Source organism: Anas acuta, chromosome 19, assembly GCF_963932015.1.
Source record: "Anas acuta chromosome 19, bAnaAcu1.1, whole genome shotgun sequence".
Lineage (NCBI taxonomy): Eukaryota > Metazoa > Chordata > Aves > Anseriformes > Anatidae > Anas > Anas acuta.
Window position 1 is genome coordinate 3839118 of NC_088997.1, and position 231604 is coordinate 4070721.

At 43.8% G+C, this 231604-nt stretch overlaps 12 protein-coding genes and 2 long non-coding RNA genes across 25 annotated transcripts; 4 read left to right on the forward strand and 10 right to left on the reverse strand.

Annotated features, from left to right (window-relative positions):
- The first annotated feature begins 4854 nt into the window (after window positions 1–4854).
- Window positions 4855–14541, forward strand: LOC137842064 (multidrug and toxin extrusion protein 2-like). Its single transcript, XM_068655683.1, has 17 exons — window positions 4855–4990; window positions 6424–6525; window positions 7010–7078; window positions 7483–7631; window positions 8042–8084; window positions 8815–8859; window positions 9261–9358; window positions 9593–9690; window positions 10009–10122; window positions 10344–10411; window positions 10871–10979; window positions 11371–11446; window positions 11778–11847; window positions 12491–12623; window positions 12988–13082; window positions 13321–13402; window positions 13730–14541. The coding sequence occupies exons 1-17, from the start codon at window positions 4892–4894 to the stop codon at window positions 13966–13968; spliced, it is 1689 nt and encodes a 562-aa protein (XP_068511784.1). The 5' UTR covers window positions 4855–4891; the 3' UTR covers window positions 13969–14541.
- Window positions 6521–12497, reverse strand: LOC137842072 (uncharacterized). The gene is made up of 4 exons (XR_011088899.1): window positions 11790–12497; window positions 10846–10993; window positions 7460–10249; window positions 6521–7368 (listed from the first exon to the last, which is right to left on the reverse strand). It is a non-coding gene; the product is annotated as an uncharacterized lncRNA (long non-coding RNA).
- A 688-nt stretch (window positions 14542–15229) lies between the features above and the next one.
- On the forward strand, window positions 15230–20939 carry LOC137842062 (multidrug and toxin extrusion protein 1-like). The gene is made up of 18 exons (XM_068655681.1): window positions 15230–15387; window positions 15700–15879; window positions 16091–16192; window positions 16404–16472; window positions 16626–16774; window positions 16868–16910; window positions 17005–17049; window positions 17395–17492; window positions 17668–17765; window positions 18261–18374; window positions 18487–18554; window positions 18779–18887; window positions 18989–19064; window positions 19143–19212; window positions 19471–19603; window positions 19896–19990; window positions 20134–20281; window positions 20401–20939. The coding sequence occupies exons 1-18, from the start codon at window positions 15307–15309 to the stop codon at window positions 20604–20606; spliced, it is 1884 nt and encodes a 627-aa protein (XP_068511782.1). The 5' UTR covers window positions 15230–15306; the 3' UTR covers window positions 20607–20939.
- An 80-nt stretch (window positions 20940–21019) lies between these two features.
- On the reverse strand, window positions 21020–27360 carry LOC137842067 (aldehyde dehydrogenase family 3 member A2-like). Of its 4 annotated transcripts, XR_011088898.1 has the most exons (12): window positions 26984–27360; window positions 26090–26304; window positions 25668–25899; window positions 25477–25562; window positions 24474–24682; window positions 24217–24334; window positions 23945–24086; window positions 23684–23850; window positions 22817–22916; window positions 21834–22069; window positions 21520–21668; window positions 21020–21292 (listed from the first exon to the last, which is right to left on the reverse strand). XR_011088898.1 is itself a non-coding variant. In XM_068655690.1 (11 exons), the coding sequence occupies exons 2-11, from the start codon at window positions 26249–26251 to the stop codon at window positions 21654–21656; spliced, it is 1467 nt and encodes a 488-aa protein (XP_068511791.1). In that variant the 5' UTR covers window positions 26252–26262; window positions 26984–27360; the 3' UTR covers window positions 21020–21653. The 4 variants fall into 4 exon arrangements, 3 of the variants coding, with proteins under 3 accessions (XP_068511791.1, XP_068511789.1, XP_068511790.1); XM_068655690.1 differs by having other exon boundaries at window positions 21020–21668; window positions 26090–26262; XM_068655688.1 differs by having other exon boundaries at window positions 21020–21668.
- Window positions 27361–27790: 430 nt separating this feature from the next.
- Window positions 27791–34283, reverse strand: LOC137842066 (aldehyde dehydrogenase family 3 member A2-like). 2 transcript variants are annotated; one of them, XM_068655686.1, is made up of 11 exons: window positions 34049–34283; window positions 33531–33762; window positions 33352–33437; window positions 32815–33023; window positions 32532–32649; window positions 32260–32401; window positions 31999–32165; window positions 31430–31529; window positions 30368–30603; window positions 29281–29404; window positions 27791–28955 (listed from the first exon to the last, which is right to left on the reverse strand). In XM_068655686.1, exons 1-10 carry the CDS (start codon window positions 34208–34210, stop codon window positions 29324–29326), a joined length of 1533 nt encoding a protein of 510 aa, XP_068511787.1. In that variant the 5' UTR covers window positions 34211–34283; the 3' UTR covers window positions 27791–28955; window positions 29281–29323. The 2 variants fall into 2 exon arrangements, with proteins under 2 accessions (XP_068511787.1, XP_068511788.1); XM_068655687.1 differs by lacking the exon at window positions 29281–29404.
- A 1968-nt stretch (window positions 34284–36251) lies between these two features.
- On the reverse strand, window positions 36252–40266 carry LOC137842063 (aldehyde dehydrogenase family 3 member A2-like). Its single transcript, XM_068655682.1, has 9 exons — window positions 39971–40266; window positions 39453–39684; window positions 39274–39359; window positions 38584–38792; window positions 38327–38444; window positions 38055–38196; window positions 37794–37960; window positions 37246–37345; window positions 36252–36690 (listed from the first exon to the last, which is right to left on the reverse strand). Exons 1-9 carry the CDS (start codon window positions 40130–40132, stop codon window positions 36488–36490), a joined length of 1419 nt encoding a protein of 472 aa, XP_068511783.1. The 5' UTR covers window positions 40133–40266; the 3' UTR covers window positions 36252–36487.
- Window positions 40267–43362: 3096 nt separating this feature from the next.
- On the reverse strand, window positions 43363–83108 carry ULK2 (unc-51 like autophagy activating kinase 2). Its single transcript, XM_068655676.1, has 28 exons — window positions 82372–83108; window positions 81080–81172; window positions 79810–79851; window positions 70942–70974; window positions 70545–70581; window positions 69284–69457; window positions 68104–68177; window positions 66880–66981; window positions 66481–66539; window positions 66083–66165; window positions 62842–62892; window positions 62370–62458; window positions 61549–61720; window positions 60568–60628; window positions 60234–60326; window positions 56854–56991; window positions 55654–55799; window positions 55020–55100; window positions 52051–52337; window positions 51747–51940; window positions 51124–51233; window positions 50309–50461; window positions 49373–49581; window positions 47900–48078; window positions 46880–46998; window positions 46357–46514; window positions 45324–45459; window positions 43363–45224 (listed from the first exon to the last, which is right to left on the reverse strand). The coding sequence occupies exons 1-28, from the start codon at window positions 82462–82464 to the stop codon at window positions 45157–45159; spliced, it is 3234 nt and encodes a 1077-aa protein (XP_068511777.1). The 5' UTR covers window positions 82465–83108; the 3' UTR covers window positions 43363–45156.
- A 6214-nt stretch (window positions 83109–89322) lies between these two features.
- NLE1 (notchless homolog 1) lies at window positions 89323–96594 on the reverse strand. 2 transcript variants are annotated; one of them, XM_068655684.1, is made up of 13 exons: window positions 96504–96594; window positions 96166–96309; window positions 95874–96091; window positions 95713–95792; window positions 95373–95449; window positions 93911–94008; window positions 92555–92747; window positions 92272–92407; window positions 91867–91913; window positions 91514–91716; window positions 90417–90576; window positions 90257–90327; window positions 89323–89772 (listed from the first exon to the last, which is right to left on the reverse strand). In XM_068655684.1, exons 1-13 carry the CDS (start codon window positions 96507–96509, stop codon window positions 89760–89762), a joined length of 1446 nt encoding a protein of 481 aa, XP_068511785.1. In that variant the 5' UTR covers window positions 96510–96594; the 3' UTR covers window positions 89323–89759. The 2 variants fall into 2 exon arrangements, with proteins under 2 accessions (XP_068511785.1, XP_068511786.1); XM_068655685.1 differs by lacking the exons at window positions 93911–94008; window positions 95373–95449; window positions 95713–95792; ... (1 more) ...; window positions 96166–96309; window positions 96504–96594 and adding an exon at window positions 93651–93675.
- Window positions 96595–97441: 847 nt separating this feature from the next.
- AKAP10 (A-kinase anchoring protein 10) lies at window positions 97442–116601 on the reverse strand. Of its 3 annotated transcripts, none has more exons than XM_068655677.1 (15): window positions 116386–116601; window positions 113149–113196; window positions 110625–110807; window positions 109732–110283; window positions 108230–108328; window positions 107627–107711; window positions 107139–107262; window positions 106413–106549; window positions 105198–105342; window positions 104293–104466; window positions 101947–102056; window positions 101000–101082; window positions 100355–100407; window positions 99667–99762; window positions 97442–98890 (listed from the first exon to the last, which is right to left on the reverse strand). In XM_068655677.1, exons 1-15 carry the CDS (start codon window positions 116405–116407, stop codon window positions 98885–98887), a joined length of 1917 nt encoding a protein of 638 aa, XP_068511778.1. In that variant the 5' UTR covers window positions 116408–116601; the 3' UTR covers window positions 97442–98884. The 3 variants fall into 3 exon arrangements, with proteins under 3 accessions (XP_068511778.1, XP_068511779.1, XP_068511780.1); XM_068655678.1 differs by lacking the exon at window positions 116386–116601 and adding an exon at window positions 115664–116245; XM_068655679.1 differs by lacking the exon at window positions 113149–113196.
- Window positions 116602–121347: 4746 nt separating this feature from the next.
- On the forward strand, window positions 121348–186163 carry LHFPL7 (LHFPL tetraspan subfamily member 7). Its single transcript, XM_068655698.1, has 3 exons — window positions 121348–121747; window positions 132535–132673; window positions 182892–186163. Exons 1-3 carry the CDS (start codon window positions 121460–121462, stop codon window positions 183116–183118), a joined length of 654 nt encoding a protein of 217 aa, XP_068511799.1. The 5' UTR covers window positions 121348–121459; the 3' UTR covers window positions 183119–186163.
- Window positions 126123–170727, reverse strand: LOC137842073 (uncharacterized). Its single transcript, XR_011088900.1, has 4 exons — window positions 170324–170727; window positions 157558–157647; window positions 129478–129599; window positions 126123–127873 (listed from the first exon to the last, which is right to left on the reverse strand). It is a non-coding gene; the product is annotated as an uncharacterized lncRNA (long non-coding RNA).
- Window positions 186164–187593: 1430 nt separating the features above from the next.
- SPATA22 (spermatogenesis associated 22) lies at window positions 187594–193342 on the reverse strand. Its single transcript, XM_068655691.1, is given in 10 exon segments — window positions 187594–188068; window positions 188454–188551; window positions 189405–189534; window positions 189857–190066; window positions 190068–190212; window positions 190996–191091; window positions 191229–191283; window positions 192010–192090; window positions 192454–192546; window positions 193220–193342. Coding segments are annotated over 9 exon segments (1050 nt in total). The 5' UTR covers window positions 192497–192546; window positions 193220–193342; the 3' UTR covers window positions 187594–187876.
- ASPA (aspartoacylase) lies at window positions 188215–204172 on the forward strand. Of its 5 annotated transcripts, none has more exons than XM_068655696.1 (7): window positions 188215–188327; window positions 196446–196708; window positions 199127–199322; window positions 200336–200429; window positions 201229–201336; window positions 202288–202397; window positions 202960–204172. In XM_068655696.1, exons 2-7 carry the CDS (start codon window positions 196470–196472, stop codon window positions 203170–203172), a joined length of 960 nt encoding a protein of 319 aa, XP_068511797.1. In that variant the 5' UTR covers window positions 188215–188327; window positions 196446–196469; the 3' UTR covers window positions 203173–204172. The 5 variants fall into 5 exon arrangements, with proteins under 5 accessions (XP_068511797.1, XP_068511795.1, XP_068511793.1 ...); XM_068655694.1 differs by lacking the exon at window positions 188215–188327 and adding an exon at window positions 194651–194766; XM_068655692.1 differs by lacking the exon at window positions 188215–188327 and adding an exon at window positions 195077–195235.
- Window positions 204173–204314: 142 nt separating this feature from the next.
- TRPV3 (transient receptor potential cation channel subfamily V member 3) lies at window positions 204315–226499 on the reverse strand. The gene is made up of 17 exons (XM_068656047.1): window positions 222839–226499; window positions 219442–219546; window positions 217708–217791; window positions 216472–216629; window positions 215625–215801; window positions 215279–215419; window positions 214557–214837; window positions 213655–213831; window positions 212404–212562; window positions 211846–211947; window positions 211227–211300; window positions 210149–210314; window positions 209567–209633; window positions 208912–209183; window positions 207995–208107; window positions 207236–207306; window positions 204315–206310 (listed from the first exon to the last, which is right to left on the reverse strand). Exons 1-17 carry the CDS (start codon window positions 222955–222957, stop codon window positions 206216–206218), a joined length of 2361 nt encoding a protein of 786 aa, XP_068512148.1. The 5' UTR covers window positions 222958–226499; the 3' UTR covers window positions 204315–206215.
- Between the last annotated feature and the right edge of the window lie 5105 nt (window positions 226500–231604).

Consider the following 231604-nt stretch of genomic DNA (forward strand, 5'->3'; position numbering starts at 1 on the left):
TCACAACCAGGGCCTGCAACCTGCAAGCACGCAGGACATGCAAGGTCCCCAGCCACCCATGTCACTGCCCCAAGCCCAAGCCACCCACTTTCCAGCGACCTCCCCACAAGACCACAGCCAGCACTGGGTGCCTGAATCCAAGACTTCAGCTTCAGAACCCCCCCCCACACATCTCTAAAGGCACAGAGCTCCTCTGGTGCCACACAAGCACACTTTGGTGAGGGAAGCGTGCCCGCACTCCCTGCTCCCTGAGCGCCTTCCTAGGAGAGCCCCAAAGCAGCAGCCCCACATCTTGCTGGCTACTGTAAGAGACGCTTATCTTTACAACATTTCCTTACTTGGCTTTTCACTTGGCTTCTTGTTATTGCTGCTTTCAATTGTATTTAAAATTGTTGTATAGCATCCAGAGCCATTAGGGGATGCTTTATAAATACAATTAATTATCGTTATTATTATTAGAGCATTACAATCTCTCTTTTCCTTTGCCAAGACCTGCTCCCTAGAGGTGGTTCAAAGCAAGAGGAGTTTTGTCTTGTTTTTATTTGTCCTGCCTTATCTGCTTTAATTAAGCATTTGGGCTCGTTAGGGCAGGGAATCTGTTTTTTAAGTCGGTGGCCCTGAGCTCAACAAACCTATGTGGCAATATAAATATTCTGCTGCAAAAAATGATATTTATAGCTGCAGTCAACTGAAAATGACCTCTTTTTTAATGAACCAAGCAGAAATAAGATGCTCTGAAACAGAGAACGAGTAAAAAGTGAGGACCAGCTGGACCTGTCCAAGCAGCATCCCCAAGGCGAGGCTGCCCAAAATGGGGTGAACCCATACAAATTCTGGCAAGTCCCGCTGTGAGTGGCCATCAGCTCACGTGCAAACCCCGCAGCATCACCCCGAGGGGCCAGAATTAAAGAGGCACAAGGACAGCGAGGGGCTTTCACCCAACAGTTTCTTGTCTGCAAAGGGATGTTGCCAATCTGCTTTTTTCTACTATTCATTTTTAGAGCTGCCGCTTTTGAAACTGCACCATCCGTGTACTGTATTTTTCTCTGAAGTATTTGGCAAATATTTTGCCAAAGTATCTGGCAAACAGCATTTGGCAAATACTTCCACTGGCCTTGCAGTTGTTTTCCCCACAATCGGTGTTTATCGGGGTCGTTTCCACAAGAAAGGAAATCCCGAACAAGTGGTCTGAAGGGGGGCGAAACTGACGGGTCCCGCGGTGTCAAACACACGAGAGAAACACTGAAAAAAAAGAGTTTCATCCCTGGATCCCTCCTGCTCTGAGAGGAAGCGAGGAAAGCTCGGCGTGCTGGAGGTTCCCGAGCCTCAAGTGCCACCTACCGGCAGCGGGGCTCGGGCTCCTGCTGCCGGTGCCCGGTGCCCGGTGTCCCGGTGGGGCAGGAGGGATGCAGGGTGGGCTGCGGGAGGTGCAAACCGAGCTCAGCTCACGCTTCCTGTCTCAATCGGAGAAGCTCTTCACGCTTCGTGGCTTCTGCCCCAAGTCGGTGATGTGAGGGTGTGGTGGTAGGTGCTCATCAGCCCGAGAAAATTAAGCCCGTGGCATTAAAAAAAAATAAAAAAAAAAGGTAGGCTCAGGGTGGTTTCTTAAGCAGTAGAAGCCTGATTAACATAAAGCCATAGGTTAAAGAAGCCACCAAAGACAACTGCTGGCCACCAGCAGCCTGGTTATCGTAGGAAGGGCTCCAGTAGGGTTCCCGGCTCACGGGTGGCAGCAGCAGGCAGCGGTGCCAAGGCAGGAGGACTTGCGGGTGCCAGCGGGACTCTGGATTTCTCATTGCTTTTGTGAAACTGGCAACTGCCTTTTGGAGACATTCCATCCATTGTGAACAGCAACTTCCAGCCTTTCTGTAACCCTTCTTACAGAGGCGTGCCTGCGCTGGCCCTATGGGACAACAGGGTGAGCAGTTCTGGGGTCACATAAATGTGACCCCAGAAATACAACCTGCCCGATACCCTCTTGAACATGATGAGAAGGCTGACTGCAACAGGGATTGGGTGAATATCCTGAGCTGCAACAGGCTGTTCCTGCCATCTCCCATCTCTTTTACTCCTTCAATCCTCTTTCTTACTACTATTTCTCCCCTCTGAGATCAGAGGACACAGCTCCAGGGCACAGCTCTGATCATGTGGTCCCAAGGTATGGCACTTAAAAACTAAAGGCTCTTTAGTTTTTAATTTAGTTGTATTCTGAACTCCAAATGACACGGGGAGGAGTAGATTTTCCATGGTATCTGGACATTAGCCAGTAGCCAAGTCTCTTAAAAGAAAAGGGGCTCTTCAAACAGTTGAGCATTTGACACAAATCCATTGTGTTCTGACATTTTTCTTAGTTGGTAGCTCTTAATCTTAATGGCTCCAGACACGGTACATTTGTGAGGTTTATTTTAGTAATGTGATGTTGGCTGTATTTCAAAATATGGACATATCCATCTAGAGAAACCCCTGGGTAGCCATCCTGCTGGAAATCTGCAGAGAAAGGGCCTGATTCTGCTCTCCTGATGCTGCGTGCAATTGCAAACCTTCTCCCTTCAGCTGCTTTCTTCTGGATTTACACCAGCATTGCTGGGAACGGCACGGGGGCCCAGCTGTTGAAACCAGCTCCAACAGGGCAGGCCATCTGTGTGCTCCAGATGGTTCGTAGCCAGTCACACATTAACTCCTTTAAACAGGTCTGTGCTGAGGTACTGGGCTTCCTCAGCACAGCTTCACGTTGACTGGAGGTCTACACTGGCCGAGTTCAATGATGTTACGCTCCGAAGGAATTTGACCCTTCAAATTCTTCCAGCCGATGTTGCAACAGCGTTAACATCCGGATTGCTGGGGGTGGCTGGGTTCAAGGCCAGCCCTACCTTTGACCCTCCCCATCCCTGGGGCTCTGGCAGAAGAGCCCTGCTGAACCTTGTGGGGCAGCTGGCAATGTCCTTGTGCCCACGATGGAAAGGGAAGGAGCAAATGTGGCAGCACGAGGCTCAGCTTGCACAGCACCTCGTCCCCTCCCCGGCAGTGTGCTGCCTGTCCTGCCGGCAGCGGGACAGTGTGGTCCCAGCCTGGAGATGTCCCAGACTCTGCTCGTCACACCCAGTCTGCTTCCCAGCAAGATCAGGGTCCACGTGTGACCATGAAAAAAGAACAACTCTTCTGAAAATAAATATTTTATTTCAAACAGCAGCAGCAAAACAAAAGAAGAGTGCGTGTGTGTGTATGTCTGCCTGTCCGTCCATCACAGCCCTTCCATGTGTGTTTGGCTCTTTAGGGACTAGCCCAGGACCTGGCTCCTGGGGCTGGAAGGTATTGTTTCTCCCATAAGCCTGAAGAGAAAGAGTTTTATTCCTTTCATAGTCCTTTTCCCCAGGTTTCTGCCTGGTTCTCTCCCTCCTCCTTGCCAGCCCTGGGTCTTGATCTCAGCAGGGTCACCAGCAAACTTCAAAGCAACTCACACTTGCGCTGTTTGTTGAGGACTGAATGGCACCATCTGAGCCTTATCTGTCCCCTCCTGCCTACCGGCACCGCAGGAACCCTCTAGCCATCAGGCAGCCAACTTACAACTGCCAGGCAGGATGCACCTCGTTCCCTGCCAACAAATTCTGTTTCTTCATAGCTGCCAAAAAAAGTGCTGCCTCGCAGGCAGCACAGACTCCCGCACAAGCACCGAGTGATGTGAACACTGCCTAAGGAAGAGGAAACTGTCCCAGAGTTAAAATAAACTCGGGAACTTCACACTGAGCTTTACATTGTTCTCTCCTCATTTGTGAAAAGGTTTTGTTGATCGGTGAATGAAAACCTCTGCACTGAAACATGCGTTTCTTAAAGAAATGAATTCAGGTGAGTTTTGCAAGGTGACGTTTCCCCAAAAGTCAGGAGGAACAGGAGGACCAGACCACAACACCCTGTTGTCCTGCAGTGCCTGGATCTCAACATGGCACATCAAATCCCTGAGGCTGTGACTCACCACCGCTACTGCCCAGCTTTCCATGATGTCACGTTACAGCCGAAGCAGCAAGGGGGGTAAGTGACACATTAACGAGGTTTTACATTTCTGCTCGGTGGCATCACACCTGTAGGGCACCGAGACAGTGTTTAAGCAGCCCTAAAAGCAAGCCTCACTTTCCACTGTAAAATTCCACACATCGGAAACAGATTTTGTTACAGCTACTTGGTTATGGGCACCTGCCTGGAGCTAAAATCTCACCTAACAGCCCCGATCCCACCCAGAGCAGGGCCCTTTTTCTCACCAGGTGCCGGGCAAACACACCCACGGTCCCAAAGGCCCCACCTTTGAACATTTCCACCCCTGCAGCACTGCTGAGGTGTTTCAGCCTGCCTGGCGGACGGGGAATCCCTTTTTTTGGGGGGCGATTCCCCAGGTGCCCAGGCTGGCTGGTGAGGTGTCCCTGGGATGGGACAGAGGCAGAGGGGCCATCCCTGGAGGACGCGCTGAGCAATCCCTGCCTTGGCTGAGCAAACCTTGTTGGGGGGCTCTCTGCAGACCCATATCCCTCACAGTGTGTGTGACCTCGGGACCTTTTTATAAGGCTCCAGCCCTACCCCTGAGCAGGGGGGGCGCAGCCCATGCGTGTCCCCACCCCACAGACGCTGCCTCACAAACCCTCACCCCCCAACCTGAGGGGGGGGCTCCTCAGCCTCCCCCAAACCCCGTTGCCGGGCTGCGCCCAACGGCCTCCGCCTGTGGAATCCCCTCAGGGCCCCAGCCCCAGCCTCAGCCCCGGCCCCTTCCAGGCCGAGCCGAGCCGGCCCGCACCGCCCCCAGCCGGCACCCCAGGGCCCCGGGGGCGGGGAGGCGGCCCGGGCCGTGCCCATAAGGCGGCACCGGAGGCTGGAGGGGGGGGGCTGGAGCTCGGCGGCTGGGCCCATGGCGACGGCAGCGGGGTGGCTGCGGGGAGCCAGGCGCCTCCTCCCCGTGGGTGTCCGGCGGGAGAGCCGGGAGCTGGCCCGGCTGGCGGGGCCGGTGGTGAGAGACGGGGCCTGAGGGGACCGGGGAGGAGGGGGGGGGAGATGGAGAGGAACCGGGCGGGTAACGGCGGCGCTGAGGGGAGCGGAGCGAGGCAGGCTCCGGAGGCGGCGTTTTCACCTCGCCTCCCTCATCCAGGCTCGGCTCCGAGCTCTGCAGAAGCGGCTGTGTGCTGCTCTGCACCGGGCAGGCTGGGATTAAAGCGTTAAATCGCCACTGTTTAGCCCTTTGCTGGCACCCGGCTGCTTGCTCGTCCCACAGAGCCAGCGCTGGCTCTGGCAGCCCCTTCCCAGCATCTCCCTGCCGGGTGCTGGTGGCTCAGCCCTCACTCAGCGGGGTCCTCATCCGAGGGCAGGAGCAGCCCCCGGCCTGAAGCCCTGGGACACAAAGCCTTGAGGCTCAAATCTTCTGCTCCGCGTGGTGGCTAAGGACCAGCTGCAGGACAGCGCTGAGATGCCCTCGGTGACATCTCCCAGGGACCTGGTGTGACGGGGCCGCAGAGGAAGTAACGACTGGTTTCTGTTCCTGGAGCAGAACGCGTCAGCCCCAAGTCCCGTGCCCCCAAGTGCTTCTACCTTTGGCACAGTGCTGCTCTGTGGGTGTCGGTAACCTCAAAACCAAACCTACAGCTGCCTTCCAGGTGTAGGACGTGGTAGTTCACACTTGTTTTGTGTCAAACCCCGTGCTGGAGCAATCGTGGTTGTGCAGACCTCTCCTGTGGGGATTACTCACTGCTGAGACGTGTCGGGGCCTGAGAGCATCCGTAGGCAGCAGCGGGAGGTCAGGGTGGGAGAAGGTTTTGTTGGGTTCTTCCTCAGACCCTGCAGGAGCTGATTCTCCAGCGGCCTGGGCTTGGGAAAGAAGCGAGAGCAGCCCCATGGTCCCCAGCCATGTCCACATGTCAGTGGGGCTCTAGCTCTTCGCATCCAGTCCAGGCTGTGCTGCAGCTCTGTGCCTCACATGCTGGAGCAGGGCTGCCCTCATGCCAAGGGAAAATGAGGTGGTGAGCACAGTCTCTGCGACAGCATCGCCAAGCCTTGCTGTAGCCCCTGGCAAGGAAGGAGCAGGCTGGACTTAGCATCTCTGCAGGCGGAGAGGACAGTGTGGTTTGTGGAGCTGAGCTTTTCCCAGATGCATAGAAGCATTGGGATTTTTTATTTTCTATCTCTACTCGGTTTTCATGATGGAAAAGAGGCTTTCTAGGGGAGCCATTAAGCCCAAGCTAAACAAAGACATCTGGCAGATTGACTCTGCAACACCAAAATACCATCAGAGGCAGCAGCCGGTGTTGAAAGACAAAGCCACTGAGAGCCTGTGGGAGGCTTACAGCTGCTGGTCCAAACCTGACCAGTCATGGTCCAGCTGCAGGGGAGGGATGGTGCTCATCAGGTTTGGTTGGGTGCTCACCTCACCATTCCTCTTCCCCCCCCTAGTTTGTAGCCCAGCTGCTGGGGTTCCTGATCAACGTGGTCAGCTCCATATTCTGCGGCCATCTGGGAAAAGCCAAGCTGGACGCCGTGACACTGGCTGTATCTGTATGTATTACTCTGCTTCTCCTCTGATTTAAAGCATGTAAATAGAGACATCAAAAAAGAAACCTTGTAGGAATGTTTATCTGATGACCCTGTGTATCAGCACAGCCTGATGCAATGCAAATATTGCATCCACCAAATTGTTCCTTCCTTTGCCCTGAACAGAGGCAGGGGATGAGAGCTGAGAAGTAATGACTGTGCTGGTGCAAGGCCAGGGAGCTGGAGCTGCACACTTAGGCGTGTGTGTGCTGAGGAGCAGCACTGTTTTTAGTCCTTTAGATACTCATTCCTCGGTAGAGATTCCTTTTCACATCAGAACAGGGAAGAGACTATTTAGGTAACATGAATGTGTTATTTTGAGAAACAGAGAAAGACTGGAAACTTCCCAAAAACCCATAGCTGAACTGTCTCTCCACCCAGCTGGGAGGGACACAGTGCTTAGGGCCAGGTCTTCCCTTGCAACCCAAGTCACTTGTGTCTCCTCCAGGTCATCAATGTGACAGGCATCTCCATTGGTTCTGGTTTGGCCTCAGCATGTGACACACTGATGTCCCAGGTAAGGTGCAGCTCCCCCCCTTTGTACCTGGTGGGGTTGGGTTGGCAATGTCTCACCTCCTACACAGCGTGGTTTGGGCACAAAGGGTGGGAGGGTGGCAGCTTCCAGCCAGCCGGGGGCTACATGCAGTGTTTGGAGCCTGTTCCTTCTGCACGGGGCAGCAGGGTACAGGCAAGGGATGGAGCTGAGATGGGCTCCATGAGGAGCACTGGGTCATGCTTGGGTAGCAAAGGGGGGGTGCAATCCATCCGAGAAACAGCTAAACCCAACCAGCTTGGTGCTAACCACTCCTGGGAGCAGGGGGGAAAGGTATTTAATCAGTCCATTGTTGCCCCAGTCTTGAGCACTTGCCCAGATCCTTTGGTTCCCCATATCTCTCACCTTGCTGCTTTGTCCTCACGCAGACATATGGTGGCAAGAACCTGAAACAGGTGGGCACCATCCTGCAGCGAGGGATCCTCATCCTGCTGCTGTTCTGCTTCCCTTGCTGGGCACTCTTCATCAACACCGAGCGGCTCCTCCTGCTCATCCAGCAGGACCCCGAGGTCTCCAGGTCAGGGGTGAGATTGAATCTGATCCCCCTCTGGTCAGCAGTGTGTCAGGTCTCAGCCCTCCAAGCCCTGAAGCCCCTGGGTCAGAACAGGGTGTCATCTGGGACCTTGCTTGCTAGCAGAGCCAACAGAAACCCCCATTAACAGGTTAAAGAGTCCCTGAAGCTTCCCTGGGATTTGAGGCCTCTGTGTCCTCTGCAGCTGGAGGACTGCAGTGGGTGCCCATCACCTCTCAGCTTGCTACCAGTGGCAGTGGCTGGTGTATCTCCTCTCCTCCAGACCTCCTGGGCTGGGTATTTGGCTGTGGCAGGGTAGTCTTGAAGTCAAGACTCCATGGAGCTCAAATGCAATGCTGCTTGGTTTGGCTCTTGCTTTCCTGTATCCTTAACTGAGTAAACATCTCTCTTTCCAGGTTAACTCAGGTCTACGTGATGATCTTTATTCCAGCTCTTCCTGTAAGTTGCTGCTAAAGCTGTTAGAAGCTCTGTCTCCCTTGGTAATATGGGGAAAGGAGGAAGGGTCCTTGCACTGTGGGTCACAGGGCAGCATGATTTCAGGTTTTACAATGTGCACCTTGATCTTAGGCATTAATGGACGTGCACTGACCAGTGGCTGCTGGACCAACAAACATGCAGCCGTTCATCTTAGTGTGCAGAGGCTTTTACTACAGGCCACGTCTCTGCCCAACAAGTAACAAGCTCTGGACATTGGAACCAGGGGCTGCAGGGCTCGCTCAGCTCTGTGATAAAGGCTGCAGCTCGCTGTTAGCACATGCAGCCACTGGGCTCTTTGCTGCTTACTCCCTCTGGAGAGGCTCCTCTAAGTTGGAGCAGTACTCCTGGAGAATAAGTGCCTGTAGGTTAATGCTTTCTGCCGAGGTTTCCAGGCTCTGCTGTCCCATGCTGATAAGGAAGCAAGGGAGATCTCCCACTGGGAGACTGATCTCTGCCTAGCAGGAACGGGAGGTGCCTGTTGTTACTCTTGGCTTGGGCTGCATCCAGTCCCAGCAGACAACAAACTTAACACAGAGCAGAGGCACAGGGTGTCCGGCATCGTGCTGGGCTGTGGCACCCTGCCAGGGCTGTGCAAGAGTCCTGGGAAGGACCTAGCTGCAGGTGTTAAACTGTAGCTGGCTACTGAACCATGGTACTGCACTGCTGATGAAATGAATCCTGACTTTTACAGGCGGCGTTTCTGTACCAGCTGCAGACAAGATATTTACTAAGTCAGGTATTGTGTAACTAACTGGGCTCTGGGCCACGGGTTAAAGGTATTCCTAGCAATATGGATAAGATTAGGGATCTAAATTCTTCCCATCGTGGTGAGAGCTGGGCTGAGGAATGTGTGATCCACAGCCTCCAGCTGGCCCTGCAGGACAGGGAGAGCTCATGGGGAACCACCCTTGGGTTGCTCCATTCCCCCACTGCTAACTCCCAGCTCTGCTCCAGCTCTTGAGCTGCCTTCTGTGTGTCTGACACAGTCCAGCCTTACCTGAAATGAAAGCTACCTTCTTGGCTTTCTCCTTGGGCCCTGCTGAAGGTCTCCCTAGTGTTCACTGGGTGGTGGCTGCAGGTTTGGGGGCTTGGACTGTGCTGGGGAAGCAAACTCCAAAATCTCTCCTTGGCTTCCAGGCGATCATTTTACCTCAGGTGGTGACAGGAATTGCAGCCAACATCCTCAATGTGGCCATGAACGCCTTCTTCCTATATGCACTGAAGCTGGGCATAGTGTAAGTGTGAGCAGAGGTGTTGACAGCCCCTCCCGGGGTGCAGGGGTGTCTTCAGGGCTGTAGGGGTTTGTTTTGAGTGCCCAGTTCTGTAGCACTCTGCCCCCAGCTAACCAGCTTGAAAAGATAAGGCTGAGGGTGATTTGCTTGGGACTTACGTGGGTGATACCATGTCCCCTGCTGGAGCTGAGGAGTGGCTGAGGGTGGTGTTTGTAATCTGCTTGTTTCTCTCCCCAGGGGCTCGGCCTGGGCCAACACTGTTTCTCAGTACACCCAGGCCATTCTCCTCTTCCTTTATGTGCGGTGGAAGAAGATCCATGTGGAGACCTGGGGAGGTACTGTTTGTGGGTTGGCCCTTCAAAATACCAGTGTCTGGCCCTGGGGATTTGGCACAGTCACCAGCACCTGAGGTGTAGGTCCAACAAAGGAATTACCATCCCCTCACCGTGAGGCAAGGCTGTAGACATGATCCCACGGCCTTTCTGGGGACCCGGGTTAATTCTTGATCACCCTACCTCAGGGATGCACGGCAGTACAGCAAGACTGAGCTGATGTGCTGGGAGCCGTGGCTGGGATGCTGTCCTGCAGCGTCCAGAAAAGTGTGTGGTTCCCTTTGGGGAATGCACTCACACTGCTTCACTCCTACCTTGCAGGTTGGACCAGGGACTGCCTGCTGGACTGGGGCTCCTTCATCCAGCTGGCGGTGCCCAGCATGCTCATGATGTGCATTGAGTGGTGGACCTTTGAGATCGGGAGCTTCTTGGCAGGTGAGTCCCAATCCTTGTCGTTTGGTGCAGCCATGCCTGCTCTGGTGGCCACCTCCTGAGTGTGTCCCTCAGCATCTCCTGCCAGCAGCGTCCTCGTCTCCAGGGCTGATTCTGTAGGATGCTGCATCTGTGAGATGGGAACCATGTAGTCACTGCCTCCTTGTCAGCAAAGGAGGAGTTGTAACTCTGACCTAATGAAGGACGTGCCGAATCTTTTCCAGGACTGCTCAGTGTGGTGGAGCTGGGCGCGCAGTCGGTTATCTACGAGCTCTCCTCTGCAGCTTACATGGTAAGGGCTGGGTGCGTTAAACTGGGATCAGCCTGGGAGGATCCCCCAGACAATGGTGCTGCAGACCAAGGCTGGGGAGGGAAGCATGGCAGGAAGCAGGAGTCAGTACCAGGCAGGTGATAACTCTCAAGCTTACCGTGTAGCTGCCAACCAGGGCTGTGCTGGAGATGAAAAATCCCTTTACTGCATTTGCCAGTCTCTGCTCAGAGAATATCCAAAGTCTGCTCATACTGGTGTCACTGTGATTGTGTGTGTGTGACTGCTTCACCAAAGTGGCTGGGTAGGGGGTCTGTTGCAATTCCAGTCTGCTCTGATGCTTCCCAAAAAACTCTACACATTGGGCAGGGAGCAGTGTGGGGGTGGGTGTTAGCACTTTGTCCCAGATTCCCTACTGGGAAGAAGAAAACTTGGTGCAGGCTTTAATTGCCACTCACCTCCTCTTTGTCTCCTGATACTCAGGTGCCTCTGGGCTTCAGCGTGGCTGCGAGTGTCAGAGTGGGCAATGCCTTGGGATCAGGGGATGTAATGCAAGCCAAGACCTCCTGCATCACTGCCCTGCTGTGCACAGGTCAGCCTAAGCCCCTGCGGAGGGGAATAAAAGACCGGTATCAGCACTGGGTTCAGTTCACCTCTCACAGGGCTGGGGACACCCCACCAGCAACCCCAACCCACTTGTTTGGGCAGGGTGAGACCCTGGCTCTTCTGCTCTATTAGGAACCGGGCGCAAAGGCTCCAATAGTGGAAAAAATGCAATTTAGCATTCTGTTTTCCGCCTCCAGAAGGTGGATGGAGCATCTGGGCAGAAAATGGGGAAAACAGACTTGTCCTCTACTGCAGTGACAGCTGGAGGTCAGCCAAGCCCAGTTCCCATCACATGAAGCCCCCGAGGTCTGGGCCTGACCAGGAGCAGGACATGCTGCCTTTGAGGCAAGCTGTTTGATTATTTCTTTTCCTTGCAGAAGTTCTTGCTGTGGTGGTTGCAACATTACTGGGAACCCTAAAGGACGTGGTGGGCTACATCTTTACCAATGACAAGTGAGTTAACAGCTTTCTTTTGAGTATTGATAACTTCCCAGAGAATGCGATGTGCCCCAGAAGCAGCTCGGATGGACCTGAGGGATAGAGTTCATAAATGTCCATCTGGCAAACGTGTTCCCCAAAGGTTTCTCCCCACCACCAGGTGTCAGTGGGCAGCATGGATGCTGCTGAGGGTGGGACAATACCGTACCCAAGCTGTGTGCACTCCCCACAAGTCTTGTGGGTTGGGAGCAGGCATCACAGCTGGCCAGGAGATGCGTCAGAACCAGAATGTCTTGAGACCAGACCATGCTGCTTCCCCTGATCAGCACATACATCTTCTCCACAGGGAGATCGTTACCTTGGTGTCCAAAGTGATGATCATCTTTGCTCCGTTCCACTTGTTTGATGCAGCAGCAGTGAGTATTCCAGCACATAGAGTGATTTCTCTTTGTAGATTGGAGTGCAGTGGAGACTGCAAAGCTGATTTCAGCTCTCTCTTGATCTGTTAAAGTGGTACAGAGAAGCAAACTGAAAAACTGTCACAGCAGCTACTTGCATTAGCTGTAGCATCTCAGTGTCCCTTGTGTTTGCAGATGCCCACTGGCATTGCTGCAGAACTGCCCAGTTCTTCCTCTTTTCCTCCCATCAAGGCTTCAGCTTTTTACTAGTTTTTCAGAGCAAAACAAGCAAACTTCTGACATCTCTGAAGATCCTGCTCTCACAGCACAGTGGCAGTCCTCATACAACTCATTAGACAGCAATGCCAGTCTGCTTTCTTTTGTCATGTCCCTGGGAGGGAGATGTAGGCAGTGTGGACAGCACGATGAAGTCTGCTGCTCGCCCCTCGGTGCCTGCAGATGGCTCCGTGCTCTGTGCCTGGCTCAGCAGCCGGGAGGAGAGGAAACTTGCACCATGCTGTCTGTGACCTAGTTTTGGTCCCTCTGGGCTCTGTGGGACGGTTCATGGGGCTCCCGTTTTTGCAGGACTGTGCTAAAACCCCAGCTGCCCTGTGGTGGTACCAGCTATGACACGTGTTCACCCTCTGCCTGCTTTCCTTAGGCGACCTGCGGCGGTGTGCTGAGAGGCACAGGGAAGCAGAAGCTGGGTGCCATCGCCAATGCTGTCGGCTATTATGCCATCGGCATGCCCATCGGCATCTCGCTGATGTTTGCGGCTAAGATGGGGGTGTTAGGTAGGTGCATCCTGCATCTGGCAGCGGGAGCCTGGCTGGGTAGGAGCTGCTGGGCCAAACCCTGCACCCTGGGCAAAGGTTCAGCCCTGGGACTTAAGAGCCTCCCTCAGGTCGGTGGGTCAGTACACACTGACGTGTTTTGCTGAGGCAGGCTCTGTGCTGTCTCTAGCAAATGGGGGGAAATCAGAGCTTGCTCCCAGCACGGGACCTACCCAGGCAGTGCTCCTTCTCACCACCTCTCAGGGCAGCTCTGTTCTCCTGGGATGATGATCTCACCCCACTGAAATCCTAGAGCGTTTTAGCAGTGATTGGCAAAAGCTGGGTTTCCTCAAGCCCTTGCTAAAATACCTTTCCCTTCTTGCAGGGCTATGGGTGGGGATGATCGTTTGCATCTCCTTGCAGTCCCTCTCCTTCTCAGCGTTCGTCATGCGCATGGATTGGAAGAAAGCTGCAGAAGAGGTGAGACTGGTGCTTTCCTGCAGCAACTCTTCAAAGGTGTTAGGCTGGCTCCTGCCCCGGTATGGTACAGCTGTCTGGGGGGGAGCAAAGTGACACAGGATCTGTCACTGCTGTAGCACAGGAGTAGTTCACTGCTGAGCATGGTTTCTTTGGGAGGGTGGAGGAAGGAGGCTCAGGTTTGCTTGGCTGGGCAGCACATCTCTGCTCTGAGAACAACAACTCTCCAACATGTTTTTAGGCTCAGATCCGAGCTGGACTGAAGAAACAGCTAGAAGATGTGAACTCCAATGGCACAGCTGCTAACAAAACATCTGCTGTGGGTATGTAACCAGGCCTGACAACAGGGAGGGAGCCCCAGTTCTCCACCCATCCCTTCCTCTCCTTCAGGGTCATGCCAGTGGTGTCTCTCCTGTCAGCCCCTATGGCTGGAGAGAGCACAGTATCTGGCACTGGTCCCCATTACCTTTGTCACCACCCTGTCTGCTCCAGGGAAGAGCCAGAGCACACCTGTCCCTGTGCTGCTGCACATCCCAGTGTCTGTGAGCCTTGAGGGAGGACTCTCAGGACTGTCACGGGTGCTTGCAGCTTCACACTGGGAGCTGATTTTGCAGCTTGGCTTCCCTGCCACACTTACCTCTCTTGCACAGATTACATCTCCGTGGACACAGACACTGTAGACACCGTGGTACTGCCTGACACCATGGTGGGAGGTGAGAGGCACCCCGACCATGAGCTCATCACACAAGAGGAACCTGCTGCGGTCATCCCTACTCCTCCTCCTGTGGCGTGGAGGGCCCTGATCATCCGTCGGGTGCTGGCTGCTGCTGCTGCCCTCGCTGTGCTGCTGGCAGGCGTGCTGGTGCGGCTCCTGACCACTAACAGCTAGAGGCAGCACCAGTGTGCCACGGAGAAACTGGCAGCTTGTGCAGGAGGGCAGGTGGGAATGTCCCAGGGGGACGGTGTGGGAAGGAATTCCCCCTCAGCACCTGGTTAGAGACACTTTGCTCCATGGCTGGCTAACTGAAACTGTCTTATGCTACATCCGTAGCTCTTAAAGGAGGGGAGTGTGCAGTGCCTGGGCTGGAGGTGCTTCAGAGCTTCTCCAGCACTGCCTAGGGGATGTCACTTGGAGGAGGCTGGCCAGGGATAGAGACAGGGACCTTGTGATGCTTCCTCCTTGCTGGGAGTATTTGTCCTTGGCATTTACTAATGGCAGAGGCTTGTGCTGCCTGCACAGCACCATCCCTCACCCACCAACCTGTGCCTGGATCTCGGTGCATCAGAGCCCAGTCTGTTGCTGCAGCAGTGCTGTGCAAGGCCAATTGTGGTGGAAAAGGGCTGACCTCTCTGCCAGGTCTCTGAGTTTGCTCTACCGGGTATGTGACAGGCACAGGGCCTAAATCAGCTCCTTGCACTTTTGTAATATGGGCTTTTAATATAATAAAGTTTTCTGAATAAACATCTTGCTGTTAACGTGGTATGAACATGACCTGGGTGGGTCACCAGCACATCCAAGCTATCAGCACAGAGACACAGGTCGAGGTGGTACTGAATGACCAGTTTTCATGAGAACAGCCTTAAAAACACCCTCAGACTCCTGGTTCTGGGTGGTGAAGCTGACTCTGGCCACAGGGTCCTCATGCACTGCCAGCCCCCTGCCATTTACACCAAGCCCTGTCCCACGTTCCTGCTCTTACCTGGAGCTGCACGGAGCAGTGATGCTGTGAGTTCTGCAGCACAGCCGGTGCTCAGAGATGAGTACCGCATCCCGTGGAGGATGGTATCACCCGCCGGGCTGCGCTGGGTGCCTGTGGATGGAGAGAAGGGGTCAGGCAGGAGGTAACCACGGTCCTGCTGTGCCCAGGTTTTGCAGGTTGCAGCAGGCTGGGCCCTGCTCATAGTTCTGGCAGCACAGCCCAGGAGAGCGGGACAGTCCCTTGCTCTGCAACATGGGCATGGAGCCCCCAGCCTCTCTGTCCCAAAGAGGGTCTGCACACACAGTGACAGCTTCTGAGCCCCCCCAGCTCCCTGCGCCAGGCCAAGGCAGGATGCTATATTTGGCCTGGCGGAGTGGTGACGGTGAAATCTGACGCTGCTGTGCTGTGCGAGGCCGACAGCTGGAGCCAATGGGGCCGGCTTGTCTTGGCCACCTCCGCTGGGATGAGAGGGGCCCAGCAACTGCTGGTGAAGCACTCGGAGCCAGGACCTGACAGCGGACGGACCCATGAACCCTCCATCTCCGCTGGAAGAGGAGGACAACCGTCTTGCTCACCAGCCAGCGGAGCCACAGCAGAGCAGGAGCAGGGTATGAGTGCTCACGGGGGCGATTTGGGAAATCTGAGTCCCCACACCAGCTTGGGGCAGGCAGCGAGCACCTTGCACTGCACGCCTGGGCTCCTCCGCACTGCTCGCAGTGGGACGCAGGCTCCGTGCTGCTCACAGCCCCGTGCCTTGCCCCTGCCCCTGCTCCCCATCGCTGCTGGCCGCAGGGCACACGCAGCCAGCTCTCCTGGCTGAAGTTCACGCCCCGGGTTACACATTGCTCACCCTGGAGGAGCCGCGGCACCCGGCGGTGTTAACAGAGCGCGGAGGAAGGGGTCGTTTCACTCCCCGGCAGAGCGGCAGCATGAAGCGGGCGAGCCTCCCGGAGGAGAACGGCTTCAGCGAGCCCATAGCCACCGGGCAGCATGAGCTCCCGGCCGGGGGCTGCAGGAAGAAACGCCGCTGGCTTCAGCGCCTGATACCGGACAACTTCTGGGAGGACGCAAAGAAGCTGCTGGTACTGGCGGGGCCGCTGGTAAGGACCCCGGGAGGCGAGCACCGGGGCTGCACTGACCACAGCCCGACACAACAAGGAGCAGGGAACTCAGCCAGCGGAGCCTTCCAACAGCTCCTGGATGAGATGGACCCCGAGGGCTGCTAAATACGCTGCCCTCCTGTCCCCTCACCCCGAGGTGTCCCCCGCAGAGCCACCCCTGCTCACCTCCACCTCTTCTTTCCGCGCTCAGATCCTGATCCAGCTGATGATTTTCCTGATACACCTCGTCAGCTCCATATTCTGCGGCCACCTGGGCAAGGTCGAGCTGGCCTCCGTCACGCTGGCCATCGCGGTAAGAACACTGCGGGGCTGCCCGGGAGCTGGGTACCAGCCCTGACCCCGCTGATGCTGGGGTGGGATATGGGGACAGAGCTGGGGCTGCCTGTGACCTGTAGGGACAGAGGAGACTTCAGACTTCTCTCTTTCCTTTTAACTGCTCTCCCTCTTTCCCTACTAGAAAGCCTTAAATACTCCCCATTCTCATTTTTTATTCCCTTTTCCAGGTTATAAATGTTACTGCCATCTCTGTAGGATATGGTTTGTCTTCAGCATGTGACACCTTGATATCACAGGTGGGTAACGCTGCCGCTTGCCCTAAAGACACGGGGTTTCTGGCATCACCAGCCACTGCAGAGCCCCAGCAGCCACCCCATAAGAGGGAGTGCTGAGCTCCCAAGGAAATTCCCAGTCCTTCCCAGTGCTCACTGCCGTCCTCTCTCCTGCAGACCTACGGCAGCAAGAACCTGCTGCGTGTGGGGGTGATCCTGCAGCGTGCCACCCTCATCCTCCTGCTCTGCTGCTTCCCCTGCTGCGCCATCCTCATCAACATCGAGCAGCTTCTGCTCCTCCTCCACCAGGACCCCGAGGTCTCCAGGTCGGGTGGCCTCCAGGGCTTTGTCCCTCCCCAGCATGACGGGGGGATGGTGGCCGTGGTTCCTCGCTGACTGTGGCTCTCGTGCCCCCCCAGGTTAACCCAGCTCTACGTGATGGCGTTTGTCCCCGCTCTCCCGGTAAGTCCTGGGTGCTGGCCGCACGTTTTCCACCACTGTACCCCATCCCACGCTCAGAACCAGCCCTGGCTCATGCCCCCCCTTTGCTTTCCAGGCGGTTTTTCTGTACAACCTGGAGACAAGGTACCTGCAGAACCAGGTGGGTCCCACAGCCACGAGCCCATGGAGGATCCTCCTGGCTCAGGGATCCCCTCAACCACACGTGGATTTTCATCCACGCCACTCCCCATGGCAAGGCAGCATTTGTCCAAGGCACCGCGGAGCAGCTCTGCCCTGGAGATCACCCCATCACACAGAAAACTGCATTCCTCTGCCTGATGAGCATCCCTTCCCATGTCCCCACGTTGGGATTTTACCTTCAAAGCTCTCATTTACGGAGCTGGAGAGACATCAGACGTTTCCCTTCTGGCTGTGAAAGCTGAGGGACTGGGGCTGGCGAGGGTGTCCCCGCAGCTGCTGCAGCCCTGTCCCCTCCTGCTTGCAGATGATCATGTGGCCCCTGGTGCTGAGCGGGATCGTCGGCAACATCGTCAACGTGATTGCCAACTGCATCTTCCTCTACGTGTTCCACCTGGGAATCTCGTGAGTAGTGCCCCTAGGGGTAAAAAGGACACACAAAAAAAGTGATTTTGTGGGGGAATCAGCACCACCAGCTGCAGCTGCTGCTCATGGGGCATGGTGGGACGCGAGGTTCCAGCACCCTGCTCCCGGGGAGGTGTGAGTGTGATGCCAACGACCGCTCTCGTTTCCTTTCCAGGGGCTCTGCCTGGGCCAACACTGTTGCTCAGTATTCTCAAACCATTTTCTTGTTCCTGTATATTGTAGGCAAGAAGCTCCACGTGAAGACGTGGGGAGGTAAGGCATCACTGACCAGATCCTGCTTTATATGAACACGATTCCTAAATCTTCCAGCACTTCTTTTGAGTGACTGCTGGTAGTCCTGGAGGGGAAACATTAACCCCAGCCCAGGAACGCAGCGCCGCTTCGGTGGCAGCTCATCATGTGAGCGCTGGCAGGGCACCGTGCAGTAATCATTAATTCTGGAGGAAGGAAACCTCCTGCCGAGGTGTTGAGGGTTCAGCCCCAAAGCCGGATGAGCACAGACCTAGGCACGAAGTTGTCCTCAGATGCTCTGCTCCAGGAGGGCTGAGCTGAGCCTTGCACTGCTCCGCTCCATCAGCAGAGCTCCTGAGTGCCTGCTCTGTGGCTGGAGGTGCCATGAAGCCCATGGGTGTTGTGCTGGGGATCTGCAAATGGGTCCTGGTGCGAGTGGTGTGTCCGGCTGCCTCGGGCACCCTTGGAGGTGACTCTTCTCCTCTCTGGTCTCCATCGGGTGTCTCTGCTCTGCAGGCTGGTCCAGCGAGTGCCTGCTGGAGTGGGACAGCTTCACCTCCTTGGCCATCCCCAGCATGCTCATGATGTGCATCGAGTGGTGGACCTACGAAATCGGGAGTTTCTTGATAGGTCAGCGGGGAAGGGGGCTGCCAGGGTGCGATGGGGCACCACAGGCAGCGCGGGGGCTGAGGCAGCACTTTTGGGGGTGCCTGAACCCGGTGCTGAGCCCTCCTGCCCCCAGGGCTGCTGAGTGTGGTGGAGCTTTCGGCACAGTCCATTATCTACGAGGTGTCCGTCGTCGCCTTCATGGTAAGGGCTGGGGGTTTTAGTCCAGACCAGGCTCCCTAAGGGCAGTCCCAGTATGGACACAGCTAAAACCAGCTCCAGCCGACTCTGGTCTCCACATCCCCCCCCTCCATGCTCTCTCCTTGCTCCTGCCTCCCCCTCCTAAATTAAACCCTGCTCTCCATCCCCCCTTGCTGCTGCTGTTGCTGCGTTGGCCCCATTACCTGGCCAAAACCCTGTGGTTGCAGATCCCCCTGGGGCTCGGCACAGCTGCCAGCGTGCAGGTGGGGAACGCGCTGGGCGCCGGCGACGTCGAGACGTCCAAGAGGGCCTCGTCCACCAGCCTGCTCTGCACAGGTCAGGGCTGGTGGTGGTGTCATCCCCTGATCTTTCCCTCCACCTGCTCCGTGCTCCCCGTCGCTGTCAGGATGCTCCCAGCTCTTGGTTCTGTTTTCCAGGGTTCTTTTGCGTAGCCATGGGGGCTATTTTAGCTGCCACAAAGGACGTGCTGGGATATATCTTTACCAGCGACAAGTGAGTGTCCCCAGCTCCTGGCCCTGACGCACGGATGTTTGTTCCTAAACGTGACCACTGGCTCTTCTCTGTCCCCAGGGAGATCGTTGACTTGGTGGCCTGGGTCCTGCCTGTCTACGTCATCTTCCATTTATTTGAAGCCATGTGTGTAAGTCCCCGGGGACACTGCTACTGTCACTAGGGGACCTCGGAGTTGAGAATCAACTACCTGGGAGTACCCATCAGAAAACCCCAAGCTCATGTAAAGATGCCAGCCCTCAGGACAGGGCAGGGATACAAAAATAACCATCAGAGGCAGGGGAAGCCTTGTCCCCAGGGTCTGTCCAGCACGCTGGGGCAGCAGCACAGCCCTGAATTCAGCCCCAGGTGCACCACATGGCCCCAGCCCCACTCCCTCTTTTCACAGGGTGCCTGCAGCGGGGTTCTCAGAGGCATAGGCAAGCAGAAATTTGGCGCCATCCTCAACGCCGTGAGCTACTACGGCGTGGGCCTGCCCCTGGCAGTCGTGCTGCTCTTCGTGGCCAGGATTGGTGTCATAGGTACAAACCCCTGGGGTGGGAAGCTCTGCACCCCCAAAATCCTCTCCTCTCCGATGGATGTGGCTCCCCCTGCACCACCAACGGCTTGCTATGATATGACCCCTGCCTGGCTCTGCAGGGCACACTGGGGTGGACTGGGATGGTCCCTGTAACTGCTGGGAGCCCTAAATCACACTGGGGAAAAGCATTTCTGCTGGGCAGCCCCATCCCAATGCCCCTGCTGACCTCAGTGATGTTCCTGTCGGGTTTGCCCGGCGGTGGTGCCTGGCTGACACCGGTGTGCCCTTGGCAGGGCTGTGGCTCAGCATGCTGGTCTGCGTCTCCATGCTCTGCACCTGCTTCATCGTCTACATCTCCCGCATGGACTGGAGGAAGGCTGCCGAGGAGGTAACCGCACACCACAGCAGCCTGCCCACCCCGCCAGATGGTCCCCAGCAGCCTCGCTGTGATCGCAGCGGGCTGGGATAGCAAAACCCAGGGTTCTGCATCTGGGACCACGGCCACTTCCCTGTGCTCGGCTGTCCCCCCAGGCTCAGCACCGTGCAGGAGTGACCCCGCTGCCACCAGAGGAGCCACACTCAGGCCCCGAACCCCCCAGCAAGGCGCTGCCCTCCGGTACCGGACCAACCCCACCGCCCCACGCTCACCTCCCAGCCGCTGCAGTGCGGGGCTGCGTAGGTACGGCTGAGGGCTGGGGCTGTCCGTGTGCCTGCAGTGCTCATATAACACTGTCAGACCTCAGGCAGAACTCTCAAAGCCCAGAAGCCCTCGCTGACCCCATCCCCTTCTCGTTGCAGCGGGGGTGGAAGCGCAGAACGGCGTGGTGCTCACGGCCATCACCAGGCTGGAGGGAGCCACCTTCCAGCCGGAGCCCCAGGGAGAGCCACCGGGCAGCACCATGTCCACCAAGGAGCTGATTGTCCGGCGCGGGCTGGCAGTGGCTGCAGCCATCATCGTGCTTGCGCTCGGCATCGTAATAAAACTCATGACCAGCAAACACTGACTTGCACCTGGGACTCCAGGGACTTTGGGGACGGAGGCCCCTCCTGACTGACGGATGCACAGAGCACAGACCAGCCAGCAAAAGGATCCAGCACCCGCGTGTCCCATCAGAGCAGATGCATTCAGCCTTTGGCAGCATCTCATCAGATCCTGCTTGGGGCCAGGCCCTACAGCTGCTCCAACACCCAAAATGTTGCTCTGGGCTGCCCGACACGCACCGAGCATGCGGGTAGCCCCTTCCCTGCCCACGCTGCCAACTGCTGCCTGCTGACCAGAGCTGCACAGCCCAGCTCACGCTGCTGCTCTGAAAAATGCCAAATAAAGAATAAACCCAGCTGGGCTCAGGCTGGCTCCTTTGGGTCCTGTGCCTGGCACCTGCTGCCCTGCCCCTCGTAGTCCCAGGCCCCACGTGGCTTTCATGGTAAAGCAAGGGTTTTATTCAGCAAGGGTCAGGCTTCCAGTTACAGTCTCAGAGGTAAAAGACTACCAGTACACCAAAAAAACGAAATGAAATTATGCACAAGGTCACCAGCTGCTCAGGCTCTTCCTCAGAGCTGGGTCACTGCAGCTCCCCCTTGCTGGTGCCCAGCTCCAGATGCTGCACACCAACAGTGCCGGGTCCCTGGCGCTCCTGCGGTCCCCATCCGTCACACTCATTTTGTCAGGCTTCTTGCTGCTGTGAGACAGCTTTATAAAGGGATCACAGGAGACACGTTACATAGGTAACGGGCCCAGTAACATGTGGCTTTCCTTTGATGTGCTTGTGGCATGATCCCCCCGCGCCCAAGAGCTTTTCCATGGGCTCCTGTTTGGAGAGCAGGACGGAGACACTGCCTCCTTCCACCTGCACTGCTGAGGCAGGACCCATGGCTTCAGACTGCATCAGTCCAGCGGACCGATTACCTCTGCATTACCTGGGGTTCATTTGCTTCTGCCTCATTAGTGGGTCAGATGCCTTGGAAGAGAAGAAGTTGCAGCAAGAATAGGAATGCAGGATGAGAATGATGAGTTACAACCCAATCTGCAGCTGAGTATAGAGCACCCTTCGTCACGGGAACATCACCTAAAGGGGCACAGAAACATGGCTGAGTCCCACAGAGAGGGAACAGAGCCCTGTGGGGCCATCAGGGAGGTCTGAGGCAATGGTGGATGGAGGATGGGACGTGGTAAGGCTCAGGGAATGCAGCTGGGAACACACTCAGGTAGAGAGCAAAGAGCCAAAGCTCACCTTTATCATCACCGCTGCCACAACCCCCAGCAGGGCCAAGAAGATCAGTCCATAGCGGACCTTGTCAAACCGCTTCAAAATGAAGAACTTGGCCCAATCCAGCTTCTTCTGGCTGCCAGGTGGGTACCGGAGTTTGTTCATGCCCTCCATCTTCAGGTCCTTGATCAAGCAGGCGCGGTGGTGGGAGAAGGTCTCAAAGCTGTGCTTGCCATGGTAGGCGCCCATCCCGCTGTTCCCTGGGACACACAACCCGGCCAGGTCACACCACAGGCTTGGCAGGCCAAGCCTCTCACTCATTATGACAGCCGCATTTCTTAACTGCTGTGTTGCAGCCCCAAGGACACAGGGAAAGCTTGCTCACTGTGCTTCTCACACTTGAGAACAGCAGCTACACTCCCCCAGGGCTTAGAAGCAACAAGGAGCTCTAACAACCCACCAGAAATAAGCGAGGACGACTTGCTGCCTTGAACTGCTGCTGCAGCTCAGGCTGGCTCTGTCCACCCACCCTTGAAATTACAAGGGCACCAGCTCTCTCCTCCCAAGGGCAAGTCCTGCTTTTCCCACTGAACCAATGCTGGGGTGCGGGAGGGCAGGCACAGGGGCTGTTTTTTCACACAGAGGAATGTAAAGAGGACACACAGCAACCGGCTGTCAGAAACAGCCAAGAGCTCAGCCCACTACCCATAGCCAGGCTGTCTCTGCCACAAAGCCATGGAGGTTCAACCAGCTGCTCATCCCTGGGCAACTGCATCCTACATGGGGGAACTGGAGCTGCACAGATGTGCCAGAGTTTTCCTCTCAGGGCCAGCACCAATGCTACTCCAACCGCTAATAAGCCATTTCACAAAAGGTACCCACTCTGAAAATATATTTAATGGAGAAATGCAGATGAAAGATACTAAATTGACAAGTGGGGATGACAGAACCAGGATCAGACGCTGCTGCTGGGGCACAAAAATCACGTATGGGTAACGGGGGCTCACCCACACCACCAAAAGGCAGATCCAGGACCGTGGAGTGCATGAGGACGTCGTTGGCAGTCATACCGCCGCTAGAGGTCTCCGATATCACCCTTTTGATCAGCTAAACCAAAATGAGAGATGGCACAAAACAGAGGAAAATCAAGGCAGGCCAGCATCCCCGTGGCTACAGGAAACGCTCTGTGGGTGACATGGCTCAGGGCAGGCCTTGGTGGGACATCTCTGTCAGATGACGCTTAAAGACATGGCCACGTGTGGTGGCCTTCTGCAGCTGCGGGAGCAGCCCAAAACATCGCCTGGGTCAAGGCTGGTGGAAAGGGAAGGAGCTCACTGAAGCAGAGGCAAACACGGACACTGAACACACACCCAGACCCAAAAGGTTTTGTTAAGGGTACCCTTAACAAAAGGATACACCCAGGGTACAAGATGTACAATCAGGGAACCCTACGTGTCGTTGACTCAGTTTTACATTACCTAAGCATCAGATCAGCAACAGTTTTACTAACAAAACAGAGAGGGAAGGCTCTGGTGCAGACACCTGAGCCTGGGCACAGCTCAGCCCTCCCACATGCTGTGTGGTGGTGTTGTGCCAGTGCCGATCCCTGACCTGAATTCCTGAACCATCACCTGATCCTAAATGGGGCCAGGGGACTTATGAGGAAGCAGCACCCAGCCGAGACATGGGGAAAGGAACAAGACCACGGCCCTTCGAGCATGTGCCTGGGGGGCTCTGGCAACTTTGGGGATGAGTCTGACCCACAGGACACAAAAGCTGCAATCCACCCACAAACAGCAGCCAACAGGGCCCAGCACCGAGCTGGGCCTGGGACGGCTGCACCCAGCATGGAGCCACACAGAGCCCTGACCCACCTTCTTGTCGTTGGAGAAGACATAGAGGGCAAGGGGCTTCTCCCGACTGTTGATGAACTCAATGGCTTCGTCCACGCCCTTCACTGACACAATCGGAAGCACCGGCCCAAAGATCTCCTCCTCCATCACCTTGGACTCCGCAGAAACGTCCGTCAGGATGGTGGGTGCTGAGGCGAGCGGGAGAACACAGAGGACATGAAATCAGCAGCACAACAGATGGGGTCCGCCACAGGGCCTCTGCACACCACGCGCCACAGCTACCTATGAAGCAGGAGGCCTCATCCGTCTCTCCCCCGTGCGCGATCTTCTGGCCTTCCAGCAGGCTCACGATCCTCCTGAAGTGGCGCTTGTTGACGATCCTCTCGTAATCCGGAGACTTCTTCACATCTTCCCCGTAGAACTCCTGGCAAAGGGCAGAGCAGAACCAAAGCCCTTCACTCACCCGCAGCACGGCCACGGCTCCAGAGCCTCCGTGTCACAAACTGACACCTCCGAGGTGACAGCGGCCACAGCACGAGAGCCTCCGCGCTCACCTGCAGAGTCGCCTTAATGTTCTCCACCACCTGGCTCTGGATGGACGGCTCGCACAGGATGTAGTCCGGGGCAATGCAGGTTTGCCCACAGTTCATGTACTTCCCCCATGTTATCCGCCTGCAGCAACAGGGACACTCAGCCCCCTCCAGTCCCCACTGCCACCCCACCGTCACCTATGAGCCCGTAGCGGCCCAGACACATTCACCTGCCCCAGCCCCAATGTTTAGCCCCTGCCCTGGGCCTGTGACAGCCCGACCTGCAGGCGACGGCCAGGTCGCAGTCCTTGTCGATGTAGCAGGGGCTCTTCCCACCCAGCTCCAGGGTGACGGGCGTCAGGTGCTTGGCAGCCGCTGCCATCACGATTTTGCCCACGGCGGTGTTCCCGGTGTACAGGATGTGGTCGAATCTCTGCTTCAGCAGCTCCGTTGTCTCAGGCACTCCTCCTGTGACCACCGGGTACAGCTCCTGCAGGGACAAGAGACACTCACACCGACCCTGTCTCAAAGCAAGTACATCCAGTGGGCAGCTCTCCATGAGGCAGACCTGCTTGTGAGCTACACTGCCCATGACATGAAACTCCACTGATCGCACTGCCCCATGCAAATTAGGAAGAAACAGAGTTGGAGGCCAGGGCTGAGTCAGGCTGTGGAGCTGATTCCACGCTTTGAAGCCTACACAGGTGACCACCAGGCTCTCCTCTTCCTCAGCTCTCCTTCCCCACCTAGAGAATGCGTTAGCTCCTGAGATTAAACTGCACAGCAAACCTGTGCTGTAGGTGGAACAGCCTCACTGGAACAGCGCAACTGATGTCAGACAAGTGGAGAAGAAACAAAGCCCCATGCTGTAAGCACGGCAGGATGTGAAAAGTGAAGTTTGACAGCCACCAAGCAAGCCAGCCCCAAACTGGCTCAGGAAGAGCCAGGCACAGCCAGCATCTGGCACAAAATTGTGCTTACCTACAGACCAGCACCCCATACAGCAGGTATTGCAGTGAGAAATACCTGCACAAGCCTTTATGCTGTGATGAACATCAAAAAGACAGGGACACTATGTAGGCCCAATAGGCTACATGAAAGCAGGAAGAACATATCAGTGCGTCTCTGTACTCTAGGACTAATTCAACCCTTACCATATCTCTCACTTAATGCCCTTTAGGAGATAGCAGGCAAATGATTCACCTTTAACACGCTGGGCCCTTTGAAAGCAAGGCAGGTGTTTCCTCAGGACAGTCCCAACATCAGGCACAGAGCCACACTCACCTGGTCCAGGTACTGCGGGAGGATATCAGCAATCAGCCGGGACGTGTGCTCACTGACCTCTGACGGCTTCACCACCACCGCATTGCCTAGGACACAAACCCAGTGCGGCCACTCAACCCTCGTGCTCCTCTCACCTCCCACAGCCCCCACACAGACCCCTCAGGGGACCTGGGCTGCATGCAGGTCCCCACCTGCTGCGATGGCCCCAATCAGCGGCTGCACAATCAGGGCGAAGGGGTAATTCCAGGCCCCAATCACCAGCACCACCCCCAGTGGCTCGGGGTAGATGTACGCCTCGTCCTGCATCGTCAGCAGGTTCTTCTTCACCGGCTGAGGGGCTGCCCAGGATGGCAGCTTCTCCATGACCAGGGCCAGCTCCACCAGCACGCCCAGGATCTCGTGGCTGTACGCGTTGTGCCCACACTGCAATGACAGGCAGCTCACTGAGGGTGCTGACAATGGGGACCCATCTCCTGGACCCACAATAGCAGTCAGGAGAGACCACCAAGCTCATCCAGGACCATGTGGGACATCAGGAGAAACCCGGCAGGGCAAAGGCAGCCCCATGGGTTGCTGCTTTTCCCCCAGCTGCCAACCGCCCCTGCGCACAGACCTTGTGCAGATCCGACTGCAGGGCCGCCAGGATCTCCTTCTCCTTCTCCCGCACCATCCGCTCCAGGTTCTTCAGCTGCTGCAGCCTGAACTCCAGCGAGCGGCACCGTCCCGAGCTGAAGGCCGCCCTGGCCCTCCCCACGACCTGCTGCATCCTCTCCATGTCCCTGGGCGCTGTGAGGAGGATCTGCTGTATCCTCTCCATGTCCCTGGGCGCTGTGAGGAGAGCAATAAGCTCATCACACCACAGGGCCCTGGGCAGACTGCACAAGCTGCCAGGAGGCAGAGGCGGCTTCTCCAGTGCTGGGAACGCTCAACACCGGGCCACCACTGAGAAATGTTGCACCCAGAGCCAGGCTGGGATGTGCTCACCTTGTTGGGTGTCCCCCTGCTCCCGAGGCAGCCACACAGAGCAGCCCACCCTCCTCCTCAGTCTGAGGGCTCCTCTCACAGCAGCCTCCAAGGACAGGCGATGAATCTCCCTGCAGCTGCTTCTTCCTGACCTAAATTACCTGCTGCCCCCCCCTCTGCTCACAGGTGTGCTCCAAGGAGCCGTAACGTGGAGATCACTGTGTCCTGCATGGCAGCAGCTGCAGACTGAGCTGCGTGCCAGCAACCAGCCTGCTGTGGCACAACTGTGAAGCCCTCACATGACACCACCATTAGGAAACACCGTGGAGGCTTCATCCTGCCTCCCAGGGCAGCGTTTCGGCTTTATTTGGGACAAGAACTCTGCTTACAATCCCTGCCTCATGAAATGAAGTTCTAAGGTTCTCTTGCACCCACTACAATCTGCCCTTCCCCATTCTCTGCCACCGTTGCACAACACCAACCTGAGGCCAACCAAGAAAGAAGATGACTCATTAAAAAAAAGGAAGGGAAAAATGAAAGTTACCTTCAGAGCAGCTTCTCTCCCAGCTGGTCTCCCAGTGCAAGCAGGAACAGGGACAAGCCCTTCCCCTGACACAGCTGGAGCACTCTCCTCCCACGACAGGATATCTGGCTCTGGCCCAGGGCTTAGATAACAAGGCACCCTTTACCCAGATATATCCTCGTGCTGCGAATACACAAGCCTTGAATCGCAGCTTGTTGCTCTGCACGGGAGGCAGCACTGCTCCTTTTTGTCACTTGGGTTCACTGAAGCACTGGGACAGGCAGCAGGGACCCTCGATGGCCTCTCCAGCACAGGGCGCAGCCGCGCTGCTGCGTGTTGTTTGCCATCAAGAGGCACGCAAGCAGCCGTGCTCGTCCCAGGAGGACTGGCGGTGCTGCGATGGCAGCGTTTCAGCTGGGGCAGTGACTCAGAGGCCTGTGCCTGATTGCAAGACCACGTGGCTTTGCTCTGATTCAGAGCATGAAGCCAGGGGATGTTTTTGTGTGCCGCTGCAGCTGTCGGGAGTCAACAACACAGAGCCTGCGCTATCGTCCAGGTGAAAGCAAATCCCAAACTGGCACCTGCGGGTGGGAGACACGGGATGGATGGATTTCCACGGGGCAGGAGCAGAAATGGTCCAGCCAGTCAGACTGATCGTTCCCCAAGAGCAGGGAGACCACCGCACTGAGGATCTGTGTTTCTGTCCTGGGGCATGTCTGTTAATCAGCTTGACACCTTGCAACACGTCTGTGATGTCTGGCCAGCGCCAGGAGTGGCAGAGGACAGGCAGGATTCCACAGGAGACTGCAGCGACTTTACCACACTTGCTTCATTATTTAAGTTCTTAGCGTTTATTTTGTACTTGCAAAATATATAATTAAAAATAGTTATTGTATGGATTTTCACCAGACATGAAGAAATCCCACCTCCTGCACAGCGAATACAATTTTCTAAGAATTACTTCCTCTTCCTTTCATCACTTTAAATTTTATTTAAACAACATTTACTAAGTCCTTTCATCTTAAATTTCTCCAGTATTGTCTCCCCAAGCTAGAACAGGTCCCCTGTTATAACCCAGTGCAAGATTATAGCAGACCCAGAAGCTCAAACACAAAGGAGTACACGCACTTCCTGTAATTGTTTCCTCTTCAAAGACTCCAACCAGGAACAGGTTTTTCATGATTACCACTTCTCTCTACAGGCCATGAAGTTGTTTTTTTTTTTTTTTTTTTTTTTTTTTTTTTTTTTGTACAAGCATAAGATATTCTTATTAGTAAAATATGAGCAGCGCATAATCTTCTTTGTTAGCTTCTAATTGTCAAATAATTGTTAAGAGGCACGTGGTGAAAACCAGAGCCCCAAAAAGGGTGGCAACCTGCATCACCTGACCGACTATGGATGATTCTTGCTCATAGGGACCTGGGAATATTTCACCTCAATTAGAAGGCAAGCTTGGTTTATTCATAACCTTCACTATGGGCACAAATCATCAGCCAGCACAGCAGGAGCACAGCCTCAGACTTGTCACCAAGAGGGTGGCTGTTTGGAGCACGACAGAAGAGCAACCATCCCAAAAACCGCAGGGAAAACAACGTCAGCCCAGTGACAGCTGAAACTTGAGCTCCTGTTTGTCACTGAAAGAAGTGAAGCAGTTTGGTGTAAGACACAGGGTGCGTGTTCCTGGAAGCTGTGCTCTGCATGGCACGGGCTGGTGGTAGGTACTGGTGTCTCTTGCTCTTCTGTTCTCCTTTTGAGAGCTTGTACCCAAAGGTCCCTTTCTTTCATTACGGCCTTTTAGTAAACACGAGTCCAAGGCTTCTCCCTGTTTAGTGCCTTCCCAGGGCTACTCTTTGTGCTCAACAGCTCACTGAAATAATCCAGCTCAAAAAGGAAAGAAAAAAAAAAAGACTTAAAGAAATAGACTCAAAGTGAGCACTCAGAATATCTTGCACATGGGTTACGGTGTCTTCTCCTCTCTTCACTAGTAAGCCATCTGTGAAAGCAAAAAACACCACCGTCCTGTGATGAAGTTGTTGAAACAAAACCATTTGTCTTTTTAGAACAGCATGAAGCAAAGCCCCTTCCTTCCCTTCTGCTTCCCCAGGGTGTCACTGGCACCAACTCACCCGCCTCCTGTCCCCACGGCATGCACACACTGCTGGTTATCTTGGACACTGAACGAGCTCTGAGTGCTGCCAGGGAAAGCATTGCTCTCTGGTGTCAGGGGGAACCTCTCCAAGCCCCACATTCACTACTCTAACAAAGCTTCACCCAATTTCAAACCAGGTCTGCACACAGGAAAAGAAAAAGATGCCTACCTCACTGTAACAGCAACAGCAGAGCTCTGAAACCTGCTGCTCCTTAACACCCACTGAGCCAGCCCAGCCTCTGAACAGCCAGCACAATCAAGAGAGCTTTTCTCTTCAGCACAGACTGGTGACTCTGAGAAAACCCAAATGATTTCAAGATGCTGTGAGTTCCCCCTCTTCACTGAGAAGTCATTCACCTAGGCAGGGCTTGCTTCCCTGGCTGTTACTGCAAGGCCTGAGCCAGTTGTTGGCTCTTGCACTTCCTCCTACACTCAAACGTGGAGACAGGTGATTCCCTCCTGCTGGTTGGGCTCCTGCACCTCCCCTCACAGCAGTAACAACGCAGAACAACAAACTGCCAGCTCCTTTTTGAGCAATGGCTGCTCCCTTAAGGCTACTAAATCCCCAGGGCAGGGCCAGGCAGGATGCTCAGCTAAGCTTTGTGAGAAGCAGCCACACAGGCACGCATAGCGCCTGGTCTGCAGCCACAGAGAACCAACGTGAGGCAAGCTTGGAGATTCAGATCTTATTGCTCCATCTCAGGAGGCATCTTGAGTCCTCCAGCTGCTGCTAGCAGGATTCTGCTTCCTGCACAGACGTGAGGACATCCAATCCTTCCTCATTACCCAACTGGAAACAGGGGAGGAAAGATAAATAACTGAGCTGAGGTCAGAAAGGGGCTGCAACCAGGCAATGAACAAGAGCTTGTCACAGACCTCAACTTTATATCACAGCCCCACCTATGCACTGCCCTGCTGAAGCAAGCCCTGAAAATGAAATCACACCTAAGAGACCTGTCCAAAATACACCAAACTCTGTGTACCTCTGCAGGGAGTTTCTCAGAGGTGTCACCACCCAAGGCAGAGCAAGAAATAGTACAGAAACCTAGGAAATTTCTCTAAGGACATTCCTATTCTAGATATCATATGCAAGAGTGAAAACAGATTTTAGCTATTTCAGATAGGCCAGATATCGTGTCAGGACAAAAAAAAAACAAACAGGCCAGGCTCTAAGAAAGGACTGCAATTGCAAAACTGGCAGCAGATAAGATGAATTGCACACGCACTCGGGTAGAGAGCAAAGAGCCAAAGCTCACCTTTATCACCACTGCTGCCACAACCCCCAGGAGGGCCAAGAAGATCAGTCCCAAGCGGCCCTTGTTAAACCGCTTCAAAACGAAGAACTTGGCCCAATCCAGCTTCTTCTGGCTGCCAGGTGGATACCGGAGTTTATTTGTGCCCTCCATCTTCAGGTCCTTGATCAAGCAGGCGCGGTGGTGGGAGAAGGTCTCAAAGCTGTGCTTGCCGTGGTAGGCGCCCATCCCGCTGTTCCCTGGGACACACAACCAAGCCAGGTCACACCACAGGCTTGGCAGGCCAAGCCTTTGGCTACTTGTGGCCACCAGTATGGCAAGCAGGAACACAGGAAAGTTTCCAGTGCTGGCCAGCTGCAGTGCAAGTTACCTACCCGCAGTTTGGCTTGCTGCAGTTCTAAAGCATAACTTTTTCCCTATATTCCTGCTGGGAGGCTGTGTCCTTCCTCTCCACAGAACCTCTCAGTCTCTAAGATGTCCACCTGCACTCCATTTCTCATCTTCCCCACACCCCTTTGACCACACAGACTCCAGGATTTCAGTGTGTCCCTGTAGGTGCTGTTCCCTATGCGTCTGAGCCATGTCCAGCACTCCCCTGGATCTTGATCCCTCCCTCAAAACTCCACATGTGCCTCCAAGACCTGACCCATGATGAGTGAAAAGGGTTTCTTCTGAGCTCCCTGGCAGGGTACACCTCTGCTTCTCAGTCCCCACACAGCATTTGATGGTCAGAGCAGAAGAACGCCACTGCCTCACCACCAGTTTGTGAGCACCGTGACATCCAAACCCTTTTCTGGAAAGCTCAACTAGCTTCCTGGAAAACTAATAAAAAGAAATTAAATGAATCTGCACTAAACGCTTCAATCCTCCCAACAACACATACCAAACATATTTCCCTCTCTTGTCTCCTCTCCTAAGGGACTTGTAGGATTTGTTGTTGTTATTTAGACCTGCTAAACAGAGGCCCTTCACATGTGACAGGCGCAGAGTACCGGGCACACGAACCATTGCAGTGCTGTGGCACAAGCACCAAATCACAACATTTCAGGAGCCCCAGAAACTCACCGACACCACCAAAGGGTAAGGTTGAGAGGAAGAAATGCATGATGACATCATTTCCAGTAACGCCCCCACTGGAGGTTTCTGAGATGACTCTCTTGATTACCTGACAGAAGAAAAAACAACAACAAAATTACAAAGGCCCAGCAGAGACCAGACGACATCAATCAGCACTGGGAAGGGAGCCATGCGACAACAGGCCCTCACGTTCACTTTCTCTGGCTTACACCTCAGATAAGCCCTCTCCACACAACACTAATTGAAATGGAAAAGCTGGAAACACAAGAACCCTCCTCCACAGCAAAACATTCAAAGTCCCTAGGATCACTGCATGGCAACCTGGATTCCAAGCAGGAAATTCAGCCTTTTATCCACCCCTGTTTCACAACACCAGGTAGATCCTGACTGCTTCAGCATGTGCCCTGGGGGCTCTGGCAACTCTGCCTGCGGACACGCCTGTCCCACAGGACACAAAAGCTGCAATCCACCCACAAACAGCAGCCAACAGGGCCCAGCACCGAGCTGGGCCTGGGACGGCTGCACCCAGCATGGAGCCACACAGAGCCCTGACCCACCTTCTTGTCGTTGGAGAAGACATAGAGGGCAAGGGGCTTCTCCCGACTGTTGATGAACTCAATGGCTTCGTCCACGCCCTTCACTGACACAATCGGAAGCACCGGCCCAAAGATCTCCTCCTCCATCACCTTGGACTCCGCAGAAACGTCCGTCAGGATGGTGGGTGCTGAGGCAAGCGGGAGAACACAGAGGACATGAAATCAGCAGCACAACAGATGGGGCCCGCCACAGGGCCTCTGCCCACCACGCGCCACAGCTACCTATGAAGCAGGAGGCCTCATCCGTCTCTCCCCCGTGCGCGATCTTCTGGCCTTCCAGCAGGCTCACGATCCTCCTGAAGTGGCGCTTGTTGACGATCCTCTCGTAATCCGGAGACTTCTTCACATCTTCCCCGTAGAACTCCTGGCAAAGGGCAGAGCAGAACCAAAGCCCTTCACTCACCCGCAGCACGGCCACGGCTACAGAGCCTCCGTGTCACAAACTGACACCTCCGAGGTGACAGCGGCCACAGCACGAGAGCCTCCGCGCTCACCTGCAGAGTCGCCTTAATGTTCTCCACCACCTGGCTCTGGATGGACGGCTCGCACAGGATGTAGTCCGGGGCAATGCAGGTTTGCCCACAGTTCATGTACTTCCCCCATGTTATCCGCCTGCAGCAACAGGGAGACAGTTGCCCCACGCTCAGCCCCCTCCAGCCCCAAACACCCTCTCTCAGCACCATTACACCACCACACATGGGCCAGTAGTGGCCCAGACACATCCTCCTGCCCCAGCCCCAGTGTTTAGCCCCTGCCCTGGGCCTGTGACAGCCCGACCTGCAGGCGACGGCCAGGTCGCAGTCCTTGTCGATGTAGCAGGGGCTCTTCCCACCCAGCTCCAGGGTGACGGGCGTCAGGTGCTTGGCAGCCGCTGCCATCACGATTTTGCCCACGGCGGTGTTCCCGGTGTACAGGATGTGGTCGAATCTCTGCTTCAGCAGCTCCGTTGTCTCAGGCACTCCTCCTGTGACCACTGGGTACAGCTCCTGCAGGGATGAGTGACAACCTCACACCAACCCTGACTCAAATGAATTACATCCAGTGGGCAGCTCTCCATGAGGCAAACTTGCTTGTGGGCTAGACTGCAACCTGGGCTCCTTCTAACAACATGAAACTCCACTGATTGCACAGCCCCATACAAACTAGGAAGAAACTGAGTTGGAGGCCAGGGCTGAGTCCGGCTGTGGACCTGCTTCCATGCTTTGAGGCCTACAGCACTGGTGACCTGCAGGATCTCCCCTAGCCTGGGGCAGCTGCACTGGGGCAGCCACAAGATACTGACGAACAACACACCTTATGCAAAGCTGCACTCACCCGGTCCAGGTACTGAGGGAGGATATCAGCAATCAGCTGGGACGTGTGCTCACTGACCTCTGACGGCTTCACCACCACCGCATTGCCTAGGACACAAACCCAGTGCTGCTGCTCAACCTTTGTGCTCCTCTCACCTCCCACAGCCCCCACACAGACCCAGGTCCCATGCAGGTCCCCACCTGCTGCAATGGCCCCGATCAGTGGCTGCATGACCAGGACGAAGGGGTAATTCCAGGCCCCAATCACCAGCACCACCCCCAGCGGCTCGGGGTAGATGTACGCCTCGTCCCGCATCGTCAGCAGGTTCTTCTTCACCGGCTGAGGGGCTGCCCAGGATGGCAGCTTCTCCATGACCAGGGCCAGCTCCCCCAGCACTCCCATGATCTCATGGCTGTACGCGTTGTGCCCACACTGCAACGACAGGCAGCTTGCAAAGAGTGCTGACAGCAGGCACTCACCTCCTGCACCCATGGGTGGCCCCCGCGCTCATTGAGCTGCACAAGCGCCGTTCAAGGCCAGGGTCACTGGGTCCTGGCCATGCTGATCCCCTGGGTGCCACCCTGCCCATGGCAGGGGGTCGGAGCTGGATGGTCTTTAAGCCCCCTCCCAGCCCAAGCCCTTTCACCACTCAACGAGCAGGATACAGCCCAGGGGCTGCCGCTTTTCCCCCAGCTGCCAACCGCCCCTGCGCACAGACCTTGTGCAGATCCGACTGCAGGGCCGCCAGGATCTCCTTCTCCTTCTCCCGCACCATCCGCTCCAGGTTCTTCAGCTGCTGCAGCCTGAACTCCAGCGAGCGGCACCGTCCCGAGCTGAAGGCCGCCCTGGCCCTCCCCACGACCTGCTGCATCCTCTCCATGCCCGCTGGGCGCTGCGAGGCCGTGCGGGCAGTGCCGGTGTCCCCCTGCCCCCTGCCCCCGTCCCTCCCTCCCCGGCCGCTCCGCCCCGGAATGGAAGCGGCGCTGGGGGCGGGGCTCAGAGCGCTGGGGGCGGGGCTTTGGCCGCAGGGGGCGGGGCCAGCGCGGGTTTTTCCCGCGGGTCGCGGTCGGGGCCGGCAGCGCCAGGGCCCGGGCAAAGTCCCCCCGTGCCGGCTGCCTTATCTAGCAGGGGAGCTGGCACGGGGCGGCCTCTCCCCTGACTGCTGTGGCATCACGACCTTGAGCCGTGGGGCTCTTCCAGCTCCCCCTGCTCCGGGGGGACGCAGAGGCTGCGGTCGCTGGCAGCCGAGGAAGAGCCGGGGCCTGAAGTCACACGTGGGGGGGACGGGGGCAAAAGAAGCAAGAGCAGGGGGCTGAGCGGCGAGCAGCGTAACCTTGAGGCAGCTCTCACGTGCTGAACACGAGTCACACGTCCAGGGAATGACACTGACCCAAGGCCGGGCTCATTCCCGTGAAATCAGTCCCGCACCAACTTCCAGGAACTGCAGCGGGTTACTGGGAACTTACTGCAGAGGTGTTACTCGCTGTCATTTCTGACAGCGCCGTTCCTCAGGCAGCATACCCGACACTCTTACAGAGGCCGTATGTATTATTGTGAAGCTCCTCAGCCAAAACCATGCCCAGCTAATTCTGCACCTGCTCGCTCACCTCGCTGCCGTGCAGGACCAGGAGCCAGCTGCTCATGCCCCCAAGATGGGGCTGCAGCAGAGCAGTTGCTGCCCAGCAGCTCCCAGGCACCCCACATCTACACCCAGACCCCCTGGATCCCTGCTCCCCTCACATCAGCTCCATCTCCACGCTGTATTCCCAGATCAGCGTCTCTCCAAGGGCAGGACACAAGCTTAATCCCAAGGCGCTGTGCCTGAGCTGCCGCTCCCCCCGACACAAAGCCTGCCTTTCCTGCAGCTGGGTGGCTTTGCAAACAACTTGCGGGTTGCGGCTCAGCCAGCACACAAACATTTCACAAGCGATTGCACAAACCTCAGCAGTAGCCAGCCTGCGGTGGAAAAGAGTGACAAGCAACTGCCCGTATTTGCACGCAGCAGGCACAATGTAAAGAAAACCAGGCTGGGCTTGGTGGCTCCTTTGCACTGTGATAGATGAAAAGGAGCTGGGCTCACACTCAACACGACACAAGGAGAAAAAGTGGGAACTTTTCTCATAGGAGCAACACCTTGTGAATACACTCTCCTTGATCCTATTTAGCACGCTTGCACACAGGTTATGTTGAAGCTCTGTCCATGTGCCATGCTGCCTGAGAGTCCAAAAAAAAATTAGACAAGGGGTTCGTGCTACTGCAGCCAGAGGAAGAGTCTGTGAACTCTGGGAGTGGAGCATTGCGTTGTGCAGTGAGCACACCCACAAGAGGGTGTCTGCAGGAACACCGAGACCGCTACTTACCTGTGCTTTCCACAGTGGCCATTTTCCAGTCTGCTCTCCTGCTTGAAAATCCTCCCCCTTCAGCCAGAGGATTTCCATGCCACTGCAGTGCTGCTCGTGCTTGGCAGCACACAGAGCAGGCAAACATCCCTGCCTGCATCTCATCCTGGGGCCCAAGACTGCTACCAGGCCATGCCCTCACAGAAACCTGAGGCTCCTCTGTACTGACAGGAGTGACAGAGCAGCACTGTGATGCCATCCTGGGAGATGGCCCCTTGGCCTTGGCAGGGGCATCTTTTAGCCAGCTGTGGACCAGAAACAAGCTGAGGTTGCTTTATGTGTTGCAAAATACCAGCTGAGTCTCCTGGAACGGCGCCGAGTGAGAACTTATCTTGTGACAAGCATTTCTAAACAAATAATGCTGACTTGCAGCCCTGCAGTACTACCATAAGCCAAAAAAACCCACCCAACACCAAAGGTTTATTGCCCATTGAGACACTTGTTCTCTTTCTATGTTATATAGAAAATTTTATGAAATTCATTAGTTGGTGAAATGACAAATCTACCCAGACTGTTTAGGTATTACATGAATAGTTAAACATCCAGATTCACATTTTCCAGTACAATACAAGAAAGATGTCAGGCACTACTGATGAATATCAATCCCATTTTGAACTAGCAGAAACTTTGCCTACAAAGATGTGGCAGAAAGGTGCCTTATTAATAGCCCTGCTGTTTGAAAAGCTGCAATAAATGTTCATCTCCTACACGTGGTATCTTTCATATCTAATGAGCCATAAACATGAAATTCACAGTAATCACTTCAACGACAGTCCAACTCGGCCCTTGTTAAACCGCTTCAAAATGAAGAACTTGGCCCAATCCAGCTTCTTCTGGCTGCCAGGTGGGTACCGGAGTTTGTTCATGCCCTCCATCTTCAGGTCCTTGATCAAGCAGGCGCGGCGGTGGGAGAAGGTCTCAAAGCTGTGCTTGCCGTGGTAGGCGCCCATCCCGCTGTTCCCTGGGACACACAACCCAGCCAGGTCACACCACAGGCTTGGCAGGCCAAGCCTTTGGCTACTTGTGGCCACCAGCACGGCAAGCAGGAACACAGGAAAGTTTCCATTGCTGGCCAGCTGCAGTGCAAGTTACCTATCCACATTTTGGCTTGCTGTAGTTTCAAAGCTTAACTTCTCCCCTATATTCCTGCAGGGAGGATGTGTCCTTCCTCTCTGCAGAACTTCCCAGTCTCTAAGGCGTCCATCTGCACCCTCCCTCCAGCAGTTACTGCTGATCACCCTGGTCACAACTAATGTTTTGAAAACACCTTTCACATTACTCTATGCTACATACTTCAATCCTCCCAACAACACATACCAAACATACTTCCCTCTCTTATTCTCTCATGTTTCCTCTCTCTTAAGAGACTTGTAGAATTTGTAGTTGTTACTGAGACCTGCTATACAAAGACCCTTCACAGGTGACAGGCACAGGAGTAGCTGGGCACAAGCCAACCACTGCAGTGCTGTGGCACAAGCACCAAGTCACAATGCTAAAAGGAGCCCCAGAAACTTACCGACACCACCAAAGGGTAAACTTGAGAGCAAGTAATGCATAATAACATCATTTCCAGTAACGCCCCCACTGGAGGTTTCTGAGATGACTCTCTTGATTACCTGACAGAAGAAAAAACAACAAGATAACAAGGGCCTAGCAGAGACCAACAGGTCTCTGCCATGGAACAAAAAGCTTTCACTTTCACTTTCTCTGCCTGACACCTCAGATAAGCCCTCTCCACACAACACTAATTGAAATGGAAAAGCTAGAAACACAAGAACCCTCCTCCACAGCAAAACATTCAAAGTCCCTAGGATCACTGCATGGCAACCTGGATTCCAAGCAGGAAATTCAGCCTTTTATCCACCCCTGTTTCACAACACCAGGTAGATCCTGACTGCTTCAGCATGTGCCCTGGGGGCTCTGGCAACTCTGCCTGCGGACACACCTGTCCCACAGGACACAAAAGCTGCAATCCACCCACAAACAGCAGCCAACAGGGCCCAGCACCGAGCTGGGCCTGGGACGGCTGCACCCAGCATGGAGCCACACAGAGCCCTGACCCACCTTCTTGTCGTTGGAGAAGACATAGAGGGCAAGGGGCTTCTCCCGACTGTTGATGAACTCAATGGCTTCGTCCACGCCCTTCACTGACACAATCGGAAGCACCGGCCCAAAGATCTCCTCCTCCATCACCTTAGACTCCGCAGAAATGTCCGTCAGGATGGTGGGTGCTGAGGCAAGCGGGAGGGCACACAGGGCATGAGGTCAGCAGCACAGCAGATGGGGTCCGCCACAGGGCCTCTGCCCACCACGCGCCACAGCTACCTATGAAGCAGGAGGCCTCATCCGTCTCTCCCCCGTGCGCGATCTTCTGGCCTTCCAGCAGGCTCACGATCCTCCTGAAGTGGCGCTTGTTGACGATCCTCTCGTAATCCGGAGACTTCTTCACATCTTCCCCATAGAACTCCTGGCAAAGGGCAGAGCAGAACCAAAGCCCTTCACTCACCCGCAGCACGGCCACGGCTACAGAGCCTCCGTGTCACAAACTGACACCTCCGAGGTGACAGCGGCCACAGCACGAGAGCCTCCGCGCTCACCTGCAGAGTCGCCTTAATGTTCTCCACCACCTGGCTCTGGATGGACGGCTCGCACAGGATGTAGTCCGGGGCAATGCAGGTTTGCCCACAGTTCATGTACTTCCCCCACGTTATCCGCCTGCAGCAACAGGGACACTCAGCCCCCTCCAGTCCCCACTGCCACCCCACCGTCACCTATGAGCCCGTAGCGGCCCAGACACATCCTCCTGCCCCAGCCCCAATGTTTAGCCCCTGCCCTGGGCCCATGACAGCCCGACCTGCAGGCGACGGCCAGGTCGCAGTCCTTGTCGATGTAGCAGGGGCTCTTCCCACCCAGCTCCAGGGTGACGGGCGTCAGGTGCTTGGCAGCCGCTGCCATCACGATTTTGCCCACGGCGGTGTTCCCGGTGTACAGGATGTGGTCGAATCTCTGCGTCAGCAGCTCCGTTGTCTCAGGCACTCCTCCTGTGACCACTGGGTACAGCTCCTGCAGAGACAAGAGTCAGACTCACACTGACCCTGACTAAATGAATTACATCCAGTGGGCAGCTCTCCATGAGGCAAACTCGCTTGTGGGCTAGACTGCAACCTGGGCTCCTTCTAACATGAAACTCCACTGATTGCACTGTCCCACAGAAATGAGAAAGAAACAGAGTTAGAGGCCAGGGCTGAGTCATGCTGTCAAGCTTCTTCTACACTTTGAAGCCAACAGCACGAGTGACCACCAGGCTCTCCCCTTCCTCAGCTCTCTCTCCCCACCTAGAGAATGTTTTTAGTTCCTGAGAGCAAAGTGTACGGCAGAGCCATGCTGTAAGTGGAACAGCCTCTCTGAAACAGGACAACAGATGTCAGACAATGCTTCAGCTCCTGGGGGTATATGAGCCTGTTGTGGTTCCTCTGGTCTGTAGCAGCTCACTGGAGCAGCCACGAGATGGCGTGGAACGAGTGCAGTGCAGAGCAACACTCACCTCATCCAGGTACTGGGGGAGGAGATCTGCCAACAGCTGGGACGTGTGCTCACTGACCTCTGACGGCTTCACCACCACCGCATTGCCTAGGAGACAAAACCAGTGCGGTTGCTCAACCCTTGCAATCTTCTCACCTCCCATGGCCCCCACACAGACCCAGACCCCAGGCAGGTCCCCACCTGCTGCAATAGCTCCGATCAGCGGCTGCACAACCAGCATGAAGGGGTAATTCCAGGCACCGATCACCAGCACCACCCCCAGCGGCTCAGGGTAGATGTACGCCTCATCCCGCATCGTCAGCAGATTCTTCTTCACCGGCTGAGGAGCCGCCCATGATGGCAAATTCTCCATGGCCTGGGCCAGCTCTCCCAGTACTCCCATAACCTCGTGGCTGTACGCGTTGTGCCCACACTGCAATGACAGGCAGATCACTGAGGGTGCTGACAGCAGGCACTCACCTCCTGCACCCATGGGTGGCCCCCGCGCTCATTGAGCTGCACAAGCGCCGTTCAAGGCCAGGGTCACTGGGTCCTGGCCATGCTGATCCCCTGGGTGCCACCCTGCCCATGGCAGGGGGTCGGAGCTGGATGGTCTTTAAGCCCCCTCCCAGCCCAAGCCCTTTCACCACTCAACAATCAGGATGCAACCCAGGGGCTGCCGCTTTTCCCCCAGCTGCCAACCGCCCCTGCGCACAGACCTTGTGCAGATCCGACTGCAGGGCCGCCAGGATCTCCTTCTCCTTCTCCCGCACCATCCGCTCCAGGTTCTTCAGCTGCTGCAGCCTGAACTCCAGCGAGCGGCACCGTCCCGAGCTGAAGGCCGCCCTGGCCCTCCCCACGACCTGCTGCATCCTCTCCATGCCCGCTGGGCGCTGCGGGGACCCGGAGCCTGCCCGTGGGCGCCTGCGAGCCCCCGGCACCCCCCGATGCGGGACGGACCCGGCCCCGGAGCCGCTCCCCGGTCCCCGGCGAATGGAAGCAGCGGGCGGGGCTCGGGGGGCGGGGCCTGTGGGGTAGGGGGCGGGGCTTGGGGCACGGGGGGCGGGGCCTGGGGACAAAACTCGCGGGAAAAGGCCCCGGAGGAGGGGGCGCCCCCAGCCCCCGGAGGGTCCCGGTCGGGGCCGAGCCCCCGGCGCTGCCCGTGCCGGGTCCCCGGGGGCTGTGCCCGGCCGGAGGGGGGCAGCGGCCCCGCCTGGAGGCCGGCAGCCGCAGGGCGAGGCTGGCAGCCCAGGGGCAAGGCCAAAGTCCCCTCCCGCCCCCCGATTCCTGAGAAGTGCGGGGTGTGAAGGAGCTGCCAGCGTTTCTATTTGCATTCGGTCACTAAGGGACAATGAAGATGAGAGCTATTTCTGGGAAAGGCATTACCGGCAGGAGAAGCGGGAGGTAAGCAGTGCCGGAGGTTCTCTGATCGCCAGGAGTAGGCACAGAGCAGCAGGAGATGTCTGATGGAGAATCTGCGCTGCTGCCCCTCTTCCCTCCTTGCCTAGCAGCCTCTTGTTCCAGCTCCCCTCCTGCAGTCAGCTCTGGCAAGGCACCGCGGTTGATTCCCTTCCCCAACAGCAGCCAGTGGAGCCTGCTGAAGGAGAACCTTGCCTTACAGGATAAGATACGCAGCGTTTGCTTTCAGGAGTCCACCGAATAACGCAGCTCTTCTATACATATTTTACTAGCTCACACACCACCCTGACATAACCAAGTTTTTAGCCAGGCTGGCAATCCTAAATTCCCACTTAAATGTGTATCCAAGTGTTTACTCCTAAATTACATCATCTGGGCAGTGGCACAACAAGCCAGACAGATACAAAAGCCCAAATAACACTCCATCAAAAAAAAAAGCAAGTGCAGAAAACTAACAACAGGGAGGAGCTTTAAGGAACCTACAAGAATAAATGCGTCTCAGTTCATTTATGGCATCACTTGTTTTGAAAGCTACGGCTGATCTCACATTTGCAAGAACAAGATACTCTGCAGTACAAAGCCGTGGTCTGTGGGCTGCATTGTAGACATAGCTGGAGCACGGAAAATGTGAAAGAGCCACAAAGAAACAATGAAAATGATTGGCACGAAGACTGCAACGAGACTCAACAGCACCACTGGCATTTCGTTTGCTTTCAGCTGAAGAGGAGGGGGGAGCCTGCCACATACAAAGGGCTATTGAAAAAGGTGTTTGTCCAAAGCAGCAGTGCCAAGAGTCAAGGAGACTGGGCTCCAAATGACTTCAAGAGAAGAGTTACTGAGATATACTTCCTTGACCTACAGAAAGGAGGAGCAAAACATGCAGTTCTACTGAAAAGCCACAGCTCGGGTTATGGCTCAGGTTAGACAGTCAAAAAAAAGTGAATGACAGAGTTCAGAGCAAATGACAAAGACAAAGGATCAAAATTAAAAAACAACCAAACCATACAAAACAAAAACAGAAACAGCAACATGAGTCAAATGAGGCAGGTCACAAGCCAGATCACAAGTCAGCCTGTCTGAATTTCAAAGCCTCAACAAGCTCTGAAAGCAACAGTGTCCAGCTTTACTTGATCTACAGCAAGGAGAAAGCTTCCGTTTTCAGTGCCCCTGGACTGTACGCTGCACTGTGCCGTGGTACCAATGGATCACAACAATTACTGCCTCTGAACCCATAAAGTGACAACAGGAATATCTTGATGTTGCTGGATAAAGTATCAAGAGCAATGCAGAACCTAGCGAGTCCCAGGACCAACAACTCACATCTCAACTGAAAAATGTTTCTTAAGTAATTTGTAATAAATCGGCTGTGAGTTAGATCCACTAGATTTCATCCTCTGTATCAGAGGAAAGGTCAAGAATTAATCTTGCACATAAAAAGCAGCAAATGTCAGAATTAAACTATATTTTAGATTTCTCAGTCAATTCTACACAATAAGGAGAAAGTGAAAATACAGAAGTACAGAAGAACATGGCATTCTTGAGTAGATGCTAGAGTTGAACTAGAAAAGCAGTACATCAAGTATCCTTTCAAGTTCTATCTTTCAAAAGGCTGAAACAAACAACCAAACAAAAAAACGAGCACCTGCTGTTCAGTGCGGAGAGCTGAAGACAGAGGACAGCTTCAGGAGCTCTGTGGAATGAGCTTATACAGAAAGACAGGCTATGAGCATCGGCCTCCTCCTCCTGAAGACAGGGAGCAAGAATAGCCCTTTTCTTCTCTTGTTTGTGCAGCTGTAGCCTCACTGGCAGGAGCGAGGAGAATGAACTTGAATCCTGAGGGAAAAAAAGAAAACCAATAAAAAATCATGAGGCTGCTTTTCCCAAGAACTATCTCCTAGACTCGTGCTTTAAGGCTTTCACTGTGTTCCTAGATTCATGTTCAGATATTTCATTAGCATTCCCTGCTCACTCACTCCTCATCTTCTTTTATTGCTATATGCCAGTCATGAGCGCAGGTTTTATTTTTTAATAAAATGGAAAAAAAAACGATACTACAGCTAAGAAATACAACAGCTGTGTACCAGCTATAACAGCACACCTCAGCTGGGGAGAGGGTATTAGCTACAAGCTGGAGGAAACCTGCTTTTTGTAAGGCCTGGACAGAAATTGTAACTTACTGCCAGTTTTTTTTCCTATCATTATTTATTTATTTTTAGTTCTGTATATGCTGTCTTGGCAGCCCAGTCAGCTCCTCTGTGCTGGAGGCAACAAACAAGCACCTTGCTGAAAGAATGTACAACTGTTACCTAAGAACCTACTTAACATATTTGTTTTCAAAGCTGTTTTTTTTAAAAAAAAAAAAAAAAAACAACACAACAAAAACCACCACCAAACCGCATGAACAACAATAAACAAACAACCTCACAACAAACAACAAAGCAGGGTACACTGTTTTCCCAAAGCAACAGAAAACAAACTTGGGGACACTTTGTGCCAGAGTTATCCGGAGATAATGAGCTCATTGCCCCATCTCCCTGAGGTGAGTGTCTCTTGACCCAAGTAGATTCAGCTTCCAGGCAACATTCAGCAATTGATTTAATGAGCTGAGTACAGACAGTTTTTTTTTTTTTTTTTCCCCCCTCTCTGAAGTTAACAGCATTGATCTTTGGTTACAGACATACACAAACTCAGCTTTACCATAGAAACACTTCTAGTGTCAGTATTTATTTTACCTTAATATACATTTATACAGGCCATAATAAAAAGGCTATTACACAACAGTTCAGTGAGTTATTACCTAGTTTCAAGAATAATGCATGCAATTACAAAGGAGAGGTAGAAACACCGTATTAAAGACCTAAAAATACAAACATTATATAAACAAACACTTTCAAATTAACTGTTGGAATTTCATACAGATAAATAAGGTAAAAAGTACATTACTCTGTCAAAGTAAAGGAAACACATGGTTATCCAAACACTGAAAGAGTATTTTGATGTGTAAGCCCTGTACAACTTTGTCAAATAGTTCAGACCACTGTATTTAAGAGGATTAAAATGATTTTGTCCTGGAGAATGGTTTATTCAAGTATTCAAGCAGTTGAGTAACAAAAAAAGTCCCAAAAATAAAGTAAAAGGAACCATTTCCAGAGAAGCTGATCTGCTTAAATACTTTGCAAATCGCTGTCCTGATAATCTCATGGGATGCTTGAAATGATAATGCCTATAAGGCTAAATGAAGCTTCCCACCTCTCCCCCAAAATGCACACAAAATAATCCTGATTTTTCACACACACTATGTAGATATTCTACATCAATTTATCAGCATCTCAAATCCCAACATTATTTTCTGGTTTTGTGTGGTTCCTTGCAGAACCTCTCAGTTTACAGTATTTCTTGTAATACTGCCCAAGAAGCAAGACTACTGAGAACTGTCATTACACCCCTACAGACTGCAGGCATTAATGCACAATTCGCATGCACAACAAAAGATGCAACCAAATCTATATAAAAAGCAAACAACCAGCAACTCAACATTGCTATCACTGAGAAAGTCCAGAGCAGTAGTTACTCAAGTATTAGACAAATAGGTATAAAATGGAAAGGTTCACATGAATACAAGTTTTTACAGTTTGTTTGAAAGTCTTCTAGAAGCTACATTTGAAATTCTGAAAAGAATTTTATGTACACTGAAATGAAATTCAGCCAAGTTCATTGTGCCTTCTCTCTCTTTTTTTTTTTTTTATATAGTTCTTCAAAAATGAATATACAGTTGCTTTAGTAAATTAGTGCAAAACAAAGTGTTTTGGAAGAAGATCTTCAAATTGTATCCACATCAGCTGAAAATCCACTGAGGATTTTGCACAGATGGAGCGCAATTTCTTCCATTACCATTCCCCCCTCCCCCCCCCCCAATAAAAGAACACTTTCTCACCATCCCTTCACAAGACAAGCTGAGCCACGTTTACAACATGTGAGCTCAGATACAAGCCAGCTTAGCCCCAAAAGCTTTCAACAGCACTTGCACATGGTTAGGGTTTCCCAAATGTAGTCAGACACATTTTACTGACAATTTAAAACCTTTTTTTTCCACGAACTTTTGAGGGACTCTTCTGAGGGAAATGTCTTTTTGTACCTGATGCAGAAGGATCCAGTCTCTATAGACCTCATGAGGAAAAAAACCCTGATCATTCAAGTCAAAACACACGTACAAGGATCAGTTTGAAATGTGAAGACAGATTCTTTTAAATTCTGTTGCTAGGAAGAAAAAGGAGCTGCTGGATCTGTAAGGCAAGTTTTCTACAAATGTACTTTTGGAATTTCTCCTCTTTGAGTATGCTGCTGCTTCTTTGGTAGTCACCACAGAAATGTAAGAATCATCTTCCACGTGGGGCAGAACAAGGACAACAATTAAGCTGTAGTGAAAAAAGTGCAGTATCACTGATGTGGTCCCTTATGTTCACGCCATCTGGTCCTTGGGATATTCCTACTGCTCATATACAGCCACTGTGCTATAGCAAAGTGCAGAAAGCCTTCGCTCGATGCTAGACTTATCTGAAAAACAGAAAGGTAAAAAAAGGAAAAAAGTGATGAATTCAGTGTTATAATCCATTTCTGTGTAATTTTCATTATTTTCATCGAGCATAAACTTACACTTGTGTACATTTTCTATATCTGCAGGGTCTTGCAGTATTTTAGTCAGTCCTTCCAGCAGCAAGGCTGCTTTGTGGTATCGATATGTAATATCTTCAGTTTGCTGAAACATCTCATCTAGAGCTGCTGACTGAACCTGGAATCATTCAGTAGATTCAGTTACATAAATTGCTTTAGGCAAATACTGAAATGAAAAATTCAAAATGGATTAAAAACTATTTTTGAGCCTTAATTAAGCTGATCTGTTTTTATGACAGTAAGACAACAAAATGCAGTCAGAAAACAGAGCCCCTGTGCTGTATTAGCAAAGGGCATTCTGCACGTAAGCTGTAAAAGCACTTTTTGATCTCATGTGCTTATGTGTTACAACATATTCTGAAATTATGACAATATACAAATAAGTATGCTTGTTCTCATACCTGTATTCTCTTGTAAAGAAGTCAAATTAATTGTGCACTATTATCAGGGTTAAACACAATATTTGCTGGTACCTTTTTTGTGACACCTATAGTGAAAAAGACTTCCCTCTCATCAAAAAAAGCATTTAAGTTTCTAGTATGCTTACTGTACCTGCTCTCTGGCAGATATAAAGTTTCTCAATTACATAAAAAAGCTTCCACATGTGCCGCATTTGCTTTGTATGAACAAGGCTGGTGTTCCTCAAATTGACCTGGTGGACTGAGGAAGCTACTTCTGTTGTTTCTGTGCTTTAGTAAACCATACTGGATGGTATTTCAGCACATAGGGCACTTTTAGAGGCTGTGTGACTTAGGAGTTCATTTCCTAGTGTTTATGTATCAAATGTGGTGATGTAGGGGAAATATCCCTGAGGAACAGTATATGACAAGGACTTTAGCCACAGTTAAGGGAGGGCAGGATGGAAAGTGAAAGAGTTACAAAAATGGCTATGTATGTTTCCAAATCTGGAAACATACATTTTATTTTCTGGTTATGAATAAGAGGTATGTGAGAAAAGGAATCTACGTGTTATCAATCTCAATGTCCTATCATTTAGGTAAAAGGAGCGACTTACCATTTCTACAGCACAGCTGTAAATGAGTTTCTCTGCAGTTACACTGTTGATTTCATCAATGAACCTCTGCTTATCCGAAAAGAAACGATTCAACTTTTCTGTCAGTTTCTTGCACATGCTGATACAGAATTTGTATCTCTCATTGAGGCTTTTCACAACTGGGGAAAAAATAAGAAATTAAAAAAACACCACCACCACCACCACCACGAACAGCCTAAGTACAGCTTCCTCCAGTGGTAGGTAAAGTTAATCTGTTTAATCTTGTGTTTCTAATGTTTACTTACTCTGCTACTAGTATGAATGAAGTATCAAATATATCAAATCATAAAGTTTCAAATTAATAACCGCCCATTTCTTAACAGTTGATTGTTGTATCTTTGTTTACTATCAGAATTTTGCAACTGTACTTATCTACAATGACCTTGTACAGAAGACAACAAAAATGTTGCAACTTCAGCTTTTTGAGTGACATATAACTAAAGGAAATTCGCAAGCAGAGAAATTGAGATTATATTGCACCTACCTTGCTTAACAGCAGTGGATGGGTTCAGTTTCCCTGATTTGACCTGTGCTTTGGCAAGATGCAGAGAAGATGCCAGTAACTGGGCTGCTTTCATGTACAGCACAAGCTGCTCTACTTGTCTGGGGGAAAATAAGTAATTATGTATCAAAAAACTTCTCTCGAACATATCTAAGCCTTAGGCAGATACCACTTTTTATCACAATCCTACACAAGACCCAGCAGCAGCAGAAAAAACAGATGTTTTAAATGCAACTCCACCCCTCCTTTCCCTCCACAAACACCCTGTCACGGGTTGAGAGTACATCTGCTCATCCAGTAATTGCAGCAGCAAATACAAACTGCTTTAACGCAGACATTTTTAAAAGGAACCCTTCTTCATGGGGACTGAACGCCTGAGGTCAAGGTCTTACCACAAGCAACTGGGTGTCCTTTTCTTGCAGCGTCATTTCCCATGCCCCTGGTATTCTCAGTGTTGTGAAATGCAAACACTTTGCAGGGATTTTTTTTTCTTTTCCTTTTTTTTTTTTTTCCCCAGAAAGAAGGCAGGAAGTAGAACTGCCCTTTTCCACCGTTCCAAATTTCTCCTTGCTTCTGATTTTGTATTAGGTCTGATTGGCTACACTGATTAAAGGTCAAAGTTGGATACTCCTTCCCTCCACCTCAGAGCTGCTGCTTCAGCCTGATCAACAGGATCACACAGGACTTGGATTTGAAACAAGATGGTACATAGATTTCCAGGTTCAGAAACAAACTTCAACACGAGTCTGCAATCCTCGCCACTTTCCCCAGCTTATGTGGCAGGCCAGAAAACATGGTCCTCACCTATCTATTAGCACATCTCTCTATATCCTTTGCTGTATTTTTCTCATGTGTCTTCAGTTGTTAAAAATGTATTCTTAAATAACATTCTATGTAGTAAATAATCACTCCAAACAAAAAGAGGGCATAGGTTGTCCAAAAACATTTTTGATGCATCTGGTTTTTACTAGTTCTCTTGATACTATTTGACCACATACTTACCCCCATTCTTTGCTTAGTTGGCTAATCTGATCAACAACTATGCTCTCTTGGATTTGGTACAGTGATACTGCAGAAGTACACAGGTCTGGGTTCCCTCCCCGTACTGCTGTCAGATCCAGAACACATTCTGTAAATGTCAGCATCATGTTCAGATGACGCAGTGTATCTGTATGTTCTCTCTGTCAGAGGAAAAGGAGATGACAATTTAACAACTATAAGCCATAAGGCAAACAAGTACAATTAAAACTCTTTTTAAGCACTTGAGGATCTTTTGATATGTTAATTTTATGCAGAAATCACATAGTAGAGTCAGCACTAGAGACTACAGAACCAAATGGATCCAAAAGGATCAACAGATATTAATTGGTTCTTGTTAATGATTTCAAGATACTGTAAGCTTATACTTCAGTCTTTCAACAAAGCCAAAGAAACTGGGACACGGAGTTTCTATGTTTGTTGAAACCTGAGCAAGTAAGAGAATCACAAGTGAGAGGTATTACTTGTTATTATATTATCAGCAACCCAGAAGTATGCTTGGTACTCATATGAGAAGCCAGGAGGAATGTTTGGCTTTTATTATATAACAGACTTAATACCTACAAAAGAAATGATCTGAAGCTTCATGCTTATCTGCGTCACTCAAATTTACACTTGGATCTAGAATTAAGTTGTATTAAAATGTGGCTGTTGCCAAAGTTCGCCTTTTAAGACAAACAACTTAAATTGGAGTTAACAACTCACTGGTTGTTGGTGACTAAAACAGACACTACATGCATGGTCCCTGCTCAGAAAGAGTATCAGCCTTCAAAATTAAACAAACACATCTTAGTAATATTTATTATCTTTTCATTAGTAAGGCAGGTCTAAATAAATTTTAAACTCTATCTGTGGGAAGAAAACAGTGCACTGTCAAACATTCATGTTATAACGTATAGATTCAATAAGTAACCAAACACCTTCCAGCGATATGTGAATGAGAAAACAGAACAGCAATCTGCCTTGAGAAATTTATAGTCCAACGATAGCATTCTGGTGAAGGACCACACCAATATGTGCTTTTAAAGCGCCACTCCTCCACACATTTAAAAAAAATATAGGACACTTCACACAAGTAGGATTTAATGTCATCTACTGACTGCGAAGAAGCAGTTAAATACAATGCCTAGAACGACATTGCTTCTGTCAGCACCCACGTCCAAAGTCTTGGCATTAAAACAGAGGCCTATTTGGAAGGCACTGGTGAACAAAAGCAGTCATGTTCCTTTGGTTACCTATTCAAATACAAGAAATGCCAGGAATAATTATCAAAGAGAAATGGTCACATTTGCTACAGGAATATTTTCAAGGTCTTAAAAAGGAATATCTGAGACAGTGAAGAGGAAACTACCAAGTGCACTATGCAGTCCTGTTTTTACCATGTCTCTGTTTTAGCAGCATTAAACATTATAAAACATTAAATTATTTTTTCTATACCTCCATTAAAGTTTCCTCAGGCAATTCGGGAGCTTCAAAAGTGATAAAGCCCTCTAAGCTGGGAGGCGAAGTACCATAAGGCATGTACTTCAGACTTGGAGCTGCCTCGGCTCCCGGAGGAGAAGAACCCATATAAATACCAGGAGGGGAGCCCATATATACACGGCCACTAGTAGAGCAGAGAGACCCTCCAGAACTGTTTGATCCAACTACAAGAAAAATAACACACACATTCAGTCTAATAGGTTGTTCCATTTTGTAGCTCTGGGGCTGCAGATGATAGCAAGTGACAAATCAGTAATCACCACAGATTCATTCTTGGGAGGATCTCTTCTTTGCTCCTCGCATCACTCTGTAGAGAATGCAAGGGCTGCACCTTAATACAGTGATGATTTAGAAAATGGATTCTGGAAATTGGCTGACAGGGATTCCAAGGCAGGCAGCCCAATAGGACAGACAGGTTGTGCTATAGTTCACAAAAGCACACTGCTGCAAATACAGACTCCTGCTCATCCCGAGCAGATTCAGGCATTTACCTTGGGATCTTTGGTATTTGACAATGTAGCTGACATGCTAAAATGCAGTCGGCTCATTTTTTATGTTGCTTCTGGTACAACGCATAACAGTGGGCAAAAATGCAGAATAAGAGATGTAATCATTCCTCTCCACCTTTGTCATAGGTGCTGTTAAAACTCCCTGTGGTGGAGCAAAACAGTGTACACAAGGTGCTATACACTGCTGGATGGTAAATCGATGCCTCTGGCCTTCTCTTTAGTACAGAAAAGGCAGAAGTCCAGGATTTATCTCAACTAGACACAGCACTTCATCTGGGCTAGAGGACCTATTGTGCATGGCAGTAGGCAGATTACCATCTCAAGAGGTGGGCAAGCCTGAATATTGTTTGATGGCAGTCCACAGCTGCCAGGGAAGTCTTACCTGAGGTGGTTCTTGTTCTGAGGACCATATGGGTGCAGGTAGGAGGGGTGGCACTGCTTGGAGGAGACCCAACAGTAAACATGACAGCTCGAGAACTTGCCCCACTTCCCATGGAAGGAGGTCCCACTGTAATTCCATAGGCCCCTGCTGGAGCTGGAAAATAAAATTTTCATGTTAGTCCCTATTGCATACAGTCATACCATTTTGTAATTACATGCAGCAAACTGGAGTACTGCAACACACCATGCTTTGATGTAGACCCAAGAATAGTTATAAGTTCTGACAACAAATAAAACAAGCTGAGTGGACAATCTTGGCAATACAAAAAAAAAGAACCAAGATGTGACCTGCATACATCTTTTTATTTTTTATCTCTCTACCCCTACCTAGAAAAAAAAAACAACCAACAGGGGCTTTCTCTGAGAGCCTGAGAACAACATCAGCCTTTCAGCAAAAGACATAACAGAAAACTTCTAAATGCAGACCATGGTAGGTCTGAAGGCTAAAGACTAGCAGTGTCTGCAGAACTTCTTCCATCTGCACAAAAAAAAAAAAAAAAAAAAAAAACTCTAGCTACTATAGGCAGTGATGTTCCTGTATTTAGCATAGAGATACTTTCCTGTCTCACTTATTTTTAAAGCTATGTTAAGGAACTGGAATATATTCCCTTAAAGATAATTAAAAAAAGGCTTCTGTACTGACACTAAAAATTATTGCAACAAACTACTGAGTTTGGAAGCAGAACAAGATCTATATGGCACTCCATTAAAAAAAAGCACATAAAGTCCATTTGAATGTATCAGTCTGTTCCTTACCTGTATCCATTGGTCGCTCTGTATTGAGGCTGTCTGTACTGCCTTGATATAACTGGCCGCCAAGGGTAGTCTTCACTTGCTGATCTGATAGCTTCCCAGTACTAACAGATCTAGACAAAAAAGCACATGAATGCACAACAAGATTTTTCAGTAAGTTCCTCCTATCTAACGCACAGCAGAAGCTGGCTTTCAGATTTTTGGTGTTATATTGGTTATAGAGAATTCTTCAACAGAAGTACAAAAAGCCTTGAAATCTGACTGTTCATCATTGCCCTACTGAAACAGAGCTAACCATAAAGGAACCTTTTTCCCTTAATAATTTATATTGCAAGCCTTGCCATTTGGATTTTGAAGCAAAACTGAACAGGCTTCACATAGGCAATGAGACTTCCTTATTCAGATAATCAAAACAAAAAGGAACTAGACAGCAAGACAAAGTGCTTCAGGAAGTCCATGCTATATTTATACACAGTACTGAGAGCTTGTTATGTACAATAAACATCAGCATATCCTCACCACTCATTTTCTGCATGCTCTGCCCCTCCAAATTGCTATGTGAAACATACATGCTTCTGCCAAGTCACCTACCCAGTTTTCCATGTCATAAATGCTACAATGCCTACCTGCCAAACGTAGCTTTACTGTGCTGCTCTCCTGCTTGCTTTTCACTTCCTTGCGTCAAGTGGAAATGTGTGAAATCCCTTGGTTCGGTGATGTCTTTAGGCTGCAGTGGGGCATCTACCGATCCTTGGCGATTAGCCAGAGCCAGCAAGTTTGAGGATGCTTGTGTTTTAGGTATTTTGAAAGGAGCCGTAGCCTTAAAGAAACAAAAACAAAAAATATATATATAAAAAATAAGGTTAGCACACAAAAATATTCTTGAGAATGATTTCAGACAATTTACAGATGTTAGTAAACTTAACAGACCTTAGTAGGAGAGCCAATTATTGTTGGTAATGGAGTTTTGAACAGCCAGTCTGAACTCCTAGGTGACGATCCCATATGTTTGGTTGGTGATGTTCCCAGGCTACCTGGCCGACTTGGTTGTGGAGAATGACTGTATCCATACCCAGCATAAGATGGGCATACTGGGTCTGAATGCTGCTTTCTGAGCTTCTGTTTGTTTTGGTAAATATCTGTGAGAGTTGGAGCACTTTGCAACCTAGCTCCCATCAAAAGTGACTGTGGAGACTGAGATGGTGGTATCGGAGAACCTGTAAGGATGAAAAACAGTCACGTAAAATGCTACTTGCAGTGCTTGGAAATGTAGCAATGAAACCCAAAATGCTAAAGATCACTGTTAATCTGTAAAGAGATAGGGCTGCAGTACTGTGAAATATGTTTGATCATCAACTCACTAGATGGCAGAGAATGGATTTAGCATGTCGGCTATTTGGACTAAGGCTACATACACTGATGAGATGATGCTTGTGTTCAAGCTGCCAAAAAGGCAAGATTTCAGGGTGACAGCTGTACTGGCAGCTGCAGTACTTCTGGCAACCTGCATCAAGACAAATAAAGTATTTGGATTCAGCAGGAATGGCATAAACAATAATGAAATTTCAAATGCAGCCACCAAGACTCTAGGTTGAATAGAGTTTCTCAAGTACTGGAATTATATTACTGCAAACAGCAATGCGAATGCAACATTGCATGTTAATGACTTGTTTTGTTTGTAACAATTTAATCTGCAGACTAAAAAGGCAGCTCCCTCTCATGGCTTCTGCAAGAAAAGTATGTATTAAAAAATAGAAAAATATTTATATGTATTCATATGAAACAGTTTGGGATCAGTACTTAGGGCAGACATTTATTTTTAGTCTGTCAGAACATGTTTTTCAAAAGTTCATTATGTACAAAGGAAGTCCACACTTGAATATGAACTCAAAATTTCTCCTAAAGCACAAGATTTGGAAGAGCTATAAACAATCATTTAAGCAGATGGCTTTAGGGAAACATCTCCTATGAACATCTCACCTACTCTGAGATGCCATTCCTCTTTCAAAATAAGGAAACTGAAACTTGATTAAGTGGTCTCTTCCCTGTGATAGTTTTATGTTTCATGAGGAACTGTACAAAGTTATAAACAGTATGCAAGACTTCAGTTTTGTGGCCACAGCTTCCTAGATAAAATATGTATCTTTGTAACCTCAAAGAACTGACACTGAAGTGACAACAATTTCACTCACCTTTAAAAAAATTGCACAACTTAAAATAAACTATTGTAACTAGTTTTTCCCTAGGCTGTGCTGTAACTTAGTATATAAGATTCTTAAGAGCTGGCCAAGGCAATCTTTTGATATTGGCTCTGTTTCATAAATGCATGCTTGAAAAAACATATTAAACTTCTTGCAGTTTGCTCAGTAAAGTGCCCAGCTGTTACGACACATCTTCCAGCCTTCTTAAGCCTGTGCTTTTCTAGTTAGACTTTGAATAAGAGCCACTTCATCTTGATTCCATTCCTCTCCATTTAAACAATGTGCTATAGAGCAGCCTTTCTGCCTGCAGCTCCAACAGAGTACTCGTCTATTCCTCACTAAATTCCCAGCTGAGAATTTGCCTGTTTGAAATCAGTCTGCTTGTCTGTCTCATAGCATTGAAACCTGTCATTTCAGAAAGCAGTCTTAAATTTCTTTGGTGGCTGCTCTGTTGTCAGCACCATCACTGGGAAGGGTTCTCAATCCAAAGTTTCTTCCCTGCTGCCACTGGCAGCAAGAGTTACTCAATTCATTCAGAAGCTGCATTACGACAAATATCTTCAGGCCCTCGAAAATCTCAGTACAGATTATCTTGCTTCACCCAGAAGCAAAGAACTTCCCATACCCATTTAAATGCTGAAAACAGACATGCTGCATTTTGTGATATTTTACAAATAGAAATACCACTGCAGTCATTTGAAATTAAGAAACAATAAAGTAGGAATAGAATGCAGGAAACAGATGAAATGAAACATTAAATACTCTTATAGCCATAAAATCAGTCCTGTTGTATACTACAAATAGGTTTAACATTGGAAAAAGGCACTAAACCAACTATCCTACAAAGTTCTATCCAAAAAAAAGATGCAACAAAATAGCACATATTCTGCTTTGCATTCCAACCATTTTCCCCTAAGCCTTTTTATTTTTCTATTTCATAAAAGAAAAGAGAGTATTTCAAATCTGAGGCTTCACTTAGTCCTTGTCTTTTCCTGATTGCCAATGGCACAGCAGTTAAAAAGGAAATGTTTAAGATATCTCATAGAATTTATTTCATATAGATGAAATCATCCCCAGTTATATGAAATATCTACTAAAAGAAATGAAGACACTAACAATTCCAGGGAATTTTGGGAAGTGTTTAAACAGGGAAAATAACCCACACCATAGTTTCAACACTACCTCTTAAAAAATCAAAATAAAGAGGATAGCTAGTATTTTAGATAAAGAAGAGCTTGCACCTAAGATGCATGTACAACAACAGAATGTGTTGCCGAGTTGCAGATTCCTTTGTCCAATTCTTCTGATGTTACAGTGCAATTCAATCTTATAGAGTCTCAATTTTTTTTTCCCCTGCTAGCATACCAATTTATGACGTGCAAAGCTTACTGAATGCTTAGCAACACCATCAGATCCTAGGCAATTTCCTAAGGGAATGATGAAAACATGTTGCACACTGTACAAAAAAAGAAAAACTTCAGAACTTCAGCCACTCTCTTATTGTGTAGAGAATTAATTATGGGAAAAGGTGTCCTGATACAACCATACTCAGGCTAAGTTTCTATAGAAACTCAGTGTACAGGTTACCAAGCATCTCCTATTAATCCATACTTATGTAGTGTTGGCTCTCCTTGTTCTTCACAGAATTCTGTAGAAGTTGTACCAAAATCATACAGGTTGCTTCGCTCAGTCTCTCACCTGAGAAGTTTCTGCTCCTTGATTCATGTCCTTGAAGCTGTCCACAACAACAGTGTCCAAGCTGCTCAGGTATTGTTCCAACTAAGCAAATAAAATCAAAATGTGAATTTATGCTTAATACTTCATCCACAAATGAAGGTGAAAGAAAATAAAACCTGTTTATCTTACTTATACCAGACATTTTAACAGAAATGGATTGCTGTAAACGTGACTGCTTGAGTATAAGAAAAGCATTGCAGAGGGATCTGGATAAGTTAGATCAATGAGCTGAGTCCAATCGTGTGACATTCAACAAGGGTGTCAGGTCTTGCATTTGGGTCATAACAACCCAATGCAGTGGTATTGGCTTGAGGAGAAGTGGCTGGAAAGCTGCCCAGCAGAAAAGGACCTGTGGGTGCTGATCAACAGCCAGCTGAACATGAGCCAGCAGCGTGTCCAGGTGGCCAAGAAGGCCAATGACAGGACTAGGGAAGTGCAGCCAGCAGGGCTAGAGAAGAGTGATCGTCCTCTTGTACACAGTACCGGTGAAACCATGATCTAGTTGAGCAGATTTCAGTTTAAGGCAACTTCAGGCAAGAATTAGTCTTCTGAATAACTGTTCCAGATAAACCTTCCCAAGAATTTATGGGCTTACCTAGCGGTGAGGGAGAATATGGTCTTGAAGATCCTGTGGATAACCGGCGCCCAACACCCTGCGCAGTGTCAGCTGGTACTGGAGAACAGGAACCCATCTTCATGAAGCCCATTGGACTAGTATTTGAGCGTCTCACAACCCCAGCTCTAACAAGATGAAAAGAATGGTTATACATGCTATAGCAACTGTGGATCCTTAAGATGAGGTTCACAATCCACTAAGGAGTATAATGATCAATTTAAAAAAAAAAAAAAAAGATATTTAGAGAGAAAGCCACAAAGCTGAAGCTTACTAATGTAATAACTTAAGCTAAGCCTTCCAGTGAGAAAACAAGACAAATAGAATTCCCTTTGTTCCCACTATGATTATAACTTTCAAAGCCATAGCAGTCTGTTAACTGGAGAAATTTAAAACAGATATATCCCTTAGTACATGGATTACTGATATTCAGACAACTAGCCATTTAATTTTGAATTTTACAACTGAGTGAAATGCATTATCACAAATGTTCATTTTTATGGTTGGAAAAAGAAGGAACCTACAAAAAAGATTAGGACAAAGTTTTAAGTATTGGACCTGGTATGAAGTTCAACTACTGAGAACACATTATTTTAGGGAAAGGCATGCCCTCAAGTGTAGGAACAACTGTAAAATCAAAGATCTTGAACAAAAAGCAAGGAACCATGTTGTTTTTTTTTCGTACAGACCTCCAGAGATCTCAAGAGTTTGGGTCTTTTGTCCTTCACCATCCCTATCTTGTAGATCACAAGGCATAGAATAAGTCTAGCACACTAGAGCCTTGTATTAAGACAAGCTGGTTAACTAGTATGCCAAAAAAAACTGTTTCCTTGATATTCTATAGAACGCATTCATCACTGTATGTATGAAAACAAAATTTATTACTTTCTAGTTTATGATGTAATGCTGCATAATACACAAAGGAGAGAAAAAAGCAAGACTTCATCTTCTTACTTTCTTTGGATGCAATTGCCTAAACGAACAAGCTCATTTTGTTTTAGTGAAAAATTTCAACTGTCCATTCAACAACCTTGAGATTGTGAAGGACTATTACTTGTTATCATTAAAATGCCTCTTTAGTATGGTCTTGTGCAGAAAAAAATGACATCAATAAGAAAGCATGGACATCTGTGAAGGTGCAAATACAAACTAGAACCAAGAAAAAGGAATTAGAATACTCACCTTGGTGATCCGTGGGGGTTTGATACAGGACTGGCAGTAGAGGAGAGGTTCTGTTCTATACGCTGGTAATTCCGGAGCTGAGTGGGAACTGGGATAGGTGCTGTTTCACTGCGGGGGGATACTGAAGGCTGACAATGCCTGAAGTAGGAAGATATGGAGAGAGGAGATAAATAGAGGTAGACAGGTCTCTCTCTAAATTGTACCATTCTCAGAAGTTAAATAAAATCTGTGAAACTGACAAATAAACTGATTCTAAACTCCCCATGTGCAGTGTGATCTTAGCTTGTCCTAATCTAGCTCTGACACTTCACAGAGAAAGACAAAGAACTGTTCGTTACTACCTACCTTTCTTATACTGGCTAGTACTAGATCGAGCTGAGAGTGCAGTACTAGCTGAAGCATTTCGTCATGCATCACAGCGATCTACAGATCCCTCCGACTTCCTGCCAATCAGCCCGCTCTGTTTACCACACTTCAAAATAGCGTTCTAGGAAAACCCACTGTGCTAAGAACAGGAAGTTCAGCAGCAGGGCTGGAATGTGTACAAAAGCCACTAAAGCACAGAGATATCCCATGAGACACAGTGAACTTGCAAAAGGAAAACATGTTATGTAACCAACCCTTGACAAAATGACCAAAACCACACACCTGAACATTAATCCACAGACGCAAACTGCAGATTAGCATTGCTCAAGTTCAACCAAGTGTCAGTGACCCGGTTTATCTCAGTGTACTGCCTGATAAGGGAATCAAACCACCGCAGCATAAGCAGTTACCAACACTTTTAAAAGAATTAGACCGAAAGAATTTCAAACTAAATTACTTTTGGGAATATAATCAGCTTAGTATCAAGCCCCTTATTGATTAATTCTTCAGAAAACAGGCAAAAATTAGAGATTCTCAGAGGAGATGTGAAAGAAGTCCTACCACTCCTACTTAAAAGCTCTAGAAAACAAGCAGTTACACCACTTACTGCATGGATACAGCTGAACAGCAATCTTGGTTTCTGACTCTATCATATTCCCTTTGCAACCTCTGAGAATGAAATACTACTTCCTAATATGCATGGTCCTTCCTTAGCAAAAGAAAACAGGTTTGTCCTTTTATTGCCACCCAGGTTCTAGAGACTACTGAGTAATTTTGAAAAGCAGCTGGAACAAGCCTCAACAGATCTGTACCAACACTTTTTCCACAGCCTCATCAGTTTCCCTGAATTTAAACCCATACTCACTAAGTTTCTCAGCTGTGCCTGACAGAAGTCCTAAGTCTGCTGTGCCACAGTGGCCAGCCTGGCAGAAGATGGGAAAAATCTGCAGCTGTGACCACACAGGCAGTGGAAAGCCTGAAAGCTTCCACACAAGGAGAAGGTCTCACAAGTAGAAACCACACAAAGGCAGTAGGCAGCCTGCTCTGACTACCACAACAAGCTGAGGCAGCACAGGGAGGCTCCCTGGTCTGACCTGGAGAGGGGAAATCCAAACCATAGCAGTGCTGCTGAGGAGGCCATGAAGGCACTTCAATTTTTAAAGTACCCAGCATGGAACATGCCTTCCCCTGTTGTCACACAGCCTTACAGGTAGGTCCTTGTGAGGTAAGTGCTGTGTTAGCATGGTGGTATAGCATTTGGCCTTCTTCAGGGCTCCCCAGCTCAGGCCCAAAGCCACGCTCTGGTTAGGCATCCCCTAGTCTGATGTGGTTTGCTACTGGTTAGAGAAAGAGGCAATACAGACGTGTGCAGAGTTGCATGCAAATCTTGTATCTGTGGGATCTAGAGAACAAAATTAGGAATTAACCACAGAAGAGTGAACTGCCTCCACCTATTGTGCCTGTTCTGGCTGGAGCATGAGAAGCATCACAGCTTCTTCTGCTTGCCACAAAGCAGCGTAACTATGGGTACCATTCATGCAGTTCTATCATCTAATCAGAAAAAAAACAACACTGTATTACAGGGCATAACAACATTTTGTAAAAATAAATAAATAAATAAATAAATCACACGCTATGAAAGAACACTTCTCAGCAACAAATAACCAAAAAAACAAAGCAGCATCTGGTAGATTATCTGCTACCTTGAGACAATAACCTAAAGCAGTCAGCCAGTCACTGAATTTACTCAACCAATACCTAAATCAAACTTTTGCAGTACAAACTGACTGTGTGAACAGTAGGCACCTGTTTCTAATCACACAACCATTTAGCTCTTAACTTACTAGCATACAGATAACATAACTGGCATATTTTCATAAAACCTGTAACTCTAAAAACTGTGACACATGACGATATAAGATAGGAATTACCATATTTTATAATATTCTGTATACAGCCAATCCATAGCAAATGGATCTTTACAACCAAACCATTCAAATTGGCTGCCCTTAAACACAAAAGTTAAGACTACAACCTTATTGATAGCCCATGTCAGCAGATTTTGCAAACTGCAACAAGATCAGCACAAAATAGCCAACTTTTCTTGTGACAAGCATTTCTAAACAAATAATGCTGACTTGCAGTCCTGTAGTACTAGCATAAGCCAAAAATACACCCAACATAATAGCATTATTCCCCTTTTAGCCACTTGTCCTCTTTCTATTTTGTATTGAAAACTTTATGAAATTCATTATTTGGTCAAATGACAAATCTACCCCTTCTGTTTAGCTGTTACATGAATAGTTAAGCATCCTGATAAGATTTACATTTTCCAGTATAATACAGGAAAGATGTCAGGCACTTCTGACAAATATCAATTCAATTTCAAATTGGCAGAAACTGTCTACAATGATGTAGCAGAAAGGGGACTTATTAATAGCCCTGCTGATTGAAAAGCTGCAATAAATGTTCAACACTTTTATGGGGCTTCTTTGGGTATCTTGTGAACCACAAACACAAAATTCACAATAATTGCTTGCACAGAGGCCACATCCAGTTATTGGATGCAAGATAATCCAGTCCTGAGACAAATCCATAGCAAACTGTGCTTTCTAAATCCCTCTTTTCAAGACGTAGTTGTGTGAGAAGTAAACTGCTTTTAACATCTTGACTCAGTAAACAAAGAACACGCTGTACTTCATAACACAAGAAGGTCAAGTTAGTTATGTGTCTGAAGTTTCTGCCTTTAGACAGTTCAAAATTTAAGCAGACAAAAGAATGCTGTCTTTCCTTAAGGAAATCTTTTTGGGATGCATCCAAACCAGAAGTTAGCTACGCAACCATCAGCTATTACAATGCATTAAGTGCAGAGAGCCTAGAAAAAACAGGTCTAGCTTCTATTTCAGTTCAGTTTCCAGCAGTAATCTAAAAATAAAACAAAACAGAACAAAAAAACCATACAGTAACAGAGAACTTTTTTTAAAGAGAGGAAATACTAAGCCTTCATCATGCACCTGTTAGTTGTACCAGAAGCAGTACTTCGAGAAGAGGCTGAGGATGGCTTCTGTACAGTTCCTGAGCTTCCAGAAATAGTTAATGGTGACTGCCTGTAGGAACAAGAAACATTATCAGAAGACAGTTCACATCAGAAACTACCTGCTTTGCAGCAAAACTTTCTGAATACAAGCTGTTTATATATTCATATTAAATTCAACTTGGCGTATTAACCTTTAAGGAAGTTCACTTACAGCTGTGTAAACCCATCACTGCCAGAAAAACCAACCACCTCTTCTATAGCATCAATTTTAGAACATGAGACTTCTTTTGGATAAAGCTCAGCACACCTACCCTCCACACATCAAGAACTCGCTTGAAGCCCGCCTGCCAGCTGCTCCCAATGGCATATCATCTACAGTAAGCAGAAGAATACATTGAAAACCAACATAATGAACTAGAATCTTAAAATAATAAAAATAAAAAATCTTCTATATTACTGTTGTAGAAATATTTGCTTCTGACAAGCTTCTGTGAATATATACAAGATTTATACAAGTTTTTTTTACAAACTGTTTTGTGTATGAAATTACCTCAAATGTGACCTACAACAAAAATGGGGAAAGTATTTCTTTAACATTATTCTTTTTGCTATACTCGTTATAATTATGAGATTAAATCCACTTTTAAGAGTACAATGTATCAACATTGGGAAATTTGTAATAGTGAAAGACAGAAATGCTTCAGAGATCTAGGTACTAATTTAGTCAAATATATAACATGAGTTGGTGGCACTGTACAGAAGTCAGATGACTAGCTTTCTAGTGGCAATTCAGGTTTAGAAAATATAATATGGCAATGTGCAACATCCAAGTCTTTCAGCTGTATAAGCCCAGTCTGATGCCTAATGTTTCATGTTAAACATGTTGTATGTTTTTACCTCCACTTGTTTATCTAAAGCTCTATAACATAGACTAAACATTCAGTTAGTCTGGATGTGACTTTCTCATTGAGAGAATCCTTGGGCTTCTTATCAGCAGCTGTTTACAATCGACTCTCTTTTCTTCTACTGCCAAAATCCAGTATTTTCCATGACTTTAAGTGACCTTGGTGTCTTTGGCATATCTGGCCACTCAACTGCAGGTGAAAATGTCCCAGATGGACATGTACATATACCAAAGAGTCTCCCTTCAAAAACTAACTCAAACTGATGCAATTAGTTCCAAGGTGAACTGAGATACATTTAGGGAAAAGAGAGCCAAATAATAAGAAGGCATGAAGGTATGCTATGAGTGGAAAGTGTTTTAAAATATGAAAATAATGGAAGGTTCTTACATGAGTGGTCTGAAGAGATGTTGTGTGGGACAAGAACAAAATCATCTGTGTCACAAGAAGAGTTCTTGCTACTGGTACTGGCAGAGTCTTTAGACACTTGTAGATAGTTTGGAGGACCCAATGGAGGGGAAGACAAATTTTCTTCTTGAATATGTTGCATGTCTGGAAGAGACTAAAGAAGAGGGGGAGGGGGAGTGAAAAAAACAACACTATAAATTCAGTGATTCAGAAGATAAAGTTGCTCTTTTAACTCTAAAGCCTCTAATATAGGAATTATCACTAATGTATCAAATAAATAAATAGATGAATTTATATTTCAGACTGTTCAAGTCTTCAGAAATATAAAATATATTTGATTTTGGAAATTTGAAATGCCAGATAACACTGTCATGTAAACTTAGGCAGTTCTATAGCACCATAGCAAATAGGCTGTGAATTTAATTGACTGAATTTGTTCACTCATTCACGATGATACAGATACAACTCTTCAAAATACCATGTAAAATTAAAATCACCAGTTCATACCAACATAAGTAGTGTCAGCCAAAAAGACTGATTCAAAAGTTAATCCGTAACATTCATTACTTTGCAAGCCATGTTAACAGACCTAAAGATTTACTACCTAGTGTTTGATACGTATATGCATTGGGGTTTTTTTGTTTGTTTCATTTTTTGACAGTGATATTCCTGTTCTACATTTTTAAACAGGACAGTTTAGGGTTATTCTGTCTAAGAATTGAAAGATCTAAAATTCAAGAAATCTTGGGTAAGCACTGGAGAAAATATTTTCTAGAGATTGTTTTGTAAAACAGAGAACTTACTGGAGGAGAAGCAAAGCGGCAGGAAGGGGAGCTTCCACAGGAACTGCCAGAGACTGAGCCAGCATATGTGGGCACTGGTACAGGACAAGCTAAAAGAGGAAAACCCAGACACAAAAAAAAAAAATTAAAAAAAAAAAAATGCAACTAACCGTGTGAAAGGCTGAATTGCAAACAAACCGATTTCCTCACTGCTTTTCATTCATAAACCCCTATCCTTATAAGCACAGCACATCCTTAAGCACACAATAGTATTTAAGTTTACATGAAATATGAAAGGAATTATCAAATAAGTGTCATATCTCAGAGAGAGTTCAAAATAGGATTCAGCTCCGAGGTTCACAATAGAATAGAACAGCCAGACACAGGAAATTGCCTCATGAACATTTAGCATGATACTTGGCAGATTTTTCTTCCCCACTAGTCCCCAACATTCATCATTTAAACAAATAATTGGAAAATCAAAACTACTTACACTTTTTGACTGTTGAAACCTGATCCAGGAAAGGGTGGTTGAAAAATGCTTCTGTAAAACAAGAAACAACCACCACTGTGAATTAACGTACAAATGACACAGAATTTGTAGACTATATTGCAGACAGTGGTAAATGGTTGCCTGCCCAGAATCAATATTCACAGCCAGAGGATGAAAAGCTTACAACATGGAAGGCTTTAATCTCTTATATGTTGCTACAACATTTGGAAAGGAAACAAAATCAATTTAATAAATTCCAAGAACAGCCAGCAAGGCAAATTAGACAAACTTATTAAAGGACATTTTATAACTTGATGCTAACAAAACTTAAGAATCATATACATAAGAAGCTTTCCTATATACATCATGGAATTATATTTGCGATGAACAACACAGTACTTGTTCAGTTTTAATTTCCTCTACAAAATGATTAGCATCTTTTACAACAAACATTGAAAGTATTTTCACTTCTGCCTTTCCCACGAACAGACACTTGTTTTTTGAACCCCTCAATGCTACTCCTTCCGTGGTTAAAGATCACAACAAAGCAGCAGCCATTCTCCTTCCCGCTTCCCAACAGAACGCAACCTGCGCAGCTGGTTCAGTTTAAATCAGAAGTAAACATCACTTTAACAATTTCCTCAGCTAACTTGTTACTGTTTCAACAACAGAAACATTTGCTTTTGTTATAAATGGATGTTCTCAGATGGATTTAATTGACCTAGCATAAGCAGTTGGCTAACAGTGTACATGTAAAAGTTCTTTTATACAAGAGGCCTTCGTATCATTAGGGAAAACTGATGGTTAGTGGAAGCTAACTGCTGAACTTTGTGAACTTCAATGTTCTAACAGTTGAGAAAAAACAATACTGTTCATCAGACCTAAGCAAATAGCAAGGGGAAAAAAAAACTACCACCACCAAGAAAAAAACACCTGAGGCCTGCACCATCTCTTCTTCCTTCAACAACACTTTCTTCCACAACGTGATAAGGAAGGGAGGCTAGCAATAACACAAGAACAATATAATGATTAACTTTAACACAAGGATCAGGTGTTCTTGAGCTTTTGTACAACACCTGCTGTTCTACTTCATTTTGCTAAAAGATCAGCAAGATTTCCAATGCTATTTTTATTTTAACAACAGGCAACTGGGCTCAGTTATACACTCTCCCTTTCACTCCCCTTGCTAAGCACATTCCAGAGCAGCCCCTTTGAGGCCCTTTGAGCAGCTCAGCCAAGGGAAACATGACTTTCACCACTACCATTCTGCTTTGTTTTTTTCTTTCTTAGCACAAATGCGTTCTCATACTATCACAATGTTACAGTGAATTTCCCACGTTTGAAGAAACTGTGGAGATCAGCATACCCAGAGTGCAGGTGGAATCAATTACTCAAAGTCCACATTTGTGACATATTGATTCTTCTATAAAACAGATTTGAAAATCAACATCTGAATACTGTCAGCATCACCTGGACGTTTTACCCAAGTATCCTGATTTTTTTTTTCTATATCTGATTTCTGCTCAAGTTCCTACATACAGCAGTTAAATTACATTATTTCAGTCACATACACACACACAAAAAAAATTCATTCCTGGTTACCAGGACAGTAATTATTCCAGCATCAATGCTTTAAGTGTTAAATTATTTTTAAAAAGTTTGATGTTTGCTGGAGAAATATCAGAAACTGAAAAGGAAAAAAAATGTAGTCATAAAAGTCCTGCACTTTAAGTAAACAACCCAGATACCTTTTGAATTCTTGTCTCTCCACAGCCCATTGAATATAGTCTTCTTATCACAAACGCACAAGAACCACATGTGATGAATGAGTCAATTTGTGTATTTCAGTACTGCGTCAAAACCAAGCTTGCATGCATAACTAAACAGGAACGTGAAGTTTCATAAGCAGAAAGGAAACTGAGCATGTCTCAAGCTTGTAACTCACCCTAAGATCTCAGCATCACAAGACCTAATAGTTAATGGTGAGGAAAGAACACTCATCTGCAAGGAGCACGAAGAGATTTTAAGCTTTAGGCTCTTTCTCACTATTCCACAGATTAAACTTGATGGATTCACCTATCTTGTTGCTAAAAACAAATCTCGGTATAAAACAAATTATTTTCATTGTGTCAAAATTAACACAAAGTTAATTTTACTTAGCTAAGGTAGCTTTAATTAGATAAAAGATTAACATTTCCCGGGATTTATAATAAAACTACAATAACAAATTGTTAGCTAACCAAAAAACTACCCAATAAAAGTCTTTTTAGTACTCATGTAAACAACAGACATCTAGCTAGTACAGAGTGCACACAAACTTGAACCACACTCCTGACTAATTTTGAAGAGAGAACAGTTGCAGCCATTCTGAGTGATTCAATAGCACCGATTGGAGGCTTTGAAATCTTAAGAAGTTAGCACAATGTTCTGCAACCAAAGATCTCCAGTTAAAAAGGAAAAGTCAAACGCAGCAGCCACTGGAGCCACAAGTTCATTTTTGTTAAAGCAGTATCAACCTGGTTTGTGCTAGGCTTAACTTCCCAAATAATTCAATGGGCAGTCATACGCAGACTTTGCAGTAATCTAACAGTATGCAAACTTCAGTCACTACACAGTTTAAATATTCTAAAATTTTAGGATTTATGAAATATAAAGATACAACTTGATTCTATTGATTTCTGACTTTAAAAAGCAGTGAAAATATTTCACTAAAATGAAGAAGTCTCTATAGCTATCAGCACCTACGCACAATACTAGCAATTCATCTTTGTAAATATGAGGGATTTTGATTTAACATTACCTCTCTCATTGCCCTCCAGTAAACATACATACAGCTTTCAATGTTAAATCAAATATACACAATTTGCACCACCATTAACAGTTATGATCTTTGCAGCCTGCAGGAGAAAGTAATGGAGAAGAAACAACTTAAAGCAACTTCGCTTCCAAAGTTGGTTATTCCATTACTTTGTTACATTTCTGTAAACTAAACCACACAGAGATCAGAGATGTCTGCTCTTAGAAAAAAGACAAAACAGCAGTTAAATGAAAATACTGCAACATGAAATTTAAGGCATATCAATAAACAACAGGGGAAAACCACTGTGACTCCTTTATGATAACAGAAGAAAAAAACCCTTCACTTTTCATGTAATTACCTATAGATAGAAGGTCAGGAGAGTTATTTTTGTCATATGTATACAACTAACAGGTCAAGAGAGCAAAAGGAAAAGTTACGTACCAAAGTCCATTCTGTCTTTTTGGTTTCTCTGAAGCAAACCCAACAGCAGGTCAGCCAGATAAGTTGACGTTTCCCTAGGGATACTGCATATAAAAGGAAGCAAAGCATGCATTAAATATCACACGTGTATTAAAAAAATGCATACTGCGTTAAATCTCAAGAAGTCAGCATTCTGCCACATCCCTACGTCTTGACTACACATGCTCCGTAGCTTTAGTATAGGACACTCAAATCAGCAAGATACAATGAAGGCAAGATGCAATGTGAGTCACTGGTATCATACTATTTTCTTGTCAACATAGCAACATCAAATATTTTTATGAATCCCAGGCATTCCCAAAGATGAAAAAGTGTTCAATCAACAAATGTAAGTGACAGGAAAGGCCACGGTGACGTACCTAGGAATCAAATTCCTGTTCTTTTCATAAAACATTCTCAAATCTTGAGGACTATTGGCCTGTCAAATAAAAATGTACATTAATTAAAGCTCAGTTTAATGGAGAAAGTACCTTTTGTACCTATGCGCACATACAAAAAAAGGCTTTTGCATATGGGCATTAAAGGAGAAAACACCGAGCACAGCCCTGACTTCAGTACTGAGTATTCTTATACGTTTGCCCTGGATTGAACACACTGATGTCAAAGACTGAGTACAAACAACTTCTCCTTTGGTATCCTCAAGCATCAACACTCAGACATCACTACTTACTTCTGTTTTCATGCCTAGAAGGAAAAGTCTAGGAACTTCCATTAGACTAAAGAGTAATAGAAAGAGGAAATGGGAAATAAAGTGTTACCTGAAAAGGTGGTTTTCCAACAAGACACTGATAAATCACTGTTCCTATGCTCCACAGGTCTGCTTTAGCATCGTAGTGTTGAGACATAATCACTTCAGGGGCCTGGAAAGTACAGGAAAATATCAGAAGAAAAAGCAAAGCCACAGCAAAAGAAATAACACACAGTGGTATTAATAGACAGCAACTTTTTGTAAGGAGTAAAATATTTTAATACAAAATATTTAATAGACAATGTGAGAATTTTAGTCTGTGTCATTCCATGACTTGAAAGGTAATAGTATTAGACTATCTGAAATGAAAATAAATATTAGAAACATAGAAAACTAGAAATATTGATGTTCTAAAGAAAGAAGTTCATGATCTATGCCTATGGGAATAAGAAGTAAGCATTATTTACTTGGTTGGTGCAGTCCTTCTGTGGGTAATTAGCCAAGGATTTCACAATTAATATAATTATCACCATATTAAAATATTTTACCTATTAAATATTTTCATTTAAAATTAGTATTTAATATTAGTTTAATATTTTGATTGTAATAATTAATTTAATGTTTAGTTTTACAAATTAAATATTTTACATATTGAAAAACAAGACATGGAAAAGCTAAATGATTTGCGCATGACCACACTGCACAGTAGTGGCACTGCTAAGGACACACAGCTCAGTGCTGAAATTACTACCATACTACTTAAAAATAATGGCAATTAACTTCAAATTATTTAAAAAAGGAAACAAAAAGAAGGAAAATAAAATTAATAAATCAAACCACACATTTGAGAGAATATATATAAAAGAAATTAAACAAAAAAATAAGTAGTTTTTTTTCTTTTCTACTGATGTAATGATCTTATAGAAAATTACTAAATACAGGCTATTTCCTTAGAAACTTGGAAGGGGATAAAAAAAAAAGTATGTATGTGGGAATGAAACTACTTTATGAGGCAAAAAAAATTAATGCTAAAGTGTATTGCTTTTTTTGATGTTTCCTCCCTGCAGCACTAAGAAACGTTTAATGTCTCTCATTCCTTTTCATTTCAACAATCACAATCTTCAAATCACAAGAAAAAAAGAAGCCAGTAAAACTACAGAAATGTGAACTGCATGCTGCTCCTAATACTTCCAATGCAACGTTAGGCATTTGCCAATCTGCCAACCATAAATTATTTTGATCTCGTAGGAGAATATTTGAGATAAACCACAATCTGAAAAGTGCTGTCACTCACCATATACATAGGTGAACCACACAGAGTTGCAGCCATCATGTTGCTATGCAGATAACGAGCAAAACCAAAGTCAGCTGTGTAAAGAAACATTTGTCAATGAAAAGAAAGAATTTTCAAACTTTCATAATATAGAAATAATCTTTTCTGATTGAAATCTGCTACAATCATCAGCTAGAAAACAAAAACTAGGCATAATATATAGCCATCTTCATGGAATAGCAATATTTATGTTATATGCTGAAGGAATTATCTTCTAAACAGCAAGCCAAGAAACAGCAGTGGCATCATTTGTACAAACTGCTGCTCAGCCATCTCCACAGGTGCAGAGCATGCTGTCTGGCATCAGTAAGAAAGGATTAAAATCAGTGGCTAAATATAAACGGTTCATTAAGAGTGATGAATGTGCTATCTGCTTCAGTGAAATTACTTCAGGTAGAAATTTTGGATATCCAGCTTCAGATGCCTGAGTTTTCCATGTAGGCAATAGCATCTGAAATTATCAAGTGAGGGCAGTAAGACAGGAAGTTATCTGTGATGTTCAGAAGATGGACTGAGTTGGAACAGACCTTAGAAATTGGTTAAGCAAAAGCACAGAAAAGAAACCTGCCACAACCAAAGTCTTCATATGGACACTTTACAGGGAAAGCAATGAGAGACTAAAACCCCTGAAGTCTCCCACAAGAGGAGTTTGGTAGTACCCTGAACAGCTGCCACCTCTCCTCAGTTACAATGCCAAACCTCTTTCTGTCAAAAATAGATCATAACCTACATTTTTAAATTTTTCAAAAACCCTTAGGAGGGTCTGCAACAAAAACAGCCCTGTTAGAACTGTGCCTGGAGTCTTGCATACAGTTTTGAAATGGGCTAAAGGCTACTCAACATTTCAAAGGTTACAGATTTGTGTCTAATTAAAGTAGTTTAATATTAGAAACATCAGCTTTATAGTGGCAGCTTCTTCCTACAGATTTAATCAAAAGGGTCTTTCTGACTCATTTTTTTTAATACTGAAAAACCACATTACAGCATAAAGCTCATTCTGGACTTACTGACTTCATTTTCCTCAATTTAAAATACAATATAGCCAGTACACCCTCTGCGTTTTAACTACAAAGACACTTTTGAGTAGGGAAATGACTCAGTAATGATTATTTACCTTCAGATCAGAGAAAAGCACATTTACCTATTTTGATGCGTATGCCACTGACACTTGACTTCCTACGACTGGCATAAGACAGTAAAATATTCTGTGGTTTAAGATCCCTATGAATGATTCCTTTACTGTGCAGAATACGCATAGCTGCTGCAATCTGCTGGAGGAACACTCGGATGGTATCTTCACTGAGGGTTCCTTTAGCTGAAAATAACACACACAATAGCAGATGAGAAAATATGTATAATGTAATGTAATATGTTATTTTGGGGCAAAAAGCAACAAAATTCACAGAAATAAATGTGAAAACAATAAAGGCAATCAAATCATAGCGAATTATATTCAACATAATCAAATTTCTGTCTTTTTTACAAATGTATACTCTTTTAACAATACATCCAAGTTTTACACTAGTTACTGTACTCTGAAATATCTGCTTTTACAATAGTTTATTCAACTCAGTAGCGTAATAATTTTAGAACATCTTAACCACTATCAAATCCTAAACTCTCTAAAAAGAACCACAGGAGCCAGTGAAATTAAAGAACTCCCACAGTTTATAACACTAAATGTATCTGTGATCGTGCTACAGCCTGAAGCTGAAAACCTATTCTTTCTTTAAAGAAATTGTTCTGGGGACACAGATAACCACACTGCTCACAGATTTTATCCATGATAAAATTTATTTTTTGGGGAAAAAGGTATACTTTGGAAAGTCTCTTCAGAAGTTATTAGCTCATTCTGCAGCCTGAAAATGTACTGAATGCAGGAGCTGGATTATACTGTATGAGTCTTTCCAAGGATTTTAATGGGAAGTAAATTAGGCTTTTAATATACAGTTACCATAACAATAGCAGCTCACAAAAAGATTCCTTAAACACGCCGCTGATACAGAGGCAAGCAGAAGAATATTTTCATCAGAAAAATGCTGAGATTATTATATCTGCTGAAAATTTTATTTCTAATAAGGCTGAGTTTGAAGGGTGGCAAAGAAAGCAGGTGGAATCAAAAACCAGATGACCTTACTACCACTGAATGCAACATTCCCAGCACTGGTTCAGAACCATTCCCATAAAGCAGCTGATGTAGAACTGATTAGTGAATTCAATTAATCATATAAAGAGGATACTTTAAAAGAGCAGAAGAGTAAACAAGCACAGACATTTCATAAACAGGAAAATTTTTAAACCACAAGCAAAAATTTCAGAGAAACTTCAATGGATTATACAAACACAGAATATAAACATGAAATGCAATAGCTTCCTAATAGGGAAATACAGTAATCAATTACCTTGTAAGTAATCTGCCAAATCCCCACCATTGCAGTACTGTTAAAAAGAAAGGATTTTTATTCAAAATACAAGGTCTGAAACACTTGCTGTGACTATTTTTGCTTTCTAATCTTTTCAATAAAATTAGAAGGCCCTTTCCAGCTGTTTAACTTTGTTTTGTCAATTATTTGTCAAATTACTAATTTGAGGTGTAACACCTCCATTGATGCTTACAGTATGATAAAGTAAAAATGAATTTATGGTACAAACACTGCTGATAAACTTAGGACTGCAGAGAAAATTAATAATCTAGTTTTCAGAATTACCTGTTATTTTGCAGCTGTGCAGGGGCTTTTTTTTTCTCTAAAAATCATTTTTAAAAATCAACCAGAAAGAAACACATACGCTAACACATACCTCCATCACCAAAAAGACAGAATTGGGCATTTCCTAAAAGAGAAGAAAATTCAGTTTAAGCATGTGACAAGACAGAGCCTTCAACACCTGCATTAACTGGTATATAGTAAGAGATTTTTTCAAGTCAGATGAGAGATCTTATGTTAAAGTCGTTGTGGGTAGCAAATAAATATGTTTACTAACAATCAATTGCAGAGGTTTTCCTTAAGTTTTTCAAGTTATCAAGAATATATATTGAAATCAACACTAAACAAAGCCAGTTTTGTTAGGCAAAACTAGACAAAAACATAAACTGAGTATGAATAAATGAGAGCCAAACAGCTTTACAGCAAAATTCTCTTTCCTGAGAGGCAATGTTATACTCAAAACCTGCTGAAGTGTCAAGTGATGTTATTTTATAAGAAGGAAAACCTAAAGTTTACAAGCGCTTTGAACATTAACTCCTAAGCTACTGTCAAACGTTGCTGCTGTTCACATGATCATGATTAAAACGACACCTAACGCACACACAACTGCATGAATAAATAGTTTAAGATGAGCCAGACGCGTTAAGGTTAATTCAAGACTATATTAGGCTGTTTCATTTTCTGGAAGCATTTAGTTTAGCCGTTCTCATCTGTGTTACAGAAAGGCACTTGAGGGTTTTTCCAGCTCAGAACATCGAGCACTTTACAGATTTGTTTACATTTTGAAATTAGTTTCAAAGAAAGCATGTTTCTAGGAATGCTAGGCAAATCTGTTGGGAACGAAGGGTGTGCTCCAACCAACATTAAAGCAGCAGTAGATCACATTTCAGGAAGTCCCAATTGTTCAATGTTTCTGTAACAGCTGTGGCCAACATGAACCATAATTTGAAATCCTATAAATGCCTCAAAACCTAAGTGCATTTTATCAGGAAGGGAATACATTGAAGCAAAATACACCACCACCACCACAAATACCTGCCTTGTAAATTACTGAAAATACATAATTATAAATCTTGTTTCTTTCAGCACTGTTCCTTTGCAACAATTTCTTTCAAGATAGAAACTTATCTTCTTTCAGGAACCCACGGATGTCAAACAGTAACCCATATCTGGAATTAGCTTCCAAGTTGTCCATCAGCACTAATTAAACTAATTCCAAACAACTTTCATCACTTTGCCCAGCAAAGGCCAGTCTTGTGTTGAAGAAAAAAGAAAGAAGCCAAGACACCTGCTCCCACTCCCATCTCTGACATGCTGGCACCATAAGTGCCAGTAAAGCCTCTCTGACACCTTCCTCTGAACTCGACAGAAAGACATCAGAAAGAATCATGAAAATAAATCCACCATTTGTAGAACGAAAATAAAATCTGAAATCTTTGGAACAGGAACAATAAGAAAATGAGCAAACAGAAAGCTATTGCCACCTGTCATTAACCTCCCTTGTACTTCAGCCGGTAGCCGACCACGTGCTACCCCAAGCTCCCCAGTGATCAAACCCCAAATTCTGCCAGCTGAGGAGCACTTCTCTTACAGGACAACTGCAATGTGTAATAACAACACTTCTAAGAAGCATGGAAAGAGTCTGTTCTCCAGTGACAAGAAGAAAGCTCAGCTATTGGATTTCCACCCAAACATAGCAATCCCATGAATCAGAAATAGATGTTCCACAGCGTCAGCGCCTCAGCTACACAACACACTGTACAAAAACAGCAGCTCACTGCAGCATGTAGCGCTCAGCTCATGACAGACTTGTATTCATCACAGAACTAAGAGAATGTGTTGTCTGGATTGTCTTGGACACAAAGTCCTTTCAGATGAAGCTGCTCCCTTCCAAAACACAGAGCTGATCTGCCCTGTTATACCAACCCTCACCTCTCCAGGCAAGGAAACCAGAACCCGCAGGTGAACATATCACTTAAGTCAGAGCAAATATGTCACGGCACTGTTATTTTGGCCACCCTCAGGCACCTGGAGGAGCACACGGGGCCAGAGAGTCTGTGTGAAAGGAAGACCACAAACGTATGCTCAGATTTGGCAGAAACAGGGCTGTGTCACACCGAACCTGCATAGGCTTTCTTCTGCCAGCCACCCTGAAAGCAGGCTCTTCTGACTCGTGTGTACAGGTGATGACACCAATTTGGTATTTGGGTTTGGGAAATCAAGGCAAACCGGCAACAGATTACAAACCCTGTATCAACTACCCACCCGTCACAAATCCTCTAAACAGTTTTAAATCTCCGTTGGGATTTCTAAATCTGCCCAAATGAACCCCTTAATATTTAATTCCCATGAAACGTTGGTGTTCAAAAATCTGTATACATCACATTAAAGTTTTAATTAAAGCCTTATCCTGGCTACAGTATTATCAGTGTTATTTTGAGGGTATTAACTAAAATCAAATACTTGATTAGGGTGATTAACTCATAACCACATGCACTTTTCAATATCCCACCAATGCAAGCAAAACAGCTTCAAAACAGCTGAAGTTGTTCATCCCTTCACAGTTGTTCACATTTTGCATTCCCGTTCTTGCTCGGCCTGACTGGGAATATGATCTCCGTTTTGGGAATACAATCAGAAAACACAAATCAATTTTGTAGACGCATTTTTCCCTAATAAATTATTTTGCTGAAAAATAAAGCGATCCCTATCATCGTTCTCCAGAAGAGCAATTCTTGTTGACTAGCTAGGCAGAGAAAAGTGCTCAAAAAGGGAAAGATAAGTAAACCACCACATTTCAGATTTAAAGTTCAGGAATAAAGCTGACCTAGCAAGCTATTTTAAACTGCTTCTTGAAACAGATAGCAACGCTTTCAAAAATTTACATTCCCATACAGATCATAAAATTATAGCAGCTGGAGCTGCTCTGGCCTACACTCCTACCTAGAAAAATAATCAAGCAAAACAAATGTATGCTGTGTTTAAACAATTATGGAGCAGTTTCCCAGCATACCTTGCCTTATTTGCTCAAACTTTTCTTGACAAAAACCTACTTTTACTTCTTATTCTGAATCAAAGTTTTACTTGGAAGATAAAGTAGAAGATAACAAAGGTTAATAGGAAACCATTTTACAATTCTGAAAGCTAACAGGTAAACCTACCAGATAAAGATTAGGAGGCAACATATTTGCCAAAATTTGCTGTGTTTTAATACCAGACTTCCCACAGTTGTCTCAAGGGATGTGAAGTTCCAACCCAAATCACAGGCTCAGTGCAGTAGTTCCATTTAAAAGACATTAATTGAAAAAGAAGTCAAAACATTCGTGGTTACTTCTGACAGCTGTTTTTAGAACTCTAGCACACTGGCAGAAATATACCCGAGATTTCTTTTTGGATAGGAAGCCCTCCTTTAGAAAAAGATAAAAGTCTGCAGTGAGTATGTAGTGAGCTGCCAAAGGAGAAACCATGGCAAGTAAATAGTTACTCTGCTTTTGCTCAGTTTGTAGATTCTGTTTAGCTGCAGTTCATGATCTGAGTCCCAAGAGCGTGCAAGTTAGCCTGACAGCTTATGCATTGCTGTTATCTGATTTTCCGACATGTTAATTTGTGCCTTTTTTTTCCCCCCCAGGAGTACACTCCATTTTTTGGAGCATTAGATACATTTGGCAAAAGTTCTAATGATTTAGTGAAAAGGGACCGGTCCAGATCTTTTTAAGGCTATTTCTGCCTGCATTACAGACACTCTCATTTTGCTTTACAAGTGCACCGCACCGGCAGCTTCTAACATGTTCAGCTCCTATCATGTCCAAAGGCCTGAACATTTTGTTAGTTCTGACTAAATGTTAAATCTCAGACTAAATGTCAGTTGACACGTGCCTGTAGGATTCGAATAGTGTGCACGCTGCCAATTATTCACATAAAAGAGCAATCAGCCATGGGATATGTCCCACAACAGCAGTACCACTCATTTGCTGGTATGTGAATTGCTGTACTTCAGTAATATGCACGGGGGACAGTGAAAGAGGTTGGCGACTGCACAACACAAAGGAAAGGCAAAATTGTTCATGGCACACGAAGCACTTAACACGCTCAAATACTTAAAGATCTTCTGAAACAGTTTTGAAATACAGATTACAGCATCCAGGCACAGCAAAGGAGTTAAGGACTATGTAGCAACTCCAAACCTTTGGTTCTCGTGGTCAAAACAAACTAACTGGCTATCCCTAACCTTCAACACCTAGTGTCATTCCTTGCAGTCTGATATTGCTACCAGCCTTCCAGTTAGCACCAACTACAAGGTGGTATTTCAGAACCTTTACGCTTTCTAAAGGGCGGGATTTTCCTTTTTGTTTAAAAACATCTGTCATGTGGCGGGGAAATACAAACCCAGAAAAACAGTCTGGAAAGCATGCTTTCCTATGACCATATCCATGTACAGTAAGGATGGATGCTGTCAAATCAAGATGCCTCAATCAAAGAGCTGAAGAAAAAAACAAAAAAGATATTGAGACATCCTAATTTAAAAGATGATGGTTCAGAAAACAGCTGTGATGAGAGCACAGAGGCAATCAAAGCTATGACACACCAAGATCAAGAGCACACACCAGAACGCCTGAAGCTACCACCTCAGGAAACATGCAAGACGACCAGACCAGCTGGAGTCCTTGGGTAACCCAGACAGGAGCACTTAATCCCTTTGGTAAAACAGCAGCCATAGAGAAACACCATTCCGTTCACCAGCATCCCTAGTAGGAACTGACGGGCACTTGTATGGGAAAGGCTGAGGGATAGGTACCAAGGGATCGCTGGCTTTGCTCCCACTAGCTTTTGCTGCTTTCAAGGACAGGAGAAGCAGCTGCAGTTATTTTGCCTGCTCTGCGTCAATGAGCTAAGAAACAATTTATATACAGATACTCTTTCTCCAGTAACAAACTCGAAATTCGTTCTCTCTAAACTACTGCTCAAATAGCAAACTTCAGACTCCATACAGTGAAGACTAATTCATTCTTCTAAAGCGCTATCTCCGAGATACATTACAGGCTTTCATCCTGATGGCTGACATTCTAAAGAGGTTTTGAATTAAATTATTTGCTAAAACAGGCACTGTCTGGCACTGTGTGAGATTAGTTCTACTCAGCACACACTTGGGATCGTGAACTGCAGAAAACTGTAAATTCATGGCCTAAGTATAGCACATTCCAAATAACTTACTGATACCTTCATAGTGCAGTGTAATATTTTATCCCAGGACCACAATGCACTTCATGCTGCTGAGTTAGAGGTTATTTTAGACTCCTTTTGCTTTTGAGAAGCAAGGCTCCATTTCCCCAATTAATGTGATCCAAGACTCTCAGATCTTCTTTTGCAGGATGAATGATATCTCCCAGCACCACCATGGGAGAAGAGCTGCATTCCTATACCATTGCAGTGACTCAGGTGGTTTTTATTTTTCAAAAATACCAACCTCCTGCCCAAGAAGATAAGTAAAAAATGTCTCAACAGGTTATGTTTTGGAATCCATCTATTGCACTCTGCTTTTTGCTTCATGAAAAAAGTAATTTCACCTTGAGAGGTGAGCTGCATTTTTTTCTCCAAAGCCCTGCTACAGCAAAACATTCGCCTCTCACAGACTGAAAGCTCATATTTAAGCATCTCCACAAACGCCTTCAGTCTTAAAACCGTTCTTCTCCAAACTCAGTTTTGTGCAGCTCCCTGGACTTCTGAGCTAGCACAAAAAACATACTCTGCTTACATCGAATGCATAACTGCAGACCAAACCTGCCAGCACTGCACGTGACCACCTTACGGAAATTGAGGACAATTATCGTGCTGGCAACAGAACAAAAGGTTTTAATGCTGACCAATACATATTCAACACTAATGGCGCACCAGTCCTTTTGGGGATGTCTGCAGATGAATGGTCATTTCCAGTAATTTAACTTAGTGGACCCTATAGGTATTAAGGAATATATAAAAATGGTGTTCATAAGAAACTGAAGCAACAGCACTGTAGGTTTTCAAGTGCTCATATCCTATCATTAGGATGGCTCACAAGTTCTCCTTAGATCCAATCAAAGCCTTAACAGTGTATGTGTTTTTACTGCACTCACTTGTGCGACTGGTCGCAGATGCAACAGGAACGCAACCATAAATGAGCAGAGATGAAAGAGAAGGAATGTGTGTAATTACCTCATGTGAAAACAATTCTAAATGAAGCCTTTTGCAATATGTAAAATATTAACTACCCTTTCTTTCTCAAGCTTAAAATATATATTCCAAATTGCTATACAGGCATACAGCTTTAATCTCCAAGTACCACCATCAAGTACAAATAATTTCACTTAATATTGTGAGATATAAAAAATATTTATTATTCATTGCAATTAATACACCTGTTTTTCACTTATTTTTGCAACTTGCAATGCACACCAGCTTTTTTTTTTTATCTGACCAGTTGGTACAACAAACAGTTCTTCAATTATTTAGATAAATGGTCTGCCTAGGAGTGCACTTGAAATGTGAGCATTTAAGAAAAACTTTAGACCAACAGATCTATAAAAATAAAACAGATTTCCAGTCACACTGAGAACTCCCTACTATGACACAGACCCCACTGGCTCCACCATGGAATAAAGAAAAAAAAGTTTCTGTAACTTAAATATTGTTTAAATTCCTAAATTCTTATCTATTATGCTGTATGTCCATGTACACAACACTATGACAAACAAAAAGAGCAGTACATGCTAGAACATGAAATGCTAGAGAAAATTAGTAGGTGTAGCAGCCTACTAGACATGTGAATGCCTTGCATAGTGTTCATTCTTGCTGGGTTATAAATTAATATAATCATACAAGTTAATGACGTATAATATTTCACAAACAGAGCCCTGTGCAGAAAGGGGAAAGCTTATTTGTGCAAGTGTCACATCCTCTGGACCGTATTTTGCACAGCAATTTCTTCTATAGAAGTAGCATTATACTGCCAAGCCTTATGTTTGCCATGAATGCATTTGAAATATATCCAAGGTATGAGACAGTTTTTCCCTTCTCTCTGCTGTAGCTGTTCTTTTTATTGAGGCTCAATGGCCAGTGACAAACAGCAACATCTCAAAAGGAGAATATGGGGCTGACCAATCACGAAGTACTGTCACTCATAGAGGCACCCTTTTCTGTGGTAGAACATAAAAGCATGAAAAATGTGTTTCTAAATTACTTTTAGGTGAAGGAATAAACGAGTATATAGCTCTGTCCTTTCTTCCCTTGTGGCTGTTCTGTATAGAAATAATAAGAAATGAGAGCTTCTCCAAAGCTTCGAATTAGAAGATGATGTTAAATCATCAAAATACATTATATCTGGTCAACAACCTTCAAGTGGAGCTGCAAAGCTTAATAAGTAATCTTCACATCAAACAACTGTAAATGATAAATCCAAAATTTAGCTGCTTACTCACACACCAACATCTTCCGTCAACAACTCCAGTTTCTCTTAAGGTGTGTGCATACACTAAATTCAGGATGCTGACAGATTATTTCCATTTAGCATCACTGAGGAAAGCCTGGTCTCTTTGAAAGACTGCACCTTCCCTTTCAGAGCAGCTAATATCGTTCAAAATGCAGAGTTCTGAAGTCAGGACCCAAAAGGGAAAGGAAAGACCTCAGGAAAGAGTGTACTCATCCAAATGGAAGTTTTGAAGCATAATCTGTTATTACTTGAATTCACCACTTTGTATCATAGGTCAACAGAAGCTGATACATGTCCTGCAGTGCGAAACACAATAAAACCTGACTTTACCTGGCATGTATCTTCTGAACACAAATTTCTGTAGCTACACGAAATACACATCTACACATAAGCTGAAAATTTTTAGAATGCAAACATGTAAAGACAAAAAACGTTGAATAATGTAAAAAATGTCTATTTTGTACTGCTTTATCTATGCAATGCCCCGAGGGTGGCTCTTAATAATTTTATTCATAAACGTAATTCTGTATTTAAGATTAGAATTGAGGCCATGAGACAAATGTATAGTTCTTATTCAAGTAGAACAAATGGCTGCACACCTTACATCATCTCACATTTAGCATTACTCAACACTTGCAGCCCTTACAATACAAAAAATGTACTTCCTGCTAGGTAGAAGGCACTACGCTGGATAGGCTAGAAAAGAAACGCCTTCACCTTGTCAGGCAGAATCCTGGGAATAAAAAGGGGAAGACAACTTGAAACCATCTAATCCTTATTTCTCCTAAACAGAAAGATGCAAATGTCTGTTTGGTTTTTATACTTTATCCCCCCCAAACTGGAATACAGGTATGTAACAGCAACATACATATGTGATGATGATCTGCTTCCCTCAGTTCTCCCTCACCATAACACAGGGAAATACAATATATTTCTTTGCCACAGATGCCTCAAAACCCCTGCTCCTTTTCTACAACAGTATTTTCAGTTATGTTGACTTCTCAATGTCACTTTGCTTCATCCTTTCAGATCAACTCCTACTAGCGCATTTTCCTTTGGGTGTATTCAGTCATTAACCACAAACATCCACTTTCCAATTAAATTAGAGGGCCAAAGAAACAATGCTAATTCAGGAGAATAGTTACTGCCACTGATACAGCTCCCAGCCCAGCCAGCTGATGCTTCTCTCTGGAGACAGGACCAGACTACACAAACAGTCTCTGCAGAGATTATCAGGCTTCCATGTGCTCCTGTGCCTGGAAGTAAACCAGATTCCATGCCCCTTTCTACCCCAAAAAGAGACAATATAAAATAAGTGTGTAGTGTGTTGAATATGAGAGAACCCCCCTGCCACTGCTAGGGAAATAGATTTCTTTTTCTAAATACCACATTGATTATGGAAAGAAAATATACGGCTACTTAAAAATCTACTTGATATTTAAACCCATTAAATTTTAATAAATAAAATTTAAAGAGAAAGGCATCAAGGTATATTTTTACCTGGACATCATACAGAGCTACAATGTTCTCATGCTGAAGTTCCTGTAAAACAAAATATTTATATTATGGAAATAGCCTGTTATTATTTTAAATTTAATATACCAGGTGATAAGCAAAGATAACCAAGTTTTACAAAGAAGGGTAGTATATTTTTTAGACCATTCAATGGAATTTGGAGGAAACCCCAGCTATTTAGACTAAATTTAAACTGATAGAAAATTAGACAGTATCTTCAGAGGTCAAAAAAGATCTGGTTCAAGATTTATTTTCTATATCTTGTTATAGAAAATGTTACAACACATGATCCTTTAATGAATACTGAAAACTGACTAAATTTAATTATAGTCTCAAACAATTTATTGTTTAGGGGAGTAACCAACTATGCTATTTTCAAGCCAACCTTCTTATTTTACAATAAAGTGGAAAACAAGCCAAATAACATCAACTACAACTTGCATGACAACTCATGCAATTATTTGTAACTGTACAAAACAAAAGCAACACTTTGCTAAGCACTTGCAACACACTAATAGACACAAGGCTGCAATTTCTAGTGTGCAATATACAAACTAGAATAGAATATATATACCTGCATATAAAATATCTCAAGAAAGTTGGAAACAGCACTGAACTTGACAGCAGCACTGATTATTATTGCAAAGCTACATCAAATGAGACTCAGTGAAGTTCAGAGAGTGGAGAATGGTAAGACACTATTCAAGCAGACATTTCCATAAAATGCACTGAAGAACTAAATGATGCTCAATTTCCTTCATTAAAGCCACGCTACATTTTTGAAGTGAATTATCTCAGAAGTGGGAAGTCTGCCCCAGGAATCACATTCAGCATGCCAATTTAAGTTTTCAAGGCATTTTTGAGGAGAGAGAAAAAAGAAAAAAAGAAGAAGGATCAAGGACCTGTGTTTTACCCTCTGCTGTGACTGTACAGCTTGGGAAAGGTGGTGCAACACTAGGCATCCTGAAGGACAAAGCTTTCCGTATGTGCAGTAAAAGCACATACTGGTTCTACGACAGTTTTTCACTTGTAACAACAAAAACATGCCCTTAACCTGTTCCAAGAGCATTTCCAGAACTAAAAAAGCATTTTTTTTTTTATCTTTTTAGTTCTGTATTTCTTCCGGAACTAATAAAGATGCAAAAGGCATAGTAACAATCACTGTGATACCGCACATGACCCAGAATGAACTGCGTCAAAAGTCTCTTTTCCTTTTCAAGTAAAGCAGCTTTAAAAATCACTGCAATTAACATACCTTTAAGATTTTTATTTCTTTTCCAAGTAGGATTTGTGACTTTGACAAGTTCTTTTTGTTAATACTCTTTATGGCTACTTCCCAATCCGTCTTCTGCAAACAACCAAAAAAGTATCATCAGTTTAAAACATATATATATACATATTTAACTTTATGCACTAACAAGTATCTAGTGAAGCACAAGAGCAGCGAGATCACCCCTACTCTACCCACCGGTGATTACTACATCACATGACACCATTAAGAACTATTTCATTCCACAACAGTGCAGGCAGCTATTAAAAACCGGCTGCAGCTAGACTGCATTTTCATGGATTTAAAAGCATTAAAAAAAAATATTACAACAAAAATAATCATATCTGATTTGCTCTTCAGTCTTGTCCCAATGATGAAGTCACTTTTATTCTCTCTTAGACTTCTCAGTTTTGGCCTCCTTACACTCCACAGCTGAAAACTGCACGAGCATCTGGTTTTTACATAAATATATAGTTTATTTATTGTATGTTTATACACTGCCTAAAAATAAATTGTCTTTGGCATCCTCCATTGGCCTTCAAAGCTTCTAATGCCTTTTTTTTTTTTTTTAACTCAAAAATCTCTGTGCTGTGCCCTTCCAAGTTCCTCCCCCCAGGGTCGGCGTGCAGTCTTGTTTTCTGGAAAGCACAGCACTCCAGGCACCAGCCCCAGAATAAACTCTCGCAGCATCAAGAAACCCAACTATGAAGATCCGGGGTGATCGGCGAGCCACGGCAGGAAACCAGACACCTCTGAATTTCGGAAATCTTCCTGCCAGGCCCCCAGGAGACAATTTTACACCGGGTCCCCCTCTCCCCGGCCGGGTAAATGTGCCCCTGCTGACAAACAAAGGGCTCGGCTCCCCTGCAGCTGCAACTGCCGGCTCGCCGTTATGTTAGGAAGCTACCAAACAGCAGGGAGGAGAGGTGAGAACACGGCTTAGCCGGGCGTTTTGTTGACGTTTTTATTAAACCATCATAAAAAAAAAAGAAATCGCTTGGCGAGGCCGGGTGACGGCGGCTCGCCTCAGGCCGCCGCAGGGCCCACCTCCGGGCCCCACCGCCCCCGGCCCGCTACCTCAGAGCCCACCCCGCACCTTTTTGCCTTTTATTTTCCCTCCCCCAACCCCAGAAGTCCCCGAAGGCCCCCCGCAGCTGTCCCCCCACCCCCGGCAGGGGCTCCTCAGAGCCGCGGCCCCTCCGAGCGACCCCGGCCCGGCCCGGCGGGGGTTGTGTAACCGGCTGCGGGCCGAGCCCGCCGCTGTGGTATTTATTTACCTTGCGGTGGCGACCTTTGAAGACCACAGCAAAGGCTCCGTGTCCTATCAGGTCCTTCTTGCTGTACTCAAAGTCCCCCACCACCTCCATCATCCCTCAGGGGGGCATGAAGCCCCGGGAAGGGGTGGTAGGAAAACAAAAGGGGCTCTTCCTCCAGCCGAGGCAGCTACAGCCGCCTCACGGCAGCCGGCGGCGGGCTGGGAGCCTGCCCCTCTCCTGCCTGCCCCCGGCGGCCGGGGCAGCTCCTCTCATCCCGCGGGGGCAGCCGCAGACCCCCCGGCCGGCGGGGCTGCTGCAGGGCGTCTCCGAGGCGAGGGGCTCCGTCAGGCATGGGGAGGGGAAGGGAGGCTCTCAGGGGCCGGCCGTGAGGGGACAGCTCGGCATCGGCGCCGGGACGAGGGGGCTTAGCTCAGCGGGGAAGGGGGCTCGGCGCCCTGCCGCTGCCCGCCCCCATGGCCCCGCCACAGCGGGGGCTGCCGGCGCCGCGGCCCCTCTCAGGGAGCGAGCCCCGGAGCATCCAGCGGGGAGAGGGGGGAGGCAAGGCCCGCGGCTCCGAGGAGGGCTGGCGTTGTCTCCTCGTCCCCCGAGGGAGAGGAGCGAGCAGGGAGGGTGCAGATAGGAGGCTCTCTGGCTGCCACCGCCTTCCGGGGCTCCCGCTGCTCGGCCAAGCGCTTCTTTTGCGATCCGCACACCTCCAGCCCCGGCTCCGACTGCCCAAAGCTCCGCGCCACCCCGCGCCTTTTATAGGCCGCATCGCGCAGGCCCCAGCGCTCGGCTTCTTCCGCCGGCGGCCAAAGAGTGCCTCACCCCGTTTAACCCGGCGGGAGCGCGAGGCGCGGTCCCTCCGCCGCCATCTCCTCAGGAGCCCGGCGGCGCCTCAGGGCCCCGCCGCCATCACCTCAGGGCTCCGGTGGCGCCTCAGGGACCCCCGCGCCCCCACACCCGGCGCTGGGGGAGCCAAAGCTGCTGTGCTCAGACCCCCCCCCTCGTCCCCTCAGGGGACACGTCCTCGTCCCAGCACCTGGGGGAGCTCAGGCTGAGGCAAAATTCGAGTTTCAGCCCCTGCCTCGCCTGGAAATCGCTTCTAACGCGGCACTTGGGCCGCTTCCTCAGCCACCTCCGGCCCTCCTGAAATGAGGGACAAAACTGAGGGGCCACCAGGAGAGGGGAACCCTGCTCACACCACAAACTGAGGCAGGGTGAGGAGCCGTGCTGTGAGGCAGCAGCAGAGGTAGGAAGGCAGAGGTTAGCTCATCCTGCCCGGCATTGCTGCCAGGGCGGTGACACTGCTTACCCAGCGCCTCATGGCTCACCCTCAGCCCCGACCCTGCTCCTTTTGTAAGCCAGATTCTACATCAGAAGAAACTTAAAGGAATGGAGAAGCAACTGAGGAGCACGCAGGCAAAATGCTAATACAGGTAAGCGCTGCAAGCCAAAGACACTTCTCATGTTGCTTGATCTCCTCATGCAGAGAATGGCCATTCTAATTTGCACCCTCTTCCCCCCAGCACTTCTAGATCAGCCTTGGGCAGTTTTCAGCAACAAATACAAACAAAAAAACCACCCCCCAACAAAACCAAACAAAAAATCACACCATACGTCACACCATACACCAGTCACATGGAGACTTTGACCTTCACCTCCAGATCTACATAATTATGCTCCTTTCCTTTCCTCACTGCTCTTTCATTTCCTCTCTCTCTCTCTGCGTTTTCTATCATGCCACCTCAGCATCCAGGTTTCACGTGTACGAGACATTTCAGGCCACCCAAATATCCCCATCTGCCCCGGATACCGTTGGCACTCTGATCACTACACATGGCAGCAGCAATCATTAACCCATCTGGCTGCGTGCCATCAAAGGGGCAGGCGGCTGCCAGACACAGCACTACTTGGGATTTGGGCAGTTACAGGCACCACAAGATGCACTTTGGGGTCTTGTCAGGCCAGATCTCAGACCCCACACACCTGCACTGCTCCTTCTCTCTTGGGGTCTGCTTTCAGTGCTGCTAGATGAAAATAGTGACCTAGCAGTTACACAGTTGTCTCTCTGATTATTCTTTACTTATCTCCCTTCACTTACTGTAATTCAAACCCAAGAACTACTAGAGTGGTGTGCCATGTCAAAAACTCCACGGTTAAAGACTGCTCCAGAGATAACACACCTGCATAAGAAATATTTAGCAAGAGATAAATAAGAGAATACTGACAGCTTTATGAAGGATGTTTTAAGCTCTAAGCGTTACATAGAGGCACCAGAAGAATCCTGACACATCTATTTTGTGCCGCAGAGAATTAAGAACTTTAAAAAATCCCTCAAGATCAAATTCACCCTTTATTTTCTGAAGTTCTGAGTACCGATGCAAAATTCCTTTGTGGCACTAACCTAACAAATGAACAAATAGACAAAAAAAGAAAAACACAAAGTGAAGCTGAACAAATAATTTCAGCAGCTCAGAACACCACTGTAGAAGGAATAAATGAGATGTAAAAATATTCTAAGTTAATCATAAATTAAGGTGTTGGTAGTAACACAAGCACTTTCTAGGATGTACTCACAATGCCCCTTTAAAACCAGGAAAAAGCCCACAAGTCTCAATGTGTTAAATATTCTGACTCACAAAATAATTTCCCTCAGAACTGGCTGTTTATTGCCATCCACTGATTCTCACATTCAGTATTAATCCTCTCAGCATCAGTGTGTATCACCCCAAAGTCTAAGTCACAAACTGCGTTTTAGGGAATATAATAAATAAATAAATAAATAAATATCCCTTTTGAACTGAGAAAGCCACTTTAGGAATTTCTAAACCACCTGCTCTGCATTACACTTCAAAAATGAGACACGTTTCCCTTTGGTAGCAGCCTGTCTGATGTCCTTTTGTCCTCATTATAGGGCTGGAGCCCTCAAGCAGGTTTATTTCAGCACAGCAAGGACAAAACAGCAAGGAGTGGCAAGGAGATTTGACCAGAATAACTAAATACACTGGCGTAGCACTGGGATTTGAACAGGATCTGAGGGGCTGAGATCTGAAAAACCACTCAATGAAGGGCTGTGAGATTTGCATGCAGGTCATTCATTTGAACTGGCTCCTTGTTAAGTCTTTGGGAGAGTTTCTAGATGTCAATATTTCCAGCGTTATGACTACAACAAACCTATTTACAAACAGCACCTTCCCTTGCTTTTGCTACTGAAAGAGGTTGGAGATGAAGCGGACTGTATTCACCTGCCTCTCCTAGAGAGCCTCCTTCCTGGAGATGCTGGGAGAGCAACACACGATAACCTGCAGGGCTTGTGCTGCTCCTCCCTCCCCCAGAACACACACACAGATTCACCACTTAGCACTAACAGGCAGCAGCAGCCCTGCAGCACTCGGAGGGATGCAGCTTTGTGCTCTGACAAAGTCATGCAGCACAACAATAAATTACCCAGCGCACTCAAAAGGCACAGCTGGGCAGTGGGCACTAGCACCGTGGTCTAAGAGGCCACGATGATTCTTCAAAAGCAGAGTACTGTGTGCTGAGTTTATTTCCTTACTATCATTGCCTGGGCAATGGCAAGACTTACAAAAACTATCAGCCAGCTGCAGTTCAGCAAGGACAACCAACCTTCAGGGTGAGGAAAACAAAAAATAACATTACTGGAAAGGTATTTGTAGCTCTCTCCTACCTGCACTACATTGATTTGGCCAAATTAGCCCCTCAGATGTGAGCTGGAACTCTTGATCACGAGAGACACAGATCTGGGAAGGAATTAGCACCTTCCACATTGCTTGCCTGAGCGCACAGAAGTGTGCTTTCATCTGGCAGGAGTTCCCCACTACACAGACATCACTGTTCTGAGTTTCCATAGTACCTTCATCAAAAGCACTGATGGCCTTTATGGTAAACCCTTACCACCATACCACCAAAATGCAGCCATTTCTGAGGGAAACACGACCTGAATGGTGCCTAGGTTCACCCAAAGAAAAGCAGAGAGAAGATTGCTTCTTCTAATACTGATGCAGAATAAAGATGATACAGATTTTCTTCCTGTTCATTAAAATATCTTTTTTGCATCTCTCTCCAGACAATAAGTATGCACATGGAAGTTAAATTACTGATCTGGGAAAATAATCAAGAGATCAGCTGAGTCAAGCAGAACATGAACGCGTGACTGCAAGGAACCAGGATCTTGGGAGCACAACTTGCAACACCACTTCACCAGCCTTCCTGCCTGGGTAAGCAGAACACACAGCCCTGAGAACGATTTTCAGAGGGATGCTAAAGCCCCACTTATCTAAATCTACCCCCAGGGGACAGGAACCTGTCACCTTTCCCACTCCTCTCAGCTCTATCCTGGTCTGCCTACTTCATCCTAGGTTCTCTCACTGTTCTCTTCTCTCCTTCCCTCCCTGCATCATACTTGGGAATTTAATCAAGACAGGTAAGCCTTTCTCAGCAGACTGGCATGTTTCCCAGTCCTTATCACCACTGTCCTCCCTACTGGGGATTTGTAATAAAATTAATGGTGGCACAAGATGAGTTATCACAGCTTTTAAAGGAGAAAGTGTCCGATGGCTCTGTGGGAGAAGCACTGTATCAGCGGAATACACTTAAAATTACTCTTACAGTATCAGTGAAAAATAAGGTCCTTTTGGTAGGCATACCTGTGTGGTATGCTTAATAAGTAACCTGGGTGAAACTGGATTGAAATGCAGCCGTACATCCTGAGTTTCCTATTGCACTGGATTTAAAAACTTCAGTCCTTAAAGCACGCTTTTTGCTAAGTGTAGCTAGGTAGATCCTTGAGTAGGTACAAAGCAATCAAAGCTCGTGCTTGGCCTTTGACAAAAAGTTACATCTTATCCACTAACCAGATCTGCAACCGCAACTCTAAAAATTAGCTAATTAAAGCTCCCATTGCCAGGAGAGAGAGGGTGATCAAGTGCTACTTTGTCTCCTGCCAGAAAAGAGCCACCCCCGAAGCAAAGGGCAGCGGCTGTTTCCCAGCACACAAGTCAGTAAACTGTAGAGCGTGGCCCGAGAAATGCCACTTTCAAATAAAACGGGGAGGAGTGTTATGGGATTGCTTGGGAATACAGCTGGAAAGGGGCCAGCACTTAGTATGCATGAAGGCTGGTCCTGTATGAATGATAGAAATGGGAGCAGCTGCTTAGGATAGGAAAATACAATTTGGTCTCTGTGAGAACTCATCACATGGCATGGTTCAAAATCGACTCACAAACAGGTCAAAGAACAATTAAGGTAGGTGGTGTTCTCTGTTTTTTTTTTTTTCTTTGGCGTGAACTTACAGGCCCTCCCTTTCTTCAAGAGTTCTCATTTTGCTTTGGGAAAGGTTTGTGCCCCAGCACAAAGTGGGTTTTAATCAGGCTCTGCTCTGCGCCTAATATTACAGAAGTAAGAGTCTGAAGGTATGGCAGGAGCTAACCTAGGTCAGGAGCATGGCCAGAAGGCACAGCAGTGGCTTTGTGTTGGAAATCAGTGGACAAGGAATTGGTATTTAGGTACACAAACACAGCCAAGCCAGTACCTGCAGGATCACTTCTCCCATTTTGGAAAAATCACCACTTCCAACACAAAATGCGTCACAGATCAGTGGGGCACAGCGACCCTGTGCAGCCCACAGAAAGAGTCACACGCTACCAGGAGCTGCAGAGGCTCCTGCTTGCAGCAAGTCAAACCACAGGACAAAGACAGAGCTGAACTCCAGAAGATGGGTTGTTTCCCCTAAAAAACTGCACAACAAAGATTTTTCAGCTGTGACCGGAGCTCTGCCAGCTGCATGCACACTCCTCTCCTTCCCAAGGGCATGGCAGTCTGGAGAGGACAGAATTATCAGCTACAGTTTTAAATCATCCTCTGCCCTAACGTTTACCTTAGCAAATTACGAAAGGCTTTGTTTATGCAGATGGACACAACATGGCCTTCAGTGCCAGCAAGAACCAGCTAGAGGAAGCATATGAATGAGAAAGCAGGTACAGGATATTGAGTCCTTCTCAAAAGATCCCATGAAGATAGAGCCCGCTGATTTGCCTGGCTGAGAAAGACACTAACAACAAAAGGAACCAGTTTGTGTTCTCAGTTGTACTACAGATGTAACACTTTGTTCCAGTGCTTTGCTCATCTGAACACTTGCAGACAAGCAAACAGTCATGACTGCACCATCCCCTCTTAATTCTCCAAAGCAATCCTGCCAGCAGGAATAAAAGCCTAAAATGCATCTTCTGCAACTGGGAACTCTGTTCTGAGTGGCGGTAATCACTGAGGAACAACCACAGTATGAGGGCTATGCAGAATGTCTTGGTCTTCATGCTAATTTGCTGCAATTAAAATCTGACAATATATTCTCTACTCCTTATTAATCACCCCCTGATTTTCACTGTTTTATAACCATCCTGGAAATAAAAACTTAAATCCAGATCTATTTGCCTCACAATTGCTGGAAGCCCAAAGTGACTTATAAAAAGGCTCGTAAGCAAGCTTACAAATATATAAAACTGACAGTGAATCCCTCTCACCCACTGGGCACGTAAACACACTTGAGAAATTCCAGAAGGAGCCAACTCTGTGCAATAGAAGTTTTGCCATTTACTGTGACAGCCCCAGCCCTGCTGTCAGCACGTATCCAGGGCAAGGGCCATTCAACAACCAGAATGCCTCTGGCTCCATCCTTCCCCCTCTCCATCCCTTCCTTATTTCCTCCCTAGAAGTGGATGGGAAATGAGCACCTTGTTCAGAGGCACAGATGCCTCATTTTCTCATTTCAAAGAGCCACTGAGACCTGAAAACTCAGCACAGCTCTAGCAGTAGTTTGCAGTCCATGCCTGTTGCACCCAGGCCTGAATGGATGAACAAATAGTTTGCTGTTGTCGACGAGAAGGATCACTGACAGATAATGGTTGGCACAGTTCATGGGCATGTAGGCTGAATGGAAAGCCAAAACCTTACTGGAATAACGAGGAACCCCCAAGATTTTATTCTCAGCAGATCTTTGTCCCAGGCACGCAGCCGAGCACAATTCTGCAACATAATGATGTGCTGTATTTCCCCCTTCCTCTCCCTCTTTGCTTTTACCTTCCAAAGGGGCAGAACACTGTAAGGCTGAAATTTCAATAAAAAGAACGCTGAGATGGAGACAGATGAGATATCCCTCCTGTAATGTTCAGAGGAAATCATCCCGCAAAGCACAGCTCTTAATAAGAACTGGAATTAAAATTTCCTTAAATAAATATAAGGAAAGAGTCCATGAGAGACAGCAGGTAACAGGAACAAGGAGACGTGCTCAGGTCAGCCTCTGCTGTCCATCACCTTGCCGATCTCCCAGACGGATCGAGCCAACGGGCAGGGCAGCTTAGGACCAGACTGGTGGCTTCATGTCGCTGCTCCTATCTACGCCATCTGTGGACAGAAAGAGCTGCTGAGTCTCTGCGGTCTGGCACCAGTGCTGCTGCATGGCCTAGTGCGAGAGCGGCACCGCAAGGACCTTGAGACCCGGTTCATTCGTCAGCTGTGCTCAAATGGCAATCAGCTCACAGGAATTTGTCTGTCTGCATAATTGGGAGACAGAGCAAGGTGAGAAAGGAAGGCTCTGACCGATTGGTACAACTGCTCCTTTCCCCCCCTCCAGCCCCCTACGGGAGCCAAAACATCTGAGTCAAGTTTCACCACTGACGGCTCAGTTGGAGGGACTCTGCTTTCTAGTCATCTCCCAGGGGACAGCAGCAGTCCCTGCTCTGAGGCAGGTCAGGTCTGAGCTGGGACATGGCCTGTGCTGTACTCTCAGCAAGGAGAGAGCACGCCCTAACCGTGCAGGTCTCTGCAACGGAACTGCAGATGTGGAGTGGCTGTGACTTCCTCAACGGACGGACCACAGGTTACTTACATCCGCAAACACTTATCCTTCCCTCCGCTTGCTACCCTTTGTCCATCTGGGCTCCAGTCTGTTGCAAACACCTAGCACAAGGAAAGTCCCAGTTAATTCTGCTGTCCCTGGCAGAGTCAGCATTCCTACCCCTCTCAAGCACCTCGGCTTGACCACTCACCTCGTCCGCATGGCCGGGAAGATCAATGGCCAGTTTCTTTGTCTCAGCATCCCAAACCTTCAGTGTGCTGTCACTGCTCCCGCTCACCAGCAAGCGGCTGTCAGCTGACCAGGCGATCTGATACACGGCCGAGACGTGTCCCCTCAGTGCTGTCAGGTACCTGGGGCAGAGGAGACATGACCAAAAATTGAAACAGATTTGTTTCAAACCTGCCCTTGCCTTGTCTTCATGCTTCTACGCTGATTGCAAGCAAGTGCTTTGGAGCCCAGAACACTCAATCCATCTCACACTCGGCACATGTAGGGCAGTCAATTGTATAAAGTCAATTCAATCTGTCTAGAACTCCTCCCAGACAGGCTCAGAGCCTTCTTGAGGACAGGCCCTTCATCTCAACTCCTCCAAGAAACCCTTACCCAGCAGGCAACTCTGCAGCATCACTGTAAAGGTAACTCCTTCCTCTCTAGCTGAGCAGAAACATGCCTGGATGTAGAAAGACCATTAAAACTACTGACATGAAGTCAGAGCTCATCAGTACGAAGGAGAATAAGGGAAGGACTGCTGCCCCACGGAGCTCACCAACACTCTAGAAGGTTAAAAGCTAGATTACAGGGACATCCAAACACCAACAGCACCACTTGTAACTACAAGAATTTGCATCATCCAGAACAAGCTGTTCCCTGGCATGGGCACTGTTTAAACTGGGTCAGTCTGCAGCGTGCAATGCACACATCTTCAGGAGAGCAGCCGAGTGGAACATCCCACCCCACCGCAGCCGTGCCTGCCCCAGAGAACCTGTCCTGCAGCAGACAGCGTGTGCCACACAGGTGCCAGGCAGCACTGTGGCTGGGTAACAGCAGAATCCCACGCACTCAACTAAGCACAGACCTTACAGCACATGAGGAGCCCAACAAGGGACTTCCCAAGGGCAAAGAAACAGGAGCAGAATTTCTGTGAGTGAGCTAAGGCTACAGAGATGCTGAACACAGCAGGGAGCTGCTGACGGTGGCACTGGGGCACTGCCCATCTCTGCGTAACCTGCACATCACACGCAGACCCAACACAAACACCACCTCCGTGAGAGGACAGAAGAAACTCACTTTCCTGTCCTGCCATCCCAGAGCTTTATCGACTTGTCAAAGGAAGCACTAGCTATTATCCGCGTGTCTGGCGAGAACAGGACTTGGTTAATCAGTGCCTGGTGGCCTGTCATTCTCTCCAGTGGCTTCTTGTCTTCTGCTGGCTTCCAAAGAAACAGCGTGAAATCATCTGATCCTGAGACGAGCCTTTCTGGTCCTGAGCCCTGAGAAAGGGATGACAGAACCCAATTCTCATCAGAGCTAGGTGTGAACAGCCTGGAAACACACCCAACACCCAACTGTGTGCGTTTACTGCTTCCACCAGTACTAGTGTTACAAACCATGGCAAGGGCAAACTTTGCAATGGGACTTACCCTGACTTTTTCATACCTCTGCCGTGCCTTTTCCTTCAGTTCTGCCACTAGAAGAGAAAGGGAGAGGGCTAAGAAGAAAGACTTGGAACTGTGGGGAGAAAAGCAACATTATAATCCTATGATGCCAATTCCAGTCCTGACTCTTGTGGGCCAAGCAAACACATTTGTGACTGTTCAACCTCTTCCTCTTTGCCAGGAACCACACTGGGAGCTGAAGCCTCTGAACTCAAGGTAGTCTCATGCCCCAGACTGCTCAACTCTGCGCATGCACAAGGAGTATCACAGCTGTCAGCATGACCGACACCAGCACAGAGTCTGCTCCCAGCTCTGAAGACTGCTTCAGCTCCTGGCAGCATTAAGAGGTCTTGCTGCCTCCTCCACCCTACAACGCAGCGCTGCACTTACAGGAGCCGTTCACATCCTGTGGGTTGATGGTGGCTTCAGCAGGTTCGAAGGCGCCAGTGCGGAGAACGTAGTCGGTGCTAAGGGCCATGGTGTTCACCCAGTGAGCGTGGCCCTGCAAGGTGCGGCAGAGGACACCCTGGAAACAAAACCACACGCTTAAGAGAGGGATGGGCAGCACAGAACCAGACAGCACTTCAACCCACGCCAGGAGGAGCGGACAAAGCTCCAATGCCACGTGCAGCCCCCTTGGTCAGCAGGCCACAGGGCTGCCTGCCCCACTTACATCCTGGCTCCTCCAGACTTTGATGGTTCTGTCCTGGGAGGAGGAGTAGAGCAAGCCATCGCCACCCCACTTCACGCACGTCACCGACTGCGTGTGGCCCGTCAGGATTTTGTCACACCTGCCCATCAACGTGTCCCAGATGCGGACGCTGCCATCCTTGGAGGCACTTGCCAGGTAGCGGCACTCCGGGTTTCTGGGAAAGAAGACCGTCAAATCCACATGCACTGCAGGCACAGCTAAGATCTTACTCCGTCAGCCTCAGAGGATTTAAGAGCCCAGAAGTTTCTAAAATACAACGTTCTCTTTTGGCTTAACAACCGAGAGAGGCCAGGCAGAGGCAACTACAAAGAACCAGATCCCACAGGCAGGGGACCAGCAGACAGATGCATCCCTCCAAACCAACTCTTGGGCTGAAAAGGATGCTCGCTGCCTCCTGCTGCATTGCTGCTCTCAGGAGTTTCCCTTTTGTCTCCCTTTAGCTGTCTGTTGACAGCAAACCATCTTCAAAGAAAAAGCAAAACCAAGCAGCACAACGCTAAGCCAAGCAGTCAGGAGATTTAGTAACAACTGACAGCACCACTGGCCACATCGACGGCATGAGGGCAGTGCTGGGGTGAGGAAGAACACAGCCCTTCCTCTTGTGCAGCTGGCTGGAGACGGGGAAGTCGAGCTCTGGCAGGGTTGTCTCCCAGCTCTCCATTTCCTGATCCTCCTTTATAATCAGTTTTTGCAAATCCAATTAATTGTTTGCTGGAGTTTCCTACCAGCAAATTCAATTTGCAGGGCTCTGCTCTGAAGGGACCCTTTTTTTCCTTCTTTATTTCTATAATGGCTTGGATTATTGGCTATAACTGTCCCCCCTCACCCACCCCTCCCAGACAGAGCTTTAGCCGATCCAAGGGATAAGGAGATTGCAGAGTTAATCAGCCCTCAAGATAAACAAACAGAGGCAATCAGGATGCAGGAGGGCAGAACAGGAGTGCTCTGCACAGGCTGAACTCAGACTACACGCTCGTAGGTTTTCCTGCTCCCATCTCAGCACACTGAGCAGCTTGTCCAGCACTGAAAACATCAAGCCCTTTCCATTGGCAGGTACCTCGTTTATACGGGGTGAGGGGAGCAGAGACACAGCCCAGCAGCAGCTTCCCCTGCACCCTCACAGGGACTGCGAGCAGCGGCTGTGACTCCTGAGCTGGATGCCTTTTTCCTGCCCCACCTCACAGGACGTTCTGCTGCACACGCTCCCTCTGTGCACCATAACAGGAGAAAGGCAAACAGGAGGAATGCCCTTCAGGTCAAGCTGGTCTTTTCCTTAAAAGTAACGGGGCAGAAGGGCTGGGCTGGCCCCTCACTTACATGTGGAGCGGCTCCCAGCACAGGCACGTGATCCATTTGGAGTGGCCAGCGAGAACCCGGCCGATCTGATTGCCGGTGGCTGGGTCCCAGAGAAATATCTGCCCGAGAGAAAGCAAGAGGGTCGTGTCAGGCCACACATCATGTGAATCCCAGGAATGTCGAGGCTCCATTTAGAAAGGATAGGTGTCCCCAGTCTTGTGGGGCTGCGATTTACGTTGGCACACATAGCAGAACGGGAAGAGAGCAGGACTGGATGCCTTTGCAGATCCCAGCAGCAATCAGCTGATGTCTCAGTGCATGAGACCCGATCGCCCTTCTCTCTGCTTTAGATGCTGCTGTTACAAAAATATCTGCCTCAACCCAAAAGCAATCCAGGTCTCCAGAAAGCCAGCCTGAGCCTTTGACATTCTGCGCCAGAGAGTTGGTGAATGTTTACAGAGCATGATGAAAGCCAGAGAGTGCTAAATGCTACTTATTATCGGATTCTGTGGGCGGGACACATGCTAGTTTTCTGTTGTTTTTTCCCTCTCTATATAAATGCTCATCCAAAGAGCCAAGGCATTAGTCATCTGCTACTTAAGAACCTGGGAAAAACAGAGAACGAGCAGCTCCCTGGGTTAAACTGAAGCCAGAACCTGCCTGTTTCCTTGGGCTCGTGTCACAGTGGCCTTCCAGAGCAGCTGCACAGACAGTGAGCCCAGGACAGCGCCGCTTGGCAGCTCTGCAGCCGCTCTCTGTGCTCCCAGACTGTCCGAAGGTCAGAGCAAGCGAAGGTCCCGCTGCACCCCAAGTAACTGACTCGCTTGTAATTGCACCCAAGAGCCCCTGCTTCCCCAGGCATTTCTGGAAGCTGCTTAGGCACATGTTTTTTGCCCCACAGCTGGGGAAGGGCCCCCTTTGCATTCCTGTAAGAGGGAATTTGTCTGTCTCTCAGCGGGAGCAGCGAAACAGGCTGCCACTGCATGTCTGGGTCATGCAAACAGCAACCCTGGTTTGGCCGCGCAACACCCTGCTTGCTCCAGACACCTCCCTCGTGATGGAGCCGTCTGCCAAGGGCCATGTCCAAATCCTGGACTCTTTCCTGTACAGAGGCAAAAGCATCTGCCACGAGACAGCAGGGCTCGGCGGCGAGACTGCTGCAACAGAAACAAAGCCCTGCCTGGCACAGCTGAGGCACAGGCCAGCTCGGAGCCACTACTCGCAGCCACTATGAAGCATCCGCACGCAGAGCTCTTTCAGGGCACAGGAAATCCTGCTCCGAATGACTGGACACTTGCCTTGCCCGAGCTGCCAAAGAAAACAAGTCTTCGCCCCTAAAGCCCCTGGCACCCACTTTGCAGGTTGCGTTTTGCTTCAGACCAGAGCTGCGCAGGGTCTCCTGGGCAAGGCCACTCTGCACTCCCCCAGATTCCCCCCCAGCCCAGCTGCTGGGGCACCACGGGACCACGGAGCCAGCACCCACCTGGCTGTTCTTGCAGCCCGAGGCCAACTTCTTGCCGTCAGGAGACCAGGCGATGCTGAGCACCCAGTGCCGGTGACCTGGCAGAGAAAGCGTGAGCAAGAGTGAGCGGAGAGCTGCACCGACCTGGCCCCAGCATGCAGCACCCCCAGGACAAGAGAAAGAGCATCCTGCATGTTCCTCATCCCTTCTTCACTTCAGTAATGGAACAGAGCAACTCTCCTCCAAGGGAAGGTGCCACGTGGCTGGCACAGCACCCAAGGGCTGCTCTGTGTCCCCCTGGGCAGGGGGAAGGATCCCTGCGGGCCTTCAGGAGCCGCCCCCTGGCACACCCCACACCCACCTTTGGCTGTGAACTGCGGCGTCTCCGTGCTGAGGTCCCAGAAGCGGACCGTGGTGTCTCCAGAGCCACTCGCCAGGTACCTGCGACAGGAGAAAGAGCCAGGCTCAGCACGGTGACCCTGCCTTGCCCCGAGCCCCCCGCCGGCACCCAGCCCCTCGTACTTTCCCGTGGGGCTGAAGGCGACAGAGATGACAGCCTCGGTGTGCCCCTCCAGGGAGCTGGTGCAGCGGGTCACTGCCCGCACCCTGAACACCGCCTGCGGCTGGTAGACGATGTCCAGCACCTTCTCTGTCTCCACCGCCTGCCCCGCCAAGGTCTTCTCCAGCGACACCACGATCTCGGCATCGCGGAAGAAGAAGGCCAAGGGCACCGGTTCGTCCTGCAAGAGAAGGGGCAGGAGCGATAGCGCGGGGCAGCCCGGGTGCCGGGACGCCTCGTGCCCCCCGGCCTCACCTCCTGCAGCAGCGCGTTGCACACCAGCTGCAGCTCTCCCGGCGTGATGCGGAGCGGGACATCGAAGGGGGACCCCAGGGGCTCCCCGGATTCATCGCGGAACTGGATCAGGAGCCGCTCCACGTCCTCGGGAGGCGCCGCGCCCTGCGGGACAGCGGGCTCAGCGCCGGGACCCCGGCAGCACAGCCTGGGGGCACGGCGGGGCCCAGACCCCCCGCGCCGGGCCGGCAGCGGCCCCCCTTAGCGAGCACCCCACCGAGGGACGGGGCCCTACGGGGGACCCCCAGGGCAGCCAGGGGGTCCCGGAGCGCCCCGTCCCCCCCCGGTGCCCCCCTCACCGCCATGTGCGCGCTGCTGCCCGCGTGCGCCGGAAGCGGCCGCGCCGCCGGGGCGGGACCGGGGGGAGCCGGGCGCGGCGCTGCTGCCCCCCGGCGGCCGGCGGGGGCTCGGGGAAACGCGGGTTCGAGACCCCCCTGAGCACGGACTCGGTCCCCGCCGGTCATGGCTTTCCCGGTAGTGGCCACCGAGATGTTTTTTTAATACCTTTCTCACACGTAACGCTGTAAAAGCATAAGGAGGCTCCTAGATTGTTACATTGTCGTGTACAAAAATAAGGTAATTCCGCAGCCTGTGCCTTGCCCGTGTTAGTAGGAGGGCTGGGCTGCAGACTGGAGTGTTTTATCCGCCATAAAAAAACACTGGCTCCATGGGCTCCGCACCAAGGACAGAGACTCAACCCTGCTATGCAAAACACAGCAAGAAATACAGCATCTCCTGTCCCACCCAGCACAAACCAGTGACAAGCATGGCAAGCATCAGGTGTCCGTAGCCTCCAGCACTCTATCAAAATTCAATACTGCCTACACACAGAAGAGGGAAACCAAACCAACCACAGAATACTGTCTTACCAGTTCGCCACCATTCAAACAAAACAGCTTAGAGAAATTACCCAAAGCAAGAGCTCAGCCAGTCAGTGACAGCTCCCAAGGCCATGTCTGTGCACCCTGGAGGAGCAGGCTGGTCCCATGAGTGAGATGGGACCTTGCCAGCCATTTCTCCCTGCTTTTTGTTCCAAAAGTATTTCTGATCAAGCCCTAGAATTTATTGAAATGATTCTTAGTACACGACATCATCCATTACAAGATTAATTAGCGTTTGCAAATGTACCAAGGACAAACATTTCAGGTGTTTTTTTTTTTTTTTTTTTTTATGAACCCATAAGACCCACCTTTAAAAAACATGTAAACTCAAATCCCATCAAAACAGAAAATTGACACAAGTTTTAATATTTATATATTTTAAATCAAAACACAATTAAATATAGTATGCTTTAAGTACACGAATACTTGGGCATGAGAGAAATAAGAGGTGGTACATAGTACCAAAAACCTATACACAGCCTTTTTTGCTTTTTTTTTTCTTATAGATAATACAGTGTCTCTATACAATCAAATATTGCAACAGTATAACACTTGCTAGTCAATCAAGATACTCTGAACATTGGAGATGATTTCTTTGCAAAGTGATTTTTTGCACAAGTTCAAGGAAAAAAAGCAATCATAAGAGTTAAATAAAAACCAAAATGGAAGTGTTGTATACTAAAAATGCAGCGATAACATAACAGTGACACAGAGTGTTTTTGATACTCTGCAAAATCAAGTTGCTGGGAAAAATAGAGGTGCCGTGTCACATCGTGGCTTTTTTTTTTTTTTTACTTAAACTAAAGGTTTTGCAAATTGCAAGTGTTGACAACATCAGGGAAAAGGTGGCTGAAGGTCATTAAAAATTATTTTTCTTTGTAAACCAAACCTCTGGAATTAGATACTACGCTGGTTTGAGGACAACAAGTTATGGAGAATGGCAGCAGCACATGGCAGTAATTACTTTTTTCCTTGCTTGTGGGATGGAAAGAAAAAAGATGGAGCAGGCTACTGGCTACGATCTCCTCAAAGCACAGGCTGCATTCAGAGCCAACGCTCGGGAGCAGAGGGCTGCACAAGCACAAGACTGGCTTTCAAGTCTGCTCGAGTGGGCTGTGTGTCTGAAGCAGGGGATGAGTGTGTGCAGGTGTAAGAGCTCGACAAGGAAGAGTTACGCTGTCCAGGCTTCGCTCCTGATCATTCTACACTGCCTTCAAAGTTAATGGAGTTATGAAGTAAAATACATTTATCTTACAGGTGAATGCTCATCTATTTCAAGTAAGGAAAAATAAAACTTAAAACTTTTTAGGTCATTCACTGCCAATAAATTCACCATTTCAGGTTCGCTTCTCCAATGGCCAATGTCAGGGACGCATCCCGTGGCATTTGCAGTTATATAATTAAAAATTACAGGTAGAACTAGAAACTACAGCAAAACCTTCCCCTCTTTGTGGCTTGTGTCCCATTCCAGATATTTTGCTTAAAAGTCTTTTTGAGACGGGGTCAAGTATTTGTGAAGTTGATCACAGTTACTCAATGACACGTTCATAAGTGGTGTCTTCCTCTCTAAAAGCCATCCTTGTGAACGCCACATACAACAGGAAAAAGTGTTTCTTCACGCTCTACAGTGGAGGTACAGGATTGCTTCTTTTTAATTCTTCCTTATCAATGAGGGAGATATCAGCGGTTGGAGTAACAGTGCTTTGTTTTTATTGGCTGTGTTAAAGAATCCACCCAAAGGGAAAGTTCACTCATTCTCAAAGCAGAAAGCCAGATTTCCTGTTCTGGCATTTCTAAAATCATAGCTGAAAAAGGAAGAACAGGGTTAGAGTTCATCTTACCCTAAAACATACACATCAATCACTCAACAGAAAGACATTTTGTGTTTACAAGTGTTGAAGCCAGGTATGCTTATGAGTTTGGGAGAGAAGAAATGCTACTCTCAATCTTCCAGTTACAGTAACTATGCTTGCTTAATTGAATCCAAAGCATCTGCAGCCACTTGACATTTCTAAATATTGTGCTGAGTGACTTTGTCATCCAGTCAGACTGGAATTATAGAATTAAGTACAATTGTTATAAGTCGTTTAAATATAACTATTCAAAAAAACCACAAGAACTATGGACCATCCATTCAAACCTAATCACTAGGATTTGGCACAGTTACTTTCAATAATTAAGAATAAGTAACTTGAAAAAGTCAGATGCCCAAATGCTCAAAAGCCAGGAGTATCAGATTCTATACTTGATAAACTACTGTCTTCATTATTTCACAAAAAGTTTGGTACATCAGAACTTTTCTTTTTTTTAGAAGACAACACATAAGTTTTAGTGGTAATTTAGGCAAATACACTATTTCATGGTAAAGAATGCTAATAAGCGTGAACTTAAACAAGGAACTGCAATGCTGATCCTGCAGCACATATCACCTTCTTACCTAATAAGGCAGATTGTAAATACTCGAACAGAGACAATTTCAAGATTTGCACAGGAGAAGCACCACAGGTGGTACAGCAAGAGCTCTGCTCCTCCCATGCTGGCTCAAGCCAGATAAGGGCACACTGCTTTTCCACCCTCTTACCTTTGTAATCTTCTCTGAACGCTGTTCACATTGTGCCTGCTGCATAACATCATTGACTATCATCTTTGCTATCCTCCAAGCCATCTCTTCTTGAGCCTGCCATAGCAAAAACATCCCAAATACAAATGGTTTGAAGTTCGTAAAATAATGCGGTGCCCTCAACATAGTTCATGTACTCAACCTTGGATACGCAGTTAGCTTTCACAGCTCAGTGACTTGGAGTAAGCATATCCTCCCTTGATGTAAATGCACCTTGGTTTCCAAGTACAGCATTAACTTCAATTAACATGAACATTTACTGCTTGATGCAATTTCCAAAACATTTGGTAAGGTTTTTAGACTTATCCGTTGGGAACATGTCCAAGACACTCCAGAGGGGAGAAATGCAGCCTGCAACCCACATACAGTGGTCACTTCATGGTAAAACCAAAGAACAGCACCTCCACACTTACTTGAGGATTTATCTTAAAACACTGTAATAAGAAACCCCTTGACTGCAAGCACACAATTAACTATTTTATTAAACTATTCAGCACTGTCAAAAAAAAAACAACAAACAAATTGTTTCACTGGTGCATGCAATTTGATGATACTTATCACAGTGTCACAGTTCTGGTTGGCGTATCAGACCTATTCAGAATCTGAATGGTAAAGTATGTCACAAGGACAAGAAAAAAAGAGTACACACCTCATCTGTGTTTCCTTGAACCCATTTCTTCATTGCTTGTGAAAACATGGACCCTAGTTGAGATTAAAAAAACAGCAAACAAGGTATATTAGCGAGCTCTGTGGCACATCTCTACAAAAGCTACTTCCTTCTATCCTTCTGAAGGGTTTGCACTGCTGGTGTTAGAGAACAGAGAAAAGGAATAAAAGACAAGGGATTACAGGGAGCCATGGTTCACTAGACTCTGAGTCCAAATCATTCCTTTTTACCAGAAAGCAGAGTTGAAAAGCTGCATTAACAGCGGATCCCAAACTGAGTGGGAAGCATGTGGAGAGCTGAAGTTCTTTTTCATCTTGAGACCAAATCTTTCAAGGTTTGATCATCAGCTCAGCTGCTAGCAGCTTTCATCCCTGCCAGGTTCCACTGACAGCTCCAACCCCCACAGGCTGCTCATGATCCCAGGAGTCCAGCTGGACCAGAAAAGCACAATTTGGCTAGGGAACCAGGCCAGAGATGGGTTTTGCCTCAGTACAGGACAATTCCCTAAACATCTCTATTTGGCTTTAAACAGAGCTTGAAAGAGACAAGAATCTTGCTTATCTTGACTGAAGAGAAGAAGAGAATAGTTTTGCATATGTGTATTGAAATTAAAAGAGGAAAGCAAACCTTTTGATTTTTTGACATCAGGCTCCGGTTCAGATTCTCTGATAAACTGTCCCAGGTCACTGACTCGTCCAAATGTCATCTTCCTGCAGAGAAAAGGAAGAAAGGGACCGCACAGGTTACCACGAGAACTCCAGTAATAGGGAAAGTTCTCAATCGGAGAAACAAAAAGAAGTCTACAATACAATAAAGGCTCTAGTAAAATGCCATTTTTTCTTACACCAATTACCACCTTTTCCACCTAGAAATGATGTACTGGGAAAAATTTCCCATCCTCCTTGTGTATCTGAATTCAGAGCCTATCTTAAAAATTCTAGGAACTACAAGTAAGCAAATGCTTCAGCTCAACCATAACATCAACAGGCAGAGCTATCAAGTGCTCTACGCTATTATAAAACACGTCATCAGGAGAAAACAGTTTACAGTACTTAAAGGGACAGAAGAGTGGCATGCAATAGCAAAGCAACTATAGAAACAAAGAATTTCTCTATGAGATCCACAGAGCAGAAGAGTTTTATAACAAAGAGCAACTTAAGAAACAGGAAAACAGCAGCGGAGTCTGCTGATGAAGTACAAGCCCTTCTCTACCATGGAAGTAGCGAGAAACTGAAGATGTTCATTACAGTATCAAATGCACCTGAGCTTTTTCTTTTTCTATTGCAATCCCAAATAGGAACTACTTTGCTGTATATTTTGGAGTCAGAAGAGTAATAGCTAGGAGAAAAAAAGTCTGTTGGAAATATTTTTCTGGCTGCCTTTCTGGTCAGAGAATCATTCACTATGATGCTGGTATTAAATCACACTAATGAAATAAGATTACTTTCAAATACTAGGATGTACTAATAATGCAACATTTAGTATTTACGCATACTCTCAGCGAAGAAGGACACAGCGAAAATGAAACGTGAGAAGTATGCTACAAAGAATGAGATGCACCGAATGAGCCTTACCCTGCATATGTTCGTTGATACAAAGATTCTGGATCCAGACTTGCAGCATCTACAATTATTGCTTCATCAAAATTTTTCAGGATTTTAACGTTAGCCTTTTTGACATTGGACTAAAAATAAAAATTCTAAGTATTAGTGCCCAATGCAAACAACTTGTATCTTCCTAACAAAATTACCATTTTAGTGCTTTAACACATAGATAAAAAAAACTCCGTAACATCCATGCAAGCATAGAAGAATTAGAGAGCATCTACACAACAATGAATTGCTAACACCGTATGACATTGTTTTGAAACAGAGGATGACAAAGTTACATGACCAGAGCCAAAGACAATGTGCAGGTCAGCATACATACATGTAAAGACTGCTGTCTAAACATTATCAGCTGAATAGATCTGTGTGTGCATGCATATTATTTGTTTGAGTATTAACACTGAACTACCTCAAAAGCTGCAGCAGCTTCACTCATCCCTCTCATGCACCTGGTAAGCAATTCCTATTAAGTACTCTATGCATTCCCCACAAACGGAGAACAAATGTCTATCTTTTGGCCTGAAGCATTTACATAGGAACGTGAAAAAAGACAAGGAAACGTTTGAGCAACAGCAGGGAGAGCACAAATGTATAGCAATCTATTAGCACCTTAACTCAGAACAGAAATATTTATGGCAGCTGCCTTGCAAACACCTTTCCTTCTGGTCTGCGCAAGTGCTGTTCTTTATGCAAAAATATGCAGAGATCTGCCTAGGAGCATCTCCAGCTAAGTAGGAATGCATACCACAAAATGCAGCACTTCCTTCCCAAGCATTCCAAGCAGGCCAATTACCAGAAGTTTCTCCTCCTACTACTATCAGGAGGCAGGGTAGTTTAAGATGGCAGAACAGATTTCATTCCCCACTTTTTTTTTTTTTTAAACTTAGTTGGGAGGTATAAAAACATTACAAGCAAGTAGTACAGCTTCCAGGTTGCTTGAACTGCAGTATGTCAGTACTGTTGGTCTACATTCCAGATTTAAACCCCCTGGTAACACTGCAGCATTCAATAAAAGCAACTCAGCAGAAGCAGTTCTCACTTAGCTTTTCTGCTCTCAGCTGGGCTTGCAGTTTGCAAGCTGACCTGGTTACAGATAAGCTAGAATCTGCTTATCCTCTCCCTCAACCACATTTGAGTCAAGCAAAGCTAGAAGTTTTGGAACAGACAACTCTTTGTTAAAAAACATTTCTTTGATGTTGCTTGCATGGTTACCAGATGTCATGTGCTCCACTGCCCACGTCTGAGGCTAGGCCCACATGGGAACCCAGCACCACATAAGGCAATAAAAAAGAAAGATGCTGGTCTGTGACCAGGGCACAGAGCAAATAGCCAGTAAGCACCAGTGAAACTGGAAAGGTAAGAGCCAGAGAAACCCAGCCACATTCTTGCTTCTACACAGTACTGCAAAGGAACAGCCACATAGCCCTAATCATGCTTAATGAACGAAAAGAATGCCCTACCCAACAACAGACTATTTTTTTATTGCCAGCTTTACATCAAATGATAGACACACAAACAACACCCCCCAAATCACTGCATCTCGGTGGAAGTAGTGTCTGCAGTGTATATCTATGGAAATACAGTGTCAAAAGTATGTATTTCCAGCGTGCCAGAGCTCTCGCTAAGGTCAGGAGTCTGCCCATCTTCTACCAGACCAACATGACCAGCTACCCTAAGAACTACAGCATGGAAATACCTGCTGAGGCAAACTAATGAAAACCAGCTGGGAGAGATAAACTGTTATTACTCTATATGTGAATTGAGAGATGATGAACACTAGAACTGAGGGGAATTCTCTGTACAGAGGTATGTCACTTTAGTGACACTGAACACCCAATTTGAATGTCCATATTTAAATTCCATAGTATATTCTAGTGTCAAATTTGCCTAAAGTTGTAACTGGGGTGTTGTTCCCCCCAAATGCCATTTTAAAATGTTCTTTAAAACATTTATAAACAAAGTGTTTATAAAAAATGTTCTTAAGTGTTACAGCACTATGAAACAGTCTTCGGTGATTAATTAACAACTTAATGAAAAAACATAACCTTGATTCAAAGAACTAAAAGCAGTGCAAGACTCCAAGGACAATGAATATGATAGATACAGTCCTGCGCCAACATCATGTTTCATCTTAGCAGGAGGCACAGTAAACATACCCTAACATAACACAAGATTTAGTAACGTTTAGTGATGCTAAAGAGGATCAGGAAGCTTACAATTACAAGAAACCCTTACAGGGTATGAACTCTGATATCAAGACAGGAAAGCAACTGCAGCATTTGCTAGAACAGAATTAAACCAAGACAGACATACCTGGGAGGCAGAGCCATCTGGGCCCCCTATGGAATCGCTATCAGGAGAACTGCCGGGCCCTTGAATGTTCAGTGCAATATTCCCTCCTGGAAATTCATCTCCTCGTACAGAATGGATGAGATCATTCAAGTATTTGTAATAAAGGTTGCTGGACAAGAAACCAGGCAAAAAAACCTGAGAGACAGAAGAAGTCCCCTTAATCACAGCAGGCCTGCACGACTGCTGTAGATCATTTGTAAAACAGAAGAGACACACGAATATCTCAGTCCTTGTGTAGATGGTACACAAGTGTTCAGGTATGGAACTATTCTGGATTAGCTACTGAATTGCTTTCAGGCCTACTGCAAAATGAAACAACAAAAACAGTTATGTTTTAACTAAATTCCCCACAGACTGGAACTAAAATTGAGATTTTCCTTCTTCTAGAAAGGCCTGACAACCCCACAGCCTTACAGCTATCTTACCAGACTGTTCAGAAAACAGCAGCAGCTCAAGAATCAAGCCATCAATCTAGTACCCTGTATCCTAAGGTTACGCTGTTATCCACAGCACTGGTATCATACCTGCAAACTACTACTAGCAGTTGCAAACAACTATTACAAGCATGAAGAAAAATTTTGTTAAAAAAAATGTAAAATAAGCTGTTGATAACAATTCATACATGGGGGAATTCCGTTACTCCCAATAATATGCAACAATTTGCAGATTAACCACTTTGTGGTATCTTTCCACAGTAGGCTGGGGAAAATACCAAATTTTACTAATTCTATTATTCATGTAAACAGTAAATTATTAAAATAAGAGGACAAGTTGGAGATGGCAAATGGAATTTGCAAGTCTGATGCTACAAGATCTTCCCATTATCTTCACTAACTGCCAAAACCATTCTGAAGAGGGTGTCTCACCGTCTCCATGGTAGTCCACGCCTGCCGTAAGGGAGTAGTGAAACAGTTAGGGAGAGGGCCACCTTCCCTGCAGATGTTGGATTCAATCTCTAACCTCACAGAGTCATCAAACCCAAGAGGATGCGTGGCTTGAAGGGAGAAGTACCTGCAGCACCAGACAGGGGAAGAAGACAACAAAAACGCTTTGCAAAATTTGGCAGTGTTAGTACCTACCCTTTTCCACTGGAGGCCATTAACCATGCTGCAGCCACTAGATGGTGCTGGCTTCAAAATGTACGTACAACTGACAGTAACTAAGTGCAGGGAGAAAAAAGTCCCCAATTCACAGAAACATTTTTTGATAAAGCCTTGCCCTGAAGATACAGATAAAAGAAACAGAGCATCATGTGATTACTGATTAGCAGAATCCTACACAGCTTTGTAACAAAGAAGCAGGAATGAAGCAGAGGACACCCAGAACTCTGAAGCAGCATTTGCTCATCATTAAAAACAGTTTCACAACGGAGGGTAACAAAGGTGTGTGACTAACGCAAGTGGGTTCTTTGCTTCCTCTCCAAATTTTATTTCCTATCAGAACAGTAACTCAACAAGCTTATGGCAACAAGCCTTACACTTCAGCTTCTGGAAGTACTTTTTATGTCCATCCTCCAGCTGCACTGTTGCTAAGCTGAAGCACAAAAAGGAAAGAAGTTACACTACTGAGAGTGAAAATGACAATAGAAGGGGACTGGTTGCTTCCTAACCAAAATAAGGACCATCTTTTGAAATATTAATAACAAGCTCTACATGGCTTTTACTATGTGTGGTAAAAGCACTTGCAGCCTACGTTAAATGACTAAGAGTACCTGAAATTGAAGACTTTTCTACACTTAACACTGCTATAACGGTTTAGAACTTACACGTTTTCATATAGCAACCAAGTAGCTTCAATATTTTATGGCCAAACATTAACTGAAGCAATCGAGTCCTGAAAATTCTGATTTTTGTTTAAGAACAAAGTCTTTATCAGGATTTTATCCTTATGTGTAAGGAAACATTCTAAGAGCTGTTGTACATACACACATACACTGGAGGTCGCCTAAATAAAATGCATTTCAGCAAAACAATGCAAGACTGCACAGCATTTGAAAATTAAAAGTTCCTCTTGCACACGGCAACACAGAAGGGCAAAGACAAAATTAGAGCTTCAGAAACATAATTGTTGAACTCCCTCACTTGTCATATAAAATCATGGCGTCATTCTGTGCTTCTTGCCCATCATACTGGCCTTTTTTGGCAGCAAGTTGAGACTGGAAGTTATCTGCTGCCAACCAGAACTGCAATACATTAACTGCTTCTTCTTTCTCCATGTACTAGAAGGGAAATTAAAAATAAAGTTTCAGCGAGAAAACATAACAAGCACAAACAAACTTCCTCCATCCCACTTAAAGTAAAAAACAGCCCATAAATTTGTGACACAAAATTATCAAAGGCATATAAATACTTTGTATTGTCTGATAGCGCTGCAGACAGAATTAGCTTGTTGCATTCTGTTTAAAAAAAAAGAGCTTGCGACATTTCTTTTCTGCACAGATTTTTGCATTTAGTTTCCAAACAATTACTTGTTTACATCACACTGAAAGACATAGGAAAAGCTATTTTCATGCTACACTTAGTTTACAGAATGTCTCAGCTTCCCAGCTTGCCATTCCAAACTATATTGTCTTATCAGACTATCAGGACAATTATCTTACTCCTAACAGATGATTCCATAGAGGTACAGGACCCCACAGCTGTAAAACCTCACAGTTATCCTATTGCATTTAATCCCAGAAAAAAGAGATACACCTCATCTCTTTGGTTATATTTAAGGTGCTTGGTTATACATATTTTCTCATATTTAATATATTTTCCACATGATAGAATGGAATCAAGAAAACAAATCACAACCCCAATACTCACCTCAGAGAAATAGAACAGGGCTGATTCACAGAAAAGTATGTCAGCTAGATAAACAGTCCCACTAGTCAGCACCTCGATCTGATATTTACAGAAATGATGACTTCGCAAAAATTCACTAAAGTGCCTGCACACGAAATAACGATTAGTCATTAAGGGCCAACAGCATTCAATACACTTTGTGAACCAATTAGTTCTTGCCCCAGAAGTCTTACTATTTCAGTCAGACAAAAGAAAAACGGGCAAGAAAAAAACATGCAGGGTATACAAATGACATGAGAACAGTATAAGGAACGCATTAATAGCATGCAAGTACAACTTCAGCAAGCAATCACAAGAACAGATTTGGAGGAAAAGATCTGAGCACCATTTCAAGTATAGGAGGCTACACAGAACAGCAATTTTATGGTCGTCTTCATAAGCATTTTAAATGAACCACCTTTTGCAAAAGGACAACAAACACAAGAAGCCAAACCATTCCTTCAACTTACTCTTGTTCCATTGCATTAAACACTATTGACTGTGCTGTAACAAAGCAGTTAGGATCCACTTGTCCATCTTCACCACAAATCTTTGCTGCAAAGAAAGACTGGGTTAATTTTAACGCACGTTTGGTTTAAAAAAGCTGAAAGACATGAGCGATGACTAGTTAATGAAGAACTGCAGTTCAAATCTGCTAGAATCAGCTGGTCCTGACTGCACAAAAAAAGCTGCTAAGAGGCACTAGCACTGCCTTCTTAGCACTGCAGATAGCTGAATGATACTACTATGGCTAAAATATTTGATGAAGACTCAGTTTGGATTCTTCCTATAACCACCAGGAATTTTCACTATTTTAAGCAAAGTCTCTGCAAGTTCTTAGGTGGATGTTGCACAAAATTACTGGAAGGTAAGATCTGCTGATACCCATGTGATTGCATGCTATCAAAATAATCAAGGCGGGGGAGGGGGGAGCATTCTGCAATCATCAGGTGTGTGTTTAGCTATCTTTTTAAAACTAACTTTGCAATTCAGAAAAATAAGCACGTGTGGTACTAATGATACTTATGGTGAAAGAGGAAGCTCTAAACTGAGCAGGCAGTATGCATTCTTACCAACTATGTCGTTTCTCATCGCTTCTGTAATAGGTATTGGTTTAGCAGCATCTGGAGAAATATATTTGGTAAAAGTACTAACTGCATCCCGTTCTATACCTACAAGGAAGAAATTCAGAGTCAAACTTTGTATCCATTGGTACAGGTTTAAAAAGAAGAGTGAATAACTTTCTTTCCTGAAGAGCAGATGTATCTAATAACAATTACAGTCTCCTTCCCATGAAACTTTCACAGTTCCTTGCTCAAAACTTTGCTATCAGCAATCTAGCACAACTGTGTTAGCTCCAGCCAGGTCACAAAAAGCCCAGCATGGACCAGCTAGTGAGATGAACACAGTAACGTAGCTCCAAATCCCCCCCCGACCTAACAAGACAGCACCCTGTGCCTCAGCTGCACATCTTAGCCCCCATAGTAACACCCGTGTGGCATGAACTGCATGGAAGTTCCCAGTTTCTAGCTCATCACACAGAACAGAAAGCACTTGCATTATAAAGGAACTAAAGGGAAAAAAATAATCAGAAAATGGGATTCCTCCGAACAAGTTGTACACTTTGCATGTCATTTTTCAAACAAGTTAGGACACTTCTTCATAGAGAGGGAAAAAATTGTACTCCAGACTTCCCAGATTTCTCAAAAAGGACCTGGTCCTTTCAAATTATTTTAATGTTAGAAATCAGAGGTGTTTTTCATGACTATATCATTGTTTGCTTATGATATTTTGGGGCTGAAGTTACATATTCTGGAGGCATACGATAAATAGCTATACAAGGAAGGCAAATAGCAAGAGAAAAGGATGTAACATACGGAAACAATTGAGCAAACAAAAGGAATCGATACAAAGAAAGGAGTGCTTCCTTTTTGTCTGCATACTTGCAGAAATGAGGGCGAACTGAGTCGATGCAGATTACAGAAACAGGTGCATGTAGCTCACTATCAAAAGTCAATATTTTCAGAGGCAACTGGAAGTAAGGATGAAATTAAGAGGTGGACTCCGAATGAGAATGATAAGTTACAAGGGGAGGAACTCTATCAAATAAATCCAAGAACAGAAACAGCACATTCCATACAAAATCTCTACAAGTCTTTTGGAACCAATACTTACGCCATTTTACGTGATTCAGGATATTTACCTTCCACAGGCAGTTTATTATCAATTCTCAGCCCCATCATCCAAATTTTCTGCAATTCTTTTAAGTTGGGGGGTGGAATGTGTGAGGGAAGAGCGGGACATTGCAATGTTCATCTTCGTTTCTTAAGATTACACAAGTAGGAATAGCATATTTATTTTTAAACAACCAGTCAAAACAAATACATAGCTCTTAAACTGCCTATCCACTTACACAGTAAGTTACCGAAATACAAAATGATTTTCCTCCTCACAGCACCATACCAAGCTTACTACGAACACAAGAACCAAGGCAGCTCACCATAAAAAGCAAGCTGTAGCTAGTACGTTCCCCATCTGCCCACCTTGTTCAAGAAAGGGGATACGTGACACTTACTTTTCATTAGTTTTCCTGACAAGTCCTTTAGTGCAGATGAGGGGCTGATCCTATTTGATACTGTAAGCTTGGAAGATTCTTGCTGATCAGCTGCAACAGAATGCATCCCTGTCTCAGATTTCCTTAGACAAACAACACTGGTATTATCCCTCTCTTGACCCGAGAGCACGTGGTTCTGGCTGTTGCTAGTTCTGTTGTTCTTATCTGGAGCCACTGGTTTGGTCCTGAGCAGTCGCACGGTGCTAGAATCCTCCAGTCTCTCCTCAAGCAATCCAGGCGGAGAAGATGCCATTTCCTCCTGCTTCGAGGGCGACACCGGCTCTGCCAGCGAACTCTGCTTAACTGTGTTCAGGCTGTGCGCTCTTATGCGGGACCATGTTGTGGAGTGAAAGCTTTCAGCCTCTAACCAAAACTTAACCAAATGTTCCATTCTGCGCAGTTCCATAAACTGGATAAAATAAGGAAGGGCTACATTGTCCTGCAGAACTTGTTCAAGGGTCTTTGAAAGGCTTGATTTGGTCTCTTGAGCCTGATAATTCAGACACGATCTGCCTAAAGGGAAATATTATGAGAATAACTCTGTATTGTGTTACAAACATTTCAATTGAATGCAAAAACGTCTTGGAATGCAGCTAGTGAAGAGATGATTCCAACCTAATGGTGGTACACAAGACAAAGGAATCTCTTTTAACCAAAAAGGCAACGAATTTACTGCCCATTCAAAGCCCATCCAGGCTATAACAGATGCAATTGAAATGGCAGTATCGATTTTTTTTAGTTACCCAATTTACTTGACTGAAAACTAACAAATGGTGAGCATACCAATAACATCCACAGGGGGAAAAAAAAAGAAAGGAATTGCTGATACTATTACAGAGCAGATAAAGACTTACCTAAGTCTCCAAAATGAGCAGCTTCCATGTGACTTGGCTGCTTCTTAAGAGCAGCTGTCCGACTGCTAGAGAAAGAGTCCATGTTGGCAGAGATGGCATTAATTGCCACATGGCTTGGTCCTGCAGCCTCCAGCAAGGCATGATTTCTAGTGCTTCTTTGAGGGGAATGTACAGGTATTGGAGCTGGAATCAAGACAGCAGTGATTAAAAGAAAAGGATCCTCACACCATTTCTATGCATTACTGGGTGCTAAGTGCTTCCCGAACAAGCCAGAGGTTGCACAAGTCAATCTTATTAAAAACCTCACGGAACCACTGCACATCATCTTGGATCAAGGGTCTGATATCATTTAAGATTACAGAAACAAACAAGTTTTATGGTAAGAATAATCTCACTTCCAATAGATCTGAGTGGTACCCGCCCCCTATATCCTCCTTATTCAGTAGGTAATCAAAAGCCAACAAATCCAAGCGTGCATGTGAAATATTACTCCTGAGTCTTCCTGCTTCCTTTATAACCTCTGTAACAACAATCTCATACTTTGTCAGCAATGTAGTTTAGTTGCATTATTCCTGGCAAATCCATTTCCTTACCTTTTTAAAGGTTTAAATGCATTAAAAAAACTGAACTACAGAACTGAGAGTTTTAACAAGAACATCTTTCAAAAATATTTTGTCTGTACCTGAGTTCTAAGAGGGGAAAAAAAAAAGCAATAAGGAAGGAAACATCTGTGATGAAACACAGATTATAAACCTTCATCTCCCTTGGCCGTTTCAGAACATGGCTGGCTACTTGAGCCTAGAGAGAACAAAGAAGAACTTCCTCATGCAAAACCATCTGTGAAAAAGCATCAAGTGGTTGTTAATTGATGACAAAGCTGGAACAAAACAAAACACAGCAATACCAGTTTCCAAAGCTCTCAGGAAATTACATTTGATTAGGATGTCACACAAGGACATCTTACACCTCTGACTGTTAAAAATAAAGTGAGTCAGATGACACTATCTCAGCACACTGCTTCACAATGACGTGTTTCATCAAGGTGTTAAGAAAGTTGTTTTTTTTAATGACTTTCATGCTGTGTAACTTTATTTTTTTGCACAATTTAATGTGATGACAGAAGTTGACGATATCACACTTGAATATCATGGTAGCAGATACCTGGAAGCAACAGTACAGGAGAGCTGAAACGTTGATGCTATCCTGAAGTGTTTCTGCAGTTAAAGTATTTGGTACCAAGGTACTGCTCACCGTCTTTTACATAGCTTTTTTTTATTTAATACTATAATAATTCAATAATATTTAATAATTATAATAAAAAATAGATAAACAAAAATATGTAATAATGGAAAACCTGCAGTTTTCCCCATGCCAATGGATGGCAGCCAGTCACTTGGCTGATGAGGGAAACTTGCTGCAGGCTGCTTGTGTAGAACCAGAGCCACACTGCTCGTAATGGTTTAAGCTTTTGTGAAATAGATTCAAATTGAATTTCGTATGACAAACATTTGAAGCAAAATCGTTCTACTTAATCTAAGCATCAAGCACTTGTTCCAAAACCTCTGGATGGCACTAATCTAACCTAACATCACATGGATTGTGGAGCAGCTGCTTGCCAAACTGGAAAGATGCTCCCTGTTTGCAGCAGCTTGCATGTAATATAGGAAGTTTTCAACTTCAATGGTGACCAAACTGCAGCCTCTCCCTGACAGCCTCTGTCAGCTAGTCCCTGGGAACTGCACTGGCACTAAAATAATGGGGTACACTATTAAACAGATGCAACTGTTTCCTATATTTGACTTGAGACACCAAGGTAAGAGAAGCCTTTCATTTTCTCTCGTTATCCAGATAGCACATTCACAAGTACAGGAACGGGATTTTGTCTGAGGACATAAAAGTAACAGGCCAAATTTACATAGACTACCTCAGCTCCTTTTAACATTGCACTAAAAATTGATAGCATAAATAACTTTGTTTTCCCACACTTTATAAACTTCTTTCCCATCAAGACTTTGTCTCCCAACAGTCAGCAGCAAGACTTCTGCATCACATGGGGGAGCATTAGAACAGCTATTCATTCTGAACAAAATTCTCATCTGCGGTCTCACAAGACACATCAGTCAGAGCTAGATCAGACACTGGCACCCTCTTTGGCCAATTAGACAGTTAAGCTGCATCTTCAAAACCACAAAGGACACTACAAATAAGCAAGAAACTTCACAAGCAACTCATTGTAGATAAGGATTAACTACTGTCTGCAAGGTGACTGAGTTTTACCATCCCTTTGAATTAAAGCTCACATCTGACATAATTTAATAACCTTCTGTACTTATAGATACAGCGAGATGGCTAGGAAAGATTAGTTGCTATAAATACTCGGGAACAGAATTAACTTTTGGTTCTGTTTTGCTTTTAAGGCTTAGATCAGGTTTGCACCCGATTGTAAGGAAATTATTCCATGGTTACAATAAAAATGTCAGATGATATTAGGTAACTGAATTCATAAACAAAGCATCGCTCTTACTTTTAATTGCTTTCACATCTGTGGTCTTTTCTTGTTCTTTACCTTTCACTGTAAAATATAAAGGAAAATGTTAACGTTATTTTGGGTGACCAATGACATCTACCAAAGAAGGAATATAAAATTCCCAACTTCAGCAAGTATCAAAGGAAGATGCAAGCCATCATTTTGCTAAAAGTGATCTCATTTAAATCCGCGTAACTAGTAACTGCCAGACTTCCAACGTTTCCGTGTTGCTTTCCTTTCAAAAGCAAAACCTTCTCATTCACAAGTTAAGTTCAATGAAATACACTACCTTAGAATTAACAGCCAGAAAGATTCTTGCTGTCCATACGATTAAAGCAAGGCTACACTCAAGGTTACTTTAATAAACAGCATTAACTGGAAAGAAAGGGATAGATGTGTTCTAGGAACAGGACACGGCAGATGTTCTCCGAGCTACAAATCGCATTCCCCAAAACAAGCGTCAGACCGGTGTAACGTGGACGGCTGGGGAGGTGCACGTGGAACCAGGGACAGCCTGTGACTCCTCCACCATGCAGGGGTACCACAAATGTTCTGGAAGGATGCTGAAAAGGGTTAATTATCTTATAAATAATACTGCTCAACCACCTTCAAAGGCTATGGCAAACAATTGATGGGAAGATCACAGTTTAAAAAAAACTCGTGATGAAAAAGTGCCTTTAAAAAAAATTGTTCTTAAAAGAAGCTCCTAAAGGAAAAGAACAAGGATATCTATTTAAAACAAAAATAAAGAGACCAAAGGAGTTCAGAAGCAGGATGGCACAAGAAATTAACTGGTGACATTGCAGAACACGATCTGCTAGAGGAGCCTCGTACAGCCGCTACAGGCTGGGATTATTACTACAAATAGGTCATCTTTGAACACCGACTCTGGAGTCCTTCCAAACATAACCACAATTCGTAGCTGACTAGAATCAAACATTTGTGTTACAGAACACCAGCAGATTAGAAAACGCTTCCTATTCAGACCTAAGCATTTTAAATATTTTAAAGGGAAACTTCAAGCTCCCGTTACATAATTGCCCGCTCGATCGCGGCCGCAGCGCTGCCACGCTGCCAGCCTTCCCTGCGAGCAGCACGGATGCTGCAGATCTCAACTGGCACCTCAGCGAGTACGAGTTAAGCTAGCGGCTTCCACACACTGCCTGAGACAAAAAGGTTTAAGCCTCAGCTAAAAGAACCGGGTTCTTTTTAAACTGAGCTTACAGCCAGATGTAACTGCACACGAATGGTGAGAACAGCCCAGCTTTTACATAACTGACTGCGTGCTGATGTGCAGGAGAGGAACCACTGAGAAAGCCTGCATGCCTGAAATAACCCTGAGCTACAGCAGACACGAAGCAATTCCCTTCACCACAAAGCACGCAGCCTCAGGAACTCTGCACCTCTCTAGAATGGTTCCAGTAATTTGTTCAACTGATACTTAACCACTGGCAATAGTTCCCGAGCTTCAGCAGAAGGGCCCTCCACACACCTATTTGCTGTTCCAATGTACTTGTTCCTTCTCACCAACTTCTCAGTTCCTCGCCGCCTTACTACCACTACTACAAACTCCCAGGCCACACCGCAACCTCTTTGTACACCGGCGTCTTTTGTCACTGCCAGCTTCAAGCAGAACAAGATTAAGGAGCACCAGCAGAGAATAAAGGAACACTGCTGTACGTGAGGAGACCACGTTACAGAGGGTGAAGCTCCACTTAAGGAATTTACTTCCACTTTCCTCAGAAAAACAGATGTCATTTGGTCTGCGTGCAGCCAGACAGATAACTGCGGTACACAACTACCAAGGCCCAGAGGTCTGTGACAACTTCCAGTAGCGTTACCCTGTCGTGAACAGGGTTTGCGTCAAACCAACACCAGCTGACCACAAGAGATTTGAAAACGTTGATTCATTCACGTCTTGAATGGCAGAAAGATGAATGAAGACAGAAGGATGAACGAGCCTAAGCTGCTCATGCGTGTACGTGTAGGAAAAGCAACGCACAACTTCAGAGGTCAGCGTGCATCATTTCCAAAACATCCCCCATGAATGAGCACGGAGCCCGACTGTTCTCACTGATAATGGTTTCATGATAATTTCACTGATAATGGTGCCCTCAAGCCCCCTGGCTCCCAGCCCAACTGTTATTATTTAATTTCTCTACTGATTATCCAACCACAGTTTTATAGACCATTCTAAAAATCTGCTTCACTGTATTTTTGAGATTTTTCTACATGTCACTAGTTCTAGCATCCTTGCTACGATTTCATTTGAAAACAACTGTTACCATTTTTATCCAGTATTGTATCTGCTTAAATAAGAACAATTCAACCCCAAAACACTGACACTTTTGTCCAGTGTTGGACTGCACGTGTCTAATCTACAGAGGTTTATCCTAAGCCTTTAATTGTCAGTTTTCACCAGCTGCAGTTCAAGATCTTCTCTAAAAGTCAGTGTCTATAACTGAGATACACAAAGCAGTATTATTCATGTACAACCCAGCTGAGAGCTTACTCTTCTCCTCCCTTTAGCAATGCCTCTGCTGGGCATTTAGCTCTAACTGTGCTTCTCTGACCGAAGATGCTTTAATCAAAGCTCCAGACACTTCACTACCTTCACGAGAAAGTTTCCACCAAAGCTCACACTGCTCCTAGGGTTAAGCATCAGGAGGGAACATCAGCTCCACGATTCTTTTAATCTACAAAGCAGCAGAAGCTATTTTTGAGCAGTTTGTTTATAAGCAGTATGAAAGTTTCATTCCGCAGCTCCGTATCAGTACATAAACAGCTCAAGAATCATTAAACACTTGCAAAACCCTCAGTGGATTTCAGGAGCCTTCATCGCTGCTACCATGAACAGCAGCTGACGTTCTGCACCAAAAACGAACCGTTCGGCACCGCTGCTTTGGCTCGGAAAGCTCACAGCAGCTCTTGTCAGCCGGGTGCAGCGAGGCCGGCTCCAATACCGCGCTGTGCCCCCAGCCCGCAGCCTCACCCCCAGGACGGGGAATTTGAGTTGGAGAAACCCCGAGACCGCTCCGGGAGGGCGCAGCGGGCACTGCTGCAGGGCCGCCTCCCGGCAGGGCACGGCCCTTCCCCCGGGGCCCCGCTCCGGACACCCGCAGCCCGCGGGAGCCCCGAGCGCCCCGGGCCCCTTCCCCAGCCTCCGCCCCCGGTGACCGCCCCCGGCCCCTCCGTGCGGCCCCGAGGCGCTGCCCCCGCCGGGCCGGGCCCTACCTTTCCGCCTGAAGAAGGACATGGCGCCGGGCAGGGGGCGAGGCGGCCGCCGGGGGTGTGGCCGCGGGAGCGGGCAGGAGCCGGGCCCCTAGGAGCGGGGCTGCGCCCCCCGCCCGCCGCCGCCGCTCCCTCCGCCTCTTCCTCCCGCGGAGCCGCCAGCGGCCGCCATGTTGTCAACAACCGCCCCGCTCCCTCTTCCGGCCGGCCGGCGGCGCGCGCGGCACGCCGGGACGCACCCGCGGCCCCCGCCTCGTTCGACGCGGCCGCGCCGGCGTCAGCGCGCTCGGCCAATCCGCGGGGGGCGGGGAGGCGGCCATGTTGGTTGAGGGCAAGAAGCTGCTGAGCGGCCGGGAGCCATCTTTGGTTAGGGCGAGGGGCGCCTGGCGGGCCGAGGCGCCATCTTTGTTGAGGGCAGGAGGACCCGGGGCGCCCTGCGGCCACCTCGGGCCGGGGGACAGCAGGCGGGGGGCGGCTGCTGCACGGCCGCTGCTGGGGGAGCTCGGGGCTGTGCTTGGCAAACTGAGGCCCGGCAGCACAACGCGGCCCTCCCCAGCCACCCGCCCGCCCTTGGCGCTGGGGGAGCGGCTGCGTGGAACGATTCCTGTCCCGTTCCCCGCTGCCCGCCTCGCACGGGCCCTGTGAGGGAGGCGCCGCCGCGAGGGGCCCGAGGCGAGCCCCAGGGGTTGCGCAGGGGCCGCGGCCGCGTCTCGGCCGCTCCCATCGCAGGGTCGGGGTGGGTCGGGGCAGCGCCGTCCCCCTGTGCTGTAACTGTCCCGCTGCCGTGTTCGGGCCATACAGAAATACGTAATTAATAATCGCTGCGTGGATTCCTGCAGCATCTTTCATCCGAGTGCTCCAAAGCTCTTCACAAACACTCATTAATTAAGACTCAAACTGCATTAAAGGTGTACGGGGATCTCCTTGGGACTGAGACGAAGCCATCTCAGGGGCACCACGTTGCAGCTGATTTACACCCTACAGCAAATCCATTCCCTCTTTTAATATTATTTTTGCTAACTGATGTTCTTTGATATCTTTTTGTACACGTGCCCAGAGGCTGGTTTGAAGAAGTCTTTTTTTTTTTTTGCATAATGAGCTGAATTACTTAATTGGCACATACCCTAAAGAGGTTGATAAACTAAAATATTCAAAAGGTGTGTAAATTCGAAAGAACGGGCTAAATCACATAGGGAACATTAAACTAACATCTTCTGTCAAAAAAATCTTTGCACCCAGACCTCTACAAACCTGTATAACAACCTGCAGTACAACGGCAGCCCTGATACAGCCCGTCTGATCCCCCAGCACGCTGCACACAGCCTCCTGTCTGTGGTGCTGTGAGGTTAAGGGGTCGAGCTTTGCAGAGCAGGCTGTAGGTTTCAGTGTGTGTGTGCTGGGGTTGGAGCAGAACACGGTACTGCAGAACCCTGGTCTCACGTGCTGGCTGAGCTGCCATCGGTGGTAAATTTCCCATGGAAGTCTGAGCCTTTTTTGACCTTATGTACACGTCTTCTACCGCCAAGCCCAAACATCACAACCAGCATAGCTCCTCTGGCTGAACAGTGGGAGAAGGAGGCAAGCTTTCTACAAAGCAGGTTTGTTTGGCTGTGTGTGTCTGCATCAATTAGCCCAGACCCTTTCATGCTGGGACACGCAGTCTCAGGAGGATGCACTGCCAGCTGTGAAGTGGCGATTGCTACCATCGATAAGGCAAGGCTGTCAGAAACCTGGCCAGCTGGCAATGTGATTTTTGGTGGGTAAATGGAAGGTATCCCTCATCACACTCAAAGAGAAAGACCTTCTATTTTGCAATTAATTTTCAAGCAGCAGCTCCTTTTCCAAAAAAACTAATCCAAAATCTGTCAAAGGCTTTGGGATAATTCAATTATCTTTGTATGAGATAATTGATGAAACCTCCAGCTACAAGTATTTTTGGCACAAGTTATGTTTGCTGGACTGAAATTATCTCCCCCTTTTGGGAAAATGCAGAAGGGCTGAAGCTCCAATCCACAGCTCATCACAGCCTCAGACCGTAGAGATCTGAACTGGAAGCATGAAAAGATCAGGTTCTGGAGTTTTTAACAGATTTTAACAGAACGTGACAGTTTAATTAACTGAGTAATCAGTTGAAATACGACTTCAGGAGACATAGGTTGGCTGACATCAGAGAAACTGGAGGACACCTTCCTAAATTCAGGTACTCAAAGAAAAAATGCTTCATTGCTTGGTGATTTTCCCCTCTCCATAGATAGAAAAATAAGCAGACTTGGAAAATATTTAAATGGGATGCACTTGTTGGGACAGAATTAATAAATCAGAACAAGACTTTTCTGATAGCTTGGCGTCTTTGACTCACAGATAATTAATCACAGGGAACTGCTCTGCTCCATTGCAGCATTCAAAAAACCACAAATGTACAAATCATGTTAGAGACTTTCTGGTGCTCACATCTTTGGGACAGAACAATCTGTTCATTTATTTACACATGTTTACGTGGCATTGGATTCTATCTCATACGTAGACTTCTCACTACTTTGGGAATACAGTAACAAAAATGTATATCAATATGGGGTTTAACAGCCTAGATCTTATTCTGCGGTCAATAATAATGCCCAAATTTTTAAGGAGTCAAAGATGCCTTTACAGCAACATAGTACAAGCTTTAAAATCACATAGTCTAAATATTGCCATTAGTATTGTTAAAATTGTTAATTCAAATTAATTAGATATCTTAGATGAATTTGCAAAATACGCAATACAAATATTAATCACTAAGAATCCAGGAATTAATGGTGAGGGAGAGTGGGAAAGATGCCACACTCACATATAACGGTGCACAACAGGACTCTAAAAGCTGCAAAATCGAGAAGACACAACTGATACAATTACCTTAGGGGTGCTCCAAAACTGCAATCACAGCAGCTTCAATTACAGTCTTGTCTTTTTTTTTTTTTTTTTTTTAATGGGAAAACAAGTGGCTGCATGCGCACATAAAATTCATTGCAAATTTCAGTGTGGCTGACCTCAGTCCATTAGCCTTAATGGGAATGGGAGGGTTGATGCTGCCTTCTCAGATGTGCCGACTATTTCAGAGGAGGGAATTATCCTGTATCCCAGCCAGGCAAAAATTAACAGATTTTACTAAAACATTGCAATCCCTCCTTGTCTCCTTCCACTGAGCACATGCCCAAGGAGGAAGCCTTGCTCCTCCACACCTGGAGGTTGGGTTACCCAGAGGGGCTCTTGCACAAATAAGGGGCAAGGGGCTCCTGCCTGACTCGCAGTGGGTTTGTGGGTGTTCAGAGCCTGAGCCATGAAGTGTGATACAGCAGAGTGAAAAAAAATAAGCATCACTTACAGCAGGATGAGCTGCGTCGGTGACTTGCTGATGATCTTCTGGGCATCTGAGCTCTGGGCAAGGAGCACTGCACGGATGCAAAGAAAAGGGAAGCAGAGAAGCCCTCACATCAGTTTCGCAGCTTCTCCCAGCCCCAACACTGCTGCATCAGTTTGTTCCTTGAAGGTTTTGCAGGGCCTCTGTCCCACTCTGGAATTGTTCTGCTTTACTGAAGACTAACTGGATCGTTCCTACCTCCAGTCTGTCTGGGCAGCATTACCGTCACCTCAGATGACCTTTCTCTAATTTCAGTTTTATTTCCAAATTCGTGGCCACTTACGGTGTCATTAATACTTGGATAAAAGCAAGTGAAAAGTAAAATCTAGTTTTAAACCGCTCTCTCTGTTTTTCCATTTATGCTTTTTCCCCTTTGGTTTTCCTAAATGCCTCAAAGAGAACGAGAAGTGCTGAAGTACATAACAGTAGTCGGGAACATCTGCAAACCTGGGATACGAGGACAAGAAGACTTGGTGTGATTTTTGCTCTTTCTAAACTTTCCTTAAAGTTAAAGGACGCACGTTTTTAAACTCAAGGACAAGACGCTCGCGGGCTGGAGGCCGGTCCCCTGCTCGCCCGCAGTCCCGGTGCACAGCGGCAGAGGGAGCCAAGCCCCCGCCTGCTGCTCACTGCTCGCTGCCCCCAGTGCAGTCCCGGAGCAACGAACCCAGAGCGGCAGGGAAAGCTGCTTTTTTTTTTCTTTCTTTTTTTTTTTTTTTTTTTTCCTTCCATAAAAAAAATGCCCCAGCATCCTTACCTCTGTTTCAACCGTATGGGCAATAGCTGCCCGAAGCCCACCGGAGGCAGGATAAATAATTTGGTGCCTGGTGCCGTATTTATACGGGCTCTGCCTCCCCGTGCTGCCGTTTGGGACCGTGGGCACGGCTGGGAGAGAGCCGAGCTGCTGGGACCGGTAAAAGGCAGCGACATCAGCGGGACGCGGGCACCGGGGCAGAGCAGGAATAAGACCTGGCTGACCCACCAAGTTTCCGAGCGACCGCTAAAAAAGCTCAGCAGCGCCGGGCGGCGCAGCTTTTTCGTTTAAAGTAAGCCCAAATTCCCGGGCAAACATTCTGCGTCGCTTTTCAGGCGGCGTTTCCGACTCGAACGGGGAAACCTAAACCTAGACGATTAAAGGGTAAAATTAACATCGGTCGAGCGATCGGACCCTTAATTAAGAGGTGTCCAGAGGCGGACAACCGACGGCACCTGGGGCGCTTCTCCCCCAGCCTCTGCGCTCCGGGTGCCCGCCCGGTGCGGGCGGTGCTGCCCCCCCCGAACCGTGCAGGGCAGCAGAGCGGGGAACCCCTGCCCGGGGAACCCCTGCCCGGCTCCAAACCGCAGCGCTTTGGGGCGCCGCTCTCCGCCTCCCCCCCCGTGTGCGTGTTTGGTGTGAGACCCCCCCGCTGCCGCCCGCCGCCGAGCAGCTCCCTGCGGCCACAGCCGGGCGGGGAGCCCCCAAAAACGTGCGCGCAGGTGGGGGGGGGCCCCGCTGCCCCCTGCCCCCCCGGGGCTCCCCCGCCCCACCCCGCCCGGTCTCAGCCGCGCCCCGCGGAGGAAGGGGGGGGGGGGGGGCGGCGCGCAGGCAGCGCGCAGGCAGCGCGCAAGGAGCGCGCAAGGGGCGCGGGCAGCGCTGCCGGCCCCGCGCCCGGCCGCGGCGGCTGCGCTGCGGCGCCGCCGATGCTGTCGGTGCCGGTGGCGGTGCCGGTGGCGGGGGCGGCGCGGGGCGCGGGCTCCCTGCCCCGCCGGCGCACCATGTGCAGCGGCGTCGGCTGCTTCTGGGCGCTGCTCTCCGCCGGCCTCTTGGCCGCCTGCGCCTCCGCCTTCCTCTCCCCGGCCTGGCTGCTGCCGCCCGGCCGAGCCGCCGCCGGTTTCGGCTTGCTGTGGCGCTGCGCCGGGCCGCCCCGCGGCTGCCACGGCTCCGCCGGTCCCGGCGGCTTCGGAGACATCCCCTCCGGCTCCTGGCAGGTGAGCGCCTCCGGCCCGCCGCGCCCCCCGCGACCTCCCCCGGGCTCCCCGGTGTCCCCCCGTCACCTCTCCGGCATTCCCCCGTCCCTCCCCGGACTCTCCGGCATCCTCCCAGCACCTCCCCGACATCCCTCCACCCAGTCCCGAGCTCTCCGGCATCCCCTCCACCATCCCTCCTGCATCCCGGCGGACCTGCCCCAGGCTCTCCGGTATTTCTCTACCCTCCTCCTCGCCTCCCTGAGCCTCCCCTGTCATCTCCCGTTCCGATCCAGGCTGCCCAGCATCCCCTCATCCTGTCCGCCAGACCCGCCCCAGCATCTCTGTCCTGCCCCGAGCATCCCCGGCATCCCCCCAACGCTGCTTTCAAGCATCCCATCCATCCCCTGCATCCCCCCAGTCCTGCCCCTGAGCACTCCCCCAGCACCTCCCAGGTGTCCTGCGGACCCCGCGGTGCTGCTTCCCTCTGGGGCTTCCTGGTCACGCTTGGCGTGCCGCATGGGAACCTCCTGGGTACCTTCTTCGTGCAGGTGTGGCAGGCAATGCAGCCCGAGTGCTGCTGCGCTGCCCATCCTGGCCATGGCCCCAGTGGTGCCACGGGTCTGACCCTGTTGCCTGCCCCATCAGGGCTCCCGGCAGTGCCTAGCTGCCTGGACCCCAAACCTTCCTGACCTGCCCGGGCGAGCTGCTGCATAATGTGTGGGATGGAGTTGGGGCTCAGACAGGTCAGGTTTGGTGCTCCCCAGTGGGGCTTTGAGCATCGCGTGCCAGCTGAGTTTGCTAAGTGTAAAGGGAACAGGGAGGTGGCCAAAACTGCTGCCTCTGGGACACGCGGCTCCAGAGACTGAGCCTGGATGTGGGGACTGCTGCCGTTCCCCACCTGGCCAGCCCCAGGTGATGCCCTTGCCAGGTTTTGGGAGGAGGAGGCCAAGGCCGCCCTGCTTGCCCTCATCAGCCACAGGGCCCAGGGGTTGCTGCGGTGTCCTGGCGTGACAAAGGCTGCCTGTCCGGGGTGGGTGTGCACTGGGACCACGCAGCACACAAAGCCTGGCCCTGGTGCCTGCTGGCCGCTTGCCCTTGCCCCTTCTTCCTCCTCTCCTTTTTTTTTTTTCTTTTACTTTTAGCTTCTTACCCTGAGGTTTTATGATTTTGCTGCTGCTGCTGCCCAAAATGCACGAGCTTTGATTTGCTCCAGGTTGCTATGCTGCAGAAATCCCAACATGGGGGCTAAATCCCAGCGAGGTCGTGGCTGCGCCCAGCACAATGGGTGTCAGTAGTTGGATTTCTCAGCCTGTCGTGGAGCTGCGCTGCTCGCTCTCCAAGGATGCCAGGTCCGCGTGCAATTGCTTAAATCCTGTCACGGTCCTTAAAACTGTCATTAAAGACAAATATTGTGAATTGCAAAGAAAAGAACCGGCTGCTTAAAATCCTTCCTATTTATATAAAAACATGCAAAAATGCTGTCGTTTCCATAAGTTGGCCTTTGTTCAGATGTTTTTGCAAATGTAATTCAGATAAACACTTCCAAGCAATAACAAACTTTCAAGATAAGAATGAAGCTCGGCAGTGACTCATTTGAACAAGCTTCAGCTACAAACAGCCTCAGCCATCTAATAGCCTCTGAAAAGCCTCTAGATCCGGAATATCATGTAATGCAAAGCCTCTGAGCTCCCAAGGTTGGGCTGTGGTTAGGATGAACAATGTCACGGTATTGTGTGGGGTTTACAGGGGATTTTGGTGACACATCTTTGTTACCTTAATTAATACCAACCAAATAATTGATGAACGACAAACAGTGCAGTCTGTTTCAGGGAAAAGTGCTCCCCTACCAGCTTTCTGCCATGGCAAGGATGCGAATACCTGTTGTGATGATTATTCGATGGTGTACGATGTAATAAAACACCCGTGGCAGCTTCCCTAAGGCAGGCTACAGCTTTGGCTCCCTCGCCTGAGCAGCCTCCTACACCTGCATGAGTTGGTGCTCAGCACGGGGGGAGCTGAGCACTGTGAGCCCTGCCCAAGTTCAAGCAGGAGATTCTCCTTTTTGGAGAGATGGGGGAGGTCACGAACTGAGGAAACTGTGGTTCTTTTTTCTTTGCTTTCAGAACATGTGACATTCATTTCCAATCTTTCAAGCAATCTTGTGGGTGGCTCCTTTAAATGAAAGCCAAGATCCTAACGTGGAGGAGAATCTAGGAGCTTTTGATAGCAGCCACCAGCCTTTTGATGAAGGGTTTGAAGCTGTGGCTGTGGGGAGTGAAGCAAGCAAAAGCTGACACAGGGCTCAGGAGCTCTTCTAGTGTGGAGCTGGTGGCACACCTGGGGAGGATGCTGAGAGCACACCTGGGGGGGACGCCCACCTGCAGAGCACAGGGGTGGGAGCAGCCGCAGCCAGGATGTCCAGTCCCCGGGGATGAGATTCTTTTTGTTTCCTGAAACGTGCGCGGTTACCATGTGTCAAATCATCCCCTGCTCAAATGTGCTGATTCGATGAAGGGGTGGGGAGCATTCAGCCCAGCGAATGATCGTTAATGCCAGTTTTGTGTTTGCACTTGGGGGATTATGTTAATCATGCTACAAATGATTCTTTGAATCATGTCTAGAGGTTAATTAACATGCCTTTTTTCTCTTAAGAGGGCCTTCATGTCTGCTTAGAGTTGCTGGCTTTTTTCTGCTTCCTTTCGTAATTACTTTGCAGCTTTCTAATATCATGGGTACCTTTAATTTAACCCTCTTGGTGCTCAGGCTTTGCACTGTGCTCAGCATCACCGGTACCCAGTGATGTGGCTGACACTCAGGCAGCTCACACAGGATGAGACCTTGCAGGGGCAGATGGAAACTGGGCATGGGCTGGTGGGTGCCAGGTGAGGAGAGAGGATGGTGACACTGCCCAGGGGCCAACGCTGATTTATGAGCGAGGCCCTTACACGGACAGTTGATGGCAAGGTGGATCTATCATGGGAGGATCTGGAGCTGCCAGAGCATCCTGAGGGGTGCAGGCACCGTAAGGAAACAAGATTGCTCTTGGGAGCCCAACTGCTAGAGATGGGAGAAACAGGCAAGCTTTGGAGCTCTGCGCTGCTTCATTGCATCTCACTGTTTCTTTTTTTGGTGCCAGATCCCTGTCTGCCTATGTGAGCGTGCAAAATAGTGCTTTATGCTGAGCTAATTTATTTTCTCTTTCAGTGGGAACATTTGGCTCATGGGTTCGTATGTCAGTGCTGCACTTCAGAAGCTAGTGCTGCTTCATTTCAAAATTCTATTTTTATTTTTCAGATAGTCTCCAATTATTTTCAGGCTTTGCCAAGCACATAATCTAAAATAACAGAAGCTGATCAGCCCATGATGTTCAGGTTGAAAACACATTGACCATTTGCTTATGAAGCCAGCAAGTAACCTGCTGGAGCACAACACAAAATAACCCACCTAGGATGAGGGTGAAGGCTTTGCCCAGCCCCATGAGGCACCTGGGTTGGTCTGTCCTGGGTTGTTGTCCATAGCAGGGATTGAAAAGATCCATCGAAGCCTAGAGAAAAGGCGTAGCACACATGCTTACCCTTGTATTAAAAGATGCTGAAAGGTTTCATACACCTCCACTGCCAGTTTCTTGTTCAGGTCAGCCACTGGGTTCCCAATGTGACCTTAGGTTTGTTTGTGGGGGTCAGATTTGCAGAGCTGGGCAGCAGCCCCATTCCCAGTGAAAAAGCATGTGGTGTGCCCCTATGCATGGAAAAGAAAGGATTTTAGAAAATCCATTGCTCCTCTGTTAGCACAGGCTCTGGCACAAGGAGGAGCTGAGCATCTTGGGTGTGCCTGGGTTGCCATTCCTGGGCCCAGCCTGCTGTTCCTCCAAGGGCCATGTATGAGGCCGGCGTGTTAATTTGGGGTTATCAGGAAATCAACTTTTAGCTCCGCATCAAAGACGTTCCCGAGAGAACAGATTCTTCCTGGCCTACCCCTATCAGATAGTTTGATTTTTAATTGCATTTACACAGCCTTGGCATAAAGCATAAGTGCTCAGCAAGTCTTGAAATCACCATCTTCCATTTTCCTCTTCATGTGTGTTACTTTGCAGTAGACTTTATTTCCTTTTGTTAGCCACCCAGAGCTTTTTGACCTATGTTAATATAACATAAAATTCCCAGATGATAGCCAGGACTTACCAGCCAGGGAGCTGCTCACCAGTAAGCAGGGCTGAAATGCCTCCCCAGCTGCTGAGACCAGACCAGCTCATGGGTGGGCCACGGAAGGTCAAGTTGACTGAAAATACACGCAGCCTGCTCTAGGGATTATTTCTAACAGCTCCAGTCTCGACAGGAGGCAGAAGCTGCTTTGCTTACACAAAGGCACTGAAAGGTGGGTATTAGCTGCAACATCGCTGCTTGTGGCTGAGCAGCAGCCAGGGCTTAGCTGAGAAGCGGCTGCTTGTGATGGTGATAACCAGCTCGTGCTGAGTCACTTGCCCCCAAATGCTCTGGACAAACAGAAACAGGGAGCCCTGAACCCCGCCCTGAAGGGCAGGACCTTCACCTATGGGGACGTTTTGGGCTGAATGTTGCTCTTCTCCTTCGTGGGACCCAGAGCAGAGTCGGGTGTAAGTTGGTGGGGACACGTCAGGGACATTTGATGGCACGATGTTCCCTCCATCCCCCTTGAGGCTGCAAGTTCTGCTGGCGGCTTTGTAGGGAGAAGCAGATGGGAGAGCTGGGAGACCTGGGGGGAGCTCCCCAGCCCCGGACGATGAGCCTGGCTTTGCTGTCAGTGCCAGAAAAGGGCTTATCCCGAGGAAGGATAATGACAGAGTGCGGGTGAGAAGGTCTGATCTGGTACCCGGCGACAGTGCACTGCTTGCTGCCTAATTAAAATTTCATTAAGTTGGTTCGCATCCCTTGATGGAGGTCACAGGCACACCATTGATGTGCTAATGTCTTACTTTTCCCCCTTTTTTTTTTCTTTCACCACTATCCATCATCCTCTTAGATAAAGCAGTGCCATTAAGAGGTGCTTTCCAGCGTCCCCAGATGCAATGGCACTGGAAGAAAGACAGCCATAATTCATCAGGCGTATTATCTGTCTCTTATTTTCTCCCTAATTAAAATGATTTTTTTTTTTCTTTTTTCCCTTCAATCAGTTTGGGCACTAACCTTTCTGGCATTCATGTTGAAAACACCAATTAGCTTGAAAGTGGGAAAGTTACCTGAAAGGCCAGGACTGGCTGAGCTGTGGCTACAGGATTTTTGCTGAATTTTGTGTATGAGCAGCTAAATCTGAGCTGGTGAGGAGCACCCCCTGTGCATGCTGTGGTGCTGACAGGTCCTCATTGACCAAAATCTTCATTCAAATGGGACGAAAAGAGGACTGAAGACTCGTTGCCTCCTCTGTGTCCCTGTGCCCCAGCACACACTTCGCAGCCAAAACCACCCCAGCTCATGGCACTCTTAGACATCAGCCACCCCCATCAGCGTCCTGCCTGGGGCTCCACATTACTGCAGGGCTGGTTTGGGAGGTTGCACCTACTCCCATGTCCCCATCAGATGACACCAGGCACTTCCCAATGCTGCTGAGCAGGGAACAACATCTGCATGGGAGCAGGATGGGGATGGAATATCAAATAGGAAGGCGAAAGCTCTCAGATGGTGCCGAAAGGAAGGTAATTGCTGGGGAGGAGAAGATGAGGACGTGTGGGATCCTCTTCCCGGCCGCTGCTATAATGCCGACCAGATGGCGGATGTTTGTTTCTGTGACTTGTGTGGGGGAAATACGAACAAGCTGCGAGCCTTGATCCACCCACCCCTCTGCACGCAGTGTCTCCTGCAGATACAGATGCCTCTCTCATGCACCCAGGTGGATATTCATGGTTTTCTACCAAGATTCCCTCCTGTGCCCTTGCCCAAAGAAAAGGCACTACTATTTCAGGAACAGGGCGGCCTCACCTAGTGGGGTCTGGATGAAAAGCAGTGATTATATGGTTCAATGCAAAACTCACGGAAAATTTTGGGAAGATTGACACACCTTGTGGCCACATGGTGCTGGCAGCTGCAAGTCTTGCATGGTGCAGGTATATGCACAGACCCCTTGGGCACTGGGTTGGAGAGAAGGCAGCTTTGCTGCTCCAGTGTTGCTGCTGCCCTGCAGATAGACACCAGTTTGAGTATTTGCAGCTGATCCACCCCAACGCTCTTACTTCCCCCTCCAACAGCCGGTGGTGATGGTTCCTCCTCCACCCGGAGCCCAGCCAGGGGCATCTCAGGCCCCGCAGCAGGGATGAGCCCAGCTGCCAACATCTGGAGCCACTTCCCAGTATCAGCTCCCACTGCAGCCTCCTGTGTCCTTGCCAGTACTGCTGCAAGCTCCAGACCCTGCACTCCCAGCCAGCACCTCTGTCCAGCACTGATTCATTTTAACAAGGTTAAAACTCCAGTGTCCATTTGGTTTCTGCCTCCCTAGGCACAGCGCTACCCAGTTTGACCCCAAAATATCTTCTGCACATGAATATTTAATCACACAGAGCTCTGATGGAAAGGGACTGCATGGAAAAAAAGAGAAAGGTTTGATTAAGTTTTGTCCCCTTTTACTTGCTATTGCTTTTCAAGCCAGTGTTCCCCCAGCTCATTCAGGGTTTCTCAAACCTTTTTGCCTCAACAGATAACCCCAGAAAGCCAAACAGGCTGTGACCTTCACTCTTTTTCTTTTGTCAGTTAGCCCCTGGCTTTATTTCCTAATTATTTAGTGTATTTACTTTCTGCCCCCATTTGCAAAGATGTGCAATCTGTAACCTTGTCTTCAGCCTGCTGCTCTGTGTACCATGGGTCCCATCTGGGATGGCAGCTCTCAGGGTGGTCAAGCTGCAATTAATAAATTGCATTCATAAACTAATGTGTGGCATGGTGCGACCCAGCATGCAGGACGTGATCGTGGGAGCTCTGCTCAGCTTCCATCTCAGCAGGAAAGATCCCAATGCAAGGGACAAAGTGGTTTATCTCCATTCAACCAATTACCAAGTACCACTTCCCAGCACCAGCTCACTGGATTTTTTTTTCTCCCTTTGCTCTTTTCATTTTAAGCAACAAAGATCATGGATGCCGGATTCAAAGGATGGCTTAACCGTTTTTTAAACTTTCCATTAGGGACATTAAGTGATTCTCCCCAGGGTGGTCGTTGTGTGATGTTTTAATTTTGATTTTTTGGTGAATGGAATGGTATCTTCAGCAGATTTATTGCTTAGTGAATGGCATAGCTATGGCGCGTGTCAGACCTGTAAAATATTAAAATAATGGGTAGGGGATTGTTGTTAATCGGAATTTACTACGCTACATAAAGACAAATTTACAGTCCCACCAGGGGACTATTAATTTGTTTAGGGATAAACAATTAATCTCCCCAGGAGTGGGAGCAGAAAATCTGACATGGTTTTACATCTCCGAGCACGGCAGAGGCAGGATTGTTCACAGCCTGGGCAGCAGCAGCCACAGGGCACGAGGTCCTGCTTCTCCATGGCCAGTTTTGCAGTGGGAGCTGTGCCTTCTCATGTGATGAACGGGCTTTTTCCTGCCCCCGCCTGAGCTGATGTATCGTGATTGTTCCCCCCCATCTATTTTTGGTTTTCAGCCTTTGCATCCTGTTTCCTGCATCCTCTCCTTTCCGCTCAAGATGCAGCAGGCACAAACAGAGAGGAGAGAGGGAGGTGCTGTGCAGCTGGAGGGAGAGGCTTTTTAGCTGCCACAATTTCTTACCTTTGTTCCATGAACTTTTTCAAACTTAGGGCTTGTTATTTTCCTTAGGAAGAGGCTGCTGATCTGCAGGTGCAATTCCAGTACAGGGCAGGAGCGCTTGTGTTTAATCTCCAGACAAGCTCCTGTAAAGGAAACAAACAAACAAAAAATCTGTTTTACAGGAGTGTATCCAGGGCTTTGGGAGGTAATGCCAACATGGTAGGGAAAGAAGTTTGCACCTTGTACTTAAGCAGCTGTGTGTATTGCATAGCAGGATAATGTGGGAGCCAGGCTAGGACCAGCAGCTTGCAGTGGGGTCTCTTGCCATCTGCACTGAGACACCCTGTGCCTGCACCTTTTACCACCCATTTTGGGGCCAGCAGCACCACTGCTGTCACTTGTGCCCCATGGCAAAACCGCTCAGCTGTTACCCACCCTGCCCCAAGGTCACTTGGCAGCTCCGGATCCTTTGCCTCCATCCAAAGCTCACTGTTTACCTACTCCTCCTGCCCACTTAAGTTCTATTCAGAGCATGACCTTAGATCCCCTGGCAAAGGGATTGGCTGGATTTTTTGGCCACCACTGTGTGTACCAGGGTGCTGCCAGCACCAGGACTCACACTCTTGCCTGTGCAAACCCCAATGGCAGGATCTGAACCAGTCTGGCTCTTCTTTCAGTACAAGACTCACCTGCACTGATCCTATTTGTGCCTTTTCTCCCGGTGCTGTGGCCTGAAAAATACTTTGTCCCTTTGCACGTTTCCACGGGGATTAGTAGCCTGAGCAGCTACAAGGTTGCTTCTAGCAGGAGCTGCAAGTTTTTAGGGGAGTTGTGCCAACATAATTATGATGAGCCTCGATCATTAAAAATAATATGCTTCACACGGGAGAGGAGCAGACCTGCTTCACAAGACCCCTTTCTGCTGAAAAATTCATTGCTGTAAATAATTAATGGTTCCTGCAAAGAAGGATGGTTTTGCATGTTGCTGGGTGGAAGGTGAAATTCAGACGCCAGCTAGAGTAATTTTTTTTTTAATGGGTACACATTTCTGTGCCATGCTGCTGCTCTCTGGGTCCTTCAGGGGCTATGATGGGGCCAGGGGCTGGTCACCAGCGCAATGTCCCCTGTCCTGAGGAAGCACTTGTCTCTGGTGTCTCAGTGTCTCCAGAGGCAGAAGAGAGGAGCAGATTCCACAGTCCCTGACTAAGCGCCCTCTCCATTCCTTTTGGTGGCTGCTTGCACTGCCGTGCCTTTTCCATTGCATGTCAGGAATTAATGTATTGCCAGGACAGCATTTGCATTGCTTCTGTAGTGTAAAAATAGCCCATAAATTAAATGCTGATTTTTAATCACTGCATAGCACTGGGGAAAGCGCTCGCACCGGGGTGCCAGGGTGGCACCCAGCAGCTTCCTCACCAGCGCCAGCCTGTCCCTGCGTGGAGCAACAGCAGCTCCTGGTTTGGCTTGGCAGGCAGCAGATCTGCTGCCCCAGCACCTCAAAGACATCTCAGGTGCTAAAAATACAGCTCAGTGGGAGGTAACACAGGTAGAAGCAGGACAGTATCAGACCTGGGTAGCAGCACCACTAGTCACAGGGGGACAGGGAGATTTTCTTTGCTGTTTGGACCCACCATGGCCATCAGAGGGGAAACCCAATTCCTCCTCACCCCCTCCAGTCTGCCTGTGGTTCCCGCAGCACAACACGCATTTAATAGATTGTATTCCTGATTTATAACCTCTTTGGTGAGGGGCACCAAACGGAAATGTTTATTGGGTTTGTTTCTATAGTAACCATGGTTGCCCAAAAGCTTGAACACTGGGGGAAGAGGAAAAAAGGAAAACTGCATTTCTAACCAGAACACCTCAGCAGGGTGAGGACTGGATACGAATGGGTGGAGGTGGGACCTGAGCTCCTAGTGGCTCCCACATGGGTTATGAAAATGAGTCTTGTTAGGAAAATTGGGACAAGACCTGTCCTACAGGAGCACTGTGTTATGGAGCCAAGGCACGGATGTTACTGCTGGGTGACTCACCAAAGCCAGAAGCATTTCACGGAATTTGCTATAAAATACTATGAAATAATAGGACTTGATGTGCCTGCAGCAATGCCAGGACTGAGGTGCCCTTGCACCGTTCGAACAGTGCCAGGAGCTGGGTGCTGGAGGAGGAGGCACCCATTGTGGGTCCTCCCCAGCCAGCCACACCATGCTGCTGGCCGGGCTGGCACGCATCCCCGCTGCTGCCAGCGCCATCCCCTTGGCAGAGATGGAAATGCCACCTGTAACAGGGACAGAAACTGCTACAGTGCAGCTATCAGGCACCCATACACACGGCTGAGCTGGTTTTGCTGTAAATTAATGCTTTTCTCAGGTTTAGATTCTGATGCAATTTGCATGTTATGGCCAGAATATTAATTAGAAAAACTGCTTCCACACCAGCTGGGCAGTGGCTGAGCCAGGCTGTAGGCTGTGCTGGCCTCCCCTTCGCCTATCCAGAAAATGCTGCCACTGGGTGCTCCTGGAGCCACCAGCACCCAAAGCATCATCACTCAGCACAAGCTGGAGTTGAATTCCAGCCTTAAATGACTGAGTTTTGTTGCTGAAGAAGCTAAATCAAAGACCAGGGAGCAGCCCGGTGTTGTGGTGGGAGCCAGCTGCAATTAAACCTTTGCAGCAGTGGGCTCCCCACCGTGGAGCACTGGCAAAATACCTTCTAATTGCTGGGCTTGCAGGGGCAGGTGCCGTCATGAGATGCGTTTCAACTCTCAGCGGAGGCACTGACACGCATTGCAGGCATCTAATGGCACTTGTATTAATGACGTAGCCCTTCATGCATGTAATACATTTGCTATTATCACCATTGCCTGAATACTAATAACCCCTGGGACCAGGTGACGGGTGAACCGTGGGCTCAAGATTCAATGGTGAATTTAAGCAGCAGAAGGAGGAAGAAGTGGGAGAAGTCACCCGTGCGGGGCCCTGCTCCTCACTCCAATGTAGGAGAGGGGGAATTTGTGGGGATGTTTCATGGGGGTGGTGGGGGACACTGCCTCGCTGACCGCTCTGTGTGTCCTTCCAGACAAGCGCCGTGCTGTGTGCGGGTGGCTGTGTCCTGCTGGCCCTCAGCTCGCTGCTGGCCATCGTCGCCGTCCTGCTGCCCAGTGGAGCGTGCGAGAGGCGAGTGTGCACCCTGGCTGGCTACATGCAGACAGCAGCAGGCAAGTGACGGGGACTTGGCTCTTTGGGGTGGAAGGACAGGGAGGGTTTCCCTGGAGTACTGCCCAGCCACCCATGTCTGTGCAGCCCACAGCATCCTGGCTCCCAGCAGCAAGAGGCACTTGCAAACCCTAACCAATGCTGGGACAAAAGAGAACAGATCTTCACTTTAGCAACTGCCTTCTGTATTAGTGCTTATAAAATGGGCCACCTTTGAGGTTAAGCCTCTGGAGGCATTTTCTTCCATACGCTTTATAACCGGGACTGGGTGTCACCTCCCCTAGCCCACGTTTCCCGATGGCCTCTCCAGGCAGCCCGCCTGATGCCCTGTTAGATTTTATTTCTGTTGCATTCTTTTTATTTGTCTGCCTTGGAGAAGCACTAGCGTGAAGGGGAAGGGCTGGCCCTGTACTGTGCTCCCTGCAGGGCACAAAACCCACCCCAGCCCTACCCACCCTGCAGGGAGCTGCATCTCAGGTTCTGAAGCGCTGTGCTGAGCAGCCCCAATGCTGCGCCAGCCATGAGCTGCAGCAGGGATTTAAAGCACCCCCTCGTGTCTGTGCCCGAGAATAAACTTCTTTCCTTGGAGAAATCCTCGGGGCCAGCCAGGCTTTGTTATCAGCCTGCCAGCATTCAAGCAGCTTTTGGGGGAAATCCTGTTAGGCGCTTTCCTCGCTGTGACTCATCCCACAGGAGCCGATTTGGGGACAGATGGAGGGGCCTGGCCTGACAGCGACGGCTGCTGGAGCACAGCCACGCCACAGGCAGGCAGAGCCAGCTGCTCATGCCCCTGTCCCATTGCTGGTGACCAAACGTCCCTTGAAGGCTATAGTTTGGAGGTTCCCATCACCTCCCTGTGTCAGCTGGCAGTGTGGCCAGGGTGGGTCCTTTGGGTACAGGACTGAGAGGTCTCAGCCCCAACCAGGGCACGGTGTGGGTCACCTGGAACCTGGGCTCAGGGGGTCTCCATTTGGGAACAAAGTGGGATGGAAAGGGGTCACCCTGCATCACCTTTGCCCATGGGGGTGCCACATCTGGCTCTGCAATGAGAGGTACAAGCGAGTGTAAATTGAGGGATGAGGAAGCATCCCTGGAAAGGAAACCAACTGTGTTAGATAAATACAAATGAGGCACTCTGAGGGGGCTCGGTAATATTGAACAGGCTGTAAATAAACTGTAGGCTTTAAGCATTATTGACAAATGAAAATTTACTGGGTACATTTGAGCAAGCTAATGGGCTGCTTTAAACCCTGGTGGTGCCTTGCTAAGCATTTTGTATTGCGCTTTTTAATTTTGGTTCACTGTAGATTAATTCCTATTCAGAGCAAGGCAGCCCTGAGTCAACAGAATTAAGTGGTTTAATGTATTTGGATTCAGAAATGCTGCCCCCCTCTCTCCCTTGTAATTCCTCTCCCTGTTCCCACCCTCTCCAGGAGGAAGCTCTTCATTAGGGATCAGCTGCAGCCCAGCCAGCAGCTGGGTGACAGCAAGAGAAGCTCCTCCTCAAAATTACATTATCTCTGTGGGAGACAAAGCAGGTTTGGGGAAGGACAGATGAATTTATATGGAAGAGAAGGAAAGCAGAGCAAGCCCATGAGTTTTGGGAGAGAGCTTGCTGGTGGGGTCAGCTCTGTCCCTGTTGCAGTGCCAGCTCTGATGGGGTAGAGTCCTGTCAGACTACCACGAGATGCCAGCAGAGCAGTAGGATGGAGGACAGGGTCATGTTTCTCCCAACCCCAGGTTCCCCTACAGCACAGCGGGTCCCACAGGTGTCATCCCTCTGTCTGCCCTGACTTCTTCCCCCAAAATCAGAACTTTGCTATTTTCCCATGCTACAAAAACAATTCAGGGAATTTGGCAGAGTACCACAGGCAGGAGCTCTATATTATCAAACACTGAGCCAGGCCGTCAGCTTTCCCAGTAAAGGGCCAGGTGCACTCAGCCAGGAGCATGAAATCTGCCATAAAGTACATGAGGAGCAGCAGCACGGGCAGATCCAGGAACAGCCCCTGCACCGTATCAGACCAGCGCCCTGAGCCACACTCACATAAACCCAGGTGCAGAGACCAAACCAAATGAGGCTCAATCCTGGGAGCAGCCCACAGCAAGTGGCAGAGGGGCTTAGGCTGTGTCTTTAATATTTTCTGCTATTTTTAGAGAACCAAGTCATGCCTTTTCCAGCCCCAGATGGAAGGAAGACAGAAAATTCATGCAGATAGAGCAGAGCACTAATTGCAGACACAGACATGCCATCAGGGTTCAGAGCTGGGCTAATTGCCACCATACGTTGAACACATGATTCCCGATGCCTGGCATCCACTCCATAGAAAAAAAAAAAAAAACAACACACAACATATCCGCACAAATGACAAGAGGATGATCCCTAATGAGAGTAAACAAACAGCAGAGAAATAGGGGGATGAATATTTGTTCAGCTCTCACACCCTACAAGAAAGGCAAAGCTGCCTCTCAGAGATTAGAGATGTGGCTCACCCCCCAAGCACGGTGCCATCCCTCTAAAATTACCTTTACTGCTGTAGTGCCTCCTCAGCAGCCTGCATCACAGCATCCCTAAAAAGGGAGGAGCAGCCTGACTGGCCCCATTTATATATGGGGCAGCAGGGCCCAGCTGCAGCCTGTTGCTGCAGGTGGAGAGGGACAGGGCATGCAAATGTTGCACAGCTGAAATCCTGCTATGGTCCTTTTTCAGAAAAAGCCTCTTTGCTAGTATTTGTAAATTGGGAGTTTATTCCGGGGGGAATGTCTCCTAAGGGAAGGGCCAGGGATGTTCTCCAGGCTGGCTGTGGCTGCACAACCTCTCCAGTGGCTTCCAGGTGCTGTGCCAGGGGGCTCACAGCTGGACATTTCAGATCACCTCTGCAAAGCTCTCAGACAGGTTTTCATGTGACTGCCAGTGGCAAAGCTGCTGGAAGGAGCGTGGGGTGATCGCAGTGTCTCGGTCACCAGTTTCACCCATGGTACCCATCGGTGATGCCCCAGGGAGCCCCTGGGCCCCACTCGGAGCCCAGCCCACACAGTCCCCAGCTACATTGCCACATTGGGGGAGAAGATTAGAGCCGTACGCCGCTGCAGATTGGCAGTGTTTTTCCATTTCTATCCCCACCATAAGCAGGTTTTGCTCTGCTGAACGCAGCCCCTTGGCGGTACTGAAACCTGAGGTCCCTGAGCTGCAGAGTGGTGCAAACCATGGGGTGGTGTCCCTACAGCACTGCTAGGGGAAAATCCCCCAGGGAACTTGCTCCCGTGGATGATGTTCATCTGCCAGTGGAAACAGGGACAGCAACCAAGGCTGGGTAAACCCCATCAAACAGCAAATATGGGCAGCTTTCTGCTCTGGGGGCTTGGGAGAATAAGGGAAGGATTACAGGTCTGTTGCTGGATTAAGCTGCTGGCAGATGTGCTCTGGCACCAAAGCAGATTGCATCTGCTGCTTAGGAAAAGCAACAGGTCTTCAAAGGTGGGCTGCAGGGACCAGCAGCCTCTACCCAGAGCTCCTTCTGCTACCCTAGAAGCCTTGATAAAAGCCAGGACTGTTGCTTTTTGGAAGCTTTCCATCATACACTTTTCAGGCAAAGCACTCCTGATCCATTGGCAGTTGATAACTGGCTGCCCCCCCAGCTGCCCCGCAGCCTCTCCCAGGCGTGTGGCAGGAGGAGGCTGCAGAGCTTTGCGCCTCGGTGAGGGCACAGGCATGGTCAAGCACGAGGCAAGCCTCTGGGGGGAGTTTTGCTTTCACCCCACACTGCTCTCTGTCTAATCCTACCACCATCAACTAACTGCTCGAAAGAGCCAAGTGCTGAGGGCAAATGATCCTGACCTACCCGTGCCTTTCTAAGGTTCTTTTAGTTTCAGAGAGCCATTTCCCAGCATCGCTATGACAGAATCAGAACAGTCCTAAGACTCCAGTAAGACAGGCAAAAGCCCCCAGTTACGCAATTCCCTTACTTAACCTCATTTTAATCCTAAGTTTCATGGTAGTCCTGAGAGCTTCCTCCTACAAAATTTGATTGCATTTCGCAGCTGAAGTCCCTCTTGCTGGCACAAGTAACACAGCGGCATTAGAGACGTAGCCACAGCTTGCTTTTGATTAGTCAAGAGCAAAGCAAAATGCAGGAGACCTTGTGCTTTTGGAAGTACCCTCTGATTACTTAAGACACTGATCATCAGGTAAGAACATAGAGAGAGGAAGAATCATTAATTTTCCGATCAGAGTGAATCTTTTAAATGCATTGCCTCCCAAGGGCTGAAAAGCAACCAGGACCAAACAGGCTGCCCAGGTGTGCTGCAGGATGGGCAGGAGATTTGCCATCAGGGTGCAGGCGTGTGCCAGGACACAGCACAGAGATGGCAGGTCCCTGGCCAGGAGGCTGGCCTGGCGGCAGTGTCACAAAGTTATTTAGGAAGGCAGCGTGAGCTTGCTGCCCCCATCACGCAGCCTGGCCCTCCCCATGTCTCAGCCCACCTTTGGGATCGATGGTGCCCTGTTTTTCGTTGTGCAGGCTCTGAATGGCAAACAGCACTGTCCTCCACGTCCGTATTGATTTCTCGGACTAGTATTGATCAGCCTGGTGACATATAGGTAATGTGTAATTAGTAAGTTAGATAAAAATAGTACCAAGAGAGTGTATGGCCAAGCTGCCAGGGTACTTCAACCTTCCTAGCATCTCCAGGGTGGCAGCAAATAGAGGGGTCATGACTGCCTGCTAATTGCTGACCTGCTCTTAAAAGCACTGTGAAAGTCCCCCCTTCCCTGCTGCCATCACTACCACCCAAGGTGGTTTTGGAGCACTGCCTGATGGTGTCTGTGATGGAGGGGATGTGCCCACCAGTCCCAGAGTGCAAGCAATGTCCCCTGCATGTGTCCCTGGCATGGCCCCTGCAGCACCTCTTTGAGGAGACAAATGGAGCAAACAGCTGTCCAAGGCAGTGGACAGGTTGGATCTGGGCAACCAAAGCTGTGTCCAATGTTAAAATGCTCAGGGCTAAAAATGTCCAAAAAGAGAAAGGTCCAAGACCATACAGCCTTTCACATCCTCCTTCCATGCAGCCCAAGCCAGAGCCAATGCGGATAGTTTCCTGATTATTTTATTTTTTGGCAGTAGTGGCAGAGGGGAGCAGCACCCTGCTATCCAGGCATTGATTTGATTTAAAGTCACCCAAAGTGTCTTTATCAGTCCTCTATCCCTGACATAAAAATAGCATCTTGGCTTTTATCACAGAGCCCCAGCAGCCCTTCTCCTTGCAGCAGTAGTGTCTTGTCAAGACCTAATGAGATGACCTTGCTGGCTGGCTGGGTCTGACCACCAGGGCACCATTTAAAAACTGGTGTCATAAAGCTGTTTCCAGCCATCCACAAAGGGTTCCCCAGAACTGCAAGGCTTGGCTAAGCAAGAGGAGAAGCACCAAAAATAAAGCAAAGTCCAGCCTTGTTGCAAAGTGCTTAGGCATGCAAGTAAAAAGCAGCAGCTTCACACGTAAACCCAGCTTCTGCGTTCCAAGGGCACCTGTTCTGCTTTTCCCTTGTCTTTCGCTGGAAGGAGCAGTGCTCCCATCACAGCTGGAAGTAATTGCACGGTCCTTGTCACAGCACAGGTCCCCATTGCCAGCTTTACTCTCTCCCTTTCACATTTCACATTTTGTCCTTGCGATAGTGACAGTAACCAACAACATCAAAAGCTCCGGTTCCTTCCCCATGCAAGGCTTTTTCCCCCTGCTTGCTTTAATTACATTAGCAACGTCAAAAAACTGCCTGTGGCACATTATTATTCAGCCAGTGAACTCTCACTAATTCCTGACACAACCAATAAATATCTGTGGGCAGGCACCCATGCCACCGCACTGAGCACTGCCACTGGGGCGCTGGAGAGGAACCTCTGTGGCAGCGCAGCCTGCGCTTTGCTCCGCTCCGCTGCTGGCATTGCTCACGCCTGACTTACACCTGCTCATGTTTTGCTGATGCAGCCCTCTGCTTTGCTGCATTTTTTTGCCAAGTTGCTCCAGAATTCAGCTCAGTAAAAGCAGGCTATAAAGCCCATGAACTTGCCTTGTTTGCCCAGGGTGAGGTCCCACATCTGTGCTGCTATCTCACTCACGTCCCCACCTTCCTGGGCCAGAGGCTGGCATGTCCTGCGGCAGGGATAACACTGAGCCCTCTGGAGGTACTGGGCACCAGCACCAAAGTCCAAATGATGATGTTCCACCAAACTCTGCATTTTTAAGAATGCAATTAACTTCCTTGTTAAAAACAACAGTTTATTTTTATTTTTTTTAACTGGCTAACTTCCAGCTGGTGCCACCCAGGAAGATGTTGTGGGACAGCAAAATGATCTTACCAGGTCCTTAGACTGATGAGCAATGGAAGTGGGACCACAAACATTGAATTATGTTCAGTCTTTTGCTGGAGAACATTTTTACTTGTGCTGCAAGAGAAATTCCTCCATGCTCACTTTGGTGTACACATTTGAGTGGCAGATAGTGTCGGTTTGAGAGCCGTTCTGTGATTTTGCTTTCAAAACCGAAAATCTTCAGCACAGAGCCAGGCCATTAAACTTAGCAGTAAAAGGGAGAGTGTCTGGCAGCTTTCCTAATGGCCGGGCTCCTGGCCACAGGTTAAGTGTGGGCTCGCCTTCCCCCCCAAGGTTTAAACTCATTTCACACGAGGTGCAGAGCTGCTGAAGGAGAAGGGGCCAGATCCTGGCTGTGCTATAGAGCAGCTGAGCCCTACTCCAGCCTCGGTGAGGGAAGCTAGGGATTCACTTCTATCTGACATTTCGACAGTTTCTTTCCTCTGCTTAGATCTCAAACTCTGGTTTGGTTTTCTCCACAAACAGTTTTGCCATTTGGCACCAAGATGCTCACATGGTGCCTTCAGGCTGGGGACACAGCAGTAGCAGCATGCCTGGGCTAGCGCTGGGAGCAGCATATTTCTCAGTAGCCTCATTTAGAGAATAAACCAGCCATATCCTTTCATTGGTTTCTTGGAGAGGGGCAATACATTTCCAGTGGCATCAGTGACAGAAGCAATATCCTTTCATTGCTATCATTGGAAAAGAGCAGTTTTATACTGTAAGAAAGAGCAAGTTCACTTGTATGAGACATATTTTCTATTCCCTTAAACCTGGGGAAATCCTAGGGTTATTAATACATGGTAGAATTGCTTCTCTTTCAGCAGTTCTCCTAGGGATTTGAGTTTAGACTAGTTATTGCACATGAATGCAGTAACAGTACATAAAGTGTATGTTTTGTAAATAATAACAGTGCTTTGTAATAAATGGGAACAACAAATAATCAGCTCCCCTGGGCTTCCCAAGCTGCTTCCCTTGAGGAAATACAAGCCAACCCCAAGGAGCCCAGCACCGTGCATTATTTCAGATAGGAAAATTCACGCTCATTTTCCAAGGGAGTTTGCTTCCCCTTGTCTGTGCCTCTCCATGCAGACACTTGCTCTCAGAATTCTGATATTTTCAAGGTACCAGTGATGCTCAGGGAGCTCTCCAAGCCATACCTTCCCAAGCAGACTCATCACACAAGTTTCTGGGAAGAGATGGCTTTGATTGTGGTTTACATTTCGTGGACATTAGCTGTGCTTGTTGGCTGTTCCTGGAAGGGTCCTTCCTCTGCAAGTGGAAGGTTGCTCATAGCACAACTGGGATGTGATAAACCAGATCCTGCAAAGCTTTGGAGCATCTATGATCTAACAGCTGTTGCTACTGGCTGCCCAGTGTTGAGAAGGAGCACGTCTCCTTATCTCCCTGCTATGCAATTAGGTGTTTTGGCTGATGTTTCTTTTCATAAAGGGTTTGATTTTTCCCTTTTTTCCTCTGTCTTGGCTCACATTTGTATCTGTTGTTGCTGGGAAGATGGACACTGACTCTTGCAAACCACCTCAAGGCCACCTGAATATCCTCCCTCGCTGTGTGAGTGGAGCTCCTAGCTGAATTTCATGCATCCTGAAGCAATTGTGTAGAAGTCGCATCATCATTATTGACTCATCCATCTCGACTGAATGTATAGTGTAAAATAGAGGAAAAAAAAAAGTCCCCATTCTCTCTGATGATAATAGGGAGCTGGGGACTGTCATGGGCAGTTTACAGTTTGGTTTGCTCAGTAGAAGGATGCTTGCACTTTAGGGAGCCATCATCAACCTAAACATCCAGCCCTCCCTTTCTGTCAATGTTAGAAGTTTTGGGCCTTTTAGTATGATGTGCTAAACTGGTAGTAGCAGCACAGAAGACAGTCTCTAGCCTGGGTGTCAGACATAAATGTCTGGTGAGATCCTGGCTGTAATTTAACAGTCATCTGAACGTGGGGACAGGGAGCTGTCAGTGCAGAGAGGAGCAGCATATAGCTACGAGAGCGGCATGTCCGCTCATTTACCAGCAGCAACATGCTGCCCCAAAACATGAAAGCTGATATCAGATTATGTTGAAGCCCCCAAATGCCTTGAAATCTCTTTTCTTAGATTAGATGAAGCTCACACTATCTGTAGATCTGCCTGGGAAGTCATTACTAGACCTTGCACTCTTGGCACACAGCAGAGAAGTGTTGGCTGGATTTGGTGAGCAAGGTGATAAATCTGGGCTGCAGCTGCTCACTGTCCTTTGTGTTGCAAATTGCTGAGGCGGTTAGAATTGGCTTTGTTAATACATCAGCCAGTCCTGCTTTAAGAGAAGGCAAATACAGAGATGGGATTTCCCTGAGAAAGGTGCCGGGAAGGTCTGACAAACTGTGCCTTTCTGGTAGCTACAGCCCTGTCTGACCTGAAGCACAGCCCCAGCTGCGTGGCTCAGACCCTTCGGTGGGACACAAGGTGCTTCAGTCCTGCTTCGCTTGCTCTGGATGAGTGCTTGGCTTCAGCATCCTGAGTAAGTGCTCTATGATCTGGGTGAGCTGGGAGGCCAGCCCTGAGAGCGGATGAGTGAGCAGTGGCTATGGGCCAGTTGCAGCTTCCTTTTTGCACAGTCTGATAATGCAGTTTGGTCTGGCAGAGGTCTCCATCCATGTGTGGGCACGTAGCACAGCTCCCAAGTGAGTGCTGTTCAGAAATGTTTTGCTCTGCTTTCCAATCTGAGTCTATGCTGAGTTGTATTTCCTTACTGGTAAGGAACAGATCTGCTAGGAGGAGAAATTTACCCTGCAAGGAGTGTAAACACAGATGGAAACATGGTGAAGCCCTTTTCAAAGTCAAGGGAATAAATCTGCTTAAAATACTGAACATCTGGGGCAGTGAAAGAGCAGGTGGAGAACTGACCCAAGAGAGGACACCGGTGCTAAAGGAAGGTTATCTGTGGAGAGGGCACAAACTGTAGGATGGTGGAAGTGTCTGTAATAGGGAAATTACCACAAAGAGCAGCAGAAAGCTCTAGTGAGGTTACTGCTTTTGATCTTTTAAAGACTCCTCGATTTTTTCTGAGGCCTGCATCCCAGGCACTTTAGATAGAGCAAGTTGGCAGGCTTTTCCACTGAACTAATCTCATCTGACCTTTCTATGGCAGCACACAAGGGATGCAACCCTGCATTTCCTCCAGATGCCGGGATAAGCAGGATTTTGCTCTTAGTTAGGCAGCAATCACGGTGCTGCAGAAGCCACCCTGTGCATTGCTCTGGAAGGGCAGGACTGGCATGTTTATGCCACTGAGGATCAGCCTCATGCTGATGGTTTGGCCTTGTTCTGTCTTTGATTTTCACCTGCCACTCTGAAAGTTCTAACTGGAGAGCCAGGCTCTGAGTAGCCGTCAGGGAGGGGAGGACTGACCGTGCTGGTCAGCTCTCCTGGTCCCAGCCAGAGCATTTGCTATGCTCTGCAAGAAGAGTACTCTTGAGCAGGGGTTTGGGAACCACAGTTGGCCCAGGGGCTGCACAGGAGACACTAGCAGGAGCTGGCCCTTATTGGTAGCTGAGAAAATGTTAAATTGTGTTCTTTTCCCAGCCGTGACCTTGGCAGAGACACGGCCCTGGCTGCTGAAGCCCATAAAATGAACAGCCCCTGTTGCCTCCTGATAGGGGTATAAAAATATAATTACTTGAAGAGTGACTTACGATTCAGTGAAACAAGGACCTTCTCCTTTTTGATTGAATTACGCAGCGGTATTCCTAGAAGACTGGAAGCAGATGGCAAGCACTGGCCAGGCATTTAACAGCCTGAGTTACTGCTGTGTAGAGGGGATGGAGCCGAGTATGGCTGCAACGTGCTGCTCCTACATTACCACTTTCTTTGGGCCACCATCATGGTGCATTCCCTAGAGGGAATCCTTCTGAGAGGCTGGAGGATGGGTCGGGACATGTTTGCAGCAGTAGATGGAGATGTGCAGTGTGTCCAGTAGCAAAATACTACGCAGCAGTGACATACAGCTCAAGTAGCAACAAAGAGAGGCAAAATTTATCTTCCTGTAAACCCAAGCTGAGTGCTGCTGTGGTTCCAGGTAGGCATATCTTGAATGTGTCAATAAAATCAATCCAGCTATTAGCAGCTTGTTGTGTTATCAGCTGTGGAAGAGTCTGGTGTGTGTTAGGCAGCTGTGCAGCCTGCATTTTACGAGGCGACCAGCTCATACCACTGCTGGGGTTGCAGCGATTATCACATCCTCTCACAGCTGGGGCATAGTACAGCTTTTATGAGCTCCCCTAAATCAAAGGCCCTGTCTTTTTACAGACAAATTAACAATTCTTTTTTTTTAAGGCTTAACAGCCAGCTGACTACTAGGTGAGATGCAAATCTTGTTGCTGAGTTGCGCCTACCACATTGTCTTTTTGATTATTTTTATTGAAGAAGCAGATGTTCTTTTGGAGCTCTGAAGCCCTTACGAGGGAGACTCATTTTCTGCTGCTGTGATCTCTTTGTTGCAGGTGGGTGATGTATGAAAAGGAATTGCAAATAGCTGTTTACAGCAAGCAAAGTCACGGAACAGCCCACTTTAATTTCTGCTATCTGTCGGAAACCGTTGTTGGTGATGGTCAAAATTAATTAAGCAGGAAGGAAGAGAGCTGGGAGGCACTGTGCATCCAGTTCTGACATTGAAATATTAATGGTGAGCTAATCAAGAAAGAGTATCTATGAATAGCTAATCAGCTTACAGTTTGCATTTTTAGTGATGCGGTGAACTTCTGGGCAACAGCCCTTTGCAGGAGAGTCAGTGCGGAGGCGGGCTGCCTGCTGCCTGATCGCTCAATTTGGAAATAAACAAAGAGCTCGTGCCTGTGTTGGGGCTGAGGCATGTTTGCCTTTTGCATCTCGCAGCGCTGCTGCTGCTGGATGCTGCCAATTGGCGGTGGCCTGCATCCCTCCCACTGTTGCCTGTGGCAGCCAGGTCAGAGGGTCCAGCCAGAGCATCCCTGGTGCTGCGTTCCTTCCTCCCAAATGCCAGAGGGCTCAGCTCCTCCAGGACAGAGCTGCAGCATCTGTCCACCAACAGGTCCTGTGTAAATGCTCAAAACATGCCTTGAATGTAGGAGCTTGTCCTCTCGTTCCGTGCCCAGCGCCGAGTACCCCATGGGAGGTAGCAGCCGGTGTTCCCGTGTCTCCTGCCGACGTGTGACTGGCATTTCCAAGGCGAGTTTCCAGGCTTTTTTGGGGGATACAGAAGGTGATGACTGTGAGGAAAATTATGAGGAAATGATCCCATGACAAAGCTGGGCTGATTTCAATCAAAGTCACAAAAGTAAATGTCACCTTTGGGTGCCAGAAGGAGTCAAGCAGCATTTCTCCCTTTGACGTCAGCATAATGAGGGCTGTGGCTTTAGAGATTTGTATTGCTGTGTTTCTGCAAACAGTTTCCTCCTCTAACCTCTCGGAAATTGGATTTTGTGGGGCTGAGCAGTTTGTGTGCAGAAGATAGCAGTGGGACTGATAAGCAGAAACCTGTTTACACACTCATAGCTAATGCTGCAATTGGGCAGGGAACTGCCTGGATTTCTTTTTTTTTTATACTCAATCAAATATAATCCTTGTGGCTGAACGTCTCATCGCTGCTTAACGGAGAGAAATATGAACAGGGTAGTTTTAATGGATAACAAATATGGAATTGGCTTCACATGAAGCAAAAGGACAATGGCAATAACTAAAAGTTAAATGATAATAAGGGAGAATCAAGTGGTGATTGGTAAAGAATAGCTTATCTATGTTCTCCCATGCGGGGCCATATTTCCCATATTGCCAAGTTAGCAGGAATGACCCAAAATGCAGAAACGAGAGAGTCCAGACACATCACTCTCACAGCAGAGGGGACATTCTGGGAAAGGAAAATGGAAAGCTGATGGCATCAGTTAAGAACAGCATGAAGGTCCCGGGGATGTCCAAAGGCACAGTGGAGCCCAGTGGTTGTATCTGGCTCCCGTGTCCCATGGGAGGTGAGGAACCCCCTTGCTGCAGGCAGGCAGGTGCCACAATGCCCAGCCACAGCTCCTGGGGGCTGGCAGTGGAGTGAGCAGCAGGGTTTTCTCCAGGAGGAGCACTCTGACACATGCTTCTCTGTTGCTCCAGTGTAACCCAAATCTGTCAGCCTTTAGCGCTTGCTGTGAAGGTCATCTGCGAGCAAGACTAATTATTTCAAGCAAAGCAGCAGGTTAATGCTACTAACCTGCTCCCAGGAACCAAGCTCTGCCCTGTGCCTTGACTGAATAGCTGCACACAAGCTAAAGGGAATTACAGATGCATGAAGGTGTACATAAGCCCACAGATCTAAACAGATCCTACTGGTATGTACCTTAAGCACAGAGGGAAACGCATTTTTCATAGCTGATTCATTCAGTTGTCATGAAAATGCTGTTTCCAACTGAAAAGTAGTAGTATCTTTTATTTCTGCTGTTTAATTTTCTTTAATCTGCTCTTGACATTTATTGAAAGGAGTGTTTTGCGCACATCAAAGCCAAAGATTTCAAAACACCACAAGAAAAAAAAATAAGGTCAGCTCAAGGGAGGATACGCTAGCAAACATGAGATGAAAGGCTCTGGTTTTCTACAAGGAGGGTCTGTGCAAAACAAGAGGTCATGCTGATCCGTGGTCTGAAGGTGCTTTGCTGGCACCTCTGACACTAGCTGCAAGTGCTGGGTTTTGTATGTTGTGACACTCAGTAACATAAGCAAGGCCATCCTTACTAGGAACAGATTTAAAAGTAAAGGATGCCCTGATAACTTCACTCTTCGGAAGCCTCTTCACACGGGCAGAGTTTCCCGTGGCTCTGCCCGGCATTGTCCCAACTTGCTTTGCCCAGAGGCAGAGCCGCTGGCCCCGGCAGCAGCGCAAAGCTCCCAGGGCTGCGGGTGAAGCTGAGCCATCCATTGCATGCACTTTCCATAAGCGAGTGTCACAAGATTAAATGAGCCAAAGCACTTGACAAGCTGAACAAGCTGCTGAAAACAAACCCAGTGGTGGGGCTGACCCTGCAGGACACCTCCCAATGTGTTGAATGGTCCTGAATGCTAAAACTGAAGGAAGAGCGTAAAAGAAACCCAGAAAACTTCTGGGTTTGTTTCATTTTACAGAAGCAGAGGTAACGAGATGACACAGGTTAATGTATAGCTCAGTTGTATGCTCATTGCAAAGCACACATTTCCATCCACAAGTCATTAGTAAATCACTTTCCCACCACTTCTCTTGGCATGTAAAAGAAATTTCTCTCTCCCTGACATTTAAAAAAAATCCTAATAAGTTATACACTCCATGACTTTATTGCATTTTTAATATTTAAAAGAAGGCTAGAATCTATAACCTCAACCTTTAACAAATGTACAGTAATGTGATAACAAATTTGCCTCGAACAGCTGCTATCTTGGTACCAACTGGCATGAAGGAGGGAAGTAATTGGCTTGTTTTCAGATAATTACCATAATTGTAGTGACACCATTTGGATCACATCTAACTGTGTTCCTGCTGCAAGTTGGATAATTTAATAATTGGCAGAATTTAGACTGACAGTAAAGGTAAAGTCAGCGTATGGTGGGGAAATCGGCACACGCATCCCTGCGTTGCTAGTGCAGGCTCTGCTGCTCTTAATATGAAATTTTTATTTTTTTATTTTTAGATCTTTCTGCTTTTCTTAAAACCTGTGACCAGCTCATGCCTTTGTTCCTTTTCTGATGCTTGACCCGATACGACCACATTTTACACCTTTTGATTTGAGATAAATCACTTGGGTTCAGTCCTACCCAAATTATTATTTTCTCCATGCACTGAGTATTTTTAGCTGTCCTAGTTCTGCTGGGGGCCTGTCAGAGCTCTGCTCTGAAAGTGGATTAAACTGTAGTCACGTGCTTACAGGCAGCAGCCAAATGCTTTTCCTGGAGGTTGAACCCAGAACCTCGGGAGCAGGGCTTATTTCCCTGGCCTGGGCAGCAGCTGTGGTGGGCAGCAGAGCGTGCCGGGCTCAGCACGATGCACTGGAGGGAACTTTTTCCCTTTGTACCTTCTTGAGCTTGCTGCTTGTGGCCAGTGTGAAAGGGACTTTGCATCTCCTGTGTCTCCAGTCCTGACAGCTGCCCCGTCAGTCCCAGGAGCAGGGGTACTGCAAGGTAAGGCTGAGAGATGGCTGAGGCTATTGGGGAAAAGACAGAAAGGTTTTATCAGGGATCAACCGTGTGCTTTTGCCAAGGAGTTGCAAAATGTAGCAGAGCACTGAGCTGGTGCCCTGCAGGGTGTGTGTGGCTACTGAGAGCTCTCCTGCAGCACCTGCCTTGTTTTGCATATGTCCATGGCCTTGCTCATCACCGATTCCACTTTGCAGAGCAGAGGTTAAGACACCCAATGGCAATACTAATAGTGCCTGGGAGGCGTCTCTGGAGTTTTTCCAGTCCCCAAGCGAGAGATACTCTTTAGGCACATCTGCTTATTTTGCTTCATGCCCCCGCTGTTCTTTGTGGCTATTCTGCTTTCCCCAGTCTGAACCCAGACACGTTTGTCAGGAAACAGAGAGGTCAAGGAGGTTGCACCAGATTTGCAGGGTGAGCAGAATTAATGCTCATTGCTAGGGGCAAAACAGAGTTCACGTCTTTCCACCTGCACCAGCTGCTGGCAGGGCCGTGCTCTGCCACAGCTTGGGCTGAACCAGGACCCCCAACCCATCCCAGCCAGCAGGTGAGGTGCCTGCTGATGCAGGAGCTGTAGGTCTGCGATGCAGCCCATGCCTGGGGGATGCCCAGCTCATCACACGCTGGGGAGGACTTTGGCACAGAGCAGGCAAAGCGCTCATCTCTAATAAACCCATCTGCCGAGATGAGGCTGCCAGCTCTGTCCCAGCCTGCGGTGTCTGGGCACACGTGCAACACTCACACAGAGTGAAGGGGAGGGGGGTGACTGAAGCAGCAAATCCCTTCTCTGTTTCCCTGGCTCAGGGAGGTGGTCTCTGGTGTGGCTGTTGGAAGGAGCAAGAGTGTGTGTTGGACCGGGTTTGTGATGTGAGGGATACGTGCCTGGGAGCGGCTGGCTGATCCCACACATCCCATCTCCCTACCCCTCGCACAGAAACTGCAGGGTAACCGTTTCCTCGCTGCATTCCCTCCCCCTCTGTGATTTATTGCTGCCAGGAGGCTGTGCATGTGGAGGTGGCATAAATCTCACCTAAAAGAGAGAGAGAGAAGGAGGAAATTTGCATTCACTCCCTTGCTGGCATATTGAATGCAGCTTTCCAGTTCACTGCTGAAACCCTGAGCGGGTCCTGGGCAGGAGGCCCAGGCACTCCCCTCAGGATTAAACACAGTCAGTGCCGGGGCTCCCTGCCCCACCAGGGAAGGTTCCCACAGCCAGCAAGGAGCAACTACCCCCACTCAGCCCAATTATACCTACATTAATTTCAATCTGTTCATATTTATATTCCACAGCATCACCCTCCCTAATTTGGTGATGTTTGCAGGCTTTGAGCATTCGCTGCGCTCCCCTCTACCAACCACTGCAAGCCCTTTTAATAGATCTTTCCTGACTCGTGGCTGCCCATCCTCCTAGTCACTTCCACTGTCTCTCTCCCATCAGTCTCCCAGTTCCTCACACCCTTCTCCCTTTGTGCAATGTCTCCAAAGCACTCCCTGGGCTGACAGTCAGTGCATTGGTGAGCAGACTACAGGAAATAATTGGGGAGATTATAGCCAGACCACGGTCATGCTGCTGCAGTGGGTCTGGATGTCCTGTCATGAGCAACCTGTCTGGACCAAGAGGCTTTCAAATAACAGAACATGAGCAAAGAGGGAACAGTGGCAATTATTGTTGCTGGGAGTATGTTTTCACTGGAAGTCCATCAGTGTTTTCACATATCAAGAGCAAACTGGCTACAAAGCAAACCAAGAAATGTAAGAGAGGAAGGAGAAAGAAAGGTAGATACAACGCATTAATCAGCAGCAAAAGTTGGAGGGAGTCTGCTCACCTCCACTTCTGCATGGGCTGACAGCTGTAAATAGCATACTGAAGCAATGGAGGAAGTAAAAAATTAATTACAGTTCTGAGACCCAATCCCACTTCCAGCCACAGACAGCATTTATTAAGATCTCACTGAGGCAGGAAAGATTGAACAAGGGACTCAGGGGACTATGAAGGGGAAAAGAATTAATCAGTTTGTCTCAGGAGACTGGAGAAGTCAGATTAAATAAAAACTAGAGTGAAATGAAGGGGGGAAAAGGTAGTTGGAAACCTGGACCTATTTGAAGAAGCTCTGGAGGCAGTCTGGGAGGAGTCCTAGGGGCTCTGTTCCTTCACTATGGAAGCTGGGAAGCTTTGGGGAGAAAGGCTAAAAATATACCTATTCAAGGGTTCAAGGCAAAGAAATCACGTATTTAGGGCTCTTGCATCTTTTGCTTGTCAGGAGACCACACAAGGCAGCCCCAGCTCTCCTACCTCTCTGATCCTTGCTCCAGTGCATCACTAAGGTGCCTGGCTCCCCCACACCCTAATGCCACTGGGACCTGAGGGCCATTCCCCAACCTGCCTGAAATTCCCTAGAAGTGGGGTTGAGGGGAGAAGGCAGGAAGGGGAGCTGAACCCCGGCAGATGTCCAAACCCCACATATCCCACAACCAATGCTCTAAAAGGAAAATCTTTGTCCGTGCCTGTTGTCAGCTTGGTGTTTTCCATCACAATAACATTCAATTATTTCTCTTCTAAAGTGTACAACATTTTCTTCCCTCTTTTGTGTAGCTGCTTTTCTGCCTGTCCCCCTGGGAAAGGTCACCAGGCTTCCACATTCCTGCTGGGTAATGAGCTGTGACAAATACTGCCGATGGTGACCAGTGCTGAGGTTGGAGTTTTAGTGGGTGTTGAACACCAATGTCACAGGGAGGAGCCTGTCTCTGACCTGCAAATGGACATCCCATTGCTGAGCTCCTTCCCCTTTGCTCAGCTCAGTGGCAGAAACTTCATGGGAGCCAGATGAGATACTTCAGTATTCTTCCCCCTTGAAAATCCTAAGCCTGATAGAGAGCCATAAATAAAAACCTCTTGCGTAATCAAGCAGTGAATGAGGGAACACGTTTTTTCCTCCCAAAGTTTTTGTCTACAGGAAAGCATTCCTATTTTTCGGGTATATCCAGCAATACGTTCTGCTGAGAGAGTCTTTATGGAAATGCAAAGTGCATATCCCAGAGGACTATTTCTTCAAACCAAAGGGCACTGATTCAGAAGAGAAGCACCAAAGACTTCCTTGGTTATTGGCTGTTATTTTTAACACCTCCCTGATAAAACTGCTATCTAGAAAGTTTCTGACTTTATCATGTCCATTTCTTAAGCAGAAGGCTGCTTGAAGCATGGCTCTGTGCCTTTTAATATTTTTTAGTAAGTTTCCAAGTTACTGGTTGTAATAAAGCACAAAACTTAGCCTCTTTTCCTTGCAACCTGCTATCTTAACAGCTGCATTGGGTAATACCCTTAGGATATTAGAAAGCTTCACAGCAGGATGTTTTATTTTTGTATTATGCCAAAGAGCAGTCAAAAAAAAAAGGTATATTCTGCTGCTTCTGTAGTGGCATTTCCTAGCAAAACCACTAAATACTGTTTGGTATGTTAGCTGGAGCTTAATATGTGAGAACAGTGGTGGGGAGGGATGTGCACTGCAAATTTTTATCCTGGACCTTCAAAACCAGGACTACCTATAAAGATACATCTCATCTATCTGCCAATGAAATAAGATGTTTTTTAAGCATTTTTTCAGTGCATTTATTTGTCCAGCCCAGTTTTAAATATATCAGTATACCAAAGGACAAAACATTTTTCACAAGGTGAGGCCAAGATGGAATAAACACCACCTTAAAACCTGTACAAAATGTGGGGACACTAGAGACTTGGTCAGGAAAAGTCTAATGAACTTCTGCATTATGATTTTCATTACAAGAATCACTGAAAATAATAAATCATATTGTACCCTTCATATTTTGGGTATTTCAAGCAAGAAAGATAGGGAACAGCAGCTATCAATTAAGAGAACGAGACTGCTTTCTCTGTACAGGCAGGAACAAGTTTAACAAATTGTTTAAGGTCACTAACTCATCTCATGGATGCAAAATAATGAAAGCATCCAAAAGACGTTTTGACAAGATGTGAATCACCATATTATAGCTAATAGTTTTTGAAACCTGGCACTTGAACGTAGCATATGCATCTTAATGCACATAATGCATCTCTGCCATCCCAATTCCCTGATGCCCAACAGTGGCACAGCCTAACTGACCCTCCTCAGCCTGACTGGGCGCTAGCACCTGGCAAAGTGGTGTCAGCCTCTTCCCCTCAAGGCAGACTTGACCTCAGTTTTAAGGTGAACGAACCACCAAGCCACAGCTGCAGGCAAGACTTCAAGGGAGGGAAAAAAAAAAAAAAAGAAAAAAGAAAAATCTGTTTCCTAACACAGGCATTATTTTTTCCAAACAGGAACCAGAACTGAAACACGAAACCAGAGCAGAAACATGCTTTTCTCCTTCAGAACACTAATGAAAAGGATGCTAGCTTGGGGTTACAGACAGGACATTGTTTATATTTTCTTTACCCCTAGATTGGAGGTAGAACCTGAAAGACATAACTGAAACAGCCTCCCTGAGCCACCTCTGCCTCCTATGGGCTAGAGAGACCCCAGTTTCAAGGACATGGAGCCAATTGTACCCATCTGGCTTTTCTGCAGTTGGTGCTGTCTAGTGATGCTTCCTACATAAACCAAGATGTCCATGGCCATTAGCCAACCGAGTAAAGTCAAAAATCTTCTCTTTGCTTTCCAGGCATGTTTTTCATCCATGATGGTGAAAGATCCAATGCATGTCGCTTAATGCCCCTAGAGTTTATCAATGGATCCCAGAATTAGAACAGCATACCCAGGCAGGCTCAGAAGTCTAGCTAGGCTCATTACTTTAATGAAACGCTAATTGCTGCTTCTGCAGTCTAAAAACGTGCCTTTGGTCCACAGCAGCTTCAGTTAGGCACTGCTAATTGCCAAAGCTATCTATCTTGCTGTTGCTCCTAGATACTGGTTCAGGTTAGGTCTACAAACACCAAGAGCAGCAGCCAGACTGCCACAGCCTAGCTGGTGTGAGCTGCATGAGGCTACAGCTCTGCACGGGGCCAACTGAAGGCATCACCCTGCTCTCAGGGCTCTTTGTGCACAGTGTGCTCAGGCTGGAAGCTTGACAGGGGCAGGGGCTGTGTCCCAAGCCAAAGCCACCCACTCGCCAGGACAGGACTAGGGAGGTGACAGATTTCTAGATGAGAGACCCCACTGCAAGTCTTCTTGCAAAAGTTGTTAGGATTTCCCTTTTGAGGAAAAAATGCTGAAAAAAAACATTGAATTTCCTCATTTCTGTAGGTGTAGGTTTTATTAATCTCTTTAAAGAGCTGTCCTTAAAGAGCCTGAAACAACTTCTGTGTTGTAGTTAGTGCAAAACAAGAAGTAAACAGAAAATTTAGCATTTACTTCTTGAGAAAGAAGCTTCAAACACCTTTTTGGTTGAACCTCATATGTCTGTTTTCATCTATAAAATTCCCACCTGAAAAGGGGCATTACATCAGTTCAACTACCAGAAATTTCTAGTACCTTTCTGAAAAACAAGGCTACTGTTAGGATGAAGCATTTGCTGCTTAGAGCAGCCCCAGCAGCCTGGTGTAATTGCTCCAAAGGGGTTACACTTGGCCAGGCTCCTTGGAAACCACTGCTTTGAGACTGGAGGCAGAAACAGCCCTGCATTGGCAGCTGTGCCACTGCTGCAAAAAACAGCCCCAAAAATTTCACCAAAACACTGGTAGCTCAGAGCTGATACCTGGACAGGAACGACCTGGAAAAGCCACGAGGAAAGAAATTCGTCATGGGCTTGGCTGTGCTGCCTTACTGCTCTCTTCCATGGGGCAGGAGAGGAGCAAAACAAAGAGGGCAATGCTATAGGGTATTGTTCTGGAGAGGACCTTCCAGCACCATGCTTAGGGAGCATGCGGGAAAATAGATTTTTATCTCAGATCCAATTAACAGCTGAGTTACGGGACTTGAGTGAAATAAAGGGCAGTGAGTCTCCAAGTCTCTATTTACATGATTTATTAGAATGTGGCTGTCTGCAGGAACAGGAGGCAGCCGTTATGCTTAATTTATGAGGACACAAGGGGGAAAAGGCTCAGCTACCAAGCTGTTGAGGGGTTCCTACCCCATCAGCACAAAAAACTCTCCTCCTGCAACAAAGGCACGAAACCTTCCTTGCACGACCAGCGCTGGCTGCTCACTGGACTAAGCAGCAACATCAGCTGTGGTTTGCCAACCAGGCTTGGCAGACCAGCAGGTGGAGAAGCACCATTCATTTCCTCTGACTAGTTTCAAGGTTTGTGCAGAGGGAAGAGCCAAAGCTTGGAGATCGAAAGGGAATAGATAGCTGAATTCCCAAGTCTTTCAGCTGAACTGCCAGCAAGGGGCAATGCACATAGTGGGAGTTTTCACAGCAAGCGTGAAGATGGTGAAACATGAGTCCTCTCATCTCTCTCTCTCTCCCTGAAACTTCTCATTTTAAGCATCTTCCAGGCCAGAAAAGGATATCTGAGCCGACAGCCTTGGAAGAGCTCCACCATTTGATGTTTGTGTTTGTAGAAGAAGCACAGAAGGATTTTCAGTGACAGATGAAATCTGCAGTCCTTCTAACACACCAGTTAAAGTGATTTTGCCTCTTGAAAGCCAAACTATAAGGTTTCTATCAAAGAGATGTTTGATACCAGGAAACTAAGTATTGTGAGAAAAATAAGGCACCCATAGTTTTCTCACATTGCAATCAGTATTCGTATAAAATAGCTGCCTTCCCTGCCTTGCATAGCAATGCACAGCCATCAGACCAGCTGCTGTTCGAATTCTTTTTTTTTAAAGAAGCTGCTGATGTACAATAGTAGGGAAACACAACCACGGATAATGTAACTCTCTACAATTGGCTGTTCTCAAGAACAACATGAAGTTATTTTGCTTTTTTGTTGTTGTTACACTTCAGTGCAATTCTGAATGTCTATTAAGAAGAGAGGCTCTAATGCCCTGTTGTATCACTATTGCAAAATTGGATGCTCCAGAGAGAAGGAGCCTAATTAGGTTTATTATTTACTGCTAAAACAGCCTTGGATTTGGCAAATCCCCTCCCAGCAAGACTGTGTTCAGTTCTAGCATATGTTGTTTAGATCCATAATATGAACTTAAAAGCTAAAAGTACTTTTTTCTAATGGGTAGATGTGAGCCTTCTTCCAAATCTCTACAGGAGGTGGAAGACTCTCCCGGGGGGGGTTGCCTTTTTCTGTTAAGTGTTTCTCTAATGGTTTCAGTGAGAAGCAATACTGACACAGAGCAGAAGGATCCAAAATCAGCCTTACAGTCGCAGTTTAAAGCCTCTGCTCCCAACCACCTTCTCAGTCTCTCTGTACACCTTATTCACCGTCTGATCTCATTAGAAAAGCAGGGGCCTCCCTTGCTTCTTTCCAAAAGCTGAATTAGATAACATTGGTTAATGTTCATAACTACAGTTTAAATGTAATTTATAGAGTAAGAGGCATCCAATAGAAATGAAGAAATTAGGTTGCTACTTTTAGTTTTCTTCTGCCAGTTAGGGAGCCGAGGATACTGACAGGCTGCTTGTAAACTGAACTTCAAATGAGACCAAGTTTAACCAAGTCATTTGTGCACCTTGCTTCCTAAAATGCAACCATACAAGCATCTCCAAGCTTTGGTGTTCCTGAGTGACCATTAATGCAGCTCAGAGGCATGCGAAACACAACACAACAAGAAAACTGAGCCGTATGGGGAGTTCTAGGCAATTGCTCTTGCTGCCAAAGATGTGATTTCTCATGTCCCAATTTAGCGAGCACAAGAGAAATGGCAGAAAGCGTGGCTTTAAATGAAAGGCAAGAAAAACGTTACATAAATGCATCAGTAGCTAAGTCTTTGCCACAGAAAGCTGCTGCAATATTTTTCTAACAATATTTCATCCAGTTCCTAGGTCTAAGACAATAAACGCTACTGTTCATAATAAGCATGCTCATTTTAATAAAGGATCTGCTTCTCATGGAGCTTTGCTATAAACCCCACTTACAATTCCACTATGCTGAAGTAGCGCACACTCATTTTTTTGCTTTTAAGAAGATGTCAGCACACAGTGCTAACCCCCAAAAAGAGCAGAGATTGGCATGGTTGCCTCTTTAGGAATGGTAATGCTGCAGTTTCACTAGAAATCAGAAGAGAGAATTAAGCCTCTCAGGAGCACAGGGCTGTACTCGGAATTAAACCCAGGTCTCCTGAGCCACAGACAATGCTATGCCAACCACTTCATATTAGAAAGGGTCATTTTCTCATTTCCTTCATCCAGACTCACAACAGCAAGGGAGATGATGCCTGCAAATTTAGCTAAAAGCTTTCAATGACATTCCCATGAGCACCAGTTCAATGGCTGTTGCACACAGGTGCCAAAAAAGTGTGATTGGAAATACAGAAGGTTTTCAGAGGACAGAAAGCAATTTGTTTTAATACCTCCACAGCTCTCTCCCCTTCACTGGCCCTTTCAGTGGAGATCCCGTAGGCTTTGGTGGACCCGGATGGGAAGCTACTCTCCAAACATCCTACACTGCTCCCTGGAGAGGAGAACTGCTGCTGTTCTAAATGAGGGCTGGGCAAGGAGCTCCCCTTCTGTCCTACCTGAGCAATTCTGCAAGCAAGGAAGCATTAGGAGCAAAATAGTTCCTCTGGTGCCTTTTCAAGGTCTTTATTTGGTCACAGAAATCACTTTATCATATCACTTTAGGACAAAGTCAGCATTCAATCCAGAGTGAGCTCTAGAAGTCAGTGCAACATGTCAGGGTTTCAGTCTTACCAGGTTATTTGAAGTTCGGTAGCTGAAGAGTGACTGAACAAACAGCAATTAGCACTGTTTTTTATTTACTATCCCTGAGTGTCCAGGACTGCACAGCCCACAGAAGAAGGGAGAAATACACAGGCACAGCTTAGATTTTGCCAATAGCAAGGACATAGAGCTTTTCCTACAACCTCTCTCCCATCAAAGTCACTGTGAGCTCTGACAGGTGCTGCTAAGAATGTAAGCTCTTAGTCTGAAGACAGAAATTAAATCCATAGCAAGAGCTAGCCCAAGGCACTGGAGTGCCACCTACGAGGCAGCAAAGAACCTGGCTCAGCTCTCCCAAGCAGCTTAAGCTACCACACAGTTTGTGCCAGGGCAGCCCTGGCTGACTTGTCCAAAGGGTAGTTACCATGACTCAGATGACGAGCAGTACCATGAGCTGGGATTGCTTGATGACATCTCTCCATACCTACATGGCCACGCACAGCTTTGAGAACCCACAACAGCTCCTCTCCCTGACTTAGCACCTCTTCCCCCCCGCCCCAATCCTCACAGCTTCCTCCTGGGGTGCTCTAAGGGGTGCTTGTAAGGCCCCTAGCTCCCATTCTCCATCAAGCTCCCCCTACCCCTGCCAATAAACTCATTTTTAAAAATTGTGTCAGCTGTAAGGATGCAGATGGTCGCATTTGCATCAAACAACTTTTAAATTATCATTCAAATTAAATTAAATTGAAATGCAATGAGCTGTTCCTGTAGATCTAGGCACACAAAGACGAGTTAATGAAGGTCACGTTTGTAACCAGTGAAGAACATTTAAACTGTATCATGCCTTGCATGGAATGCCATTAGAATAACACGCCTTTCTAAATAAGGATAAATTGCTCTTGAAGGCCTTGTGCAGGATTGCTCTCCACCCCCAGGAAAGGCTGGTCTTTGGGAACTTTGTGGTTAAAACAGGGAGGAGTTGTGCTGGGTCCGGCAGAGCACCAGCAAAACTTGTTGGCCTTGTGGTGCAAGGCCTCTAGCATCAATTTGGGCTGAGCAGATCCCACCTACTCTCCATGCCTGAATGCAAAACCAGGCAAGCCTGGAAAGCCCTGCATAATGTGGCTGAGAGGCACGTCTTCAAACAAGAGAGCTGTAGTTTTGCAAATATGCGCCCTGCATGCCTCTGGTTGTAATTGCCTCATTTACACTCACAAAACTGTGTCTTTTGCCTTGTGCTGTGTTTGTAGTCATCTTTGACAAACTGCCCTGTAATGGCTTTTGTGACATCCGTCATCTTCACAGCTCTGTGTTGTCACAACGATGTCATACAAATTAACCATACCATTTCCATGTGCTGAGATGAAAAATGAAACCCATTCAGCCTGCAAGTGGCAGAGCCCACGCTGCCTCCATGCTGAGGCTTCCCATGGGCCAGCTGCTGCTCTGGCACCAGGTCTGACCCCAACAAGACAGTGTGCAAGTGCAGGAGCTTTTAGGCACTGCTCTTTCCCTCTCCTTTGCATGATACTGCACCTCACCTACAGCTGCTGTGAACCACATTACACATTTCTTCCTAAGAAATGAACTATCATTTAGTCTATGAAAATAAATGGCAAAATTACATACCAAATGCTCCTTAGCAACAAAGCTCTTGTTTTCACACATTGTCTGTTCCATACTCAGGTGTGAAGTCAGAAGCTCAGAGATCAGAGGAACCTGTGAAACAGAGAGTAATAATTGGCAAGGTTTTTGGCATCTGGTGACAGTTTTTGCAAGCAAAGGCTTAAGAGCTGCAGGTTTGCTTCAGTGATAGCCTGCTCTCTCACAGGAAAAAAGTTAACACCTGCCATGAAAAGAGGACTAATACTTTCTTTAATTAGTCACTGAGTTCTAGTATATCCAACAACACAGTTGCTTGCAAACGACTGGGTGCATCCAAAATCTTGGAAAGCAAATGTTACAAAATCCACCCAGCACAAATGGGGCCATGTTTCTGGCATATTATTTCTAAAGCAGTCAAATCACAGCTGAATGCATTTGCTAATCCCTTGCAACAAGAAGCACCAGGTTCAGCTACTGAGCAGAGGACACTGGATAAGTGAGTTAACCCCATCTTCAAAGCATGCTGCTGGGAGGTGGTGACGTACACTCTGAGAAGAGTGTTGCTCAAATTTTTTCTTAAACATTTAAAATGGTTCTAGATCTGAGGAAAGCCCTTTTGATCTCAGTGAATGATGGATGAATTTGTATCAGCACAATTGAGAACAAACTCTGTACCTGAATGTTCTACTTGGAGAAAGCTTTTGTGTGAGGGCATCTGAGAAACTGCAACAACTGGAATTAAAGTATTTTACATATCCATTCATAAGATACAGCCCATATATAATAGTAGAAAAACAAAATGTCAGACAAACTGATTAAAAAAACGAGTTTGAAAACTGCCTTACAAATGAAAGGCACAGTAGTAGCTTAGTGGAGAATGGTGATTTACTTTCTGATTTGTAAACCATTTTATTTATCAATAGTTGAAGTTAAAAGATTATGCAAAAATAACAAAGGCAAAGATATGTGACTAGAAGAATATATTATTGCTGCTTCCAGTCTGGATTCAACAAAGGAATTTTAGCCTTTGTCTTGTTTTTGATCACTACAGAACAACCCCCCATCTAAAAACACAGTTGCCCTCTAGGCACAGGAGCAGACTTTTAGCCTCAATTTCTGCACCCCCTCTTCACCAGCTTTAGGGATTGAGTTAAATGGCCCTGATCAAGGAGGTCATCAGCTTCATGGGGTTTACCGGTGCAGCAGTACGTGACAAGCTTATGGCACGGACATGGCTCAGTTACTAACCCCTGAAAATTCAATGACATCTCAGAGAAGCCAGACTTTGAGTCCTGTCATTGAGTTCTCTAGCACAGCATCAAAGTGTTGCAAATAGGAGCCTTTGCACTGTCAGTTCGCTTTCTCCTAGGAATCTCTATGGGAAAGAAATTTTTCCTCTTTAACTGTTCCATTAGAAACTACTGATGCAGAATCCATCAAACCCATTAAAGGTCCATTAAGTCTGCAAGGCTGCTTTTTGTTTTCCTGTACTGTCTAAAGAATTCGGAAGGCCACAAGCCATATGTTGCCTGTGGCAGATTAACCTGTGCTGGCTGGATATGGCTTATGGCTGCAATATCCTATATGCAATATGGATATGTGGTTTTGAAAGCTGAGAGGATACAAGGCGCTATTACTATACCAGGATTGCTAGGCCAGTGCCTTTGAATTATGTTACAGAAAAATGACAGCAGTGTATGACAGACAACAAATGAAGGGCAAGATATATGGCCCAAAATACACCATGCCACTGTGCATCAGAACAATTTTGAATCTGAGGCATTTGCTCTTTAGTCAGTTGTGAACTGTTCACTCTTCCCTGTCTTCAGCAAAGGACACTTAAATTATAACCATGTATATAATAAAATAAGTTGAAGATCAATGGTACTGAGTATGACAACTACCATGTATCTTAGCCTGAATGAAAAACCACATGGGATGAATGTCCCAGAGCATTTTATGAACTTGTATTAATGCATCAATTTCAAGATATTTGCAAAGGATAATTTCAGGTAACACTAGGAAGCAGGTATTTCTAAAATAAACCAAAGCACAGTGATCATGTGCAACCTAGAATGACAGAGCAGACTTTGGCTAGGACACAGGAATAATCTTTGTAAACTAGTGTCACACCACATGAAAGGTCTAAGCCACGGTTACCCCAGCAAGTAATATGCAGTGATGATACTTTGATGAAACCTCATAGCACCCTGTTGTGACCTGGTGATGTTGAATAAATACGCAGCAACTCAGACACTTGCAGTAGCAGGCAGACACACCTGGTAGAGTGCAGAGGTCAGGCACCAAGTGTGTGAGATGCTTGTCTAGCTTGTTATGGCCTCCTGGGAAATTTGTTTGGGTTTCGTTAACTTGACTTTTAAATGCAGGCATCCTACGGAAGGAAACTTCTGTGAATGACAAGTCTGATGTAGTTAAACAAAACCTGCATTTTGAAAGGCAGAAGTCCAAATGTGATTAAAATGCAGGTTTTCCAATGTATATTTCATTAAGGCTAACCATAAGCAATCCTTTTAAAATATTTCCTTTGATGGCTGCCTGTTTATTTGGATACAATGACTGCAGGTTTGGTGAAAGAGGGTGTCAAACAGGTCAAGAGGCGAGACAGACACTGTGCCCTGGAAATTCAAGCCTTTATTATCTGGTCTCCATGGGATTTCCTTTCCTACATGGAAAAATGTGTGGTAATGCCATAGCAACAACAAAGGAACAAACATAGCAGGACATGTCTTTGCTGTTTAAGGCTTAGTAGTCTGGATTTTTTAAATGACTGCATTTCCACAACAGTTATTTTGCTTAAAGTAGTATAAACAATGAAAATCTGAACTAAAAGCACAAGAAATAAGGATGAACAGCTTCCCATCTTCTCTGACAATCTGTCTGTGAGGCAAAGGAAACCCTATAAATGCTAAGGACAAGTTGAAAAATCCTCGTTTTAATTTTAAACTGATTCCTCTCCCTCATCTCCTACCAAACTAATGAAAGAAGCATCCTTAAACCCAATGATAACCCCCTCACCCTGTGTGCATAAGCACAGCTGCCTGCAGCTACGCGTATTCTCTCCTAGCCAGTTCCCACAGACAAAATCTACAGCCCGCTGCTGTGCAAAGGGACTTTGATTAAGGATTCAGGGGCTAAATGGCTGAGGACATTTGGGATGTCTATGGAGATTCACAAAATGGAAGAGGCTCCACACACTATACAAATGGAGAAAAGCCTTCAAGTGCCAACCGTGAAGGCTGGGCAGCTCCCTAGGGGCAAAGTCCCTCCCTCAGATGGCAAAGGCCACTTTCTGTGCAGTATATATGCCAGCAGGATATGTAGGAAGGCATAAGCTCTTTTTTTCATATGGAATTCATCCAGTATTTCACAGGAATCCATGACTCACAAACAGCATTTTGAAGCCTTTGCAAATGGTAGATCAACATGATTTATCAAAATCAGGTAATAATCATGACACAGATCTGTCAGCAGCTCCAGAGGGAAGTTTTGCAGCCCTCCTATAACCTTTAAGATCCTTGACATGAAATGCAAGGCTTCCTGAGCTGTTTCATAACCTTATTCGTAACCTTCCTTTCACAAGCCATTATTCTTCACACAGCAAGCCCAGATAGCAGGGCCCATCAGCACCTGTCACAGAAGAGGTCTCAGCTTAAAACTCACAGTTTAGCTGTCTTATTTCAAACCAGCTCTTTATCAGAAGAGACGAAAGTCATGCCAAGATAAGACATAAGATGGATGTGCGTAAGAAAGAAAAAAAATCAATTCAATTTTCAGGAAAAACTACTAACCACATTTTGTAGAGTTACTAAGTTTTTGCTGGAGTATATCCAAGGCTAGATTCCAGTGCCTTCATTTGCAAACCTATTCTACATACTCGTCATGGTCTCTGCAATACAGTTCCTCTGACGTCAGCTTCTGCCCACTCATTCTGGTCTGCCCAGGAACCTCAATCAGTCATTGGATATAGCGTTGTAATAACTGCTTTGTAGCTTAACTGTTTCACTCAGATCACCTCTCAAGGGAGGGCACTGAGCATCCAAAATTCCCTGCTGATATGCAGAGGGGACAAGTGCTCAATATCTTGCCAGGACCAAGCCCTTCAATCATCTTCTTTGAAGCCTAAATCTTGCTTCATTCAGGCTCTCATCATAGAACGCCAGTGTTTAATCTGTAATTTACCTAGTACGTATTATAGTGCCTCTGACTGCACTATATGCTCCTCTGAAAAGAATAGCCAAAGTTGGGCAGTATCCAGAGCCCATCAGAAAAGCCAATGGCAAGAGGTCCTAACACGCCTCGATGTGAGCAACGGACTGACAAACTCACAGATGGGTTTTGTTCAAAAGGCTCCTTCATAAAGGATAATAAAATAATAACTGCACTAATAGCACGGATTCTCTAATAGCTCAAAACATGTTAAAATTGTTTCAGTAGGCATAAAAAGAAATATTGTGAGATTAACACTTAACAGATTGAAAACATCTGGGTTTAGAAAATGGATGGGTGAGACAGCCAGCTTTCGCAGGGCTTTGCAGGGTTATTTCCCCCTTCGGATTAATCTACTTGACTACAGAATAAGTATTTTTCTGACCTGCCAGCAGAGACAATATTAATAGTTTCTAATTCTTTAGTCAGCAGAACAATAAGGTGAATGCATGCCTGGGATTGGGTAGAGGGGAGTCTTTATGATCCTCCAGCATCCCTTTAAATTCTCCTTCTGTCACTTGCAACAAAACAGGCACTTTTTGGTATGGAAAACACATGGTACACAAAGAAAAAGGAAAAATAAGCCTGCCAGCTTTAAATGCAGAACTGCACTCAGATTTATGGGGTTATGTCTCAGAAACAGAATAACAGCTGATATCTTTTTATGGGTGATTGGGAAAAAGTAAATGTATTTCATGCTATAATACAATGGTTAGTGATCTCAGATAGATAATAGATGGACTTTTTTTTCATTAAAATGCCATTTGCAAATTGAATAGGTGGGTGGAGCCATTGACTTGATAGTGGTAAATGACCTGATCACAGGTGAATAATAATAATTGTGCATTGGCAATGATCGGTGCCAACTTGACAGATAGCTCGGATCTGACCTGTAATATTTGGCATCAAACCTCATTTCTATGCATCCAGCTTCATGCCTTCTATCTTTATTACCCAGTGCATTTTCTTTTCTGAGAGCAGCCTGATTGCTACTAATCTTCTAGCCTGTAACCTAATGCTCTCTCCCTAAATGAAGTCCCCATATTGTTGATAAAGAGTCATTGTGTTCGCTTATCTCCCTCCTCTCCAGAAGTGATAGCAGGAAATCTGACTTCTCAATTAACCTGTGCTGAATTAGAATCTTTATGATCGAATTGGTTGACGTGATTTTTTTTAAATCTGGATTGCTTGAAACTCACTGAGAATTAGGGCTTGTGAAACTCACCAGAGCCTCTTTCTGTGTGTCAGATTGCTGTAGTGTACACAAATGAGAAGCCATTTTTCTGTCACTCTTACAAATTGCTTTTCTTTCTGAGATTTTATAAGAAGGAATGAACATGGCACTGTGTTGCAGGGAAACCAACAGAAATGAGATCACTTACACAATGGAAAAATAATGGATGTTTTACAGATATAGCAAACAAAGGTGAATATAGCATAAATCTTTCTATGAGACAGACCCTCCACAAATTAATTAAAATGATAATTTAGAAAGTATTTTTCTGGGATGCAATAATATATGTTGGCATGTAAGAATAAAGACATCCAAAACCCATTGTGCTTATGTCACCTGCATGTTTGCTGAAATATTCTTTTCTGATTAAAATAATGTCTATGTCTCACAAAAGCCACATCACGTTTGGGAATCTCATCAAAGGTTACGGAAAAAGTAAATGAGTAAAAAGTCCAGAGAGGCAGGAGTTTCCAACAGCCAGGCCAGGAGGCACATAGGCTGCTGGGAGCAGGTCGAGCCCATCAGCCCTGACACAGCAGAAATGCGTGGGCTTTCCTTTGCTCTGCCCCACTGCAGCTGCATGGGCTCTCTGGTATACAGGCATCCTCCTGCTCTCACAACTGCTTTATCAGATGAGACCTGGTGTTAGACGCTGTCTTCCCTGTGTGTCTTTGAGTTCAAGTAGGGCTTAACCTGGAGGCATAAGGCTTGCTCTAATTCCTTGGCATTTTACATAGATAAACCAACAAGTTTAATTACAGAATGTTTAATTAGAGACTGTATTTAAGATCATCAAAATGTCTCCTACATTAAAAAGCATATTAATTCCATTAAAATATGGATACCTAAGGAAAAAAAAAAAAAGATTTAGAGGCTAAATGGAACCTCTCTCATTACAACTTCACTTTACTGATGCTGTTTGAGTTTTGATGGGAAGGGCTCTGGCAGCAGGTCCAAGTCTGATAAATACATTTCCATTTAAGATTCCACCTGTAATTATCCACTGTAGGAACACGAGGACTTAAATCAGCGTGTCCTGGATATCTCCTCTTTTCACTAAGTACATACTTCAAATATTTTTCTTGTTCAAACAGGGATGCATGGAGGGCTCATCTCCACTATTGCTAATTGACTAATAACTACTATTTATTATTTAGTATTAACTATTGTTAATCTGGTGAGAGAAAGCCTGCACTAATACACACAGAGGTTGGTACGAATCAAATTTTCCATATCTCCATGACAGATTGAAGTGCAAACTGAAACTAATGCCATAACAGAAAACAACAGCAAAAATAGCGACACAACACTAAAGTTTAGTCTGTATTTTACACAAAAAAAAAAAAAAAAAGTGAGGATATCACAGAAATGTGATGGAAAGGATGGAAAGAGACTGATGTGCCAACAGAAGTCAGAGATCATAGAATCATAGAGATAATCCTGAGTAAGTCACAGTATAACAGCAGATGTAAAACTGGAGGAAAGAAAACATGAAAGCCAGCAAGAAAGAAAACATCAGAGTGGGATTGCATAGGTATAAAATAAAATTAAACACAGGATTATGTAGAGCTTTGAAGAGGACTGGATATCAGTAAAGGTTTTTGACATTTGCTTCAAAAATTGACACCACCTTGAAAAATTAGCTCTTGCTTTCTGAAGATTATGTCTGAATAATGACATTGCTTTGCAATGGTTTTTAGGTACTTGTGATTGTAGGTGAAAATTCTTACTAATCTTTACACATCATACATAGATCTCTCCATCAGGAATTGTTGCCTGAAAACACACTCAACCTGACTCCCACGCGGAATATACCCTGTAAAACTCCATCTTAGAAGTGAATATTTTAATAAAAATACTACTTTGCTGAAGATTTCAGCAGATTTCAATGAATGCTTTCTCTTCCAACCAGGATTTATGATTTCTTTTTTAGATTCTGTTTAAATTCACATTATTTCAGGACCATTTTATAACATTTGCATAGCATTTCAAAACACCTCCCAGTAAAAAGGCATCGAGGTAATCTATGGCACTATAAATAAGAAGCTTTTTTAAGAAAGTCCTTGAGTCATTTTGCTGTAATGACAGCAGGCCTCATTAAACAGCTGCATATACGGCACAGATTGGGGACATTTGAAATGCTGGCGTGCCTGCATTTTATGACAGCCCCAAATGTGACCCCTGGGAACACAGCAGCAACAGAGATGCAGGACTCAAATTTGATTGCAAAAGGAGCCAAAGTGTCAAAGTTGGCCTCTCCCTGTGGTGTGGGATGGTCTGGGCAATGGCTGGGTGCTGCCTCCCTTCACCTCTGCTTAATGCTTCATTACTCACCTCCCCCTAACCCACTATACTCAGCAGGGTGACATTGTCTTATGTGTGACAGCCACACAAGGCTCTTTTCCTAAAGGAAATCCTATAGCTGTTTTGTCCAGGGTCTCCCAAGTGGTGTGTGTCAGTGCGTTTCACGCAGGCACTTAGCTCTGGACGAGCACGTGTTTCAGATGTGCAGTTTCTGTGTAGTGACTGCTGCAAAAAGTGGGCTGCAGGCTTTGTGTGTAAAGGTGCACCTTGCATCTGGCCTTACTGCCTCTGTGCAATGAAATGCCGGTTCACCTGCTTAGCAGGAGTAGTAGGACCATGCTTGCTCTGAAGGGCCAACTCCTGCTATGCTTTGGGTGTTCATGGCATGGCCCACCTTCCTGGCATCCTCCTCATGGGTCAAGGTGTGCAGATTTCATAGATTTAGATGCAAAACTGAGAGAAAGGATCTAATCTTTTCTTAAATGTTGAAATTTTTTCATTTCTCTTTGACAGTCTCTTTCAGTCTTTAGAAATCCAGGCCTGTGCTAGGCGCACCGTGGCAGCCTTATGCATGTGTAACAGTGCTCAGTGCACTATTTATTTATTATCAGTATTTTATAAACTATTTCAATAAACACAAATGCATGGAAAGTCAAATCGCCACTGGAGGTCTTTTCCAACCTTAACGATTCTGTCATTCTATGATTGCTATAGAAACTACTTGATAAAAACAGCTGTCTGCCTTGCACACAAAAGCTGACCTACTCCCAGCACACAGGTTGTCCTGGCACTGACCCCAAAGCCAGCAATATACTGCCTCACTCAGATGAATTCCCTGGAAAAATGGTTTGTGTCAATGCTGATAAGGGAAGTGGTGTGAGGGGCAGGCAACAGATGTCACAATTTAAGCACCTAAATCCTACTGATATTAGTCTGGAGAGAGGAAGCTAGTTTTTCTGACTCAGTGGTGAGTTGAGGCGTTAAGGAGAATACCAAATACACCTGGAGCTGTGGCAGGGTATGCAAGATCATGGCATGGATACAGCTGTGTCCTCTACACTGCCTGTATCTTTTGCCCATAGAAGGAGCCTCAGTCATCCTGCTCTGAAGTTGTCCAAAAAGCAGCAAGAACAATGCAGGTGCTGGATTCACTGATAATTGTTTGTGTATTCTAGCTACACCATCCCTCAGCAAATTAACTGTTAGGAAAAAAAAGTCACAGAATCATCTAGGTTAGAAGAGACCTCCAAGATCACCTAGTCCAACCTCTGACCTAACACTAACAAGTCCTCCAATAAACCCTGTCACTAAGCTCTACATCTAAATGTCTTTTAAAGACCTCCAGGGATGGTGACTCAACCACTTCCCTGGGCAGCCCATTCCAATGCCTAACAACCCTTTCAGTAAAGAAGTTCTTCCTAATATCCAACCTAAGTTGTAGAAATGTAAGAAAGGGAGATCACAATTTTAAAATGCAGTTTGTTGTATACATGATTGAGAAATCAAGCTTGAGAGGATCTTATGAGAAGAGGCCAAGAGAATCCAGTCAAGCACTTGTTTACTTAAGCTGCCGAAAGTTCCACTCTTCATTCTATGGAGGCAAAACATTTGAGTCGGGACATACAGGGGGTTAACTTTGTAATTTGGCACTGGGCAATCTGGACTACAAATTTATCTGCAAGTCATCGTACAAGGGCTGAGGTGTTTGATCCTCCATGGGTCACTGAACACAGGTAAGTCATTTTATAAAATAACGTTCCTTCAGCCCTTCACTGTGTACAGAATACCAGACTTCCACACTGCTGAATTAAAGCTGTAAATTTGAACTGTCAAAGCCAAAAGATGTTGAAGCAGGCAGCAGGTACTTTTATGACATTTTCTTATTACAAACACTGAAATGCAATTGCTCATAGAGAGCATTAAATCAAATCATGAACGGAAACTGCGACAGAAACACCCCAGCTTCCTGCCTTACCACAGGCATTGCCAAAAGATTTGCAATTAACCACCGGGGCTGAGGAGCTGGAAAGTGGAGATGCTTTTCTTTTGGACAGATTTTGCCGTTCTAAGTTTAACAGCGCACTTGTGTCTAACCAGTTAGAAGTGTCTTGATGAACTTAAGCCTATGAAGTAACTATTCAGTCACACTTTTAGAACAGCATCTCTTGCACTGCCCAGTCACGTACGTGGTGAGAGACACTATGCTCCCAAAATAGCATCAGCCACAGAGGAGCAACCATGGCTCCTAGCCCTGTCCAAAAACAAAGCAGAAAGAATGATTTGACAGAATTAACGATGCAGATACTGTTAGAAAACTACTGTGCTGAACTGACTACATATTGGCTATACAGCTATTGGTTTGTATCTTCTGCAATCCAAGTAGTCCTCAACAGCTGCATATAGCAGAGCACTGTTGTTGAGAGAAGTTTAACTGTTTGCATGGAGTTAAAGTTTTTTCTGCAGTTACATCTCTTGGGACAGCAGAGAGAGATACTGTGCTATCAGCATCATTCAGCCAGGCCTTGGGTTCCCAATCAAAAGAGTTCACTTGCGTTTTGTTGTTAATTGCTCCACTTGTTCCTTCTTTTTAGTCAATCAAATTTACTTCTGTCTGTAGATCCAGTAATTACATGTTCTTGTTTTTATGCAGGGCTAATAGACCACCTAAAGCTTTGTGTAAATTAGTTAATGTTTTCTCCTCCAAAGCTGGCATTTCTCCTGTATTATGGTGACAGATGCAAAATGTTCCTTGTAAAAGCATATGGCAAATTGATGAAGTACAGCAACTGCTTATGGATTTTTGAAGGACAGGGTTAAAGAAGCATGTTCTTCATGATATCAATGAGCACAGTACTGATTTTGTAGTTCTTCAGTAGCCTGAAATGCCTTAAAGTTGCTTCTGCAAAAGCAGATATCTCAGAGGAAAAAATGTTATAACAAACATAGAGGGAAAATAATTTTAAGGGGTGCTTACGCCAAGTGGGAGTGGCCACACTGGGCTAAAATGGAGCATGGATCAGCGTCTGTCTTGCATTAAAAAGCAAAACCGTGGAGCAGAGTTTTTAGGCCAACCAAATAAAAATAAAGGATTGCATAGGGGAAGATAAACTTTAAGTACTTTGTCACTGCAGCTTTGAAAATGCCTGTTGTTGAATATTAATCTGCTAGTCGTATTGCAAGAGAACTGTGGTTCTCTGTAGATATCTGGGGGCAAAACCTGGCCTAATGAGGTCAGTGGCAACACTCCTGTCAACTCAGTACAGGCAGGCTTTTATTCCAATTCTTTAACTGTTTTTATTTCCTGTAAATAATCCCTGCTAGAATTGGAAAACATTTAAAGTGAGGTTTCATTCCTGAGTGCATAACTATAATGCATTAATAAATCAGGAGCCAAACTAAATATCTGCTGTTTTCCAATTATGTTTCAGCCTTCCCATTTATTTCTGTTTTTCCTCTTTCTCGTGCTATTTTGTAAACAAAAAATCCACATTTTCTGACAATTTTGGGATGCCCATAAGGGGGAACACATACTCCTTTCTCCGCCAAAAAAATTCCCCACTGTGTGCTCAGGCAGCATTGGATTCAAAAGTGCAGCTTTTTTTTTTTTTGGTTCAGCTTTGGTTCCCTTCACTTTCTGCTGATCCCATGAAATTGAAAAAACAAGTGGAAAAAAGCTGAAAGATCCCATCACATTTTCTCCAATTTAAAGTACTAACTATCATGTTATGTAAAAGCCTGAGGTAAGCCTCAAAGTTGGATCTCTTACACAGCAATTTCCTTGAAGAGTTATTGGATCTCATTTTCATATGGGTTTCTTCTGCATACAAGTATTTTATTGCATCTGTTTATCCCAGTGACCTGGAATTCATTTATTTGACAAAGACATTTCCACAACTGAGCTTCCAAATGTACAGAGAGAAGTATGACACATCTGCTTTTAGTTTGTTCTCTCCGTGGTTCATTTGCAAATGAACACTATAGAGAAATACGTGTGCAGCACAGAAGTTGCACATCGTTACTAGCAAACACCAGGTAGCAAACTTCAAAGTGACAACAACCGTGCCAAACCACAAAATTAATATGACTGTGATGTAGTGTGGGAAGGACTGCAGTCAGTGGGCATGCAGTGTTTCTAGGGTACTAAAAACTTGATGAAAAATCCTTTAAATCTTCTAACTTGTTCCCAAGACCCTTCCACTGTAATCAGATACTGTAGTGGGGACCTTATGTCCTCCCCCTCTCTAAGCAAGCAGCAGTGATTTCTTAGTTTGGAAGTTGACTTGCATACATTTACAGCTGCTGAAATGAACGTGGGGCCTCTTTATGCCTTCATGAGACAGAACCCTAAAGGAATTAGGATGGAGAACAAGTGCCATTATATCCCAATGCTGTGCAGGAACTTATTCCTTTCTTGAAGGGAAAAATAGTTAAATGAATGGAAACTTTTGAACCCTGATGGCTGCTGTATGCATTTAAGATTCATCATTTGCTGTGCCTTGGTGCACATCACTTCTGGCAGAACAAATGAGTATTTCCCTGATTAATCAGCAGTCCTCAGGGAACTGCTCTTTCTGCACATACATTATGATCATTAAGAAGTCATACTGTCCTGTGCTTTTTGCAGCATATGGAAAATGCAAAGTAAATTGTGCAAAATACACTACGTTTATTAGATACATTTCTCTGTATCTCTTTCAGTTACAGTGTAATTTGGTATCCTGAGATGATGAATGATGTAATTAACTTAATTTTTTCTGTGCTGCCCCATAAATGTTATTAACTCAAACATGCAAGAAGATGGAGATGCAATGGAGTTATTTTTGTCATCCCTGAAGGAAGCCCCTATCATGCACTAACCAGCCCAGACACAGTGCCTGCCTGGGGCATTTCTCCTTGCTGTGTTGTAGGGCTGGCAGTGCCGGTGCTGGTGCCTGCAGCAAAATGGGGATCCCAGCTCTCAGCAGGGTGGCAGGGAGCTGGGCAGGCACAGCTGAGCAGGGATGCCTGAAGCCAGGCTGCACTCACCTCTAGAGTCAGGAAAACCCAGCTGCATCATGGAGTGTTCCTCCCAGCAGCATCCTTAGACCCCCACAGACACACAGCAACCTGCCAAACTCCAGCACAGACTCTCCAGAGGCTTTGCCAGGCTCCCACTGCTCTCCTGGCTCAGCCAACCCTACCCACACCTGAAATCTCATAGGAGACCGCTGTGATTGGCAGACTAGCATAGCTTGGGCCCAGCTGTGACACAGGGGCAGGGCAGAGGGTAGAAACCTTTACTATATTGGAAACAACAGCTTTCACTTTGCAGGCAAATTACTGGTTAAATCACATTTGACAGACTCCAGAGTAATTGCTGTGTGAGCAGCCCGTGGATTTAGGAGGCAGGCGCGACGGCGTGTTCAACTGACAATTAGGTGGCTCATCCCATCAAAGGAAGCGTCTCTTGCCATTGTATGGTGTTGGACACCTAATTAAACAGCAAATGAAAGTGAACAGGTCCCCCTTGCACTAACAAAACTAACAACTCTGGTACTGCACAAGGCTTGTGCTACTGAAACATAGACATTTGCTTTTGGGCCATGGGGTGCATCTCCTGCCTGCCAAGCACATGATCACTTCAGAAGAGGAGCCATCATGCTCTAGAGAGCATGGAGCAGTTTTCTTTCTTTCCTTTCCTCCATCTTCAGGGTCTGCTTTCCATGGAAAGGAGACTCAGGCCTGCAGGGCGGAGAGACACATTTCAGTAGGCACTGATGAGAACAGCCAATGCAAGGCTGTTTTCTGTGTCCTGAGCTGTGACAGATGGAGAGAAAAATGTCCCAGGGCAGGCTGGCAGCAGGACCTTTTACTTTGCTCTGTCTAACACACGTGAGCATCAGCAGATCCTGCTGCCAACAGTTATCGCTTGCTGAGACTGAGCTGAGAGGTGGCTGCACAGGAAAGCAACCATTAAATGCTGCCTGCGTCTCCTCTGCAATCACAGTGCTTGAGTGGCCCTGCCACTCTGAGCTCTGCAGGGCACTTGGAACCAAAATGAAAGGAAATGGGAAACTGTGGCTCCATTATTTCAACACAGATTGCACAAAAGTTAGTGGGCTGCTAGAGGAAGAGCTTGGTCCTTCTCAGCTGACCTGAGACCTGTGCTCATCTGCAATCATCTTTTGTTTTAGGAAAATGTACAGAACCAAACCTGCTGACAGGGAGAAACTTTCACAAATCTTGTCTCATAGAAGAATTTCCACTAATGCTTTTCTCACATGAAAGAGAATTTGTCTGTGTAATATTGTTCCCTGATGGGCTTATATTGATTTCTTTTTTAAATATGAAAATATATGATGCAATATTCTTGAAAAATTAGAAAAACAAATCAGTCTGTGGCTCAACATAATATGTCACTTAAAAAATGCAAACTAAAGACCAAGTGCAAGGGAAGAGAAATAAGATTTTTTTTTTATTACAAGCTAAAGACTTAGCTTAGAAATTAGCTTCACTTCCCTGACCTGCGGGACTGGAGGGCACTGCATTTCTGGCGCTTACATGTTAACAAGATCATCTGCACTCCCAGGAGAAACTCAGAATTCATAACTGAAGTTTCAGCAGACAAAAAAAAAAAAAAAAAAAAAAAAAAGAGGAGAGTGATTTGCAGTTTCTTTACAAACAAATGTACTCAGATTTCCAGTGCACATGTCCCTCTCTATGATCTGGGTCTTCAGTAGTTTGTTTATTATGAAAGATCAATGCTTGTTTTATTTAAGCATTTCAGCTCCCCTTAAAAAAGAAAGTATAGAAAATAAATACATTTCAATGTCAGAAGATCCATAGCAGTGCTATTCTCTGTATTAATAAAACAAAGGGAATAATACAGATGTCCTTGAGAGTAACTGTTTCTTACAGAGATAAGATGGTGATTAATGGGAAATTTGTTCTTGCCAGAGGTGGCTATCAAGTAAAGTAAATAAATGGTATGGTTCCATTCTTGCAGTCTACCTACCATAAATATTATTACTCTGGAAATAGGAAACTGTAATACTACTGGCCAATCAAAGGTTCAAGATTCTGAAAACATCCTTGCCCCTTAGGTTATTCTATTGGTGCCATCATTTACTATGATGCCACAAAGAAAAAAAATGGCATAGCAACCAATTCAATTTAATTTTAAAATATTTTCTAGAATACAATGTTATTTTCTGATGGTGTCACTGCACCTTGTCAAAATTAGCTAAATATGTTAACCTTAAGAAATGGAACAGCCTTTATTAAGCTGGATTTTAAACCTGATAAAGCGTTAAAAAAATAAATACAGGCTATGTCCCTTCTAATGCGTTTTTAAGAGGTCTGCTTATAGAGTCCTGCGGCAACTCACCTTCTTCCTAAGCATTCAGCAGGATGCAAAATACTGCTAGGAGGCACCAGTCTCCTGCAGTTCTTAGCATTTGCCTGAAGTTACTGGCACAAGAGACAGAGAATTTTCAGTGCTACCTTAACTGGAGATATAAAAACTCCCCCACAAAGAGGGGGATTCAATCGTCCTCATAGTTTATTTATAGATTTTGTATTTCATGGTCCAGATATATTAACTAAGTTATTCTGTCAAGAAGTATAAATGATGATCATTTGTTAGCTGAACCACTTGAATAATTGTATCAAAATGTAATAAAGTTATTGAAGGGATTTATTAACCTGATGAAGTAACTCATTAAATCCTTTAAATGCATTAATGAAGGAGGAAGTACGGGTCCTTTTGGTATAATTGAAGATGGGAAATTGAGCAGCAGAGCCAACCTGATAAAAATAGTCAGATATCCCAAATCACTTGTATGTAGCTAGTCATTTTGGGTATTTCTATCACTACTGTGGATTTCTATATTATTTTTCAAACTAAGTGTCTCTGCCTCAGAACTCAAATACTTCTTTTGTTTTACCATGACCTAAAGTTACGTGTGTGTGTTTATGAGTTGGGAGCTATAGCACATGTCAGTCAACAATGGGCTTCTAGCTCCATGAAGCAGAGAAGGGACATGAGCCAGAAGCGGCTTCTGTAAGTACAACAGAATCGCAAAATGTCATAGTTGGCAGTGCCCATTGCAACCAATGACTTGCTGAGGTAACTATTGACTTGCTCAGGTACCTATAAATTGTGTCTGCAGTGGGAGGTAAAGAGTCTGGAGCCAAAATGTTAGCATTAATTCATTTGCACAGCTGGCAATCAGTACAGGCAACCTCTGCTCAGAAAAGTAGATCATGCATTGACTTAAGAAGGACAGGTCAGAGTGCAGGATGCTGGCAGACTTGTCTGAGGATTGGACCTGGGATGACCTGCAGAGTTACCAGGCTGCTTTCAGTGAATTAGCAGGTGCATTCCCATTTCCTATCTGCAGAGTATCTAGGGTTAAGCCACAGGTGATTTTTTTATAACAGTTTTAAAGATTAGGAAAACCACTGCATTAAAGATTAGGAAAAACACTACAAGCTGCACTTTTCAAGTTTGCAGCGTTCAAAAAAAAACAACAAACAAACAAAAAAACAACCTTCCAAGTATGCAGGTAGTATTTACTGTTGGAGGTGCAGCTATAACCGACTTCAGTAGGACGTAGCCAACCATATGGCTACAGCTGTGGCACCTGGGCTGTAAAAAGAGGGGAGCCCTGGAGAAGACAATTACTTCCAGCATTACTTGTGGTGCTGCTAATTTATGGTGTGCTGGAATCAGTAGCGTGAAATGAGGGTTGTTACAGAACTGTTTTTTATGATCAGGTGGCAGTACATGTACTTCTGCTGAGTGATGACATTCACAGGACTAGGATGTCTGAGAAACAGAAAACTCTAGTTTCGACCCCTGTCAAAGAGTTTTTATTACGAGATACGAAAACATGCAATTTGTGTCTTCCTGGCAGTTCCTGTGTCCTGGGAAAATGGAAGCTGATCTTTGCAGCTTAAATCAATTAGAAGAAGGATCTAAGATGCCTTTTTTGTTTTAAGCATGTATTTTTCATGGTTGCATTCCATATAAAATGCTGTTCTGTCAGGGATTCTAATCACCATTCAGCCATTTATGTAAAATACCTGCCTCTGAAAGAGGTAATGAATGCGATATCCCTGAGGCTTGAAGACTGTTGGGATGTAAAGTGCAACCGTAACGAAGTGAGACGTGGGCATTACTCTCAGGCATCAGGCCTCCTGCTACCACTGACTCAGCTGCCACATCGTGCATCTCCGTGATGTGGGTGACAAGATATAGAATGTGCAAAGTCAAAATAAATTCACTGTATGATGCCTTTACAATAAGGTCACCTCTGATGTAAGGCTAGCATGTAATGGCTACCAGCTTCATTATAAATCTGTTTTCATGAGCATCTGCTCTGCTTAAATTGTGAGTCTTGGGAGAGGTGGAAAAATTGATTTAAAACAGACCTATGAGGTCTGAGCAGGTTGGGAAAAGAAGGGAGCAAATGTGTCATGTCAAATCATGACATTTCAGGTGATCTACACATCACTGCCCATCTTTTGGACCTCATCCGCTGCTCTAAATAGCTATTTAGGAACTTGGAATTGACAGCCAGAGCAGGAGCCAAGACCTGCTGCATGTAGGCTGCGCAGAATCTCCGCTTCCCAGGCAAGCTGGCACCTTGGGAGAGACAATATGCTACAAGGAGATGTGTCTGCTCCCTCACTGCTTCCAGCTGCACATGGACCCAGGCTGATACTATTCTTGCTAGGGAATGAATTGGATGGTGAATTGAAGCTGCATTTGTTCTTAGCCAAAAGATCACAAGAAGAAGTATTGATTAATTTTTCAGTTATCAATTTCATTCCCTGCCTGTGCTGGACAGCATGCTAGTTCTGGCATGGATAGCTTAACTAACAGAAGCAAAGCATTTATCACCTTTATTTCTATCAGTAGAAATGGAGCTGAGCAGCTAACCAATGTGCATTGCTTAGAAAATATGTACCATATTATGTTTACCTAAAATAGAGCAACTGAAATATGCATTTTTATTAGCACTTCTTAATTGTTGAATAAAATTTAATATAGATAAGGGAATGCAGGCACATTGCAGGCACAATACATCCTGAGCATGCTGCTCTCATCTAAAGAATCCAACACTTAAATGTGTCAATATTATATTATTACTCTGCTTCTGTTTGGTGTTCTGAAATAGATGAAGTGAGCATGACTTCCATTATTTCCATAAATTAAATAGAAAATATAAATAATTATTGGAGAAATTTAAAAAATAGGATAATTCTAATGGCTTTCAAATTAGAGTGCATCTGACAGTCCCAATTTCTTAACTCTCTGAGCCTTGTAACATTCTGTGTAACAATCTGCTATTCTGAGAACCACTAGTTCTTGTCTCTCCCTTTTACAGTCTGCTAAATAGGCTGTATATCTTCTAACCTTGCTGATGACAAAATGCACTCCTTCACCACAGTCCACACAGTGCTAGATCACTTCAGCCTTTTTGAGTAAATGGCACACAACTCTATAACTGCATGATTAGGCCCATAGATTACCAGATTACAACAGTAAATCTTCACCATAGCTACCACTCACTTGGCAGAAATACTGAAGTTTCATCATTTGTTCTCATGTAGAAAACATGCTGTGAAACGCAACCTCAAAGGTCACTGGGATGGCATTTTCTTTTGTGGCCCTTAATAAACTTGTAGCTAATGCAGCAATTACCAAGGCCAATTACCTCTATGTTGTCTTCAGAGAATTTCTTTTCCAAAGTCTGGATTGTTAGATTCCACTTCCTTCAGTTAAAATGTAGGGTAGATTTAGCTACACATTTCTGTAACAGGCTGTTTGTGCACTAAGGGCCTGTCTGCATGAGGAAGCTATGCCAACAGAACTTGAGTGGGGTATTTAAGTGGTACTAAAAAGATTTCTGCAAAAAAGGTGTGTGGGCACTCTTATTTCAGTGTTAGTTTTATTTAAAATAACCTCTTCCTGTTCCACCTCAGCTAAATACAGATAAACTGAAACGCTATAGTAATATTATCCAGCTTTTTACATACATATATTTCTCAGTAGTTTTGCATATATATACATATATAAAAATATAAGTTACTATATCTGATGCAGTACCTCAGCCTGCGAGCTGTAGTAACATACTTAGCATTTATTTATACACAGACTGAAACATTGTACAAACCAGTACATATCCTTTGTTAGCTAAGAAAGGATTTAGACATGCTACGTAGCTTTCTTTATAACCACATTTATTTTATAGCTGTGAAGTTCTAACTTGTGAGTTGCACCATTTAGAAAAGCTAGAAAAAGAACTGGTATAATCTACTTATTTGGCAGCAGTCCAGGAGTGATACATGTTCTTCAAATCACAACATGTTTGACTGAAATGAAGCCAATGGAATAATTCTTTAAAAGGAGAAGAGCTAAACTGTAATATGTTAAAAGTGACTGTATCATTATAACTAGTTCCAGGTCTTTGTTCAGAGGGAGGCAGCTTCATTTTGATACCAAGTATATGGACATTATTATCACTTTTCCCTTCTCTCCATTTTGCTTTCTATGGAGAAAACAATTGCTAGGGCTGTTTTCAAAAGTTTGAATTATGGGTACCTGACTTGCACCTGCTAGTTCTGTAGAGGAGAATGGCATTTAACGGTGGTCCCTGTTTGCCTCACCCCTCAAATATTTTGTTTCCATCACAGCAAGATTTTGTCTGCTTTAGTTTTATCTTTAATAAATCACTTTTCCAACCATTTTATTTATACTTAATTGACGTTTAAAATGAGGCCTGCTGATCTTAGATGTATTTCAGCTTTCACCAAATTTAGTCTAGGTAATTCCTCCTCTTCTGAAATAGCCAAAGGAAATTGCTCATCTGTGGATAGCCCCAAAATGCCTCTTGGTTCTGCTTGTACAGTCATGTGCAGCTATTACCATGGAGAACAATTGTGACCTTGGATTTTATTTAGCATTGTCTTAAGGCTTCCAGTTGGTAGAAAAGACTTAAATATATCTCATTTTTGTACAGGGGAACTTGCACCATGTACGTACAAAATATCCTAAATGTAGTGACCCTTCAGGCATGCTATAAAAATACTTGCTAGGGAAGAGTGCTGGAAATTACTAAAAGTAGCCTAGCCAGTGCAGTAGGAAAAGATGATGCCTTTGAAGATTTCTGGCTGATTTACTGGTTAAAGGTTTTTCTCAGTGCAGCTCAGATATTAGCTGTATTTCTGGCTTTGTGTTAGGGTGTCTGTGTTTTTGGATCAGCATCTACCTTCTTCTTTAAAATTATATTAGTAAAATCAAATAAACATAAAGAAAAAGCTTAAGAGGAGCTAATAAAATTATTAGAGAACACCTGAGGAAATGTTACTCAAAGTCAACTGAGTGTGCCTAAGATGAATTGCCAGCTTTAAGAAGAGAGACAATGGATTATATGTAAGAGGAAACTTCTTGATGAGATTAGTGAGAAAGTACAGCTGCTTTGGTAGATTAAGTTTTGTCAATAAAAATTTTCCAAGAATAGATAAGATGGTAAAGTAATCTTTAACACATTTGGAAGAATACTCTTACTCGCATAGGATTCAGCCCTAACTCTCATGATTGATGAGAAGTCCTACACTCTTGCAACTAAACCATAATAGTTACAAGTATCAGGAATATAATTTACTCCTAAAGTAAGCAAATTAAACTTCTAAGACAAAATAATCTTCTTACAGCATGTAATTCCAGGAAGATAATTCAGGCACACAGCATATTTTACTACTTGTAATCATTGTTACACATCATTTAAACACATTAACAAATACAATAAAATAAAACAATACCCCCTCCATTGTTCTTTTTGATCTTTATATCTGTGGACAATTTCCATCTCCAGTTCTTTTCAGAGTTTAAACATTAGTATGGAAGGATACACATAATCTTAACCAAGTATTCACACTCCTGCCTCACGATACAGAAAGCTGTTAAATTATTTGTTTCATATCTTGAAAACTCCAGCAGTCTTTGGGAAAGAAGTGGAAATGGAAATAGCCATTTTTTTGTGCATGGTATTTAAGACAGTTGTACATTAGTGCCCTCTGCACATACTGTAGAGAACTGCATTACTTTGGTTTGTCTGGTTTAAAATTAAATCAATCACAATGTGTTTTCCTGTTAAATGCTTAAATAGTACTTCAGAAGATTAATGAAATAAATGAACCTGTGCAATGACAAAGAATTAAAATTTATTGTATTTTAAAATAGCAGAAAATGCTGCTTTTCCCTGAGTAGTAATGATATTATTTCAGTATTATTTCCAATTATAATTTAAAACTTTTTGTATAGAACACTCTGTGTTCTCCATAAAAAGGACTCTAATTTTTTTTTAGAAATTGACAAATTCACGTAGATTGTTTGTGGGTTTTTTTTTGGTTGTTTGGTCGTTTTTTTGTTTGTTTTTTTTTGTTTGCTTGTTTGTTTGTTTTTTAAGAGGAAAACATTTTTAAAGTCTTGTTTGTGTAGCAGGTAACAAGAGCACAGCCTTGTCTAGCAAACCCTTCAGAGGAGAAACTGTCAGTTGCCATCTGGCTGCAGGACACCAGTGAAGTACAGAGAACATGAGAGGAAGAATGAGACTGTAACTTTTTGTCAGGGCAGAAGGTTAGAAAGCAGAAATTAAAAGTGACTTACAGTTGAATCGATGCACATGGACTTGACTATAATGACTTGCATTCAGCAGTGGCTGTGACATTTGGCGGTGGCCTGTGAGAACTCAGGTGATGACGTCCTAGCAATAACAAATACCATGTGTTAGATACTAAAATAAAAAAAAATAAAATGCATGTTTCTAACAAAACACAGTAGTTTATGGCAGATAAGTGTCAAAAAACAGTCTGAGGAACCAAATGATCAGTCAAACCATGTTAAAAAAAAACCAACTATCCATTTTACCAGCAAGTCTGCTCTACATTCCGTATGCTTCATATTGTAGAAGAAGCCCAAATATGTTGTCTTGCCTTCTCATGATCTTCTATGGCAGTGGGATTACACTGTATATAATGGTAATACACACTCACTGCTGTAGTCTGACACGTTTCAAAGAGATGTTTGTTGTTGGAAAACCATGCAGAGGCATAAGTGCTATATGAGGTGCCTAAATGGAGTCCCACTGTTTCTTTGTGTGTTCTCCCAGCTAACTGCACTGCTGATAGACAGCACCATTAAGCAGTCATTAGCACCATGTCTGAAAGCTTGGCTTCTGCTGATAATAACAGGCTATTCAATATTTTGAGCCTTTGTAAGAAAGAGGGCACCTAAATGAGAATAATGAGGCCATTCTGTGACATGCCTGAGGATATGAAACCATGAGTAACTTTTTAGCCCATTTGATATGTGAACACATTACATTCAACTGTCACAGATTATTTCTATCCTTACAAAAAATATATATAATAAAAAAGCTTCTTCTATTAAATCAAAGTATAAAAACAAAAACATCAGCACCAAGTAATCAAAACATTAGTGTCACTGTAAAGCACAACCTTCAAAATAACTCTGTAGCTGGGTTACCCAACAAAAAAAGAAAACATATACACGGACAGATTTATGAAGTAGAGCAGGAGAACTGAGATTCTGTCAGAAAAACAGCAAATTCTAACAGCAAAGTTTAAAGGGATTTTATGATAAAAAGATTACTTCCAATTGTGCATAATGACTTCTTCAGCTGAATGAGATGTGTGGATTATTTTGGCTTTGAAAAGGTGAATGAACTGAAATTTTGCTTTTAGACCTGATTCTTGCTTAGAGAAGTTTCTGTTTCTCTTAAAACTCATTTGCTTTCCTTTGCAAACGGCCCTAGCATTTTACAGAAGTTTTTCCACCATATGGTTATTTCAAGATTTTTAATGCAGTCATGCAGTGTGGGTTCTGAGTGGGTCTGTGCTGCAAATCCACTTTACATCACAGCCTTTTCAATAGTATGTTGTTCCACTTCCCATCTGAGCCCACAAGCAAATGCTACAGCCTAAATAGTTTTATGGGTTGATACCAGTTTAGTATACAGCTCAGCTTAGATGTTTAACATTCAAACTTTACAATAACATTAGGAAAAGTCCTCTGTTTGTTCACCGAGATTGCTTTCTATGTTCCATTCCACAGAGATGGTACACTATAAATTTTCTTGGCCATGCAAGTGTGCCACAACTTTTTAATGAACAAAGAAAGCGTGCTGGCCCTTAGCTCTTTTTCTTCTTTTGGGAAAGCTCAGTGACCTTTGATAGATAAGAAGGTTGTGTATGTGTCTAGTTTAGCTTCACTTTGTATTTATTTTTTGTATTATTTTAAGTGGTCTAATATGTGCAGTTAAGGTAGCTCTGCATAATACAACTAATTTCTTTGTATTTAGCTTCAGTTTCTGTATGTTTGTTTAACAGTAGAGTCTGAGCACACAAGCACAGCTGCTAAGAATTGTACAGTGCTCAGCATCTTGGACTCCCTCTGGTTAAATGTCATGGAATGAAAGGCATGCGCTGAAGGTGTTGGCTGGGCTGCGAAGGACCTTGTATGTAGCATCGACACCTTCGTACACCTTAAACCTGGAAAGAGGGGAAAGCCACTGTGTTCTTTCCTTGTGAATCAGTGTAACCTTACCATTCACAAAGGTGATGAAAGGGAATTAGAGTGGGTGTGGGAGCAAGGGAAAAGCACCTGCTCTCAGAGAATTCCACTTACTGGCAGGCAGTTTCTCTTTGTACCCTTACAAGAGTTACCCTAGAGGGAAACAGACTTGCAAGTTTGCCTCTGTTCCAGTTTCTCTCCTTTTAAGTTCTATTTTCGTGGTCTTACTGTTTTTTACAAGGATTAACTCAGTGGTTCCACTTAGACTAGAAGAAAAGGTTTTATTCAAATTATTAAGGGACATTACAAGCCGAGCACGTTAAAACTTTTGAGGTCAAGTAACCTACAAACTTACTAAAGTTTTTTTTAATTAAACAAGATTAACGACTGATTGTTGTTTTTAGTGGATAGTTCTAAGACTTAGCCTCTCCAATATTATAATTGGAGTAATATGCACATGCCTTACCTTAAAGGCAATTACAAATTCAGAGAATAGTAAGTAGTATTTGTTTTATCATCTTAATGTTTCATTAAATATTTGCTGGTTATGAATTATCTATTAGCTCAAATGTAACAGTTAATTCTGGTTACCACTATTCCTGAATTACTAATACACCTTGAATTTGAACAAAATGCTATTCTGGAAGAACAGAAGTTCAGAATAGGGTCTGCCTCATAATTATCCTCCTAAAAAGCATAAAATAAAGCCTTTTAAAATACACTACAGATTTTAAATACAGCAGTAATTCATTAGCACAAAATAAAGAAAATTAAAACAATAATTTCTCAGTGTTGTTTTAAACAAGAAGTGTATACAATGGCTGGGATGGCATAAGCCTTCATATCGGCCTTGGTCAGCCCCTCTTGACTTCCAAGGTGGACAAAACCAGGCCCTGAGCATTGTATTGGAGTATTATAATGCATCTCTATCAGAGCCATGATTTACACCTTGACAGGCTTATTTTCAAAGCTGGAAAAGTAGTTCTACTGTTCATTAATTGCATAAACCATGATATTTAAATATATAATGTATTCACTAAAGACTAAAATCTGCGAAGTTCTATTAAAAGCTAACAGGTAATACACACTGTAATTGCAGGTGGCAAGTCTGGCTTTCAAACATCAAGAGGTAGCTTAAGCTTTGCTTGCATTTTAGATACATTTCCTCATTATACACTGGATTAATCTGCTAGCGTATTTGGCTTTAGGGAGTAAAAAACTTGCTGCTTTCCTCTTACTTTAAATTTGTGCATTTACACTGAATCTCCAGATTCTACAGCACGTCTTGTTATCTTCACTCTATGGTTTTAAACCTAAGCTGTCAAAACTAGGTAACATGGAAACTTTAGGTCTTAATTTTTAGGTCTTTAATATTCAAATTTACAGAGAAAATACATTCTGAAAGATTCCAATGCTCAAATCCAAATAAAAATGAGACAAATTATATTTTCTTCACCTCACAATCTTTGGGTCAAATGCAGGATTATTTTTTTTTTTTTAAACAAACTGAGTTTTTAATACTGAGAATAATAAGAAAGTGCTTACATTATCAGAACTTAATCAGCAGCATCTGAAAAAAATCTATTTTATCTCTTTCATTGAAAGTTTTTATTTGGCAGAACAAAGTTATTGTTTGTCTCAAGTCTGAAAATGCTATTGAAAAGATAATCAGGCTGGTTTGGAATCTGCAGTCTTAGGAATTCTTCTCTTCTGGATTCCCTTATATCTGAATCATCTTACTTTTTTTAAATGGTCTGTATTACAGAAGTTACATAATGGGCAACAGTTCTCATGAAAAAATATCCCAATGCCAACTTGCTGCCATGTTATGACACTGCTGTCCATTAGAGGTAATTATGAAAAGGAAAACACTATGACAATTGGAAGGTTCTTTTTTAAGCTATAACTTTTCCCATTGATTTGAACATAACATTTGCCTTTCTAAAACAAGGATTTTTTTCAAAGGAATTAAATGTTCAATAATAACTGTGTTTTTCTCCTCTTCTCTAGTGTTCATAATGGCTTCTGGGCTTTTGGTTTACCCTTTTGGTTTCAACTCTGCTACTGTGAAGAGATTCTGTGAGAATTCAGACATCTACTATGCAGGAGACTGCCAGATTGGATGGGGGTATATGCTGGCAATTGTTGGGGTCATGCTGTCTGTCTTTTTACCATTCTTTGCAAAATATGCACCAAAAGAGCACATATCTCCAACTCCAATACCTACTATTTTATAGTATTTTATTACTGTTTAAGAACAGAACATTCCTGTCTACAGGCAATGGGCAGAAATTATTATAGCACTTCCACTTAGCTGTATTGCTAAAAAGAAGGGGAAAAAAAAGGAGATGGGAGAGAAGGTCAGATTCACAAAGACCAAAAGTGCATTGATAGTCTTCCGTAAGTATAAGTAGCGAACACTCTGGAATTGAACTAAGATTAATCAGCAGCCTTTTTACTGCTCTAAACATACAGTGGCATAATGCCTTAGACAAAAAAAAAAATATATCTGTTTATCCTCAGAACATCTGTCTACCTCCCAAAGTTTCATTTGTGTCTCAAAACCGTAAGTCTTTTAAAAGCTTCAATTCACTTTTTATATATTATTAAATGTCAAAACTTTTATGAACCCAATAGTTTTAAAACCAATAATGATATTTTGTTATAATTATTTTGATTAGTGAAAAAAGACTACTAGTAGCCATGGCCTAAAATTAAGCTTGGTAACTAAAAAGAATTGTATACAAGAAAAAGTTTCTTTTTAGTCTATATGTATTAATAATACTTCCATATTGTAAATTGTCAGCACACTTTTTAATACCAATCTAATCTTCAAGATTTACAGTCATCTTCATTAAGATAAATTTTAGATGACTTTTTTCAGAGAGACAGAGAAAGTGATTTAACTACTTCTAAGGGCTCCATGATGATATAACAGGTTACCAACTGAAAAAAAAAAAAAAATCCACATTTCTTAGGATTGTAACTTTATGTGGTATTTTACAAAATGACTTGAACTATGACAACTGTAAGCTTTTTTTTGTTTGTTTTTAAGGCTGTAAAGAAAACACTGTGTTTACAAAATGTATGTGCCCTATGGCCCTTGTACGTAGTGACAATATTTGCCAGAATTAACTAGTTTCTAATATTTCCATTCATATTAAGATCCCACTATTGTAAAAAACAACAACAAAAAAATGCTACTGAACACAACAAATATGATGAATCTGATTCTGTGTCAGAACTAGCACATGGACATATTTCATGGACTTGTATTTGAAATCTGTCTAGTTTCCTCGGTAGCATTGGATTCATTACTATCAAGGATTGAAATAAGTGCACTTGATCGTCTTAAACAAAACATTGGGTTCTACTCTCACCCCACTATTATGTTTTTCGTTTAAAATCTGAATTTTAATTCTATTTTCTATATTTTATTTTGTATTATTTATTAACAAAAAGATAGATTATATTTAATTCAGAGCTGTACTTCTCAGTTTTGTATTTTGGCAAAAAACAAATGATCAAATTTATTATTTTTCACTTAAGTGAGCCCAACTAACTCCTGAATTTAGTTTGCCTTTTTTTTTTTTTTCCCTAAATGGAAAGTGTATATGAAGGGACAGAGAGACATGTTGAGGATGTATAAGAAAATGCAAACAGATTGAACAATCACTGTGTTATTTTAATACGTCAAAGACTTCTATAGTCTAGTTTACATTCCTCAAACTTATAAACTTAAATGGAACATTGCATTATTTTTCAAGATAATGGTCTGTTGTTGTCATGCACTCTAAAGGCAAATTCTGCACATAAACTTAGTAAGTTCCATTACTAATCTTTGAATACAGATTTTGAAGTAGAATTAAGTACATTGAGAATGAGAGCACTATGGTTTTGCTCTCACTAAGGAATTGTATCTTCCAACTATTTAATAATGTTGAAGGAATGTCTCTAAAATAAGCAAAAGAGATTTCCATCATTTCTGTATAGTAATGTGCTTTTCAGTAATGTCTTTAACTTTTGTTTTAAAAGAATAGCTGAAATTGATAATTTTCATATAAAAGTCAGAAAAGTGAGGAATAACAAACAACAGGTAAGGTCATCACCACGAAGTAGAGAGAGACAGAGAGGCAGGCTTTTCTTTCCTAACCAACCTGTGCCTTTACACTAGTACCATTATACAAGACAGGATCAATATGGATAAAAAAAAATCAACAACTGAAAAATGTTAAGTAATGTGTATAAACTGTATTATGTAGGGTTTTTTCTGTTTTGTGTAATGTTTACGACTGTTACTTAATGTTTCACTAGAAAAGTGATTTGTTAGTGTAAAGTAGAAATATTTTTTCTTGCAAAACTCTAAATACTGGAAGTAAAATTAATTTAGATTTTTATTAACATCCATAACATACTTAGTAGACACAAATGATCTATTCCTATCATTGTTTCTTAACATAACTTTTACATATGCAGAAGTGGAACCATCAATCAATCAACTGAAATCATTAGAACTACATTTGTGTGATATTGATTACACACATACTTGCAGGTCTGGTCCCATAGTTCAAGCTTCCTTTGTAACTTTGACTTACTTTTATAATGGAGTCCTACAATTTACAACGCCGCTGTACCAAATCCATTACTTTGTAAAACTCAAACTCTTCTGTTGTGAGCATTGTCAAACTCTACTTTCTGCAATATTCTTCACCTTTTATGAGTTAAACTAATGCTTCCATTTGGAACTTTCTTTAATATTTTATAATATATAAAGGAAATCAAGTATATGTATATCACCCTTACAACTGGACAGCCAAAACTTTCCTTTAAAAATCCATGCTCAGAACCAGCTTAGCACAGAACAAAGAGATGATAATGGAAATGATTCTTACTACAGTTAGTAAACTAAGTTAGTGACTTTAGCTCCTCAACTGACAGATTTAGAGGGTGTTGCTAACAATACATGTGCTAACACTGACAGATCACTTTTTTAAATAAAGACTGTCTGCGAGTTAAACTGTGTAAAGCGTTTTCTTGTTAAAAGTCAAAAAATTTCTGGGATCAGGTTCAAGTTTTATTCTAAATATATATAATTTTTTAAGTGTAACTAAAAGCTGTATTTTCCATTAATGTGTTTCTGCGTTGATTAGCTGGCTCCTTTTTAGAATATTAACTGTTTTCTGTATTTGACTTGTTGGATACAATATTTCAATTATTTTAAATGTGAAATTTCCAATTGCCAACACTGTATAATAATAATAAAAAAATCACACTGATCAGTATTTTGATATCTTATTTTTAAAATAAACAAACAACAAACACACAAACAAACCACACACACAAAAATAATTCCCAACAGATTTGGTACAAAGCTATTGAAGTAAGGAGAAAAAGAAACAGAAACAGCAGGAATAATCTATGAAAGTCAATGTTTGAAGGCTAAGACACATAAACATATACACAGTCAATCCCTCAGATGATGTTCCTATGGCAAAGGAAAGGAAGTTCTGTGTTTAAGTAGTTATTTCTCTCCAACTTCCTATGTGTCCTTGAACAATGTCCCTACAGCTTCAAGGTATGTTGCTATTTTATACAGGTGTTATAATGATTCACAGTTTTTAAAGAAAAATATAATCTGATAACATAAGAATGGAAACCATATGAATACCTAAAATATGTAGCTATATCCTGTGAAATTTTTCTTCCATGTCTATTATGTTCATTTCTAAAAAATATTCTACACATATTTTTGTTATTCAGAAAGGAAAGGGAACCCATTAGTTGGAATTGAAGTGGAATATACTATCTTCTTACTTTCTGCAAAAGAGTAATTTTAATGAAATTACACAGAGCCAAAGAGAACTTTCTTGATGTTTGTTAGCTATTAAACTTTGACCAAACAAATACTTAAAGGACGTATACAGTCAACATTTTGAAAATAGGTATTGAAGGAAATTCTAAAAATTGAAGATAAAAGGCAATAGCAATCTGGATTAGTTTTGATATCATTTTTTAAGACACTTGAACTACTTGAGAGAGTCAGGTTTGTGGTTTTGTTTCAATTACCTGCATTTGCAAATGGACAGGTATTATAAAATTTAGAAATAACATTTCACTCATCAAATTGTTGGCAAAGGTCTAGATTGATTGCTTCTATGCAACAAACAAATTAAAAAAAAAAATAAAAAAATGACCAACAGTGGAAAACAGTTGTCTGTAGATGATTTACTTGGGAAGACAGAGTTGTGTCAGAGAAGTAGGGGCCTGATGCCTAAATTTTCAAAATATATTTGAGAATTCCTGCACACTTAGGCCATCTCTGAAAATGAGATATTAAGGGAATAAGATGAGATATAAGGGAATTTTCCATTCCCTTTAGCCACCTGTGATTCTGCCTCATTTCGCCTTCTCATGCGTCAAAGGTAGTTCTACTATTAAGTGTTTTCTTCACTGACTGGTCACTAATCAACCTATTCTGCTTTTAATGATCTGAATCCACTAGGAATAACAGACAAAAGAACTATGAATGGGGTATTCCTTGTGATTTTTGCAGTGAAAAAGATCCATGGATAGTGAGGTTGTTTGTGTTTTTTGTTTTTTTTTTGTGTGTGTTTTTTTTTTTTTTTATGAAATTGATTGAACTGTCCATTTCTTTCCAGAAAAATAGAACTTGACTGATCCTAGTTAAGCAGGAACAGCTCATACAAATAAATTATGTACATATAAGCAACTTCAACATTTTAATTCAGAATTTTTCCAGTAAAATCTAATCAGCTACATAACAAAACCTGCACAGATAATTAGAAAATATGAACTATTAAAAGTAATAGTGGAAACAAAATATTGTCATTAACATTTGTTGGATAACATAGCATAGTAATATTTGCAATTGTTTAATGACATTTTCAGTATTAGTTTGGATAAATGCTTTAGGATGTCCAGCCTTTTTGGTAGTAAGGAATGAAAATGGGTTTCAGACAACCATTTTGACTGTTTTAAATTTCATTCATTGTTTTTACATATGCTGTCATCTCAACATCTGCAATTTTAACAAATTCTTGGAAAGTGTTTTGTTCTGGAATAGTTGCTGGTCTTACAGAGACGCACTTGAAAATATTCCTTTTTGTGTCATAGTTTCCCATACATCTGTGCACTCGACCTCTAATTAGTCTTGGGAGCTCGCGGTCCTTCATCAAAAGCATAATAAACAAAAAATTATATCACCTTTCTAACATGAAAACTTTCAAAATGTTTGATTGTTAGTGGATTTCTGATTACTATATCAAACACAGAAGGAATTTACAACAGCTTTTTTGCTATTATCAAATATTTAGGATTTGAACTGAAAGTCCCAGCTGCATCATCAGTATTTTTGGTGAAACAGAAGTCTGAGGATGCCTAAATAGTGGTTGCGATATTGCTCTACAACAGTTTGGAAACAATAAGGTATAAACATCTAGCCTTCCTTTTACACAGTAATTTTCTGTTTCATTGGAACGGTATATTATTAACTTCTTAAAAGGGATTGTAGGTAGTGGTGTCTGTGTTGTGTGTAGGAGTGGGAATACTTACAATTTCATAAAAAACACAAGGCAGACTCTCCTTTCCATCTCTCAAAAGAAAATTCTTTGCTCCGTATGCTCCAGATGTGACTGCAGAATCAAGTGTGCCTACAACATATAGCAATGACAAACTATGATGTAAACATCACAGCAGTACTAAATAAGGTGCAAAATTATCACGACAACATTTCTTACACAAAAGCACAAAGATACATAAATCAGCATCAGCATCCTATCACAATTCACGCTGACAGCACTGGAAGTTCCTATACAAGTTACAGGCTTTACAGTAAAATTGTGTATGAAGTCTGTCTAAACTGAGTGATAAAATGCCATTTTCACAACTGTCAAAGTAAATGGGTTATTCTCCTGTTAATCATAGCAAAACTAAATTCTCTGTTTTATTGATCCTCATTTACAAATCAACTTTAAGCATTACATATATTTGTAGCCTTGTCAAAATTATAGTTTCTGAGATGCCATTACATTGTGTATTTTTATTCATCTTGATTTAAACAGTTTAGCCAGTTTTGATCTCTTGTCATGTTCATTTCTCAGATAAAGTCACTTAAAACGCAAAGTGAAACACACTAAAAGTCATCTTCATTTAGAAGCACTCCAGGCTTGAATTTATTCCCTAATTAAAGATTATTGTAAATCTGTACCCCTCTACAGAAGGTTCTTTTTAAATAAGAAAATTTATAGAATGTATCGTAACAAGGAAAGTAAACGAACTGGGTAGAAAGAGCTTAAATGTTGATGGGTGACTATTTTAATATTTTTGCTCCTATTTCAATCACCTTTGATAGCTGAGTAGATCTCCCAGCAGGAAAATTAAATAGCACTAGTATTTTGCATTTTTAATTATTTCAGCTATTGTTCCTTAACAGTTAATAACACAGTTTCTCTTGGCTGTTGTCCTATCATTATTATTGGTTGTAGCACAACCTATAACACCTACCTAAAACTTCAAATAATAGTGCAGTTTTGTAAGCATATTGACTCCAGTGCTTCATACTTTCAATGACTGCAGATATGATTCGCAAAGAATTCCTTTTTTCTTTAGGTTTTAATTCAGATGATGAAACTTCCTTTCAGAGGAAGAAGAAAACTCAAGTTAGATACACACTTACAGAATTTAAAAGGCAGATAGATGTTTATGTAATATTGTTATATATCCAGTATTTACATTACAGTATTTGTTCAGACTATACAAATAACCCTTTCCAATCTGTATGATCATGCTGAGGACTGAAGGCTATTACAATATTAAAATCTCGGTTTCAAATTTTTAGAAACGTAAGGGTTTATTAAGGCTGCTGGGACTGATGAAAGTCCCATCTTTCCTCAACTTTATTTTTCTTTACAGTTTTCTTCATTGTTTCTTTCTGTTAACTCTCTCCAGAAATTTACCTGAACTTTGTCTTCTGGAACACAATCAAATTGTTTTTCATTCATGTTACTTTGCTGACTGTTGCAGTTAAATTTATATGCCAGACCATGATCCTGCAGACTTCTTGGTACAGTGTTAGCTTTCACTGGCCATTGTCCTGTACGTGCATATGTTTGGTTAGTTGCTCTTGTTTTGATATGCTGAGGTGAATTACAATTATCTTTTTTTTTTTTGCTGCTGAACAGTTTTCAAAGTATTTGAAGGGTTCTCAAACTTTCGAATAATTCCACTATCAGATATTAAATCTGTCCTGTTACTTAGAGGAGTATACTCATTTCTGTTCCAAACTTTAGTACTGGGAGTCTTCTCTTCTGCCCTGAAGCATAACATAAGACACAATTTAGTATCAGAATATCTATTCTGAATACTCATATTCGTAATTACGGTATATAAAAACAATCTGTGTATTGTTTCAGTTTTAAATCTGTTAAATATTTAGACTCAATAAATATTTGAACATACATTTAAATTTATCCATATACAGAATAGTGATTACATACTTGCTTAAATCCCACTGAATTCAATGTGACTGAAATACGATTTTAATATGACTGAAAAATTGCAGTCCCAAGCTGGGAAATAAATTGTCCTACAGAGGGATCTTTCCTGACCTAAGATTTACAATTTTCCATAAGTCTCATAACTCATAAGTTCTGATTGAATGTTTCTATATATAATTGCCTTAATGTACACTGATAGAAACTATCGATAGTCTCTTGATAAATGATTCCTAGAATTCTCCTTCTGAAGTTCTCTCCTGGTGCTAAGTTGATCCCCTTTCCTCATACAATTATTCGTGTGAAACCCAATTAAACCAAGAGATTTAGATACATCCTTGAGCACTTTGTCAATGTGAAACCATTATGATAAAAAAATAAAAAGGCTATATATTAGGCCTCATTAGGTGCACTGGAAAGATACTCCATATCAGTTGTTTTTGGCTCATAAGCAGAATGTAATTGTTTAGGCCTATGGTGATGACCTTAGAATTAAAAGGGTCGCTCTAAATGCTATTAGAATATGGAATAATGCAAGGTGTATCACACCAGAATAAAAATTATTTTGGATAATCGTAGTAAAAATTAAAGACTTAACTAACCTGTAGGCATTCAAGTTTTTGCCAGCATTTGCTAAATTAGAATTTGATGCATTTGGTGGTTTCATAAGGGAAAAAGCCATCTCATGTTCTCCTCGGCTTTAAAAGATAAGTTAAAATATCAGTAACAGAGTAGCAGCTTTATTTTAAGACACGCACATGGCTCATAGGTTGTGAAACTAATAGATAGTACCCAAATAAAATCAGTAAATAACAAATAATCTAGTTTTACATACCCATCGTTCACTGCTTTCTGTAGTTCAGCTCCTTCTGGGTTCGCAGTTCCCCAGCCTAATTATCAAAAGACAAAGGATTGAATATATGTACAAACTGAAAAGATCTAAATGTCTGCTTAGGCCTCCTACTCTTTATCTGCTTTACTTTCCACACAGTCTTGCTCAGGAGGAAAAAAAAGGGGGGTGCGGTGTGATCCTTTGATACCTATAATTATAAGGCAACTTCTGACAAGTTGCTTTTCTAGATAATGCTTAACTTATAAACATTAGACATTTCTTATAAGCACAGAGATTTTTATTTCAAGTAAAGCATAATGAAAATAATAACAGATTGAATTCTGCATAGTCCTTTCTAAGGACAATTTGAAAAAAAGTTCTCAGTTACAAGAAAGACATCTTATGTTTCTTCTTGTAACACAAGGCTTGAATTTTGATTGAAATAAACTGAAAACAAAAGGTCAGAGTTTCAAGAGACTCTATTTAAATGCCAGTGCTACTTCATTCTCTAACACACAAAGAGTTGACCTCCCTCTAGGCACAAAGTAAAAAAGCTCAATTGTACAGAGGAGAAAGGAACTTCCTGGAGGACATTTTTTACATAATGAACTTTTCAGAAATAAATATAAAGGATGCATGTAGATCTTTATAAATACAATATCTAGTTTAATAATAATAATAACAAAGTTAACATTTAATTGGATTTAGAGCCGTTAAAATTATACGTATCTTATTTACAATGATGTAGGAGATAAGTCATAAGTACAAGTCACAGAACTGGTACCTGTCTCATTTTTAAGTGGATTTGAAGTGAGGGGCTGTCTATTTCTTTTTTTCTGATTGAACAGTGGTACAGGCAGACAACCTAAAATTAAAATTCACATAATAACATTATACCAACAGCAAAAGGATACACAATCCATACTTAAATTATGTAAATAGTAATTATCTGTATATTCTTTTATTTTACATCATCCATAGGAATTATACTTCATAAACACATAACATAGATGAGACGTTGCTTCACAGAATTTGTATCTCTAGAACTCAATCCTGCAAATCAGTCTGTGAGTTAAACATTTCACTTAGTGACTAATCCCATTACTCCAAAATTTTGCACTGTGCTGTAATAACATAGAAATTCAAACAAGTCTACTCGGGAAACGAGTAGACTTGTTTTTATGCATAAAAATGCATAAACTGTAAAGCACAAAAGAATGAATAGTACCTGCTGTGGTGCGAGTTGAAGTGTCAGATAAACTCCTTTTCATTTCTGTACTGTATTTTAATAGGCAACACTGTATCAATTACTTCAAATTTGCTGCATGAAAGGTAAATGGAAAAAGTAAACTAATTCATATTGTAAACATGTTCAAATTTTACATTACTTTGTAGCGGTTCATTTTAATTCTTGGTATAACTCTGTTATACACATTACTTTAGAGAAGTCTATATTGTGTGAGAATTTGAACCAGATTTAGAAGATTCACAGGTACACAAATAGCATGCAATTGGTCTTTGCAGATTAATGACCCAAATTATTACATTCTTGCACAAAAAATTATATTCTCTGTTACTTGCATGCCATAAAAAATACTGAATTCACTTTTGATTTTAAAAGTAAATATACATTCAAAAATAAAGAATATTTTGTAATTCAGGTAGATACAATACTAATAAAAATAAATACTTAAGCATTGTTTGCAAAACACGAAGACAAGGTATATTGCTTTGAAAAAAGACACCTCATGATTTAACTACGTGTGAGATACTATGTAGGTTTTTGTCATGCTTTAAAAAAATAACCTTTTCTGTACTGTATTGTACAGATTTAAAGTCTTTCCCCAAAATCCTCAGAGAAAATATTCCACACATCAAAAACCGTTACTATCAAAGATTCTTTAAAAGATTATGACCAAAAGATAGAAATCAGCATATTAAATTAGCATATTAAATACAGATAGTTTACTATATTTGCTTGCTGATTAAAGTACTTTTATAGGAAATATCCATAAATTATAGCATGCATTGAGGATACTACAAAGACTGTTGTGTATCATTTGTTGCTATTCTCTCAGTTAGCTACTGATTTGTATCACTTTTAGTGGCATATGAATAATACCACATACTTATGCATAAATAACATAAACCACTGCCTTTACATTTATTTTGTTGTTTTGGCAGTTAACTGTATGCAGCTGTTACATACCTTGATAAGAATTAAGCCCAAGTATCTACCACAGCTGAATCAATTTACTCTTTAATTCTGTAATACACTCTAACTACACGTGACATTACAGCAGCTTCCACTTTATTGCTGTTACCTAATTTATATTTAAAATGCATTGGTAGCTCTATAAAGCTTAATGACAATCAGTAAATAATACACTTGTCAAATAAAATCCCATAAACCTGGAATTTCAGCTTTTGAAGACAGTTTTTGTGTTGTGCAAGATCTTAGATTATCTTGCTTTGCTTTTTGTCTTCTCCTGAAGATGAGCAAGCCAAGGCCCCGAGTTAAAGAAAAAAAAAGTAAAACTAAAGATAGGTAAGGGGAGATACCGAGATAAGCCGCCTCAGAACTTCACACAAGAGCAGCACCCCTCACAGACCAACAGAAACGACCGGCCAGCGGCTGAGGGCTGGGCCTGAGGTAAAGCCCGCCAAAAGTAACGGACCAAACCGTCACGCCCTCGTGAGGCGCGAGGTGGCAAAAGGGCGGGAAGGAGCCGATTCCTTGCGCCGGTGGTCATGAGAGGCCGCTACTGAGCGCCCTGGGGCACCGGCGGGACTGGGGACTCATCCCCGTTCAATACCAATATAGGAACAATAAATCGGTGTTTCTAGGATTTAATTAGGTATCTTTGCCCTCGGGTACCAACCCACGTGTTTGGGGCTCGCAGAACCCTGGGCACAAGCTGAATATCCACAAATGGTGAACACAAGCACGGCTGCAAATAAAGCTATCTCCATTCTTCATGCTGGGTTTTTAACACAGCTGTTTGCAACCATGTAATTTCTGTCAGGCTCCTGTGTTAAATCTTAGCTTTCAGATCAAAGCGGATTCTGTCTCAAATTGCTAGCTTCAGAGTACTCTTGAGTTTTAGATCAGGTCACATCAGTGGAAAAGGAGGGATTACTAGCGAATGTAGTGCTGTCATTAATAACTTAGTATATGACTAAGGAGTGGAGAAAATAAGTCAAAACTCTTGTTGAAAAAAAGCAGTACATAAAAACAATATTGAATTTTTAATAAACCAAGTATGTTCCTACATAATTGTCAACATGCAAGTATTGGCAAAGCATAGGAAAAAAGGAAATAAGAAAATTGAAAACATTTCAATTGTCTACATTTATGCCACATATTCATGGGTGTTTGTAATGTCCCGGGAGACCAGGAGTTAAAAACTCTTTGGAAGTTAACTTGCTCTAAGGGTATAAAAGAAGCTTCCATGGCTTTAGTTCCTAACCTCATTTGGAAATGCACTGTATCTGTCCTAAAAGAGCTCTTAGGAAACAAACTTCTTGCATGTTAAGTGAGGTAAGTGCACAAACGATCTCTGTATTTCATTCAACATTTTGCAAGGAATTATAACCATTTCAGCACCATCAGCAATGAGAGCTAAAATATGTGTACTAGCACTGCATATCTGAATTTTGCTCTTTACTCTTCAAACTGCTGTGGTGTTTAAATTCAACAAACCAAGATTCAGAGCACAAGTCGTTTTTTTTCATGCAGCATGTAAATACCCATTTTGGCACCTTCGCTAAAGAGACCAAGGTCAAAGGACAGTACAGACTGTCCAGTGCTGTAAAATAGAGCTTTACTGCTTTGCTTAATAAATTACTTACTATGATTAAATAGCTGACAGCTTACAACAGTCATACAGCGACAAAGTAAGCAGTCTATCTATATTAACTTGCTATAAGGTTCAGCAAATCTGTAGACATAAGCTGCAATGTAGAGAATAACATTCTTAGGAAGTATATGACTGACAGAACTTGTCTAGGTAAGTCCTATGTTTAGCTTTATTTTCATAGACATATAATTTATCAACCTGGGTTATAAAACCTCTCACAGATACTAGTCAAATACTCTGTCAGTTACTGGAGTATATTCTTAATAAAATAGAATAGTTTGATAAATATTTTCTATTCCCTTACAGTTTAACATTTTTGTATCTATATTGTGTGCTGGACACTAGTTGTGAATAATTGTCATTTACAGCATTAAGACCTTGTTTATTGTTATCAAGATCCGTTCTCTAAACGTTTAGCTGAAGTTTCCTTTCAGAAATCCTACCTGAATGCTTTTGGAAGTGGAAGAAGTTGTTGACTAAGTTTTTTTGGGGGGAGAAAACTATTGTCCCTCTGTGGTCTGTATCAATTTCCTTTTTTAATAAGAGGTTGCAGATGTTAGAAGGGGTCTTCACCAAGTTGTTTCAATGTCATAGAGGTCTGTGTTAGCAGATCCCAAGACACAACTAGAGCCGGGAATACTAGGTGACTTATGGGTATATTGCACTTTAATTTCAGATAGTGCTCATTCTGATCATTGTTCTTCAGATATTATAAAACAAAAAAGGTCATACAAGCAACAACATGCTTTGAGGAACTCAGCTGTTCTTGTTTTTTTAGATGAAAGTACTTGATGTTTCAGCATTATGTGTTGATCTAGAGCCAAGATATGATTCATATTTTACTATTTTTTTCTCCTTTTAAATCATTCTGCTCTTTAAATCATTCTGCTCTGTATACTGTAATGTTTATGTAATGTAAAACACACATGAATATACTTGTTACTTGTTTTGCTTGCAATGCAAAAATATTAGATGTTTAAGTACATTCTCAAAGTATGCATTAAAAAAGTTTCTTCATACTTTCATAGCACATTATTTACCTATATATCACATATTAATAGAGCTAGCCGGGAAAAAGTTAACTTTTGAACTGTCTAACTGTACCATTACCAGCCTTGGAGGTATTACTAAATATGGTAAATGAAGGGGAGGGATCCTTGAGAGGGAGGAGAGTCCGATGAGCAACTCCCCGCCTCACAACAGGAATCTGAAACTGGTAGAGAAATGTTAATTCTCTTCGTTCACGTCTGACCTAAACAGGCGTAAATAATTTCCTATTAAAAAATATATATATATATTTTTATTTTTTTTCTTGGTGACACAAGCTTTACTTTACCCTTATTTTCTGTTTTGCTTTCAGCAATTCTTATAGCTGCTGAAAAGCATGACTTCCTGTTCTGTTGTTCATAAACCTCCAGTCAGAAGGGTTGCTATCTTTGGAGGAACTCATGGTAATGAATTATCAGGGGTATTTTTGGTCAAGCACTGGCAAGAGAATGGAGCTGAAATTCAAAGAACAGGAATGGAAGTGAAACCATTTCTTACCAACCCAAGAGCTGTGAAGAAGTGTACTAGGTACATTGACTGTGACCTGAACCGTGTTTTTGACCCTGATAATCTTGGGTAAGAATAGTCATGCTTTCTGTTGTTTTAATTTTCTCTTTTTTAAAAAAATTGTAAGGTGCTTCTTTTCCAGATTAAACTGTAAACACAAGTTCCACTACTATTTTAACTGTGCAGTCACATAACTTATATTATTGACCTTTAACCCAAAAAGAACAAATTGTGTGTTAGCAGTTTCATTTTAGATTTGTTGCTAATAAAATGAGTCTCAAACCAACACATAGTCTTAAACATAGCATTTTAAATTAGTATGAGATTAGCTGTGTTTGTGTAAACTTAAGTATTGCTGTTCTGAGTTGTGAAGTCATTATTTCTCATGTCTTCTAGTGCAATGAAGCTCTGGAGCTCTTCTGAGTACAATTATACTTGTAGTAATATAGGATATGTGAAAACATGAAACAATCTAAATGGAGACCCCCGTATCTGAAAAAATGGCATATAAATTGGGATACAATTTAATTTCAGTTACATATAATAAAAAATGAAAACTTGAAATAAGGTGTAAGAAATAAAGAAATCAATGACAAAAAGATCAACAAAAATTCAATAATTTAACTGTCTCTTTATATTGGAGAAGTACAATCTATAATTACTGTACAGTAGTAATTGATTTCACATTTTTAATGGGATTTTATGTTTCTCTGCTTTCGAGACATCTATTCCAGAGGTGTACATTGTGGTATGAACCAAACACTTTTAATGTTTGGTATAGTTGCATGCTGAACAGGTAATTATGTATCAGAAAGGTCTTAGTGGTGAAAATGAATATCACTGAAAGAAAAATGTATCATGTTTATTTTGTAATCAAGGTTATTCTTAGCCTGCATGCTTTTTCATCTGGTTGTCATTTAACAATTTTATTGCTAGTTATTAAATTAGATTTTAAAAAATTACACAGAAATGTTAAGGCCATTCTTTTAATTGCTTACTTAGGACAAACATGAGGAAAAAAAAAAAAAAAAAGTTGTTTTGAACATAGGACAGTTGGAAAAAAAAAAGATCAAAACACCTCCAGGTTGTCATCATTTTTAAAAATAATATTCCTTTGTATATCCTGTTACTCAGTCCTTTTACAATAGTAGTGAATATATTTGAATGATTTTTACCTAATCACTTTAAGTGCAGACCCTTCAAGACTGCAAATGATTTTACAAAATCAGGAGAGGGAAAATCCTGATACTACTGAAAGGAACGGTGGGAGTCCTATTGGCTTTGACAAGAAGTATTTAACAGTTTTATGTGAAGGAACCCCAAATTTCAAAGACAGAACTAGAGAATACAATGATAGATTCTGTGATATACGGAACTGTAAAAATAAGGAGTTTGAGAGGCTCAAGTAAGAATTCTTACCCACATCACATCCCACCAGTAGATCAAGTTCACATCACCATTCGTAATAGATTACCTTGCCATTTCTTTTACTTCAGCAGAGCTGATCCCATAATTTCCTTAGCAACCTCTTCTGATGTTTAAATATCTGTGCAGTTAGCAAGGTGTTTTGCCAGTTTTTAACAAACCTTTCTTTATGCAACTTAATACCAGTATTTCTTACAAAATCAAAACCTTACAAAGCTTGAGCTGTACTGAGGAAAAAAACCTGAATTTAGCACAAAAGATATTAGGTGTTTCTGTATGGTACTTGGGTAGCATCCCAAGCCTGTCAAGAATACCAAATCTGCTGTATATGCAGAACAAGTCTGAACTGCAGCAGCTTTTTACACTGTTTAAGTAAGGAAGGTATCTTGGCATCATATATCAGTTTCCTATACTTCCCCTATAAAGGCAGGAAGCAAATATCTCAGACCATTCCTTAGGCTAAGACCATTTTTTAAGTCTAGTACTGATACAGCCACCTGAGACTAAAGGTATTAAAACTTTGGAAGAACGGGTTTGAGGTAGCAAAATCTTCCATGAGCTTTGAAGGCCAAGAGTACTCAAAACAACAGGCTGTAACAAAATCTGATCACAACACAAGAATACATGAAATCAGGTTATGAAAGACTTTGTAACTGAGGTCCATGACAAAAGGGCATGAAGCAATGTCCAAATACCATCTTCAGTAGAAGCTGGATTCAGTCTTGGAAGTGGCTTAAGTTTTTGATAAATTTGGGGTTAGTTTTCTGCATGGAGGTAAATGGAGGTATGGACTAGAAGTCAATGTAAAGAAATAAGAGAGAAGTAAGTAGTCTATAGCTAAAATCAGATTTAAAAAATCTGCATGAGATAGTAAGATCTGTTTTTCATTAACAATCATATTTGCTTCAAGCACAAACACCATATTTTATGTAAGGCACTTAAATAGGTGATTTAAACTCCAGTCAATTAGGGAATTAAAGTGAAAAGAAAAGGATATACATATTTTGTTGACTGTAAAGCCATGGAATGAGTTTACTAATTTTTTTGTACTAATATTAACAGCAGGACAGTGGTGGAAGATATTCCATATGAAGTGAGAAGGGCTCAGGAAATCAATCATATATTTGGTCCAAAAGGTAGTGATGATGCCTATGACCTTATTTTTGACCTTCACAACACCACTTCTAACATGGGTGGTACCCTTATTCTTGAAAACTCCAGGGATGACTTTACAATTCAAATGTTTCATTATATCAAGGTAAAACTAATTTAAATGAACTATTAAAATAGATTCTTGTTTGTAATGTATTACTATATACTATTTCTTAGTTGCTTTAAATATTCTATTTTCTTATTTTGTAAAACTGTTTAAAATATTTAATCATTCAGGATTTTTAAAATCAGAGATAATTAATAGTTTTATTATAATATCAGGTAATTCAGATTTGACCTCATTCATAATCTTCATGTATTAAAATGAGTTCTAGTAAGACTGATGCACAGAGAGTAATGCTTAGAATAAAATCTGTGAAAATAAATGTAATTTAATCTGATGCCACACTGATCTCTCAGCAATTTAAATAAATTTGGGTCACACATACTAAACAGTTAAACATTAATTTTATGAAATAAAGACATGGAAAAACTAATGGAACCAGGTAACAAGTAATGTTCCCCTTGTCGCTACTTACAGGAATATTAATATGCTTTTGAAACCTATTTGATTCTGCTATTTCTGGGGCTGAAAAATATCAGTGAAGTGAGGTTTGCAGAAGTGCTGGTTTAAGTAATCTGGTTGATGCTATTGGTGACCTAGAAAATGAGTGAAGAAATAAAGGTTAGGCCAATGATGTGCACTTAGATTATTATTATTATTTACCTTAGAAGTAAGGCATATTTTAACATTTGATTTGATCTAATTTAAATCTACAAGATTTGCTTAGAAATCTGCTTTAAAGTATTTTGCTTATAAATTCTGCAACACTGATGCGTAGATTTTTCTTCCTGTTAGCAATTTAAGGCCAGCACTGTGTTCAGTTATATTAGGAGACAGCAAAGTTCAGTGGACCATGCCTGGCATGAGTTAATGGAAAGAAGACCAACAAATACAGCTTTGTATGTTTTCTAAAGATGTCCTACTTCTTTGAGCACTGTGAAATAAAGGCAACATATTGAACACATTGTGTAAATCACTTCTGCATCAGTAGTCTTTTGTGGCACAACATTTTAAAATATTTGCATAACAAAGACATTTCTAAACAATCTCCACAGAATGCTTTGGCTCCAGAATGCTGTCCCGTTTTGCTGATTGAACATCCTAACTTGAAATATGCAACAACCCGATCTGTAGCAAAACATCCTGTTGGTAAATATGAAAAATAAAGACCATTTTTAACCTACCAGAAATTATATAAAAATGTCTGTTTCCTGATCAGTTCATTTTGTTACATTATACAGCGTGCTCTGATCACCAGTAGCTATTTGTTTGACAATGTATTTTACCAAATCAAATGTTTATGATTTTCTCTTCTGAAGTACACTGATTTTTACTTGGCTTACAAAATACAGAACCCAGATGGAAATTTATAAACTTAGTTAACCCACTGTTTTCAGAAAATATTTATAATATATGAGGATAAGAAAGAAGTAACAGCTTCAGAAGAGAAATATTTAATTCCTCTAAATAAGCCTTGCCTGAAACATTGGGCCCAAGCCAAGAAGGGAAAAAAAAGATGATGTAATAAAGGAAGGTGAAAATTATTTTCTGTATGGAAGTTGTTAACTTTTTCATTTATGGAATCAAAATTGTAACAAAAGGGGAAAAAACAAACAAACAAACAAAAATGTTATTTTGCCTGTCATACTAAACACTGAGTTCTCCAAAATGCATCATGGAAAGATAATTTTAAAAAAGAGTAAGAGAAATGAACATATGTAGTGACCATTTCCCTTACCCAAGGAGCACACTCAAAAACGTACATATGGTTCTTTGAACTGATCCTTACTCATGAGCTAAATTTCCTGCTTGCCATCCAAAATCACGTAACTGTATAGTTTAAAGTTTGTCTTAAACATAAAACACAGACCCAATCAGACATGTATTTTTCCTTTGTAGTCTGTGATATATTATGGCTATATTAATAATCTCCCTGATCTGTAAACAGGTGTGGAGGTGGGTCCTCAGCCACAAGGTGTTGTTAGAGCCGATACTTTGGACAAAATGAGGAAGATTGTCAAACATGGCCTTGATTTTGTTCAACTTTTTAATGAAGGTAGAGTAAGTAATGAAAGAATAAACCCCCCTGTGTCATGTCAGTGGACTATTTCAAGAGTAGCTTTTCAAAAAATAAAATAGGTTGAGCTACAACACTTTACATTTAAACAAGTAAAATTGAAGGGGATACAGAGCAGGTGTTGTCTAGATGACCTAACTGCAACATCAGGAGAAGGTCCGAAGTATTCTCTATAGCACCTTTGGGTAGCTTTGAGGATATTTCCCCTTAGAAAAGATTCAATATGTGTACTTGATTTTAAAGTTGCTTTAAGAATCTGAAATAGTAGCTAAGTATTTGTGTAGCAGTACGTTCATTGAGAACACTGTGTACATAAATTAAGGAGGTGTTTAATTTACACATTTTCTGTGCATTATCTCAAATTACAGTCAAGAAATCCTGTAAGATTCTTGTTATTACCTGTGTACACTTGTGTACACTATGTAAAACATACTGGCAAAAATAGGTGTTGAAAATTCTTTTGGAGTACATTTGTCAGTAGGCTATATTTGGAAGTAGAAGGAAAATAATTTAGTTGTGTATGTCAGAATCTACATTATTGTGCTGGAATTGTAAAGATGAAACAGCACTGACACCATTCTGTGTTATGCAACAATATCAAGCATAGGCCTTTCAGCTATTTCTTCATCTACAAAATAAGTATTTTTAAGTATATAGTGAAATGCCACGTTTCAGCACCACTGATCAAATTTAGATCAGGGCTATGTATGCAACAATACACAACAGAATTATCTTTCTGTAACTTGGATTCTAGGGGAAGAAAGACCTGGAACTAGACATGCTTTTGATGTATGAGCTAATCACTAGTGTGCAAACCTTAACAATGTACAAGCTAATAATTTAAGCCATTCTACAGAGAATAAGTAATGCATTGTTCTTTTTAACAGTCCGTTGTTCATTTTGACGTTAAACCACATTTATTCTTTCTAGGAAGAGAATTTCCACCATGTACAATTGAGGTTTATAAAATAATGGAGAAAGTAGATTATCCCAGGAATAAAAATGGTGAAGTTATTGCTATTATTCATCCTAAACTGCAGGTAAATTTTATAGCAGTGTCCATTTACAACATTTCATAAGTATGCCTGTGTAGCTCCTGCTACATTATAGTATATTTTTAATAGTAAATAAAATATTTAAAATGAGAATATTGCCACTGGGTTTACTGAATACTTTAGATCTTCCCTATAGTAAGTTCTATCACTAAGGTCATACAATATTTCAGTAACTGATTTGTAGATAAGTGAATCTAAAATCATTTTTGAACCTAAAACTGAAAAGAGCATGACAACAGGATAGCTTATATTTTAAAATGTGAATCTTAATTCTTAATTCTAAAGTGAGGGTCTTTTCCAATCAATTGTGAGCATACATGGTTTCCTTTTAGTTCACCTTTACCAGTAAGTTATTTCAACACAAACCTGAAAATGAGGGCCAGAAACCCAATATTATGTAATTAAAAGGAATTCTTTTAGAAATTCTTTTAGAAACTTTTGCCATCAACTGTAGGGAATATAATTATTGAGCATAAATTTAGAATTCACTTTAATTTTCTTTTTAAATGTTCATGTAAATATATTCTATTTATTTTCTTTCTCTAAGGATCAAGATTGGCAGCCACTGAACAATGGTGATCCTCTATTTTTAACTCTTGATGGAGAAGTAATTGCATATAAAGGGGACTGTACAGTCTATCCAACATTTATTAATGAAGCTGCGTATTATGAAAAGAAACAAGCTTTTGTAAAAACAATCAAAATGGAACTCACTGCAAAACATATCAGATCCTCAGTTTTAGACCAGAGTACTTCTTGAAAACTTTTTACAAGTTATCCTTACAAATAGTGGATTTCTTCTCCATGAAATTCAGTGCCATTCAGTAGTTATTCACAGACTAAATATATACAGAATCTAATTTTAAATTGTAATTTAATTAACATTGTTGAGAACTTTTAAGATGAAAGATAATGTCATAATGCTAATTATGGCTACTATTTACTTGTTCTAATAGATTACTATAGATACAAATAATATTTTTATGAAGTTTGATAGTTTATTCTATATAAAATAATTATATATGTTATATATTACAATATACAAGATATATTGATGAGTAGCTATAAAGAATCTATCCAGAATTACATAGAAAGTAAAAGTTAACCCCCTCAAACTACATGATAAAGAAGAAAATACAGCAATTATTTTTTTTAACTTTTTTTTTTTTTTTTTTAACTTACTGTCTCCACCTCCTGCTTGTAACATTTCCAAATAAAGTTTGCATCAACTGTTGTGCCCTGAAAAGTTTCAAAAAACAAGGCAGGATTTAGGTAATTATGCAGGCTGTGTTGAAGAACAATGCACTAATCATACCTGACTATCTGAGAATGGAAATTAAGAAGAAATCTGTATGGGGAGACATCGGAATTTCAAGACTGACTTATTCTGTATTTGTAGAAAGAAAGCCTGTCATACTAGCTGAAAAAGAGAAGAAGATGAGGATTTAATTAACTTTTTACAGATGTTTTAAATGTATTTGACAATAATCAGAGACAGAAAAAACTTTAAGAACTTTGCATAAATTCTGAAAGCACACAATAATTAGCTGTTTACTAACTGATTTGTTACCAACATAACCCCTAAAGTATATACTTCAAAAAGTGATGCCCTCCTTATTCGCTACTAAGCAAAAAACCTTTTTAGCTACCTTTGTGTAACTTTACAGAAATAAAATAAAAATACAGGACAGAATGAGATGTTTATTGAAGTACATTTTATTTCTTTATATTGAAATAAATATTGTATAAAAAGTACAGAATGATCTGCTGTAGTCATTTTTCTCGGTAAGAGCCTTGAGATAGGAGACAACTGGTATGTAGCAGGACTCTATGGCCACAAACACAAGGTATTTTCTCAGTGAAGAACTTTTAGAAACAATCCCACCCACCCACCCCCTTCCTCATTTGTATCACATAGCTTTGAACCTGGACATGGCTACAGCACATTCCTTACGTTTTTTGTGTCTTCCCTGTTTTATGGCTGTGCGTACAGTCTGACCTCAGTACAGTGCAGAGACATCTGAACTTGTTTTTAGTGACAAGTCTATCCATAACAATATGGAATACAGTGCAGACTCATTTATTCCGGTTCCTGAGTATATGTGACGAGGTATTTTTTTGGTACAAAAACTGGCACTCAAAAGAATCCAAATGGAACTGCATAGTCCTAAGACAATATTCTTTGTTGTCAGTTTCAATGCAAAATCAACCAGCACAGATGAAAGATTCTGGAAGATAGGATTTTTTCTTCTCATACTCACATATCCTACTAAGAAGGTCAAACAATGCTCAGATACTACATCAGTATATTGATATGCATGAATGTCCTTCCCCTAGAATTCCTATGCACTGTGAAAAAGTAACTGAAGATTTCAACTTGATCCCATCCATCCGAGCCATACACGGTAGCAAACGCCTCATAGGACATCTGTAGAAGACCAGTTTGGTAGCAAAAAATATGTTCACCATCACTGCAAATAGCTTTGCACTATCCTTTCCGATGGAGAGTTCCCTCACGTTCTCTTCTGTGTTAAGAAAGTTTTTTGGACCATTTTGCGCACCTCAGGCTTAGCTGTAAGAATCCAATGCAATTCATATTATCATTCAAACACAAAACAGAATTTACCTGAGTGTTTCCTAAATAGTACCTTTAAAACAGGCACCAAATGTATATACGACAAAAATCCATGACAATGAAGATACATATTGTAATAATTGAAATCTACAGGTACACAGGACAACTATTTCTTTTTATACATACACAAATAGAAAAGTAAAAAATATAATTTATAGTACTAGGTCATCACAAGTAATGAAATAAAAAGTGCTACAGAAATGCATTACACAGTCCTCTGAATTAAAAAAAATAAAAATAAAAATAAAATAAAGTCTGCAATTATATTGCATTTAACTTATTCTGTTCCTTTGGGAAGAAATTGACTTTCATCTTTCTGAAGTGGTTGAATGTAGAAATTGATTTAATTAAACCTGAAAACTTCCAGTGTGATAGCAAGATTCACCAGTATGGAAAAGCCAAGTAGAAACAGGAAAAATAAAGACATTGTGACTTGAACAAACTCAGAAATTCTCCATTGTGAATTGTGTTTCTGCCCTATTATTTTATGGGAAGGCACATATATAAATAATGAATAAAAATCCACATATGATCCACATGAATAAAGACCACATTTGTACCCTAGGTAGTATACACAGGAAAATAAATCACAAAGCTAATGAGACCCAAAGGGGCTATTTTTCTACTTGAGGCTTTCTCCAAATTGTGGGATAAAGATTCCAGTAACACTGACCATCAATACAAAAGTTTCAAATGTTTCCAGAACATTGTTATTTCAAAGTAACATTCTTCATTTAGTAGTCTTCAAAATTGAAATGCCTTTCTTTTCTCCATGACAAAAACTTAAGTTTTTTCAGAATACAATGTGCTAAAGATTTGAAAACAAAAGACATCAGACTGGGATCACAAAGATCTCAGTTTTCCACAAAAGGAAGAAATATCTCACATTAGACCTTTTTTTAACCAGTACATAGTCTAGATCCAAGTTTGAATAGTCATACATACTTGGACAGCAATGGTTTTTAAGAGGCTCAAAATTGAACCAGTGAAATAGTCCATTTTATTTTTAGCATAGCTGCACTGATTAAATGGGTTAAAGTCATCAGACCATGTCACTGTAAGTTTGTGTTCCAGCTGGTTACAGCTGTCCAAAATACTAAAAAAGCTTTCAACATCAGCTTCTGATGCTTTTAGCCTCCAAAGCATCCACATATGAAATACAGAAGAACTAAACAGAAGTTTCAGGCAAATCATCCATTTCTTCAAACGTATTCAGGGTTGTTTTGCTATTAGTTCTTGAATTATCTTGAACTTTGCTTGGATCTGCAAAAAAGTGCATTATAAACAAAACAGGATATGGTAGAAACTGTATATGCAAGACCAAATTTTTGCACAACTAATTTTTTTTTTTTTAAACATGCATTTAATTAAATAGTAAGCTGTCAGTTTGCTACCATATCTTATACAAAGTTTTCCGTCTGCCCCTTTTCATTGTTGCTGAGATCATTCCACTAAACAGAATAAATGTTAATTGACTAAAGAACAAACTGCAAAACAAATCTCTCAGATCCTCATATGCCCTTATCATACACTCCGACGTTTGTTCCCAGAAGGACATCTGACACCTCAAAGTTAGGTCATTTCTCTATTACACTTCCAACACTGTCAGCAGATGGGTATCTTGAATTTCCTGGTTAACATTTACAAGGAGCCATTTGTCATCCAATGTGTATCGCAAAACAAACATGAATGTTTGAGGACTAAAACATAGCAAACTACTGTATTGTTAGGTAGAATCAGTCTGATTTCTTGCCAAATTTTGCAATGCTGTATGTAACTATTCAAGGAGGAAATTAATGTAGTTTGTGACAGCTGTTTCAGAACAAAAATATTTTGTCTGTTTACAAGTTCTTCACTCTTATACCATTCAAATGCCTGAAGAAAATGTAAAACTTAGATCAAGTGTAACTGCTTAGAGAAAAATAAATATGGTAACATTACCATGTTTCAATACCAAGGCATAAATAATGAAAGTTGTAACCAAACCTCTCTCCAAATTTTTTAAACTAATTTAACACCCCTACCATACTAGCCATGAGTTTCCCTTGCAGTATTTCCCTTGCAGTAAATAGAGTTTTTGAATATCTAGGTTACGCAAGTTTATATTTTTAAAGGTATAAAACTACATCAAGGCATTTCTAAGGAAAAAAAGATTTCACAAATACTGTGGTGTAAAATTCAGCAGTACCTGTTGGCCCTGGATCTTCATTAATAAATGAAACATGCGTTTTCCACTCGGTCCATCTCACTTCATTAATCCTGTTTATATTGTATATAAATTATGTTATTAGCATGCATTCTCTCCTAGCTACATAGCTGCACTTCCCCTTTTATTTCCTCATTCCATCTTGGGATTGCCATGGTTTACCATCAACACCTGTCTTACTAATACTAAAGGGCTGACTGTCTTTTGCAGTGTTACACATTGTATGTAGATGGGAATGATATTCAGACTATTTTGTAATTCCACACATTATGAGTATAGTATTGAAACTCACATTAAATATTTGAGTGTTTTTCATAAAACAGCATAGAAACATTTTCTTCAATATGCTAATCATATCAATTAGCAATTAATTCCAAATATAATTACTTTTAAGTTAACATTCAAAGGTGATTATGACAAAATTGATATCTCCTGCAAGCAAATCTGATACTTCTACATTAAAAACATACCTGAGGTTGAAAATCAGTTCTCTTATAAAAAATTACGTATTTTCCTTACGTATTTTCCCTTTTCTTAAGCAATTGATCAGAACTAAAAAACCCAAACGGAGTTTCAGTACAGTAAATGCATTTACTATTTCTTCTTATAAAGAGCTATGTATTAAAAGCAGAAGATGTTTTGTACAGATGTATAAAATATTTCAGAGTCTTTTGAAGAGAAATAACCTTGAAGAGAGATACAGAGCATAATCAATAGCACAATATTCTAATTTTGCTTTACCTTAAGCACACCCTCGTGTCATTTTCAGCCACTTTACACCGTTCTCCCAGTTGGAATTTTTTCCTCAAAGATTTTGGTAAGAATTTTTCAAATTCCAAAATGGTTCTAGCTCTCTATTAACAATAAATAGTAACATTAGTATGGTTAACTACATTCAGAAATGTCTGTATATGCAGTTTATGAGCTCCGTCTTTCATTAAAACATGTTATACCCTTCCATCCACCATCTATAATTGATACACACATCAGCAGCAGTAAATAATATGGAATGACACTGGTTATTTGGCATATGCAATTAGACAGTCCACAACTTCCTCTAGTTAGACCCAGCTCAGGAGGCATGCTCAAAGTAGGCTCAGTGGTTAGGGCTTATCCCCAATACCTTCATACCAACACTCTGCCATGGGGCTATATCTCCTTCAGTGGGATGCTGCCCATCACAGAAAGCAACTCCAGTCCTAATTCTGACTGCATTTGTGATTACAGTTTGGGACTCAGAAAGCACGCTTAGGTAAAAAATAGAAAATCAGAGTGAACTCATGCATTGTGCAAGTTCAAGGGATGAAATCACAAAGTATGCTGTGTTACAGATTTCTGGGCAGATAGTGAAACAAACATTCCTGGTGACGTACCCATGGGAATGAAAGTCACAAAGCTACGTGACAGTACATGGAATTGAAAATTCAAGCCATAAGATTACCTTCAGGATAGCTATTAATTCTATTAATTCTGAAGTTATCAGGATATTCTTACACTAAACGTACATATTTCCATTTTTTGTACACATATGCAAATGGAGATTCTCACTGTCAATATCTGTCCCCTACTATGAGCACAGTAAGTGACCACATATACAGCTTAGAAGATTTTGGCCAATGCATCAATTCTTCATTAAACAAGCTAACTCACAAACAAACCTGGAGTTTCCAGATGTGCTCACTCTCTTTAGAAATATCTTCCACTGTTTCTCCCATTAATGCAATAAGCATGTTCAAGAGAAGAACAAAAGTCAACACAACATAAGTTATGAGGAGCAGAAGAAATAGCACAGGGTATTTTGAATTTTGCTGGATCTCCAGATCACCCAGTCCTAGAGTGAGCTTAAAAAGATCCATCAGAACAGGTCCCAGACTGCTGTTAGAATGGCACTCACTGCCGTTTTGGCAAGTTTCAATCAATGCAGCAAGAGCTGAGGAAAAAGCATGAGAAAATTTTAATTACAATAATGCTTTATTTATACATCACATTTTATCCTGAAGAATTCAAAAAGCACTGCATAATAAAGAGCTACAGCTACCCAGCAACATACGCACCAGCAGCTAGGTGACAGATTACCAAAAGGAAACAGAAAGTACCCACATGCAGATGAAATTGCAAGCAATTGAGCAAAAGCCAAATTACTTATCTGTTCAGATAGTTTCTAGGTAGACTTTAAATCTCTAAACTTGGCTTTTTAATGTCCAGAAGAAACCCCAACATGAGCTCTCATCATGACAATAGGGTTCTTATTCATAATAATGCCAAAATTTTTACTCACACAGAGCATCAGTGCTTTTCTCCAGTAATATTTACCTACGCCAAATCCCAGCAAAAACACGATATAGACAACTAAAAATTTTATCACATCTTGCAGGATGACCTAAAAATTAAATTAAATATTTATCAGGAATTAAAACTGAGAACTAGTTTTATGCTTATATATTCTGCTAGCATACATGTGCAGTAAACACTGAAGTATCAGATTGTTTTCATTAAGCAAACTGATTGTAGCCTCAGTGGGAAGAGAAAACTTAGGTCTGTTTTTTTTTTTAATCTTGCAAGTAAGAGCCTGGTATGCTGTGTACTTCTAATGGTGACTATAGCTGCACAATATAGGCGTTAAACCTATGATGCAATTAAATAGCAGAACTCTTTTTTGAAAATCACAAACACAAATTACTTGCATATTTAATAAAATCTTACTTTTAAGATTCAAGGTAGTCTCTGCTATTGAAGTTATAAAGTAGATTATATGCATTATTTCAGCAAAATACAAAAATAAGGAATTTCAATATGAATCATAAAATATTTTCAAATTGAACATGCTTCATTAGGATTGTATAGATAAGCAATCACTGTAACAAGGCAGATAAATAAACAAACAAACATACTTGCCTTTTGAATCATAACACTGTATATTCCCATGGACTGGAAACCTCTGGTGAAATAGAGCATATTAGCCCATCCTAGGGCCATTGCCAAAACAAGACACACGAGGTGTTCTTTGTAGGAAAACAAGTACAAAAAGACAGAGAAGATCACAAGCAAAGCTTGTATAAAACTGTTAAAAAAACACATGTTTGTAAAAGGGAAATTACTAGAACAAAACCAACAGCATTATGGAAAAATACGAAATGACTTGTTTCTTATGCTTGAATTCTAATTTCATATTGCATTCCATTCCCCATTACAAACATAACCTATATAATTTAACAATAAAATAGATATCTTAAGAAAATGTAAGTATATTAATATATCATGGTTATGTTTATTAAAGCTTACTTTAAGTAAACCCTTCTCCCCAGAATAGCTGGCCAATTGATTTTGCTGGCAAGATATTAGGAATCCTTAATAGCATCTCTGACGCAGCTTAATTAAAGCTCTAGTCTAACAAGATATTTCTATGAACCTCTCTGCAAGGAAGACACTAAGAGAACATGTGATGCACTCTGATAGCGTATAGACCAGATTCTTGGCAGCACAAAATTGGTATTAGCATGATTGTAGAAAGAGAAAGAAAAGTGTAGTTAAGACACCTCCTTTTACTGATCACACAACCTTATTCTAGAAAGGAGAGGGAACCATCTGTGATCAAGACCAGCTGACCAACTGAACCAGCTTTATGCAATTTTTCCTTCCTGGAGGAGTTAAAAACTAGATCTGGTTTATTAAAAAGATTTCTTAAACACATTTCTCTATATACAGCATGAAGAGATACAGCATCTGGAGGAGATAAAGACAGTCTGTACTTTGGGGAAAAATACAGCCAGTACACATCAACGCCCAGTATTGTTATTGATCAGTGAAAGCACTAGTGTGTGCTACAGAAAAGCTGCATGGAAGATTACATCCATCCCTCTGAAAACTAATAATCTAAAGAAAATTGAGCATCTGCTCCAGGAATCATTCCCTGTGACCACAGGATAGATAAGTATTATACAGAGAGCATCAAATACATGCATGACAGACTTACAATGCAAAGTGGAACCACGCATCTGAGAGAATTGACTGCAGGTCTGAGGGCCTAAGCAGAAAGATGGCTACACTCTATGTAAACAGATAAATATAATACAGAAATGGTCGTAAGAAAAAGCAGGGCTCAAAATCATTTTTTCAAAATCATGCATTTGAAGTTGGTCTTCTAAAAATCTATTGATAAGACAAGATAATAGCTTCTAGAATTAAAAATATTTTACGGAGCTGTAACAGCAGAGTCTCAATTTCTATCATCTTTGGCATAATTTAACAACTAGATACTGTTTTTAATTACTTATAGTATATGGTAAAAATTATGCCCTGCTTTTTTCTGTTATAGGTTCTAATTCAACGCTGTACTTAACCCCAGTAATTAGACAACATTACTGTCATATAAATATAAAATCTCTTTATCTTAAGAATTCCAAAGGAAAATCCCTCACATATTTGTTTCACAGAGCAATACAGTCATATTCAAATAAATATCCAGGGTCATTCAGAATGAGTGACATATTCTACTGAATACTTTTAGACATTACACAAATCATCAGCATATTCGTAAATCTAGACAAGTTCTTTACCTACTCTGTTATGTATTTGTTATTTAAAAGTCTTACCTCTTTTATGGCTAAAAATATTGCTCCTAACATAACCATCACCTGTCCCGATAACTGCAGCCATCCCACACCACGTGTTAGAGCTAGTGGATAAGGTGGAGCCTGCAAGATAGGTCCAAAATGAAAGACTGAGTTCCATATCTGAAGGGTAAAAGGCAAAGTAACCGGAAGCCTCATGTATTTAGCTCTCTGGGTACCCAATTTCTGCCATTACTCTAACAGTTGAATTCATGGTGGATTTACAGAGAATAGCAGAGGTTTCTTTCTTAAAAGAAAAGCAAAACCCCTCCCCACACTTTTAGAAACTTAACTACCAGTCTTTGTATTATGTGTCTTTTAGGTCACTTTCACAAAACGCAAATAGAATTATTTCCTCTGTTACATCTCTTCCTTCCAGATGCAAAGACCTGATCTGGGAGAACCTGCTCTCACTGTAGCCAGATAAACTGATATCTGGTTTTGGTGGTGTTTTTTTTGGACTCACCAACATTTTAAAAACAGATCAGGAAGTACTATTGCAATTTAAAGCAGTAAAATTTGTTAAGTTACTGTACTCACTTCATTTTCATTAGGTCTGTGGTAGGAAACTAACGTCAGTGTTATATTGTATAGGAAATAAAAACAACATGACATAAAAAACATGTGTCGTGCAAACTTCTTCCATTTCATTCGCAGCAGTGAATTCAGAGGCTCCAAAGTCAGCATTTCATGACGATTCTGTAGAAAGCAAATGAACAAACAAACAATTAGGATTTGAATTTTCCACCTGTAAGGAAACTGAGATGATTTCAGGTATGTATTTTATAAATTTCATTCAGTATCTTGCTGATCTAGAAACACATCTGTACTCAAATATATTTGTCAGACCCTAAATTTACAAGATACAATGAGCCAACTTCAATTCAGGCTGTGATAACCTGCCATGCTTTGTTAAACTGTGACTGTGATAAAACTGTAGTGTGAACTTCTGCACTTGCTTCATACAGAAGCTTTATGACAGTTTTTTAATTCAGCAAACACCAAATTCTGGCTTTGAAAAACTAAAATTCTGTGATAAGGTTCTACCCTAGATGCCTAAAATACATGTATGTGAGGTGAAGTTTTTATTAAGTAAATATACAACCCTATGGCTTCCATGACTGTTAATAGAACCTTCTTTTAGAACAACTGTGTACAATACATAAGTTAATTGTAGTAATTGTATTAATAGGACAAAATAGGGTGTTGTTCTGACAGCCTAAGAACACTTCATATGCCATGAAAATAAACAGTAGCACAGCAATAATGGTATTAGTAAAGACAGGCAACTCCTGTCCACAGGCTTCTGTGGGTGCTAAGCATTTCATCAGGGCACAGAACAAAAAACACCACCCCTGCCTCCAAAACCTGGTGAGACGCAATTTGCTGAGGACAGGTGGAGTATCCTGTGAATGCATTGCTGCTTGCTTCCCCTATTCTCAAGAGCTTTCTTAGGCAGCTGCCAGTGACCAAACCATGGAGGAATTATACTAGTTTTGGTCTGACCAGCTGGGTCTTGTTTATGTTCCCATGCAAGGCAAATTAATGCTTTAAATGTAGAAAAAGAAACGCTCCCAAAATACTTAGCCAATGTTTGAGGATCTGAATCCATATTCACTTACAGCTGAGAATCTACAGAGATGTAAAATTAACCTTGCTTCCAATACAAAACTAAGAAGCAGAAGTTATTATTTACTGTTTTACAAGTTCTTCAGTCAAATGAGTAGGCTAAAGCACCTGAAATGAGTATACTGCTAGAAAATATATGAATAATAGTAATAGATAACTTACACCAATATTCGTATTATAAACAATAATCTCCAGTACTGAATTGTCCGTGGTGGTATCTAGATCTGTCAGATCATAAAGAGAAGACTGAACAGGACCATAAGCCCAGTCTGTGAATTTTCTTGACAAGCTCCTGTTAGGCTTATCTCTTATCTCTCTGCTCAGGATGTATTTCAGAACCTAAAACATTAACAGAATCATTTGTAAGCACATGCATTCTTCGTGGGAAAAGAGAAAGCACACTGATGCACTTGCCAAAACCCATACGTTAAAACTATCACATTTGCTAGAGTACTGCAATTCAATACATTTGTAATTCCGTCATTTGATAAGTGGTGTTAGAGGTTACAGACCTCTAGGAAATAAATATAGTATTTTAATGCCTCTAGCCTTTCTATCAGAGAGATTTTTCTAAAGGATGAAAGCACAATTTTCCATGAGTTCACATTCCCTTAACTTAACCATTTACTTTCTAAATTAACCCACTGTCAACTCTTTACCAGAACACAGATGATTTATGAGGGCCAAATGCCACAGCAGCTTAACAGAGCAGTACTAGTGAGTCTTCTGAAATTATACAAAGATTTTATATTGTATAATAGTTTTGTAATAAATGCAATACTTCTGAGTTTCAGTACAATACAAAGGTTTGCAAGGCTGTTTTTAAATAGCATGGATACAGAAAGGTATTGTCAGAGAAAAACCTTGAAGAGCAGAAGCAACACTGCAATAGAAAGTTTTGCTTTTATGTTGAGCAAAATTATCTCACTGAATACTACTGATACATAGTAACAGCATAACCAGCATGGAAAACTACATGCTAGAGCACTAATGTCTGAGTACATGGTTGGCCTTGACTCTCTCTATATTTAATTTCTCTTAGATACTACTGAACTAATACTTACCTCTAATTTCCCAGTTTTTGCAGCTAATTGTAGTGGTGTCAAACCATCCTTGTTCCTTGCTGTTTCCAAATTTCTGTCTTTACTTTTCAACAAAATCATATCATACATTCTGATTACAAAGTCATTCTGAGTTTTAAAGTCCTCCGCAACAGTAACTAATGCATGCAAGATATTGTTTCCTCTGGAATCCTGAGAAGTAATATTAGTCCTGGTATTGTCCATTAACAGCTGAATTATGTCTGGTTGATTGGTACATGCAGCTAACGCCAGTGCAGTTTCACCTACAAAATTATAAAATGTAACATCTGTTCATGTTTTATTACAAGCATTAAAATTGTATTATAGAATTGACTATGTTAAGCATCTTAGTATTTGAAAGCACATTTAAATATTGATTAATTTTAATTTGGCTTTTGCTTTAGAAAAACTTCATTTGCAAGAAAACATTGTTTGGAGACAATCTTCAGATTCAAATTTATGCCAATTTATTTGCTATTCAGCATTTAATAATTGTTTTACAAGTATTTCTGAGTGTTTATTATACATTGCACTCTGACAAGTTACCTTACAAAAGGTACTGTGACATTTTCCTATCTTGTGATGTGACTTTCTTAATATAGGTCAGCTAATAGTAAAGATCCACACTTGCCCATCTTCCATACTGACTTACTTGTTTGGGTATTCCTTCCTGCCTTTTGGAGAGAGATCACGTTTCTACTTACCGAAATAAAAGCCTTCATGCTTATGTTTGGGATTAAAGAAAATACCCTGGGCGTGAGCATTGACATCAGCTCCTTTTTCTATAAGGCTCTGAGTGATTTCATATTGTCTTCTTTCAATGGCAATATTTAGAGCTGTCTGGCCTGAAACAGCAGACGCAGGTATTTAGTGTGAAATCTCTTACGCACATTATGAAACATTAATGCTGTTTCACAACAGATAGCACCAATAACAATGAATCAAAGTTGTTTCAGGAATTGAAACCATTCTTAGAATGTTGGAAGAAAACATTACATTTATTGATGGTATATTTAACCATATTCCTGAACTGGTATCAGATGGCAGTACCTTTATAGGCCTCTTCTGTGTATGCTGCATTGATAAACCTCTCCAAAATACCATTTTCTTCTGCAAAGGAGAGTAGCATATTCACGATCTCATTTGTGTTTTGGTTGATGTTCAGTAGAGCTTTCATCAGACATGTTTTGCCAGTGTCTGAAGCTGTGAATTTTTTCATCAGATAATCTGCAAGAGTAAATTTTGAGATTAGATCACGTTAGGCTTCATTATTTATTAAGTGGAAGGAAAATAATTCTAATCTTTTGTTTATTTGGGGTGGGACCTGGGGAATATATATGATATTATTTAGCAAGCAATTACTCCTTATTCACTCTCTATTTGAGCTATTTTGTGAGATGACACTTTCAGAGATGTGGTACTGATTTATAAGGAGGCCAGTGTATTTGGTTTCTTTTTCAGATATCCCACTGCCATGGTAAATGCAGACAAACCCCAAACCCTTTCCTAACTTCCCTACCCACTCTGCCATGCTAACATACATCACAAACCCTCTCTATACTGCAATTAGACTGACTACAGGGTGGTAGAGACATCAGCTTTTAATCCCATACTGCAAAAGGCTAACTTACGTATGGCTCTGGGAATACAGTGCAGATAGACCCTCAGCATATCATAAACAGTGGACAAATATTCTCCAGTGTTGCCTCAGAGACAGCAAGGAGGTAGCTTTCTGAGTATCTTAATCTTTCATTTAGAAATAAGAAATGGCATATATTTAATTGAAAACAAGTGACTTCAAATTCACTTGCAAGTAGCTGCTGCGTTTCCTAGTTTTAGACTATACTATGCTGCCAGAAGTGGTATCAGTATTCCTTCAGGTAACTCCACTGCTTACCTGGCACGGTCATGTTTGTACATGCATTTGATCTTTCCTTCAGCTCTGCGAGCAGACCTTGCAATTCTTCCACATTTCCCTCAGATACTGCTCGAAATATGTATCTTTTCAACTTCTTCCGGGCACTTGTCTGCTCAGGACCTTGTGGTATGTTAGCACTGAATTATCAAAAATAATAATGAAATTGCTGAATCAGTTTACTTGGGTTTATTTTATTTTCTGCACAAGAGGAAGAAGAAATGCAATTACTTACACCAGATTACATATACTGGCCCTATTCCCATATATATATATATATATATATATATACATGTATATATATATAAAACTTGGCATAGATCTACGTTTATGTAGGTTGCTTATTTGCAGAGAAGTGGCTATTGAGAGCTTTTTTATTACAATGTACATTTTTCAAGTAATTTTGTTTTGCATTTTTGTCAGTTTGTCCATTTTTCTATAACAAAGGCTGAGAAACAGTAATGAATATGCTTCTTTCCACTTTTCTTCATATTGCCTTCAGTATTACTCCCCTCCATGCTTCTCTGACCCGTCTACAACTTTATGACTTCAGTGCCTGAAGTTATCTGATGCTGCACTCCAGCTGCACCCATCCCACTCACAGCAGAAGATTGTTTTTAATCTCACGTCTTCTTACACAACTTTCCTGGTCATACGTTATTCTGGAATGATTTAATACTTTACCCCCAGTCAGAAATACTCCCAGCTGACTTCCTTTGGAAGCCTCATTAATGCATCAGCTATATATCTTCTTTTCACAGTGAGATTAGCTATCAGGATTACTAGTCCTCAGAAGTGTTAAGAAAGGACATTTTGTTCATTCCATCAAGCAAACAAAGATTTCTTAATACTGACTGAAACAGAGGGCAATGTTTCACCTCTAAAAGAAATGCTTTCTAGCCTATGAGAGTTGGCTTTTGAAGGAAAAATACATTGTACATTGTATGGTTGGTACACAATACTGATTTCTGGGAATTTTCTCATGCCTTGTTGTGCATAAGGGTTTAGGTCCTGTGTTGTCATCTATGAAACAGAAATTATATACAAAGAATCCTCATACTAAATATGAGATTTGAGAAAAGCACAAGTTAGAGTTGTTCATTTCAAAGTTTAATTATTGAAAACTAAGAAAGGCATAGGTATCTTTTTTCTGAAAAATGTCAAACAAAATTGGTGATATCTACCCTATCATAGACTTGTAGAAAATGTACTACTCACCAACTGTCTACATTAGGGCTATATTCAGTCACATCATCCTGAAGAGACTGTGGGGAATCCATATCTTCCCCATTTCCAGATGCACTGCAGAAAACAAAAAGCATAACTGCTAAGTCAAGAAGATATTGGAAGACATTTTGCCAAATTGCTTGATGAATCAGTCAATGCTAGGAAGCCGTATCTACAGTAGAACTGAAATTAATCTAATTTGACACTGATATTAATTTTATCATTTTATCTCCCTTGTATATATTCAAGTGAGTGGTACGAAGGGTGAGACCCAAAATACTTTATTATATTTTAAAAATCCTTAGGAAAAACACATGTTTTGTTTTACTATGTTATTTCATATATTTTACTATCTTATTTTACTATGTTATTTCATTATCTGTGGGATTTTTATTTTTTATTTTTTTTTAATGTTCAGTGCTTGTTATGCAACATCCTTAGTGCTGCACCTTGAAGCTTACATTCTTCCTTTTCACATCCTGAATTTGTCATCTGTCACAAAACAAGTGCTAAATCAGTATGGGTTGCAAACAAACAATGAAAGTGATTTAAACATTTACTACGCAGTACACTGCAGGCAACGCAAGAACATTTTGCAGCTGACTGAGATGGAAGCCTCAGCTAAAAGAAATCAAAGACTGGGCTCTAAATACATATTTCAGTAATAAATTTAAAGGATCTCGGTGCCATTAGTATTTTGTAATTACTTATGCCATTTCCAGACATTCCTAAAGGCAGATCTGACTTAAAAATGAATTGATAGCAATTTTTTTTTACTTATAATTTTGTTTTCTATAATGTTCAGATTTGATGAACAATCACCAGTTAATAACTTCGGGAGACTAAACTATTAGCTATTGACAAAGTGGATGTATGGACAAAAATGCAAGCATTTAACATTGCCCTGCAGATATTTATTTGAAACAAAGGTGGTTGCTCAGAGTCCATTCTTATTCAGTCCATCACTTCTCTGCAGAAAACCGTGAGGAATCTAGTGACAAAGCATACACGTGTCTTGTGCAGGTTTGTCCCTGAATGAGAGGCAGAAACTTTGATGCTTTTCCTTTGAAACCAAAATAAATTGGTCAGCTAATTCCAAAAAGCTGACCAGACATTCATCAAACAAAAAACCATTTGATAATTCTGAGTTTATGCTAACATTGATACATTTTCCCGTATTCATAATCACTGGCTTTTAGTACCACTCCAATTTTTAAAAATTAGGTGTGCTCTTCCCAGACACATTTTTTTCTCTATTCATTCAGCATAAATGGCTGCCTTAAACATCTCAGACTCAGTATCTTCATGTTGTTTGGTAGTTAATGAGCAACAGAGCAAGGATATTAGCACACAGAGCTGGGAATGTGGTTTACTAAATTAAGCTGTGGTTTTCACCTAGCAGAAAACACACAAAGGTGTGCATGGCATTTGTACTAACATATCCCAAATAAGGGGCTTAGAAAAAAAAAAAAAAAAAAAGAAGACAGTATTGATTTTAAATTAATTCAAATCTGAGGCCTGATTTATTTGATGTGAATGATAGCAGCAGATAAATTATCTAGCAACAACAGACCTCCAGTGGAGTTTTGTCTTTAAAGTGACCAAAATCTATGAAAAGCCACGAGAAATTTTAGCTCTGAAATATAAGGAGAAATATGGAGTAGCTGTTGAAAATAAAATAGATATATTTGCAATATGACTACTGAATATGCATCTATAACTTACCATGGACGAATATTTGAATCCATTGGTTTTGAAAACACAGGGGGAGATGTATTATTTGGAGTTGCATTGCTTTCAAAACCATCAATCTCCAGAAAGAAGTGTGAACTGTTGAACACATTGCATTAAAAATATTAGTTAAAAAAAACAAACTGAACCATAAAATAAACAAAGCAGTGCATGTAAATGCCTGGGACAATGCTGACAGTTTAAATTTGCTGGTATTACATCTAATAAGGTGATGGAAAGAGACTTGTCTACTTTTGCCTGGGAGGATCCCAGACTCCAACATTTAGGCAGCATCCAGTACTTACATGCTGGCAGATGGGCAGAAGATCCCAAGTTTTTTTTAGGAGGCATGGCATCAGGTCCTGACATGTCTAAGCCACTACACCATCAGCCTAAAAACAGCCTTGCACCTGCCTTCTGTACAAAGCGCTAAATGCAATGCCATACATTTATTGAACAGACATACATATATGCATACACACAGAGACATGTTAATATGCTCGCCCTTCTACTGCAGCCCCTATTTCTCCAGCCAGGAGCCATCAAAATAGATCATTCCAAACCTATCAGCAGTGATAAACATTAAATCAGAAAGTTTGAAAGGTCACATGTTTAATGACATAAGACATATTCACCCTCCAGAACTGAATCTTGCCAGTCAGTGCATGACATTTAACAATGTCTAGCTAACGAATAACTATTTATAGGAAAAAGAAATGAAATTTGAAACAACACAGAAAAGCGAATATGAGAAGAATTGTAAGATTTAGCCTTTTAAAAGCCTGCAGAGTTGGGAGGCAAAGTCAATGGGTTGGTATTACTAGATCTCATTAATCCACGCTACATTTCATCTAAGACAGGGGAGTTTCAGTGGTGAATGTACTAACTCCCACAAGGCTTCTCATTCAGCAACTGTCTTACATATCAGTCACCTGAAAAATATCTCCAATTCACCTAATATTTGTGGTTTAGTCCCTAGGGTATTTCTTCCTTTCATTTAACTGCATCTCCCCCAAAGAATCCTGTTGAATCAAAGTACACATACTGATGCTAAAATGCTTTATGTTATTAGGACACTACTGAACAACCCACTGATATCTGCTAAAACTAGCATGATCTAATAATGGCCCTAGTTCATATCATTTTCCAATGTCTTGGGGATCCCAGTGTTAATTCACTGCATGTAGGTGTTTAAACTTATATACCTTTTAACATTCAAGATGTGCAGCTTCTGCCTAGCACGACAGTGTCCCTGAAATTACCTAGGCATAGAGTTCTCCTCAGAGCACAGGAAAAAACCTAGACAGAAACAGGACCATTGCCATCACTTCTACCACACTCACCAGGTTCACAGCTGCTGTAAATCACTGTTGTTTCACAGAGATCCTGGCAGAGAGACTGACGAGGGGTGAAAACACCATGGGTTCATCCTGCTTTTGCATTCCCTGGCTATGATGTGCAGGATCTGTCCCAACAACTGTTGGAGGCTACAGTGAATCTACAGAAAGCCAGAAGTGCTGCACTTCAGGCTTAGCTGGACCGTCCCACCTGCACTTGGCTCAGAACCAGGAGGAGATGGTGTGCTACAGGCTGATGTCTCTCCCAGGAGTGTGTTCATGTGCAACCAAAAGCTATACAACAGCTATGAAGTAGGCCCTGTTTTGGAGGCTGACATACCTAACCTATACTGGCATGTGGGTTACATGGCGATAACATGGGGGGAAGGGGAGGGAAAACAAAAACCACCATGCAAAGTGGACAATTGCCAAAAAATAACCAAGTGCTTACGTGGCCATGGTGCACGCTGTCAGGAACACTGCCCACAAACATAATCAGGCTCCGACAACGTTGGCAGCACTCCTCCCCAGCGTACATGTTGGTTTTCCTGTACTTAATTACATACTGCTAGTCCACCCAAATACCAGCAGCTTCAAGAAGGAGAAGTCACTGTCTTTCCATAAAGTACACATGGCCAATACATTTACCAAATGAGAAATGCTACCCATGGAGATGCACTAGCTGCTTAGTGGCACAGCATACCAGAAGGAAGCATTTTGAAGCAACAGAAGTACAGCAGCAGCATCGAAACATGTAATTAATAGAACACGTTAAACCACTGCATTAAAATTCACGTGATCTTCATTCCTTATACTCCAGGAATGTTGGTGGTCACACCCTGAGCTGCTGGTAGAGAGATGGCAAAATCCCCAAGGTTACTGTTACTGATGCCACAAAACCAAATGGGAGATAGGGGATAACTAAGTGAAGGGTAGTATTTGCCACTGTTTGCCAATATTTGTTTTAACTATAAATCTTCCATGGAATTGCCCATTTTTGGAGTAGTAAGTGTATTGTGAGCTGTTCAGATAACTCAATCTCCCTATTCTACAAGCAAAATGCAGCGATTCAAGTGAAGAGCTTCTCTTTTTACATTTAATGACAGGAGGAAAAATTGGGCCACCCAGGCAGTGGGTCTCAAATAACTTATGACACCTTTTCTGTAGAAAGTGATTCCTCTGATTATTAAGAAATTATAAATGTCAGAACAGCCACAATTGCCTAGGCCTTCAGAGGTTCAAAAATTACTGTAATAGCTAGTAATTAGCCACAGAGTGAAAAGTTTATGAATGAAAATCCATCCTCAGTCTACAGTAACTTAGGTAGTTTCAATAACAGTATCATGGATGAATTACTGCTTCTATTTCTCTATTCATATTAAATTCAAACCCTTAATCATTGTATTAATTCTCTAGCATAAAATATGAATTAAAGTGAATATTTTATAAAATAAGAAATCTCATTAATCAGAATTATGAAAAAATAGAGTGAATTCAGGTTTCTGTTTGTAATAGGATTTCCCAAACCTCCTGCTCTACCCAGACCTTATTCTTTAATTCCACCTCTGTCTCCCCGTAATCCTTTATATTCTCATGTGACGCTAAATTTGAAATGTCCCTTTTTTTCAGGCCAGCATGTTTTATATGAAACCTGGTGTACCCTGCCATGTGATCACTTTACATTCTCCTATTGAAATGCTGACCATTAATTGACCACAATTGTGTAAGTTTATACAGGTATATAGATTGGATGCAGAAAGCCTGCCTGATAGGAGACGTTAACTTAGACTGGTGCTTGAGTCTGATGTCTCTAGGATAGGGGTTATGTATTTGTCCCATCAGGGTGAACACATTGTATGTCTAAGTAAGCAGGATACTCTTCCACTTATAAACAGTATAAGCACATGATTTTTTGAAGGCACCTTCTGTTTATCAGGTCTATCTCATCCATATATATAGCATGAATAAAGATGTTAGTGATATTGTAGTGCAAATATCTACTACAGTAGATATAAAAGGGAGTTGTAATGTTTTAGAGTGAGCGAGAGTCCTACCTTTTCTTTGTGGGAGTGCTCTCAGTTGGCTTTTTCTCTTGCTGGTTTGAAGGGGGATTACCAGATGGATTTGTTTTCTTGCCCATTAGTGGAACAACTTCTTTGTTATCTTTAATCATATTTCTGCAGTAGATAGAATCACAGTTACTTACCACTTGTACATTTCAAGAAGGTTTAGTGACCAAGAGTTTACAATCTCTTCACATGTGAGCACACAACTCTTAATATCTTTTCATCTTTCAGTTATTAGGCACATACATGTTATTCTATGTGTCAAAGCTGGAGGGTTATAGTCAAGACTGATTAAATTACATTGTAGAAGTTCCATTATGAGTGGAAAATCCACACCATAAATCCAGGAGAACTGTAACTTCAAGTATGTGCTCAAATTAAACTGAAGGGCGTTTGTCAGTCACAGTGCCAGTATATCTTATATAGAGAAATGCAAACAGCACAATGTTCTCTTCGGCTTTCATAAGTTCCCCTATAATGTGTGCATATTTACAATTATTCTAAACAGTCAGTTCTTGAAGAATTTAACTTTAGAAAAGTGGCCAGTTACAGAAAGATCTGTGCAGCAGGTATGATGTGAGAAGGGAGGTTTCATACACAAAGGGTAGTGAACACAGAAAAAGCCCTGAACTTTTTGAATGCATCAGAATAGCAGAAGCAACAGGCAGACTCTAAATACTGTATCCAGCCTGAACTCAGCTAAACAAATGGTCACATGGATGACATCAAGGACTTTTGTGTGCTGTCAACATTTCTCAACATTTCTTTGGGGAAAAAAAAAAAGTCATGATTCTGCTATATGGAAATGATCAACAGCACATAACATAAACAGATGTTAATACATGTTATCTGCTTATAAACGCTCATAATAGGAATTCTGTAATTAATGAAGAATAATTATCTTCCTCTTTCTCAACATAATACTCAAGGGCATCATTTTAAATCACCAATGATACCCTGGAAGCAAACAATATGAATTTAGGATCCTTTAAAATTCACTAAGTGTAAAAACACTAAGTTTTGCAAGGTCATGGTTCCATTCCCAAGCAAATCAGGGCAATGCCCTCCATACCCAAGGATTTTATAAAAATCATTTGCATGCAGGATTGAACAAAAAGAACTACATGTTTTTCCTTTCCTACATCCACTTCCCTTAATGTGATGAATGTACATACAAACCTTCTACTTCTGTCTCAAGATACAGAAAGCAGATTGTGAAGCATGTTTGAAAAGACACCTAGTGTGGAAAAGGAGACAGGCATATCAAATATTTGAATATAAATCCGTTAATGTATATATGATTGATGTTTACGTATAGGACATTTTCCATCCCAAATACAGAAAACTGAGAATTTATAAGGCCCAAACACATGGAAGTGCAGTTGTAATTTCTTTTCACTAACCCAAACAGAGAAGAAATCTGAAATATTGGAAAGTACTAACTTGAAAGGGTTGGCTTAAAAAACAATCATGAAAATAAAATTTTGTGTTTTCTACCACTGTTAGACATGTTTACAGGAGAGATGTGACATCACACCAGTGCCACTCAGAAATATGCCATGTGAATGTCCTAAGAACTCATATTACAATATTCATAGAAATAATTTATAAAGGACAAATTTGATTAACTTAGTACACTTGCATACAAAGGAAATGGTAGCTTTCACCACAATTAGTGAACAGAAAAACTGAACTAGGGCATTACATATTTGAAGTAGGAAAAAAGTTTTGTCCGTGCCTTTGAAAATGCAGTTCATATAGTTTTCAGACACATGTTGTATGAGTTCATAGACAGATAAACATTTTAACTTAGCACAGCTAAAGCAAGTTACTGTTGTTGTGCTTAGTTCATAAATAATTCTGCGATTTACTTGGTAAGACCAAGTGATTTTAGAATACACAGCAGTTTATGAGCAGAGTAAAGACATTTCACATCCAGAGGAGGAGGCGAATGTGGTATTTGACATAAATCAATTATAGAGGACTACAATAAGATGGAGATGGGCATTAAACAGCTTTACAAAAGAAGCAACTTTATAGGAAAAGAATAGTTGGAAACAGACCAGTAGATCAAAAAATGTGTCAGCAAAATGTGATGCCAAGTTGAGAGGGACACAGCTGGCACGTGTCAAAATTAGAGGGGTCAGCGGGAGCGATTGCAAAAGTTGGAGAAAATAAAGACCAAAGTTAAAATCTGTAAAACACAACAGACAAAGCAAAGAGACTTTGATTTGTGAGCAATGCTAGAGCTGCTCAGATACGGCACCACATTTCTGCATGGGCCATCTACAGGGGGAGCAAGACAAAGCCCCACCTGCAGCTAATTTTCCCTGCAGATATTTTAGGCATTTAGAGAGGTGAAAATACTCAAAGGTAATAATAAAAAAGGTAAATTGCTTAATGAAGCAATTTAGGGAGAAAAAGACGAAAGGTTCATTTTTTAATACATGGACTACTGCTTTCAAAGGCACATCTACGACTGGACTCTCAGCCACAGAGACTATTTTAAATGAGATGTCAGAGCGCGCACAAGTAAATAACTGCAGGCACAATGGTAGAAGTACCTTGCTACAGTGCTGAAGTAGCGTCTGCTTCTCATTTTTAATCACGATTAATTGCATGTCTAGATGAAAACTGAGCCTAAGCTTTTGACAGTATCTCCTACAGAACTCAGTTCCTGTTTAGCTATACCCATGCAAATCTCATGAAAGTTAATAGATTTTTTTTATGCTTATCAGCTTCTTACCTCCCTCTGTCTTGTTAGTTTAATGACATCATCATCTTGCTGTGCACTACCATTTTACGTAATCTACGAGGTACAGAGAAAAACAGTGCAACAGTCTGGAGAATGTCAGATAATAAGCACTGTAGCCTATGTAACCCGATACAGAATGTCATCTTTTGTTGTAACTACGTTTTTCTTTCATTATCTGGTTAATCCTTGCTTACAGGCTGTCACAGAAGCGGTTTATTTGAAGTAGGCAGTGAGACAAAAATACCGTGTTAATTTTAGTAGTAAGAATTATTTTGGGGAGGATTCTGAGGACATCGAGGACTTGGTATGTCACCTCCAGCATGGTGGGGATAAGGAAAGGACATTTATCTGTAATGATGAATGGGACTCTGCCACTTTTACAGTACGTTACTTGCTATCACAGACTCACCTTGTGCTTACCTGAGACAAAGATAAATCATACATATTATTATCTCTATAGATCAATGACAGTATAAACACAGTGGCTAAAAAGAGAATCCTACAAATAAGAAGAAACATTTACCCAGGCTATCATGGCACAAAGGTCTCTACTTCCTTAGGGGCAGAGGAGAGGAAGTGATTACCAATAGCTGTTTCATTCACAGGACCCTTCAAACACCCACGGCACATACCGTGATGCTTTCTAGCACCTATGAACTAATTCTTACTAACTCATAAAAAGAAATCCCCTTTCCCAGAGGAACGGTAGTAAAACTCCATTTTGAATTTTGTGCACTATTTATGGTATATAAATCCAATCGGCAGGAATCACACTTGACAAAAAGAGATTCACCTTTCTGTAAGATTTTCAAACTATCTGTAAGATTTTCTAACTTTTGAAGGGCTGTAGTAAACCTCAGGCACTACAGAAAAGTAATTTTCTTCCTGGTGAGAAATTTGTTCTTTTCCTATGAAGGTTTTTCCTAACAGAAATTTTAAAAGTGTCTGTGAAAAGCAATTTTGTTTTGTGTGGAAAGCCCTTTAAAATTATTGACCTGCTTATCTCCAAATGTAATAAAAAGAAGAAATTTTAGTGAGTTGAAATAAAGACTATTCTGCTCAGCCAGGTATTCTGCTTTTGACAGTCACTACAGTGACTGAACCTTTCAGTAGGAGAAGACAATGCTTTTTAAGGTTAGCCTGTATGTCAGTATATTTTAGACACCCTTACCACAGAAATTAGGGAGTTTCACAATACATCAGGCCGAGAAGTATAAATGAAATTAACGACATATTTCATAACTTCTGAATGCCTAAGGAGTCCATGTGGCACATCTTGGGAGAAAGACAGATTTATAAATTTGAAAAACAGCAACAAGCACAATAGGAAAGCATTCTCCAGTTGAAAGATATATTCAGTGAAGAAAGTTCAGCAGATTTCATTCTCCACAAAAGCATCACACCTACACCGAACACCCACAGAAGCTCTGAGAACTTACCCTGTTTACAAAACTTGCATTTCAGTATAAAGAAGGCACCTCCGAAAGGTACGAATGAAGTTCAGGTTTAGGGCCCACTGACACTTCAACAACATCCGAAGAGACTGATCTGCCAAACGAGTAAAACTGTATTCAAGCTCAAAACTATCCTAAAAACGCAAAAACACCCTTCTTCAGTCATCCGGTTTGCTCAGCTGTTGGAAAGCACAGATAAGTACAGCGCTGGAGTACTGCAGCCTTACAGGGTTTGTTACATCTGAAATTAGGCAGCAGAGAGAAACTTGCTAGACAACAAACTCTTTACTTCATAGCTGCCAAAGTGGGATGACACACACACACGCAATAATTATATACTGAAATATTACTAAAGCCGAGTCGCTTACAGATGACTTAATAGTACCAGTAGAATATCTCAAACGATCACAGTGCTCTGCAGTTTACATACTGTATTCAAAAGAAAATGGTTATGCACATGCATTTGGGTTGTAAATGACATCCCTTAATGTCATGCTTAGTTTATTATATATTATGGAACTATTCAGAAAGCACAAAGCAAAAATGAGAAAACGATCACGCTAAGTGCTCCAGAAAGCAAACATTTTTGCTATCACTTTGAAAAAGTAGAAATGGGCTTAGAAAATATTACACTTTCATAGTGATAATGTCAGTGAAAACATGGTGGGTGTGTTTAGATCTTTCCCTATCTGCATATTTTCTGATAAACGTGTACCCTTAGGGTCTGTGAGGATACAAAGAGGCGTTTCACATAAACAGTGCTAGTGTTACTTCTTGCTACGTGAACTACAGGGAATGGTGTTTTTCAGCTTTGCTAGTTCTGAGCTGTTGAGCAATGGTTAATGCAGACTCCTTTTCTGGGATGTGCCAGAAGAGTAACCATAAATTCTTCTGCTCTCCTAATAGAATCTTTCCATTATCACCAGAAATAGTACACTTAAAATTTGTATGTCTTTGCAGTGAGGCCAAAGAGATGAATATAGAGCTCCTCTTTCCTTTACTTGATTAAAAGGTGTGAGTTCAAGGGGAACTGTGCAGGCCAGAAAAAAAAAAAAAAAAAAAAAAAAAAAAAAAAAAAAACAGAAATCTTTCTCCAGCTGTAGATAAGGTAAGAAAGAGCCAAGTGTTGTTGTTTTTTTTTTTTTGGTAGGAAATGGACAGAGAATTTGGAAATACAAACATAAAATACCTTTAGGATGTTTCTGGTAATGAATCAGCTTCCACAGAACAGCACGGTGAAAAGGGCCATGCCTAGGCCAGTTTGATTTGGCATTAGGAGAGCATTGGTTGGATGAGCTGAGCACAAATCCAGCTTTGCCTGACACAAATTTATGATGATATATTCCAAACCCTGCACTGGGTAAAGTTGTTCACGCCTTGTCAAATGACTGCCTAAGCTATTATGCTGCAGTCTAGAGTCAGTTGCTTTGATGGACTCTTAGCTGCTTGTCTAACCACCTGGAATAAGGACTGAATACTGGCATTTAATCTTGCCTGGGAGAACGTTGGCTTAGTTCTCCACATACACTACAAGAGACTGTTTAATTGAAGTCACTCTGAGCTGGAGTACTGCATGTGAAAATAGGCAGTCTGATTAAATCTGGGTGAGGGTGCATTTAAGGACTCTTTGCTTTAACTCTCCTATAAACCACAGAAGAAGAGCAGTTAAAAAATTCCTTTGCTATGGAGAGAAAATTAGTTTGGCAGCAAGCAGTACTTTGAACTTTGAAAGCTATATCTGAAAGCACCCAGACCTGTGTGGTTTAGCAGAGTATAGGACCTATCAGTGTGGTCTATTTATAACGTCATGGCAGTTATCCAAAACGAAAAACTGGGACAAGCTACAGCAAGAGTCAGAGCCCTGTATCAAACCTGCCTATGAAAAGGTGTAGGAGATTGTAAGAGCTATAACAATTCACACGCCCAAGAATTACACTTCACCCTGGCTGGTATACGTTAACAGCTTCTCCTTCCATTACAAGGACAGCCTTGGCTTGCTAAACCTAAGTGTGGCCTTTTCCCTGCAATTGTCAGATTTAAAAACCATGAACACAGACTGTTTCTAGCTAATCTTCCTGAAAACAGGTAAGAATGTCATGTGCTTACACATAAGTGTTGTGAGCCTGAACAGAGAGTTTTTAAGGGAAGACTTACAAGTCAGGAAATGAGAGGCAGAACTATAGTAAGTCACATCTGCACAACCATTTTCTTATAGTTTTAATTATTAACTCACTTAACCTTTATGTTCCCTGACCTGTTCCAGTCTAAGATTTCTGACAAGCCATGAAATGTTTTGCAATAGTCTGTACCGTGGCTGTGCAGACCACTTTACAGAGTTTTACAATGGCTACCAGATGCTTCAGCTAGAGATATGCCATAGAGGTCAAGAACATTAATAACTAGGCACATCTATGAAAAATTACTTGAAGACCTTGTATCTGGATAGTCGGCGCAGCACCAATAAGCAGCAGACGTGTTATCTGGCATTCATTATTTTGTTTTTCTAGCAAGTGCTAGACTCACTAGAAAGTAAAATGAACAAGATGAAGGAAGCCCCAGATGGGAGGGATTGAGCATTTGGAGATCTGCCATTTGACATCAGCGAGTCAGAATTGCATTTTCTGTTCTGCTGACATGTGACATAATCTGTGTTAAACCTGAATTAGAAAATTATTCAGATTTTATATTTAATTCTGTGATTTTCAGTACCCTAACAGGGAGTCACTAAGAGGAAAAGTCATTGTCTAAAAAGCATTTTTAACATTAACAGGTAACAGCATGGATAATTGTAAATTACTTATTGTCAGCATTCCATTCCCCAAGCTCCTTAAAAGCTTAAGTACTAAAACACTGTGCATGCCAACTACCAGTAGCAGCCCAATTCCCCTGAGCATAGTGTTTAATTGATTCATAAGAGTCTTTCATGATTTTTTCACTGTGGAAAAAATGAACTTAAATTCTCTTTGTTTCTGTGAAAAGGGATTCAGAGGTGTTGGTCTGTTGTGGGAAGACTCCAAAAGATCTATGGTTTTAAAAGAATGTATGTGCATTTAATGCAAGTAATACATTTTATACTGAAGAACCACATGAAGATGTACTTCTGTAGGGTATGCTAAGAGGTGTAAGATACTATCACTTTCCCACAGGCTTTCCAGCTAACTTTTAAGCAGACGGAGAGACAGAAAGGATGTGGGAGAGAATAGGAAAATTGCAAGTGTGGCCACAGTGCTACTCTAACAGAGCTCAGAAAGGCTGCTTTGTTGCTCACTGTGTTTTAAGGTAGTGTAAATGCTGCAGCTGTTCCAGGGGGAGTGACGCTGTAGCATGGCAGAGATCTCCTGATCTCAGTGGCTTGTTTGCTAATATTGAACTCCTGATTTGGGGAGCCAGATTGTTTTGGTACTTATTTATTCCCCAGTCTTAATAGGATTCACGCTATTGATTTCTCTTCAGTCAGCTATGATAAGGAGTCAGTTGTCTCTCTTGCAACATCTTTTTTATATCACCAGTAAAAAGAGATGTCGTCCTGTCTCAAATTGACAGATTGACCTTGATCCTTAGCACCTTCCTTCAGTCTTACACAAACTTTATAAGAGAAAAATAATAAAACAGCTATTGCTTAATAGATCAGTGTTACTGTCCCTCATTTTCCTGTACAAAAGAATAGAATCACATAGAATTCTATGTGAATTCAAAGAGATGCTTGTTGCATTTCAAAGGCTGCTTTTCCTGTTCTCACAATACTTCAAACAAGTATCATCTCAGATGGAAAATCTCCCCTACATATGTATGCCAGCATTTCCCCATTTTAGAGATAAATTCAGTCAGTTCTGTAAATGATTTGGGCTTTTTTAAAATTATGAATTATGTGTGATTTTTCATCTTGAAAATCATACCTTGATTTACAGATGTTTCTGTTCCTCACTTTTTTTTTTTTATTATTTTTTTTTAAACTGTTCTCACTCTGAGGTATTGAGAATAAAGGACTACGAGGAACAGCAGAAGTCTGCACTGACTTTGTACAGTGCTAACACTTTTGGACACGCGTATTTTGCTATATAAAAGTAACTAATACTAAACATTCTCAGATTTGGACACTTCAGCTTGAAGAATTAAAATAGTATACTCCTGACTGCTCTTCAAGAACATAGCTTCAGTAATACTATCTTTCATAAAATGTTCTCCTGTTCCTCCACTCAAAGTTGAGCTTGTTCCAGGATCATATCTGTGTGCTGCTTCACACATGTATGAAGAGCTTTTCATACTGTTCCAGACAACTGAATAGCACTTGCAAATATTTAAGTAGCATGCTTATAAACCATGAGATAAGAGATTGTTTTGTGCAGCTGAGCAACAGAAAAATAAATTAGCCTGTAAGTGTTTGACCATCACCTAACAGGAAACAGCCTGGAGGAAGAATCCTTCCAGAAAAATACTGGGATATCGCCTGCCAGTTGGTACAGTCCAGGCTACACGGGCAAGTCAGCCTCTTTAGCAGTATCATTATGTACATTTGCATAACGTTCAGGCCTGGATATTTTATTC

Bases quoted from the DNA above. Each gene is read 5' to 3' on its own strand.
- LOC137842064 (XM_068655683.1), top strand. From the start codon at position 4,892: ATGGCGACGGCAGCGGGGTGGCTGCGGGGAGCCAGGCGCCTCCTCCCC. The intron at 4,991-6,423 runs GTGAGAGACGGG...TCCCCCCCCTAG, and splicing joins CCCGGCTGGCGGGGCCGGTG to TTTGTAGCCCAGCTGCTGGG. The intron at 10,123-10,343 runs GTGAGTCCCAAT...AATCTTTTCCAG, and splicing joins GATCGGGAGCTTCTTGGCAG to GACTGCTCAGTGTGGTGGAG.
- LOC137842062 (XM_068655681.1), top strand. From the start codon at position 15,307: ATGAACCCTCCATCTCCGCTGGAAGAGGAGGACAACCGTCTTGCTCAC. The intron at 16,775-16,867 runs GTCGGGTGGCCT...GTGCCCCCCCAG, and splicing joins CAGGACCCCGAGGTCTCCAG to GTTAACCCAGCTCTACGTGA. The intron at 18,375-18,486 runs GTCAGCGGGGAA...TCCTGCCCCCAG, and splicing joins AATCGGGAGTTTCTTGATAG to GGCTGCTGAGTGTGGTGGAG.
- LOC137842067 (XM_068655688.1), bottom strand. From the start codon at position 26,293: ATGGAGAGGATACAGCAGATCCTCCTCACAGCGCCCAGGGACATGGAG. The intron at 25,900-26,089 runs GTCTGTGCGCAG...CTGTCATTGCAG, and splicing joins TGCAGTCGGATCTGCACAAG to TGTGGGCACAACGCGTACAG. The intron at 22,070-22,816 runs GTGAGCCCCCGT...TGTGTGTCCCAG, and splicing joins TCTGCCTTTTGGTGGTGTGG to GGAACAGCGGGATGGGCGCC.
- LOC137842066 (XM_068655686.1), bottom strand. From the start codon at position 34,210: ATGGAGAGGATGCAGCAGGTCGTGGGGAGGGCCAGGGCGGCCTTCAGC. The intron at 32,650-32,814 runs GTCGGGCTGTCA...CTGTTGCTGCAG, and splicing joins GACCTGGCCGTCGCCTGCAG to GCGGATAACATGGGGGAAGT. The intron at 32,402-32,531 runs GTGAGCGCGGAG...GCCCTTTGCCAG, and splicing joins ACATTAAGGCGACTCTGCAG to GAGTTCTACGGGGAAGATGT.
- LOC137842063 (XM_068655682.1), bottom strand. From the start codon at position 40,132: ATGGAGAGGATGCAGCAGGTCGTGGGGAGGGCCAGGGCGGCCTTCAGC. The intron at 39,360-39,452 runs GTGGGGACCTGC...TTTGTCTCCTAG, and splicing joins GATCGGAGCTATTGCAGCAG to GCAATGCGGTGGTGGTGAAG. The intron at 38,197-38,326 runs GTGAGCGCGGAG...GCCCTTTGCCAG, and splicing joins ACATTAAGGCGACTCTGCAG to GAGTTCTATGGGGAAGATGT.
- ULK2 (XM_068655676.1), bottom strand. From the start codon at position 82,464: ATGATGGAGGTGGTGGGGGACTTTGAGTACAGCAAGAAGGACCTGATA. The intron at 50,462-51,123 runs GTAAGGAACAGA...TTTATTTTCCAG, and splicing joins AGAGCGACCAATGGATACAG to CTCCAGCAGGGGCCTATGGA. The intron at 46,515-46,879 runs GTAGGTGCAATA...TTTTTTCCCCAG, and splicing joins ATCCACTGCTGTTAAGCAAG to TTGTGAAAAGCCTCAATGAG.
- NLE1 (XM_068655684.1), bottom strand. The intron at 95,793-95,873 runs GTACGAGGGGCT...CTCCTGTCGCAG, and splicing joins GCCTTCAGCCCCACGGGAAA to GTACCTGGCGAGTGGCTCTG. The intron at 90,328-90,416 runs GTGAGTGGTCAA...TCCTTGTGCTAG, and splicing joins TTCCCGGCCATGCGGACGAG to GTGTTTGCAACAGACTGGAG.
- AKAP10 (XM_068655677.1), bottom strand. From the start codon at position 116,407: ATGTCCTTCTTCAGGCGGAAAG. The intron at 107,712-108,229 runs GTAAGAATGCAT...CTTTCTTTGCAG, and splicing joins GATGAGAAACGACATAGTTG to CAAAGATTTGTGGTGAAGAT. The intron at 107,263-107,626 runs GTAAGTTGAAGG...TTTCGTGTGCAG, and splicing joins TTTAATGCAATGGAACAAGA to GCACTTTAGTGAATTTTTGC.
- LHFPL7 (XM_068655698.1), top strand. From the start codon at position 121,460: ATGCTGTCGGTGCCGGTGGCGGTGCCGGTGGCGGGGGCGGCGCGGGGC. The intron at 121,748-132,534 runs GTGAGCGCCTCC...GTGTCCTTCCAG, and splicing joins TCCCCTCCGGCTCCTGGCAG to ACAAGCGCCGTGCTGTGTGC. The intron at 132,674-182,891 runs GCAAGTGACGGG...CCTCTTCTCTAG, and splicing joins CTACATGCAGACAGCAGCAG to TGTTCATAATGGCTTCTGGG.
- ASPA (XM_068655696.1), top strand. From the start codon at position 196,470: ATGACTTCCTGTTCTGTTGTTCATAAACCTCCAGTCAGAAGGGTTGCT. The intron at 199,323-200,335 runs GTAAAACTAATT...CAATCTCCACAG, and splicing joins AAATGTTTCATTATATCAAG to AATGCTTTGGCTCCAGAATG. The intron at 200,430-201,228 runs GTAAATATGAAA...ATCTGTAAACAG, and splicing joins TGTAGCAAAACATCCTGTTG to GTGTGGAGGTGGGTCCTCAG.
- TRPV3 (XM_068656047.1), bottom strand. From the start codon at position 222,957: ATGATTAAAGATAACAAAGAAGTTGTTCCACTAATGGGCAAGAAAACA. The intron at 215,802-216,471 runs GTAAGCAGTGGA...TTACTCTTGCAG, and splicing joins TACAAACATGACCGTGCCAG to ATTATCTGATGAAAAAATTC. The intron at 206,311-207,235 runs GTACTGCTGAAT...ACTTTTTTGCAG, and splicing joins TGAAGATCCAGGGCCAACAG to ATCCAAGCAAAGTTCAAGAT.